The sequence below is a fragment of the Phascolarctos cinereus genome, unplaced genomic scaffold (assembly GCF_003287225.1).
Source record: "Phascolarctos cinereus isolate Bilbo 61053 unplaced genomic scaffold, phaCin_HiC Scaffold_1;HRSCAF=81, whole genome shotgun sequence".
Lineage (NCBI taxonomy): Eukaryota > Metazoa > Chordata > Mammalia > Diprotodontia > Phascolarctidae > Phascolarctos > Phascolarctos cinereus.
Genome location: NW_027555514.1, coordinates 202,184,903 through 202,426,752, shown reverse-complemented (window position 1 = coordinate 202,426,752; position 241,850 = coordinate 202,184,903). Strand labels below are relative to the sequence as shown.

At 35.5% G+C, this 241,850-nt stretch overlaps 1 protein-coding gene and 4 pseudogenes across 1 annotated transcript; 3 read left to right on the top strand and 2 right to left on the bottom strand.

The window, feature by feature from the left end:
• Positions 1 to 11,265: 11,265 nt before the first annotated feature.
• SLC2A13 (solute carrier family 2 member 13) lies at positions 11,266 to 235,642 on the top strand. The gene is made up of 10 exons (XM_020973712.2): positions 11,266 to 12,239; positions 45,572 to 45,731; positions 60,266 to 60,474; positions 91,440 to 91,548; positions 102,100 to 102,263; positions 129,352 to 129,472; positions 180,626 to 180,751; positions 204,284 to 204,405; positions 204,536 to 204,688; positions 229,502 to 235,642. The coding sequence occupies exons 1-10, from the start codon at positions 11,663 to 11,665 to the stop codon at positions 229,726 to 229,728; spliced, it is 1,968 nt and encodes a 655-aa protein (XP_020829371.1). The 5' UTR covers positions 11,266 to 11,662; the 3' UTR covers positions 229,729 to 235,642.
• On the bottom strand, positions 34,841 to 38,438 carry LOC144456925 (polynucleotide 5'-hydroxyl-kinase NOL9-like; annotated as a pseudogene).
• Positions 55,213 to 55,940, bottom strand: LOC110199030 (14-3-3 protein zeta/delta pseudogene; annotated as a pseudogene).
• LOC110199032 (RNA guanine-N7 methyltransferase-activating subunit-like protein pseudogene) lies at positions 72,491 to 74,018 on the top strand (annotated as a pseudogene).
• On the top strand, positions 139,869 to 144,038 carry LOC144457835 (fructose-bisphosphate aldolase A pseudogene; annotated as a pseudogene).
• Positions 235,643 to 241,850: the final 6,208 nt, after the last annotated feature.

Here is a 241,850-nt window from a genome sequence, read left to right as displayed (position 1 = left end):
ATCCATGGAAGCAAATGACATCACCAAATGAAGTAGTATAGAGAGGGAATAGAAGAGGGCCCAGAACCAAGCTTTGTGGGGACACCTCTGATTAGGAGGCATGATCTGGATGAGGATCTAGCAAAGGAGATTGAGAAAAAGCAATCAAACAGGTAGGAGGAGAAACAGGAGAGTGATGTCCCAAAAAACTAGAGAGAAGAGAATATTACAGGAGAAAGTGATTGGCAGCGTTAAAGGCTACAGAAAGGTTGAGGAAAGAGATGATTAAGAACAGGCCATGGGATTAGGCAACCAAGAGATCATTGGGAATTTTGGATAATAATAATAATAATAACTAATATTTATATGGTACTTACTATAATTATTGTCTTACTTGATCCTCACAACAACCCTAGGAAGTAGGTTCTTTTATTATCCCCATTTTACAGTTAAGAAAACTGAGGCAAACAGGGGTTAAGTGACATGTCTAGGGTCATACAGCTAGTAAGAATCTAAGGTCAGATTTTTAAAAATTTACTTATTTTTTAATTAATTAATTTCTTTTCAGTTTTCAACAATCACTTCCACAAGCTTTTGAGTTTTAAATTTTTTCCCTTCTGTCCCCTCCTTCCTTCCCAAGACAGCATACACTCTGATATAGTCTCTATATATACCTTCCTATTAAACATATTTTCATAGTAGTCATGTTGTAAAGAAGAATTAGAACCAATAGGAAGAACCCCGACAAAGACAAAACAAAACAGAAGAACAAGAAGGGCAAATAGTATGCTTCAATCTGCATTCAAACTCCATAGCTCTTTCTCTGCATGTGGACAGCATTTTCCATCATGAGACTTTTGGAGATGTCTTAGATCCTTGCATTGCTGAGAAGAGCCAAGTATATCAAAGTTAGTTATCACACAACACGGCTGTTACTGTGTACAGTGTTCTGGTTCTGCTCACTTCACTCAGCATCAGTTCATATAAACCTTTCCAGGTTTTTCTGAAGTCTGCTTGCTCATTATTTCTTATAGCACAATTGTATTCCATTACATTCATATACCACAATTTGTTCAGCCATTCCCCAATTGATGGACATTCCCTCAAATTCCAATTCTTTGCCACCACAGAAAGAGCTGCTATAAATATTTTTGCATATCTATGTCCTTTCCCCATTTTTATGATCTTTTTGGGATACAGCCCTAGAAGTGCTATTGTTGGGTCAAAGAGTGTGCACATTTTTATAGCCCTTTGGGCATAATTCCAAATTGCTCTCCAAAATGGTTGGATCATTTCACAACTCCACCAACATGCATTAGTGTTCCAATTTTCCCACATCTTGTCCAACAGTTATCATTTTCCTGTTTAGTCATGTTAACTAATCTGATAGGTGTGATATGGTACCTCAGAGTTGTTTTGATTTGCATTTCTCTAATCAATAGTGATTTAGAGCATTTTTTCATATGACTATAGATGGTATTAATTTCTTCATCTGAAAACTGCCTATTTATATCCACCATTTCTCAATTGAGTAATGGCTTGTATTCTTATAAATTTGGCTTAGTTCTTTATATATTTTAGAAATGAGGCCCTTATCAAAGATGCTGCTTGTAAAAATTCTTTCCCAGTTTTCTGCTTCCCTCCTAATCTGGATTGCACTGGCTTTGTTTGTTCAAAATCTTTTCAGTTTAATGCAGTCAAAAATGTTCTCTGTCTCATCTTTGGTCATAAATTCTTCTGTTCTCCATAAATCTGACAGGTAAACTATTCCTTGCTCTCCCATTTTGCTTATAGTATCAGCCTTTATATTTAAACTGTGTACCCATTTTGACTTTATTTTGGTATATGGTGTAAGATTTGGGTCCATGCCTAGTTTGAGCCATACTCTTTTCCAGTTTTCCCAGCAGTTTTTGTCAAATAGTAAGTTTTTATCCCACAAGCTGAGATCTTTGGGTTTATCAAACAATAGATGATTATAGTCATTGACTACTGTGTCTTGCATACATAACCTATTCTATTGATTTATTCTGTTTTAGCCAGTACCAAGTAGTTTTGATAATCACTGCTTTATAATACAATTTAAGATCTGGTATGGCTAGGCCACCTTCCCTAGCATTTCTTTTCATTAGTTCCCTTGATATTCTGGACCTTTTGTTCTTCCAGATGAATCTTGTTATTTTTTTTTCTAGCTCTATAAAATAATTTTTGGCAGTTTGATTGATATGACACTGAATAAGTAAATTAACTTAGGTAGAATTATCATTTTTATTATATTAACTTGGCCTATGCATGACCAACTGATGTTTTTTCCAGTTCTGAAGAGTTACAAGTATTATCTTCCCATGTAGGAATGTAAATAGTTTAACCTTATTGAATAACATCATGGCTTTTTTTTTCCTTTCCTGTTAACCTTATTATGCTTCTCTTGAGTCTTGTATTTGAAAATCAGATTTTCTGTTGAGCTCTGGTGTTTTTATCAGAAAGGTTGTGAAGTCCCCAATATCATTGAATGTCCATCTCAACCCCTTAAAGATTATGATCAGTTTTGCTGGGTAATTGATCCTTGGTTGTAATCCAAGCTCCTTTGCCTTATGGAATATCATATTCCACACCCTAAGATCTTTTAATGTTGAAGCTTCAACCTCCTATGTAACCCTGACTGTGATTGCACAATATTTGAATTGTTTCCTTCTGTCCAGTTGCAGTATTTTCTCCTTCACCTGATAATTCTGGAATTTGGCTGCAATATCCATTGGTGTTTTCAGTTTGGATCTCTTTCAGGCAGCGATCAGTGGATTCTTTTAATGACTATTTTACCATTTGGTTCTAGGACCTAAGGGCAGTTTTCCTTCATGATTTCTTGAAAGATGACGTCCAGGCTCTTTTTTTTGATCATGGCTTTCAGGTAGATCAATAATGCTGATATTATCTCTGCTGGATCTATTTTCCAAGACAGTTGTTTTTCTAATGAGTTATTTTACATTTTCTTCTATTTTTTTCATTCTTTTGATTTTGTTTGACCAATTCTTGATGTCTTAAAGAGTCATTAGCTTCCACTTGCCTAGTTCTAATTTTTAATGAATTGTTTTATTTGACGAGTTTTTGTGCCTCCTTTTCCATTTGGTCAATTCTACTTTTTAAGGAGTTGTTTCTTTGGTGTACTTCCCCCCCCTCCCCAATTTGGCCAATTCTAATTTTTAAGGACTTGTTTTCTACAGTCAGTTTTTGCCCTTTCTTTTCCAAACTATTGATTCTTTCTTGAATACCTCTCATTTCTTTTCCCAATTTTTCTTCTACCTCTCTCATTTGACTTTTAAAATCCTTCTTGTGCTCTTCCAAGAAGGCTTTTCTTGGAAAAAGAAATACAAAGACCTGTTCATATTCCCCTTTGAGATTTTGGATGTGGGTATATTGACAATGTTGTCCTCTTATGAATTTGTGTTTTCATCTTCCCTGTTTCCATAGAAAGAATCTATGGTCATTGTCCATTTCTGCTTTTTGTTCATGTTGTTTGCTTATTTCCTGGCTTTTAAAGTTGATCTCTGCTTCTGAGGCACAAGGGGCACTGTCCCAATCTTCTTGTGCTGGGGGTGAGGGACCTGGTCACTGGCTTTGTGTGCTGGGGCCTCAAGTACTGGCAGCTGGAGGCTGTAGGGGTCTGGCAGCTTACCTAGTGCTTGGGGTCAGCAACACTGAAATTCTCTGGGTGGGGATGGTGGGGGTCTGTCCCCTGGAGGACACCTGCTCTCCCAGGCTGCTCTGAATCACTGGGAAGTTTGGTTGCTGGAAGATGCCTGCCCATGGGCGCATGTGGTGATTTTCTGAGCTGGAGTCTACTGGTTCCCCTACCTGTGCCAAGGTACTCATGGGTCCTGGTGTTCTTGCTGGCCTGTTCCAGCACCCTGAGGCTCAGGATCTCCCACTGGTTTGCTCAGGTGGGGCTTGCTGCTGGCTTGCTATGACACCTCCCATTCTGTACTATTCCCCTTTCACCAGAGTGAAAGGGACCTTTCCCATTAATCCTCCAAGTTCCTGGGCTAAATGACTGCTACACCCCATCTTTCTGCTGAGTCAGTTATTCCAGGATTTTTTCCTGGGGCAATATTTCCTGGGTTTTTAGAGGTCAATAAAGGAGAAAGAGAGCTACTTACTGCTTACTCTGCAGTCTTGGTTCCCAGAAGTCTGTCTAGACTCTCTAAAAATTAGTAGTATCTAAAAATAGAATTGGCTGCTTTATAGGAGAATTGCTCTCCTTACAGAAAAAATGGATCACCACTCATCAGGTAGAGTACATTCTTGTTCAGGAATCATTTGAACTACATGGCCACTAAATTCCCATCCAACTCAGATGCTGTGAAGGGGTCGAATTAAATCACCTCTAGTAAGTGCTAACATAACAAAATAAATATATCTTTGAGATGAAAAGGATTTCAGAAGTCATAGAATTGGGCTGCCAAAGACCTTCAAAGATAATATAATTTAACTCCTTCATTTTATAGATGAGAATAATAAAAAAGTTAAGTAGGAAAATGTAACCTCTGAACCAAATTAATCCCAAAGATTTTTTTTTAAATAATGAATGTTAATGAAGCAGAAATTTTAAGAAGTTTATAAACCAAAATAAAAACATATTGGAAATCTCTTCCAATGAGTTTTCCTTAAAATGAATTTATACCTAAGATCAATCTCCAATTTACCCTGTCTATATCTTGTTTGCACTTAGTTGCTTGCTTGTTATCTCCCCTTTTAGACCACATTCTTTAAGAGCAGTAACTTTTACTCACCTTTGTTTGTATCCCCAGTGCTTAGCATAGTGCCTGGCACATAGTAAATGCTTAATAAATATTTGTTGATTTGGCTTGTTTCTGTAGGCCCAATTATTTTATTTATTTTCTTCTACTTTCTTTTTCCTGCTGCTTAATTTAATAGGTTTAAATACCTGATCTATGCTCCATTCTCACCCCAGGACAACAGACCTTTCCTTCTTACTAAGTTGTTTTGACTGGGATTATTGTTTCACTCTGTGATTTTGTCAGCTTTGCCACTCCAGAATTAATTTTGAGGCACTATTTTAAAGTCATTTAGAGGGTAATTTGGGAGAGCTTAGATGAGTTTCTGCTTTTTTTTTTTTTTACTAACATCGTGGTTCTTCCCCCTCCATTGTGCTTTTTAAGTTTTCTTTTCTTTCAGTGAATTTTTGTGGCTCTTTAACCATGCTTTTAATTCTTTTTTTTATAATTTTCTTGCATCACTCTCATTTCTTCCCCCATTTTTCCTCTATAACTATTATCTTTATCTTTATTATCATATATTATTGCAATTATATTAGTATAATATAATTATACATATAATTATATTATAATACAATTATAATAATATAAAATAAGGTATTCTTATTTCATTATCTTTAACTCTTCCAAGAATCCTTGCTGAGCATTTTTCTTTGAGGCCTTTCTTGTAGGTGTTTTCACCTCAGTCTTCTTCTGAGTTTTTGTCTTGGTCTTCCCTGCTACCATCATAGGTCAAGTTCTGTTTTTGTTGTTTGCTCATTTTTCCAGCCTATTTCTTGGCTTTAAAGTCAGTCTCTACTCACAAGGAGGTGCCTCCCCACCTCTTAAACTTCAGACTTTTTCATGCTGCTCTTTTTAGAACTAGCTCGGGTTGGAAGGGTCTGCAAGTTTTCAGTGCTTCCAAGGTGGTGTGATCTAGGGAGATTCATTACTGCTTTCCTGGTCTGTGATCTGGTCTTTATCCAGGGACTCTTTTTTGCAATTGCAAGCACTAGCACTGACTTTGTCCCTGGAATTGTGACTAGGTCTTCTGCTCTCTTTCAGTGTCAAGTACTGGTAGTCTTGTCTGCCTTGGAACTGAGAAGAAGGTCCCTGAGCCCTTGTAACTGCCCACAAGTGGTTCTCTCTGCGCTGTATGACCCAGAGCTGCATATGGGCAATAGAGTTGCCAATCAGCACCTGCCGCATCCAGTACCCTCAAAGGATTCCCTGTATTCTCTTTGAATTTTTTTTAATTTTTAGGCAGTTGAGGGTCACACACCTGTATTCTCTTTGTGACCAGTTGTCTGACCCCACCCCCCTACTGCCTCTGGGCTGAGAGCTCCTGAAGCTATTGTTAGCTCTGTGGTGGCCTCCTCCAAGGCCTGCTACGGCATATGCTCTAGGCCAGCCTCCACCTCTGTGTCACAGGCCTCTCCTGCCAGTCTCCTAAGTTGTCTTAGGCTAGAAAATGTCTCAGTCTAACCTTTTGTTGGCTCTGCTGCTTCAAAATTTGATTGGAAGCAGTATTTTAAAACAGTTTAGAGGGAAATGTTGGAAGAAGTCAGCTGTGTTGCCCCCTTTACTCCACCAGACATGTTCACTCTTTCATTTTTATCCATTTTATCCCAGCTGAGCCTGGGAATGACCTATCTCCAAAGAATGACCTGCTTGGCCCGCCAGCAGTTGATCAGACTGGCAGCCAAGAAACCATTTCTTGAAAGCAAGGGAACAACTCATTCATCAATTACGTCACACCGAGAAGTATACTTAGTGGTGAAAAGAATGATTGTAGCTATCATTTTAAGTTTGAATTCACTCTTTTCAGAGACCAGAGTATTAGAGAGGAGATTGTAGTCCAGTTAGAGAGGGGGTGTTTTGGTACTTTTATTCTTGTTATATTTTCTAAGTAAATATGCTTTTGTAAAAGCTAATTGATGTTAATGGCTTTTTGACAATAACAAGAAGCTTCCAACTGAGAAGGTACTAACTGGTGCTGGCAAATGATATTTGGGCAGAAGTCACTGGTGGCTGAAATTTAGAATATACCAGAAAAGGTGCTTGAAATGATAACATTAGAAGTACCCCACTGACCCTCAAGGGTTCCTCTAGAAACTTGAGAAGGAAAGGTAGCTATCCATGGTTGAGGGGAACTGGTCTTCTAGTGTACATGTGGGTTGAGGAAGTCCAGAGTCTCATTATGTGCAAAAACAAAACAAAAAAATCCCAAAATTGTACATAGTGAAAAGTAAACAAATCATTCGTAATAGAAGTTCACAATTTCATATACAATCCTTTGTTCATTGCTCTTTTTATACTGAAAGATTCATATGCGGGAGATCAGCCAGAAAAGAAAGAAATAATATAGTATACCTCTCTAAGTGTTTAACACAAAGTCTGGTACATAGTACATATATAACAAATATTTGTTAACTGACAGACTCTCCACTATGACTACTCCAAGGACAATCTCAAATGACTATCACAACAAGTAGTCATCAGCAAGGGAAGGAGAAATAAAAATGGGAAGTTCTATAGGGTCTTACCTAGAGTGCTCCACAAGGGACTAAAAAGAACTTACCCATAAGAAAAAAAAGGGGGGGAGCCAAGATAGTGGAGTAAAAGCAGTGACTTGCTTGAGCTCTCCCCCACGTCCCTCCAAATACCTGTAAAAAATGGCTCTAAACAAATTCTAGAGCAAGAGAAGTGACAGAGTGAAACAAATTTCTAGCCCATGACAACCTGAATGGTTGATTGGAAAGGTCTACTGCACCAGGCTGGGAGAGGAACACAGTTCAGCAGGGGCACGCAGGTGATGACCAGACCTCAGCAAACCTGGAGAAGGCTTCAGGGTATTAGAGCTGTGGTGGCAGTTTCCAGGCTGCTCAACCCACAAAAGCCAAAGACAACTTAGAAGGTCAGTAGGAAAGGTCTGTGACCATGGTGAGAGAGAAGTTTGATTGCAGCCTCAGTCCCAGTGCAGCCCCAGGGCAGCAGCTGCTTGCAGAGTTTTCAGCCCACAAATGGAGGAGGGATGGAGTGGCTGATCAGAGGGTGATGGCAGGGATCTGTTTGCTGGTTCTGAGGCAGCAATCTCTTGCTTTGCTCATGCTTGGATATGGGTCACAGTTCTGGGTGGCAGTCCTGGGGCAAGGAGGGGCATTGATATGGAGAAAGAATCCTCCTCACAGTTGCAAGGCAGAAAAGAATGTTTATGGTCACTCACAGACCAGAGCACAGGCCAGGAAAGGAGCAAACACCTCACCCTTGATCATACCACCTTGCAAAAAGTGAAAATTTACAGGTTCTTAGAAGTATATCTGAAAGCAGCTGCACAAAACCCCAAAAGTTTGGAACAGTACCTTCTCCACACTGGACACAGACTCCTATTTTAACAAAGAGTTTAAAAGTTAAGTAATTGGCTGGGAACATGAGCAAACTGTGCAAATCTTTCTTTGATCATAGAATCTCTGTTTGGTGACAAAGAATATCAAAACATATGAGAAGAAGAGGAAGACAACAAAGTCAAAGCTCCTACATCCAAAGCCTCCAAGAAAAATATGGATTGGTCCCAGGACTCAGAAAGGATTTTGAGAAGCAAGTAAGAGAAGTACAGAAAAAACTAGGAAGAGAAATGAGAGTGATGCAAGAAAATCATGAAAAATATGTCAACAGCTTGCTAAAGGAGACCAAAAAAAAATACTGAAGAAAATAACACCTTAAAAAATAGCCTAACCCAAATGGCAAAAGAGGTCCAAAAAGCTAATGAGGAAAAGAATGCCTTCAAAAGCAGAATTGGCCAAATGGAAAAGGAGGTCCAAAAGCTCACTGAAGAAAATACTTCCTTAAAAATTAGAATGGAGCAAATGGAAGCTAATGACTTTATGAGAAATCAAGACATTATAAAACAAAACCAAAAGAATGAAAAAATAGAAGACAATGTGAAATATCTCACTGAAAAAACAATTGACCTGGAAAATTGATCCAGGAGAGAGAATTTAAAAATTATTGGGCTATCTGAAAGCCATGATCAAAAAAAGAGCCTAGACATCATCTTTCAAGAAATTATCAAGGAAAACTTCCCTGACATTCTAGAACCAGAGGGCAAGATAGAAATTGAAAGAATTCACCAATCACCCCCTGAAAGAGATTCCCAAAGGAAAACTCCTAAGAATATTGTAGCCAAATTCCAGAGTTCCCAGGTCAAGAAGAAAATATTGCAAGCACCCAGAAAGAAACAATTCAAGTACTGTGGAAACATGATCAGGATAACACAAGGTTTAGCAGCTTCTAAATGAAGGGATCAGAGGGCTTGGAATATGATATTCTGGAGGTCAAAGGAGATAGGATTACAGCTAAGAATCACCTACCCAGCAAAACTGAGTATAATCCTTCAGGGTAAAAAAGTGGATATTCAGAGAAATAGAGAACTTTCAAGTATTCTTGATGAAAAGACCAGAGCTAAACAGAAATTTTGACTTTCAAATACAAGACTCAAGAGAAGCAGGAAGCATGAAGAGGTAAACAGGAAAAAGATATCATAAGGGACTTATTAAGGTTGATCTGTCAATATTTCTGCATGGAAAGATGATATTTGTAATTCATGAGACCTTTGTCAGTATTACAGTAGTCGGAAGGAAAAAAATTATATGTATATATAGATGGGTAAATAGATAGATAGATAGATAGATAGATAGATAGATAGATAGATAGATGACACAGGGTGAATTGAAGATGAAGGGGTGATATCTAGAGAATAAAATTAATGGGTGAGAGAGGATTACACTGGGAGAAGGAGAAAGAGAGAGATAGAATGGGGTAAATTATCTCACATAAAACAGATAAGTAAAGATTTTTACAGTGGAGGGGAAGCAGGGGAAGGTGAGAGGGAATGAGTGGCTTAAGGAGGGAATTGGGTGTGGAAATCTATCTTACCCTACAGGAAAATAGGGGGATAAGGGGATAAGAGAGGCAAGGATGATATAGGGGAGGGCAGATTAGGGGAGGGAGTAATCACAAGCAAACACTTCTGAGGAGGGACAGGGTCAAAAGAGAGAATAGAATAAAGGGGGGGAGGGTAGGATGAAGGGAAATATAGTTAGTTTTTCACAATATGATTACTGTGGAAGTGTTTTGCATGACTACACATGTATAACCTGTATTGAGTTGTTTGCCTTCTCAATGAGGATGGGTGGGGAAGGAGGAAGAAAGAAAATTTGGAATTCAAAGTTTTAAAAACAAATATTAAAAATTGGTTTCACATGCAACTGGGAAATAAGAAACACAGGAAATGGGGTACAGAAGTCTATCCTGCCCTATAGGAAAATAGAAGGTGAAGGGGATAAGAGAAGGGAGAAGGGAAGATAGAAGGGAGGGCAGATTAGGGGAAGGGGTATTCAGAATGCATGCCATCATGGGGTGGGGGGAGGGACAAGGTGGGGAGAAAATTTGGAAAATCTTGTGGAAGTGAATGCTGAAAACAAAAAATAAATCAATAATGAAAAAATAAATAAATAAACAACAAATTTTTTTTAAAAGGAAAAAGGAAAAGGAAAAGGGGGCCTATAGTGGAGGAGTGGTTTTCCAGAGTGAGAAGTTCCCAGGGTCAGGGTGAAGTGCCAAAATGATGTCTGCAGCATTGTAGAGAAAGAAGTCTGGAAAATCAGGAGCCCAGAAAGAAATGAAGGAGTGATAGGAAATATTCACAGGACATCTGTGCATGTTCTGAATCAGGACAGGTCCTACCATTACACTTCACTATGTATTTTGAAAAGCGGGTTCACCAATTTCCCCCCTCCCCTAATAAGCTGGCAAGAAACAGAGGTACTTGCACGTGCTTCTAGGACTGCACACTCATTGGCCAGTTTCCCCCACCTCTACATGTACAATTCAGAACCAACTGGATGGTCCCAACACTACCCAGCTAATTTGGTTTTTTCTTTTCTTTTTTTTTTTTTAAGGATTTTAACACTTAGCCAAGCAAAAATTAAAAAAAAAATACACAAAATCCATCAGCAATGTGCCACGCCAAGTCATTTTTCCTCAGACGCTTTCCACCCCAGGACACCTGACCAGGAAGGTGAGGAAAGACTTGAGGTTTTCTTCAACCAGACTGTGAACAATGTAAGTAGATTTTTTTTTTTTGGAAACCTGCTCCATTTAATTACAATGGGGCTCTAGATTGCACCAAAACCAATTCACAATCCCATATCAAAAGTCTGGTTGTCTCAAAAGGGTTCAGGTTAGCATACTTGAGAGAAGCTGAGCAGAGTTCCTTTTTATCCATCAACCCAACCGGCTATTGGTAATCTCCTAGAGGGGTTGAATATCAATATAACGTAGGTCTAAATTTATCTGTCATCTGTTCCTTGGGCAATCTCAAGGGGAACCTTGGTAGCTCCACGACTTGCCATAGAATTGGAGGCAGCTAATGAGCAGAGAGAACAGCTCAGACATTCCCAACTACTGGCACTACCACATGTGACCAGTGGGGATCCGCCTCTCGTTTCACCCCAGCTGCGCCAGATCCCTACCTTGGGGGGAGTCTTTTGCAGAGAGTGTGAGACCAGCTCAGATTCCAACTCCTCTTGTACTCTAGCTCTGCAGCTTCAGTAGCTCCTTAGTAATACCTAGCAATTTCCCTAAGTGTCAGCTGCAGCTGCTGTAGGGAAACAAGAAAAAGGAAGGCGGGAGCATTATCTAGGTACCACTGAGTTCGTGCGGAGCTGCTGGAAAGAAAGGAAAAGAAGGGAAAGAGGCAGCCGCAGAGGCGGCGGCGGCGGCGGCGGCGGCGGCAGCAGCAGCAGCAGCAGCAGCTGTGAGGTTCTGCTTTGCTCAAGGCTCCTCAATCTGCTGTACATACGCGGCTCTGGAGGTTCTTTTTCTCTCCTACAGGGGAAGGCGAAGGCTCCCCTATGAACCGCAAGACAAGCGAGAATGTGGAATATACCCTGCGGAGCCTGAGCAGCCTTATGGGCGAGAGGCGGAGGAAGCAACAGGATCCAGACTCGGCCATCGCTTCTGGAGAACAGAGCCTCATTGCTGCCACCGAGTCATTCTGCAGCTTGCAGGGGAGTGGTGGCCCAGGCCCAGGCTCCAGCACCTACCTGGGCAACAGCGGGGATCTGGAGAGGGCGGCGCGGCGGCAATTCCAGCAGAACGAGACCCCTTCCTTCGTCTACATACTGTCCGTCTTCTCAGCCCTGGGCGGCTTCCTGTTTGGCTATGACACTGGAGTCGTGTCGGGGGCTATGCTGCTCCTGAAGCGGCAGCTCAGCCTGGACACGCTGTGGCAGGAATTGCTGGTGTCTGGAACTGTGGGGGCGGCTGCCGTCTCGGCATTGGCCGGCGGGGCCCTCAACGGCGTATTTGGCCGCCGTGCCGCCATCCTGCTGGCCAGTGCCCTCTTCACTGCTGGCTCCGTGGTACTGTCGGTGGCGCAGAATAAGGAAACGCTGTTGTCGGGCCGAGTTGTTGTGGGACTCGGGATCGGTAAGTTTAGTAGTGGAGAAACCCCTCAAAACAGGCACCGTACAAGTCCCTGTAATTAAACATTTTGTCCTTGTATTTCTCCTATCTCTCCATCTTAGCTCATCCCATAGACACCGGGCTGTCTTTATCTCATTCAGGTCTTCTCCACAGCATCATGACTCAACTCAGCCTGGATCATCTTCCTGCCAGGCCTGTCTCTTGCATCCCTTTTGGCGAGCCTGCTCGATTTCCAGGCTTCTCCCATCCAAGCCTTGTTTTGATGTTTCTGTCTCTCCCTCCCTTTCCTTTCGTTATCACCTTGGCCCTTATACCTTTCTTGAAGTCTCTAGCTTGGCCTATTTCCACTTTACTAGTTTGCCCTGGTCTTTTAAAGTGTTTTTCTGGTTCTCAATTATTTTGCCTATCTTTTCATTCTTCACTCATCCCCATCTTCATTTTTAGGTGCCTTTCCTATTTTTCTCTATTTTCACCTTTCATCTTTCTGCCCACATTTATACCCAGTTTTTTCCATTCTTTCCTTTTCCTTTTCCATAAAGGACATGTTTTCTCCTTAAATTTATGTAAGGCAGACTTTCCATACCAATAAGATGAATATTTTCACATGCACCTACTGTAGTTCAGCCATTACTAAATTAGTGGACATCCTCTCAGTTTTTAATTCTTTGCCATGTCAAAAAAAAAGCCATGGATATTTTTGTGTATCTTTGGAGTGTGTTTTGCTTGGGTCCAATTCCTCCTTTAATCAATCTTCCCTCTAAATTCTCCTTTCTCCCTTCTCTCCTTTTTTTTTCCTATTTTCCTGTTGAGTAAAATGTATTCATATACTCAACTCTGGGGTGTATGTGTGTGTGTGTGTGTGTGTGTGTGTGTGTGTGTGTGTGTGTGTGTGTGTGTTTTCCTCCTTTGACCAGTTCAGATGAGAGTGAGCTTAAAGTGTCAGCTCCTGCCCCCACTTCCTCCTTGTTCATATAGACTTCTATTTGTGCAACCTGATTATGTGAGATAATTTCCCCTAACCTTCCTCTCCTTTTCCCTAGCTAGGGCCTAACGGAACCACTCCTAGGTCATCTTTCTAATTAGACTCCTTCTGTGACCCCTGATGATGATAGGATTCAGAGGGAACACATGTATCACATCCCCTTATTAGAGTGTATGTAGTTGATCCTTGCTTAGTCGGTTATGGTGGTTTACAATGTATACCTTTTTGTTTCTCTTGAGTCCTGTGTTGGCACTTCAGAGTTTCTATGTAGCTCTTGTCTTTATATCAAGAATGCTTCAAAGTTCTCTTATTTCGTTAAAGGTCAATTTTTTCCACTGTAGGATTGTATTCAGTTTTGTTGGGTAGATTATTCTTGGTTGTAAGCCTATTTGCCTTTAGAATATCATATTCCAGGCTCTCCTCTTCTTTAAAGTAGTGGTTGCCAAATTCTGTGTGATTCAGACTATGAGTCCTCTGTATTTGAATCATTTCTTTCTGATGGTTTATGATTATAATATATATATATGTATATATATATATATATATATATATATATATATATATATATATATATATATATATATATATAATATATATATATATATATATATATAACCTGGAAGCTCTGTGCTTTGGCTATAATGTTTTTAAGAGTTTGCATTTTGGAATTTCTTTCAGGAGATAGCCAGTGGATTCTTTCTTTTCTTCAAAGATCCAGCTGGGTCTTTTGTTTGTTAATATATTTTAAAAATCATCTTATTGTGAACAAAATGCAGCTTTAAAGACTGTCTAAAACAAAGTGTTACCTATACATATCTTCAGATCATTAAAAAAGATTCTGTGACAAATGTGATTTGCTACAATCACAAAACTGTGTTAAATCCACTATAAATGTATGTTACATAACCTCAACTGGGCCTGTAATCCTGCAAGGTAATCCTTTTACATCCTGCTACTCTCCTTTCTTTTTTTTTTTGTGAGGCAGTGGGGTTAAGTGACTTGCCCAGAGTCACACAGCTATTGAGTGTTATATGTCTGAGAATGGATTTGAACTCAGGTCTTCCTGAATCCAGGGCTGGTGCTCTGTCCACTTCGCCATCTAGCTGCCCCCATCCCTCTATTCTCACTATTCACTCACTATTCTATTTCTCACAGCAGCTATTCCAAACCTTTTCCTTTAAAAATAAGTTTTTATTGCTATATTTTGTTTTTTTAAACAACTGTAATCTTCCAGTAATCTTCCCTATCCCAGAAAGTCATCCCATATGACAAATAGTATTTTTTAAAGAGAAAAAAAAGAAAGTCATAATAGACATCAAATATTTTGAAAAAGTGTGAAAATTTGTACACATCTCACCTCTGCAAAGGGGTGAAGTGGGAGAGTCTTTTCATATTTTTTTCAATCCATGCTTGTTCTTTATAATTTTGCAAGCTACACTTTGTGTGTGTATGTGTATGTGTATGTGTATGTACTTATTCTTTTGGTTTACGTTGTTGTAGTCATTGTATGTACTGTTTTCTTGGCTCTGCTTTCTTTATTCTGAATCATTCGATATAGATCTTTCCATGCTTCTATATTCATTACATTCATCATTTCCTACAACATGGTAATACTCCATTGTATTCATTTTAGTTGTTCTCCAGTCAATGGGCATCTATTTTGTTTCCAATTTTTGCTATCACAGAAAGTACTGACATCAGTATTTTGGTGTATATTGAGACTGTCTTCTTGGACTCCATGGAATGTAAGCCTGGAAAATGAATTTCTGGGTTAAAGGATAAAGACATCTTAGTCACTTCCTTGGCAATTCCAAATTGCTTTTGAATGTGTTTGTATCAATTCACAGCTCCACCAACAGCACACCACCAATGTGGCTATTTTCCTCTAGCTATTCCAACACTGACTATTCCTATCTTTTGTAGTCTTTTCCAATATGTAGGGTATAAAGTAAAACATCATGGTTAGTGATTTAGAGTATTCTTTGAAGTGGTTGTTAATAGTTTGCAATTGTTCTTTTGAGAGCTGTTTGTTCCTATCCTTTGACCACATATCTATTTGGGGAATAGTTTTTGTTTATGTATATCTACATGTATATGTATAATATATATGTTAATTTTTTATGTATTTTGGTTATCAAAGCCTTGTCAGAGAAATTTGATACAGACTTTTCTAATTTTATGGCTTCTGTTCTAGGTGCATTAATTTTTTTTCTGTGCAGAAGATTTGTAGCTTCATGTAATCAGAGTTACCTATTTCCTCTTTTTAATAGGCTGTATCCCTTGTGTGGTTAAGAATGCATCCCCTGTCTAAAACTATGAGTTATTTGATCCTTTTTAATTTTTGATTGTGTTATCTCTAACATTAAGGTCATGTAGCTATTTAGAAGGATTCTTTCTGTTTTCTACTTTGTTTTCTGGTTCTAAGAGATCTGGGCAGTTTTCTTAGGATTTGAAATGTTTAGGCTTTTTTTTTTGTCATGGCTTATAGGTAGTCCAATCAGTCTTTAGTTTTCTCTATTTGGTCTTTCTTTAGGTCATTTGTTTCTGCCAGAAGATGTTTTATTTTCTTCTATTTTTTCAGTCTTTTGACTTTATTTTAATATTACTTGATGTCTCAAGGAATCAGTAACTACTTCCTCCTTCTTCTCCCTTTCTTCTCCTTCTGTCATTAGCTTCTATATGATCCTTTCAATTGTTTCAGGGAATTGGTTGCTCAGGTAAGATTTTATTCTTCTTGAGCCAAGTTAGTAATTCCCTCTCAAATTTTTTCTTGCATAACTCATTTCTTTTCCAATTTTTCCTCCAGTCCCCTCATTTTATTGATGAAAATACTTTTCACTCTTCTTTTTTCTCTTCCAGAAATTCTAGTTGAATTTTAATTTAGGCTGTGTTTTTCTTTGAAGCTTTGCTTGTAGATGTTATGGAATCATTCTTTTCTTTTGGTTTGTGTTGTTTTTTTTTTCCAGTAGAGTATCATTTTACTTTTTAAATATATTTTGTTTTTCCCCAATTACATGTTAAAACAATTTTATCCTTTATTTTGTATTTCATTTTTTTCTCAATTACATGTAAAAATAATTTTCAACATTCTTTTTTAAAACAGAGTTCCAAATTCTCTGCCTTTCTTCCCACTCACCTCATTGAGAAGGCAGGCAATTTGATATAGATTATACATGTGTAGTCTTGCAAAACATATTTCCATATTAGTCATGTTGTAAAAGAAAACATAGAAAACAAAAACTCTCTAAAAATAAAGTAAAAAAAAAGTTTGTTTCCATCTGTATTCAGACTCCATCAGCTTTCTATCCATAGCATTTTTCATCAAAAGTCCATCAGAGTTGTCTTGGATCATTGTATTGTGAGAATATCTGAGTCATTCACAATTAATCGTCTTACTATATTGTACAATGTTCTCCTGGTTTTAGTCATTTTATTTTACATCAGTTTATGTAACTCTTTCCAAGTTTTTCTCAGAGCATCTAGCATCATTTCTTTTAGCACCACAGTATTCCATCACAATCATATGACAAAATGTGTTCAGCTGTTCCCCAGTTGATGGACATCCCCTCAATTTCCAATTCTTTCTCATCAGAAAAGATACATCAAAGTATCCATAGCTTTTTTTTTTTGACATGGCAAAGGATTAAAGACTGACCAAAAAGTATGTACAGTCAGTTTTCAAATGAAAGTAATCAAAGCTGTCTATTGCCACAAGAAAAAATATGCTCCAAATCTCTATTAATTGGAAAAATGCAAATCAAACCAATTCTGAGGCACTACATCACACCTATTAGACTGGCTAATAGACCAGAAGAGGAAAGTAACAAATGTTGGAGGATCTGAGGTCTTGTAATATGATTTTCCAGAGGGCAAAGGAGCTAGGATTACAACCAAGAATCACCTCCCCAGCAAAACTGAGTATAATCCTTCAGGGGAGAAAATTGAAATTCAAAGAAATAGAGGACTTTCAAGCATTCTTGATGAAAAGATGCGAGCTGAATAGAAAATTTGACTTTCAAATGCAAGACTCAAGAGAAGAATACAAAGGTAAATAGGAAAGTGAAATCATAAGGGACTTAATAAGGTTAAACTGTTTACATTCCTACATGAGATGATATTTGTAATTCATAAGACCTTTCTTATTATTAGGTTACTTAGAAGGGCACAGGTGTGAGTTGAATATGAAGGGATGATATCTAAAAATAAAAGTAAGAGGTGAGACAGAAATGTACCAGGAGAAAGAGAAAGGGAGAGGTAAAATGGGATAAACTGATTCAACCATTACATAGAGCAATTTGGAATTATGCCTAAATATTTATATTGTTTTGTTTGGGTCCAATTCCTTCTTTAATGGAGAAGATACTAAATCTTGTGTTTTTCTGACTGTGGCTCCACAATACTTGAATTGTCTTTCTAGGTGCTTGTGGTATTTTCTCCTTGACCTAGGAACTCTGGAATTTGGCTACAATATTCCTAGCAGTTTTCATTTTGGGTTCTCTTTCAGGAGGTGACAGGGGATTCTTTCAATTTCTATTTTTCCCTCTGATTCTAGAATATCATGGCAGTTTTCCTTGATAATTTCTTGAAAGATGACATCTAGGCTCTTTTTTTTTATCATGGCTTTCATTATTGGTAGCCCAATAATTTAAAAATTATCTCTCCTGGATCTGTTTTCTAGGTTGATTGTTTTTCCAGTGAGATATTTCAAATTGTCATCTATATTTTCGTTATTTTGGTTTTGTTTGATTGTTTCCTGATTTCTCATAATTTCATTAGCTTCCATTTATAACATTCTAATTTTTAAGGAATCATTTTCTTCAGAGAGCTTTTGGACCTTGTTTTCCATTTGGCCAATTATGATTTTTAAAAGCATTCTTATCCTCATTGGCGTTTTGAACCTCTTTTGCCATTTGAGTTAGGCTATTTTTTAAGTTGTTATTTTCTTGGTAATGGGGTCTCATTTACCAAGCTGTTGACTTGTTTTTCATGATTTTCTTGTGTCACTCTCATTTCTCTTCCCAATTTCCCCCCCTACTGTTCTTACTTGATTTTCAAAATCCTTATTGAGCTCTTTTGTGATCTGGGACCAATTCCTGTTTTTCTTAGAGACTTTGGATGTAGGAGCATTGACTTTATTGTCTTCTTCTGAGCATCTATTTTGATCTTCCTTGTCACCATAATAACTTTCTATAGTGAGAGGTTTTTTTCCTGTTGTTTGCTCATTTTCTCAGCCTCTTACTTGACTTTTAACTGTTAAAGTAGGGCTCCATTTCCAGTGTGGAGGGTATACTGTCCCAAGCTTCAGGGTTTTGTGCAGTTATTTTCAGAGACACTTCTAGGGACCTCTAAGTTTTTAGTTCTTCCAAGGTGGTATGATCTAAGGAGAGGTGAGGTGTTTACTAGTCCTGGACTGTGCTCTCATCTGTGAATGACCACAAGCACTCTTTTCTGCCCTGGAACTGTGAGGAAGGTTTCCCATCCACGGTGGCTACAACCTTTGCTATGCTAGTGTTTCTTCTCACCCTAGGACTGCCACACAGCACTGTGATCAGAATCAGAGTATGGGCAAAGAAAGAGAGTCCTGCCTCAGTACTAACAAAAAGAGTCCTGTAATTTCCTTCTGACCAGTTGTTGGACCCCTTTACCATCTGTGGGCTGAAAGCTCCAGAAGAAGCTACTGCTGATTTAGTCCCTCCCAAGGCCTGCTCCTTGTTTTCTGGGGCCAGGCCTGTGCTAGTGTGTGCTGCACTGGACTAGGCTCTACTCTCATCTAGGTGTGACATACCTTTCGTATAGACCTTCTAAGTTGTCTTTGGAGTTGGTGGGCTGAGAGATCTGGAAACTAGCACTGATGCAAGTGATTTAGTTGTCCTGAGCCCTGCTCTGGCTTTCCTGGGACCTAGTCTGCGCTGGCCTGGCCTTCACTGGGCTGTACTCTTCTCTCACCCTGGTGCAACAAACCTTTTCTGCAGACCTTCCTGCTATTGTCTTAGGCTGGAAAACTACTTCTCCCCTTCCTTTTGTGGGTTCTGCCATTCCAGAATTTGTTTTGGGATGCTATTTAATATTTAATAATTTAATATTTAATGAAATTAAATCATTTGCAGAGGTTTTGGGGAAAGCTCAGGTGAGTCCCTGCCTTTTTTCTGCCATCTTGGCTTCACCCCTCTAGGTACTTTAAATGGAAGTACCTAAAACAATTTTTAAACTTTTTTAAGTTTTGAGTTCCAAATTCTACCCTTCCCCACTCTTCCCTCTCCTTCAGATGGTAAGCAATCAGTTATAGGTTATACATGTCCAATCATGTAAAACATTTCCATGTTAGTCATTTTGTACATGAAGACTTGAATAAAAGAAAAAATGAAAGAAAGTGAAAAATAGCATGCTTCAGTCTGTATTCAAACAATATTAGTTAATTTTTTGGAGTCAGATAGTATGCTTCATCATTTGTCTTTGGGGTTGCCTTGGATCATTGTATTGCTGAAAATAGCTAAGTTTCTTCATCATACAGTATTGCTGTTATTGTGTACACTGTTCTCCTCCTTCTATTCACTTCACTTTGCATCAGTTCATGTAAGTTCAGGTTTTTCCTGAAATATTTCTGCTTGTCATTTCTTATACCACAATAATATTCTGTTACAATCATAAACCACAGCTTGTTTAACCATTTCCCAATTGATGGGTGTCCCTTCAATTTTAAACTGTTAGCGACCATAAAAAGAATAAACCCTTTTCCCCTTTTTTGTTTATCTTTGGGATATAGACCTAGCAGTGGTATTGCTGGGTCAAAGAGTATGCACAATTTGGTTGCCCTTTTGGTATAACTCTAAATTGCTCCACAGAATGGTTGGATCAGTCCACAGTTTCACCAACACTGCATTATTGTTCCAGTTTTCCCATGTCTCCTCCAACATTAATCATTTTTCTTTCTTGTCATATTATCTAATCTGATAGATGTGAAGTGGTGTCTCAGAGTTATTTAATTTGCATTTCTCTAATCAGTGGTGATTTAGAGAATTTTTTTATATGACTATAGATAGCTTTCATTTCTTTGTTTGAAAACTGCCTGTTCATAACCTTTGAGCATTTATCAATTATAGAATGACTTACATTTTTATAAATTTGACTCAAATCTCTATGTGTTTTACAAACAAGGCCTTTATCAGAGATACTTTTGGTAGAATATTTTCCTCAGTTTTCTGCTTTCCTTTTAATTTTTGTTGCATTGGTTTTGTTTTTTAAAAACTTTTAAATTTTACTTCATCAAAATTGTGTATTTTATATTTTTAAGGTTTTCTATATTTTCTTTGGTCTTAAATTCTTCCTTTATCTATAAACTTGACAGATAAAGAGTTGTTCTCCTAATTTGCTTATTGTTTCCCCATTTATGTGTAAATCATGTACCTAATTTGACCTTATCTTGGCATATGATGTGAGATGTTGATCTAGACTTAGTTTCTCCACATTTTTTCAAGTTTTCCTAGCATTTTTTATCATGTAATGAATTTTTTTCCCCCAAAAGCTTGGACCTTTGGGTTTATCAAATGCTAGATTACTGTGGTCATTTACTCCCATGTCTTGTGTGCCTAACCTATCCCACTGATCCACCACTTTATTCCTTAGCCAGTACCAGATAGTTTTAATAATAGCCCCTTTGTAATGCAGTTTGTGATCTATTCTAGTTAGATAACCTTCCTTCATGCTTTTTTTCATTGAGTTTCTTTGATATCCTTGATCTTTTGTTCTTATAGATGAATTTTGTTATTATTTTTTCTAGCTCTATAAAATACATTTTTGATTGTTTGGTATGGCACTGAATAAATAGATTGATTTAGGTAAAAATGTCATTTTTATTATATTGGCTTGGCCTACCCACAAGCAATTGATATTTTTCCATTTGTTTAGATCTGACTTTATTTGTGTAAAAAGTGTTTCGAATTTGTGTTCTTATATTTCCTGGGTTTTTATTGGCAGGTAGACCTCCCCCCTGCCCCTCAGTATTTTATATTATCTACAGTTATTTTAGATGGAATTTCCCCTTCTATCTCTTCTATATATTACCAACAAAGTACAGCAGCAAGAAATAGAAGGAGCTGATGTTTTATGTGCATTCATTTTGTAGCCTGCAACTTTGCTAAAGTTGTTAATTATTTCAAGTAGTTTTTTGGCTGATTCTCTAGGATTCTCTAACTATATACCATCATATTGTGTGCTACAGTTACCCAAAAATAACACAAGGAGATTTTCTAGGTATAAAGTGAAATATTTATTACGTTCTCGCGAGAAGTGGGTGTCTGCTTCCTCCGGCAGTCCGAGCAAAGCGAGGCGAGGCATAAAGGTCAGAACAAAGGTTATCTAGTCCTAACGCAGAGACACCCACCCACCACTGGCTATAAATTCCCATTGGACAGGAATTTCAGCCTTACAATCTAAAACGGGAAAATCTACCCCAGAAACAAGGAATCTCATTATAATACTACCAATCCTAGCTATTTTATCCTTATTTAGCATTAGCCATTGCCTAATACTAATGTAACAGTACAGATCGTGTGTTTTTTAGGAACTTGAAACTTGGGCCTATTCAGGCTAGCTAACCAACCTTGAGTTTGTAACAGTCTACAAAACTTTTACACTCAGTCCATCTGAGAGATCTCACACTGTTTGCATTGTCTCACTCAATATCATCTGCAGAGTAATAGTTTTATTTCCTTATTGTCTGTTCTAATTCCTTCAATTTTTTTTCTCCTACTGCTGTAGCTAATATTGAATAATAGTGGTGCTAATGGACATCTTTGCTTCACCCCAATTGTATTCAAAAGGCTTCTAACTTATCCCCATTACAGATTATGCTTGCTGATGGTTTTAGATAAATATTATTTATCATTCTAAGTTCCATTTATTCCAGTGCTCTTTAGTGTTTTTATAGGAATGGCTGTTGTATTTTGTCAAAGGCCTTTTCAGATAATCATGTTATTCTGTTGGTTTTGTTACTGATATGGTCAATTTTGCTGACGGTTTTTGGGTTTTGTTTTGAGCGTTCCTGTCATCATTATAGGTTTTTAAAATGCAATTTTTTTTGCTCATTCTTTCAGTCTAGTCCCTGACTTCCAACTGATTAGTCATATTTAGTATAGGTAAAAAATAATTCTCCCTGTATATTTATCTCATCACTGTAAGATGTTTTGTCAAACAATTTGACTTTTATTTAATTTAAGGAGTCAAAATTCTCAACTGTTTTTCCTTGAAAAAGAATGATTAATGAAATTTTATTGAAATGTGTAATAGTAGAGAGAAGTTGTATAATTTGATGGCTCATGCAGGAGAAATTGATACAGCCTAACAATTTACTGTTATAAAAATTAAATGATGAATTCCTCTGGTCAGTTATCTTCTTTTGAAAAGTAAAAATTTAATGATTTGGGAGTTAGATTCATTGTGAGGGTAACTTTCATATTACTGTATTCAAGTAATAGCAGAGGAAATGATACAATAGGAAAAAAATTATTAATGTTCTATATGATCATAATGCTGCTTTTTTTCTTACAACAAATTCTTGGCTAAAACAGTATCATGATAAATGGTAAAAATCAAGCTTATTAATTTGGATTTTTCTTGTATCTACATTTCTCTGATACTAATTTTATACACTGATTATTAGTTATATAGTTTTAAAGAAATACAGGAAGAAATAACATGATCAAATGAAAAGATGTGAGATGAGTCTAACCTTGAAGATAAATATTTATGGAACCTGAAATTTGGCTTGTCATTAAAAATTCAAGCAACTGGTGATCCTCAATTTAAGAACTTTTGGCCTGTGGCTTAAACTTACTGACACAAGTGAAGTTTAGAAGTGACATCAAAAACCAGTATCTGATACGTATGTATATTATAGATATTCAATAAATGTTTATTATATTGCTTCCATTTAGTCAAAGAAGTTGTGCATTATGCAAATTATGCAAATGACATTTTTAATGACTACACATTGATGTCATTTACTTTTTCTTAACATTCAGAGAATGTTATTTTATTTTTTCTCAAATACCTGTAAAAACATTTTTAACTTTCTTTTGTAATTTTTGAGTTCCAAATTCCCTCTCTCACCCTTCCTTGATAAGTCAGTTACTTTGTTATAGATTATTACATGTGTAGTCAGCAAAATATATTTCCACATCAGCCATATTGCAAAAAGAACAACAAAACCAAGAGAAGTAAAGTAAAAAAAAAAAAGTGTGCTTCAATCTGCATTCAGTGTCCATTAGTTCTTTATGTGGAGGTGGGTAGCATTTTCCATCATGAGCCCTTTGGAATTGTGTCAGATCATTGTATTGCTGAGACTAGGTACATCATTCACAGTTAATCATCCTACAATGTTGACGTTACTATATACATTGTTCTCCTGGTTCTGTTCATATCACTTTGTATCAGTACATGTAAGTCTCTCTAGGTTTTTCTGAAACCAGCTTGCTTGTTATTTTTTAAGGCACAAGAGAATTCCATTACAATTATATACATGAATTTCTTCAGCCATTCCCCAGTTAATGAGGGTCCTCTCAATTTCCAATTCTTTGTCACCACAAAAAGAGATGCTATATATATTTTTTGCACATGTATTTTTCTTCCTTTTTTACTTCTTTGGGATTACAGACCTAGTAATGGTATTGCTGGATGAAAAGGTGTGCACAGTTTTATAGCCTTTCTTATAAAAGTTAATTAATTTATTTTTAGTTTTCAACAATCGCTTCGATAAGTTTTTGAGTTTTAAATTTTCTCCCCTCCCTTCACACCTCCCTCCCCAAGACGGCATGCAATCTGATATAGGTGCTACATGTACATTCCTATTAAACATATTTTCACATTAGTCATGTTGTAAAGAAGAGTTAGAACCAATAGGAGAAAACACAAGAAAGAAGAAACAAAACAAAACAGAAGGAAAAAAAGAGCAAACAGTATGCTTTAAATTGCATTCAAACTCCATAGTTCTTTCTCTGAATGTAGATAGCATTTTCCATCATGAGACTTTTGGAGATGTCTTAGATCCTTACATTGCTGAGAAGAGCCAAGTCTATTGAAGTTAGTCATCACACAATGTGGCTGTTACTGTGTACAACATTCTCCTGGTGCTGCTCACTTCATTCAGCATCATTTTTACCAATTTTATTGATTTTTATAAAAAACTACCTCAGTTTTATTTATTAATTCAGTGTTTTTCTTACTTTCAATTTAATTAATCTCCCCTTGGATTTTCTGGGTTTCCAACTAGGTGTTTAACTGAAGATTTTTTTTATTCACACATACAATTCACTGATCTGCTCTTTCTCTGTTTTATTGATGTAAGTGTTTAGAGACATAAATTTTCCTTTAAGTACTGCTTTAGCTGCACTACACAAATATTGGTGTGTTGTCTCATTGTTGTCATAATCTTTAATACAATTATTTATTTTTTCTATGATTTATTCTTTGACTCACTCATTCTTTAGGATTAGATTATTTAGTTTCCAATTAATTTTTATCTGTCTTTCCATAGCCTTTTATTGAATGTATTTTTTATTCCCTTATGACCTGAAAAGGATGCTTTTAGTATTTCTGCTTTTCTGTATTTGGTTGTCAGGTTTTTATGTCCTGAAGCAGTCCTGTGCAACATACAGCCCTCAGGGCTACTTGCAGCCCACCAAAAGATTTCTGGAGGCCTGCAAAAAATGTAGGGTTGCCACTGTGTACTCTCTACTGTTTGTCACATGACCCACGGCAACCAACCATCATCAGTCTATCTCTAGTCTACCTGGGGCCTGAAGAAGTTTAGCCTGTTTTTAATTTCATTCCATATCTACTGCCAAGTTGTGCAGGTCTGCCTTAAAGCATGGCCATTTGGGGGGGGGAGGGGGAGAAGTGCCTTATAACCACTGAGGAAAAAGCTATGTTCTTCTCTTTTCCCATTAAATTTTCCCCAGCATCTATCATGTCTAAATTTTCTGAAATTTTATTCATCTCCTTAACTTCTTACTTGTTTAATTTTTGGTGAGAATTATCCAGTTCTAAGAGGGGAAAGTTAAGGTCCCCAACTAGTGTAGCTTTATTGTCTATTTTCTCCTGTAACTGAATTTAAGTTCTTTAAAATTTTAGATGATGTACCATTTGGTGCATATATATTTCATATTGATATTACTTTAATGATTGCGATACCTCTTCATGAGATTGTAGTTTTTTCCTTATCTCTTATAATTAGACCCATTTTTTTCTTTTTCTTTTTTTAAAATTAATTTATTTATTTTTAGTTTTCAACATTCACTTCCAGAAGATTTTGAGTTCCAAAGTTTCTCCCCATTTTTCTCTTCCCCCCTTCCAAGACGGCGTGCATTCTGAATATTCCTTCCCCCAATCTGCCTTCCCTTCTTTCACCCCCCCAATCTTATCCCCTTCCCCTTCTATTTTCCAGTAGAGTAGGATAGATTTCTATACCCCATTGCCTGTATATCTTATTTCTCAGTTGCATGTAAAAACAATTTTTAACATTTGTTTTTAAAACTTTGGGTTCCAAATTCCTTCCCTTCTTCCTTCTCCACCCAACCTCATTGAGAAGGCAAGCAACTCAATACAAGTTATACATGTATAGTCATGCAAAACACTTCCATAACAGTCATATTGTGAAAAACTTATAATTCACTTCATCCTATCCCACCCACCATTTATTCTGTTCTCTCCTTTGACCCTGCCCCTCCTCAAAAGTTTTTGCTTCTGATTACCCTCTCTCCCAATCTACCCTGCGCTCTATCATTCCCCCCCACCCCATCTCTTATCCCCTTCCTCCCTATTTTCCTGAAGGGTAAGATAGAATTCCATACCCAATCAATTGTGTATTATATTCCCTCCTTAAGCCACATCCAATGAGAGTAAGATTCACTGATTCCCTCTCACCTCCTGCTTTCCCTCCACTGTAAAAGCATTTTCTTGTCTGTTTTATGTGAGATAATTTACTCCATTCTATCTCTCCTTTTCTCCTTCTCCCAGTAGAATCCTCTCTCACCCCTTAATTTTATTTTTTAGATATCATCCCTTCAACTCCAACTCACCCTGTGCTCTGTCTATATATATATATATATATATATATATATATATATATATATATATATATATATATATAATCCCCCCCTTCTAATAACTTAATACTGACAAAGGTCTCATGAGTTACAAATATCATCTTTCCATGTAGAAATGTAAATAGTTCAACTTCAATAAATGTCTTATGATTTCTCTTTCCTATTTACCTTTTCTTGAGTCTTGTATTTGAAAGTCAAAATTTCTATACAGCTCTGGTCTTTTCATCAGGAGTGCTTGAAAATCATCTATTTCGTTGAATATCCATTTTTCCCCTGAAGAATTATACTCAGTTTTGCTGGATAGGTGATTCTTGGTTGTAATCCTAGTTCCTTTGACCTCCAGAATATCATATTCCAAGCCTTCTAATCCCTTCATGTAGAAGCTTCTAAATCTTGTGTTATCCTGATTGTGTTTCCACAATACTTGAATTGTTTCTTTCTGACTGCATGAAATATTTTCTCCTTGACCTGGTAACTCTGGAATTTGGCTATAATATTCCTAGGAGTTTTCTTTAGAGAATCTCTTTCAGGAGGTGATTGGTGGATTCTTTCCATTTCTATTTTACTCTCTGGTTCTAGAATATCAGGGCAGTTTTCCTTGATAATTTCTTGAAAAATGCTGTTTAGGCTCTTCTTTTTGACCCTAGCTTTCAGGTAGTCCAATAATTTTTAAATTATCTCTCCTTTCTTACTGACCTTCTAAGTTGCCTGTGGCATTAGTGGGTTGAGAAGTCTGGAAACTGCTACAACTGCTAGTGATTCAGTCCCCTGAGGCCTGCTTCAGGTTCGCTGAGGCCTGGTCTTTGCCTGCATGGCCCATGATAAACTGCACTTCTCTCCCAGCCCTGTGCAACAGACCTTTTCCATCAACCATCCAGGTTGTCTTGGGCTGGAAATTTGTTTCACTCTGTCTTTTTGTGGGTTCTGCTGCTCTAGAATTTGTTTAGAGCCATTTTTTACAGGTGTTTGGAGGGGTTTGGAGGAGAGCTCAAGCAAGTATCTGCTTTTACTCTGCCATCTTGGCTCTGTCCCCCCCCCCTTTTTTGCTTTTCTTTGTCTGACATCATTAATATTACCTGTTTTTTTTAACTTCAGCTGAACCATGATAGATTCTACTCCAAATGTTTAACTCTCTGTGTGTCTTTCTACTTGAAATGTGTCTTTTAAAAAATTTTTTCCCACTTAATATTTTTTTCCAATTACCTGTAAAGATAGTTTTTGACATTTACTTTTATAAGATTTTGAGTCCCAAATTTTCTTTCTTCTTCCTTCTGTCCTACACTTCTATTCCTCTTTTTCCTCCCCAAGATGGCAAGTAATCTTATATAAGTTATTCATATATGATCATATTAAGCATATTTCCACATTAGTCATGTGGTGAAAGAAGAATCAGAGCAAAAGGGCAACACCATGAGAAAGAAAAAGAAAATAGTATGCTTCTATCTGCATTCAGACTCCATAGTTCTTTCTCTGGATGCAAAGAACATTTTCCATCATGAGTCTTTTGGAATTGTCTTCCATCGTAGTATTCCTGGGAAGAGCTAAGTCTGTCAAAGCTGATCATGGCACAATGTTGCTGTTACTGTGTACAATGTCCTCCTGGTTCTGCTCACTTCACTCAGCATCAATTCATATAAGTCTTTCCAAGTTTTCCTGAAATCTGGCTGCTCGTTATGAAATGTATGTCTTCTAAACAACATATTCTAAGATTCTTGTTTTTAATCTTCTCTGCTGTCTACTTCTGTTTTATTTCTGACTTCATCATATACAGCTTCATAGTTAGCATTACTGTTTGTTTCCCTTGATCCTGCTTTTTTTTCTTGTTTATCCTCCTCTCACTTCTTTCACCCTCTTCTTCCTCACAAGTGTTTTGCTTCTGACCACTTCCTGCCCAAATCTACCTCCCTTCTATCAGCCCCCCCCTTCCCTTCTCTTATGCCACTCCTTTACTATTTCCCTATTGAGTAAGATAAATTTCCATACCCAACTGAGTATGTATGTTATTTCTTCTTTGAGCCAATTCACAATTAGAGTAAGGTCCAAGCATTGACAGCCACTCCCCCCATTTTCCCCATTCACTGTAAAAACTCTTTTTAATCTTCCATTTTCCTCTCTCTCCCCCCCTTCTCTCAGTGCATCCTTTCTTCTCACCCTTTATTTTATTTTATTTTTTAGATATCATCCTATCATAGTCAACTCACAGCCATGGCTCTCTATACACTATTTCTAACTGCCCTAATAATTTAGGAGCTACAAATAACTTAGGAGCTATAAATATCATGTTCCCATTTAGGAGTGTAAAGAGTTTCACCTTATTGAAGACTTTATGATATTTCTGAAAGAGATTTTGTATTTACCTTTTTATACTTCTCTTGAGTCTTGTATGTAACAGTCAGTTTTTCTATTCAGCTCTAGTCTTTTCATCAGGAATGGTTAAAAGTCTTCTATTTCATTAAATATCCATTTTTCCTCTTGGAGGATTATACTCAGTTTTGCTTGGTAAGGTGATTCTTGATTGCACTCTAGCTCCTTTGTCCCACAGAATATCATATTCTGAGTCCTCTGATTACTTAATGTAGAAGCTACTAAATCTTCTGTGATCCTGACTATGGCTCCACATATTTGAATTGTCTCTTCTTGTAATATTTTCTCTTAGACCTGGAAGCTCTGGAATTTGGTATTAATATTCCTGGGAGTTTTTATTTTGAAATCTCAGGAAGTCATCTGTGGATTTTTTCAATTTCTTTTTTAACCTCTTGTTCTAGGATATAAAGGAATTTTTCCTTGATAAATTCTTGAAAGATTATGTCTAGGCTCTTTTTTTTTTGTTATGGGTTTCAGGCAGTCCAATAATTATTTATCTCTCCTCAATCTATTTTTAGGTCATTTGTTTTCACATTGAGATAGTTCATGTTGTCTTTCTTTTTTTATTCTTTTCATTTTGTATTGTTTCTTGATGTCTTATGTAGTCATTGGCTCCCACTGGCCAAATTCTAATTTTTAAGGAATTATTTTCTTCAGTGAGTTTTTATACCTCCTTTTCCATTTGGCCAATTCTGCTTTTTAAAGAGTTCTTCTCTTCAGTAAATTTTTGTATCTTTTTTTTTGCAATTAGCTAATTCTGCTTTTTAAGGAGTTTCCTTTTCCCTTCAGTTGATTTTTGTACCTTTTTTTTTACCATTTGTCCTGTTCTGTTTTTTAAAGTGTTAGTTTCTTCATTGTTTTATTTTTGTGCTTCCTTTACCAAGCTTTTGACTCTTTTTTTTCATGATTTTCTTGCATTATCCTCATCTCTGCCTGCCCCTCATTTTATCCCCTCTTAGCTGATTTTTTAAATCCTTTTTGACCTCTTCCAAGGCCCGAAACCAATTTACATTTTTCTTTGAGTCTTTGAGCTGCTTTGATTTTATTGTGTTCTCAGTTGGGATTTGATTTTCCTTTTCACCATAGTAACTTTCTTTTTAAAATTTTTTAATTTTAATTTTAATAATGTTTTATTTTTTCAAATTACATGTAAAAACATTTTTGACATTAATTTTTTAAAAATTGCATTTCAAATTTTCTTCTCCCCCTTCTTATTCTTTCCTTTCCTTAAGATGATAAGCAACTTGATATGGGTTCTATATGTATAATCATGTAAAACATATTTCCATTCTAGTCGTATTATGAAAGAAGAAACAAAAAAAAGGGAAAAAATGAAAAAAAATGAAAATGATATGCCTTGATCTGCATTCAGGCTCCATCAGTTCCTTCTTCTATGTGAATAGAAAACCTTCACAAGTCTTTTGAAATTGTCTTTGTTCATTGTATTGCTGAGGGGGAAGCTAGGTGGCACAGTGGATAGAACTCTGGCCTTGGAGTCAAGAGGACCTGAGTTCAAATGTGGCTTCGAACTCTTGACACTTATTAGCTGTGTGACCCTGGGTAAGTGACTTAAGCCCAATTGCCTCACCAACAAGCAAAGAAAAAAAGGAAATTGTTGCTTGCATTGTATTGCTGAGAAGAGCTAAATCAATCATGGTTAATTATTGCACAACTTTGCTGTTGCTATGTACAATGTTCTCCTGGTTCTTTTCACTTCACTTTAGATCAGTTCATATAAGTCTTTCCAGATTTTTCTGAAATCTGTCTGCTCTTTATTTATTATTCCATTACATTCATACACCACAACTTGTTCACCCATTCCCCAATTGGTGGACATCCCCTCAATTTCCATTTTTTTGCCACCACAAAAAGAGCTGCCATAAATGTTTTTGTACATGTAGGTACTTTTCCCTTTTTTATAATCTCTTTGCAATACAGACATAGTAGTTGTATTGCTTTATCACAGGATATGCATAGTTTGGTTGCCCTTTGGGCATAGTTCAAATTTCTCTCCAGAATTGTGGAATCAGTTCACAGCTCTATCAACAGTGCATTAATGTCCCATATTTCCCACATCACTTCCAACATCTGTCATTTTGTTTTTCTGTCATATTAGCCAATCTCATAGGTGTGTGGTGGTAGCTTAGAGTTGTTTTAATTCACATTTTTCTAATCAGTGTGATTTAGAGCATATGAAAATATGACTATAGGAAGATTTGATATCTTTGCCTGAAAAATATTCCTATCTTTTGATGATTTATTGATTGACAAATAATTTGTCTTCTTTAAATATGACTCAGTTCTCTATGTATTTGATAAATGAAGTCTTTATCAGAGTTACTTGTTCTCAAATTTTTTTCCCAGCTTTCTGCTTTCCTTATAACCTTGGTTGCATAGGTTTTATTTGTGCAAAACCTTTTTAATTTAATTTAATCAAAATCATCCATTTTACATCTCGTGGTGCTCTCTTTTTTGTTTGGATATAAATTCTTCCCATCTCCATAGACCTGACAGGTAAACTATTCCTTTCTCTAGTAATTTGTTTGTAGTATCATCCTTTATGTCTAAATCATGTATCCATTTTTACCTTATCTTGGTATACAGTATAAGATATTAGTGTATACCTAGTTTCTGCTATGTTGTTTTCTAATTTTTCCAGCAGTTTTTGTCAAATACTGAGTTCTTGTCCCAGAAGCTTGGTTCTTTGCATTTATGAAACACTAGATTTCTGTGGTCATTTACTACTTGTATACATAATCTGTTCCACAGATCCACCACTCTATTTCTGGGCCAGTACCAGACAGTTTTGATGACACCCCTTTATAATAAAGTTTGTGTTCTGGTGTGTCTAGGCCATCTTCCTTTACATTTTTTCATATTGATATTCTTGACCTTTTCTTCTTTCAAATGAATTTTCTTATTATTTTTCTTAGTTCTATCAAAAATACTTTTTTGGTAGCTTGATTGGTATGGCACTGAATAAATAAATTAGGCAGAATTGTCGTATTTATCATATTGGCTTGGCATACCCATGAGCAATTGGTATTTTCCTCATTGTTTAGATCTGATTTTATTTGTGTGAAAAGGGTTTTATAATTGTGTTCCTATAGCTCCTGAGGTTCTCTTGGCAGATACACTCCAAAGTATTTTATACCATTTACAGTTATTTTAAATGGAATTTCTCTTTCTATCTCTTGATGCTGGAGTTTGTTGGTAATAAGTAGAAATGCTGATGATTTATTTGGGTTTATTTTACAACCTTCAACTTTGCTAAATTTGTTACTTCTTTAAAGTCATTTTGAAATTCATTCTCTATGATTCTCTATGTATACTATCATATCATCTGCAAAGAGTGATTGTTTGATTTCCTCACTGCCTACTCTAATTCCTTCAATTTATTTTTCTTTTCATTTCTTATTGCTATAACTAACATTTCTAGTACAATATTAAATAATAGTGGTGATAATGGACATCCTTGTTTCACCTCTGATTGTATTTAGAAAGCTTCTAGCTTATTCTCATTACGTATAATGTTTGCTGATGATTTTAGATAGTTACTAATTGTCATTTTAAGATAAGCTCCCTTTATTCCTATGCTCTGTAGTGTTTTTCATAGGAATGAGTTTTGTATTTTGTCAAGGATTTTTCTTCATCTATTCAAATAATGTGATTTTTTAAAAATGATATGGTCAATTGTGTTGATAGTTTTCCTGGTATTGAACCAGCCCTACATTCCAGCTAAAAATATCACCTAATCATAGTGTATTATCCTGGAGATAAATTTCTGTAATCTCTTTTCTGATATTTTATCTAAAATTTTTGGATCAACATTCATAGGGAAATTGGTCTATTATTTTCTTTCTATGTTTTGGCTCTTCCTGGTTTAGGTATCAGGACCATATTTGTGTCATATAAGGAACTTGATGGGACTCTTTCTTTGCCTATTTTTCCAAATAGTTTGTATAGTATTTGAATTAATTATTCTTTAAATATTTAGTAAAATTCACTTGTAAATCCATTTGGCCCTGGAGATTTTTTCTTAAGCAGTTCATTGATGGCTTGTTCAATTTCTTTTTTCCAAAATCAGTTTATTTAAATATTTTATTTCTTCTTCTGTTAATCTAGGTAATTTATATTTTTGTAAATATTCATCCATTTCATTTAGATTGTCAGATTTATTGGCATACAGTTAGGCAAAATAGCTCATAATTATTGTTTTAATTTCTTCTTCATTGGTGGTGAATTCACCCTTTCATCTTTGATCCTGGTAATTTAGTTTTCTTCTTTCTTTTTTATAAAGTCAAATTAACCAAAGATTTATCTGTCTTGCTTTTTTTTTTTTTTTATCAAACCAGCTCTTAGTTTTGTTTATTAGTTCAAGAGTTTTCTTACTTTTTATTAATCTCTCCTTTGATTTTCAGGATTTTTAATTTGGTGTTTAATTGGGGATTTTTAATTTGTTCTTTTTCCTGCTTTTTTAGTTGCATGCATAATTCATTGATCTGATCTTTCTCTATTTTGTTGATGTAAGCATTTAGAGATATAAAATTTCCCCTAAGTATTGCTTTGGCTACATCTCATAAATTTTGGTATGTTGTCTCATTATTGTCATTCTCTTTGATGAAATTGCTGATTGCTTCTATTATTTGTCGTTTGATCCCACTCATTTTTTAGGATTAGATGATTTAGTTTCCTATTAATTTTTAATCCATCACTGGGGTGAGAGTAGGGCACAGTCTAGCACAGGCTGAACTAGTGGAGGCCATGTTGGCCAACCCAGCAGCATTCCTTGAAAGCAATTGATTTGACAACAGCTAAGGAAGCTTCCAGAATTCATAACCTGCAAACAGTAAATGCCTCAGACAACCAGTCAGAAGTTGATTACTGGGGACCTTTTTCTTGTACTAGGAGCAGTATTCTGTTGCATTACTCACATCAAGTTCAGAGTCCTAGTTCCAGGGCAAGAAAGAGCACTCCTGATCACAGTTCCTGGAAGGAAAAGAATGCTTGAGGTTACTCAAAGGCCAAAGCATAGGCCAGAAGAGCGCTGACCACTCTTCTTAGATCATAGCACCTGCAAGTAAGTGAAAACTTACAGATCACCAGAACCAGCTAGGAAAAAAACAGTAGCACGTGCATGTGTGCACACTCGCACACACACACACACACACACACACACACACACACACACACACACACACAAAACCCAAACCTGAAGCTTGGGACACTCCACCTAGGAGCAGAGCCCGATTTTAACATAAAGTTCAAAATCAAAAAATAGAATGAAAAATGAGCAAACAACAGGAACAACAAAAACCTAAGCATTAAGTATGGTGAGGCAGAGCCAAGATGGCATAGAAAAGGAAGGAAGTTGCCTGAGCTCTTCCCAATTTCCTTCAAAACATCTTTACATCAAGCCTAAAAACAAATTCTGGAGCAACAGAACCACAAAAGGCTAGGAGTGAAACCATTTTCCAGCACAAAATAACTTAGAAGGAACACAAGAAAGGTCTTTCTCACTGGGGTGAAAGGGGAGTGCAGCCCAGTGCAGCAATTTCCAGGCAAGCCAGAGGGAGGCCCCTAGCCCCAGAACAGATCCACAACTAAGGCCCCTCAGTCTTGGCTCAGCAGGCCAGTTGTGAGGCCTCTAGCTTCAGCACAGCAAGTGAGCAACCAGCCCCAGAACCCCCAGCAAAACTGGTGAGCAACCAGCCCCAGATTCCCCTCATGCAACAGGTAAGCCACCAGCCCTAGATATCTCCATGCAACACGTGAGCTACCAGCTCTAGAGGCCCCTGTGCATCAAGTCAGTGACCCTGACCCTTGGAGCAAGAAGCTTGGGACAGTGTTTCCTTTACCCTGGGAGCAGAGCTCAACTTTAATAGTCATGAAATAGGCTTGAAGAAGAGCAAAAACAACAATAATATAATAACAACAAAGCCTTGACCACAGAAAGCTACTATGGCCACAGGGAAGATCAAAACACAAACTGAGAAGAGGATGACAGTGTCAAAATACCTACAAGCAAAGGCTCAAAGAGAAATATGAATTAGCCTCAGTCCCCAAAACTCTGCCTGGAATAGCTCAAAAAGGATTTTAAAAATAAAATAAGAGAGGTAGAAAAAGTTGGAAAAAGAAGTGAGAGTGCTACAAGAGTTTCATGAAAAAAGAGATGACCACTTGGTCATCACTTGGTCAAGGAAGCACAAAAAAATGGAAAAAGATGCATAAAAATTCACTGGTTGGCATTTACTGTATACATGGCATGGTATATGAGCAGGAGTAACACCAGTGTGAATACCCTGGAGAGCAACAGAACTGAAAGGGATCTGAAACGGGTCTAGATAGTGTAGAAGAAGAAATGGTTTTACCACTGGTTGCTGTAGCAAGGCAAGACAACCTAACACATATCATGAAGAAAAGGGCTATGCCATTTTCCTAGTTGGACAATGCCAGCATTAGCAAACTTAGATTACACAAGCAGAGTTTGTGTGGGTTGTGGGGCTGGCTCCCTTTCTCATCATCTAGATCCCCTGAACCATGATTCAACATAGTCCAAGTGCCTGTTTTTGGCTTTGGCCTTCCCCTTGCCTTTTGTCTGCAGACCTGCCAGCCTTGCTTACTCTTGGGTGAGCAGGGACATATCTTGACACTGTTCAGAACAGAACTGAACATCAGTAGGAGCCAGCATTTGCATAAGGTTGATGAGGAGCAAAAGTTCATCATCTTTCACCCAGCTCATAATGAGAGGTGTTTCTCTCTGATAGGCACTGAATACATACTTCACTATCTCAAGGTACTTCTTAAAGAATCACCATAAAAGATCATTTTAAAGGCTTTTTTTAAGTGAGTGAATAGTGGACTAAAAAGAGACCACAACATTACACAAAGAAACACAACCAGGAGGAATGAATTCTGTCCTTCTTTAGTCATAATCCAAAAAATCAGCACAGGGAGCACCATTTAGTAGCCGGTTAATCAAATATTTATTAAACATGGACTTGTTGATATACCTTGATCCACAAGGTATGATGATAGAGCAACCATGCATTTCCTCACAAGTAACAATGAACTCTTCCGTTTCTGAGCTGCTGCTCTGGACAGTTGAAAGCCACTTACTTCCTCACATTTCTTAACGCCAACAGGAGACATAGTTAACTGTTCAAGAGTGAAGGAGGACATCTCCTATTTCTTTCCTAAGAAAAGGCAAGAAAACTCTGGTTAGCTCAGGATGAAATCTTTAGCAGAGGTCTCTGGACTTTATAGCATGACAATGGAACACAGGAGAAAATGTTTTACCTTGTGAAATGCATTAGTTGAAGAAAGATGAACTTTGATCAAATACTTGATTTCCAACTTGATACTTTAGGGTTTTCTCTGTCATTATGTAGCTAACTACTTCACTGGTTAGGGCACATTTGGCGTGGGGAGAGTAAAGGTCATGAGCTGGCTGGCCCTGGCTGATGATAAAACCAAATACATAAACCCAGCCATAAAGATGAGACATCCGACATTTTCCACTGGAGGTCTGTGGTACAGCAACATCAGGAGACTGGCGTTACCCCTGACCAGAAAGTGCACCTCTAGCTCATCCTTGCAGCCCTCTCTGAGTTTGTGGTGTTCTCTGACTGCTGCTTTACCTCCTCCTTGGTTTGGGAAAGGCACACTTCTCTTTTGATTGCTCAGCTGTATGTCTGCTTGCTTCGTTCTCCTCCACTTGGCACCAGCGCTCCCTGTGGTCTGGAATTCTCTGGCTACCTTACTTTCTTCTTCTTTTCTTCCTCCTTAGGCAGGCAACTGTCTGTCCTCCTTGTCACCTTGGCTTGCTGCACCTGTGGTTGACTTCCCTCCAGCTCAAGGAGGTGTGTCCAGCTCAGGCAGCCATCATATAACATAATTTGTTTAGCCATTCTCCCAAATATGGGCACTCACTTGGTTTCAAGTATTTATGCTACTATGAAAAAATCTGTTGTAAACATTTTGGTGCGTTCCCTCTGTCTTTAATTTTTTTTTAAGGTTATATAGACCACTAAGTGGTACAGTAGATAGAGCACTGGTCCTGAAGTCAGGAAGACAAGTTCAGATATGACCTCAGATGCTAGCTTGTGTCACCCTGGACACTTTATATTTCTTACAGTTTCCTCCATTGTAAAATTGGGGATAGTAATAGTACCTACCTCCCAGGACCGTTATGAGGATCAAGTGAGATTAAATTTGTGAAGCTCTTAGTACAATGCCTGGCATATAGTGAGCACTTAATCAAATGCTTATTTCTTTTCTTCCTAGTATTACCTGGTCAAAGGGAATGGACAGTTTAGTAACTTTTTCTGTAGTGTTACAAATTACTTTACAGAATATTTTGCTAGACCAATTCACAGCTCAACTAGTAGTTCATTAGTGTATGTTTACCCAATAGCCCCTCCAGCATTACTCAGTTTTTTTCTTTTTGTCATCTTTGTCAATCTGATGGCTCTGAGGTGGAATTCCAAAATATTCTAATTTGCCTTTTTCTACATATTAATAATTTGGAGCATTTTTTCATATCATTATTTATGGTTTGGATTTCCTTCTTTGAAAATCAACTATTCTTATTCTTTTTTTCATCTACCAGGAAATAGCTCAGAATTATAAATTTGACTAAGTATGATGATACCTTTATCAGAGAAACTTACTGAAAAGATTGTCTGTTTGTCTTCTAATTTTAAATTCAATAGTTTTGTTTGTGCAAAATCTTTTAAATTTTATACTATCAAAATGCTCCATTTTATCTTCTGTGATCATATTTATCATTTGCTTGGTTATGAGCCCTTCCCCTATTGATAAATCTGATTTATCTGCTCCTCTAATTTGCTTCTAATGTCACTTTTCATATCCCAGTCTTATATCCATTTGGTGCTTAGCTTAGCAAGCAGTATGAGATATTATTAGTCTATGCTTAGTTTCTGTCAGGCTGCTTTCCAATTTTCTCAGCAGTTTTTGATAGATTGTGAATCCTTACCACAGTTACTGGAGTTTTGGACAACAGCATGCTACAGTGTTCATTTACTTCTGTATATTGTGCAGTGGATGTGTTCAACTGATAGACCTTTTTGTCTTTTTAAAAGAGTATCGAATCATTTGAACGATGACTGTTTGAGATTCGGTACTGCTAGTCTCTGTTCTTCCCCGTTTTTTTTTACTTTACTTTCTTTTAGATTTTTGACCTTTTTTCCATCTCAGTTTAAATTTCATTCCCCCCCCCTTAAGTCTATAACATAATCCTTTGGAAGTTTCATTCATAAAGGACTAAATAAATAAGTTAATTTATATAGTATCATAATTTTGTTATATTGGCTTAACATACCAATGAGTAATTAGTATTTAATGTTATTGTTATAAATTTAAAGAATGTTATATAGTTGTATTCATGTAATTTCTGGGTGTAACTGAATAGATAGACTCTCAAAATTGTATATATATCTATGTGTGTGTGTATACACACATATATTACTTTTTAATGGATGTCTTTTTCTTTCTCTTCTTATCATTGATTTTTGGTTTTGTACAGAATGCTAATGATTTAAGTAGATTTATAGTCTTCAATTTTGCTAATTTATTAATTGTTTCAATTGCTTTTAGTTGATTCTTTAAGGTTTTTAATATAAATTATCCTCAAAAAGCAATATTCTTGTTTCCTCTTTTCCTACCCTTATTCTCTAGATTTCTTTCCTGTTTTAGTGTTATAGCTAGCATTGCAATTATGGCAATAATAGGCATCTTTGCTTATTTTATTGAAAAATACTTTAGTGTTTCTGTATTCCATATAAAGTTTGCTTTTGGTTTTAGATAGATATTATTCACTATATTAAGAAAAGGTCCATTTATTCCTATACATTCTAGTCTTTTTAGGAGACACAAGTGTATTTTGTTAAAGGTCTTTTCAACATCTATTGTTAAATCAGATGTTTTTCATTATTGTTATTTTGTTATTTACATACAATATAGTCTTCTTTCTGTTCAGTTAACCCTGATTTCTTAGTATAAATCTAACTTAGTCAAAAATATAATCTTTTTGTTTTGTTTTGTTGTTTTGTTTTGTTTTTAGGCAGTTGGGGTTAGGTGACTTGCCCAGGGTCACACAGCTAGTAAATGTCAAGGGGCTGGTCTGAAGCCACATTGGAACTCAGGTCCTCCTGACTTCAGGGCCAGTGTTCTATCTACTGTGCCACCTACCTGCCCCAAAATATAGTCTTTCTAATATGTTGTTGTAGCCTACTTGCTAATAAAATGTTTACATCAGTGTTCATTAGGGATATTTGCTTATAGTTTTTCCTTTGATTATTTTCCCCCTGATTAAAGTATACTTGTACCATAGAAAAAATTGGAAGAGTCCCTTCTTTTCCTATTTTGTTTCTTTTGCAAAGTTTACATGTTAATGGAATTAATAGGGTTTTTTGAATATTTGAAATAACAATTTTAAAGAACTGACAGGCTGAAAAACAAAGTATAGAAACAATAGAAAATTTTATTAAAGAAAATGAAGTAGTGAGACAACATACCAAAACTAGTGTGATGTAGTAAAAGCTGTCCTTAGGGGAAAATATATCTTTGGTAAACTCAGTTGTAAATCCATATGGTCCTGGAGTTATTTTCTTTTAGAGTTCACTTATGTATTCAGTTAATTTTTCTGACATTTGTTGATATCAACTATTTATTTCTTCCTTGTTTAATTTGATTATTTTTTTTTGTTAGCATTCATCCATTTCCTCTAAATTATCATATGTTAGCATATAATTGGACAAAATAGTTCCTGGCAGTTGCTTTTGTTTATTCTTTAATTATTGTAATTTTTCATTTTATATGAACAATTTGATTTTCCTTTTAAAATATTAGATTACCTTACTTTTTATCTTTCCTATTAGTTTTAAAAAATAGCTTGTAGCTTTTTTCTTGAATGACTTTATTCTTTCACATTTATTGCTTTGATTTTTACAATTTTGCTTAATTGTTTAGTTGGCCATTTTCATTTGTTCTAGTTGTTTTTAGTTGCATTATTTGAATTTAGTTTCTTTCTTTCTTTCTTTTGTTAATGAAGTCTTTTAAAGGTAAACATTTTCCCTGAACACTACTTTTACATCCTACATAAGTTTTGGTATATTGTCTCACTATTTTCATTTTCTTGGATAAAATTTTCTATTGTTTCTATACTTTGTTCTTTACCCTACTAGTTCTTTAGAATTAAGTTATTTGGACTTCAATTAATTTCTAAGTTTTTCTTCAAAAACTTTTTATTTGATATATTAATGTATATTTGCTTAGTATTTCTCCTTTGAGAAGTATGTAAATTCTTTTCTATTCCCATTCAGTAATTGTTGGAGATTTATCAAATCTAATTTTTCTAAAGTTCTTTTAATATTCTTAGCTTCTTTCTTTTTTTTTTTTTGGTTAGATTGGTTTAGGTGCCCCACTATTTTAGTTTTATTATTTATTTTGCCATCCAATTCTATTAGCTTTTCCATAGGTGCCACACTATTTCTTGCATAAAGATTAAGTCCTGATGTTGATTTGTTATCTGTCATGTATTTAAACATAATATAATTTGCTTGCTAATCTCTTTTGATCACGTCTCTATTTACTATAGCTTTATATGAAATTGTAATTGCCATACTTGCTTTTTTAAGTTCAGCTGAAATGTGATCGTTTTGCTTCAGTTCCTCATTTTAATTTTTTATAAATCTTTATGTTTCAAGTGTGTCTCTTATGATCATCATATTGTTGGATTCTATTTTCCAAATTAGTTTGTTGTCTCCTATTTTTTGAGTGACGGCATCCCATTAATATCAATGGATGTTTTTGTTAATTGTGTATTTCTGTCCATACTGACTTCTCATACTTTTTTCCCCTTTCTTTACTCTTAAGTATCCTTCTTTACAAATAAGCAGGTGGTGATAAAAGATAGGGAGTTTGTCAGACATATATATATATATATATATATATATATATATATATATATATATATATATATGAAATGACCTATTTTTGTTCTGTTGCAGCTCTTCTCTTTCCCTTTCTTAATCCCCAATTCCTGGTTTTTGTCCTTTCTTTCTTTCCTTTCTTTTACTTCCCTTTACTTTCTCTTCTGCAACGTGGTAGTTTGTTTTGCTTAAGACTTTTTCTTTACTTGTAATGCCCTCTCTCTTAAAATCCTCCCTCCACTCTATTTTTCTGTCACATCCTATTTCCTTTTTGAGTTTAATTTACCATCGGGAATGTGTGTGTGTGTGTGCATGTGTGTGTGTGTGTGTGTGTGTTGTGTGTAAGTATCTGTGTTCAATCTTCTTTTATCTGGTTCAGATACAAATGAGGTTCATAGGATGCCTATCCCCCAATCTCTTCACCCTGGTTTAAATATTCTTCATCTTATTCACCTCTGAGATAGTGATTTTCCTCCCCTTCCTCTTTCCCTGTAATCCTCTATCCATTCTGCCTTCTTGTAAGACCAACAATCCAGACTCTGTCATATTTACCACTCTCTATGACCCTGAAGATATGAGGGTTCTGAGGAGTTTATTTTTTTCTTATTCCCATATTAATATGTAAACAACTCATCCCCTCAAAATCTCTTCCAGTTAAACAAATGTGTACACTTTTTTTTTCTTCTTAGTTCCTGCATTTCCAATTCCAAATATTTACTCAATTTTGGTCACTTCATCAGAAATACCTGGAAATTTATTTCATTAAAAGTCCATTTCCCCCTAGTAGGATTATATTTAGTTTTGCTATTAATTTTTGGATGAAAGTCTTTATCATTTTTGTTCTGTTTAAATAAAACATTATGACAATTGCCAAGTCTTGTGTGATTTGATCTGTGGTTCCGTGGTACTTGAGTGCTTTCTTTCTAGTTTCTTGAAGTATTTTTTCTTTGGCCTGAATGCTCTGGATTTTGGCTATAATATTTCTGGAAGGGGTTCTTTCAAGAGATGACCAGTGGGTTCTTTCTGCATTTATTTAGCTATGGTTCCAAGATATCTTGGCAATTTTTACTTTTTAAAAAAATATGGTATGCTAGTTTTTTTTTAAAGTCATGATTTTCAGATAATTTGGTGATTCTTAGATTATTTTTTTTTACTTTTTTCCCAGATGATTTGCACTTAATATTATATTACTTACATTTTCTTTTATTTTTAAATATTTTGATTAAAATATTTCTTTTTGCCTCTTTGAGTCATTTTCTGTATGACCCATTTTAATTTCCAGGAAATTCAGTTCTTGTGCAAAGTTTCTTATTGTCTTTTCCAAGGCTTCAATTTTTCTTACCTTTCTTTACTCCCTAGCTATTTCATGTTGTACCTCTCATTTCGTTTCTTCCAGGTACTCTTATAATCCTTATTGCCAGAACATTTTTATCTCTGAGATTCTACTTGGTCTTGTGGTGGGACTATTGTCTTTTTTGGGATTTACCCCTTGGGCTTTTTTATTCCAAGATATTTCCTCGTATTTGTTGTTTTCACGTATCTGTAGCCTCAGCATCTGGCTTGTGGGGGGAGGGGTAATGCTCTTAATTTCAACTTTGCTTCCATATAACTGTTTGCTATGATAGAGCCTAATTGGTTCACAGCATGTTGGCTAAGACTATGCCTCACCCTAAAGCATTATTTAGTCTTGTCTCCTGTTGAGGTTCAGGCCCAGGCTGTCTGGATGCTGGTTATGTCCAGGCTTCTTGGATACAGCTCTGGAACTTTTCTTCTGCTGTGGCCAGAAGTCTGGGCAGCCCTGCTACTGAAAACTTTGTCTCTTGTTGCTCCAGACTCTTTGTCTTTCTCCATCTCCACCCCAATTCTAAGTTCTTCCTAGGGTCTTTCTCTAGTCTTGGCTTCCTCCTGAAGCTCCTTTTCAGTTTCTCTGGGGCTGCTTAGAATTAAGTCTCCCACCCAACCCTAATTGTCTATTTTAAGTTTTCCACAGCATTCTAGCATTTATGTTGCTATGGACTGGGTAGAGGTGTCTAATAGTTGATTCTTCTTATTTATTTTTATACCAGTTCATTTTTAAAGTTTACTGATGTTACATTTGAAAATTAAGGTAAACTGAGACAATGGTCTGTGCATGATCGATTTATTTGTTAGGCTAGCAGTAACCAATGAATTGGGTCAGTGGCCTCAGTGAACAAAGACTACAAGGTAGGGCTTACTAGCCTTCATATAGTTTTGGGAAGTACAAGAAAACAAAGAACAGAATTGAGTAGATAGGGAAAACAATGCAGTTGGTTACAGAGATGGCAGTTTCATGGGAGTGAGGCCAGCATGATTGGTTATATCAAGAAGAGTGGGCTAGCACCTATGTAGGGGATAGCAATCAACCTTCTCTGTCTTAGGAGAATGCTTGATTGATTCATGGGATCTAGGGGGCAGCTAGGTGGCGAAGTGGATAGAACTCCGGCCTTGGAGTCAGGACCTGAGTTCAAATCCAGCCTCAGATACTAGACACTTACTAGCTGTGTGACCCTGGGCAAGTCACTTAACCCCAATTGCCTCAGCAAAAACAAAAACAACCCCCCTCCCCCAGATTTATGGGATCTATCTGCATGCTAAGGCTATTGATAGTATACCAGGGAAAGCAGACTTACCTGACTCCTAGCAGGGAACTCCTGTGACTAAGAAATGTTCATTGTTTGAGTCCACTTGAAAGGTTAAAGATAGTGGACCAGACTTCCTGGTGTCTGCCTGCATCCCTCAAGGATAACAGATTTCCTTGAGGCAAAAATGAAACAGTGATTAGCAGGAGAACTGAATTTCTAAACTTTATTCTTAGGCAAAGAGATAAAGAAATGTGGCTTGAGCAGTCGTACAAAATGGGACAGTAGTATGGAATAGGATCAATCACAAGATAGAATCAATTATAAAATGCTTCAGAATCAATTTAATTTTTTTGCTGGGGTGTGTGTGGGAGATCTGGACTCTTCTTTGACCTTACAGATTGTTATCTCAGTCCCCTTTCTTAATATTCCTTAAAGAAGGAACAAGAAGTGCAGGGATGGAGGAGGGGTTAGTATGTTTAAAAAAAAAGGCAACAGTGAAGAAAACACAACCTGTGTTCCTATGGTCTTTAGATTCTCTTCTAAAGCTTCATAATCTTTGCTAACACTGTTTACCTTCTTTTTGGCAGTGCTATTCATGCCCATGTTATTCATCAGGAATAGGTGACTTACTTAGAGTCACATAACTACTACTGTCTGAGGCTGGATTGGAACTCAGTCTTCCTGACTCTAGGGTTGGTGCTTTATCCACTGTGCTGCCTAGCTGCCCAGTACCCCATAGCTCCTCATAAAAATGAAATATAATGAGTATAGTGAAAAATAAAAAATAATGAAATTTTCTAGTTATAATGGCCAAGTTTCCCCCTTCAGAAGAGATGAGAAGACAGCTACTCCCTCCCTTCTTTACATTTGTGTACCCTAAAATGTAGGCAAAGCTACTTTACTAGTGACAGAAGGAAAAAAGAAGACAATTCCTATCATTAAAAAAAATTATTATTATGATAAAAATGGCTACTTTCCCTACCTCCACATTCACTGGGGCGACAGAGAATGCATTCCTTCAGGGTAGTGGTGATTCCAAACTAAAACACTAACTTCCTATAGATTGGGCCTTTTATACCTCAGAAAACATGGAAGCCAAATGGCTTCCATTTCCTTAAAGGACCAGACTAATATACAGGTGAGGTGTATTCCTACCACAGCAACCTTGAAACTCTATGTTTTATGATTGTCTCTTTATCTAGATTTCTTCAGTCCCTTTTATCTCCTAGCACTGTCATTTTCCAATATTGTATAGCTTGCAAATTCTAATCTGATGCCTTTCTTTGCGCACAGTGATTTTGTTGAAGGCTTTGAAGTGGTTTTGCAAAATGCAAAGGTATATGGGTTTTGGCTCAGAGAAATTTTTCATTAACTTTCTAGGTTAAGCCCGTGGTCTGGATGGTTCCTGTTGCTAAAAGTCTGCTTGCAGGGTAATTGGGGCATTCATTTCTTATTTTTATTGTTTCAAATAGGTTAGAACAAGTCAACTACCATTGATCAAATTCTGAAAACATTCTCATATTTTATGTAATTACCAAATAAAATTCTAGAAATAGTAATATGGCAATGTAGAGCTATGGGAGAAATTATGTTGGAGTGGAAACAATGGATTTTCCCCCCTCTGTCAGTCTATAATGATATATTTTTGGGAAACTCATAAAATCGCAAGACTATTTTCATCTTCTATAATAATGAGTTATATAGTATTACTGAGTTCCTAATAATTGGCAGAAATTAGGAGGAATACAATTTGACATTTACTGGCACTATCTGTCTATAAATAAATATTTTGCCTACATATAAGCATTTAACAATTCTGTAAGCATTAAAAAAAGGAAATGAGTTTGCATTGTCACTACTATGATTGCATTTCCTTGTGGATATAATAGAGTAAGTTACATTCTTAGTACACTTTCATATTTTTTAGACTTGTAAAAGTACAAACACATTTATATCTGAACTGTAAATTTTGGGGAAGCATTTTCTTTTCAGTTGTCCACATTTAATTAGCCATATAGTAAATTTGATGAATAATTTTGTATGTTGCATGAATCCATCAATTTGCAGTAAGAAATATACCATTTTCATCTCTTTATATACCCCTAAATTATTATTTTAAGAGATTTTCACTAAATAGCAGATGAAGCCTTTAAAATGCATAAAATCAGTTCTATAATATATTATACATGCACACATATAAGTGAAAGTTGTAGGCTTAAGAACTGAAGAGTGTGCATTTACACAAACATATGTAATCATCTAATTTTAATATTTGTGACAAAAGGTAATATAAGGTGAAAGTCATATTTATTTTTCATCGCTTCCTTTGTAGGTATTGCTTCCATGACAGTACCAGTGTACATTGCAGAGGTTTCTCCACCCAATCTAAGAGGCAGATTAGTTACTGTTAACACGCTATTCATCACAGGAGGGCAGTTCTTTGCAAGTGTTGTTGATGGAGTTTTCAGTTATCTTCCAAAGGATGGATGGAGGTATGTACATTATTTTTATATTTAACTTTCAAATACATAAATTATCAAACTTTAAGTACATCTAGGAAAAGAAGCTACAATTGTTTAGGAAGTATAAGTAACTTAAGGTTGCTTATGATTAGTCACTTCCTAATTTATGTGGCAATATCTGACTGCAAGGTTTATGCACTCTTCAACAAAAAAACAGTCTGAAAGTGGACAAATGCTAACATTTGATTTAATAATAAATAGAATGCTAATGGTATGATATTCATTTTTAATTAAAAAAATTTCTCCATTTTTTTAAATTAAAGTTTTAAAACATTTTCGACATTAACTTTTATAAGATTTTGAGTTGCAGTTTTTATCTCCCTCCGTCCCTCCTATCCGTTCTCTCCAAGATGGCAAGCAATCTGATATAGGCTATATATGTACAATCTTATTAAATATATTTCTACATTAGTCATGTTGTGAAAAGAGAATCAGAACAACAGGGAAAAACCACGAGAAAGGAAAAACAAACAAACAAGAAAGAGAAAATAGTATGCTTTCATCTGCATTCAGACTCCATAGTTCTTTTTCAGGATGTGGATAGCATTTTCCATCATGATTCTTCTGGAGTTTTCTTATTTCTGGGAAGAGCTGTCTATCAGAGTCAGTCATCACACAATGTGACTATTACTGTGTATAATGTTCCCCAGGTTTTGCTCATTTCACTCAGCATCAGTTCCTATAAGTCTTTCCAGGTTTTTCTGAAATCTGCCTGTCCATCATTTCTTATAGCACAGTGGTGTTCTATTACATTTATATATCACAACTTGTTCAGCCATTCCCCAATTGATGGGCATCCCCTCAATTTCTAATTCTTTGCCACCACAAAAAGAACTGCTATAAATATTTTTGTACATATGGATCCTTTTTCCTTTTATTATGATCTCTTTGGGATAAAGGCCTAGTAATGGTATGGCTGGATCAATGGGTATGCACTGTTTTATAGCTCTTCCAATTGCTTTCCAAAATGGTTGGATCAGTTCACAAGTCCACCAACAATTCATTAATGTTTCAGTTTTCCCCATCTTCTCCAACATTTATCATTTTCCTTTTTTGTCATATTAGCCAGTCTGATGGGTGTGATGTAGTACCTCAGAGTTGTTTTAATTTGTATTTCTTTAATCAGCAGTGATTTAGAGCATTTTTTCATATGACCATGGATAGCTTTTATTTCTTCCTCTGAAAATTGTCTGTTCATATCCTTTGACCATGTATTAATTCAAGAATTACTTCTAATCTTATAGATTTGACTGCATTCTCTACTATTTTAAAAATTAGGCCTTTATCAAAGACACTGGTTGAAAATATCATTTCCCAGACTTCTGCTTTCTTTATAACCTTGGTTGCATTGGCTTTGTTTGTTTGTACAATGCCTTTTAATTTAATGTTATAAAAATGATCCATTTTGATCTGCTCCTGGGAGCCAAGATGGTGGAGTGAGAAGTAAGTCACTCTCACCCTCCCTTATTGACCTCTGAGTGATCACAAAATATCAACCAAGGAAAAACCCTAGAGAAGCTAAGCCAACAGAAAGACAGGATACAGCAGTCTTGTAGCTTAGGAAGCTTGGAGGATTAATGAGAAAGGCCCCTTTTGCTCTGGGGCAGAGGGAGCAGTACAGGATGGAAGACATCCTGGCAAGCCAGCAACAAACTAGGGGGAGATCCTGAGCCCCAAGTTGGTGGAGCAGGCAAGCGCCAATACCAGGAACCCGGAATCTCTCAGCACAGGCAGGGGAAGTGGTAGACACCTGCTCAGAAAATCATCATGTGCACAAGCATTCTCCAGCAGCCAAATCTCCCAGTGCTTCAGCACAACTCCAGGAGGCACAGTTCCAGGCTGGCAGATATCCTCAAGCAGCCAAACATTTGAGTACAAGGCCCAAGTAAACAGGAGCCAAATATTCAAGTGCAAGGTCCTAGTGAACAGGCATCCCTCAGGGGCCAGACTCCCCAACCTCACCCTAAGACTTCAGTGTTGCTGACTTCAGCTCAGCACCACGTAAGCTGCCAGACCACTACAGCCTCCAGCTGCCAACAATTCAGGACCCAGCACACAGCCAGTGACAAGGTACCAGGGTCCTAGCACAAAAAGCTTAGATCACTTCCTCCCACTGTCCAGGAGGAGAGCTTTACTCTAAAAGCCAGGAATTAGGCAAATGCCATGAGCAAAAAGAAGAAATGAACATTAATTACAGATTTCTTACTATGGAGACAGGGAAGATTGAGGCACAAATTCAGAAGAGGACCACATTGTCAATATACCCTCATCTGAAAACTTGAAGAATATGAACTGGTTTCAAGTCCAAAAAGCCTTCTTGAAAGAGCTCACTGAAGGGAACTGTTTAAAAAGTAAACTGGGCCAAATGGAAAAGGAAGTACAAAATCTAATAGAAGGAAGCAATTTGATAAAAATTAGAGTTGGGCAAGTGGAAGCTAATGAGTTCATAAGATATCAAGAATCAGTTAAACAGAAACAAAATAATGAAAAAATGGAATAAAACATAAAATACCTCATTGGAAAAACAACTAACCTGGGAAATAGATCTGAGAGACAATTTGAAAATTAGTGGTCTACCTGAAAAACATGATGAAAAAAAAAAAAGCCTGGACAGCATCTTTCAGGAAATCATCAAGGATAAATGCTGTGAGGTCCTAGAACCAGAAGGTAAAATAGTCACCAAAAGCATTACCCAACACCTCCTGAGAAAGATCCCAAATTGAAATGCCCTGAAATATTCTAGCCAAATTCCAAAATTACCAGGTCAAAAAGAAAATACTGCAAGCAGCCAAAAAGAAACAATTTAAATATCATGGAACCACAGTCAGGATTACACAGGACCAGGCAGCTTCTACATGAAAACATTGAGGGGCTTGGAATGTGATATTCTGCAAGGCAAAGGAGCTTGGATTACAACCAAGGATCAACTGAAAAGTGAAACTAAGCATAATCTTTTAGGAATGAGGTGGACATTCAATGAAACAGGGAACTTTCAAACCTCCCTCATGAAAAGACTTGAGCTCAACAGAAAATTTGATCTTCAAATACAAAATTCAAGAGAGGCATAAAAAGGTAAACAGGAAAAAAAACCATGTTATTAATAAGGGCAAATAAGGGAAGATGACACTTGTAACTCTTGAAAGCTGTATTATTATTACACCATGTAAAAGGGATATACATAGACAGTGGACATGGCTATAAGTTGACTTTAATGTGATGATAAAAAATCTAATTAAGTGATGAAAAAAGATTTTACTGCAAGAAGAGGAAAAGAGGAGGCAGACAAGAGTAAGTTACATCACATGAAACGGCACAAAAACCTAATACAGTAGAGGGAAAGAAAGGAGGGAGATGAGCATTATTTGAACCTTACTGTCATTAGATTTAGCTCAAATCAGAAATAACATAATCAGTCAGGTATAGAAATCTAACTCACCCTATAGGAAGAAGGAGGGGAAAGGGGAAAGAAGAGGGAGGGGGTGGATAGAAGGGAAGAAAGAAGTTGTAAACATAAAGGGGAAGAAAAGGGAGGCAGCTGATAGAAGGGAAAGCAGACTAGGGAAAGTGGTGGTCCAAAGCAAAACCCTAGTGAGGAGAGGAAGGAAGAAAGGAGAGAGAAAATCATAAACAGGAGGAGGGGGCAGTGTAAATAGGATGGAAAGAAAGGCACAGATAGTAATCATAACTGTGAGTGTGAATGAGATGAACTGTCAGATAGTAGAGTGGATTATGAATGAAAATCCTACAATATGTTGTTTACAAGAAACAAATTTGAAGCAGAGGGATACACACAGAACAAAAGTACAAGGCCAGAGGAGAATATATGCTTCAGCTGAAGTAAAAAAAGCAGCGGTAACAATTCTGATCTCAGACAAAGGAAAAGCAAAAATAGACCTAATTAAAAGAGATAAGAAGGAAAATACATCCTGCTAAAAGGTACCATAGACAATGAAGTAATATCATTATTAAACATATATGTACTAAGTGGCATGGCATCCAGATCCTTAGAGGAGAAGTTAAGGGAGTTATAGGAAGAAAGAGATAACAAAACTATACTAAAGTAGGATCTCAACCTCCCTCTCTCAGAACTAGATAAATCTAACCCCAAAACAAACAAGAAAGAAGTTAAGGAGAAGAATAGAATCTTAGACAAGTTAGATATGGTTGACCTCAGGAGAAAATTGAATGGGAATAGAAAGGAATATACCTTTTTCTCGGTGGTACACAGTACCTACACAAAAATTGACCATGTACGAGGTCATAAAAACCTCACAATCCAATGTAGAAAGGCAGAAATATTAAATGCATCCTTTTCAGATCAAGATGCAATAAAAATTACACATAATAAAGGGCTGTGGAAAGATAGAGTAAAAATTATTCGAAAACTAAATAATCTGATCATAAAGAATGTATGGGTCAAACAACAAATCACAGAAACAATCAATAACTGCATCCAAGAGAATGACAATAATGAGACAGCATACCAGAACTTATGGGATGCAGTGAAAGTGATTCTTAGGGGAAGTTTTATATCTCTAAATGCTTACATGAATAAAGTAGTGAAAGAGCAGATTAATGAATTGGACATACAACTAAAAAAGATCCTCAAATAAATACTAAATTAGAAATTCTGAAAACCAAAGGAGAAATTAATCAAATTGAAATTAAGAAAACTATAAAACTAAGAGCTGGTTTTATGAAAACAATAAAATAGACAAAACTTTAGTTAACTTGATTTAAAAAAAAAAGAAGAAAATCAAATTACCAGCATCAAAAATTAAAAGAGTGAATTCCCCACCAATGAAGAATAAACTAAAACAATAATTAGGACCTATGTTGGCCAACTGTATGCCAATAAATTTGACATCTTAGTGAAATGGATGACTATTTACAAAAATATAAATTGCCCAGATTAACAGAAAAGGAAATAAAATACTTAAATAACCCCATTTCAGAAAAAGAAATTGAACAAACCATCCACAAACTCCCTAGGAAAGAATCTCCAGTGCTAGGTGGATTTATAAGTGAATTCTATCAAACACTGAAAGAACACTAATTGTAATGCTATATAAACTTCTTGGGAAAATAGGTGAAGAAGGAGTCTTACCAAATTCTTCTTATGTTATAAATATGGTGCTGATATCTAAACTAGGAAGAACCAAAATAGAGAAGGAAAATTACAGACCAATTTCCCTAACGAAGATAGATGCAAAATTTTTAAATAAAATATTAGCAAAGAGATTACAACTTATCTCAAGAATAATACACTATGACCAGGTAGGAATTATACCAGGAATGCAGGGCTGGTTCAATATTAGGAAAACTATCAGCTTAATTGACCTTATCAACAACAAGACTAACAGAAATTATATGATTATTTCAATAGAAAAATAGAATAGAAATACAATAGAAAATAAAGAACATATTTATTATATAAAATAAAGAATATAAAGAAGCCTTCGAAAAAATACAACACCTATTCCTATTAAAAACACTAGAGAGCATAGAAATAAATGGAGTCTTCTTTAAAATGATAGGGAGCATCTATCAAAAACCACCAGCACACATTATCTGTAATGAGAATAAGCAAGATCAGGGGTGAAACAAGGATGTCCATTATCACCACTGTTATTCAATATTGTGCTAGAAATGTTAGCTATAGCAATTAGAGAAGAATCCTAGAGAACCAATAAAAAAAATTACTTGAAATAATTAGCAACTTTAGCCAAGTTGCAGGATATAAAGTTAACCCACATAAATCATTGGTATTTCTATATATAACTAATAAAACCAAGTAGGAAGAGATAGAGAAGTTCCATTTAAAGTTGCTGTAGACATTATAAAATATTTAGGAGTCTGCCTGCCAAGATAATCCAAGGGACTAAATGAACATAATTACAAAACAGTTTTCACACATAAAGGTCAGATCGAAATCATTGGAAAAATATCAGTTGCTCATGGGTAGGCGAGCTAATATAATAAAAATGAGAATTCTACTTCAATTAAATTACTTAGTCAGTGCCATACCAATCAAACTACCAAAAAATATTTTATACAGCTACAAAAAAGAATAACAGAATTCACCTAGAAGAATAAAAGTTCCAGAATATCAAGGCAATTAATGAAAAGAAATGCAAGGGAAGGTAGGCTAACTGTACCAGATTTTTCAAAAAAAAAATTTGTTTTTAGTTTTCAACATTCACTTCCATAAGATTTTGAGGCCCTCCCTCACTTTCCTCCCCCTCCCCTGCCCAGGACAGCATGCAATCTGATACAGGCTCTGCTTATACATTTATATTAAGCATATTTTCCCATTAGTCATGATGGAAGGAACAATTACAAATAATGCAAGGAACCATGAGAATGAAGCAATAAAACAAAACAACAAACAAAAAGAAGAGCAAATAGTATGCTTCCATCTGTATTCAGACTCCATAGTTCTTTCTCTGGATGTGGATAGCATTTTCCATCCTGAGTCTTCTAGAGTTGTCTCAGATCCCTGCATTGCTGAGAAGAGGCAAGTCTACCAAAGTCAGTCATCTCACAAGGTGGCTGTTACTGTGTATCCTTTGACAATTTATCAGTTGGGGAATGACTTTTATTCTTATGAATTTGACTCAGTTGTCTATACAGTTTAGAAATGAGGACTTTATTAGAGGCATTAGTTGTAAAACTTCTTTCCCAGTTTTCAGCTGATCTTGGATGCATTGGCTTTGTTTACATAAAAACTTTTCAATTTAATGTAAGCAAAATTATCCATTTTGGATTTCATAATGTCCTCTGTCTTTTGTCTGATCATAAATTCTTCCCTTCTCCATAGATCTGAAAGGTAAACTATTCCTTGCTCTCCTAGTTTTCTTATAGTACCAGTCTTTATATCTAAATCCTGTACCAATTTTGACTTTATCTTGGTATAGGGTGTAAGATGTTGGTCTATGCCCAGTTTCTGCTGTACTGTTTTCCAGTTTTCCCAGCAGTTTTTGTTAAATGGTAATTTCTTATCCCAGAAGCTGGAGTCTTTGGATTTATCAAATAGTAGATTACTATAGTCGTTGATTGTTGTGTCTTGTCTACCTAACCTATTCCATTGATCTACTATTCTATTTCTTAGCCAGTACCAAGTAGTTTTGATGATTGCTGCTTTATAATACAATTTAAGATCTGATATAGCTAGGCTAACTCCCTTGAATTTCTTTTCATTAATTCCCTTGATATCCTGGACATTTTGTTCTTCCAGATGACTCTTGTTATTATTTTTTCTAGCTCTATAAATTAATTTTTTGGTAGCTTGATAGGTATGGAGCTAAATAAGTAAATTAATTTAGATAGAATTGTCATTTTTATTGTATTAGCTCAGCCCACCTATGAGAAACTGATATTTTTCCAGTTATGTAGATCTGCCTTTTTTTGTGTGGAAAGTGTTTTGTAATTGTATTCATATAGTTCCTGGTTTTGTTTTGACAGGTACACTCTTAAATATTTTAGAAGGTCTACAGTAACTTTAAATGGAATTTCTCTTTCTATCTCTTGCTGTTGGGCTTGTTGGTAATATATCAAAATGCTAATGATTTATATGGGTTTATTTTATATCTTGCAACTTTGCTAAAGTTGTTAATTATTTCAATTAGATTTTTAGTTGATTCTCTAAGTATACCATCATGTCATCTGCAAAGTGTGATAGCTTTGTTTCTTCTTTGCCTATTATAATTATTTCAATTTCTTTTTCTTCTCTAATTGCTACAGCTGACATTTCTAGCACAATATTGAATAACAGTGGTGATAATGGACATCCTTGTTTCACCCCTGATCTTATCGGAAATGCTTCAGTTTATCCCCATTACATATAATGCTTGCTGGTGGTTTTTGATAGGTGCTGTCTATGATTTTAAGGAAGGCTCCATTTATTCCTTTGCTCTAGTGTTTTTAATAGGAACGGGTACTGTCTTTTTTTAAATGCTTTTTCGGCATCTCTTGAAATAATCATATGATTTCTTAGTAGAAATCATATGATTATTTCATGGCTAATTATGTATTGAACCAGCCCTGCATTCCTGGTATAAATTCTACCTGGTCATAATGTATTATTCTTGAGATAACTTATTGTAATCTCTTTGCTAACATTGTATTTAAAATTTTTTCAGCTATCTTCATTAGCGAAATTGGCCTATAATTTTCTTTCTCTGTTTTGGTTCTTCTTGGTTTAGGTATCAGCACCATATTTGTATCATTAAAAGAATTTGGTGGGATTCCTTCTTCAACTCTTTCCTTAAATAGTTTATAGAGCATTAGAATTGGTTGTTCTTTCAATGTCTGATAGAACTCACTTGTAAATCCATCTGTCCCTGGAAATTTTTTTCTTAGGGAGTTCATTGATGGCTTGTTCAATTTCTTTTTCTGAAATGGGATTAAGTATTTTATTTCCTCTTCCATTAATGTGGGCAATTTATATTTTTATCAGTATTCATCCATTTCATTAAAAGTGTCAAATTTATTGGCATACAGTTGGGCAAAATAGTTCCTACTTATTATTTTGATTTCCTCCTTTTTGGTGGTGAATTCACCCTTTTCATGTTTGATGCTCACAATTTGTTTTTTTTCTTTTGTTAATCAAATTGACAAAAGGTTTATCTGTTTTTTTTCACAAAATCAGCTCTTTTATTAGCTCAATAGTTTTCTTAATTTCAATTTTATTAATCTCGTTTTTGATTTTCAGAATTTATAATTTCATATTTAATTGGGGATTTTTAATTTGTTCTTTTTCTAGCTTTTTTAATTGCATGCCCAATTCACTGATCTCTTCTTTCTCTGTTTTATTCATGCAAGCAGTTAGAGATATAAAACTTCACCTAAGGACCACTGTCACTGCATCCTATAAGTTTTGGTCTGTTGTCTCTTGTCTTATTGTTGTCATTCTCTTGGATGAAATTATTTTTTGTTTCTATGATTTGTTGTTTGACCCACTTATTGTTTAGGATTTCATTATTTAGTTTCCAATTAATTTTTAGTCTGTCTTTCCATGGTCCTTTATTTTATGTAGTTTTTATTGCATCATGATCTGAAAAGGATGCATTTAATATTCTGTCTTTGTACATTGGATTGTGAGGTTTTTATGACCTAATATGTAGTCAGTTTTTGTGTAGGTGCCATGTACCTCCCAAGAAAAATATATGTAAATACATGTAAATATATGTAAATACATGTAAAACATGTACAAAAATTCCATATCCCCATATTGGACACCTCAGATAAAAACAAATAGCTTTGCAAATGTTAACTGGCTCTACTCTCCTAATATTAAACATAAAAACCATATGGGAAATATAGAAATCCAAATAGAAGTAACATAAACCTGTCATAAATCGTAAACAAAAACCATTTGTGATACAGCATGGATGACAAATGGTCCACTGTATAAATTTTAGAATGAGGCAGACAAAAGTTGGAAGGCTGATTAATTCTCCCCTCCTTCCCCTGCTTCAGCTTCATCTCCTTGGGTGTCCAATGTCCACAAGGTCAAGTTGTCACTCAGTAATCACATTATTAGTGTGCTGTTGGTATGCTTCTTCACTTAATGTATCAGATGTTCAGCAATGGCTTCATCAAAAGCTGTCTTTGCAAGGGAGCAGGCTTTCTCTGGAGAGTTCAGGATCTCATAATAGAACCCAGAAAAGTTCAAGGCCAGACCCAATCTTATAGGGTGCATAGGTTGCGTCTCCTTTTTGCTGATTTCAAATGCTTCTTGATATGCTTGTTGTGATTGATCCACTATTCCCTTCTTGTCATCACCAGCGGCAACCTCAGCCAAATAATAGTAGTAGTCTCCTTTCATTTTCAAATAGAAAACTTTGCTTTCTGCTTGTGAAGCATTAGGAATCAAGCACTCTTTCAATAGAGACAGTGCATCATTTTAGATATCTCTTAGCTTGGTCACAATTTTTCTCTCTGTATTCTCAGGCCATCTGCTGTTTTTTCTCAGCACCTTCAGTCAAAGCACCTTCAAGCTCAATACTTGAAACAACCCTTCAAGATGACCTTTGGACCCCTATGACATTTTTGTAAGCAACAGAGAGAAGATTGGATAATTCAGCTCCTTGCTCAGTTAAAGACTTCATGCAGGCTGCAACATCTCTCAACCTGCTCAGTCAGTTTGGCGTTCAGCACCAGCTCATTTTTATCCATGATTGAATGTTCTGTGCCTGAAGTGAGTGGCGGCAGCGACTGGACAGACAGGGGGTTCAGAGGTCTCTAGGAGGCGGTAGTGGCCGAATTATGGTTCTTATTTTCCTTCCTGGTCAACTTTGCCATGGGTATTAGCAGGAGTTTCTTTAATTGCATTTTTCTATGAATAATTTGGAACATTTTTTTGTATGAATTGGTAAGCTTGGATTTCTTCCTCTGAAAACTGCCTTTTTATATCCTTTGTCCATTTATCAATAGGGGAATGCAGCTTGCTCTTGTAAGTTGGAATCAGTACCTATATTTCTTAGAAATGAAACCTTTATTAGAGAAACTTATTGCAAAGATTTTTTTAAACAGTGTTTAACCTGCTTCTCCAATCTTTGAAGCATGTAATTGGACCTCAGTAAGATACAACATTGGGTTTATTTATTTAAAAAATTATTAATTTTGTATAATCAATTGTCCATTTTACCTTCTGTGTTCCTTAACATTTTTGTTCATGAGTTGTTCTCTTAACCATAAGTAATTTGTTTATTATTTCAAACTTTATGTCAAAGTCTTACACTCATTTGCAGCTTTTCTTGGTATAGGGCATGAGATGTTGATCAATTACTACTTTTTTCCAGACTTCATTCCACTGTTCCTAGAAGTTTTGGCTGTATAGTCCATTCTTGGGATTTTGGGGTTTTATCAAACACTAGGGTATTATGCCTAATTGTTTATATTGTGTACCTAATCTGTTCCATTGATTTGACTGTATTTTCATTAATCCATATCAAATTATTTAGATGAGTTCTCTTTTGTAGTATCGTTTAAGATCTGGTATTGCTAGGCCTCTTTTCTTCTAATTTCCCCCAACCCCCCTCCCATTATTTCCCTCGATAGTCTTGATCTCTTTTCCCTTTAGATACATTATTTTTTTTTTCTGTCTCTATAAAGTAGTCCTATGGTAGTTTGATTGGTACGGCACTGAATAAGTAAGTTAATTTAGGTATTTTTGTAATTTTATTACATTGGTATTGCATACCCATAAGCAATTAATATTTCTCTAATTGCTTACATCTGTCTTTATTTGCATAAAGAGTGTTTTCTAATGGTGTTCATATGCTTCCTATGTGTGTCCTGGCAGCTAGGTTCCCTAATACTTTATACTATCTGGTTATTTTAAATGGAATTTCTCTTTCTGTCTTTTCTTACTGAACCTTGTTCGTAATATATAGAAATATTGATGATTTCTGTGAGTTTATTTCATATCCGGCAACTTTACTGAAGTTGTCAATTCTTTCAAATTTTATTTTTTGGTTTACGATAGATCAATTTAAGTAAAACATCATGTCATCTGCAAGAAAGTGATAATTTTGTTTCCCCTTTTCCTATGCTTATTCCTTCAATTTTTCTCATCTTTTGGCTGTAGCTAGATTTTTATGTGGAATAGCAGTGGTGATAATAAACAGACTTGTGGTTTACTCCAGATATTACTGAAAATTCTTGTTTATTCAAATTATAGATAATATTGGCTTTTGTTTTAGATAGATGTTTCTTATCATATTAGGAAAATATTTGTTTATTCCTTTGCTTCCTGTTTTTTTTTTAAACAGCAATGGGTGTTACAGCTTGTTTCTCGGGGCAGCTAGGTGGGACAATGGATAGAGCACCAGCCCTGAAGTCAGGAGGACCTGAGTTCAAATTTGGCCTCAAACATATAACACTCACTAGTGGTGTGGCTCTGGGCAAGTCACTTAACCCCAGTTGCCTCACTAAAAAAAAAAATTGGGGGAGCAGCTAGGTGCCGCAGTGGATAGAGCACCGGCCCTGAAGTCAGGAGTACCTGAGTTCAAATCCGGCCTCAGACCAAACATTTGACACGTACTAGCTGTGTGACCCTAGGCAAGTCATTTAACCCCAATAGCCTAAAAAAATTTTTTTCTAAATCTCTTGTTATAATTATATCATTTTTTGTTTTGTTATAACTAATATGGTCAATTATGTTTGTAGTTTTCCTGATGTTGAACCAGCTCTTCATTCTTGGTATAATTTTGACCTAATTGTAGTGTATACTTTTTGTGAAGTATTACTAATATTTCATTTAAGATTTTTATATCAATATTCACAATGGATATTGGTCAATAATTTTCCCTCTCTTTTCCTACTCTTTCTAATTTAGATATTAAATCTAAATTTGTGTCATAGAAGGAATTTGGTAGAGCCACTCTTTTTCCCATTTTACAAATAGTTTATGCAATATTGGAATGAATTGTTCTTTAAATATTTCAAAGAATTTGCTCATGTGAATGGAGTTTTTTCTTTGGGAGTTCATCCTATCATGTTCAATTTCTTTTTCTGAGATTGGGCTTTTTATATACTCTATTTCTTTTCTATTAATTTGAAAATTTTAGATTTTGTCAGCATACATCCATTTAATTCATATTGTAATTTTTGATCGGCATATAATTGAGTAAAATATTTGATAACTGCTCACGTATTCACTTTGTTTCTTTTCTTCTCTTTCTTTCTTTTTTTTTTTTGGCAGTTGGGGTTAAGTGACTTGCCCAGGGTCACATAGCTGGTAAATGTCAAGTGTTTGGTCTGAGACCGAATTTAAACTCAGATCCTCCTGACTTCAGGACTGGTGCTCTACCTGCTGTGCCACCTAGCTGCCCCCTCACTTTGTTTCATTTTGATGTTGGTAATTTGGCTTTCTTTTTTTTTTAAACCAAGTTAGATAATGGTTTATCTATTTTACTTTTTTTCTGCAAAAACAATATTTTCTTCATTTTTATGGAATGTGCCTTTTTCGTTTTTCATACTAGTAATTTAGTTTTCTTCTTTCTTTTTTTAAGGCATACTGAAGTAATAGAGTAGATAGAATGGGGGTGTGGAGTCAGGCAGATATAAGTTTAAATTTGACCTCAGATACTTATTGTCTGCATGACCTTGGGCAAGTCACTTAACCTCCATTTGCCTGAGTTTCCTCATCTTTAAAATAGGGATAATAATAATATGGTAATAGCACCCACACTGCAGGGTTGTCATAAGGATCAAATGAGATATTTCCAAAATGCTTGGTATAGTGTCTGACACATAGTAAGCACTATGTTAACTATTATTATTAGCTTTTAAAAAATCAAATTGAATAACTATTTATCTATTTTATTATTCAAAAATGATTCCTAGTTTTATTAATTTAGTATGGAAGGAGGGATTTCCCTTTCATTTGTGTTTGTCTCTATTTGATTTTCAAGATTCTGTTTTGGTGCTTAATTGGGTCTTTGAAATGTTTGTTTTCTCATTGTTTTAGCTTGCATTCCAGATGTATTGATCTATTTTTTCTCTCCTTTATGTGTTTCTCCTTTTCTGCTGCTGCATGTGAGGTTTTTAAGCTCTAATATTTGGTCAATTTTTTTGGGGGGGGCTAGGTAATGGGATTAAGTGACTTGCCCAGGGTCACACAGCTAGTAAGTGTTATGTGTCTGAGGCCAGATTTGAACTCAGGTCCTCCTGAATCCAGGGCTGGTGTTCTATCCACTGCACCACCTAGCTGCCCCAAATATTTGGTCAATTTTTATAAAGGATATGTAACGTGTATGTTATGTGTGTATTGATGCACTCATATCTACCAGTAGGTCCTCATTCAGTCCGCATGATTCAAAGTATGAAGTTATCCTAGCTAGAACCCATCACCAGTGTCCAGAGACACCTTTATCTATCTCTCTGTGTTGACCTGTGGTGGAATAAATGACTCACTTGATTTGTTTTCTTGGATTTCCTGATTTGAACCTGGACTGGTACTTTTTTCTAGATCTTTGTAAGTAGTTGTAAGAGCTAGGCTATGCTACTTTCTCTTACTCTGCATCTTGACTGGTCACCTGTTTTTCAGAACGATGTAACAGCATTAAATATTATTGATTTTAAGGGCATATTATATTATGTTATATTGTGTTATGTTATATTAATATATACATATTATACTTTGAACTTTTTGTGACCTGTCTGTCTGGTACAGATTATGAGCCCTTCTGAAATGAGGCTGGTACTGAAACGGTAGACACAGTCTATACCTGTACTGGATGCTTATTTATGTGTATAGCAGCTCTTGGTGCTTGTGCTGTATAATTACAGTCTTGAAGAACCCAGTGACACCTCTGATATAGGACAAAATATTATAGTAGACCCAAAGTAGAGAGAGGTTTATGTATACATAATGTACAGAAAATAAATCAATTTTATATTCATTTAAAATTACCTTCAATGTGACCGACATAATTATTTTATGCTTTATTGCTAATGACATTAGATGTCATAAAGCTCTATTTTTCTTTTGGAAGGTATATGCTGGGCCTTTCAGCTATCCCAGCAATAATACAGTTCCTTGGATTTCTCTTTCTACCGGAAAGCCCAAGATGGCTCATTCAGAAAGGACAGACTCAGAAAGCTCGAAGAATTTTATCACAAATCCGAGGCAACCAGACAATTGATGAGGAATATGATAGTATCAGAAACAATATTGAAGAGGAGGAAAAAGAAGTTGGTTCAGGTATGTTACTTTTACAGTTGTATTTTTTGCATCAAAAGAACATAGAGTGATTTCATTCTTACATTATGTTCTTTTAGTAATATGATATCTCTAAATTACGTGGTGTATAGCCTTCCACAAGATCTAAGGTAATAGGATTATAGAGCTAGAGCAAAAAAAAAGAGACCTTAATGATGATGTTCAGTCATTTTTCAGTAATATCTGGCTCTTTGTGACCTCATCAGGGCATTTTCTTGGCAAAGATACTAGAGTGGTTCACCATTTCCTTTTCAGTTCATTTTACAAATGAGGAAACTGAGGCAAACACGATTAAGTTATTTGCCCACTGTTGCACAGCTGGTACATGTCTAAGGCCATCTATGAACTTGGGAAGATGTCTTCCTGACTCCAGGCCTAGCATTTTATCCACTGTACCACCTCATTGCCCTAAAGGAAACTTTTGAGATCATCTCCTCTAAATTTCTCAATTTATAAATAAGGAAATTGAGACCTAGATAATACTAGTTATTTGCCTAGTTCACACGTTTTAGTCCTCAGACTACAAATCCAGCCTCTTTTCCACTAAATATATAGCCAAGCCAAAATAAATTATTCATTTGAATAGTAATACCTCATTTGTTCATTACTTTAATGTCTGTGAAGAGTTTTATGTATATATGCTATATACTACAAAGAATTTCATACTATTTCATATTAATCATTGTAGTTAAAAGTTAAATGGTTATTTTATATTTAAATTAACTTCCATGGTTACATTTCTGTGCCATAGGAATTACTTTGTGTAGTAGATATTATTTTAATTTCAATTTTATTTTTACATTATAGCATAATTGTATTCCATCACAATCATATACCATAACTTGTTCAGTGATTCCCCAATTGATTGGCATCCCCTTAATGTCCAATTTGTTGCCACCACAAAAAGAGCTGCTATAAATATTTTTGTACATATAGGTCCTTTTCTTTTTTCTTTAATTTCTTTGGAATACAAATCTAGTAGTGGTATTGCAGGGTCAAAGGGTTTGCATAGTTATATAGCTCCTTGGACAGAGTTCCAAATTGATCTCTAGAATGATTAGATAAGTTCACAACTATCCTAACATTAGTGTCCCAATTTTCTCACATTCCTTCCAACATTTATCCTTTTCCTCTTCTGTCATTTTAGCCAATCTGATAGTTGTGAGGTGGTACCTCAGAGATATTTTAATTTACATTTTTCTAATCAATAGTGATTTAGAGCATTTTTCACATGACAATGGATAGCTTTGATTTCTTCATCTGAAAACCGCCTGTTCATATCCTTTGGCCATTTCTCAATTGGCGAATGACTTGTCCTTATAAATTTGACTCAGTTCTCTGTATATTTGAGAAATGAGATGTTTATTAGAGACACTTGCTGTAAAATGTTTTTCTAATTTTTCTGCTTCCCTTCTAACATTGGCTGCATTGGTTTTATTTGTACAAAACCTTTTTATTTTAATGTAAATAAAATTATCCATTTTTATTTCCTGTAGTCTTTTCTATCTCTTGTTTAGTGTTAAATTCTTCCCTTCTCCATAGATCTGACAGATAAACTACTCCATTCTCCCTTAATTTGCTTATGGTATCACCCTTTATGCTTAAATTATGTACCCATTTTGATCTTATCTTGGTATAGGCTGTAAGATATTGGTCTAAACCTAGTTTCTGCCAACCTGCTCTCCAGTTTTCCCAAATATTGAGCTGTTGTCCCAACAGCTTGGATCTTTGCATTTATCAAACACTAGATTACTATGGTCATTTACTATTGTGTATTGTGAACCTTATTTACTTCACTAATCCACCACTATATTTCTTAGCCAGTGCCAGAATATTTTCATGGTTACCACTTTGTAATACAGTTTGAGATCTGGTACTCCTTGGCAACCTTCCTTCACAATTAGAAAATAATTAATTTCCTTAATATTCTTGATCTTCTATTCTTCCAGATGAATTATATTATGATCTTTTTCTATCTTTATAAAATTATTTTGGTCGTTTGGTTTGTATGATTCTGAATAAACTTAGGTAGAATTATAACAACAAACAACAATAATAATAATAATGATAATTATTATTATTATTATACTGGCTGTACCCATGAGAAATTAATATTTCTCCAATTGTTTAGATCTGTCTTTATATGTCCCCAAAGTTTTATTGTTGTGTTCATATACTCCTGACAGGTAGTCTCCCAAGAATTTTATATTGTTTCTAGTTATTTTATTTTACCTATTTATTTATTTATTTTTAGGCAATTGGTATTAAGTGACTCACCTAGAGTCACGCAGCTAGTAAATGTCAAGTGTGTAGTCTGAGGTTGGCTTTGAGCTCAGGTCCTCCTGACTTCAGGGCTGGTGCTCTATCTACTGCACCACCTAGCTGCCCCCATTTTTTTTTATTTGTTTGTTTGTTTGTTTTTGTTTTTTGGGCTAGGCAATGGGGTGAAGTGGCTTGTCCAGGGTCACACAGCTAGTAAGTGTCAAGTTTCTGAGGCCAAATTTGAACTCCGGTCCTGCTGAATCCAGGGCCAGCGCTCTATCCACTGTGCCACCTAGCTGCCCCTTGTTTCTAGCTATTTTAAAGGGCAGCTGGGTGGTGCAGTAGATAGAGTACTAAGCCTAAAGTGAAGAAGACTCATCTTCCTTAGTTTAAATCTGACCTCAGACACTTACTAGCTCTGTACCATGGGCAAATCACTTAACCCAATTTCCCTTGGTTTCTTCATCTCTAAAATGATCTGGAAAAGTAAATGACAAACCACTCCAGTATGTTTGCCAAGAAAACCCCAAAGGAAGTAAAAGAGATTGAAAAATGACTGAACAAGAACAACAACAAGTATTTATTTTAAATGGAGTTTCTCTTTCTATCTCTTGGTGCTGGAATTTGTTAGTAATGTATAGAAATGTTGATGATTTATGTGTATGTATTTTATATACTACAACATTGTTAAAGTTACTAATTATTTCAGGTAGTTCTTTAGTTGATTCTCTAGGATTCTCTAAGTATGTTATCATACTATTTGCAAAGAGCAACAGTTGTGTTTTCTCATTGCTTATTCTAATTTTTTTCAAATTTTTTTATCTTTTTCTTGTATTATGGCGTATATAGCTATATATGGATATATGCCTATACATCCATTTCTACTGCAATATTAAATAATGGTGGTGATAATGGGCATCCCTGCCTCTCTCCTCATCTTATTGGGAAGTCTTCTCACTTATCTCCATTACAGATAATGCTTGCTAATAACTTTAGGTAGATACTACTTATCATTTTAAGGAAAACTACATTTATTCCTATGCTTTCTATTGTTTTAAATAGGAATCAGGGTGGTATTTTTGTCAAAAAGATTCTACATCTACTGCGATTATCATATGATTTTGTTGGTTTTGTCATGGATATGGAAAATTATGCTGATCATTTTCCCAATATTTAACCAACCCTTCATTCCTCATATAAATACCACCTGGTCTTAGTGTATGATTTGTGTTATATATTGTTGTAATCTCCTTCCTAATATTTGGTTTACAATTGTTGCATCAATATACATCAGAAAATTTGGCTATAGTTTTCTTTGTTTTTGCTCTTCCTGGTTTAGGTTACAGCATCATATTTTCATCATAAAAGGAATTTGATAGGACTCTTTCTTTGCTTATTTTTCCAAGTAGTTTATAAAGTATTGGAATAAATTGTTTTCTAAAATTTTGGTAGAATTCACTTGCAAATCCATCTGATCCTAGGGATTTGTTCTTATGATTTGTTCAATTTCTTTTTTGAAGACAGAGTTTTCTATTTCTTCTCTATTAATCTGTGTAATTTATATTTTTGTAAATATTTGTCCATTTCACTTAAATTGTTAGATTAATTGGCATATAATTGAGCAAAATAGTTGGTAATAATTGCTTTAATTTCCTCTTCATTGGTAGTTATTTCAACATTTTAATTTTTGATACTGAATATTTGGTTTTCATCTTTCTTTTCTAATCAAATTAATTGGTCTTTCATTTTTTCCCCATGAAAACAGCTCTAGTTTCATTTTTAGTTGAATTGTTTTCCTTTAATTATATTAATCTCTCCTTTGATTTTTAGGATTTCCAATTAATTTGTAATTGCGGATTTAAAATTTGTTCTTTCTTTTTTTTATTAATTTATTTTTAGTTTTCAACAATCACTTCCATAAGCTTTTGAGTTTTAAACTTTGCTCCCCTCCTTCCCCACCTCTCTCCCCAAGACAGCATGCAATCTGATAGAGGCTCTACATATATATTAGTCAGGTTGTAAGAAAGAATTAGAACCAATAGGAGGAACCACAAGAAAGAGGAAACAAAACAAAACAGACCCCAAAAAAAGTGAATGCTATGCTTCAATCTATATTCAAATTCCATAGTTCTTTCTCTGGATGTGGATAACATTTTCCATCATGAGACTTTTGGAGATATCTTAGATCTTTGCATTACTGAGAAAGGCTACGTCTATCAAAGTTAGTCATCACAGTGTGGCTATTATTGTGTTCAGTGTTCCACTGGTTCTGCTCACTTCACTCAGTATCAGTCCATACAAGCCTTTCCAGTTTTTTCTGAAGTCTGCCTGCTCATCATACATTCATATACCACAACTTGTTCTGCCATTCCCCAGTTGGGCATCCCCTCAAATTCCAATTATTTGTCAAGACAGAAAGAGATGCTATAAGTATTTTTGTACAAGTGGGTCATTTTCCCATTTGTATGATCTCTTTGGGACACAGCCTTGGAAATGCTATTGCTGGATCAAAGGATATGCGCATTTTTATAGGCCTTTGGGCATACTTCCAAATTGCTCTCCAAAATGGTTGGATCAGTTCACAACTCCAACAATAATTCATTAGAGTTCCAATTTTCCCATATCTTCTCCAACATTTATCATTTTCCAGTTTTGTCCTGTTGGCCAATCTGATAGGTGTGATGTGGTACCTAAGAGTTGTTTTGATTTGCATTTCTCTAATCGATAGTGATTTAGAGCATTTTTTCACATGACTATAGGTGGCTTTAATTTCTTCATCTGAAAACTGCCTGTTCATATCCTTTGACCATTTCTCAATTGGGGAATGACTTGTATTCTTATAAATTTAACTTAGTTCTCTATATATTTTAGAAATGAGGCCATTATCAGAGACACTCGTTATAAAAAATCTTTCCCAGTTTTCTGCTTCCCTCCTAATCTTGGTTTCATTGGCTTTGTTTGTGCAAAACCTTTTCAATTTAATGTAATCAAAATTATCCATTTTGCATTTCATAATATTCTCTATCTCCTGTTTGATCATAAATTCTTCTACTCTCCATAAATTTGACAGGTGAACTATCTCTTGCTCTCCCTAATTTGCTTATAGTATTGACCTTTATATCTAAATCATGTACCCATTTTGACTTTATTTTGGTATATGTAAGATGTAGGTCTATGCCTAGTTTCTGCCATATTCTTTTCCAGTTTTCCCAGCAGTTTTTATCAAATAGTGAGTCCTTATCCCAGAAGCTGGGGTCTTTGGGGTTTATCAAACAGTAAATTACTATAGTCATTGACTACTGTGTCTTGCATACCTAACATATTCCAGTGATAGAAGACTCTACTTTTCAGCCAGTACCAAGTAGTTTTGATGATTGTTGCTTTACAATACAGTTTAAGGTATGGGACAGCTAAGTCACCTTCCCTAATGTTTCTTTTCATTATTTCCCCTGATATTCTGGACCTTTTGTTCTTCCAAATCAATCTTACTATTTTTTTTAGTTCTACAAAATAATTTTTTGGTAGTTTGATTGGTATGGCACTGAATAAGTAAATTAGCTTAGGTAGAATTGTCATTTTTATTGTATTAGCTCAGCCTACCCATGAGCAACTGATGTTTTTCCAGTTATTTAGATCTGACTTTATTTGTGTGAAAAGTGTTTTGTAATTGTGTTCATAAAGTTCCTGGGTTTGTTTAAGCAGGTAGACTCCTAAATATTTTATAATGTCTACAGTAACTTTGAATGGAATTTCTCTTTCTGTCTCTTGCTGTTGGGCTTTGTTGTTCATATATAGAAATGTTGATGATTTGTGTGGGTTTCTTTTATAACCTGCAACTTTGCTAAAGTTGTTTATTATTTCAAGTAGTTTTTTCCTTGATTCTCTAGGATTCTCTAAGTATGTCAGATGATAATCTGCAAAGTGTGATAGTTCTGTTTCTTCTTTGCCTATTCTAATACCTTCCATTTCCTTTTCTTCTCATTGCTAAAGTTAACTTTTCCAGTACCATATTGAACAACAGTGATGATAATGGACATCCTTGTTTCACCCTCGATCTTATTGGAAGTGCTTCTAGCTTATTCCTATTACATATAATGCTTGCTGAAGGTTTTAGATAGATGCTACTTATCATTTTAAGGAAGACTCCATTTATTCCTATGCTCTCTACTGTTTTTAATAAAATTTAGTGTTGTATTTGTCAAAAGCTTTTTCTTCAGCTATTGAGATAATCATGTCATTTCTGTTATTTTTGTTGTTGATGTGATCAGTTATGCTGACAGTTTTCCTAATACTGAACCAGCCCTGCATTGCTGGTATAAATCCTACTTGGTCATAGTGTATTATTCTCATGATAAGTTGTTATAATCTTTTTGATAATATTTTATTTAAAATTTTTGCATCTATATTCATTAGGAAAACTGGTGTGTAATTTTCTTTCTCTGTATTGACTCTTCCCTGTTTAGGTAGCAGTACCATATTTGTATCATAAAAATGATTTCATAAGACTCCTTCTTTGCCTATTTTCCCAAATAGTCTATATGGTATTGGAATTAATTGTTCTTTAAATATTTGATAGAATTCACTTGTAAATCCTTCTAGCCCTGGAGATTTTTTTTCCTAGGGAGTTCATTGATGGCATGTTCAATTTCTTTTTCTGAGATGGGATTATTTAAGTACTTTACTTCCTCTTCTGTTAATCTGGACAATTTATATTTTTTAAATATTCATAAATTTCACTAAGATTGTCAAATTTATAGGCATCCAGCTGGGCAAAATAGTTCCTAATTATTGTTTTAATTTACTCTTCCTTGGTGGTGGATTCACCTTTTTCATTTTTGACATTGGTAATTTGGCTTTCATTAAACTTCCCCTGAGAACTGCTTTTACTGCATTCCATAAATTTTGGTATGTTGTCTCATTATTGTCATTCTCTTGAATGAAGTCATTGTTTGTTTCTATGATTTGTTGTTTCATTCTTTAGGATTACATTATTTAGTTTCCAATTAATTTTTCCAATTAATCTTTCCATAGCCCTTTATTACATGTAATTTTTATTGCATCATGATCCAAAAATGATGCATTTAATATTTCTGCCTTTCTGAATTCAATTGTGAGGTTTTTATGCCCTAGTACATGGTCAGTTTTTGTGTAAGCACCATGTGCTGTTAAGAAAAAAGTATATTCTTTTCCATACCCATTCAATTTTCTCCAGAGGCCTACCATAGCTAACTTTTCTAAAATTCTATTCACCTCCTTAATTTCTTTCTTGTTTATTTTGTGGTTAGATTTATCTAGGTTTGGGAGGAGGAGGCTGAAGTCCCCCTCTAGTATAGTTTTGCTGTCTCTTTTCTTCCTGTATCCCCCTTAACTTTTCCTTTAATAATTTGAATGTTACATACTTGGTGCATATATGTTTAGTAATGATATTACTTCACTGTCTATGGTGCCTTTTAGCAGGATGTGTTTTCCTTCCTTATCTTTTAATTAGATCCATTTTTGCTTTTGACTTGTCTTGAGATCAGATTGCTACCCCTGCTTTTTTTTATTTCAGATGAAGCATAATATATTCTGTTGTAGCCTTTTACCTTTACTCTATGTGTATCCCTCTGCTTCAAATGTGTTTCTTGTAAACAACATATTGCACTCTGCAATATGGTTCTTAATCCACTCTGCTATCCATTTACGTTTCATGGGAGAGTTCATCCCATTCACATTCACAGTTATGATTACTATCTGTGGCTTCCTCTCCATCCTATTTCCCCACTGTTTATGCTTTTCTCTCTTTTTTCTCCATTTCCCTCCTCAGTACAGTTTTGTTTTTGACCACTGCCTCCCTCAGTCTGCCCTCCCTTCTATAAGCCCCCTCCCTTTCTTCCCTTTTACCCTTTCTATTTCTCCTCTCCCTTCTATTCACCTCCTCCCTTTTCTTTTCCCTTTCCCCTTCTACTTCCTATAGGTTAAGTTAGATTTCTATGCCTAACTGATTATGTTATTCCCTCTTTAAACCAAATGTGATGTGAATAAGGTTCAAACAATGCCCATCTCTCTCCCATTTTTCCCTCTACTGTTTTAGGTTTTTCTGCCTTTTCATGTGATATAATTTACCCTTGTCTGCCTCTTGCTTTCCCCTTCTCCCAGTACAATCCTTTTTCACCATTTAATTAGATTTTTATCATCACATCAAAGTCAACTTATACATACACCTTCTAAGTGTACCCCTTTTAAATGTTATAATAACATTACAGTTTTCAAGAGTTACAAGTGTCATCTTCCCTTGTGGGGATGTAAACAGTTTGCCCTTATTAATAACATGTTGTTGTTTTTTTCTTTCCTGTTTACCTTTTTATGCCTCTCTTGAGTCTTGTATTTGAAAGTTAAATTTTCTGTTGAGCTCTGGTCTTTTCGTCAGGAAGGTTTGGAAGTCCCATATTTTGTTGAATGTCCATCTCCTCCCCTGAAAGATTATGCTCAGTTTCACTGGGTAGTTAGTAATCTAAGCCTCTTTGCCTTACAAAATATTGTATTCCATGCCCTCTGATCTTTTCACATAGAAGCTGCAAGGTCCTGTGTAATCCTCACTGTGGTTCCATGATATTTAAATTGTTTCTTTCTGGCTGCTGGCAGTATTTTCTCTTTGATCTGGTAATTTTGGAATTTGGTACAATATTCCTTGGCTTTTTCAATTTGGGAACTCTTTCAGGAGGTGATGGGTGGGTTCTTTTGATGATTTCTTTTGATTTTTCTTTCGATAATTTACCCTCTGGTTCTACGATCTCGGGGCAATTTTCTTTTATCATTTCCTGAAGTATGTTTTCCAGGCTCTTTTTTTCATCATGGTTTTCAGGTAGACCAATGGTTTTTAAATTGTCTCTCCTGTATTTATTTTCTAGGTCAGTTGTTTTGCCAGTGAGGTATTTTATGTTTTCTTGTATTTTTTCATTCTTTTATTTCTATTTGACTGAATCTTCCTGTCTCATAGAGTCATTAGCTTCCACTTGCTGCATTCTAATTTTTAAAGAATTGTTTTCTTCTATTAAATTTTTTTATCTCCTTTTCCTTTTGACCCATTTTACTTTTTGAGGAGTTCTTCTCTTCAGTGAGTTTTTGTGCCTCCTTTTTCATTTGGCCAATGCTCCTTTTTAAGAACTTGTTTTCTACAGTTAATTTTTGTCCTTCCTTTTCCAAGGTATTGATTCTCTCTTTCATACCTCTCATTTATTTTCCCAATTTTCTTCTACCTTTCTTATTTGACTTTTAAAACCCTTCTTGAGCTCTTCCAAGGATGCTTTCTAGGCTTGTGACCAGTTCATATTCCTCTTTGAGGTTTCTGATGTGGGTATATTGACAATGTTGTCCTCTTCAGAATTTTTGCCTTGATCTTCCATGTTCCCGTAATAACAATCTAAGGTCATTATCTGTTTCTGCTTTTTGCTCATGGTGTTTGCCAATTTCTTGACTCTTTTTTAAAGTTGAGCTCTCCTGCTGGAGAACACAGGGCACTTACCGAAGCTTCTTGTCCTGAGATCCCATGCCCTGGTCACTGACTTTGTGTGCTGGGGCCTCAGGTGCTGGCAGTTAGAGGCTAAAGGGCTTTGGCTGCTTGCCTAGTGTTGGTCTGGGGTCAGCAATACTGGAGCTCTTGGGGTGTGGGTTAGGAATCTAGCCACCAAGGCAATGCCTGCTCATCTAGGCATTACACTCGAATGTTTGGCTCCTGCTCACCTAGGCCTTACACAGAGATGTTTCACTGCTGTAGGTTGTCTGTCAGCCTGGTGCTTTGCCTCCTGGAATTGTGCTTCCCAGAGTTTTGCTGAGGCACCAGGTGATTTGGCTGCTGGAGAATGCCACCGCACATGGTGGTTTTCTGAGCTGGTGGCTACTGGTTACCTTTCCTGTACTGAGGCACTCAGAAGATTCCTGGTATTGGTGCTTGCCTGCTCCACCACCCTGGGTGTCAGGATCTCCCCCTGGTGTGCTGAGATGTGGCTTGCTGCTGGCTTGCTGGGATGCCTCCTGTCCTGTATAGCTCCCTCTCCCCCAGAACAAGAGGAGCCTTTCCAGTTAATTCCCCAAGCTTACGGGGCTGGAAGACTGCTGTGCCCTGTCTTTCTGCTTGCTCAGCTCTTCCAGCATTTCTGGGCTTTTAGAGGTCAATAAGGCAGGGTGAGAAAGATTTACTTCTTACTCTGCCATCTTGGCTCCTGGAAGCAGAAAAAAATCCCACCACCATTCCTCTAGGAAGAATGGATGTTTCTTGCTCCTGATCAGAACTGTCAGGCCCTGGCCTCTGGATGTCCTTTTCACTTTTTCTCTCCCCTCCACTCTTATCTATTCTTCTTTATGTTGAAAATACTTACCACTAGGCACAGTCTGGGGAAAATAGAAGTATCCAACCTCTAGGGAAAGGCCTGTGGGGAGATACAGAATAATGACTTCTCTTCCAAGGAGATTCCATATCTTTTGGTCATTCTTTGACCATATTTCTTAGTCCAGGTTGTAGTTAATTTACTGGAGAGGATACAAACAGAGTGTTGCACAAAAGAGGTCTCTGAAGATTGTTCAGGGTGTGATATTTTCTGAAATTTCTACTCTTTTCCCCCTCTCAAGTTAGTGGAGGGAAAAAAAATCAAAAGAACCCCCCCAAAACCCAACAAAGACTTTTATCACAAAGACAAACCTGGTTGGACATAAGGAGATTAGCTTTGGTGGAGGTCTCAGTTTCACGTGACTTCCTTTTTATGCAAAGCTTCAAAAAAACTAAAACCAAAATAAAATCTTAAAAATGCAAATATAATTCATAATATGCTTTGATCACCCAGGCAATCTGTCGATTTTTAAGTCTGGATGATCTCCTGATAATCATTTAAAATCAATTGAGCCCAAATAAGGGCCAAAAACCTGAATTAATCTTTTTCTCTCTGAGTGAACTAAAAACACCCCTTCCTGTGTCATCAAATTTCAGGACCAAATGGAGCTCACCAACATTCTTCCTGTTTGTCATCACTGAGCCCAGGATATCTGGGACCAGACACTCTCTTGATTAATGAGACTTTTCCTTCTTTTGTATCCTATAGACATATGTTATGTAGGGGAAACACATATCCTGGATCTATAATTTTGATTGATACTTTGACATTCTTCTATTGTATTTACGATCTATGCAATTAAATAACTTCCTTTTTTTAATGCTGTATGTTAAGAAACATATGGAAGCTATACCTTTCTTTTGTAACACAGACATCCTGAGTCTGATCACTCTAAACTGTATAAAACCTCTCTCATTTTGCTTAATCTCCGAGTCAGAATCACATTCTGGCTTCCATGTTAACATGATTCGCTAGCTGAAAGGGAATAAACTATATAATCATGTATCACCTAACTTGTTTGCCTTCTTTAACCAGGCTTTCAGGTTAACACTCCCAATGAATTGAATTTAGATTATATATCTACCATATTTCTTATCTGTAAAATGAAGTGGAGAAGGAAATGGCAAACCACTCTAGTATCTTTGCCAAGAAAACTCCAAATGGGGTCACGAAGAGTCATACCTGACTAAAAAATGACTCAACAGCAAATATCCCCCAGGTTTCCTTTCCCCCTCTCATACTTTGTTTAACAAAACACAAACTCAGAATGCCACTAAAATCTTTATTGAACTATTGTTAGAAAAAAATAAATGACAAGTAGGCAAAATGCTTAAATATCATAGCAACTTTTAGTAATTAACTGTGTCACCCATTGCTTCAGGCCATAACAAAGTGAAGAAACAAAGCGAAGTAGATTCACCATCGTCTTCAAGAAGTTCTCTCTCCATTTGTTCTCTTACTCTGACAAAAAGACTCCAGATCCTCCCACACTTTTAAGTCTCCTGGGAAGAGTTGTTCCTGTACTGCTGCTATTTCCATCGTATAGCTGGCTCTCTAACTCTTTTTCAGCCTCTCTCCAGAGAGCTTTGTAAAACCCCTCTTGTATTGAAAGTTCTGTCCTCCAGTCCCGATCCAACAGAGAGGCTTCTTTTCTTAGCTTAGAAGAAATACAACTCCCATGGTTTTTTAGTGACTTTTTCCTCTTTGGAGGCAGTTAATCTAGCCCTGTCAGGAGACAAAAGAGACTAAAAAAGCCCCTATGTTACAGAAAATAAACTCCTTGAGGAAGATGAGAACCAGCTTTATTAGTGAAGGAGTTGTTTTCTGTGTGTGCCATATGAATGTCCTTTTGGATTTCTTTGTCAGTAATCGATATTGTTCCACCCCACAACGAACCATACCTCTCCATTTAGAAGCAAATGACTCTCAAATCCACTCCTCCAACCTTAAGCTCTCTCCTGATCTCCAGTCTCTCATGTCCCACTATCTAGTTAATGTCTAATCAATATCTCAAACAAAATATTCTTGCTTTTGAGGTTGGCAGCTTGAGAACTGAGACAGACTTATATTTCTTCACTAAAAAAGGCAGCTAAACCGTATGGCAGCCTTAAGCCACACTGAGATTTTTCAAATATCTACAAACTCTACTTCAGTTTTTCAAGGATGAAGTGCTGGTGCTTCTGTATTTTCAGAATAATTGACATTCCTGATGCTGTTCCAAATTTTCAAGAGATATTTGCCAATTGATTCACAGAAGATGGTACAGAATATCCAGAATACCTGAAACACCCTGCAGATTCTCCTCCAGTTGTTGAAGAGTAGAATAGTAAATTTCGGGGTAACCAAAGAAACAGAGGCAATCCTTTGCAAGATAACAGACACCTTCAAGGAGAGGTGGCAGGTGGGTTTGGCCAGTTGACAACAGATCTAATCAGTGCCATGGAAGACCCTGAGGTAATAACTATCAGCAGCACAGACAAGAACCATACTACTATTATCAATATGGACAATATGGTTATAATCAATGGCCTCCTTATGGTTATTGTTAATGTTGGCAGCCATCAAGTAAAACCAATTACATTCTCTGCTAACAGTCAAAAGCTTGCCTATTTCCTCTGTTTGGTCATGTTTTTTGTATGTGATTTTGATAGATAATATTAGGCAACTTGAGGCTGTCGTGTACAAATAAGCCAGAAAGAAGTGATGGTAACTGGGAATGATAAATCCTGCAGAGAAGTTATAGACTACGTTGTTCAACTTCTACCTCAAATTCATCTTCATTTCTTATTGTGTTACTGAATTGAATTTCATGTGTTTTCCATGTAAGGCTGCCAGTAGTCATAAGTTTGTAACTCAACCATAATTAAGAATAGGAAAAATGTTTGCTTTCTCCCAGATTTAAAGGAATATCTGTAAAAATGGATGTGATTATTTCTGGAATTTGGCAGGCTTTAATGAAGTAATTCATCAAAAGACAGTTATGTTTGGCTCGCAAAATGTCATATTTAACAGCAGGTGAAAACATTATAATTGATTTTGAAATTATTTATAAATTTATATTATGTATTATAATTTATGTTATATATATGTTTTATAATCATTTATACATGATTTTGAAATAATAACTCTATGTGAATGCCTATTTTAAAGGTCTGAGTTCTGTACTAGTAACAAAAGGAAGACTTTAATATCCTACAGACATCTTAAACTAAACATGTTCAAAATTGAACTCATCTCCTCCCAACCCAAATTCTTCCCTTCTTCCTAACTTCCCTGTTACTGTTGAGGGTATCACTGGGCTCCCAGTTACCTTGTACTGCAACCCAGGTGTCATCCTCAACTCTTCACTATCTGCCTCCATGTCCAATAAGTGGTCAAGTCCTTTTATTTGTCTTTGTTTCTGCCTTATCTCATGTATGTTCCCCTCCCCACACACACTGCCACCACCTTTGTGATGGTTCTCATTTCCTCACAACTGGATTATGACAGTAACACGCTGATTGATATCCCTTCCTCAAGTCTCTTCCCACTCGTTCACTTACTCACGATGACCTCCTTGCCAGTCCTTGCAGATAATGCTCCATCTCCTCTCTCTGAATATTTTCACTGATAGTCCTCCATGCCTGGAATGCTGTCCATAGCTCTCCTGGCTTCTTTTAATTCTCAACTAAAGCTCTGCTTTCTGCAAGAAGCCTTTCCAATATTAAAGTCTTCCCTCTGAGTCTACCCTAGATATATAGATGTGCTAGCAAATGTTCAACAACCAGCTCTCTAGGGAAAAATATGCCAATGACACTCCTTTAAAACTTTTTTAATTTAATTTTTTTACATTCACATCATCTACAAAAGTGACTTTTGCTTCCTCATTGCCTATTCTTGTTCTTTCAATTCATTTTTTGTCTTATTGCTATAGCTAGCATTTATAGTACGAATAATAATTCTAGTACTGAATAATAGCGGTTATAATGGACATTCTTGCTTCACCCCTGATCTAATTGGAAAGGCTTATTCTTCATTTTAGATAGATACAACTTGCCACTTAAAGTAAAGCCCCATTTATTCCTATGCTACCTAGTGTTTTTATGTTAAATTTATTATTTATTTTTAACATTCACTTTTAAAAAATTTAGTATTCTCTCTTCCTTCAACCTCTCACTTCCTGAATGAGAAGATAAGCAATATGATATCAATTATACATATGGAATCATGCAAAATATATTTTTATGTAAGCCATGTTACAAAAAAAAAGCAAGAAAAATAAAGTGAGAAATTTATACTTCAATTTTAACTCAGAGTTCATTAGTTTTCTTTCTGGAAATGGATAATGTTTTTCATCATGAATCCTTCAGAATTGCATTGGATCATTGTATTTATCACAGTAACTAAGTCTATCACAGTTAATCATCATTACAATATTGTTGTTACTATGTACAATCATCTCCTGGTTCTGCTCAATTAACTTTGAATCAGCTCATATAGGTTTTCACGGATTTTTCTGAAACCATTCTGCTCATCATTTCTTATAGCACAATAGTATTCCATCATAATTATATGCCACAACTTATATATATATATAAATATATACATATATATTTATATCTCCTCAATTGATTTATAGTATATTATATTAATTACATTATATCATATTACATTATATCACATCATATTATATTATATTATATTATATTATATTATATTATATTATATTATATTATATTATATTATATTATATTATATTATATTATATTATATTATATTATATTATATTATATTATATTATATCATATCATATCATATCATATCATATCATATCATATTAATTATATTATATTATATCATATTATATCATATTATATCATATTATATCATATTATATCATATTATATCATATTATATCATATTATATCATATTATATTATATTATATTATATTATATTATATTATATTACGTTATATTATATTATATTATGTTATGTTATATATTGATCATTGAGGACATCTCCTCAATTTCCAATTCTTTGCCACAAAGGAAAAAACTGCTATTTTTGTACATGTGGGTCCTTTCCTATTTGTATGATCTCTTTGAGATACAGATCTAGAAGTGGTATTGCTGGGTCAAAGGGTATGCACAGTTTTATAGCCTTTTGGGCATAGTTCCAAATTGCTCTCCAGAATATAGTTGGAACAGTTCACAACTCCACCAGTAGTGCATTAGTGTCCCTTACATGCCTCCCAGCATTTGTCATTTTCCATTTATGTCATGTTAGGCAATCTGATAGGTGTTAGGTAGTAGCTCCCAGTTGTTTTAATTTGCTTTTCTCTAATCAGTAGTGATTTAGGGCATTTTTTTCATATGACTATAGATGGCTTTAATTTCTTCATCTGACAACTGCCTGTTCATATCTTTTGACCAATTATCAATTGGGGAATGACTTGTAGTCTTATAAATTGGCTCAGTTCCCTACATATTTCAGAAAAGAAATGTTCTTTTATCAAAGAAATTTGCAGTAAAAATTTTCTCCCAATGTTTTGCTTTTCTTCTAAACTTGACTGCACTGATTTTGTTTTTGCAAAACCCTTTTTAATTTAATGTAATCAAGGTTATCCATTTTATTATCCATCCATCTCTATCTCTTGTTTTGTAATAAACTGTTCCTTTATCCCTAGATCTGACAGGTTAAGTTTTTCCATTGTACCTTAATTTGCTTATGATATTACGCTTTGTGTCTAAATCATGTATCCATTTCTAGTGTTTTCAATAAGAATGGAAATTATATTTTGTCAAAAGCTTTCTTCTGTACCATTTGATAGAATCATATGATTTTTGTTGTTTTTGTTATTAATATGGTTAACTGTGCCTATAGTTTTCCTAATATTAAGCCAGACTTATATTCCAAGCATAATTCCCACCATATTATACTGTATGATCTTTGTGATATATTCCTGTATTCTCCTTGCTAGTATTTGATTTAAAATTTTTGTATCAATATTCAGCATATAAATTAGTCTGTAATTTTCTTTCTTTGTTTTAGCTCTTCCTGGTTTAGATATGAAAACCATATTTCTGTCATAGAAGAAACTTGGTTGGATTTCTTCTTTACCTATTTTTATTTTTTTAGAAACAATTTATACAGTATTGGATTTACTTGTTCCTTTAATATTTGGTAGAATTAGCTTGTACACCCATCTCATCTTGATTTTGTTTTCTTGGAGATCTCGTTGGTGGCTTGTTAGAATTTCCTTCTCTAAGATAGGGTTATTTAAGCATTCTACTTTTTCTTCTGATAATCTCGGCAGTTTATATTTTTGTCGATATTTATTCAACTAAATTGTGAGTTTTATTGGCATATAATTGGGAAAAGTAACTCCTGGTAATTGCTTTAATTTCATCTTCATTGGTAGTACATTTGATTTTCTTTTCTTTTTTAAATCAAATCAGCTAATGGATTATATATTTTATGATTTTTAGATAAAACCAGCTACTATTTTTAATTATTAGTTCAATGTTTTTAATTTCCATTTTACTAATATCTCCTTTGATTTTCTGGATTTCTATTTTGGTGTTTAATTGGGGATTTTAAAATTTGTTCTTTTTCTGATTATTTTAGTTACGTGCCCAGTTCATTGATCAATTTTTTCTTTCTGTCTCTTATTGATGGAAGCATTTAAAAATATAACTTTCATGCTAAGTACTATTTTGGCTAAATCACACACATATTAGTACATTGTCTCATTATTATTTTTAATAAATTTATTATTTCTATGATTTGTTCATTGACTCTCTTATTCTTTAGGATTAGATAATGTAGTTTCAAATTAATTTTAACATATCTTTCCATGGCCCTTTTTTGAATATAATATTTATTGCATTAGGGTTCAAAAAGGGTACATTTGATATTTCTGATTTTCTGCATTTGTTTATACTGTTTTTATGCCTGCATACACGCCCAATTATGTGAAGGTGTCAGATACAGCTGAGAAAAAGTTATACTTCCTTCTATTCCTATTCAGTATTTTCCATAAGTCCATCATAACTAACTTTTCTAAAATGTTGTCTTCTCCTTGTTTCTTTTTTTTTAATGGTTAGATTTATCTAGATATGGAGAGATAAGTTGAGGTGTCCTACCAATATAGTTATACTCTATTTCCTGCTGTAATTTATTTAACTTTTCTTTCAAGAATTTGGATGCCATGCTGTTTGGTACTTCCTAGGTGGTGTGATCTGGGCAGAGGTCTGGTCACTTTCTTCCTGCTCTGTTCTCTGGTGCTTACCAAAATATGGGCCCTACTCCCTTATGACTGGTACTCCCCACACTGGAACTGTGACCTGTAACTTGGTAACACGCAATGGAGCTGCCCCAAAAGGCACAAGATACTGTACCCAGTGTTAGCACAGGGGTCCTCTGGAATGTCTTTCTGATCAAATGTTGAGTTGTCTTACTGCTCTGGTATTTTGGATATGCTCAGTGCTCAACCTACTGCTGCTACCCTGCCCCCTAAGACCCATAGCATTATGCCATGCCCCCAGCCAATTCCTACCCCAGTGTCTTCAAGCCTCTCTTTCTATCTTCCTTAGCTGGCCTGCACTGGAACAATGATTATATGCTGATTTTTGTTGCTTTTCTGTTTAGAATGAAATTTGCTATTTTCTATGTTCATTCTGTAGGAGAGGTTTTGGGGAAATTTTGGCAGTCATGACACTTCACTTTGCCCTTTTGATTCCATGATCTGGTTCTAATATATCTCTGTGTATTTTTCTTATACATAATTATTTGGACATTGTCTCTACCATTAGACTGTGAGCTCCTGGAGAGCAGAGACTGGGGGTTTTTTTGCATTTCTTTGACTCCCCAACATTTAGTACCTGTTCCTGATACTTTAAAAATTCTAGTTGAGTGACTGACTGACTTTCACTCATCTCTGAATAAAAGAACTGGAGTGGACCAGTGCACAATGTCAATAATTCAAATCTTTCAACATTGTCTCTTAGGCAACCAGTGGTTTCCAATACCATATTTGTGCAGTATTTACTATCTCCATCCCAGGAAGAAAAAGAGGAAAAAACGACTTTCCTTTCCTCAGATGATATGCCAGTTTTAACTCATGCCACAGAACATCTTGAAGGCGCTTGACACTTTCCAGTGACCTAGTTGATAAACTAGTTGGAAATATGAAGTATCCAGGATTTTTGATGTACCTAAATTACCTTGTTTCTTTTGGAAAATCACTAGAATAATGTTAGGAAAGACTGATGAAAGTATTAGACCAAGTAGAGATGGCTGCTGTGAAGCTATTGATTTATAATTGTGAGTTTTCAGAGCCTCTGTAGGTCATATAGTATCTCATCAAGGAATGAATGCTGATCCAGATTCAAATATAGTCCCTGATGTTTAATAGCTGTGTGACCTTGGGAAAGTAATTCAATGTCCTTGAAACTCAATTTTTTATTTTTTATTTTTTTTTAGGCACTTGGGGTTAAGTGACTTGCCCAGAGTCACACAGCTAGTAAGCATTATGTGTCTGAGGCCGGATTTGAACTCAGGTCCTCCTGACTCTAGGGCTGATGCTCTATCCACTGTGTCACCTAGCTGCCTGAACTCAGTTTCTTCAATTGCAAAATGAGGGGATTGAACCAGATGATTTCTAATGGTCCTTCCTGTTCTACATCTGTGACCTTAACAATACTACAACTTAGAAGCAGTCTTATTCCAAGTGAGTGATGGTCTTCAGAAACCAACCACTTCTTCCATTAAAAACATTAGTGATAGTGAGATTTGCTATTCTATACATAAACTGTAATTCTTAACTTTGAAGTTAGATGTTACCTGAAAAACCAAAGGCTATGTGTATGTATAGAGTTAAATGTGGATTTAGAGTAATTCACTGACATATTTTGACTAGTGCCAAGTCAGACACTGCTTTTCAGAAATGAGTAGCAGCGCTGGCCAATTTTCATTCAACTAGTGTGAATGAAGATGCTCTGTCTCAAAGGTCACATGACACCAAAATACCCAACGCCTAAGGAAGGTGTGAAGGCTAAAAGTGATACCCAGAAGTCTGGGTTACAATCAGATGGAAATGTAGCTGAGAGTTTAGGATTTCCACCAGATACCATGCCAGAAGTGTATGAGGACCATGTTTTCATCAGCCCTTTTTCTCAGTTGTCTGTGGATGACGCGTAGAAAAGTAGATGGCTGATGGAAGCCTGCAAGAAGTAATACAAGTGGGGGCAGCTAGGTGGTGCAGTGGACAGAGCACTGGCCCCAAAGTCAGAAGGACCTGAGTTCAAATCCAGCCTCCGACCAAACACTTAACATTTACTAGTTGTGTGACCCTGGGCAAGTCACTTAACCCCAATTGCCTAAAAAAAAAACAAAAAACCCCCAAAAAACCAAGTAATACAAGCCAAGAAACAAGGAATTCAAACACATTGATGCAAATTTAATTCCCTAGAAGGCATCTTGTTGTTTAGACAATGAGAGAGATTAAAGCTATTTAACAGGGTATTCTACTGGACCTAACATATTCCTTGTGTGAAACCAGGAAAAAAAGTTGTTGCTGCCCAGTGCAAATGTATGGTCACGAAAGCACTTTGTAATGCCTTTGGGCATATAGGCAAAGAGAAAACCCTAAAATTATTAGGACCTAACTTTATTCGCCCAAGAAGGCAAAAAAAAAAAAACGTGATGAAATATTAGAACTGTATTTGTGTTTGAAGAAAAGTATTACTTATTTATTTATTTTATTTTATTTTATTTTTTCATTAATTTATTTTGATTTATCAACAATCACTTCCATATGCTTTTGAGTTGAAAATTTTTCTCCCCCTTCCTCCCCCCCACTCTCCCCAAGATGGCACACAATCTGATATAGGCTTTACATTTACATACCCATTAAACATATTTTCACATTAGTGAAGTTGTAAATAAAAATTAAAACCAATAGGAGGAACCATCAGAAAGATGAAACAAAACTCAGTAGAAGGTAAAAATAAGTGATAGCGATTTGACTTCCATAGTTCTTTCTTTGGATGTGGACAGCATTTTCCATCCCGAGGCCTCTGGAGATGTCTTAGATCCTCGTAATGCTGAGAAGGGTTCAGTTTAACAATCTTAGTCATTGCATAAGTATTACCTATTTATACCGAATATATTAGCAAACCTTTAGAATTTGTTTGTATAGATTTTTTTAAATCCCCAGAAGGTGACAGTGAATATATAAGCTACAATTTTGTAATGACTGATAATTTTGCCAGATATGCACAAGCATATGTAACTATAAACCAGAAAACTTCCATAGTTATTAAAGTATTGGGGGAGAAGAATTTTTCAGCATATGAGCTCCCTACCAAGAGTCATTTTGCTAAAGATAGAGCTTTTGAAAACAAGTTTCTTAATATAAATGTTAGCTTTGGTTTCTATTAGGATATCAAGAACTCTACCTCACCCAAGGAAATCTACCACCTGCCACAGTCTCCATCGTTGTTTGGGTCAATGCACCTGGCTCTCAAGCAGGACAGCTCAGTTTTTTAAAAGTCAGGAAATAAGCAAACACCATGAGCAAAAATAAATCTACAATGACCATAGATTCTTATTATGGGAAGAGTGAAGATCAAGGCAGAAATTCAGAAGAGGATAACATTGTCAGTATAATCACATCTGAAACTTCAAAAGGGAATATGAACTGGTCTCAAACTCAAAAAGTCTTCTTGAAAGAGCTCAAGGAGGATTTTTAAAGTACAATAAGAGAATTCTATCAAACACTTAAAGAAAAATTAATTCCAATGCTATGTAGACTATTTGGGAAAATGGGCAGAGTCTTAACAAAATTATTTTTATGATACAAATATGGAGCTTACATCTAAACCAGAAAGAGTCAAAACAGAGAAAGAAAATTAAAGACCAACTTCCCTAGTGCATATAGATGCAAAATTTTAAATAAAATATTAGCAAATAGATTACAGTAGCTTATCAATAGAATAACACATTATGACCAGGTAGGATTTATGCCAGCAATGCAGGGCTGGTTCAATATTAGGAAAACTGTAAGCATAATTGATCATATTAACAACAAAACTAACAGAAAGCACATGATTATCTCAATAGACACAGAAAAAGCTTTTCCCAAAATACAACACCTATTCCTATTAAAAAAAACATGATAGCATAGGAATAAATGGAGTCTTCCTTAAAATCATAGAAAGCATCTACCTAAAACCTTCAGCAATCATCATATGTAATAGAGATAAGCTAAAAGCTTTTCCGATTGAAATTTGGAATTATGCCCAAAGGGCTATAAAAATGTGCAAATCCTTTGACCCAGCAATAGCACTTCTAGGGCTATCTCTCAAACAGATCATAAAAACGGGAAAAGGACCCACATGTACAAAAATATTTATAACAACTCTTTCTGTGGTGGCAAAGAATTGGAATTTGAGGGGATGCCCATCAATTGGGGAATGGCTGAACAAATTGTGCTATGTGAATGTAATGGAATAAGCAAGGAGACTTCAGAACAACCTGGAAAGGTTTATATGAGCTGATGCTGAGTGAAGTGAGCAGAACCAGGAGAACATTGTACACAGTAACTGCCACATTGTACAACGACTAACTGATAGACTTGGCACTTCTGAGCAATGCAAGGATCTAAGACCTCTCTAAGTCTCATGATGGAAAGTGCTATCCACATCCAGAGAAAGAACTATGGAGTTTGAATGCAGATCAAAGCATACTATTTGCTCTTTTTTTTCCTTCTCTCTTTTTTTATGTTTCTTCTTGTGGTTCCTCCTATTGGTTCTAATTCTACTTTACAACATGACTAATGTGAAAATATGTTTAATTGGAATGTATATGTAGAGCCTATATCAGATTGCACACCTTCTTGGGGAAGGAGGAGGATAGGGAGGGAGAGAAAATTTGAACTCAAAAGCTTATAATAGTGATTGTTGAAAACAAAAAATACAAAAAAATACAAAAAAAAGAAGTCATTATTTCATAGTTTCATCTTTTCCTCTTATAACTTGAAACTAACTATAGCTAAAACTTTAGCAGAAAAATGAATATACTTGGCTTTTAGAACAGGACAAGCACTAAGAAAATAAACTTATTTAAGGAGATTTTCAGTATAAAAGTTTGCAAAGTACGGTTTCAGTCAGTAGTAAGTTAAGCCGTCATGCACTAGGTGAGCTGTGCCAATAGGTGGGGACTGAGGACAAGCTATGTTATAATAGCTTCAGGAACCCTCCCAAGCTCTTAGAATAACCCACTTCTTCATGGCAAATTCCCTAAATTTTTTGCTGAGGGACCTTTCACAATTAAAATAATCCCAGGACAGGAGGCAGCTAGATAGTACAGTGGATAGAGCACCGGCCCTGGATTCAGGAAGACCTGAATTCAGATCTGGCCTTAGACATTTGACACTTACTAGCTGTGTGACCCTGGGCAAGTTACTTAGCCCAGTTGCCTAGGCTCCCCCCCAAAAAAATGTTTTGGGGCAGCTAGGTGGTGCAGTGGATAAAGCTCCAGCCTTGGAGTCAGGAAGACCTGAGTTCAAATCCCACCTCAGGCACTTGAAACTTAGTAGCTGTGTGACCTTGGGCAAAGTCACTTAACCCTGATTGCCTTACCAAAAAAAAAAAATAATAATCCCAAAACAATGCTAAAAACTATGCAATGAGTTTAAAGCAAATAAAAATATAAAGCAATATAAACATGATTTTTAAAAATCATTATTTATTTTTACATTAAAACAAATTTGAGTTCTAAATCCTCTCCCTCCTTCCAGCCCCTCACATACCCACTGTGAAGGCAAGCAGTACACCATTTGTTACATGCGAAATTACACAGAATATATTTCCTTGTTAGCTATGTCACAAAAAAGCAAGAAAAATAAAGATGAAAACATTATACTTCAGTTTGCACTCAAAATTCATCAGTTATCTCTCTGGAAGGTGTATAGCATTTTGCATCATGAGTTCTTCAGAATTGTCTTGGATTATTGTGTTGATCAGAGTAGCTAAGTTTTTCAAAGTTGATCATCATTACAATATTGCTGTTACTGTGTACAGTGATCTCCTGGTTATGCTCATTTCACTTTACATCCGTTCGTATAGGTTTCCGTAGGTTTTTCTAAAACCATCCTTATCATTTATTATACACAATAGTACTTCATCACAATCATATACCACAACTTGTTCAACCATTCTCCTATTGATGTCCATCCCATCAATTTCTAATTCTTTGCAACCACACAAAAAAAGCTGCTATAAATGTTTTTGTACATAAAGGTCCTTTTTCTTTTTCTTTAATCTCTTTAGGATACAGACCTATTTGTGGTATTGCTGGGTCAAAGCATACGCACAGTTTTACAGCCTTTGGGTATAATTCTCAATTGTTCTCTAGAATGGTTATATCAGTTCACAACTGCACCAGTAGTGCACTAGTGTTCCTATTTTCCTTCATCTCCTCCAGCACGTGTAATTTCTGATAGGTGTGAGGTGGAACCTCAGAGTTGTTTTAATTTGTCTTTATCTAATCAGTAGTGATTGAGAGCATTTTTATATGGCTATAGATCACTTTGATTTATTCTGAAAACTGATTGTTCCTATCATTAAACCATTTATCAATTGGGGGATGGCTCTTATATTTTGTAAATTTGACTCAGTTCCCTATATATTTGAGAAATAAAGCCTTCAGAGAAACTTGATGTAAAATTTTTTGTTATAACTTCATTATCTGTGACACCTTTTAGCAAAATGTAGTTTCCTTGATTATCTCTTTTAATTAGGTCTATTTTTGATTTTGCTTTGTCTGAGATCAGTATTGCTACCCCTGCCTTTATAAAATTCAGTTAAAGCACAATAGGTTCTGTTCCAGCCTCTTATTTTAACTTTGTATGTGTCTTTCTGTTTCAAGCATGTCTCCTATAAACAGCATATTGTTGGATTCTGTTTTCTGATCCATTCTGATTTCTTTTTATGGGTGAGTTCATCTCATTCATATTCAATTATGATCAACCTCCATCCTATTTTCTTCTTTTCAATCCTTCTGTCTCTTTTTACCCTCTCCTTACTCAAAACTCTGTTTTGCTTCTGACCACTACCTCTTTTATTTATTTATTTATTCATTCATTCATCCATTCATTCATTTTTTATCTATTTTAGTTTTCAACTCTCTCCCTCCATCTCTCCCCTCCCCCACCCCAAGACAGTATGCAATTTGATATGGGCTCTACATATATTTTCATGTTAAACCTATTTTCACATTAGTCATGTTGTAAAGAAGAATTAGAACTATGGGAAGAAAGCATGAGAAAGAAGAAACAAACAAAAAATAGCGAGCAAATAATATTTTTCAATCTGCATTCAGACTCCTTAGTTCTTTTTCTGGATGTGGACAGCATTTTCCACCATGAGTCTTTTGGAGCTGTCTTAGATCCTTGCATTGCTAAGAAGATATGAGTCTGTCAAAGTTAGTCACCACACAATGTGGCTGTTACTGTGTACAATGTTCTCCTGGTTCTGCTCACTTCATTCAGCATCAGTTCATATAAGTCTTTCCAGGTTTTTCTGAAGTTTGCCTGCTCATCATTTCTTATACCACAATAATATTTCATTACATTCATATACCACAACATGTTCAGCCACTCCCCAGCTGATGCACATCTCCTCAATTTCCAATTCTTGGCCACCACAAAAACAGCTGCTATAAATATTTTTGTACATATGGATCCTTTTCACATTTGTATCATCTCTTTGGGATACAGACCTAGAAGTGGCATTGCTGGGTCAAAGGGTATGCACATTTTCTAGCCCTTTGCACTGCCTCTCTTAATCTGCCCTCCCTTTTATTACCTTTCTTCTTTCTCTTATCACATTTCCCTATTATTTCTCTGTTCAGTAAGATTGATTTCTATACACAATTGAGTGTGTATATATATTCTCTTTTTGAACCAGTTCCAATGAGAGTGAGTTTCAAGCATTACCCACTACCTTTTCACCATTCTTCCCTCCATTCCTTACACATTTCTTTTATGTGAGATGATTTTCCCCATTCTTCCTTTTCCTTCCCTCTTTTCACAGTGCATCCTTCTTTCTTATCCCTTCATTTCAATCCTTTATTTCTTGGCCCAATATAATTGACTCACTCCCATGCCCTTTTTCTGTGAAGATGCCTTCTACCTGCCCTAAGAATAATATATTTTTTTGAGGCTGGGGGAATGAGAAAGCTTTATTGGGCTGGGGGCCGATCTCATATGAGGTTTATTAGAATGTCCTCCTCATGACACTGGGGGGCTGCAGACCGGGCTGGGCAACTGGACCCTGGGGCCTCCACTCAATAGCATCTGAGCTGGCAGAGGGACCCATGGGGGAAGCTGTCCAGGCCAAGACTGAGCAGTTGGGGGTGCAGCAAAGGAGGGCCCAAAGGTGGCTGGCCTAAGTCCTAGTGTGGAGGAGGCAACAGGGTTGGGGCTCCTGGAGGCTGCAGGTGGTGGAGGGAGGCCTGGGGTGGCAGACCCCCAGCCTGGGCTGGCAATGGGGGTGCTGGGTTCAGCAGGAGGCTCCACAACAGGGGGTTGGTATGGGTTCTGGGCTCGCAGGAGAGGCCCCAGAGAGGCAGCTCCAGGAGGGATTGCTGTGCTCCAGGAAGGGGCCTCCCTGGAGGGGGTGGGGCAGGGCCTGGGAGTCTGAGGCTGTCCACTTGTCCCAGTCACCCCTACTCGTACCTTGCCTGGGGGTTGTGGCTGTGGTTGGTGGAGCTAGAGCAGGCTTTGAGAGGGCTGCTTCTGCTCCTCCAGGAGAGGGCCCAGTCCTGGGGGGCCTGTGATTCCCCCATCCCACGTGGTGGTAGTTGGGGCTGCTGTTGTTGCAACTCCTCCAGCTTCTGCTGCTGCACCTGCATGTGGTTGGTGATGACCTGGCAGATGCCGTTGATGAAGCTACTCTGGTCATTGTGGATCAGCCCCATGAAGACCTTCTTGGAGGTGTAGAGGAGCATGAGGACGCACACCTCACAGGGTGCTGTATGGTGGAAGTGGATGCAGCTGGCAAAGCCATTGCCCATGATGCGGTAAAGGCCTTTGCGAGAAAGAATGATAAAATTCTGAGCAGTTAAATGTGTCATCTTTCCATAGAGGAATGTCAACAGTTTAACTTTATTAAATCCCTTGTGATTTCTCTTTCAAGTGTATTTTTTTGTGCTTCTGGTTGGAATGTCAAATTTTCTATTCATCTCTGGTCTTTTCATCAGAAATACTTGGATATTTTCTGTTTCATTGAACGTCAGCTTTTCCCCTGTAGAATTATATCCAGTTTTTCTAAGTAGGTTATTCTTGATTGTAATCCTAGCTCTTTTGCTTTTGCCAATATCATATTCAAAACTTTCTGCTTCTTTAATGTGGAAGCTGCTAAATATTGTGTGATCCTGACTGTGGCTCCACAATATTTTAATATTTTTTTCTGGCTGCTTGCAACATATTCTCCTTGACCTGGGAGCTCTGGAATTTGGCTGTAATATTCCTGGTAGTTTTCATTGCAGTATATCAGGAAATGATTGGTAGATTCTTTCCATTTCTTTTGTGCATTTTTCCTAGATAATTTCTTGAAAGATGCTATCTTGACTCTTTTTTCATCATGGCTTTCAGATAGTCTAATAATTCTTAAATTATCTCCTTTGATCTATTTTTCAGGTCAGGTTTTTTTTTAAATGAAATATTTCATATTTTCTTCTTTTTTCCCCATCCTTTGCGCTTTGTTTTATTTTTTTTCTTGATGTCTTATGGAGTCATTAGCTTCAATTTGCCAGATATAATTTTTAAGGAATTATTTTGTCAGTGAGTTTTTGTACCCTTTTCCCATTTGGCCTTTTTAAGGAGTTGTTTTTCAGTCACTTTTTGCACCTCTTTTACCATATGGCCAATTCTCTTTTTTTAGGGTGTTATTTTCTTCAATGTTTTTGTGCCTCTTTTACCAGGTAATTCTCTTTTCTTGCATCATTCATTTTTAAAAATAAATTTTTCCTCTACCACTTTTATCTTTTTTCTTAACTCTTCCAGGAATTCTTATTGGGCTTGTGTCCAATTTGCATTTTTCCTTTGATATTTTCCTTGTAGCTGTTTTCATGTTGTCTTCTTCTGAGTTTGTGTGTTGTTATTCCCTGCCATTATAGTAGGTTTTTAAGGTCAAGTTCTTTTTTTGTTGTTTGCTCATTTTTCCAGCTTATTTTTTAGCTTTGAATTTAATATTAAAGTTGCGCTCTGTTAATCTGGGGGTAGGGAGGCTGTGATGAATGAAATGTTTCTGAGAGACAGTTTTTCTGGGTAATTAATACTTTATTAATTATTGCTAGTAAATAATTAATAGATTGAGAAGAATTGTTCCTCTTGACCACAAAAAGACTGTCCCTGGAGAATATAGAATGCTTAAAAGCTTTTGGAAAAGGGCGTATCCCTGAGGGTAGAAATCAAATTTGATTGGTTAGTAATCAATGAGAGGATGGACATATTAATGAGGAGGTAGGGGGAAAAAGTCTTCAGCTTTTCCTGCAGAGAATATGACCTAATAAGGCAGCTTCCAGCAATCTAGAAATCTAGAATCCATCTCTATCCAGATCAGTGTCTGATTTTCTCCTTCATAAGCTGTGTCACTCTAAATTTTAATGGAAGGCTCCAAGGACATGGACTTATTTCCTAAGGGCAAGATCTCACTCAGACCAGATTCTCTGTTTGTAAGGTCTTCTAGTGGGATGGGGTCCTATCCAAGATGGAAAAGCCTATACCTGGAGGATTTAGGCAATCTCATCTATCAGCAATATCCTTCAGAGACCGGCTGAATAACCCATAGGAGCTGGTTTCTGAATGAAGAAATAGGAAAGAAAACCATAATCTTATTAATAATTGGTTATTAATATAAGAGAAAAATAATAATTTTTCTTGGCCATTGTCCTAAGCTTTAGGCTTTTTTTGTGCTGCTGTTTTCAGAGCTAGTTCTGAGGGGTCTACAAGTTTTCAATGCTTCCCAAATGGTATTAGCCTGAGTAAGGTGTTCTGGTCTTTTGGCTGTACTGGTCTTTACTCAAGAAGGGCCCCTCCTTCCCCATAGCCACAAATGCTAATGTTTGACCCTGGAACTGTGACCAGGCCCCTGTTCTCTTGTAGCTGAGCACAAGCACTCCTCTCCACCCTGGAACTGTGACTCCAAACTGTATATGAACAATAGAACTGCCAAATAGTATTGGGTCTTGCACTTAGTGCCAGGAAAGGGTCCTGTGCTTTCTCTTTACACTTCTCTGACCTTTACCATTTCTGAGCCACTGCTGACACTGCTGCAGCTGCCTTCAAGGCCAACTACTGAAGCTGCTGCTGCCATTTGTGCTCTGGGCCAGCCCCCACCTCATATCACAGAGCTCTCCTGAAGACCTCCTAAGTTGTCTTGGTCTAGAAGAATGTCTTCCCTCTACCTTCTGTTGGATTTGATGCACCAGAGTTTATTTGACACATTATTTTTAAAGTTGTTTGGAGGGGAATGTTGGGAGAGTTTATTTGGATTACTGCCTCTACTCCACCATATTGGCCCAACCCCCTAACATAAGTTTTTCAAATGTGGGGAAATGATGTTAGGAGCAATTCATGAAAACCTCCTGGGAGAAAATAATCAAGAAAGTCACAAGTACTACTGGGAACATCAAATCCATCAAATGAATGATACATCTAATATTGTCAACTGTGCCTATCTGGAGTCTGGACTATCTGAATTAAAGTAAGAGGTCACATGCCTTTTTCATTCAAAATATCCTAGGGCTGAAATTTATAATAGAACTGATCTCATACCATTACCCATCTGATAGGCCTGCCAGCCAAAACATCCCTTCCTTGGGAGCCTCATCAGGAGGATAATACCAAATTTTGGCTGCTTTTTAAAACATTTGATGAACACTTCTCTTTTATCTAGGAACTTAAAAGTAAGACTGAATAGGCCAAAGGATTCCTTTTCCTCAAACTCCATGATTAGGAAAAGATAATTTCATCTTCCCTCTGTACCTTTAATAAAGCAAAACTCCTTCCAGTAATTCCACCCCTTGTTCCTCCAAATCCTTTCTGGTCAAAGGAATCACAAAAAGGGGGATATAAGAATTTCTTTGGGTTGCTTAGATCCTTTTGATCAGAAAAATCATCTTACGTGACCTTGCATAAAGGATAGAAAATAAGGAAAGCCAGAAAAGGGTAAAGAAAAATTGTATAAAAGAGTATTCCACTGTGGTTAGGCAAGTCTTCCTGGAGGGCAGATCTGCTGAAGTAGAGAACTCTTCCTCTTTTTGTGGGTTGGTGCTGTTTTATCAAAGATATGGCTTCTGGAAGATAAGACAACTAACAATAGCAATCAGGGATATGATAATGAAGCTTTTTCTTTAAAAAGAAAATTCAGTGAACAATGTAATAGACAAGTTCAATACCAAACCTTATTTGCAGTAAAATGGGTACCCTATTAGAAATGGACCCGAAGTTACAAGGTGGCATATTAGAATGTGTTCTATAGGCATCTTGATAATGGCTATATCGTTAACAAATTTTACTAACACAAGAACCAATATTCTAAAAAGGTATCAACTGGAGTAAGAGCAAACCTCTTGCACTTAGGTGGAGGAAGTGGGTCAACATAATAAAATTTCCAGTCACAGGCAGGCTTAAAAATATATGAGATAATGAGATCATACCATACTGAGTTTTGGAGGATGTTCTGACTGGCTCAAAGAGTATTGTTGGGCAGAAGTAGCTGCATAATACTGGTTTAAGTGGATCAAGTAGCCCCATGCAGTGTAGCATCACAGTGCCATGTCCAGATTGATGATGAATACATTCTCTAATCTCTTCTGTTCTTATGAGGGCATCCTCTTTGTTATTCAGTTTGCAGAGAGAACATGATGTTTCCAATGGGCACACAATTGGGGGGTAGATTTTAAACATTAATAAGAAGCAGTAAAGATAAAGTGAATGATTGATAAGTATACCTTACTAAGAAATTAAAGAGAAAATTTAAGGCCAAATGCTCATAACTATGTAATTCTTTAAGGTTTCCATGAATTTTTTTCCTAAGTTCTCTCATATTGATTTCCAAGTTTATCCCTAAGACTATTTGGGTTCAATTAGATAAATGGTGTATAATACCAACAATTTGGAAAAGTACAGTATTACTTAGAAATACCCAAATAAAATTGAGTCATCTGAATTTTTATTGAAATTTAGGGGAAGTTATTTTAATGTAGGCCTTTAATATGATAATGAAAGAATAATACCTCTCCTTGTGTTTATTTCTTTGTTTTTAAGCTGGACCTGTGATCTCCAGAATGCTGACATACCCTCCAACTCGCCGAGCTTTAATTGTGGGTTGTGGCCTACAAATGTTCCAACAGTTATCAGGCATTAACACCATCATGTATGTATTCCTTTCTAGCTTTATAATGGAATCATTGTTGATTCGGGGGTTTTTCAACATTAAAAATTATTTGAAGGAGTTTTTAATAAGTAAATTTCATAGAGTACTTTGAAATTACTATCATATGCTAACTACATTGGTTTATTCACTTAAGTTTGTATTCTTGGTCATAACATTGATTGCTATTGAATAAAAATGGCAGCCTAGAACTTATACAGGGAATGGGTACACATAGAATTAGTCTACTTCTTGTATAGTATCTGTGATCTAACAGAAAGAGAGACAGAGACTGAGAGTCCCTATGTAATCCCACCATGTGATGACTTTATGACAGTACATTCTTAATAGTTTCAATTTGTGATACAGAGAAAATAATAGGGACCACAAAACTTGCATTCTAATTCTGACTTTAACACTTTTACTAGCTTTATAACCCTAACTAGCCAACTTCTCTGAGTCTTTTTTAAATTCAATTTTATTTCATTTTCAATTCCAAATTGTTTCCATCTCCCCTTCCCTACCCATTGAGAAAGCATGAAAAACAAAACTTCTTAGAAATATGAATAGTCAAGCAAAACAAATTCCTCTTAGCTGTGACCAAAATAAAAATAAAATACGCTTCAGTCTGAATCCAATACCTCTCTATCTAAAGGTAGATAGCATTTTGCATCAAGAGTCCTCTACAATTATAGTTAGTCATTGTATTAATGACAGTTCCTAAGTGTTTCAAAGTTGTCTGTCTTGACAGGATTGTTGCATAAATGTTTTCCTGGTTCTACTCACTTCATTTGTTTCAGTTCACACAAGTCTTCTTAGCTTTCTCTGAAATGATTCCCTTCATCAATTCTATTAGCATAATAGTATTCCATCACATTCATAAAGCATAACTTGTTCAGCTTTTTCTACAATTAACAGGTACCTTTCTCAATTACCAATTCTTTATCACCACAAAAATAGGTGACATAAATATTTTTGTTTATAAGGGGTCCCTTTCCTATTTCTTTGATCTCTCTGGGGTATAACCCTAGTAATGGTATGATTGGATGAAAAGGGCATATACAGTTTATTCGCTTTTGGGACATAGTTCCAAATTGATCCCTAGAATGGCCAGATCCCTCAGAAGTGCATTAATATATCTGTTTTGTTTTTATCATTATTTATTTATTTATTTACTTATTTATTTATTCATTCATTCATTAGTTCATTTGTTTGTTTGTTTTAGGCAATTGGAGTTAAGTGACTTGCCCAGGGTCACACAGCTAGTAAGTGTCAAGTGTTTGGTCTGAGGCCAGATTTGAACTCAGGTCCTCCTGACTTCAGGACTGGTGCTCTATCCACTGCACCACCTAGATGCCCCTATGTCTGTTTTCTTATAGCCTTTCCAGCATTTGTTGTTTTCCTTCTTGCTAACTTAGCTAATCTAATGGGTGTGAGTTAGCACCTTGTTCATAAGACTAGTGATAGCTTGGATTTCTTACTCTGAAAACTGCTTATATTCTCTGAACATTTTTCAATTGGGGAACGGCTCTTACTTTTAAATTTGATCTGGTTCCCTCTATGTCATAGAAATAAACCCTTTACTAGAGAAATTTGTTGCAAATATCTCCCCCCAACTTCCTGCTTATAATCTAATTTTATCTATTTTGGTTTTGTTTGTGCAAACAAATTTATTTTATATTTTATTTTAAATTAAATTTTATTTTATTGAAATTGTTCTTTTTATCTCCTATGCACTTCTTTATCTCATTTGGTGGCAAACTCTTTCCCTTTCTGTACATCTGACAAGTAATTACTGTCATGCTTCTCTAAGTCATGTTCCTATTTGTTGCTTTTCTTGGTATATACAACGTGAAATGATGGTTTATACCTAATTTCTGCCAGACTGTTTTCTAGTTTTCCCAACAGTTTTTATCAAATAGTGAGCTCTTCTCCCAATAGTTGCAATCTTTGAATTTATCAAACATGAGACTACTATGCTCATTTCTTTCTTTTTTTTGTAAATGCATTTATTTTAAACGTAAATACAAAATAAGAAAAGAAAAAAGAAATAAACTTAAATATTAAAACTAAAATAATACAAAATAAGGGAAAAAAGCATTGCCTTGTGCACAGCAGAACGTGAAAGAGGATTCAAAACATACAGCAATAAATTTCCATTTCAAGAAAGCCTATATAATAAGTACCGTGCATTGTGTTGAGAGCTGACCATCTTTTCTTTGCTTCCTTGTAAGTTTTCTTTGGTTCTCTGCTGTGCACTTTTTTTTTGTTCTTTTTCCCCCTTTCTCCCTACCCTCACGGCTACAAATTAAGTAAAATATATTTATATATAGATATATACATACACATATATGCATATATGTACACACATACATATATATTCATACATATATAGACATATGCACAAAAGATATGCATCTATACATAAACACACACATACCTGTACACATATACACTTACACATATGCTTAGATATCAATATTCATAGTCACTTATGGATATATACATAAAAATGTATATATGTAAGACCATACTATACTTATTTATCCTCTGTTTCTTTGAGGGCGGGTAACCTTCATAAGTCCCAAGTCTTTCCCTACTTTTCAAATCCACCAACTTGTCATTTCCTATACCACAGCGATATTCCCACCTTTTGCTGTCTACTTGTTTTAAGTAGTCTAAAACAACATTGATCAATATGGCTGACGCAGATTGTAGTTTCTCTGTTTTTCTCGTTTGATTAAATCTATTTTAACTTTAACTTGGTCCGAGATCACGATTACTGCTCCTGTTCATATGGCTCCTGGGTTGTTTATTTGTTTGTGTGTTTGGGTAGATAGACTCCTAAATGTTTTATAATGTCTACAGTAATTTTAAATGGAGTTTCTCTTTCTATCTTTTGCTGTTGGGCTTTGTTAGTAATATGTAGAAATGCTGATGATTTGTGTGGGTTTATTTTATATCTTGCAACTTTACTAAATTTCAAATGATTTTTTACTTGATTCTTTAGGATTATCTAAGTATACCATCGTATCATCTGTGAAGAACGCTAGGCTAGCTTTGTTTCTTCTTTGCCTATTCTAATTCCTCCAATTTCTTTTTCTTCTCTAATTGCTGTAGCTGACATTTCTAGTGCAATATTGAATAACAGTGGTGATAATGGGCATCCGTCTTTCACCCCTGATCTTATTGGAAATGCTTCCAGCTTATCCCCATTACATATAATGCTTGTTGATGGTTTTTGATAGATGCTATCTATCGTTTTAAGGAAGACTCCATTTATTCCTATGCTCTCCAGTGTTTTTAATAGGAATGGGTGGTGTATTTTGTCAAATGCTTTTTCTGCATCTCTTGAGATAATCATATGATTTCTGTTAGTTTTGCTGTTGATATTGTCAGTTATGCTGATAGTTTTCCTAATATTGAACCAGTCCTACATTCCCGGTATAAATATAACCTGGTCATAGTGTATTGTCCTCTAGATACATTGTTGTAATCTCTTTGCTAACATTTGATTTAATTTTTTTGCATCTACATTCATCAGGAAAATTGTCTTTCTCTTTTTTTGCTCTTCCTGGTTTAGGTATCAGCACTATATCTGTATTATAAAAAGAATTTGGTAGGACTCCACATATTTTCCCAAATAATCTATGTAGTATTGGAATTAATTGTTCTTTAAATGTATGATAGAATTCATTTGTAAATCCATCTGATCCTGAGAATTTTTTCTTAGATATTCATTGATGGCTTAGTCAGTTGTTTTTTCTGAAATGGAGTGGTTTAAGTGTTTTTTTTCCTCTTCCATTAATCTGGGCAGTTTATATTTTTGTAAATATTCATCCATTTCACTGATTGTCAAATTTATTGACATACAGTTGGGCAAAATAGCTCCTAATTATTGTTTTGATCTTCTTTTCATTGGTGGTAAATTCACCTTTTTCATTTTTGATACTGGTAATTTGGTTTTCTTTTTTTTAAATCAAATTAACCAAAGGTTTGTCTACTTTATTGATTTTTTTCATAAAACCAGCTCTTAGTTTTATTTATTAGTTCAATAATTTTCTTAATTTCAATTTTGTTAATCTCTATTTGCTTTTCAGAATTTCTAATTTGGTATTTAATTAGGGATTTTTAATTTGTTTTTTTTTAGCTTTTTTTAGTTGCATGCCCAATTCATTGATCTTTTCTTTCTCTATTTTATTCAAGTAAGCATTTAGAGATACAAAACTTCTCCTAAGGGCCACTTTTGCTGTGTCCCATAAGTTTTAGTATGTTGTCTCATTATTGTCATTCTCTTGGATGAAGGTATTGATTGTTTCTATGATTTGTTGTTTGACCCACTCATTTTTTAGGATTAGATTATTTTGTTTCTAATTAATTTTTAGTCTTATCTTTCCATTGTTCATTATTAGGTGTAATTTTTATTGAATTGTGATCTGAAAAGGATGCATTTAGTATTTCTGCCTTTCTGAATTCAATTGTGATGTTTTTATGCTCTATGTACTAGGGTACATGGTTAATTTTTGTGTAGGTGCCATGTGCCTCTGAGAAAAAAGTATACTCCTTTCTATCTCCATTCAGTTTTCTCCGGAGGTCTACCAAAGCTAACTTTTCTAAAATTCTATTCACTTCCTTAACTTCTTTTTTGCTTATTTTGTGGTTAGATTTATCTAGGTCTGAGAGGGGGTGGTTGAGGTCCCCCTTTAGTATAGTTTTGCTATCTTTTTTCTTCCTGTATCTCCCTTACCTTCTCCTTTAAGAATTTGGATGCTATACCACTTGGTGCATATATGTTGAGTAATGATATTTTACTTCATTGTCCATGGTACCTTTTAGCAGGATGTAGTTTCCTTCCTTATCTTTTTTAATTAGATACATTTTTGCTTTCAATTTGTCTTGAGATCAGGATTGCTACCCCTGCTTTTTTTTTTTACTTCAACTGAAGCATAATATATTCTGCTCTAGCCTTTTACTTTTACTCTATGTGTATCCCCTAGCTTCCAATATGTTTCTTGTAAACAACATATTGCAGGATTATGGTTCTTAATCCACTCTGCTATCTATTTCTGTTTTATGGGAAAGTTCATCCCATTCACATTCACAGTTATGATTACTATTTGTGTCTTCCTCTCCATCCTATTTCCCCACTGTTTATGCTTTCTCTCTTTTTTCTCCATAACCCTCCTCAATACAGTTTTGTTTTCAACCACTGCCTCCCTCAGTTTGCCCTCCCTTCTATTAGACCCCCTTTTTCTTCCCTTTTACACTTCCTATTTCTTCTCTCCCTTCTATTCACCTCCTCCTTTTTCTTTTCCCTTTCCTCTCCTACTTCCTATAGGGTAAGTTAGATTTCTATACCTAACTGATTATTTTATTCCCTCTTCAAATGAAATCTGGTGAGAATAAAGTTCAAACAATGCTCATCTCTCTCCCTTCTTTCTCTCTTCTGTATTAGGTTTTTGTGCCTTTTCACATGGTATAATTTGCCTTTTCCTGCCTCTTCCCTTCCTCTTCTCCCAGTTCAATCCCTTTTCACCACTTAATTAATCTTTTCTGGGCTTTCAGAGGTCAATAAGGGAGAGTGAGAACAATTTACTTTTTACTCCACCATCTTGGGTCCTGAAAGGGGAACCCGATAATTTCTTGAAAGATGACACCTAGGATCTTTTTTTGATCAGGGTTTCAGGTAGTTCAGCAATTTTAAAATTATCTCTCTTGGATCTGTTTTCTAAGTAATTTTTTTTCCAATGAGATATTTCACATTGCCTTCCATTTTTTCATTCTTTTAGTTCTTGATTTCTTATAAAGTCATCAGCTTCTATTTGCTCCATTCTGATTTTTGTGGAATTATTTTCTTCAGTGAGCTTCTGGACTTCCTTTTCCATTTGGCCAATTATGCTTTTTGTTTGTTTGTTTTTGTTTTTTGTTTTTTAGGCAGTGGGGGTTAAGTGACTTGCTCAGAGTCACACAGCTAGTAAGTGTTATATGTCTGAGGCTGTATTTGAACTCAGGTCTTCCTAAATCCAGGGGCAGTGCTCTATCCACTCTAGTTTGTTTTTTAAGGTGTTATTTTCTTAAGTATTTTCTTGTATCTCCTTTACTGAGGTGTTGACTTATTTTTCATGATTTTCTTGCTTCACTCATTTCTCTTCTTGATTATCCCTTTACCTCTTTTACTTTATTTCCAAATCCTTTTTGAGATTTTATGTGGCCTGAGACCAATTCATATTTTTCCTGGAGGCTTTGGATGTAGGAGCTTTGATGTTGTTGTCTTCTTCTGAGTATGTATTTTGATCTTCCTTGTCACCATATTAACTGTCTATAGTCAAAGGTTTTTTTTCCCAACATTTGCCCATTTCCCCCAGCCTATTACTTAATTTTTAACTCTTTGATAAAGTAGGTCTCTGCTTGCAGGTTGGAAGGTGCACTGTCTCAAGCTTCCAGGGTTTTGTGCAGCTGTTTTCAGAAATACTTCTAGGGACCTGTAAGTTTTCAGTTCTTCTAAGGACAGGTGTTTACTACTCTCCTGACCTATGCCCTGGTCTGTGAGTGACCACAAGCACTCTTTTCTGCCCTGGAACTGTGAGGAGGGTTCTCCCTGCACTGTGGTCGCAAGCTCTGCTATCCTAGTGCTCCTCCTGTAACTCGGATCCAAGTGTGTGCAAAGGAACAGAGTCCTGTCCCCGTGCTAACAAAAAGAACTCTTTAGACTGAGAGATCCAGAAGCAGCTGCTTCTGATTCAGTCAATCCTAAGGCCTGCTGCTGGTTTGCTGTGGCCAGAGCTGCGCTGGACTGTGTTCCACTCTCACCTAGGTGGGACAGACTCTTGCTACTCATCATTCAAGTTGTCTTGGCATCTGTGGGATGATATGTCTGTAAACCACCACAGCTGCCAATGATTCAGTTGCCCTGAGGTCTGCTCTCAGTTTGCTGGCCAGGTCTATGCTGGCCTGGCCCATACTGAATTGTGCTTTTCTCACCTTTTCCTTACCTACTAACCTTCCAAGTGGTCTTGGACTGGAAATTTGTTTTACTCCATTTTTTTGTGTGGGTTCTGTTGCTCTAGAATTTGTTTAGGGTCATTTTAAAAAGGTATTTGGAGGAGTTTGGGGGAGAGCTCAGGCGAGTCCCTGCCTTTACTCTGACATTTTGGCTCCACCCTCCCCCCTCCAAATCTGTTCTTTGTCAACACCATGTCCTCCAATCCTTTGATCTCTCAGTTCTCCTCCAAGCCATCACCTTTGCAAGAGCCACCCACTTCTCTTTTCCTCATTTTGACTTCTTAGGGAACAGGTTCAACTCTACCCTGTCCTTATCTCTTGAGTCCCTTGACCCTTTAATATATCAACTATCTTACCCTATCAAATTGCCTCAGCCTTAGATTTCTTCTACCTTTTACTACCATTGCTCCTATATATGTACTGCTGAATGAAGGTGGAGAAAAAGCATGAAAATGTCCTGACTGGGTCCACTACATATTTATGTTACACAACTCAACTGGGACCTCACAGCTGCCAGGCAATTCTTTTTCATCTCTCTAATTAACTCACTAGGGGCAGCTAAGTGGCACATTGTCTTAGAATCAGAAAGACTCATGTTCGTGAGTTCAAATCCAGCCTCAGACATGTCCTAACTGTGTGACCCTGGGTAAGTCACTTAACCCTATTTGCCTCAATTCCTCATTTGTAAAGTAAGCTGTAGAAGGAAATTGCAAACCACCCTAGTATCTTTGCCAACCAAAGTTTGCAAAGTTCAACCAGAACTGCTCTCTCCAAAATTAATAGCAATCTTTTGATAGCCAAATCTAATGGTCAGTCCTCATTCCTAGTGATCTTCTCTGCAACCTCTGTTGTCTGTCACAGTTTTTTCCCCATTCCAGTCTATCCTCCACTCAGCTGGCAAAGTAATCTTTCCAAGATAGAAGTCTGATCATGTCACCTCCATACTCAATAAACTCCAGTGGCTTGCTGTCACCTCCAGAATATAAAATCCTGTATTTGGCATTCAAAGCCCCTCATACCTTTACATTAATCTTAAAAAAAAAAGTTAACATTTATATAGCACTTACTATGTACCAGACATTACTATTATCTTATTTGATCCTCACAACAACCCTGGGACATAGATGCTATTATTATTCCCATTTTACAGATGAGGAAAGTGGGGCAAACAGAGATTAAGTGATTTGTCCAGAGTCACACAGCTACCAAGTGTCTAAGGCTGGATTTGAAGTCAGTATTCCTGACTCTTCTCTTAGGAATCTGTTCATTGTGCCACCTGCCAGGCCTGGGTGCTGAATTTCCCTGTGCAGTTTTACTGACACCCTTATGGGCTGTAGGAGTGGGGAACTTTTGGCCTTAAGGCCACATGTGGCCCTGTAGATTTTCAAGTGGGGCCTTTTGACTGAGTCCTAGTTTTACAGAACAAATCCTTTTATTAAGGGGGATTTGTTCTGTGAAGTTTTGATTCAGTCAAAGGGCCTCAAAAGGCCTGGAGGCCACAGGTTTCCCCACCCCCGCCCCCAATGCCAGCATTGATTACTTCCTTTTCAATGCTAGGTTTCAGGAGCCACACTCAAAGCTCTGTCTGGGAGTGATAAGGTGTCATGGCCCTTTGCTGACTAAACCAATTGTTGAAGATGGGGCTTGAAGGCCAGTACTCTTTTGCTTAGTTCAGGCCCCATTTGAAGATGAAATGATACATTCACTAGTCATTAAATGTTTAGCAAGAGGAGGTTTACTTGACTCTACCATAGCAAAAATGCTTAGCAATTAGCTTCTCTCAGTGGAGCTTCTCATTTCCATATATTCATCTGGTCATCAGGGCAGGTGAATTACTTACATGGAGTAACACAAATGCACCAAGTCCAAGGAGCCTAGATTCCATGTTCCTGGGGCTTTTTTTCCCCTTAGATTATCAGAAGGCTGCATTGATGAAGCCTAGGCCAATTAATTTCTAGGGGGGAATTTTGTCCTTGGCTTTCTCCAAATTGGCTTGAGGGGAGGGGTGTGATGGAGGGGAATAGTGGAAAATTAAGTTACATTTAGAAAGCTGGGGCCAGTCACATAAGTCATCTTGATCCTAAGGGCAGCTTTGTCTTCTTATTTAGGTAAAGCCTCCCCATATTGTGGGTTGGAAGAAAGAAGTATCATCAAGGAAACAATGATGCTATCACACTATATGGCAGGGGGAACCCTGGTTGATCATGATCCTATCATACCATGTAAATATAAAAACTCAACTTCAAAAAAAATCTATCTTTGTGAAATGTTTTAGTTAAGTTCTGTCTTATAACAAAATTTCCAAGCATCTAATATTTTTAACAGTTCAGTATAAGATAAATGTATCTTTTAAAATTACATTTTCTTTTTATTGTGAGCTTAATAATCAACAAACATTTATCAGATAAAGGAAAACAAAAAAAGCATACAAACTGTCAACCTGTTATATACACTTTGCTTTTATGAAATACATAAATATACATAACAAAGTACTGACAAATTTCCTCTACTTATATTTCCCTCAGCACTTTTCTGTTTACTTTAATAACATATATGTATATATACATGTGAATATATACATTTCTTTTTTGTATGAGGCAGTTGGGGTTAAGTGACTTGCCCAAAGTCACACAGCTAGTGAGTGTTATATGTCTGAGGCTGGATTTGAACCCAGGTCCTCCTGACTCCAGGGCCGTTGCTCTATTCACTGTGCCACCTAGCTGACCCAATACTATTTTATTGATTGCTTTGTTTTTTGCCTGTCTCTGAAACTTCTGTTTTGTGGGGTTTTGTTGTTGTTGTTCTTTTCTCTTTAAGACCAACCTTAGCCCCAGATTACTCTGGTCCCAGACCTAGCTCTCCTTGGTCACTGTTTGGGCCCTGATTGGCTCAGAATGGATGTAAACAACAGTTGTTTCTGTTTTGGCCAGAAACCCTGAAGGTCCTCCCCTCCCAGACCTATTCTTTTTTTAAAAGAGGCCATTCTTTGCCTCATTTTATTAAGCCTTGACCACTGAGTGGGCACTGCCTCCGTCAAACTGAGACCTGTTAAAGATCTTAGCTTGACAAGGCCAAGGTTCCCCCACTGCATCCTGGGTCATCTCTAATTGTCCTGATCCACATTTGGCCACTGGACCCACATAGCTTCAGAGGAGAAAGTGAGGCTGGTAACTTTGGACAGCCCTCCCTCACTTAAATCCAATTCACTTGTGTGTCATGACACCACTCCCTGATGTCATGGTCTTCTTCAAGAATGAAGGACATACAACAAAGCAGTACCTGCTAACCTACTGCCCCCTAGCTCCTATCTTTTGTCTTCATTTCTAATGTAGTATCCAAAAAACAAATCAACACACTAGCAATGCTTGTGACTCCATCTCTCATTCTATAGTTCTAGTCTCTACACCAAGTTATGGTTAATTTGTCATTATTACTACAGATACTCCCAGAGTTTATGAGGTGAGTTCAAATGCAGTTTTATATCTGGCTGACTTTGTCTCTTACTGACATAACTACAAGAAAAAAATTCCTGTTTCTGTTCTTACCTTATAGGTATTACAGTGCTACCATTTTGCAGATGTCAGGAGTTGAAGATGATAGACTTGCGATATGGCTAGCCTCAGTTACAGCTTTCACAAATTTCATCTTCACACTAGTAGGAGTCTGGCTTGTTGAGAAAGTGGGCCGAAGAAAACTTACACTTGGTAGCTTAGCAGGTAAGTTACTGGTCTGGAAATTCAATTGTAAAGTTTCTAATAAACAGGGAGAAATATAAAAAGGAATATTCCAAGTCTATTAAATACTTGACCACTGTTAGTCTCTTAAGTGAACCAGATAAATTGAATGCCCTCTCCCCTCCCCCCAAAGTATAGTCATTTAAAAAAATTATATTGATTTCCACTGGGATAACTGGAAATTTAGAAGATAACATTGTGAAAGCAGTTTTGATATTATGAAAGCATTTTTTCCTTTTATTACTTTTATTTATACTCAAGGGTACTGTTAAAATGAGAAGTGCTCATTTTATGCATATTTCATACTTGCTTGAAAGACAATGTTCATAAAGTAATTTATGTTTTCTTATTTGAAGATTCTGTGGAAGCAAATATAGAATCATATTATTCCAAATTATTCAAGAAAGGAAATTTGAGAAACATTATTTTCTATACTAAAGAATAACATAAATTTTAGACTTATTGTAGGTCTAAATTCTAGTGTAATTCACAATTAGATTACATTTGCTTTCCGTGATTTAAAAAAAAGTTGGTTTGAGTTTCTTTCCATTTCACCTTCTGCCTATCCATTCGTGATTTCCTGCATAATATGATATGTTCTTTATTTGTCAAAATGTGAATCATCATTGTTTATGCATGGATAAAACCTCTTCCTTTTAAATTTTCTTCTAGGAGTCTAGAACTTTAAATATATAGCTAGTCTTCAACTTAAAAACAGATTTTGTTACAAAAGTTTATTCTAGAGAAAGCAGTTGGAACTCAGAACTCTTTTTCTCATAGACCCAATCTTTTTATGAATGGTGAATAAATTCCTGGAGCAGCCCACAAAAATCTATTCAAATGTACTAAAAATGTCATATTAAAGATAATGTTTTGACTACACCAAACTACCACTTATAATTTTATTTCTGTTGCAATGCTTGCTTAGTTAGAATTTGGATCAACAGGAACATAAGTCCAACTACCTCAACAACAAGATCGAAAGCTTTCCCAAGTTTCTCTTCCTGCCCTACCTAGACAGTGGGAACTCCCTCAGCTAAAAGGAGTATTAACCGTAGTACCTGATGCTCTGTCAAAAGGCTAATAATACTCCTGGTTGCAAAGAGCTTGCTAAATGTCAACATTTGTATGTAATAAGTATGATCACTGGTGATCTGATAAAGTAGATGAATACTCCAACTAAATTGATAAGATTATAGGCTTTGTACTAAAGGGTTCAAGCCTCTCATAGAGCTAGACATGTGTCCTAGACCCTTGCTGAGAAGACAATATTGAATTTTTCTCAGTTTGCCATAACGCTTATAAAAGTGTAATATAGAAAACAGAAACAGATTATAGGACTTCAGTAGTTTGTTTTTTTAAATCTTGCCCTACTACCAGCACCAAAATCTGGTTTCTTAAAAAATTTGGCAGTGGAGATAAGGTGATTTTTATTTAGAAAAAAAAGTTTGAAACAGGAAATGTAGGGGACAGGCAGAGTCAGGATGAAGTGTTAGACCTGAAGTTAGGAAGAAATAATTCAGGAGTTCTTAACCTGGAGTTTATGAACTTTTTTTTTTGTTTTTGCTTTTTGATGAGGCAGTTGGGGTTAAGTGACTTGCCCAGGGTCACACAGCTAGTAAGCATAAGGTGTCTGAGGACAGATTTGAACTCAGGTCCTCCTGACTTCAAGGCCAGAGCTCTATCCATTGCGTCACCTAGCTGCCTCAGTTTATGAACTTTTTAACAAACATTTTGATAACCGTATTTCAAACAGTCAGTACTAAGTGCCTACTATATGGTAGGCACTGTGCTAAGTGCTTTGCCACAAAGAGTACTCTTAAGGAGTTAACAATTAAGAATTAATTTGGTAATCCCATATAATTTTGTTTTATGCAATTAAAAACACTATTCTGATAAGGCATCCTTAGACTCCACCAGACTACCAAAGGGATCCATGACACAAATAAGTTTAAGAAGCCTATTTTCCTTTCTTTCATATTGCCTACTGCTCTGGTGCCTTCTACCACTTTCTCTTCTTTCACTCCTGTCTCACATGATAAAGTAGTGTTACCCCTTTACTTGTTTTTTGGGGTTTTTTGTTTTTTGTTTTTAGTGGGGCATTTGGAGTTAAGTGACTTGCCCAGAGTCACACAGGTAGGAAGTATTATGTGTCTGAGGTCACATTTGAACTCAGGTCCTCCTGACTCCAGGGCCAGTGCTCTATCTACCGTACCACCTAGCTGCTCCCCCCCTTTATTTGTTTAAGTGACCCCATTCCATCTTGTCTCTTCCAAAAGATTGCCTCCCCAACATCCCCACTCCCTAATTTTCCTTTTTTTTCTTAATTACACGTAGAAACAAATTTTAATATTCATTTTTTGTAACTTTTGAGTTCCAAATTGCCTCCCTCACTTCCTCTCCTCCCATGCCCTTGAGAAGGCAAGCACTTGATACATGTACAGTCATGTAAACATATTTCCATATTAGTTATGTTGCAAAATAAGATTTTATCCCCTTTTTTAAAAATCTCTTTGGGATAGAGACCTAGTAGTGGTATTGCTGGGTTAAAAGGTATGCAGAGTTTTGTGGCCATTTGGACATAGGCCAAATTCTTCTCCAGAAAGGTTGGACTAGTTCACAACTCTCCAACAGTGCATTAGTGTCCCAATTTTCTGACATCCCCTCCAACATTTATCCTTTTCCTTTTTGTCATATTAACCAATCTGATAGGGGTGAGATGGAACCTTAGATTTGTTTTGATTTGCATTTCTTTAGTCAATGGTAATTTAGAACATTTTTTCTTATGACTATAAATAGCTTTGATTTTTTCTTCTGAAAACTGCCTGCTCAAATCCTTTACTACTTATGAATTGGTGAATGATTTTTATTCTTATAAATTTGACTCAGCTCTATATGTGTTTGAGAAATGAGGCCTTTATCAGAGAAACTTACTATAATTTTCCCCTCAGGTTCCTGTTTTCCTTCTAATCTTGTCTGCCTTGGTTTTGGTTGTGCAAAAACTTTTTAATTTAATATAATCAAAATTATCTATTTTACATCCCATAATGCTCTCTATCTCTTGTTTGGTCATAATTTCTTCCCTTATCCATAGATCTGAAAGGTAAACTATTCCATGCTCCCCAAATTTGCTTATGATATCACTCTTTATTTGTATATTGTGTATCTATTTTGACCTTATTTTGGTACATGGTGTGAGATGTTGGTCTATACCTTGTTTCTGTGAAACTGCTTTCTAGTTTTCCCACTTATTTTTGTCAAGTAGTGAATTTTCTCCCCCAAAGCTTGTATCTTTGCATTTATCAAACACTAGAATACTATGGCCATTTGATGTTGTGTCCATCACCCTATTTCTTAGCCAGTGCCAGATTGTTTTAATGATTATCATTTTGTGATATAGTTCGAGTTCTGTTACTGCTAGGCCATCATCTTTCACATTTTTTTCATTGATTTTTTTATATTCTTGAACTTTTGTCCTTCCAGATAAATTGTGTTATAATTTTTCTAGCTTCATAAAATAATTTTTGGTAGTTTTCAATGGTATGGCACTGAATAAGCAAATTAATTTAAATTAAATTTTTTAAATTTAAATTTAAGTTTAATAAAATTTAATTTTAATTTAATTTTAAATTAAAATTTAGTTGTCATTTTGATTACATTGGCTCGGCTTGCCTATGAGCAATTAACATTTCTCCAGTAGTTTAGATCTGTCATTATCTGTCTGAAAAGTGCTTTGTAACTGTATTCATATAGTTCCTGAGTTTGTCTTGGCAGGTAAAAGCCCAAGGATTTAATACTGTCTGCAGTTATTTTAAATGGAATTTCTGTATCTCTTCCTACTGGATTTTGTGGATAATAAAAAAAAAAAAGGCTAATGATTTATGTGGGTTTAATTTATATCTTGCTACTTTACTGAAGTTGTTAATTATTTCAGTTGGCTTTTAGTTCATTCTCTAGGGTTTTCTAAATATATCATCATATTGTCTGTAAAAAATTATAGTTTTGTTTCTTTATTGCCTATTCTAATACCTTTAATTGCTTTTTGTTCTTATTGCTATTACTAGCATTTCTAGTACAATATTGAATAATGGTGATAATGAGCATCCTTGCTTTACCCCTGATCTTACTGGGAAAGCTTCTAGCTTATTCCTATTATAGATAATGCTTGCTGATGGTTTTGTATAGATACTACTTGTTATTTTAAGGAAGACTGCATTTATTCCTATTCTTTCTAGAGTTTGGTTTTTTTTTAAAGAGGAATGAGTGTTGTATTTTGCCAAAAATTTGTTCTGCATCTATTGAAATGATAATATAATTTCTGTTGCTTCTGTCACTGATTCACTTATTTTCAATCTCTCCCTCTTGTTCATTTCCTACTGCCTAGAAACATGCCTATGCCTTCCCTATTCTGAAAAAACAAATTTCACTTTATCATAACATCCCTATTGTTATCCTATATTTCTTCTGACCTTTGTAGCTAAATTCTTTAAAAAGACCGCCTACAAAAGGTGCCTCCACTTTTCTCTCATTCTCTTCCTAACCCATTACAATCTTTCTTCTTACCTCATCATTCCACCCAAACTACTTCCTCCAAAGTTACTATCTCTTAATTGTTTAATCCAATGGTCTTTTCTCAATCATCACTCCCCTTGACCTCTTGACACTTTTGACACTCTCTCTAAACAACACCTCCTCCCCATATCCAGGTTTTTGCCAAGGTCTGTCAATTTCACATTTGCAGTATCTCTTGAATTTGCCTCATCCTTTCTTCTGATGCTACCACTCAACTGAGTGTAGTTCCTCAATCACCTCATGTCTAGATTGCTGCAATAGCCTATTGGTGAGTGTGCCTGCCTCAAGTCTTTCCCTACTCCAATCTATCCTCCATTCAGCCACTAAAGTGATTTTCCAAAACACAGGTGTGACCATGTCATCCTCCCTCCCCCACTCAAAAAACTCCAGTAGCTCCCTGTTGCCTCCAGGACCAAATAGAAAATGCACTGATTGTCATTCAAAGCCCTTCATAATCTAGCCCCTTCCTACCTTTCTAGTCTTACACATTATTCTCTGAAGTATGCTCATTGATCCAGTGACACTGGCTTCCTGACTCTTTCATGAATAAGTCATTCCATCTCTCAGTATTGGGCATTCTCTCTGGTTGTCCTCATGCCTGGAATGCTCTCCCTCTTCCTCTCCTACTACTTACCTACTAGGCTTACTTTAAGTCCTAACTAAAATCCTGTCTTCTAAAGGAAGCCTTCCCCAACACCTCATATTCTAGTACCTTCCCTCTGTTAATTATTTCCTATTTATAATACACACACACACACACACACACACACACACACACACACATGCACGCACTTAACACAGGGCCTGAACATAGCAGGAAATTAATGAATATTTATTTACTGATAGCAAGGGAATTGGTGAGGTTATGGAGGAGATGCCTGAAAAGGAGGGAGTAAAGGAAAACATAACTGGGGGCTTGCCTAAAATAATGCTTTTGGAGAGGCAGTCATTGATCATGCCCTAGGGTGGAAGTTCCTGCAGGACCTGGTTTCTGGTGTGTGTAGCAAGGTATTTGGTGTGGAGGGTCTGGAGAAGGTAGAGAGGAATACTGATTATAGATGAACATGATTCGGACCTTTGCAAACATTAAGCTTGGAAAGAAATAATTATAAGGAAAGTACATTAGTTTTTCCGTAAATTACCTTTCAGAAACACTGTTATTTCCAGTGTCACTTCATATTTATAATAGGCATAGTCTGCTTATTAAGTTTGCAGATGTAACAAAGCTGGGAGATATCAGTAACGTGGATGGTAGAATCTTGATCCAAAATGTCTCATTACTTAGTAGGCAGAGGAAAAAGAAAGGAGGTAAAAGACAGAAAAAAAGGTTCCATTAACACAATCAATAAACATTTATTAAGCACCTGCTGTGTGCCCAGCATTGTGCTAAGTGTTGGAGATACAAAAAGATGAACAGAAGTCTTTGTCTTCAAGAAGCTTACAATCAAATGGAGGAAACAGCATGTAAAAATATGTATACAAAGCAAGCTATGTACAAGATAAATATGAAATAATTAACACCAAAGTATTCATAACAGTATTTAAAAGTAATAGCAATGAACTAGAACCACGAATTAAATGTCCATTAATTGAGAAAAAAACTAAACAAATTGTTGAACTTAAATGTAATAGAGTATTACTTTATATAAGATAATATAAGTATGAAGGAAATAGAGAAGTATCAAAAGACGTATAGGAAGAAAAGAAATATAACCTGGAAAATTATGTCAATATAAATGTGGGGCAAAGATAGTGGAGAAAAGGCAGGGACTCTCCTGAGTTCCCAAACCCCTCCAAACAACTTTAAATATTGCCTAAAACAAACTCTGAAGCAGAAGAACCCACAAAAGCTTGGGGTAAAATAATTTTCCAGCCTAAGACAATTTAGTAGTTCAGCAGGAAAGGTCTATTGCACAAGGGTGAGAATGGAGCTCAGTCCAGCACAGGCTGCACCCCAGCAAACCAGCAGTAGGCCTTAGGGTAGCTCAATCAGTGGTGGCAGTGCTGTTTTCCAGGCCTCTCAGACCACAGACAGTAAGGGGAGATTATAGCAGTCCTTCTGCTGCACCGGGGCAGGATTCTGTCGCATTGCCCATACTTGGATTAGGGTCACCATCCCAGGTCTGAATCCCAGAGCAAGGAGAGCACTAGCACACCAAAGCTTATGGCTGCAGGGGAACAGAGACCCTGGTCACAGTTCCAGTGAAGAAAAGCGTGTTTGTGGTTACTCACAGACCACAGCACAGGCCAGGAGAGTACAACAAATCATAGAAACAATCAGAAACTTCATCCAAGATAATGACTATTATTATGTCATTAAAATAACTCTGAGCTACCACCCCACACCTATCAGATTAGCTAATATGACAGAAAAGGAAAATGTTGGAGGGGATGTGGGAAAATTAAGCCACTAATACACTGCCGGTGAAGTGGTATACTGATTCAATCATTCTGTGGAGCAATTTGAAACAATGCTCAAGGGGGTATAAAACCTTTGACCAAGAAATACTGCTACTAGGCCTATATCCTAAAGACATGGAAAAAAAAAAAGGAAAAGGATCTATATGTACAAACTCCAGTGAAAGAACTAATGGAGTTTGAATGCAGATTGAAGCCTACTTTTTCTTCATTTTCTTTATTTTTCTTGTTCTTTCCTTTTTTGTTTTTGTTTTCTTTTATGACATGACTGACATGGAAATATGTTTTGCATGAGTGCACCTGTATCATAACCTATATCAAATTGCTTGCCTTCTCGATGACAATAACGAGACAACATACCAAAACTTATGAGATGCAGCCAAAGCAGTTCTTAGGGGGAAATTCTATATCTCTAAATGCTTACCTGAATAAAATAAAGAAAGAGAAGATCAATGAATTGGACAATTGAAAAAGCTAGAAAAGGAACAAATTAAAGATCCCCAATTAAATACCCAATTAGAAATCCCAGGGCAGCTAGGTGGTGCAGTGGATAGAGCACCGGCCCTGAAGTCAGGAGGACCTGAGTTGAAATGCCGCCTCAGACCAAACACTTGACACTAGCTGTGTGACTCTGGGCAAGTCACTTAACTCCAATTGCCTAAAAAAAAGCAAAAAAATCCTAATAGAAATCCCAAAAATCAAAGGAAAAATCAATAGAATTGAAAGTAAGAAAACTATTGAGCAATAAGTAAAACTAAGAGCTAGTTTCATGAAAAAAAACAATAAAATATATAAACCTTTGGTTAATTTGATTTTAAAAAATAAAGAAGAAAACCAAATTCCCAGTATCAAAAATGAAAAGGGTGAATTCACCACCAATAAAGAGGAAATTAAAACAATAATTAGGAGCCCAACTATATGCTAATAAATCTAAGTGAAATGAATGAATATTTACAAAAATACAAATTGCTCAGATTAACAGAAAAGGAAATAAAACGCTTACCTCCATTTTAGAAAAAAAAGAAATTGAACAAGCCATCAATGAACTCCCTAAGAAAAAATCTCCAGGGTCAAATGAATTTACTAGGGAATACCAATAGAATTTGTTTTCTTTCACAACATGACTGGCATGGAAATATGACCCAACCTTTCTGGAGAACAATTTAGAATTATGCACAAAGGGCAATCAAATTGTGCCTACCCTTTGATCCAGCAATACTACTACTAGATCTGTATCTCAAAGAGATCACAAAAAAGGGATCACATGTACAAAAATATTTATAGCTGCTCTTTTTGTAGTGGCAAAGAATTGGAAACTGAGGGGATACCCATTAGTTGGGGAATGGCTGAACAATTGTTGGCTGAACTATTGTTCCATAAGAAATGATGAGCAGGCAGACTTCAGAAAAACTTGCTGGATCAAAGGATAGGCACAGTTTGGTTGCCCTTTGTGTATTTTTTGCATTAATTCTCTTGATATTCCTTTGTTCTTCTGGATTAATTTTGTTATTATTTTTTCTAGCTCTATAAAATATTTTTTGGTAGTTTGGTGTGGCACTGAATAAGTAAATTAATTTAAGAAGACTTAGTTTTTATTATATTAGCTTGGCCTACCTATGAGCAACTGATATTTTTCCAGTTATTTAGATCTGGCTTTAACTGAGTGAAAAATGTTTTTTAATTGAGTTCATATAGTTCCTGGATTTGTCTTGGCAGAGAGACTCCCAAATATTTTATATTATCTACAGTAATTTTAAATGGAATTTCTTTTTCTACCTCTTGCTGCTGGGCTTTGTTGGTAGTATATAGAAATGCCAATGATTTATGTGGGTCTATTTTGTATCTTGCAACTTTGCCAAAGTTATTAATTATTCCAGGTAATTTTTTAGTTGATTCTCTAGGATTCTCTAAGTATACCATCATATCATCTGCAAAGAGGGATAGTTTTGTTTCCTCATTGCCTGTTCTAATTTTTCCAATTCTTTTCTTCTCTTATTGCTAAAGCTAACATTTCTAGTAAAATATTGAATAACAGAGGTGATAATATGTATCCTTGCTTCACCTTTGTCTTATTGGGAAAGCTTCTAGCTTATCCCCATTACATAAAATGCTTGCTGATGATTTTAGATAGATACTACTTACCATTTTAAGGAAAACTCAATTTATTCCTATATTCTCTACTGTTTTTTAATAGGAATGGGTGCTGTATTTTGTCAAACGCTTTTTCTGCATCTATTGAGATAATCGTATGATTTCTATTGGTTTTGTTATTGATATGGTCAATTATGCTGATAGTTTACCTAATATTGAGCCAGCCCTGCATTCCTGGTATAAATTGCACTTGGTCATACTGTATTATCCTCATTATAAGTTGCTGTAATCCGTTGCTAATATTTTATTTAAAATTTTTATATATGTATTCATTAAGGAAATTAGTCTATAATTTTCTTTCTCTGTTTCTACTTTTCCCGATTTAGGTATCAGCACCATATTTGTGTCATAAAAGGAATTTGGTTGGACTTCTTCCGTGCCTATTTTCCAAATGGTTTATATAGTTATTGTTCCTTAAATGTTTGGTCAAATTGACTCCATCTGACCCTGGAGATTTTTTCTTAGGGAGTTCATTGATGGCTTGCTCAATTTCTTTTTTCTAAAATGGGGTTATTTAACTGTTTTATTTCTTTTTTCTATTAATCCAGGCAATTTACATTTTTTGTAAATATTCATTCATTTCACGTAGATTTATTGGCATATAGTTGGGCAAAATAACTCCTAATTATTGTTTTAATTTCCTCTTCATTGGTAGTGAATTCACCCTTTTCATTTTTGATACTGGTAATTTGGTTTTCTTCTTTCTTTTTTTTAATCAAATTAGCCAAAGGTTTATCTATTTTATTGGGGGTTTTTTTATGAAACCAGCTCTTAATTGTATTTATTGTTCAATAGTTTTCTTACTTGTAATTTTATTGATTTCTCCTTTGATTTTCAGGATTTCTAATTTGGTATTTAATTGGGGATATTTAATTTGTTCCTTTTCTAGCTTTTTTAGTTGCATGCCAATTCATTGATCTCCTCTTTCTTTATTTTGTTCAAGTAAGCATTTAGCAATATAGAATTTCCCCCTAAGAACCACTTTCGCTGCATCCCATGAGTTTGGTATGTTGTGTCATTATTGTCATTTTCTTTGATGGAGTTATTGATTGTTTCTATGATTTGTTGTTTGACGCACTCATTCTTTTGGATTAGGTTATTTAGTTTCCAATTAAGTTTTAGTCTATGTTTCCATGGCCTTTTATTACATGTAGTTTTTATTGCATCATGATCAGAAAAGGATGCATTTAATATTTCTGCTTTTCTGCATTGGATTGTGAGCTTTTTGTGCCCTAATACATGGTCAATTTTTGTGTAGGTGCCATGTACCTCTGAGGAAAAGGTATATTCCTTTCTATCCCCATTCAATTTTCTCCAGAGGTCTACCATACCTAACTTTTCTAAAATTCTAATCACCTCTTTAACTTCTTTCTTGTTTATTTTGTAGTTAGATTTATCTAGTTCAGAGAGGAGGAGGTTGAAGTCACCCACTAGTATAGTTTTTCTGTGTATTTCCCCCTTGAACTCATTTAACTTCTCTAAGAATTTGGATGCTATACCACTTGGTGCATATACATTTAGTATTGATATTACTTTATCGTTTATGGCAACTTTTAGCAATATGGAGTTTCTTTCCTTATCCCTTTTAATCAGGTCTAATTTTGCTTTTGCTTTTTCTGAGATCAGTATTGCTACCCCTACTTTTTTTTTTATTTTGGCTGAAGCATAATATATTCTGTTCCAGCCTTTTACCTTTACTCTGTGTGTATCTCTCTGTTCCAAATGTGTTTCTTTCAAACAACATATTGTAGGGTTCATGGTTTTAATACACTCTGTTAACCTCTTCCATTTTATGGGAGAGTTCATCTCATTCACATTCACAGTTATGATTACTACCTGTCTTTCTCCATATCCTATTCCCCACCCTGCCCCTTGTTTATGCTTTTCTTTCTCCTTTCTCCCTTTCTCTCCTCATTAGTGTTTTGCTTTTGTCTGCCATCTCCCTTAGTCCATCCTCCCTTCGATTAGCTCCCTCACTTTTCTTCCCCCTTACCCTTACTACTTCTTTCCTCCCTTCCATCCTCCTTCCCTTTTCTTTCCCTTTTCCCTGGTACTGCATATGTTAAGTTAGATTTCTATACCTAACTGATTATATTATTCCCTCCTTGAGCCAAATCTGATGAGAAGTAAGGTTCAAACAATGCTCATCTCCCTCCCTTCTCTCCCTCTACTATAATAGGTTTTTGTGCCTTTTCCTGTAATATAATTTACCCTGTTTGCCTTCTCTTTTGTTTTCTCCCAGAAAGTTCCCTTAATTAGATCCACTTAATCCACTTACTTAGATCCATTTAACCCACTTAATTAGATTCGGCTCCAGCTCTTTATTTTAATTCTACACATGTATCTTTCTATTTCAAGTGTGTCTCTTGTGGACCACAGATTGTTGGACTCTGGTTTCCAATCCAGTCCACTATACTTCTGTTTTATGATTGAGTTCATCTCATTCACATTCACAGTTATGATTACTAACTATTTTCCTCCATCATCCCCTTATCTTATTTCTCATTCTTCCCCCATTCTATTCTATCCCTACTGAAAAGTCTATTTTTCTTCTAACCACTACCTCCCTTTTAATATCCCATCTCTTTCTCTTATCACCTTCCCCTCCTATTTGCCTATTGGGAAAATTATATTTCTATATACAACTGAATATGTGCATATATTCTTCATTCTTTGAAACAATTGTGATGAGAATGAGATTCAAGCATTGTCTGCCCTGCTGCCATTTCCTCCTCCATTGTAAAAGCTCTTTCCCCCATTCTTTTTATGTGAGAAAATTTTCCCCATTCCACTTCTCTCTTCCCCTTCTCCCAGTTCATCCTTTTTTCCTGTGCCTTCATTTTTTAAAAAATCATCCCAACATAATCAACTCATTCCTGTTACCTATCTGCCCTAATAATGATAAAGATATTAAGAGTTATATGTATCATCTAACCATAAAGGAATGTAAACATTCTATTGAGTTCCTTACGATTATTCTTTCATGTTCACCTTTTTATCCTTCTCTTGAATCTGCTGTTTTAATGTCAAGTTTTCCATTCAGCTCTGGTGTTTTCCTCAGGAATGCTTGAAAGCCCTCTATTTCATGTAATATATATTTTTCCTCTGACAGATTACACTTAATTTTGCTGGGTAGGTGATTTTTGGTTGCAATACTAGCATCTTTGCTTTCCTCAATATCATATTGGGGACTTTCTACTCCTCTAATGTGAAAATTGCTAAATTTTGTGTGATCCTGAATGTGGCCCCATGATATTTGAATGTTTTTTTACTGACTCCTTGAACTATTTTATCTTTGAGCTGGGATCTCTGTAACTCAGCCATAATATTCCTGAGAGTTTTCATTTTGAGACCTCTTTCAGATGGTGATTGACACATTCTTTTAGTTTTTGTTCATAATTTCTTGAAATATGATGTCCAGACTCTTTCTTTGATTATGGCTTTCATGTAGTACAATAATTCTTAAATTATCTCTTTTTGATCTATTTTCCAGGTCAGTTGTTTTTCCCATGGGATAGTTTACGTTTTCTTCTATTTTTTTTTTACTTTGTTTTACTGTTTCTTGATGTCTCATGGAGTTATTAGCTTCAACTTGCCCAGTTCTAATTTTTAAGGAATTATTTTCTTCAATGAGCTTTTATATGTCTTTTTCTATTTGGCTGATTCTGCTTTTTAAGGACGTCTTTCCTTCAGTAAATTTTTGTGCCCCTTTTCTCATTAGGCCAATTCTGTTTTTTAAGGTGTTATTTTCTTTAAATTTTTGTTTTATGTGTGAATGTGCCTCTTTTATCAAACTGTCAATTCTCTTTTATAATTTCTTACATCATTCATTTTCCCCCCAATTTTTCTTCTATCACTCATCTCTTTAACTCAATTTTTGTTGGACTTGGGACCTTTTTTTTTTTGGTGTGGCAACTGGGGTTAAGTGACTTGCCCAGAGTCACACAGCTAGTGAGTGTTATGCATCTGAGGTTGGATTTGAACTCAGGTCCTCCTGATTCCTGGGGCTATCCCACCTCTATTCACTGCCCCAGGCCCATTTTTCTGTTGTTGTCATTCAGTCATTCAATCATATTTGAGTATTTGTAACCCTGCACACCAGGTATCCTGTCCTCTATTATCTTTTTTTATGTTTTTTTTTTGTTTTGCTTTTTTAGGCAATTGGGGTGAAGTGATTTGCCCAGGGTCACATAGCTAATAAGTGTCAAATGTTTGGTCTGAGTCCGGATTTGAACTCAAGTCCTCCTGACGTCAGGGCCGATACTCTATCCACTGCACAAGCTAGCTGCCCTCTTCCATTATCTCTTGAGGTCCATCCAAGTTCATGTTTGTACTTGCCATGACACTATATATCTACCTCACCCTCTGTCCAGGTTCATATGACAGTATCTATTTAATTCAACCTCTGCCACCCCCTTTTCCTTTTGCCTTCAATTTTTCCCAACATCAGGGTCTTTTCCTATGAGTGCCATCCTCTTATTATGTGGCTAAAGTAATCAAACTTTAGCTGCAGTATTTGACCTTTCAGTAAATAGCTTGAATGAATTTCTTTTAAAATTGATTAATTTGATCTCACTGTCCAAGGAACTCTCAAAAAGCTTCTTAGTACCACAATTTGAAAGAATTGATTCTGCCATGCTCAGCTTTCCTTATCATCCAACTCCTGCAGCCATACATTTGATGTTGTTGTTGTTCAGTCATTCAGTCATATCTGACTGTTTGTGACCGTATGGACCATAGCACACCAGGCCCTTTTCTCCTCCACTATGTCTCAAAGTCTGTCCAAGTTCATTTTTGTAGTTTCCATAACACTTTTTATCCATCTCATCCTTTGCCATTCCCTTTTCTTTTTGCCTTTAATCTTTCCCAACATCAGCCTCTTTTCCAGTGAGTCCTGTTTTCTCATTATGTTATCCAAGTATTTAACCTTCACCTTTAGTATTTGATCTTCTAGTGAGCAGCCTCAATTAATTTCTTCAAATAATGACTGATTTTGTCTCCTTGCTGTCCAAAGGACTCTAAAAAAGCTTCTCCAGCACCACAATTAGAAAGCATCAATTCTGCAGCACTCAGCTTTCCTTATAATCCGTCTCTCACTGGCCTACATTGCTACTGGAAAAACCATAGCTTTGATTGACTATGTGGACCTTTGTCAGCAAGAGATGTCTCTGCATTTTACTGTGCTGTCCAGATTTGCCATAGCTTTTCTTCCGGGAAGCAAGCATATTTTAATTTCATGGCTGCAGTTGCTGTCTGCAGTGATATTTGAGCCCAAGAATATAAAATCTGACTGCTTACATTTTTTCTCTCTCTGTTTGCCTGGAAGTAGTTGGGCCAATTGCTAAGATCTTAGTGGTTTTTGTTTTGTTTTTTGATGTTAAGCTTCAAGCTAGCTTTTACACTGTCCTCTTTAATCCTCATCAAGAAGTTTTTTAATTCTTCATTTTCTGCCATTAGCGTGGTGTCATCTGCATAACTGAAATTGTTCATATTTCTCCCAGCAACTTTAATTCTATGATTTAAGGGATTAGATATGGTATGTAGAGTGTCTGAAGAACTATTGACAGAGGTTTGCAGTTCTGCACAGGAGGCAGCAACAAAAAACATTCCAAAGAAAAAGTAGAGCAAGAAAGCAAAATGGATGTCTAATGAGGCTTTACAAATAGCTGAGGAAAGTAAAAGGTAAAGGAGAAAGGGAAAGATATACCAAATTGAATACAAAATAATAGAGAATAGCAAGGAGAGATAATAAGATTTTCTTAAATGAGCAGTGCAATGTTAAGGAATGCTAAGGGATGTTACTTAGGTTATACCTAGATGGGCTGATGGTTTTCCCTGCTTTCTTCAATTTAAGTCTGAATTTTGCAATAAGAAGTTCATGATCTGAGCCACAGTCAGCTCCAGGTCTTGTTTTAACTGGCTGTACAGAGATTCTTTACCTTTGGCTGCAATATATATGATTAATCTGATTTCTATATTGCCCATCTGGTGATGTGCATGTCAATTTTGGGGTGTTGAAAAAGAGTTTTTGTTATGACCAGTAAGTTATCTTGACAAAACTCTATTATTCTTTGTCTTTCCCTGCTTTATTTTGTATTCTAATTATCTTTTGATTTTCAACTTTAGCATTCCAATTCCCTTGGATGAATGTGACAAATTTTTTTGTTATTATTTCCAGATGATGTTGTAGGTCTTCATAGAACTGGGCAACTTTGGTCTCTTCAGCATCAGTGGTTGGCACATAGATTTGTATTACTGTGTTGTTTGATGATTTGCCTTGGATTCAAAAAGATATTACTTGGCCATTTTTGAGATTATACCACAGTACTGCTTTTGTCAACCTTTTATTGACCATGAGGGCTACTCAATTTCTTGTAAGGGATCCTTGCTCACAATAGTATATGTAGTGATCACCTGAATGAAATTCACCCATTCCTATCCATTTACATTCATTGACACCCAAGATGTCGATGTTCAATCTTTCTATCTCCTTTTTGACCAAATCCAGCTTACCTGGATTCATAGATCTTACATTCCAGGTTCCTATGCAGTATTGATATTACAGCTTCATGCTTTCCTTGCATTACCAGACACATCCACAAGTGAGTTTCACTTCAGCTTTGGCCTAGCTGTTTCATTAGTATTAGGGCTACTTGTAGTTGTTCTCTACTCTTCCCCAGTAGCTTATTTAACATCTTCCCACCTAAGATGCTCATCTTCCAATATCATCTCTTTTATAATTTTACCACTGTCGGGGGCTTTTCCTGGCAAAGGTACTGTAAAAGAAAATGTAGACCAAATAGCATCCCAAGAAAAATGAAGAAAGTTTTTTGAAAAAGGACACTCAGATTTGTATTCAGAATTTATCACTTCTTTCTCTGGGAATGAATTTTTCATCATAAGATGTTGCATTGGATCATTGTATTGCTGAGAATTGCTGAGAATAGCTAAGTCATTCACTGTTGATCATTTTACGATGTTGGTATTATTGTGTACAATGTTCTCTTGGTTCTATTCATTTCACTTTGTTTCAGTTCATGTAAGTCTTTCCAGATTTTTCTGAGAGCATTTCTTATAGCACAGTAGTATTCCTTCACAATCATATACCACAACTTGTTACCAAGCTGACTCTTTTTTCATGATTTTCTTGCATCATTCTCATTTCTTTTTCCAATTTTTCCTCTACCTCTCATACTTCATTTTAAAAATCCTTTTTGAGCTCTTCCATGGCCTGAGACCAATTCATAATTTTTCTTTGAAGCTTTAGATGTAGGAATTTTGACTTTGTTATTTTCTTCTGAGGGTGTTTTGATCTTCCTTGTCACCATAGTTACTTTCTAGAGTCAGGATCTTTTTCTGTTGTTTGCTCAATTTCCAGCCTATTTCTTGACTTTTAACTCTGCTAAAGTTGGGTTCTGCTTTCAGGATAGAGGGTGCACTGTTCCAAGTTTCAGGTTTTTTGTGCAGCTGTTTTCAGAGATATATTTAGGGACCTGTAAGTTTTCAATTCTTCTAAGGTGGTATGATCTAAGGAGATGTGTGTTTACTACTCTCCTAGCCTGTGCTATAGCCTGTGAGCAACCACAAGCACTCTTTTCTGCTTTGGAACTGTGAACAGAGTCCCTGCTCCCCTGCAGCCATAAGCTCTAGTGTGCTAGTGCTCTTCCTTGCCCTGGGACTGCCACCCAGAATTGCAGCCTGGATCCCAGTATGTGCAAACAATAGAGTCCTGCCCCTGGTGCCACCAAAGAGACCTCGACAGCCTCTGTCTCACCAGTTGTTCAATCCCCTTACTGTTTGTGGACTGAAAGCTTCATAAGAAGCAGCTGCTGCTGCTGATTTAGTTCCTCCCAAGGCCTTCTTCTGGTTTGCTGGGTCCAGGTCTGCACTGCACTGTACTCCACTCTCACTCTGGTCCAACAGAAGTTTCCTGCATACCTTCTTAGTTGTCTGTGACTGGAAAATTGTTCCACCCAGTCCTTTTGTGGGGTCTGCTGCTCCAGAACTTGTTTTGAGGCATTATTTAAAGATATGCAGAGGGGTTTGAGAAAGAGCTCAGGTGAGTCCCTGCCTTTTCTCTGCCATGTTGGCTCTACCTCGCTTGCCATTTTCTTCTCTAGCTAATTTTATAGATGAGGAACTGAGGCAAACAATTTAATGACTTGCCCAGGGTCACACAGCTAGTAAATTTCTAAGGCCAGATTTGAACTCAGGAAGATGAGTCTTCCTGACTTACGGTTTGGCATTCTATCCACTGCACTACCTCATTATCAGAGTCAGGAAGACCTGATTTCAGATATGGCCTCGGATAGTTACTAGTGGTGTGACCATGAGGAATTCCCTTAAAAACTTTCTGTCTCCATTTTCTCAGCTGCAAAATGAGAATAATAATAGCACCTACCTTGCAGAGTTGTTGAGAAAATATTTATGAAATGCTTACCATGCTGCTCGATACATCATAGGTGCTTAAATTCTTTTTTTCTTCTTTCCTCAACTACTCCTTCTTTATTTTTGTTCCTCCCTCTCTCCTTTTCCTCTAATTCCCTTCCTTACTCCTTCCTTCCATCCATACATCACTTTTACTATGTTACCATATTCTTTCTTTCTTTCTTTCTTTTGGCCTTTTGACTATATTTTAATATCTTTTGTTGCCTCATGGAGTGATTAGCTTCTATTTGGTTCATTTGAATATTCAGGGATTTTATTGCTTGGAAAAGGTTTTGTACCTCTTGTGCCAAATTATTAATTCCCTTTCCAATTCTTTCTTCCATAACTCTCATTTCTTTTCTGTTTTCTTCCTCAAATAGCACTCTCATATTTATAAAAACATTTTAGCTCTTTTCTAAAACTCTTGTTTCATCTCTTCCAGGAAGAAATTTAATTATTACCCAAGCTGTGGTTTTGCTCCAAGACTTTGCTTGTTGAGTTTGGAGTCATTCTCTTTTTCTGAGTTTTCGTCTTGAGTTTCCTCATCACCATAACAGCTCCTTATGGTGGGATTCTTTTTTGTTTGTTTGCTCATTTTTCCAGCTCACTTTCTGACTTCAAATTTGATGTTAGATATAGGCTCTGCTGCACTTTCAGAAGGAAGGTTCAGACTGGTCCTGTTGCAATTTTCTCAGGGACAGGCTGGAGACCTCTAAGCTTTCAGTGTTCCCAAAGCAGTCTCATCCAGGGCAAAATCTGATTGCTAGATGCCTGGTCTGAGTTCTGTAAGTTTCTGACCTGTTTTTTTGTTTTAGCAAAAATAGGCTGCTGCTGGAAACATCCCCTATGAGCCAGGTGGGAAGCTCTCTTGGTTCAGAGTAACAAAATTATAGGCTTTCCTTTAGTCTCAGATTCCTGTGCCCTCTTGGAGTCTGGGCTAGATGCTGAAAATGAGCCCCTAGAGTCTGAGCCATACCGCTGCTGCTTGCTTTTGAACTTCCTCCTTTCTCATAAAACACCTCGGGCCTCCTTACCTGAGTATGGTTTACTTGTGCACAGATCGTCTTCCAAGTCCATCCAGAATTTTTGACACAGAACTGAGTAATGGACAACAAAATTGCCAGTTTTCATCTCTCACTCTTGTGGTGCCCCAGTGTGAGTCTTTTGGTGCTCCATTATGGAACTGGACTGTTCTCTTGCCCTTCTGCACACTCTTCCTAGGAGCAGGCATGTTCTGGATGTGGTGTACTCTCTGTCCCCAGTTTTCACAGACTTCTCTGTCTCCCTATGTTAAGGTGGGCTGGACAGATGACCCATTTTGACTTTTTCTGAATTTTTCCATTAGAATTTGACCTGGTACATTTTCTAGATATGTTTGGAAGAGTTTTGACATACTTCTTAGTTTAAGTACTAGTTCCTATGACACTGCCATCTTGGCCACACTGTTCTGTATGTTGTATACTTAATCTTTTCCACTGATAAGCTTCTTTATTGTTTAACCCACAGCAAATCATTTTGGTGATTATTGCTTTGTACTATAGTTTGAGCCTTCTGCTGTTGTACCCCTTCCTTTCCAACTATTTCTCTTGACATTTTTGAATTCTTGTTCCTTCAGATAAATTTTATTATAGTTTCTAGTCTATAAAGTAATCATTTTGTAGTTTTATTTGGTCTAAATACATACATTAATTTGTGTAATATTGTCATTTGCATTATATTGGCTCTGCCTATCCATGGAACAATGAATATTTCTCCAATGATGAAGCTGTGTCTTTAAATTCATAAACAGAATTTGTATTTATATTCATATGGTTCCTCTGTATGTCTTGATAGACTTCCAGGTATTTTATACATCCTGTTATTTGAAATGAAATTTCTTTTTCCCTCTTCTTGCAGAGTTTTGTCATAATATATAGAAATGGGGATGATTACTGTGGGTTTCTTTGATGTCTTGCAGTTTTGCTGAAGTTGTTAATTGTTTTGATTGTTTCCTGCTCCTGTATGCTTTGGGTATTGCATGCTATGTTCTTCAGGAATCACTGGAATTTTTCAGGCTAGGGAGCTACAAACTTTCAATGGGCCCTATGCAATATATTCAAAGACTCACTCATAACTACAAACTTTGTTCTGCATGGAGCAAAGTATATGCATAACTGCTGGCTCTAGTCCCTTACAGCTAACTAGAAGGCTCTCCAGTCATCCTGAGCTGGTGGGTGAGTCCATGAACATGCTCTGGAATCAGAAAAGCAACACATCCTCACTGCCAGCTGAGTCTTCCATCCTGTCTCTTTACAAACATTACATACAAAGGCAAGTTAACCAAATTCCTGATAAAAGATAGAATCCTTTGTACTTTTCAGGGAGCTTGGTTCAAAATATATATTAAACCTATGAAAGAAGAGTTAGGAATAAATATGGATTAGAATTTTGCACTATTGGTGAAGATTTTTAAAAATGAGAAATTTAGTAAAACTGAATATATAATGAAGAATTTCTCTAAACAAGTAAAAGAGATTAACTGATATTTAGAAATTAAAAATACTAAAATAGAGGAAAATTTTGCAGAAGAGAAGCAAATGACAACAACATTAAAAGAACATGGAAATTATTTACAAGCAAAAGTGAAAATCCTTGAAGGCAGGAGAGAATTTAAGGATAACTAGTCTCCCAGAAGAACATGACATAAAAAAACCCCCCAAAAATATGACAGGAAGTAATATAAAAGCATTGTTCATAACTTCTGAACACTGCAAATAACTGATGAATAAGAATCTATGAATCATCAGCAGAGCAAAATTCTGGCACTTCAAACTCCAAGACATATAGTGGTTAAGTTTAGCAATTCCAATGACAGAGAACAGATTTTGTAAGTGCTAGGTAAAAGATCTTCAAAAATGAAGGTAAAGAAATTGTAATAACGCCAGATAACTCAGCCTCAAGAAGTCACAGAAAAGATTTCTAAATGGGAAAGGAACACCTACTACAACCTAAAATACCAAACCCTTCAAATCTGATCTTAATTCTGAATAAAAAAAAAAAGATGGCCATTGAAAAATACAGAAGGATTTCAGATATTCCTGCAGAGAAAACCAAAAGTGAATATTTGACTTGTGAATAATGCAATCCATAGGAAGAGAAAATAAGTACAACCACTATTGTTTAAGGAGAAAAAAATGTCATACAAGGTAAAAGAAGAACAAAGAGAGACTATCAAAGAATTATTATTTTATTTTTTGCCTCTCAGTATTTTATTAATTCAATTTTATTTTTATTTTCAGTTCCAAATTTTCTTTCTCTCCACACACTGATTCTTAGAAAAGGGGATGAAAACAGAAAGGAACAGCATTTATTAAGTGCTACTATATACCAGACATCATGCTAAGTACTTTACAAATATTATGTCATTTGATTCTCACAACAACAAATCTGTGAGGTAGGCTATTTAATGATCCCATTTCACCATTGAGGAAACAGAGTGGCAAAGGTTAAGTGACTTGTTATTAAATGTCTGAGACTGTATTTGAACTCAAGTCTTCTTGACTCCAGGCCTAGCACTATATCTACTGGGCCAATTAGCTGCCTCTTTTCACAAGAGGGGATGCTGTGGGAGAATGGTAGAGGTGACAGAAGGGAGAGTTTAAACTGGGGAAGTGAAAAGGGATTCTTATCTGAGAAGTGGAATGTAAGATCCTTTGATTAAACACTTTTTTTTAAAGAAATGTTAAAGAAACAGATGGAGGAAAACAAAAGTCTAGCAATCTTAACCTTAAATGTGAATAAACCTAATAAAAGATTACCCAACATTCTGTTGTATACAGGCACCTTATCTAAAATTTAAAGATAGAGAATAAAAATGAGATGTTGAAACAAAATTTACCAAGAATGTATCAAACCAGAAAGAATTGTAATTATGCTATTAGACAAAGCAAAAAGTAAAAATTAAGTGTATCAATAGAGATAAGCAAGCAAATTATAATGAGTCAGTGTCTATTAAAAATACACACTAAATGGGACAGTATTTAAATTCATAAAGAAGAAGCTAACTATATTAAGACAAGGTTTATAGTAATACAGTAATAGAAGGAAACATTACCTACCACCTTTTAGCACTAGACAAATCTATCATATATAAACATATACATAAATATAAAGTATAGAACTAAGTATATATAAAATATAGAACTAAATTGTTGGGGAATTCAGAGCTAAAATTTTTGGCTTATTGTATCTTCTCAGTTTTGGTTATAGATGTTTTCATGTCATTGTCTTCTGAGTTTGTGTCTTGAGCTTTCCTGTAGCTTTTGTGGTCAGGTTCTTTTTGTTGTCAATGTTTGCTCATTTTTCCATTTGCCTGTTTCTTGCCTTTGAACTTTATGTTGGAGTTGAGCTCTACTCACCTGGGGAAGTTGTGGAGAGGGTCATGTCCCAGCTTCCCTTTTTTTTGCTATGCTGTTCTCACAGATAGTTCTGGGGGAGGAGGGCAGTCTGTAAGTTTTCAATGCTTTTAAGGTGATGGGATCCAGAGAGTGGTGCTGTCGTTACTCTCCTTGTCTGCATTCTGGACTTCACCTAATCAAGAGCCCTGGTCCCTTGCAACAACAAGTTGTGAAGAGTGCTCTTCTCTGCCCTAGAACTACAACCCTACACTGGGTAATTAACAATGGAGCTGCCAAATATGTGAGACATGAGTAAAGGAGGAGCTAATGATAGAAAGCACCTGATTTATAGGAGATTAGGAAGAGAAGAAAAGAGGCACCTCAAACTGAATGACCTCATTCTGCACTCAGTGCTCACACAGGGGCCCCCTGTAATCTCTTTTTGACTGGTTATCCAATCCCTTTACCGTCTCTGAAGAGGGTTTTTGAAGCTACTGCTGCTGCAGCTACCTACAGGCCCACAGCTGGCTTTCCCCCCCCCTACAACTTTTGTTGCCAGTACTTTGTTCATCCAGTCAGCCCTCACCCCAATGTCACAGACCTCTCTTTTAGACCTCCTAAGTTGTCTTGGGTTGGAACAATGTCTCATTTAGACTTCTTGTTGGCTATGCCACTCCAAAATTTGATTTGATGAATTATTTGAGAGCTATTTGGAAGGGAATGACAGGAGAGTTTGGCTTGAATGTTCCCTCTACTCTGCCGTTTTGGCTCTACCCCTCCTATTGCATCTTCTGAAACATTAAAGAGTATGAATCTCTCTGTACTAAGTTATCTTTGCAAAAAGGAATCATGGACTTAGGTTGAAGAAAGATCTTCTTGATAGTGGCAATCACACATTAGTGAAATTTATTGGGCAATTTAAAATCTAAGCAGAAATCAAAATGTCTCATGTACATCATATGATTACCCAAATTATGAAACTTTACAACTCTCATACAGTGTATGGGGACACCTACTTTCTTTCTGGGCCAACTTACTCAATCCTGCTCTCTCACTAGGAAAACTAGCTTCCCAAAGGACTATCATCATAGTTATATTCAAATTCCCTCACATTCTTTGGAACAATGGAGTAATACACTCCTGTACTTATCACTTTCACTTTGGAGACCCTTACCCATGTTCACCAAAGCACCAATACATTTTCATTTTGACTAACTAGATCCTCAAGATGATGACAAATATAGATGTAAAACATAATCATTTACTTAACAATAAGGCAACAGAAATAATATCACATGTATTAAAGCAGATTCAGGAATAATAAAGACATCACAATTCACATATATGCCTATTTCATACTTTCTCACCAATATACTCAGTATCTGTGGGGAATACTTCACACACACAGATCTGAGGCAGAGAAATGTAAGTGAGGAAAACCAATGTGCATGGGGTAACTCACAACTCTGGACTGCAGATATAATTTTTCCCCCAGGGATAGTTATCCTTTGATGTATATAGTTTCTGTGTTGAATGACTGCTTCTGCTGCTACAATGAGTTTTGACTGTTTTGACTACCTAGCCAAATTAGTTGAGCTCTTGAGTGACCACAGCAAGAGAATTAATACAAAGCAGAATGATATTAGCAAGTTGGGAGAATTATGAAAGGCTTCACTTAGAAGGTGGTACTGGTGTTAAATTTTGAAAGAAGAGAGATTCTCTGAGGAGCAAAGTGAGGAGCAGATGCATTCTAGGCATGAAGATATAAATGAAGCATCATATATAATAAGCCCAGAGAATCCCAGTTTGGTTAGATTGCTGAGTGTGGGAAGAAGAGTAACTTCAAAAGGCGATTGAAAGGTAGATTGGGACTGTGTTGGGAAGGGTTTTAAAAGCTAAACAGAGGAGACTATGTTTTATCCTAGATGCAGTAGGGAATCATTGGAGTTGATTGAGTAGGTAAATGACATGGTCAAATCAAAGCACAGGAGGAAAATAAAAGTTTTGTCATCTGGGGGACTCTGAGAAGGCTGTAGGTATGTTCTAGGGTCAGGAGGCCTCAGGTCCTAAGGGAGATTTCAGGGTGAAAGTACAGATGAGGCATGGTATTGAACTTCGTAGAAGCACAGCTGGGAGGAGAATTCTGACACAAATAGGGACATCAAAAGGAGAGACAAGTATGAGGTGAAAGATGAGTTCAGTTTGAGGTATCAGTGGGGGTCATAAGCATAGAGATGATAGTTAATGATAAGGGAGTGAATGAGGTAGCCAATTGAGATAGTGTAAAGAAAGAAGGGAAGGTTAGATGGTACAGTGAATAGCATGCCAGACCTGGAGTTATGAGTACTCATCTTCATGAGTTCAAATCTGGCCTCAGATATTTACTAGCTATGTGACCCTGGGCAAGTCACTTAATCCTGTTTACCTCAGTTCGTCATCTGTAAAATGAGCTAGAAATGGAAACAGCACACCATGCTTTTGCCAAAAAAACTCCAAATGAGGTCACCAAGAGTCAAATACAACTGAAATCACTAAAAAAACAAAAAAGAGAAGAATGTCATAAATAGAATATTGCTGAACACTAACATTAAGCAACATTAAGCAGAAGAGCCATTGTAGAAGACAGAGAAAAAATGGTTAATGAGAAGAGAATCAACAGACTATCTGAAACCAAGTGAATGGAGTGCATCCAGAAAAAGAATTTGGTCAGTAGTTTCAAAAAGCTACAGAATGGTTAAGGGGAATCAAGACTGAGATAATATATTATGATTCTCATTTTGGAAATCAGGAAATTGAGACTCAGAAATTTGTTGACTTTGTTATGGTGATATATCTAATAAGTGGTGAAACTTGTATAAATAAATCAGGGTTTCTTATTTTTACTCCACCATTCTTCTACTATAGCATGCTACAATTTATGCCAAAGCACTTGATCTCAAAATACCCTGAACTGAAAATATTTTAAGTGTGTGTGTGTGTGTGTGTGTGTGTGTGTTTGGGCAGCTAGATGGCACAGTGGATAAAGTACTACCCCTGGAGTCAGGAGAACCTGAATTCAAATCTGGCCTCAGAAACTTACTAGCTGTGTGACCCTGGGCAAGTCACTTAACTCTGATTGCCCCCTACTCTACCAAAGCATTAAACTAGGTGAGAATACTTTGTTGATAGACTTAATAATATATGAAAAGGACAGGAGGTTAAGAAGGAAAGACTGGAGGTACTTGTAACAGCTGAACTGTTTACTCTCTGAATTTTTTCAAATCTATTTTTGTCCATTACCTACTTTGGGAGGCTTCAGAGTGTTTTAAGAACATCCTAAATGCTTGTAATTATGATTTGAATTCAAAAGAAAAATAGGCCATAGCTTCAGCATTAAGGCTTTTGTAATACCAACTGATTTAATGAAAAGAGGACTTTAAATTTAGAGGAGAAAACTTGGTCTCAGATTGTGGCTCTGGTAACTGTCTGCTGGTGTGCCTTTAAATAAGTCACTTAACCTCTCCATGCCTCAGTTTCCCAGTGTAAAAATGAAAGAGTTAGACTAAATAATATCTAAGATCCCTTATAGTTCTAAAGCCCATGATCTTCTAATACATAGTATCAACCTTTTATCCCATTTTGGAGATCAATGTCTACCTGTTCTCATAAACACTTACTCTAAGGGTCATCTTAGCATCTTACTCTTTTTGTTTAAAAATTTTGATTCCTCCAAATATTGCTTCAGCAAAAATTTATACAAGCACACTGATTATCTGATTAAAAAAAAAACTTCTTTACTCATATATTCTTCCCAGGATACAAGTGATTAGTCTTGTCACATACAGATAATCTCCATAAGCCACCTCCAGAATATTCCATTCTTTCTAGGGTTTTCTCACTGACTCTCCATTGCTTTTTTGAAAAATATAGTTATACACTTATATTCTTCATTCCCTTTTCTCATTTCCTACCTTATTCTGTCTTCCACATAATTTCTATATTTGCAACCACCATGCATATATAACAAAATTTTTATTATATATATATAAAACAACTTTTATTGTTACATAACAAAACAAAGCACTTACCGAATTTAGGACTTTGTCCTCAGAAACTGATAGGAACACCTTAGTTGGAATGAATAGCTGCCATTTTTCATATTCTCAAATAGAAGCTATACCCAAAATATGGAAGTGAAAGATAAACATAAGTTAATATAAATTTGTTTGTGTTATCATATTGAGATATTGCCATATTAGTAATGAGAATAATAGTAGCTAACATTTATACAACACCTTAAAGCTTGCAAAGTTATTATCTCATTTGATCTTATATTAGTTGCTCTTCACCTTTTTTATAGGTCCTCTATCATGGTTCACAGGTTGAGTCCTTAATAATAATAACGTTTTAATAGAGTCTAGTGATAAAACATTTAGTGTTTTGTGGGTCTATTTTTGTTTTTATATTTGCTGTTTCACATCTCAAGTGTTCAGATACTTTCCTAGCCCTAGATCATAGGTCCTCTGAATCTCCACCTGTGGAAATCTTTGTCTTCCTTTAAGGCTACACTCTGGTGCAATTAAGCTTTACCTGATTCTTGGCAGTCATAATAGTGCTCCTCAACTTGAACATGTTGTCTGATTATTTCCTTTCCTCCATCACATTTCTATATTGTAGTGGGTTTTTGGTAGTCTTTTTTTGCAAGTTTGCGTTAGATCTTAAGTCCTGTGCTGTCAGGGGCGATGTCATTTTTTTTATTTTTGCATCTGTAATGCATAGCACAGTACTTTGCAGGAGCAAGTTCCTTGCTTGATCAGTGTTCATTGAAGTGATTCATCTTTGAAATAAACCACCTTTATTAATCTGTTCTATATGTCTGACTTCAGTCAATTGTTTTAAATTTGCACTTGCAATTTACTATTTAGAATAATGAATATAGTTGAATGGAGTACTTGCCATAGTTCAAAGTATGATACCAGGTTATTGTCTGATAATTATACTACGGACAACTTAGGAACATACTTTTTGTTATATGGAGGTCAGTTCAATGTATTTTCTAACAGCTATATTACAGCAAATTGGATAAAATATTGCAGGGCATTATCTACCCTTCTCTGAAGTATGACTTATTTTTGTCATTATTTTAGGTACTTCTGTAGCGCTCATTATCCTTGCTTTGGGATTTTTGCTGTCAGCTCAGGTCTCACCACAAATCTCTCTTAAGCCAACAGCTCCTTCAGATCAGAACTCTTCTTGCACAAAATACAGGTGAGATTTTTTTTTCACCTTCTGGAAGATTTTATTTAATTTCTCAATTTTAAAATGCCTTTAAAATTACCATTCTGGATACAGATCTTATGCAAAACAATCTATACCACAGGACTTTTATATACATTACAGTATATTTTATTTACATGTTTCCTAACTTCTTGAATCATGGAATTTTACCATGAGATAGTATTTACAATGTTTACCATGAAGCATTCAAAGTGAGGCCAATTATTGAGAATGTTATATTATTTTTTTCTAGCTCTACACAATAATTCTTTTGATTGGTATGGCATTGAGTAAATAAGTTAATTTGGGTAGTGTTGTCATTTTTAATATATTGGCTTGGCCTACCCATGAGAAAATGATATTTTTACAGGGGTTTAATCTCCCTTTATTTGTGTGAAAAATATTTTATAATTCTATTGATATAGTTCCTGAGTTTGTTTTGGCAGGTAAACTCTCAAGTATTTTACACTGTTTGCAGTTATTTAAAATGGAATTTCTCTATCTCTTCCTGCTGGGTTTGTTGATAATATACAGAAAAACTGATGATTTATGTGGACTGAATTTATATCCTGCAACTTTGCTGAAGTTGTTGTTTAACTAATTTTTTTAGTTGATTCCCTGTTCTCTAAATATACCATGATATTATCTGCAGAAAGTGAGTTTTTCCCCTTCATTGCCTATTCTTAGTCCTTCAGTGTCTTTTTCTTTTCTTACTGATGTGGTTAGCATTTCTAATACAGCATTGAATAATAATGCTGATGATGTACATCACTTCTTTACTCTGATCTTATTGGAAAGCTTCTAATTTATATCCATTACAGATAATGCTTGCTCTTGGTTTCAGATATATACTACTTATGTTAAGAAAAGTGCCATTTATTCTTATACTCTCTAATGTTTTCCAGTGTCAAAAGTTTTTTCTGCATCAACTGATATAATCATATGATATTTGTTGTTTTTGTTATTGATATAGCCATTTTATGCTTATGGTTTTCCTATTATTGAACTAGTTCTGCAATCCTAGTATAAATCATACCTGCTCATTGTGTATGATTTTTGTAATATATTGCTATAATTTCCTTGCTAATATTTCAATTTAATTCACTCCAATAAAAATTTATTACATGCCTATCATGTGTTAGTCACTCTGCTAAGCAATGGGGACTCAAAAAAGAAAAAAGGCAAAAGACAGTCTCTGCTCTCAAGGAGCTTACAATCTAATGGGGGGAGACAACATGCCAACAGTCACATATAAAACAAGCTAGATACAGGAAATAATTATAAAAAGAGAAAGCACTGGAATTAATAAGGATTCAGGAAGGCTTCTTGTAGAAGGTTTGGATTTAGAAAGTTGGATTTAGACAGGGAGTTTAGTAGTCAGAGCAGAGAAGGGAGAGCATTGCCAGAGAAAATGCCCAGAACCAAAAGATGGAGTGTTTTGAATTGTGTGAATCGAGCGAATTGAAGAGAAGGTTAAGAAGACAGAAAAGGTAGGAGGGGGCTAGGAGAAGGCATATGAGTGATAGGAGACAAAAAGGAGGGGAGAATAGGGAGTTCATGGCAGATGCCTCATTTTTTTCCTGTAAAATATGAGACAAAGTTCTCAGCTGAGAGAGTAGTGGGAGGAAGAGATTTGAGGAGGGATTAAAAGGTTCAGAAGAACCACTGTAGAGAGCACTTAGGTATAATATTATTGCCTAGCAACAGTGAGGGCCAGTTGAGTCTGTGTAACATAAATATGTAGTGGACTCAATCAGAATAGTTATGTAGTGGACTCAATCAGAAGAGTTGAGTGTTTTTCTCCACCTTCATTCAGCAGCACATATGTAGACAGGAAGGCCACAAGTGATAGAAGTGATCCAAGGCTGAGGCTTTGCTGGGCATAATTGGCTATATGATAAGGAAAATAGGGATTCAAAAGAAGGAGATAGTGTAGAGTTGAATTGGTTTACCAAGGAGTCAAGATGGGGAGAAGAAAAGTGAGTGGCTAGTATAGGGGAGAGAGCCTGATAATTAAGGGGTTGAGAGATTGAATGTCAGAAGGAGGAGGAAGAAAAGCAGATGGAAAGGTGAAAAGATTGTGGTCAGATAAGGGGATTTCAGAATTCTTGAACAAGTGATATATTTGTGATTTAATGAAAGATTGAGAGTATGACAGTCTCTGTGTGTGTCTGAGGATGGAGGAGTAGCTGATGGAGGGAGAGTAGGTTGAGGAACTGAATGGTTAGGGTATTTGAGGGCATCTAAATGAATACTGTGTGCCAAGCACTGTACAAAAAGAAAGAAAATCCCTATTCTCAAGGAGGTTACATTCTAATGAGAGAAGAGCATACAAAAAAGAGCTAAAAAGTAGTAGGAAGAGGGGATAGGTTAAAGTTGGAAGAATGAACATACCAAATGTGGGAGCATGGTTTTAAATGAAGTCTGCAAAGACTTGGAGGGGAGCCAGAAGAGGAATGAAGGCTGGTTGATGTGGCAGATGAAAGATGAAATGATTGAGAAAACAAAAGTTCAAGCTTCTGAGAATATTAGTTTATTAAGCAGTGCATGCCAATTGCATAACAAATCAGGACCAGGCCTCAGCTTTGGCACTGGACCCAAAACAGGGTGGGGGGGGGAAGAGTTTTTTTATGTATTAAAAATAAGTAAGACCAATTAATTAAAAGAAAATGATTAACCAGGATATAAAATTAGGTAGTCTGATTGCCAATTGGAGAAAAGATCAGGGACTTTCCATGCTGAGAGAGGGAGAGTGAACAGGTGCAGTTCCCTAAAATCAGAAAAAGAGGTGTCCAAATCCCCACAAGTGTCTGTATTCAATCAAAAGAATATGGAAACAATAATTAATTACCCAGGACAGGGCCAATTTTTTTTTAAACAGGAAATCAATGTTTATTGATTGATTGAATAAATGAATATTTATTTTTTGTTTTTTATTTTAAAATTTTTATGTTTTTCAATTACATATAAAAACAATTTGTACAACTTGTTTTTAATTTTGAATTCCAAATTCTATTCCTCCTTCTCTCCCCTTCTTTCTCCCTGAGGCAGCAAGCAATTAGATATAGATTATACATGTGCAGTCATGGGAAACGTATTTCTGTATTAGCCATGACGTGAGATCATCATTGTAACAGCTTTTTTTTTTTAATTTGGCTGAAGCATATTAGATTCTGCTCCAGCCCCTAACCTTTACTCTGTGTGCATCTCTCAGCTTCAGGTGTATTTCTTGTAAACAATATATTTTCAGATTCTGGTTTATAATCCACTCTGCTATCCACTTACATTTTATGGATGAGTTCATTCCATTCAAATTCACAGTTATCATTATTAACTGTGCGTTTCCCTCCATCCTATTTTATGTTGTCTTTTTGTCTCTCTCCTTTTACTCTGTCTTTTCTAAAAAGTGTTTTTTAGCTTATGACCACCCCCTCCCCCCGTCTGCCCTCCTTTCTATCATCCCCTTCTTCTCTTATCCCCTTCTCCTCCTTCTTCCCTGTAGAGTCAGGTAGATTTCTATACCCAACTGAGTGTGCATGTTTCCCTCTTTGAGCTAGTTCTGGTGATAGTAAGGTTCAAGCATTACATGACACTACCCCTCCCCAATCTTCCCTTTCACTGTAAAAGCTCTTCCTTTTGTGCCTCTTTTGTGTGAGATAATTTTCCCCATTCTATCTCTCCCGTCCCCCTCCTCCTGGTATATTCCTCTTTCCAACTCCTTAATTTTTTTAAATCATCCCATCATAGTCAGCTCACACCCATACCTTCTATGTATTCTTTATGTATACTCATGCCCTAATAGTGATAAAGTTCTTAAGAGTTACAAGAATCATTTTCCCATATAGGAATGTCGAGTTTCACCTTATTGAAGCCCTTATGATTTCTCTTTTATGATTACCTTTTTAATGGCCCCTTTTGAGCCTTATATTTGAAAGTCACATTTTCTATTCAGCTCTGTTTTTTTTATTAGGAATGCTTGAAAGTTTTTTTTATTGTTTCTTGATGTCTCATGGAGTCATGAGCTTCAACTTGCCCAATTTTAATTTTTAAAGAATTGTTTTTTCAGTGAATTTTTGTGTCTCCTTTATCAAGCTGTTCACTCTCTTTTCATAATTTTCTTGCATTACTTTCGTTTCCCAATTTTTCTTTTTCCTCTCTTTATTTTGAAAACCTTTTTTGAGCTCTTCCAGGAATTCTTTTGTGGCCTGTGACCAATTCACATTTTTCTTTGAAACTTTGCATTTAGTTGTTTTGACTTCATTTTCTTCTTCTGAGTTTCTGTCTTCATCTTTCCTGTCACAATAGTAACTTTCTACTGTTAGATTCTTTTCTTCTTTTGCTCATTTTTTCTAGCCTTTTTCTTGATTTATAACTTTATGTTAAGGTTGTACTTTGCTCCCAGGGCTGAGGGGAGCACTGTCCCAAGCTTCGGGCCTTTCCTGCTGCTGTTTTCAGAGCTAGTTCTGGGCTATGTAGGTTTTTAGTTCTTCTATGGTGGCATGATCTAAGGAGAAGTGTGGTCACTGCTCTCTTGGCCTGTGCTCTTATCCATGTGTGATCCCAATCACTCTTTTCCACCCTGGAACTGTGACCAGGACTCTGCACCCCTGTGTCCATGATTGCTAATGAGCAAGTACTCCAATTTGCTCTAGCACTAGGCCACAGAACTGTGTATGAACAATGCAACATTGTCCTGCACCCAAAGCCATGAAAAGTTCCCCTGGTTTCTCTTTCTCACCAGTTGTTTGATTCCCTTATTATCTGTGGGTTGAGAACTCCCAGTGTAGTTCACTCAATTTCCACTATTCCTCCTTTTGATTTATGGGGAAGGGCTACTGTACTCCCTCCATAGATTTCTTATGTATAAGCCAAATCTATAAGGTTTTAATATATGCATAATCAGAATTGTGTTAGTCAGACTGTAGATCAACTACATAGAAAGCTCATAAAGGACTAACTTTGAGAGGGGAGATTTACATGTCACTAAGGTAACCCAGAAAATTTGTCGCATAAACATCATAGAACAAAAGACCAATGATGATAATTAATATTAAATAACATCAAGTCTCCTTATATCCTAGTAACCGACTCCCAATGCCCATCAGAGGTTCCCAAACTTATTTGGCCTACCACCTCCTTTTCAAAAAAATTACTCAGCAACCCCCTGGAAATCTTATAAAGTAGGCAAGAAGTCTCAGATTAAGTGTAGAATTGCACCTGAGGCTGCTACCACCTCCTTGGATTGTTCCAGCACCCCCCAGGGAACAGTATCCACCACTTTAGAAATCACTGGTTTAAATCCTCACATTTTGTGTTGAGTCCCAGATGTCTCATGTAGTCATCTGGTCTTTGGATATCTTAGACATTCTGAAATAAGCCTCATTCTCAGGGCAACTCTGAAGGGGGCTCTGCGTTTCTGGTTCCAGATTACTTGTAGAGCTTTCTAGGTAATTCTGCTAAAATCTGCTATCAACAAGACTTAATGCAATTTAGTATACTCTCTTAAATTTGGTTTTCCAATAGTTAGTTCATGTGATGAAAACCAACTTGAGCCTTATGGGGCTATTCCTATTAATAAGAGAGCTCTAAGAAGATGAAATTAGAAATCCATATTAAGAATCTGAGACTTTAGAGAATTTCAATTTTGGTATACCACTTGCTTTTTTATCTTCACCTAAACTCTGTACCTGGTATAAGAATCTTGTTGTTTTGTTTTATTTTATTTTTTCATAAATTTTAAAATTCATTTTAAGCTTAAATACAAAATGAGAATGTAAGAGATAATTCAATATAAAACAGTAAATTTTCATTTCAAGAAAACCTATGTAATAAGTACTACACGTTTTCAAAGCCATCCAGCTTTTCTTTGTTTCCTTGTAGGTTTTTTTTTTGTTCTCTGCTGTGCACTTTTTACTTTATTTTTCCCTCTCCTTCCCCCCTACCCCAAAGAAGGCTGCAGTTAAATGCAGAGATGTGTGTATACATATATGTCTCTGTGTTTAATTGAATGCACATAGGAATCTATAAACATGAACATATATACACATATATATTCATACATACATACATATGTAAAATTGTACTATGCATATTTCTACTTGTTATCCACTTTTCTGAAGGTGGATAGCATTTTCCTTCATAAATCCAAGTCTTTCCATGTTTTTCTAAGTCAACCAGTTTGTCATTTCCCATACCACAACAATATTCCAACCCAATCACATCCTATCTGAGAAATTGTCTATGAGAGGTTTTTTCCAAGTTTTCTGAATTCCTTCTATTCTTGGCTACATTGGTTTTATTTATACAAGAAAATTTTTAATTAAAATAATAGAAATTATCCATTTTACACTTCAACAATGCTCTCATCTTATAATACAGTTTGAGGTCTCATGCTGCTGAATCTGCTTCCTTTACATCTTTTTTCCCTGGTTTCTTTGAAATTTCTGACCTTTTGTTCTTCCAAATGAACTTTGGTATTTTTTCTAGTTTAGCAAAAAGTTTTTTTTAGTAATTTAATTAGGATGTCATTAAATAAATCGTTAAGTAAAATTGTCATTTTTTGTTATTTTGGCTTTACCTTTCCATGAACAATAAATATTACTTCAGTTATTCAGATCTGACTTTATTTATATAAAAAGTGTTTTATGTTTATGTTCATGTAGTTCCTGTGTCTGTTTTGGCAGGTATACTCTCAGGTATTTCGTACTGTCTAGTTATTTTAAATGATCTAAAACAATAATGAATAATGTTGTCGACACATAGTGGAGTTTCCTTATTTTTCTTTTTTGATTAAGTCTATTTTAACCTTGTCTGAGATCATGATTACTACCCTTCCTTTTTTTTTTTTACATAACAGATTCTACTCCTGCATTTTATTTTGTCTTTGTGTATATCTCTCATTTTTATGGTGTTTCCTGAAAGCAACATATTGTTGAATTCAAATTGTTAATCTGCTGTTTCCATTTTATGTACATTATATATAATGTACATAGTACGTTATCTATTTTGTGCATAAATTGATCTTATTCACATTCTAAGCTATAATTATTTGTGCATTTTCCTCCTTCCTATTTTCCCTCACTATCTTTACCTTATTTGACCTATCCCTCCTCACTCCTCTGCTTTACTTCTACCCACTACCTTGCCCTCTTATTCTGTAACCTACCCACCCCTTCAAGAGTCCTTCTTTATTCTCTCCTCCATGTCCTATCCCTTTGCCTTCTTATTTCTTTCTTAATTTAGAAAACCTTTACACCATTTAGATATATAAGTTGTTCCCTCTTTAATGCATTCCCGATGAGAGTAAGGTTCCAGCACTATCTGCCCTCCTCTTGCTAGCTTTTTCTGTATTAATTTTTCCTCTTATGCCTCATTTGTCTGAGACAGTTACTCCTTTTTATCTGTCCCTACACAGTTTTTTTTAAAATCACTTCATCATACACAGCTCAGCTCAAGCCTTTCTTTCAAACCAACCAAATAATGGTGATAGTCATGAGTACTGATGACATTTTTACATATGAGAAGTAAAATTTGACCTTATTGAGTCCCTATTAATTGGTCTTTAATGTTTACCTTATATTTCTCTTGGATCTTATATGTCAAATTTTCCCTTAAGTTCTGACATTTTTGTCACAAATACGTGAAAGCCTTTCAGTTCATTAAATGTCCTTTTTTTTCACATTTAGGATTATACTTAATTTTGCTGGATAAGTAACCCTTGGTCATAACCCCAACTCTTTTGCTCTCAGAAATATAATATTCCAAGACCTATGGTCTTTCAATGTAGTAACTGCTAAGTCTTGTGTAATCCTTATTGTAGCTCCCTGATATTTAAATTGCTTTTTTTCTTGTTGTTTGCAATATTTTCTCCTTAACTTAGGAGCTTTGAAACGTGGCTATGATATTCCTGTAAGTTTTCCTCCTGGGATCTCTTTTAGGTGGTAATAGGTGGGGTTTTTTTTTCTATTTCTGCTTTGCCTTCTCAAGATTAGATTTTTATCATCATTTTCAGTTAGTCTGATTATTCTTATATTACTTCTTGATCTGTCCTCTAGATCAGTTGTTTTTCTGATGAGATGTTCCACATTCTCTTCAATTTTTTCATTCTTTTCATTTTGTTTTATTGTTTCTTGGTGTCTTAGACCATCATTAACTTCCCTTCGCCCAATTCTAGTTTGCAAGAAATTATTTTCTTCCTTAAGTTTTTGATTCTCTCTTTCAAGTTAGTTTACTTTCTTTTCAAACTTTTCTTTGATTGTTCTTTTTTTTCCCCTAAATTTTCTTTGATCTCTTTTATTTGATTTTAAAGTCCTTTTTAAGTTCTTTAAGAACTTTTTGTGCTTTTGAGACCATTTGATGTTTCTTATTGAAAAATGAGTGGCTTCTTAAGCTTTATTGTCCTCCTCTGAATATGAACCTGTGTGGGATGCCACTCAAATTAAAAAACACAGAGGTATCCAAGGAGAAACGGAAAGTTAATTTATTATTATTATTTCAAATCTCGAGATTTGGGTGTCCATCCACCAGTATGCTCTGATGAGGGGAGACAAAGACACAGAAGCAGAAAGCCAGGTTAAATAGCCCTAACGGGTAAATTCCCCCTCCCACCAGCTGTCCATTAACTTGACTCACAATCTCACATGCGAGACTCTACCATAGAACAAAGGGAATAGTATACATCTCTATATTTCTTAGTTTGTTGAGATAATATCAAAGAAACAATTAAAAATGTGCAGTCAAGCTAGACTTTGTACTGTGCAGCCAGGCCACCATGACAGAAAGATAGTTTACAACTGTTTTGGAAGGTCTGAAAGATTGAATAGACAATGGGAATAGATGATGGAGGGAACTGGAAGGCATCTGAGTAAGGTCCTTTCAAAGGGAGATAAGGGGAGTAGATAAGGAACCTTTTAAGGGTTTTCTGGGGCCTGTAGACAAACCAGATTCTTTTAGGGCGAGGGGCAAAAGTGCATGTGAATAAGATTAAAAGATAGGCTATGGCTTAACAACCAGACAGATTTTAACTACTGATATATGGCACTAAAAAAAAAATAAGAACTTCCAGAAATCTATACTTAACCCTATCCTACCTCCTGAACTTATTACCAGATTTAGGATAGTCTTATCCCAAACTTTAGCTACACTGAGAAGTCTTCACTGGGACATCCCATTCAAACCCAGATCTTTTCTATTCCCATGACAGCTGTTTATGATTGGCTTCTTTCTCCTTTATTTACTCATCTTTATTTGTATTTTGTCTTATTTTGTTTTTAGCAGCTATTAGTAAAATCAAGTTATCCTCCTGAGGTATGGGGAATGATGCCCTAAACCTCAGGTCCTGTTATTTTCTGAGGTCTGTCCCAGGGCCCAGCCCTGTACTCTCCTTTCCACTCCTGAGCCAAGGCTAGGGCTCCCAGCCACACTGTCCCACAAATACTCTTGCTGTCTCCAGTCCTGCCTCTAACTGCAAACTACAGCTGTCCTCTTTGCCCTGGAACTGAAACCAGTGACTCTGCTTTTCTGCAAGTGTCCACAGCCAGCATGGTCCCTGACCCTCACTGCTGCATTCACCAGGTGTGTGCTAACTCTTTCTCCCCCCAGCCACAGCCCTGGATGAGTCTGGTCAGCATAGCTGTCCTTGGCGTCCCTCAGCAGTGGAAGGTACTTCAATCTTCTCAGCTGAAAGACCCTCACACTGTGAGATGAAAGTTTCTAAGGCTGAGGCAGCCTCCCAATCCCGCTGCCCCCAGGGCTTGTTTATTGATTCTGCAGAGTGGCCTGGAGGTGTTTGCACTTCACTCAGGCCTAACCTCTGCCCCTGGAGTGGGGTCTTTCCTAGGGCCTTTTCAAGTTTTCTTAGGAGTAACTGCTTTACCCTGACTTTTGTTTATTTCTGCTGCTCTGTTCTTTTTTTTTTTTGTGGAGGAAATTTGGAAAGCCAAATGTTTTCTGACTTACTCTGCTATCTTCCCAGAATCCTATGATATAAAAATCTTTTTAAAAAATTCATAAGGGTGTAACATGTAAAACAAATTCTTCTGTCTTTTAAAATGATCAGATCAGATATCATCCCTAAAGAACCAAATCAATTCTATTCATAGCCCTACCATCTCTTTCCCCAAGGCTCCTCAGTTTTTAACCTCCAGGCAAAAGATAGGGAGAGATTCCAAGTGGCAGCCTCATATTCCCATCTTCTTGCTTTGGCACTCAGGAGATTCTAAAGACTGGGGTACATGCTACCGGAATGGTCTTTCAGGGACAGAGTACTGGATATCTCAAACTAAATAACTAATTTTTATTCCACAGAATTTCTCCTTTGTAATTTAGCACAAAATTTTACACAACCTTGATTAATTACAATTCTGTTACCCTTTTGGGTTCCTAAGAGCTTACAAATACATGATTTCTTTCTAATTTTCTTTAGTTACCTTGCTTCCAGGTTAACCATACAATCAATTCTGTTATAGAAAGCTTTGGAAGTTTTTCTTCAGCTTTCTTAAAAAAGTAGTTCATTGTCACTTTCTCACTTCCCTCTCCTGTCATTGTGAATATCTGTCCTCATTATCCACAGCACTCTGGGCCCAGAGATGGTGGAGGTGGGATAAGCATCCCCTTCTCACAGATTCCTTAATCTTTGGTTTAAATTACCATTTACATTCCTTAATTGAGTTTTATTCATTTTAAAATTGCTCTGTGATTTAAACAGTCTTTTTTCATGGTCAAGAAAGGGTTAAGGAGGCAGCAGTTCAGTTCTCAACCATCAGAGGTCTGCTTCCCATCAGAAGCTACCAGCAGAGCCAAGGAAAACATGCCTTGCCAATATCCAGCATAGATACTAGATCAAAAGAAAGAACTGTCTGATGAAGCTCATCAAACTGCTGCTCTGGGCAAGAGAATCTTGACTGCAGATGAGTCCACAGATAGCATTGCCAAGTGGCTGCAATCCTTTGGAACTGAGAACACAGAGGAAAATCAGCATCTCAATAGGCTTCTATAGCTTCTGATAGCAGATGATGAGTGAACTCTTGTATTGGAGGTATTATCCTTTTCCATGAGACACTCTACCAGAAAGCCAATGGTAGTCATCCCTTCTCCAAAGTCATAAAGGCAAAGGGTGGCTTGTGGGCATCAAGGTGGACAAAGGTGTAGTGTCCCTGGCAGGGACCAATGGCAAGACTACCACCCAAGGTCTGGATGGGCTAAGTGAGCACTGTGCCCAATATAAGAAGGATGGAGCTGACTTTGCCAAGTGGTATTGTGTACTGAAGACTGGGGATAATACATCTTCCCCATTTGCCATCATAGAGAATGCCAATGTGCTGACTCAATGTGCCAGCATTTGCCAGCAGAATGGCATTGTTCCCACTGTGAAGCCAGAGAGCCTCCCTGATGGAGAATACGATCTGAAGTAATGTCATTATGTCACTGAGAAGGTTCTGGCTGCTGTCTGCAAAACTCTGAGTGAAAATGCCACTTGGTAAAAAAGGGGCTTGGAATGAATGTCCTCCATTTTGATTCCTAAACTTATTAACACCTTATAAAAGGCTTGACTGCCTACTTAACAGCAGAAACAGTTTTCCAAATTAAAAGTCATTCTGGCCTTTAGACTGTTCACCTTTTAGAATCTGTAGTTAATATTTAATAATTCACAAATCAAGAGAGCTGTATTTCTCTCACACCTTTTACCAACATTACTTATAAAAACAGCTTTTACAATGGTAATAATGCATCTTAAACATAAATTACTGAAATGCTAAAGTGATTGCATTTAAGGCAATGATAGAAAAGCCCTGATCAAAATGTCTTAAAAGACAAAAAACTTATTTTTGCAGTTTTAAACACATTTCCCTGATGTCAGATATAATAGGGGTAAGGAGCAAAGACAGTCCCCTAGATTAAATTTAAACATAATCTACAAACATTAGCTTTGAGATCCAGTCACAATTGAATTCATGTAACTTTGGAATAACCAAAAAATTCCCTTGTTCGAGTGGCTTTAAGTGGGTGCTTAACTTAATTAACCTCACTTACTTAAAGCCCTTGATGTTTGTACTGAGAGATTCATTTGAATTGAGGTGATAATTGATGAGAACTAATGACAGCACAAAGTGAATATGAAGAGAAAAGAGGAGTTCCCAGGATAGAGCTTTTAAGGACACCTACAGTTAATGGTTATTACATGAGTGAAGATCCTACAGAGGATGTTTAAAAGGAGCAGTCCAACAGGCAGGAGGGGAACTAGGAGAGAACAGTGTCAGGAAAATGTTTAGAAAGAGAGTATGTAGGAACAGAAGGTGATCAATAGTGTCAGATGTTATAGGAAGGTCAGCCAACTGTCAAAAGTTTCCTACATCATTGAATGCCATAATGAAATGAGCAGAACCAGAACATTGTACCCAACAACAGCAATAGTGTACAATGATCAGCAGTGAATAATTTAGCTAATCTCAGCTATACAGTGATCCAAGACAATTAAGAAGGATTATGCTGTCCATCTCTAGAGAAAGAACTGATAGAGTCTGAATGCAGATTGAAGCATACCTTTTTTCATTTTCTTTTTTTTCTTGTTTGTTTTGGGGGGAAGGGGCTTTGTTTTCTTTCCCAACATGGCTAATAGAGAAATGTGTTCTGCATCACTGCACATATATAACCTATATAAAATTGCTTGCCTTCTCAATGGGGAGAGGGAAGGAAAGAATTTGGAACTTAAAACTGTAAAAAACAGATGTTAAATATTGCTCTTGCATGCAGTTGAGGGGAAATAAAATATTAAATCATTTTTAAAATGGAAGTGTAGTAAAAGAAAGAAGAAAACTAAATTACCAGTATCAAATATGAAAAAGGTGAATTTACTAGTAATGAAGAGGAAATTAAAGCAATTATCAGGAGGTATTTTACCCAATTATATGCCAATAAATCTAACAATCTAAAAAAATACATAAATATTTATAAAAATATAAATTGCTTGGATTAACAGAAGAGAAAAGAGATTACTTAAATGACCATATCTTTGAAAAAGAAACTGAAAACTTGAACAAGCCATCAGTGAAATCCCTAAAAAAAAAATCCTCAGGACCAGATGGCTTTCACAAGTGAATTCTACCAAACATTCAAAGAGCAGTTAATTCCAATACTATATAAACTATTTGTAAAAATAGACAAAGAAGGAATTCTACAAAATACCTTTTGTGACACAAATATGGTGCTGATACCTAAACCAGAAAGGTCAAAAACAGAGAAAGAAACAATAAACCAATTTCTGTAATGAATTACTATTCACTAATAATGCAAATTGTTTAAATCAATACTAGCAATGAGATTGCAGCAATATATCACAAATTAATATGAGGATTGCAGGGTTTGTTCAATGTTAGGCAAACTATCAGTATAATTGACCATTTCAATGACAAACCCCACAAAATCATATGATTATCTCAATAGATACAGAAAAGAGCTTTGACAAAATACAACACCCATTCCTATTAAAAACACTAGAGAGCATAGGAATAAAGGAAACTTTCCTTAAAATGATATGTAGAATCTATCTAAAATCATCAGCAAGCATTTTCTGTAATGGGGATAATCTAGAAGCCTTCCCAGTAAGTTCAGGGGGGAAGCCAAGTATGTCCACTGTCAACATTATTCAATATTATACTACAAATGCTAGCAATAGCAATGAGAAGAAAAAGAAATTGAAGGAAATAGAATAGGCAATGAGGAAACAAAACCTTCTTTGCAGATGATATGATGATGTCCTTAAAGAATCCAAGAGAATTAACTGAAACACTAGTGAAATAACAAGCAGGATGATTTCAGAAAAACCTGGACTTATATGTGAAGAGGTCTAGAGGTCTGGGGTGCTCTGCTTGAATCCCAAGATTGCGACACCAGGCCCTGCCTGAATGAATTCAACTCAAATCTTCTTCCAGCCAGAGATAATTATTAGAGATTATTAGAGGTAAAACATATAGGCCAGGTGACACCCTTAAGGACGAGCAGGCATGAGAAAAGCTCAGCCTTTGTGGCATGAGAGATTCTCAGTATTCAAATGGGGGCCAACATGGATCTCAAATACACTAAAGTAACTTTGGGTGGCCAGAGGAGGGGTCTGGGAAAAGGGTCTAGGTAAGAATTCCAATTGGAAGGTCTGAGAAATTGAATAGACAATGGGAATAGATAATGAAGGGAACTGGAAGGTAGAAGTTTGAAAGGCATCTATATAAGATCAAAAGGTGGGGCTAGGGCTTTCAAAGGGAGATAAGGGGAGTCAATAAAGAACCTAAAAGTTTAAGGGTTTTCTGGGACCCATAGACAAATGGGAGCCAGATTCTTTTTAGTACAAGGGACAAAGGCACAAAGGCACATCTGAATAAGATCAAAAGGTAGGGCTAAAGCTTTCAAAGGGAGTTGAGGAGCTGGGTTCTGTAGACAAATGGGAGCCAGATTCCCTTTGGGGCAGGGGGCACACCCCATCAATATAAACTGATACTAAATGAAGTGAGCAGAACCAGAATAATGTATGGTAACATCAATATTATAGGATGATTAATTCTGAATGCCTTAGGTCTTCTCAGCAATACAATGATCCAAGACAATTCAGAAGAACTTATGATGAAAAATGTTACTCATCTCCAGAGAAAGAACTGATGGAATCTGAATGCAGATTGAAGCATCCATTTTTCCTTCCTTTATTTTTCTTGGAATTTTTTTTGCCTTTATTTTTGCAGCGTAGAAATATGTTTTGTATGATTGCACATGTATAACCTATATCAAATTGTTTGCCTTCTCAAGAAAGGGCAAGATGAGGGAAGGAGAGAGTTTAGAACTCTAAAATTTTTTTTAAATGTTAAAATTTGTTTTTATGTGTAATTGAGAAAAAATAAAATAAATTTTAAAAAAGAAAGATGGGTCAGAATCTTAAATAAATATGTAAATAAAAGAATTGTTCAATGTACAATTACATTAGATATGTCCTATTAAAGAAAAAAAAGAACCTTTGGTCACAAGTTTAATAAAAAATACCCATAACTGACAAGCTAGGAAATAGTATTATCAATCCTGCAGAACTAAGCTACGACATTCAGAAGGACCTGGCAGTTGTAGGGGTTGTTAGTAATTTCTCTTTGGTATAGCATAGGCTTTTTGAAGTTAGAAGAACAAGAAGCTAATTTTTCAAAAGCTATTTCTAACAACCGTTATGAAGAATAAGTACTTATAATGGGCAGGATAATATAGTAAATAGTAAAAAGTAAAGTAAAAAGTAAAATAATATGGTAAAGATTGAAAAAATATTAATTTTTACTGATAACTCCCTTTTTTCCCAGGTCAATCAGATTGTAAAACATCTACCCAGAAACATTTTGTGTATGCTTTTTACTTCCCATAGGCCTGCAAATCTTTTCCACACTGAGAGAATAAGATCTAATAAATACATTAACATATTGAGAAGCAGAATTATTCTAGAATTACAAGAATTAGCAAATTGAAATAAAATTCTGAAACACGATCTTGCCTCATGTTACATACCATAACAAGTTAAGAAATACATTCAAATGATCATGAAGAACCTGCTACAGTGTGCTGGGAACTCATCTAATTTAAACTCCATTGAAAGGCCAGTCAGTTGTAATCTACATTAAACTTAGGGAAATGGAGTGTTGGTTAAACATACACTTAATATCCAATGTGATAAATATATAGTTTCAAGATAATTAAAAAATGTGTCAAAATCTTGTGAATTCAATGACATATCATGAACATACTGTATATTAAAAGCTTTTTGAGATGCAAAAAGTTGTAAGGTTATTTCAATAAATTTAATTATTGTATTTTATACCAGTTACTTTGTTATAGAGCTGAAAGGGACCTTGGAAATCATTTAGTCCAACTCCATCATTTTACTGATAAGGTAAAACTGAGGTCCAGGAAGATTACATGACTTTCCCAGAGTTACAGAGACAGTAAATGTCTAAGTTGGTATTTGAACATATGTTCTCTGATTCCATGATAGTCAATGTGCTTTCTACCATTCTGGGAGAGATTTGAGACAGGGAGACCCATTCATAAGTTTTTGGGGTTTTTTTTGCTAATCACTGAGAAAGTATGTGGGGAAAGGATATAAGAGAGCAAGCATAGCTTTGGGGGGCATACATGATTATGGGGTGAGATTGATTGAGAAAGAATAGTCAACTAGTAAGAGATCAGGAGAGAGTAGTATGAAATTCAGAGAGTAAAAATGTATTCAGGAGGAGGAGGTTATCAATAGTTTCAAATGCTCTATTTGATAAAGATTTGAACTGGTGTTTTTAAGAAAACAAGCAAAGATGTTGAAAGGGGGGTGAATATAAAGAACATTGTGGAGGCAGAAACCAAAAGATTTGGCAATAGATTGGATACACAACATAAGGTCAGTGATGACTCTAGGTTTGGAATCTGAGTAACTAGAAGAATGATTGGAAGGGATGGGACTAAAAAGGGAATAGGGAAATTCAGAAAAGAGGTGTGTTAATGAGTTCCATTTTGGATAAGTTGAGTTTGAGATGTGTATGGAAAATATAATTTGAAATATCCAGTAGGGCAGTTAATGATTAAAAAAAAAACACAGAAGGAAACTACAGCAGTTTATGATGTTGTTCACCCCTTCCTTCTGTACATACTTTACTTCCCAAGTTTTCATGACACTACTTTCTCCTGGTCTCAGAGACTGGAGCCACTGCTTCATTTGAGTGGGTTTATACCTTGAAAACACATCTTGTCTCAACCTTAAGACTAGAATGATTCCTTTTATTTGAAAGTCTTCTATTGTATACCAGCCTTTACTATCTCACACTAGAGAGTTTTGGGGATTCTATAAGTATACTTGCACTGATGAATAAATATCTTAAATGCTATTCAGTGTTACGGTGAGTGAGTGCTATTTCCTCCTGTTCTCCCACAGCACCTTGATATTGTGATAGAATCAGCTACTCTTTGCTTTGGCAGTACATTGAAGAAGGTGGAGATTTGTAATTTTGATACATTAAGAAAATATGAAATCATCTGTGGAAGAAAATTCTGTACTCTGCACTTAGGCATATACCTGCCAGAAACAATTTTATTAATTTTGGTTTCTACAGGGAGTGAGACAGAGGTAGAGAAAGAGATATACTCTCATGCCTTTGAAAACCTATCTCTAAGACAGCCCCTTTTGAAGTTACAATTTATAATGTTCTCAAATAAGCAACAACAAAAAGACAAAGTCAAAACTGAGAAAGAGTTCTGAGTTTAGGTTATAGTCTCAGAACAATAGTAACTTATAATAGCATACTACAGAGAATCATTTTCCTGAAACCATTCAATTCTCACCACTCTCTCTAAGGAGTCTCTTTTCTTCTTGGTCAAAGAAGAACTCAAGACATCATTCCATTAACTGAAATAAGTAGCCTAATCTTGTTAAGGTATGGGGATGGAAGTTACCTAACCCATCTGGATCAAAGGTCTTTTACCCTTGTCCAATAACTGCTCTAACTCTGTCTTTAAGGAGAACAGAGTTCCTCGCAGAACTGTCTTCCAGTGTACCAAAAGAAAGTGATCAGACCTTTAGTAAAAGAGAAAGATTTAGTGGAGAGCATTGCTTTAGAACTGATACTTAAAGAACCTTATTTCCTTTTTTGGAGGAAAGGATTAGAAAATAGTAGATAGTGTTAGTAAGTCAGAAATGCTATAGATATGGCATATTATATTTAGATCTATGAAGTGGCAGCTAATGTGGTACAGTGGCTACAATGCTGGACCTAGATTCAGGAATATATTATACTATATAAATGCTATTACTTATTGTTGTTATTTTATTATTAATACTATTGAGCATTTAACAGAGTAATTCATTATATTATGATATATATATATATATTACCATTATATATAGATAGTAACCATAGATGGATTCAGAACTAGTTGAATAACACAGCACAAAGAGTTATGATGAATAAATTGATATCAATCTTAAAGGAATTATCTAGAGGAATGCCATGGGTCTGTGTCCTTAATTATATTCTAATTAATATCTATTGTGACATATAAAAAGTTCCAGAGACATAGTTTCTGGATAATTAATCATTTTACTAATCATGCTAGCATATTATTAATAAAAGGATGGTCATTTGACCATCTCTCTTAGACCAAATACAAATCATGGAACCCACTCAAGGCTTATGAGCCCTTGGAATAGTGGGTATTTCTGAAGGTGGAATCAACTCTGGTTAACAAGTAATAAGAAGAATGAATATTATAATGAGAGGGGGGCTTATTCTGATGAGGGGCTAGGGGTTGTAACTCTAATTACTAGGTTTTAGTCAAAGAGAATTATCTGTATCCATATCACCTGTCCGACAAAAGAGAGAATCTACATTTTCCCAGACCTGTCTGGATAAAACACAATGGGCCAGAATGCATCAATTCACTTAAACTAAAATTTCTTTACCCATTGAACAGACCTGAGTTTTTCCTTTCACTATCAGCCTTGTACTTCAAAGGATGCCTGAATAACATACAGAGGCTGATTTCTAAATGAGGAAGTAGAAGAGGAGAAAAACCTTAGCCCTAATTCAGTCATTAGTTATTAATACTGGAGAGAGATAAACTCATTACCAGTGACTCAAATGAAGATATCAAATTAGTGGATTACAGAAGCTGGTAGAGATAGCTATTATAAGTGGATATAATATGGTTCCTTATACTGATGAAAACCTATCCAGATTTTTTTCAAACCCTACTATAACAAAATTTACCCTATGCTTTTTAGACCATATTCATGTTAGGATAACACAATTAGAAGGGATATTTTAAAATGAGAATGCACTCAGAATAAGGTAAAAGGACTGAAAACCATGATAGGCAACATTTAGCAGAAAAAGTATGGAATTTGGAGTCAGACAATTTAGGTCCAAATCCTTTCCCCCCCCCAAATCCTAACATTATTATTTATAATAATAATATAACTTGCCCAGGGGATCTTGGGCAAGTTACTTCAGTTGTTTGAATGTAGATGGTTTCTATTCTCCCTTTAATTTGTAAATCCTGTGAGCCATAGGAAGATTGACAGAAGGAGCAGTTTTCAAACATTTAAAGGTTATCATGTAGAAAACTTAGTTTGTTTTGATGGATGAGAGTGGAAATGGTTGAACTTTTTACAAAGACTCATATTTCCATTCAACCTAAAGGAAATCTATATAATGATTAGAACCATCTTAAAACTAGTAATTGAACCATATTTTGATTAATGGAACAATTTATCTCAGGGATAAGAACATAACACTATTAGAGATCCAAACAAAAAAATAAAGTTTATAACTTCATTTTGGATCAGGACATTCTGATGGTGTATCAGTTATGCAGTGATTAAAGCTCTATGTGAGACCAGACCAGAGAAATCCAGGTCAGTTTCTATCTATATTTCTATTTCTTCCTGCATGAAGAGAGAGGAGAAATAAGAGCATTAAAACAAATATATAAAAAAATCCAAATGTACTTATTCAGTTACTAATTACTTTAAAGCAAGGTTTTATTAAGGTAGCAGAAACTTTAAACTTAGGGAATTAGGGTTGCATAAAACAAAAATCTTTATACCCAGAGGTTCAAATTTAATAATTTTTTAAAAAAATTTTACTCATTTACATTATTCTTATCCTATTAGTACTAGAATAATAGCAGCTTTTAAAAACATCAGTTGGATAAAAATACTAGGTTATATATGATTTTGAAAAGGACCAAACATTATTGGTCCGTAGGGATGATGATGCAATAGATAGAGTGCCAGGCTTGGAGTCAGGAACATTCATCTTTCTGAATTCAAATCTGGCCTCAGAAATTTACAGCCTGTATGACCCTGGGAAAATCATTTAGCCCTGTTTGCCCTAGTTCCCTCATCTGTAAAAATGAGTTGGAGAAGGAAATGGCAAACTATTTCAATATGTTTTCCAAGAAAACCCCAAATGGGGTCACAAAGAGTTGGAAATGACTGAAAAATGACTGAACAACAAGGGATGATTATAGGCATATGCATAGAAGCATTGTTAAAGTATTTATAAAAGTACTCTTATGCCCACTAAGCTCATCTATCTCTATATTTGTGATTGTCCCAATTCTATCCTTAACCTTAGCACTAACCATTCAAATACCATTAAACTTACCACTATACCTTATACACTACTTGGCTAAAATCTTAACCTTATCTGGACTATTATTATATTTTGTAATCAGGATGAACTTCCAAACCCAGGTTTGTGGTAATTAGTTGTTGTATAGACAATACCCAAAACAACTTTCTACAAAGTTAACTTAGCCATTATTCTCCTCTTCATTATACTCATTAGTGGTTTTTTTACCCAAAAAAGTTAATCTTCACACAAGAACATATATGACTCATTTTTCCCACCTGACTACTTGCAATAATGTTATATATTTCAACCAATCATTAAAATCAATAAACATTTATTAAGTGACTACTATTTAAAGAGGTAAAAAACAGTCCATCTCCTCAAGGAGTAATGGGGAAGATATTATGTAAACAAATATATACAAACCAAGATATATGCAGGATAAATAGGAAATAATAGAAGGAAGACACTGGAATTAAGAGGGATTAGGAAGTAAAAGGTGAGATTTTAGTTGGGACTTAAAAGGAGGCCAGGGAGGTCAACCTTAGCTGAAATTAACAAAGCACCGTTTGACCTAACAGAGTGTGCTACAGATTCAATTCAATTAAATAAACACTTATTAAGTGCCTACTGTGTTCCAAGCACTGTGCTAAGTGCTGGGGATACAAAAGAGACAAAAGATAGCCCCTGTCTTCATTTTGGAGTTTACAATCTAATGGAGAGACAATATACAAACAAATATATACAAAGCAAGATATATACAGAATAAATAGGAAATAACAGAAAGAAGGCACTGGAATTAAGAGGGGGTATGGGAAGGTTTCCTGTGGGAGGTGGGATTTTAATTGAGACTATTACTGTGTAGATTTAATATAGAGTATATTGTAGGACAATTTGTCATAATATTTCTGGCCAAATATGCTATTAAAATCACAGTAACTATTATTCTGGAATTGTGTTTCCTTCTTAGAATTTAACATAACCTACACTAATACCATTCATTTTATATTAAAAACCATATTATTAATATCAGCTTTTCACTGAGTTTGAGCATACTACCCACCTTATCTAGAACTTCACAAAATTCCTTCAGTAAGGGATGGGGGCTAGATGATGGCAACTCATATGGGATCAAAGTCAGTAAGCATCAGGATCTATAAGTTACTGGAGCTTAGACTTCCACCAGGAAACAAGTGTACTACACAAGACAAGGAAATTTCTGAGTCATTGAAAGAATGCATATCGTCATGAGTATCACAAAAAGGTTTTTTTTAAAGTATTTATTCTGATTTTCTTTTTTGTCATGCAAAAGTATGTATTTTAATTCTACTAGGATTTGGTATTTTTCCCATATGTAAAGCCATTTCAGTCATATGCAACTCTCCATGATCCCTTTTGGGGGTCTTCTTGGTAAAGATATTGGAGTGGTTTGCCATTTCTTTCTCCAGCTCATTTTATAGATGAGGAACTGAGGCAAACAGAGTTAAGTTATTTGCCCAGTGTCACATAACTGGTAAGTGTCTGAGGCCAGATTTGAACTGAGGAAGAGAAGTCTTCCTGATTCCAAGTCCAGTGTTCTATATATTGTGCCACCAGCTGCCCTTATGACTTCACATATTGTGATGTTATGCAGGAAAAAAATAACCCTTTTGGATTTATAGGTCTAGTTTGAGCTATAGCACCAATTGGATTTCATAATTTTATTATATAAGCTTATCATGTTTATAGTTTGTGTAAACATAGACACTACAGTCTACTATTTCCTAGCAGCTAAGTGGCTGGGATGTGATAGTGCTGGACCTGCAGTCAGGAAGATCAGGGTTCAAATCTAGTCATAGAAACTTGCTAAGCCATGTGATCCTGAGCAAGCCATTTAACCTCTGCTTCAGTTTCCTTATCTGTAAATAGAAATAATAACACCTATCTCTCTGAATTGTTGCCATAATCAAATGAGATAATAGCAAAAAACTTAGCATAATACCTGACACATAGTTAAGTGTTATGTAAATGTTAAAAACAAAGTGAATATATTACTTCTGCTACAATAATTATTTTAATTCCTCCAAGGAATTAAGTTGCTGATTAGCAACTCTTTATGGAAGCAATATTTAATGATCACCTGCAATGTTATAAGTGGTTGCTTCATTTATCTATCTATCTATCTATCTGTCTATCTACACATACGTATACTCACACGTAAATATATAATTGGAGGATTAACGGGAATTGCATTAGCTAATTCATCATTGTATAATTATCTTATATGGCACATATTTTGTTACTCATAGGAGGCTTCATTCACTGATTTCCCTTATTTACTCACTATATACTTAGTGATTTATGAACAAAAATTTATTTCACAATAATATTCATAAGTAATAATAACATTCTTCTCACAGTGCTTTCTAGGCCTTTCAAGAATACTACAATGATACTTTGCTCAGATGCATATTCATAATCTTTAATATATTCCTTTTGCTCATTAATAACAATAATATTAATAGTCTTTATAATTTGAGAAGTCTTCATAGCTAAGTATGAAGTTCATGTTAATAGAATTAACCAAAATCAATAATGGTTTGTCTTTGATTGTCCCCTACTATATCATATTTTTATGTAGTCAGCCTTTGTAAAATCCTAACAAGAAAGGAGGAAATTGAATCTCCTAAGATTGATTTCAGTCAATTTCATAACTACTAGAAATTTTTATACAAGGTATTGGTATAGGCTTAAACCGTATATAATTTAAATGCCATTCATTTTAACTGGGACTTCAAGAGTGCATCACTTATTATAGGAGAATTTTCATTATCACACATTAATAATTATTTGCATTGCTATATGTTATTATTCTTATGCTAACAACAAGATTAACTCACATAATTCAAGAAATTGCAGCTATCTGAACTATTCTCCCAGGTATAATTCCTAATACTTATTACTCTACTACCCCTACTTCTACACATAATAGATAAGAGTCAATAATCCTTATCTAAAAACAAAAGCTAAAGTCATTGATAATAATGAAGTTATAAATACACTTATTATAAAGACCTAACATTTGCCTCATATGATTCATATACAAGAATTATTCCCTGGACGATTGTGACTATATGAAGTAGATAACTGTGTTGTTGTCTATGAATTGTAATACCAGTAAAACTTTCAAGTTGAATACTAATGTTATCAGAAGATGTTTTACATGCATGGGCAATACCTGACCTAGGTTTAAAAGCTGATAAGTTCCAAATAATTCTTACATTAACATGGCTCAGATAGTAGACCATTTCCCAAAAATCTTTATGTAGGTCGAAGTTTTAATAAGAAGCATAAATGTACAAGGGAACCAAATAACTTTAAAAATTATTCTAAACAATTTCTGGAGCAGCAGAATGCACAAAAAGATGGAGTCAAACCAATTTCAAACCCAAGACAACTTGTAAGGTTGACAGAAAAGGTCTGTTGCATCAGGGTGAGAGAGGAGCATAATCCAGCACAGGCCAAGTGAGCATAGCTTCAGCCACAGGAAACTAGGAGTAGGTCTTGGGAGTTACTAAATAAGCAGCATTAGTGGCTGCTTCCAGAATTCTCAGCACACAGACAGGAAGGAGTCAAAGAACTAGTCAGAAGAAGACTGCAGGGGTCTTTTTGTTAGCACTGAGGCAGGACTCTCTTGCTTTGTCCATATTTGGATCAGGGTTGCAGTCCTGGATGGCAGTCCCAAAGTGAGGAGGAGCACTAGCATAGCAGAGCTTGTGGCAGCAATGGAGAGAGTATCCTTCTCACAGTTTCAGGGCAGAAAAGTGTGGTTGTGGTCCCTCATAGACCAGAGTACAGGCCAGGAGAGTAGTAAACACCCCTCCTTAGATCATACCACCTTGGAAGAGCTGAAAACTTACAGGTCCTTAGAAGTATCTCTGAAAATAGCTGCACAAAACCCCTGAAGCTTGGGACAATGTGCCCTCCACCCTGGAAGCAGAGCCCTACTTTAATGAACAGTTAAAAGTCAAGTAATAGGCTGGGAATATGAGTAAACAATGGGATAAAACTCTGACTATAGAAAGTTACTATAGTGACAAGGAAGATCAAAATACATACTCAGAAGAAGGCAACAAAGTCAAAGCTCCTACATCTAAAACCTCCAAGAAAAATATGAATTGGTCTCAGGCCATAGAAGAGCTCAAAAAGCATTTGGAAAATCAAGTAAGAAAGAGAGAAGAAAAATTGAGAAGAGAAATGAGAGCGATGCAAAAAAATCATGAAAAATGAGTCAGCAGCTTGGTAGACACAAAAAAGTAATGAAGAAAATAACTCTTTAAAAAAACAGACTAGGCCAAATGGTAAAAGAGGTCCAAAAAGCCAATGAGGAGAAGAATACCTTAAAAAGCAGAATTGGCCAAATGGAAAAGGAGGTCCAAAGGCTCACTGAAGAAAATAATTTCTTAAAAATTAGAACAAATGGCAGCTAATGATTTTATGAGAAATCTAGAAACAATAAAACAGAACTAAAAGAATGAAAAAAATGGAAGACTATGAAATATCTCATTGGAAAAACAACTGATCTGGAAAATAGATTCAGGAGAGATAATTTTAAAATCACTGGATTACCTGAAAGCCATGATTAATAAAAAAAAAAAGAACCTGACATCATCTTTCAAGAAATTATCAAGAAAAACTTCCCTGATATTCTAGAACCAGAGTATAAAATAGAAGTGGAAAGAATCCACCAATCACAAAAAGAAAACTCCCAGGAATATTATAGCCAAATTACAGAGTTCCCAGGTCACGGAGAAAATATTGCAAGCAGCTAGAAAGAAATAATTCAAGTATCATCGAGCCACAGTTAGGATAACACAAAATTTAGCAACTTCCACATTAAATGATCAGAAGGCTTGCAATATGATATTCTAGAGGGCAGAGGAGCTTGGATTCCAACCGAGACTCACCTATCCAGCAAAACTGAGTATAACCCTTCAGGAGAAAAAAATGGACATTCAATGAGGGAACTTTCAAGCATTCTTAATGAAAAGATCAGAGCTGAGGGGCAGCTAGGTGGTGCAGTGGATAGAGCACTGGCCTTGAAGTCAGGAGGACCTGAGTTCAAATCCGGCCTCACACCAAACACTTGACACTTACTAGCTGTGTGACCCTGGGCAAGTCACTTAACCCCAACTGCCTAAAAAAAAAAAGATCAGAGTTGAGTAGAAAAGTTGACAAGATTCAAGAGAAGCATAAAAAGGTAAACAGGAAGGGAAAATAATAAGGGACTTAATAAGTTTAAACTGTTTATATTCCTATATGAGATGATATTTGTAACTCATAAGTCTTTTCTCAATATTAGGGTACTTAGGAGTATATATAGACAGAAGGTACAGATGTGAGTTGAATATGAAGGGATGGTATCTAAAAAAATAAAATTAAGGAGTGAGAGAGAGGAATGTACTGGGAGAAAGTGAGATAGAATGGAGTAAATTATCTCACCTAAAAGTGGCAAGAAAAAGATTTTACAGTGGAGAGGACGAAGGGAGAGGTCAGAAGTGAGTGAACCTTATTCTCATCAAAACTGGCTCAAAGAGGTCATAATATACACATTCAGTTGGGTATAGAAATCTATTTTACCCTACAGGAAAGTAGGAGGAAAAGAGGATAAGAGGAGGTGGGTGGTGACAGAAAGGAAGGCAGATTGGAGAAGAGGGTAGTCAGAGTCAAAATGTGGTGAAAGGAGAGAGAGAATAGAATAAATGGGGGGATAGGATGGAGGGAAATACAGGTAGCAACAGTAACTGCAAAAAAATTTTTGAAGCAAGTTTCTCTCATAAAGACCTCATTTCTTAAACATAGAGAACTGAGTCAAATTTATAAAAATAAGAGCCATTCCCCAATTGACAAATGATCAAAAGATATGATCAGTTGTCAGATGAAGTAATCAAACCCTTTCATAGCTATATGAAAAAATGCTCTACTATGGATTGGAGAAATGCAAATTAAAACAATTCTGAGTTACTGCCTCATACCTATTAAATTGGCTAATAGGACAGAAAAAGTAAATGACAAATGTTGAGGGGATGTGGGAAAAATTAGACTTTAAAAAAGCACTGTTGTTGGAGTTGTGAACTGATTCAACCATTCCATAGAGTAATTTGGAACTATGCTCAAAAGGCTATAAAACAATGCATACCCTATGACTTAGTAAGATCATTACTAAGTCTATATCACAAAAGAGATAAAAAAAAGAAAAAGAACTCATATGTACAAAAATATTTGTAGCTTATTTCTGGGGGCAAAGAATTAGAAATTGAGGGGAGGCCCATCAGTTGGGGAATGGCTGAAAAAGGTGTGGTATGTGATTTTGATGGAATACTATTGTACTATAAGGAATGATGAGCAGGACAATCTCAGAAAAACTTGAAAGACTTGCATGACCTGATATAAGGTGGAATATACTATGTACAAAGTAATAGCAATGGGGCAACTAGGTGGTGTAGTGGATAGAGCACCGCCCTGAAGTCAGGAGGACCTGAGTTCAAATCTGGCCTCAGACCAAACACTTGACACTTACTAGCTGTGTGACCCTGGGCAAGTCACTTCCCCAATTACCTAAAATAAATAAATAAATAAAATAACAGCATTATTGTAAGATGATCAGCTGTGAATGACTTAGCAATTCTCAGCAATACAGATAACAGATGAAAAATGCTTTCCGTCCCCAGAGAAAGAACTGATGATGTGTGAATACAGATTGAAACATACTTTTTTAAACTTCCTTTATTTTTCTTGAGGGTTTTTTTTTTGGGGGGGGGTTGGTCTATGTTTTCTTTCACAATATGACTATTATGGATGTACTTTGTATGACTACATATGTATAATCTATATCAAACTGCTTGCCTCCTCAATGGGGGAGGGAGGAAGGGAGAGAATTTGGAACTCAAAGTTTTAAAAATGAATGTTAAAAATTATTGTTACATGTAACTGGTGGAAATTTTTTTACAGAGGCATAAATGGTACAAACTAACAAAAATACAATTTGGAGGTTTAATTATTTAAAATTTTACACTTAATATAATTTTGTGAGTTTTTAATAATCTCTTTATTTTAATTTTATCAAGATGAGGCATGCTGTCACGATGCATTTTGTGTGCCACAACTTCTGGATGTCATTTTTTAAGAGCTTGAACAACTTGGTTACCTGATCTTTCACCTTTTTCGTAACATCACTATTGTGTATGCATCAAAATCTCATGCTTTGGATAATGTTAACCTTATGATTGCAAACGCAGTCCTTTCAGTCACTGAGCAATAGCTGATGAAAGGTTTACCAAGTTTGAAAATCAACTAACCTGGAGGCGGGGCCTAGATGGATGAGTGCAGGCAAGGGCTCGCCTGGGCTCTCCTCCAGATCCCTTCAGATACCTTTGAAAAGTGACTCTGAATAAATTCTGGAATGGTGGGACAGAGTGGGGTGGATTTCCAGCCCAGGACAGCCTGAAAGGTCGACTGGGGTGGGTAGGTGGGTGGGTCTGCTCCACCAGGCTAAAAGAGAAGCTCAGTTCAGTGCAGGCTGTGCCAGTGCAGACCTAGCCCCAGCAAAGGTGGATCAGGCCTTGGGGATTGAATCATTGGCAGCACTGGTGGTTTCCAGACTACTCAGTCCATGGACACCAAAGACAACAGGAGGTTTTTTGGTCAGCAGGAGGGGTCTTTTAGACCCGGGTGATAGAGAAAAGCACATACCAGCACTGGCTGTGTCAATATAGCACTCGGCCCCAGCAAACCAGGAGCAGGCCTTGGGAGTGACTGAAACAGCTGTGACAGCAGCTGTTCCTAGATCGATCAGCCCAGAGACAGAATGTTTCAAAGTCACCTATTTCTACTTCTGAGAGCCAAGATGGTGGAATAAACAATAAGTCACTCTCACTCTCCCTTACTGACCTTGAAAAAGAGAATATTGCCCCAGGATAAATTGCTAGAGAATGTTGCCCCAGGAAAAATCCTGGAGTAGTGAAGCTGGTAGAAAGATGAAATGCAGCAGCCTTTTAATTTGGGAGGTTAGGGGAATTAATGGGAAAGGTCCCTCCTGCTGTGGCTGTAGGGGACCAGTGCAGGACAGGAGGTGTCCCAGCAAGCAAGTGGTGGACTCCACCTCAGCAAACCAGCAGGAGATCCTGAGCCCCAGGGTGGTGGAGCAGGCAAGTGCCAACACTAGGCACACACCAACCACCTCCAGAAGTTCCAGCTCAGTACCAGGTAAGCTACCAGACCCCTACAGCCTCCAGCTGCCAGCACCTGAGGCCTCAGAACACAAAACCAATACGCAGGGCCCTAGCACGAGCACAAGAAGCGTGGGACAGTGTCTTCTGTGCCCCAGAAGCAGAGATCAAATTTAAAAGCCAGAAAAAAGTCAAACACCATGAGCAAAAATCAACAAAGAAAAACAATGACCATAGAGAAGTATTATGATGACAGGGAAAATCAAAACAGAAAATCAGGAGAGGACAACATTGTCAATATACCCACATTCAAAACCTCAAAGGGGAATATGAACTGATCTCAAGCTCAAAAAGCCTTCTTGGAAGAGCTCAAGAAGGATTTTAACAGTCAAATAAGAGAGGTAGAAGAAAAATTGAACAATTCCTTTAAAAATACAGTTGACAAAATGGAAAAAAAAGTACATTGAAGAAAACCACTCCTTTAAAAGCAGAATTGATCAAATGGAAAATGAGGTACAAAATCTAACTGAAGGAAGCAGTTCATTAAAAATTAGAATTGGGCAAGTGGAAGCTAATGAGATATCAGGAATCAGTCAAAACCAAAAGAATGAAAAAAAAATAGAAGAAAACATAAAATACCTCATTGAAAAAACAACTGACCTGGAAAATAGATCCAGGAGAGATATTTTGAAAATTATTGGTCTACCTGAAAGCCATGATCAAAAAAAGAGCCTGGACAACATCTTTCAAGAAATCATGAAGGAAAACTGCCCTGAGATCCTAGAAACAAAAGGTAAAATAGTTATTGAAAGAATCCACCAATCGCCTCCTGAAAGAGATCCCAAATTGAAGATGCCAAGAAATATTGTAGCCAAATTCCAGAATTACCAGGTCAAGGAGAAAATCCTGCAAACACCCAGAAAGAAACAATTCGAACATCATGGAACCACAGTCAGGATTATGCAGTACTTTGCAGCTTCTACATTGGAAGATTGGAGGGCTTGGAATATGATATTCTGTAAGGCAAAGGAGCTTGGATTACAACCAAGGATCAACTAACTACCCAGTGAAATTGAGCATAATCTCTCAGGGAGGAGATGGATATTCAGTGAAATAGGGGACTTCCAGACTTTCCTGATGAAAAGACAAGCTCAGTGAAAAACTTGATCTTCAAATAAAAGACTCAAAAGAGGCATAAAAAGGTAAACAGGTGGGTTAGCTAGCTAGGTGGTGCAGTGAGTAGAGCTCTGGCCTTGGAGTTAGGAGGACCTGAGTTCAAATCTGACCTTAGACATCTGACACACACTATCTGTGTGACCCTGGCCAAGTCAGTTAACCTCGATCACCTCACTAAAAAAAAAAAAAGCAAGGGTAGCAATCCTGATCTCAGACAAAGTAAATGCAAAAACAGATCTAATTAAAAGAGATAAGGACCAAAAGTACATCCTGTTAAAAGGCACCATAGACAATGAAGTAATGTCATTACTAAACATATTTCCATCAAGTGGTATAGTAACCAAATTCCTGGAGGAGAAATTAAGGAAGTAACAGGAGGAAATAGATAGCAAAACTATATTAGTGGGAGACCTCAACGTCCTCCTCTTAGAACTAGATTAAATCTAACCAAAAAATAAACAAGAAAGAAGTTAAGGAGGTGAATAGAATTTTAGAAAACAAATATGGTAGACCTCTGGAAAAAATTGAATGAGGTTAGAAAGGAATTACATTTTTTCTCAGTGGTACATGGCATCTGCACAAAAATTGACCAGGTACTAGGGCACCTCACAATCCGGTACGGAAAGGCAGAAATATTAAATGCATGCTTTTCAGGTCATGATTCAATAACAATTACATGTAATAAAGGGCTATGAAAAGATAGACTGAAAATTAATTGGAAACTAAATAATCTTAATCCTAAAGAATGAATGAGTCAAACAACAAATCATAGAAACAATCAATAACTTTATCTAAGAGAATGACAATAATGAGACAACACACCAAAACTTATAGAATGCAGTGAAAGTGGTTCTTAGGGTAAGTTTTATATCTATAAATGTGTACCCAGATAAAATAGAGAAAGAGGAAATCAATGAATTGGCATGCAACTAAAAAAAGCTAGAAAAAGAACAAATTAAAAATCCCCAATTAAATATCAAATTAGAAATTCTGAAAACCAAAGGAGAAATTAGCAAAACTGCAAGTAAGAAAACTATTGAACTAATAAATAAAACTAAGAGCTGGTTTTATGAGAAAACCAATAAAATAGATAAACTTTGGTTAATATGATTTAAAAAAAGAAAGATGAAAACCAAATTACCAGTATCAAAGATGAAAAGGGTGAATTCACCATGAATGAAGAGGAAATTAAAACAATATTTAGGAGCTATTTTGCCCAACTATGTGCCAATAAATTTGACAATGTTAGTGAAATGGATGAATATTTACAAAAATATAAATTGCCCAGATTAATAGAAGAGAAAATAAAATACCTAACCCAATTTCAGAAGAAGAAATTGAACAAGCCATCAATGAACTTCTTTGGAAAAAGATCTCCAGAGCTAGATGGATTTACAAGTGAATTCTATCAAACATTTTAAGGACAATTAATTCCAATACTGTATAGACTATTTGGGGAAAAAGGCAAAGAAGGAGTCCTCCCAAATTCTTTTTATGACACAAATATGGTACTTATACCTAAACCAGGAATAGTCAAAATGGAAAAAGAGAATTTTAGACTAATTTCTCTAATGAATATAAATACAAAAATGTTAAATAAAATATTAGCAAAAAGATTACAGCAACTTATCTTGCTAATAATACACTATAATCAGGTAGGATTTATACCAGGAATGCAGGGCTTGTTCAATATTAGAAAACTATCAATGTACATACCCTTTGACACAGCAATAGCATTTCTAGGGCGGTATCCCAATGACATCATACAAATGGGAAAAGGACCCACATGTACAAAAATATTTATAGCAGTTATTTCTGTGGTGGCAAAGAATTGGAAATTGAGAGGATGCCCCATCAATTAGGGAATGGCTGAATAAGTTGTGGTATATGAATGTAATGGAATACTATTGTGCTATAAGAAATAATGAGCAGGCAAACTTCAGAAAAACCTGGAAAGACTTATATGGTCTAATACTGAGTGAAGTGAGCAGAACCACCAGGAGAATGTTGTACACAGTAACAGCCATGTTGTGTGATGACTAACATTGATAGATTTAGCCCTTCTCAGCAATGCAAGGATCTAAGACATCTCCAAAGATCTCATGATGGAAAATGCTATCCACATCCAAAGAAAGATCTGAATGCAGATCCAAGCCTACTATTTGCTGTATTTTTCTTCTCTTGTGTTTTGTTTCTTCTTTCTGGTGATTCCTCCTATTGGTTCTAATTCTTACTTACAACATCACTAATGTGAAAATATGTTTAATAGGAATGTATATATCTAGCCTATAGATTGCATGCCCATCTTGGGGAGGGAAATGGGGAAGGAGGGGGAGAAGAATTTAAAACTCAAAAGCTTATGGGAGTGATTGTTGATAAATCAAAATAAATTAATTTTAAAAATTTTAAAACTATCAGCATAATTGACCATATCAATAACAAAACAAATAGAAATCATATGATTATCTCAATAGATGCAGAAGAAGCTTTTGACAAAATACATCTCCTATTCCTATTAAAAATACTAGAGAGCATAGGAAAAAAACGGATTCTTCCTTAAAATGATAAGTAGCATCTACCGAAAACCATCAGCAAGCATTATATGTAATGGGGATAAGTTAGAAGCATTTCCAATAAGATCAAAAGTGAAACAAGGGGGTGAAACATTATCGCCACTGTTATTCAATATCATACAAGAAATATTAACTTTATGGGGGCAGCTAGGTGGTGCAGTGGATAGAGCACCGGCCCTGAAGTCAGGAAGACCTGAGTTTGAATCCAGCCTCAGACCAAACACTTGACACTTACTAGCTGTGTGACTCTGGACAAGTCACTTAACTCCAATTGCCTAAAAGAAAAAAAGAAAAAAAAAGAAACATTAATTTTAGCAATGAAAGAAAAAAATTGAAAGAATTAGAATAGGCAAAGAAGAAACAAAGCTATCACTCCTTGTACATGTTATGATGATATACTTAAGAATCAAGTAAAAAAACTACTTGAAATAATAAACAACTTTAGCAAAGTTGCAGAATATAAAACAAACCCATCAGCATTTCTATATATTACCAACAAAGCCCAAAAGCAAGAGACAGAGAAATTCTATTTAAAGTTACTGTAGACATTATAAAATATTTAGGAATCTACTTGCTGAAACAAACCCAGGAACTATATGAACACAATTACAAAACACTTTTCACACAAATAAATTCAGATCTAAATAGTTGAAAAAACATCACTTACCCATGGGTAGGTCAAGCTAACACAACAAAAATGACAATTCTACCTAAATTAATTTACTTATTCAGTACTATACCAATCAAACTACCAAAAATTATTTTATAGAACTAGAGAAAAAAAAAGATTCATCTGGAAGAAAAAAAGGCCCAGAATACCAAGGGACTAATGAAAAGAAATGCTAGATAAGGTGGCCTAGCCCTATCAGATCTTAGATTGTCTTATAAAGCAGCAATCATAAAGACTACTTGGTACTGGCTTAGAAATAGAGTGATGAATCAATGGAATAGGTTAGGTACACAAGACACAGTAGGCAATGACTATAGTAATCTACTGTTTGATAAACCCAAAGACTTTAGCTTCTGGAATAAGAACTCACTATTTGACAAAAACTGCTGGGAAAACTGGAAAAGAATATGGCAGAAACTAGGCATAGACCAAAATCTTACACCAAATACAAAATAAAGTCAAAATGGACAAGCAAACTGGAAGAGCAAGAAATAGTGTACCTGTCAGATTTATGAAGAACAGAAGAATTTATGATTAAGAGATAGGTAACATTATGAAATGCAAAATGGATAATTTTTATTACATTAAATTGAAAAGTTTTTGTACAAGAAAAGCCAATGCAACCAAGATTAGGAGGGAAGCGGAAAACTGGGAAAGAATTTTTACAACCAGTGTCTCTGATAAGGGCATTTCTAAAATATATAGAGAACTGAGTCAAATTTATAAGAATACAAGTCATTCCCCAGTTGAGAAATGGTAAAAGGATATGAACAGGCAGTTTTCAGATGAAGAAATTAACACCATGTATAGTCATATGAAAAAAATGCTCTAAATCACTATTGATCAGAGAAATGCAAATCAAAACAACTCTGAGATACCACATCATACCTATCAGATTGGCCAATATGACAAAACAGAAAATGATAAATGTTGTAGAAGATGTCAGAAAATTGGTACACTCATGTATTGTTGGTGGAGTTATGAACTGATCCAACCATTTCGGAAAGCAATTTGGAACTATGCCCAAAGGGCTATAAAAATGTGCATACCCTTTGACCCAGCAATAACACTTCTAGGTCTGTATCCCAAAGAGATCATACAAATGGGTAAAGGACCCACATGTACAAAAATATTTATAGTAGCTCTTATTGTGGTGGCAAAGAATTGGAAATTTGAGGGGATGCTTATCTATTAGGGAATGGCTGAACAAGTTGTGTCATGTGAATGTGATTTCTTGTGCTGCAAGAAACGACGAGCAAGCAGACTGCAGAAAAACCTGGAAAGACTTGTATGGACTGATGCTGAATGAAGTGAGCAGAACCAGGAAAAAATTGCAACAGTAACAGCCATGTTGTGTGATGACTAATTTTGATAGACAGCTCTTCTCAACAATGCAAGGATTTAAGACATCTCCAAAAGTCTCATGATGGAAAATGCTATCCACATGCAGCGAAAGAAGTATGGAGTTTGAATGCAGATTGAAGCATACTATTTGCTCTTTTTTTCCCTCTTCTGTTTTGTTTTATTTCTTCTTTCTTGCGGTTCCTCCCATTGATTCTAATTCTTCTTTACAATGTGACTAATGTGAAAATATATTTAATAGGAATATATATATGCATAACCTGTATCAGATTGCATGCCATCTTGTGGAGGGTGGTAGGGAGGGAGGGGAGAAAATTTAAAACTCAAAAGCTTATGGAGGAGGCAGGTAGGTGGCACTGTGGGTAGAGCACTGGCCCTGGAGTAAGGAGGACCTGAGTTTAAATCCAACCTCAGACACATAACACTCACTAGCTGTGTGACTTTGGGCAAATCACTTAACCACAATTACCTCACAAAAAAAAAAAGCTTATGGAAGTAAATGTTGAAAACTAAAAAAATTAATTATTAAAAAATAATAAACAACTTTAGCAAAGTTGCAGGATAAAATAAACCCACATCAATCATTGGCATTTCTATATGTTACTAACAAAGATCAACAGCAAAAGATAGAAAGAGAAATTCCATTTAAAGTTACTGTAGGCATTATAAAATATTTGAGAATCTACTGCCAAAACAAACCCAGGACTTAGATGAACACAATTACAAAACACTTCACACCGGTAAAGTTAGATCTAAATAACTGGAGAAACATCAGTTGCTCATGGGTAGGCCAAGCTAATAAAACAAAAATGAACATTGTATCTAAATTAATTTGCTTACTCAGTGCCATACCAATCAAACTACCAAAAATTATTTTATACAACTAGAAGAAATAACAAAATTCACCTGGAAGAACAAAAGATCCTGAATATCAAAGGAATTAATTAAAAGAAGGTAACCTAGCCAAACTAGATCTTAAATTGTATTATAAAGCAGCAATCATCAAAACTACTTGGTACTGGCTAAGAAATAGAGTGATGGCTCAATGGAATAGGTTAGGTACACAAGACACAGTAGTCAATGACTATAGTAATCTACTGTGTGATAAACCCAAAGACCCCGGCTTCTGGGATAAGAACTCACTACTTGACAAAAACTGCTGGGAAAACTGGAAAAGAGTATGGCAGAAGCTAGGCATAGACCAACATCTTATACAGTATACCAAAACAGTCAAAATGAATACATGATTTAGATGTAAAGGCTGATACTTTAAGCAAACTGGGAGAGCAAGGAATTAGTTTACCCGTCAGATTTATCCCAAAGACATCATAAAAATGGGAAAAGTATCCATGTGTACAAAAATATTTAAAGCAGCTCTTATTGTTTTGGGGAATGTTTAAACAAGTTGTTGTATATGAGTATAATAGAATACTATTGTGCTATAAGAAATAATGAGTGGGCAGACTTAAGAAATACCTGGAAAGACTTATATGAACTGATGCTGCATGAAGTGAGCAAAACCAGGAGAATATTATACACAATCACAGCTACAATATGAGATGACTAACTTGGATAGACTTATCTCTTCTTAGCAATGCAAGGATTCAAGAAAACTCCAAAAGACTCATGATGAAAAATGCTGTCCACATCCTGAAAAAGAACTATGGAGTCTGAATGCAGATCGAAATATATTATTTACTTTCTCTCTCTCGCTCTCTCTCTCTCTCTCTCTCTCTCTCTCTCTCTCTCTCTCTCTCTGTTGTTCTTTTTTTGGTTGTTTCTATTTTCTTGTAGTTTCTCCCCTTGGTTCTGATTCTTCTTTACAACATAACTAATGTGAAAATAGGTTTAATATGAATGTATATGTAGAGCCTTTGTCAAATTGCATACCGTCTTTGGGTGTTGGAGGGGAGAGATAGGGAGAAAATTTGTAACTCAAAATCTTATGGAAGTGAATGTTGAAAGCTAAAAATAAATAAATTTTAAGAAGAAAATTAGCTAACATCAGTGATTATGTTGAATTTCAATAAGAAACATTTTAAATTTTAAAATAATTAAACTTTCTTTTTTTTCTGTGTTTATAGCATTTATACTTCTTAAGTTATTAAAGCTTATAATTGCACTAATTTTTTCAGAGGACATTATATATTATGGATCCAGCACTTTATGGAAACTATAATTTTATACATATCGTTTTTAGAAGTAACTACACTTAAGTATTTTGAAAATTGATCTTCTATTATATAATCTTTATTGAGAAGTTATACATTATTTTTATAAAGGCAGTTAATCCTATATTTAAAGTATATCACAATTAGAAACTTCCACATGATTTTTGATAATTCTAATGTAACAATTATTAGCCTTTTTTTTTTACATTTTTCAACTACTCTTAACAAGAATACACTAAAATTTCAAATCTGTTACTGCCTTGAAACAAAAAAAGAATAAAATGTATTTGATTCATTCATCTTAACAACTTAGGTATTACAGGGCTACCTCTTATCCTCATATTTCCTTGTATACTTTTATCAACCCTTAAATGATGGTTACAAAATTAAATTCAAATTTTATAACCAATTAATTAGATTAGTTACTAAAATAATGACAGTATATAATAAACAAAATTGAACATGGACTCTCATACTATACATCTGTTGTTCAGTTGTTTAGTTGTGTCCAACTTTTCAGTTTTTGTTGTTTGTCCTTCATTTATCTTTCTTTCTTTTTTGTTTTCAACATTCACTTTTATAAGATTTTGAGTTTCGAATTTTTTTCTCCTTCCCTTCCCAAAAGAGTGTTCAATCTGGTGTAGGCTATATACATACAAGCATGTTAAACTTATTTCCACATTAGTCAAGGTGGGAAAGAAGAATCAGAACAAAAGTGAAAAACAAGAAAGAAAAAAACAACAAAAAAGGAGAAAATAGAATGCTTGGATCTGCATTCAGACTCTATAGTTCTTTCTCTGGATATGGACAGCATTTTCCATCATGAGTCTTTTGGAATTGTCTTAGATCATTGTATTGCTTTGAAGAGCTGTCTATCAAAGTTTGTCATCATACAATGTTGCCGTCACTGTGTACAATGTTCTCCTGGTTCTGCTCATTTCACTCAACAAGAGTTCATGGAAGTGTTTCCAGGTTTTTCTGAAATCCACCTGCTCATCATTTCTTATAGCACAATAGTATTCCATTACATTCATATACCACAGCTTGTTCAGCCGTTCCCCAACTGATGAATATTCCCTCGAATTCCAGTTCTTTGCCACCACAAAGAGTTGCTGTAAATATTTTTGTACATGTGGGTTCTTTTCCTTCATTTACAATTTCTTTGGGACACAGACTGAATTTAATTTTGTAACCATCATTTAAGGGTTGATAAAAGTATACAAGGAAATATGAGGATAAGAGGTAGCCCTGTAATACCTAAGTTGTTAAGATGAATGAATCAAATACATTTTATTCTTTTTTTGTTTCAAGGCAGTAACAGATTTGAAATTTTAGTGTACTCTTGTTAAGAGTAGTTGAAAAATATTAAAAAAAGGCTTATAATTGTTACATTAAAATTGTCAGAAATCATGTGGAAGTTTCTAATTGTGACATACTTTAAATATAGGATTAACTGTCTTTATAAAAATAATGTGTCCCAGTTTTTGCTGAATCAAAGGCTATTCACAGTTCTAGCCCTTTGGCTTCCAAATTGCTGTCCAGAATGAATGGTTGGATCAGTTCACAACTCCACCAAGAATGCATTAGTGTTCCAATTTTCCTACTTTCCCCAATGTTTATCATTTTCCTTTTTTTTTGTCCTATTAACCAATCTGATAAGTGTGATGTAGTACCTCAGAGTTGTTTTGATCTGCATTTCTCAAATCAATAATGATTTTGGGCATTTTTTCATGCTACTATAGAAAGCTTTGATTTCTTCATTTGAAAACTGCCTGTTCATATCCTTTGACCATTTATCAATTGGGAAATGACCTGTATTCTTATACATTTGATTCATTTCTCTATATGCTTTAGAAATGAGGGATTTATCAGAGACAATGGCTGTAAAAATTGTTTCCCAACTTTCTGCCTCTATTCTAATCTTGGTTGCACTGGCTTGTTTGTGCAAAACTTTTTAAATTTAATATAATCAAAATTATCTATTTTACATTTTAAAATATCCAACTTTTCATGACCCTGTGAACTATGCTGTACATGAGGTTTTCTTGGCAAAGAAACTGGAGTGGTTTGCTATTTCCTCCTTCTTGGATTAAGGCAAAGAGAGTGGCTTGCCCAGGATTGCACAGCTGGTAAAGTGTCTAAGGCTAGATTTGAGCTTGGATCTTCCTGACTTACAGCCCAGCATTCTATCCACTGAGCTGTCTAGCTGCCCCTTTTCTACTATAGGGCTATTTATATACTTTATTCCTGTTCTATTAATATGAGCAGCTCACATTTTTGTAAATAGTCATCTATTTCATTTAAATTGTCAGTTTTATTAGCATATAATTGTTTGAAGTAGCTCTTAATAATTTTTTTAAATTTCTTCTTAGTCATGAATTCACATTTTTCATTTTTTGATACTGGTAATTTGGTTTTCTTCTTTCTTTTTTTAAATCAAATTGGCCAAATGTTTTATCTATTTCATCTAGGGCTGAAAATGATAAATTGAGGTCTCCTACTATTTTAATTTTACTCTTTTTTTCTCCCTGTCTCAATTAGCTTTTCTTTTAAGAATTTAGATGCTGTGCCATTTGGCAATGTGTGTTTAGTATTCACATTAATTTATCATCTATGGTATCTTTCATCAAAAGGTAGTCTCCTTGTTTATCCCTTTTAATAAGGTCTGTTTTTGCTGTTGCTTCATCTGAGATCATGATTGTCACCCATGTCTTTTTAACTTCATCAGATACAATAGATCCTGCTTTAGATACTTATTTTCAGCCAGTGTGTATAGTTCTGTTTCAAGTGTGCTTACTGTAAATAACATATTGGTAGATCCTGGTTTCTCTCCACTCTGATTTCCTCATCTGTTTTATGGGTGAATTCATCCCATTCACATTCATGGTTATGATTATGAATTTTGTAGTTCCCTTCATTCTATCCTCTTAGTTTTCCTTCTCTTTTTTCTCATTCACTCTAAGAATTTGATTTATTTCTAACTACTCCTTTGATCAGCCCTCCCCTTTTTCCCCAACCTCTTTTCCTTAAATTCTTTCCTTTTTTGTTTCCCTGTTGTGTGGAATGCATTTCTTTACTCAACTCAGTATATATGTATGTTTAGTCTCCCATTATTTGACTACTTGACTGCTACAGATGAGAGTGAAGTTCAAAATTCTTCTGTTCTCTCACTCCTCCCTCCTTTTAGTACAAATTTCTTGTTAACCTCATTTATTTGAGATAATTTCCACCAGCCTGTTTCTTCCTTCCCCTACCTCCTAATGTATTCCTTTTCCTTTAAATATCATCAGAACATAACAGAATCACACCGAGGCTGTCTAATTAGATTCCTGCTATGATCCCTAGTGATGATAAATTCCTGAGGGAATACACTTATCACCCCAAATATGAGAATGTAAAGTTTTACCTTGTTCACTTGCTTATGATGGTCACTTATATTCACTTTTTTACTTTTCTTTTGATTCCTGTGTTTGTATGTCAAATTTTCTACTCAGCTCTGACTTTTCTTTGGAAGATTAGATGTTAGGGGCAATACAAAGGAGAGTAGTAGAACTGAAGTGAAATCATATACTAAGACTTAATGTATGGAGTGATGCTGAAAGAGCACCTATTAATGGGAATGCCATGAACCAAGATCCTGGTCAGACTTTATCCCTTGTTTCTACAGACTTCTTTTTTCTCTCTCTGCTGACCTGGGCTGAAAAAATGACCCACTGTGACTTTCTTTCATGAATTTCCCAATTATAATTTGGTCCAGTGCATTTTTTTTAGATCTTTATAGAGGAGGTTTACCTGAAGAACTAGGTTGTACTTCTTCCTGCTACTCTGCCATCTTCACTCTACATCATAATCTTATTTTAATAGCAGTGTTAGAATTAATTATAGCTAAATTCAACCTTATGTATTTACATTACTTGTCATTCCATATCTATATGATAACACCTAAAAGACCCAACAAACTCATGCTTTCCATATGATTAATTGTAATTACCATTAACAGGTGCTCTTTCAGTATTATTCCATTGATTACTTCTTAGTATGATTCCACTTCTGTTTTGCTTTCTTCTTTGTATTGCCCTAACATCTAATCTTCAAACTTGGTGATCACAAAATGTGGTTCTAGGGGGAAGATTTCAAGACCACTAGTACAAAAATGATATGTGATACCCCCCCCACACACACACATAATCTGAAGTCTTCCTTTTATTGGCTTCTTCTGAATATTTTATCATTCTAGTCTAGTCTCAACATTTAAAGGATACTGAATGTTACCAGAAGGAATTCACTTGTTTAGCCAACTTAAAGTTCCTCTCCTAAACACATCCATTCTGTTAGCATTAGCAGTAGCCATTACAGTTTAAAAGAAGAAAAAAAAGGAAGGCAATTCTGAATAAGTATTTAAAGTATCATCTATCATTTTAGGCCATAATATACCATAAATGCTCTATTAATATTGCCAGTTTAATATACAGTTCTATATTTTAAAAAATTTCTGCAGGGTGTCAGAGACTACATGTAATTTTGGTACTACATTTCTAATCAACCTACCTTTTGGATTTTGTGAATTATTTAGTTATTTATCTATATATTATTTATTTGTAAACATTCATTTTTAATATTTTGATTTCCAAATTCACTCTTTCACTGCAATCTTCCTTCACTCATTGAGAAGGAAAGTAATATGATACACATTACACGTGTGAAGTCATGCAAAATATATTTCCATATTAGCCATGGTGCCAAAAATAAAGGCAAGAAAATTTAAGTGAAAAAGGGTATGTGTCAATTTGAAATCAGAATTCATAAGTTTTCTATCTGAATGTGGATAGCATTTTTCATTATGAGTCACTTGGAATGGTCTTAAGTCATTCAAGTAGCTAAGTTAACCATAGTTAATCATCATTATTGCCCAATTGATGGGAAATCACTTAATTTGAAAATCTTGTGTGATTGTGACTGTGGCTCAACAGTAGCTGAATTGTTTCTCTCTGGCTGCCTGCAATGTTTTCCCTTTGAGAGAAGGTACAGCCAAAATGGTGGGATAAAGGCAGGAACTTGCCTGAGTTCTCCCCCAAACTCCTCCAAAAACCTTTAAAAATGACTCCAAACAAATTCTAGTTCAGCAGATAGAGTAAAACAAATTTCCAACCCAAGATAAGTTAGAAGGTTGATGGGAAAGATCTATTACACCAGAGTGAGAGAGGAATGTAGTTCAGCATAGGGTGTACCAGCACAGACAGAGTCCCAGCAAACCTGGAGTAGGCCTCAGGGCAACTGAATCACTGGAAGCAGGATGGTTTCTAGACCTCTCACCCCACAGATGCCAAAGACTACTTAGAAGTTCAGCAGGAAAGGTCTGTTGCATGTGGGCAAGAGTGGAGCTCAGTTGAGTGCCAGCACAGACCCAGGAAACCAGGATCAGGCTTTGGGAGTGACAGAATCATCAGTGGCAGCTGCAGTGGCAATGGCTGCTTCCAGAGCTCCCAGCCCACAGGGTAAGGAAAGTCAAATTGGCATTCAACAAAATAGAAGATTTTCAAGCATTCTTGATGAAAAGACCAGAGCTGAATAGAAAATTTGACTTTCAAATGCAATACTCAAGAGAAGCATAAAAAGGTAAACAGGAAAAGGAAATCACAGGAGATGTAAGTTTAAACTGTTTATATCCTCACATGAGAAGATGATATTTGTAACTTATAATACCTTTCTTATTATTAGGGTAGTTAGAAGGAGTATATACAGACAGAGGACACAGGTGTGAGTTGAATATGAAGGGATGATATATAAAAAATAAAATTAAGGGATGAGAGAGGAATGTACTGGGAGAAAGAGAGAGGTAGAATGGAGTAAATTATCTCACCTAAAAGAGGCAAGAAGAAGCTTTTACAGTGGAGGGGGAGAGAGATGAGGTGAGGAGGAGTGAGTGAACCTTAGTCTCATCAGAAGTGGCTCAAAGAGGGAATAACATACACATTCAATTTGATATAGAAATCTATCTTACCCTACAGGAAAGTAGGAAGGGAAGGGGATGAGAGGTGGGGAGAGTTGATAGAAGGGAGGGCAAATTGGGGAAGAGGGTAGTCAGAATCAAAACACTTTTGAAAGGATGAGCGAGAATAGAATAGACGGGAGCATAGGATAGAGGGAAATACAGTTAGCAACAGTAACTGTGAAAAAAAATTTTGAAGCAGATTTCTCTGATAAAGGCTTAATTTATCAAATATATAGAGAACTGGGCCATTTATAAATATAAGAGCTATTCCCCAAATAATAAATGATCAACAGATATGATCAGTGTTCAGGTGAAATAATCAAAGCTATCTATAGCCATGTGAAAAAATATTCTTAATTCACTATTGGTGGGAGAAATGCAAATTAAAACAATTCTGAGGTACTACCTCACACCTATTGGATTGACTGATAGGACAGAAAAGGTAAATGACAAATGTTGAGGGGATGTGGGAAAAAATGAGACTGTTCAAAATGCATTGTTGTTGGAGTTGCAAACTGATTCAACTATTCCGTAGAGCAATTTCATATTATGATCAAATAGCTATAAAACCATGCATATCCTTTGACCTAGAAATACCACTACTAAGTCTGTATCCCAAAAGAGATAAAAAACAAAAAGGAAAAGGACTTATATGTACAAAAAAATATTTATAACAGCTCATTTCTGAGGGTAAAGAATTAGAAGTTGAGGGGAAACCAATCAATGGGGAATAGCTGAACAATTTGTGGTGTGTGATTATGATGGAATACTATTGTGCAGGATGCTCTCAGAAAAACCTGGAAAGTCTCACATGGGCTGATGGAAAGTGAAATGTACTGACATTGTGGTCCTCTTTGAGAAAGAAAGACAAACAACAACCTCTATAAGTAGAGAAAGAGCTGCCCAGTAGGGACCAGACTTCCATTTGGGCAACATGGCTTTCTTTCTTCTCTTTTCTTTCTCTTTCTTTCTTTTTTCCTTTCTTCCTTCCTTTCCTTCCTTCTTCTTTCTTTCAAATTTTCTTCAATTTTTTTCATTCTTTTGATTTGTTACATTGTTTCTTGCTGTCTCATGGAGTCATTAGCTTCCACTTTCCCAATTTAATTTTTAAGGAATTATTTTCTTCAGTGAACTTTTTTACCTCTTTTTCCATTTGGCCAATTAGACTTTTCTAAGGAGTTCTTCTCTTCAGTGAATTTTTGTGCCTCTTTTATCATTTTGCCTATTGTATTTTTTAAGGTACTATCTTCTTCAGTATTTTTGTACCTCATTTACCAAGCTGTTGACTCTTTTTCCATGATTTCTTGAATCACTCATTTCTTTTCTTTGGTGTTCTTTTACCTTTCTTATGTGATTTTTAAAACTCTTTTTGAGCTTTTCCAGGGTTTTTTTGTTTTTGTTTTTTTTTTTGTTTGTCTGTTTTGTTTTGTTTTGTTTTTGGCCGGAGACAATCCACATATTTCTTTGAGGCTTTAGATGTAGCAGCTTTGACTTTGTTGTCTTTTTTTTCTGTTTGCTTATTTTTCTAGCCAGTTTTTTACTTTTAGCTCTATGCCAAAGAAGAGCTGTGCTTCTGGGGTAGAAGAGGCACTGTCCCAACTTTCGGGCCTTTATTGCTGCTGCTGCTCTTAGAACTAATTCTGGGTGGGGGAGTGTCTGTAATTCTTCAGTTCTTTTAAGGTGGTATGATTTAAGGAGAGGTGTAATCACTGTTCTCCTGGCCTGTGTTCTGGTCTGTGAGTGACCATAAATACTCTCTTCCACCCTGGAACTGTGACCAGGGTCCCTGCTCCATTGCCATAGCAAAATCTTGTGTACTAGTGGTCCTCCTCTTCATGAGAGTATGACCCAGGACTGCGACCCAGATCCACATATGGGCAATAGAACAGAGTCCTGCACCCAGTGCCAGTAATAGAACCCCTGTGTCTCCTTCTGACTAGTTGTCTAACCCTCCCCACCCTTATCATCTGTGGGCTGAGAGCTCTGGAAGCCATAACAACTGATTCAGTTGGCCACAAGGCCCACTGCTGGTTTGCAGGGGTGCAGCCTCTGCTGGACAATGCTCCACTCTTACTATGATGGAACATACCTTTCCTGCTGATCTTATAAGTTTTCTTGGGCAGGAAAATTGTTTTACCCTGTCTTTTTGTGGGTTCTGCCACTTCAGAATTCATTATGAGGTGTTATGTAAAGTTGTTTAGAGGGTAATTTAAGAGAGCTCTGTCAAGTCCCTGCCTTTTCTCTGCCATCTTGGCTCTGTTTCTCACAAACTGTTTTGATGATTATTGCTTTGTAATATGGTTTGAAATTAGTCGGCTAGACTGCCTGTCTTCATATTTTTAATTGACTCTCTTGATAATCATGACCTTTTGTTCTTCTAGACAACTTTTTCCTTATCATTTTATGGCCTATAAAATATTTTTTGGTAGTTTGATTGGTATGGCACTGAGTAAATAAATTAATTTAGTTAGAATTGTCATTTTTATTATATCAGTTTGGCCTGCCACTGAGCAACTGATATTTTTTCAAGTATTTAGATCTGACTTTATTTGTGTGAACAGTGCTTTGTAATTGTGTTCATTTGGTTCCTGGGTTTGTTTTGGCAGGTAGACTCCCAAGTATTATTGTCTGCAGTGATTTTGAATGGAATTGCTCCTTCTAACTCTTCTTGCTAGGTTTTATTAATAATGAAAATGCTGATGATTTATTTTATATCCTGCAACTTTGCTAAAGTTGTTAATGGTTTCAACTAGCTTTTTTTTTAGCAGATTTTCTAGGATTTTCCAAATATACTATCACATCATTTACAAAGAGCAATAATTTTGTTTCCTTGCTGCCTATTTTGATTCTTTCAGTTTCTCTTATCTTGTTTTATTACCATACATAGCATTTGTAGTATAATATTGAATAATAATGGTGATGATGGACATCCTTGATTCACCCCTGATATCATTATCCTCATTATGGATAATGCTCTCAATTTATTTAACTTTTCCTTGAAATATTTGGATGTTCTGTGTTTTGCTGTTTTTGTTTAGTATTGATAATACTTCATTTTCTAAGGTACCATTAGCAAAATGTAGTTTCCCTTATTATCTCTTTTAATTAGGTCTATTTTTGCTTTTGTTTTGTCTGAGTTCATGACTACTGTCCCCTGCCTTTTTATCTCAGCTGAAACATAATAGATTCTGCTCCAGGCCCTTATTTTCACTCCATGTGTTTCTTTCTGTTTCAGATGTGTTTCTTGTAAACAACGTATTGTTGAATTCTAGTTGGCAATCTATTCTAATCTCTTTTGTTTTATGTTTTCATCCCATTCATATATACAAGTATGATTGCTAAGAATGTATTTCCCTCCATCCTATTTCTTTCTGTTTATCCTTCTCTCTTTTACCATGTCCCTCCTCAAAAGTCTGTTTTGCTTCTGACCACTTTCTTCCTTGATCCATCTTCATTTTAAATCAACTCCCTTCATACCTTTCTCTTATTTCCTTCCCTTCCTACTCCCCTGTTGGGTAATATAGGTTTTTTTCCCCTATTCCCAGCTGATTTTGTGTATATATTTTCCACTCTTTGAACTAGTTTAGATGAGAGTAAAGTTCAAGCCTAGCCACCGGTCCCTATATTCCCCTGCATTGTATATTTCTTTTATTAAAGATAATTTCCCTCCCCTCTTCCTTTCCCTTCTTCTTTCTCCCAATGCATTCCTATATCTTACCCTTTAATATTTTTTGAGATCATCAATTGACTCAAATCCATGCCCAGTCTCTATGTTGTTGTTTATCCTTCATACTCAAAGAGGACCAATGACATCATAGTGTTGGGGTGGCAATATAGTGTGTTCAACCATGGCTGAACAGTCCAACATGAGCTTTGAAGACTCTACTACAAGTCAGGCACAAATAGTGATTTTGAACATTTGGGATAGAGATGTTTTTAGATCTGCACACCTCACATTTCCCTTGCATTACTGCAGTTCTGCTTTGCTTATAAAGCACAGTGCCTTTGTTGATGCAGGCATGCCATTTTGGACAATCTTGTGCCAACATCTCCCAAGTCTCACAATTGATACTAAAGTTCTTAAGAGAGACCTGGAGAGTGTCTTTGCACCATTTCTTCTGATCTCTGTGGTTGCCTTGTATGCTCCATCTAACTGTCCTAATAATGATAAAGTTCTTAGGAGTTACATATATCATCTTGCCGTATAGGAATGTAAACAGTTTAACCTTATTGGGTCCCTTATGATTTTTCTCTTGTGTTTACCTTTTTATGCTTCTCTTAAGTCTTGTACCTAAATATCAGATTTTCTCTTCATTTTTGTCCTTTTCATCATGAATTCTCGAAAGTCTTCTGTTTCATTAAATATGCGTTCTTTCTCCTAAACAACTATATTCAGTTTTGCTGGGTAGGTTATCCTTATTTGTAATCTTAACACCTAGCTCTTTCTATTTTCCAGGTCAGTTGTTTTTCTGCTGATACATTTCACATTTTTATCTATTTTTCATTCTTTTGACTTTGTTTCACTATTTCTTGATGTCTCATGGAGTCATTAGTTTTCATTTAACCAATTCTAAATTTTAAGGAATTATTTTCTTCAAAAACTTTTTGTATTTATTTTTCCATTTGCCTAATTCTGCCTTTTGGGGGCACCTGTGTGGTGCAGTGGATAGAGTGCCAGGCCTGCAGTCAGAAGACCCAAGTTCAAATCCAGCCTCTAACACTTACTAGCTGTGTAACCCTGGGCAAGTCACTTAACTCTGTTTGTCTTAGTTTCTTCATCTGTAAGATGATCTGGAGAGGGAAATGGCAATCCACCTCCAGTATCTTTGCCAAGAAAACTGCAAATGTGGTCACAAAGAATAAGACACAACTAAAAACTACTGGACAATTCTGCTTTTTAAGGAGTTATTTTCATCAATGAAATTTTGTACCTCTTTTACCATTTGACCAATTCTGCTTTTTAAGGAGTTCTTTTCTTCAGTTCTTTTTCTTCATACCTCTTTTTACCAGGTTATTCTTTTTTTCATAATTTCCTTACATTGACCTCACTTATTTTTTTAATTTTTCCTCTATCACTCTAATTTGATTTTAAAATAATTTAATTTTAAAATAATTATTTTGATTTTTAAAAAGTGCTTTCTGGGGCAGCTAGGTGGTACAGTGAATAGAGTACCAGCCCTGAAGTCAGGAGGACTTGAGTTCAAATCCGGCCTCAGACACATAACACTCATTAACTTTGTGACTCTGGGCAAGTCACTTAACCCCAATTGCCTCACCAAAAAAAAAAAAGTGCTTTCTTCAACTCTTCTTCTTGGACTTGTATCCAGTCTGCATTTTTCTTTGAGGCTTTGCTTTTTTGGTATTTTCTGTTCTTCTCTGTGTCAAGAACCTCCCTGTCCCCATGTTAGCTTTTTTATGATCAGGTTCTTTTTTTGTGGTTTGCTCATTTTTCCAGCCTGTTTCTTGACTTTGGACTTTATGTTAGTTGACCTTTGCTCACTTGGAGGAGGGTAGAGAGTCACTGTCCCAAGTTTCAAGTTTTTTCGTAGTGCTATTTTCACAGCTAGTTTGGGAGGGAGGGGTATGTAAGTTTTTTGTGCTTCCAAGGTCATGTGATGAAGGAAGAGGTGTGGTCACTGCTCTCCTGGCCTGCCCTTGCTTCTTATCCAGGTAAGGGGCCCTGGTCCCCTGCAACCATTAGGGATGCCCTAGAACCGCAACGGGTAATTTGGGTATGGAGTTTCTGAATATTCGTCCTCCACCCAGTGCCAACACAGGCAACTTAGACTAATTGTCTAATCCCCTTCTTGTCTCAGTGGTAAGAACTTCTGAAATTGCTGATGCAGTTATTGACACCTCCAAGGCCCACAGTTGGTGTTGCTGCTCTGTGCTCTGGGGTAGCTCTCACCTCAGTGTCATCAACCTTTCCTTCAGATCTCCTGTGTTGTCTTGGGCTGGAAAATTGACTTACCCCAATCTTTGTTGGCTATGCCAGTGGAATTTGCAATGTAATTTGATTTGATATGTTGTTTTCAAGTTGTTTGGGGGTAGCTATTTGGCTGGAATGTTCCCTCTACTCTGCCATCTTGGTTCCATTCCCATTTTCAGATTTTGATGCAGCTGCCTGATACAAAAGGTGGCCTAACCTTTTCTATATGTCTAAATCTGCTGTTGAGGTTTTCTAACATAATTATTACTACTGGTTTCCAATAATTAAATTCTAGGTAAAACCAGAGGAAACATAATCAACCTTAGCAACTATTGTAACAATATACCTCTATTTGTATTTGAAAAAACCCAGGCCATATGAGTGTGACTTAAGCCTTTAGGCTCAGGTTGAAAAAAATAGTTAATTAAATTAAGTATAATAATGACAATGACATGGTATTCCAAAATTTTTAGGATATGGCCAAAGCAAGCCTAGGGGGAATTTTTTTTCATCCTGAAACACAATAACAAAAAAGAGAAATAGATCAATGAATTGAGAATGCAAGTAAAATATTAGAAATCCAACAAAGAGCCTCAATTAAACACCAAAATAGAAATCATTAAAATGAAAAAAAATAAATTGAATACAAAACCTCAATGAACAAGCAATAAAGCTAGAAGCTTTTAAAAAAATGATAAAGTGGACAAATTACTATCTAATTTGTTTAAAATGGAAAGAAAAACCAAATGGCTAGTATCAAAACTGAAAATGAATTCATAAAAAATGAAAATGAAATAAAAGATATTATTAGAAACTATTTAGTCAACTCTATGCCAACAAAATAATCAGTTAAATAAACTATATGAATATTTTGAAAATAATAAGGTATCCAAATTAGTGGCAAAAAATAGAGAATTTTAGTACCTTAATTTCATAGGAAGAAATTGAACAGCTCACAAATGAAATTCCAGAGGAAAAACTTCCAGGATTATATGGATTCACAAGTGAATTTTATAAGAAAATTCAAAGAATAATTCAATTTTGCAACTAGATCCAAAAAGTATTCATTGTAGGATGAGCCATTATAATAAAAAATTACTATACTACCCAAAGTAATTTATTTATTCAATGCTGTGTCAAGTAATCTAACAAAGGATTATTCTATAGAACTAAGAAAAGTAATGATGGAATTCACATGGAAAGGAAAAGATCAAGAATTTTTAAAAAATGAGGAGAATCAGGAGAACAATTTATACAATAATAATAACTCTGTGAAAACAAAAACTTTGGAAACTGTAAAACCTATGATCAATAAAATGACCTTCCAGGATTTCAGAGAAACAGTGAAAAAACATGGTGCATAGTAAAGAAAGGTAATGGAATTAGGGGGCAACATTTTATGTGTGTGTATGTATGTGTGTAGGTGTTTTTATATACAGATATGTGTTTTTATATACAGATATATGTGTATATATGATATATATGTATGTACATATATACAGAGTATATACATATGTATATAAATATATATACATTTTGTTTGTATTTATTCATTTGCAATTTGTTTAACTATGTACATTTCTTACAAGAATTTTTTCTTTTCTCTTTTTTTTGAATGAGGTGGAGGACGAGAGAGATAGACATAAAATGGATTTCAATTTTCAAACACTGAAAAGGGCATGCTACAGATGTGAAATGTTGCGTGCACTTTCAGATGAAATCACTGTATTATTAGCTTTATGTAACTTTTACTTTTTTACATGCAAAACAGCAACAAAACTTTCCAAAAGGAGGAAATTAAGCGCATAAATTTCCATCTTCTCTTACACCAGGCAGTTGTTTTTACAGATTGGTTGAAATTTTTGCACCTTCGTTTCATCAGCAAATGTGTTCTAAAGCCATAGGAAGTCTTTCTTTGGATGATGTTCCCTCCAAGTTCCCTGAGCAAAGCTGGCAGAGCTAGAACAGACAGACAAGTAAACATCAGAATAGGAAATGACAAAGCACAGCTAAGATTGCTGATCTTTTTTGTCTGTAGTTTTCTTTCATAAGCCTGTTGTGAAACTGTCCTATTTACAAATAATAAGCACAGGTCTCCTAAATGCAAAGAAACATTTAGGGCCATTGAAATCATTCGTCTTTTTGTGTCTGACTTTAGCTAAAAAATACAAATGGATTAGTATTCCCACTATACACATATCAATGCCAAAGAGGATGACAGAGTGCAAAGCACTGTATTTGAAGTCAGAGGACACAGATTCAAATCCAAACTCCACCACTTACTACCTGTATAATCTTGGGCAAATTACTTATGTGTTCTAAGGATGTCAGTTCACTCATATGTAAAATGATAAAGTTGGACTAGATAATTGCTAGGGTACTTTCCAATCCTAAATCTATGAACAATAGTCTGTGGAAACCAGCTCCTCCAGCATCATATCTGATAAAGCACTTTAAGCTTGCAAAGGGCTACAAATATGTTGTCTTTTTTGCTCTCATAATTACTAGGTTCCCCAAAATAACTAAATAAATTTGCACTCCAGGCAAAAAAGGTACTCTTCCCTATCCTAACCACATGACTTAGAAGATGCATATTATTTACTTATCCATCAAGATAAGTTTTGTGCAACTGAGGCAATAGCATCAGATTAATTCTGTCTTCCCCTATTTTTCTAATTTACCTAAAACAAGTTCTCAGTGCCTGAAATTAAAGTTTAAATGTGAGTAAGATGTGTGTCATAGCAGGTGATGTATCCTTGACTTTGGATTTAATGTCCTTACAGGAGTGAGGAAGAGATGATAGTAAGAAGAGAGAGGAGAGGGAAGGTTTCAGATTCAAACTTAGTATATGCATATTTAGATAATTGTTTCTTGTTACTTACCTATGGACAAAAAGAACATGACCTATTTTTATCCTTTTCTTTTACAGTTCCTGTGATGGATGCATGCTTGATCCAGGCTGTGGATTCTGCTATAAGATGAACAAATCAGATGTGGTTGACTCCTCATGTGTTCCAGTCAATAAAGCATCAGCAAATGAGGCTGCCTGGGGCAGGTATACAAACTGTTAATTACCATCCAATTCTATGCCTTTTTATGTTTAAACAGAACTGCCTTTCAGTTTCATGTTTATAGTTGAGTCACTTTGGATCTTGAAAGAGGCTACTAGTTGAACTATGTCGTATTGGTTTTCAGAATGTGCTTGGTGGCTGTCAAATACTGCAGAGTAAGAACAAGCAATAAAATCCACCTTTGTCCCACAACTTTATTTCAGAAAAGATAAGCAAAAAGCATCAGACTAAGTAGTGAGGAGAAAATCTAAAGAGACACCAATGTGGCTCTTTTTATTCTAGCTTAAGGCATAGATTCAGCCTATGGGCATATAATCAAGGGCAGGGACTACTATTAGAAGTGAGTCTAAGGCTCTGTGGCTCTGACCCCAGGACATGAGGAGAGTAACTAGGGAAGAGAATCCTATCGTGTAGAGGCTGTCACCCTGACCTGATTTTGGATTTTGGATTCAGTCCACAAAGCTGGACGGAAGCCAGTAGCTGAGTAGCAAGGGAAAGACTGAAGGGCAGGAGTGAGCCTGTTCAGCCCCTCTAAACCTAGAGAACCTCCAAGGTAGCTGATGAGGACTGTAGCTATGAATTTTTTCTAGAACTCCAAGCAAGGGAAAGCCTGTAATTGTGTTACCCAAACCCAGACCAGGGTCAAAAGCCTGCAAGGCTTGAATTAGTCTAGCAGCAATCAAACTTTTTCTTATATCAAACTTATTTTTGTTGTTTTTGTTCAATCATTCTTTTTAGTCAGTCTCACTCTTTGTGATCCCAAGTTCTGGAGTTTTCTTGGCAAAGATAGTGGAGTTGTTTGCCATTTCCTTTTCCAGCTCATTTTATAGATCAGGAAACTGAGGCAAACAGGGTTAAGTGATTTGCCCAGGGTCACACAGCTAGTAAGTGTCTGAGGCCAATTTACAGTCAAGAAGAGTTTTTACGACTCCAGGCCCAGCACTCTATCCACTGTGCCACCTAGTTGCCCCTCAGACTACTTGGGGCACACTGAAAATTTACAGCTCCCAGGTGTGAGTCACTTCTGACATCCCTTCTCCAGTGGAGGACCACAAAAGCAGGCCTATGCAAGGCAAAAATATACCCTCCAAAAGTGCACATACCATGACCCAAAAACAAAGTCCCATTTCAGGAAGTTAAAATTGGATGAATGAGTAAATGAGAAAAGACACAAATAATAAAGAGCATGGGACAGCCAAGAAATAAACCCAGAAAAAAATAACCCCAAAATATCCATAAGCAGAACTTCAAAGAAAATCACAGCTTAGTCAAAAGATCAAACACAGTTACTAAAAGAAATGAAGTGCCATACCAATCAAACTACCAAAAATTATTTTATAGAACTAGAGAAAATAATAACAAAATACATCTGGAAGGACAAAAGGTCCAAAATATCAAGGGAATTAATGAAAAGAAATACTAGGGAAGGTGGCCTAGCTATACCAGATCTTAAATTGTATTATAAGCAGCAATCATCAAGACTACTTGGTGCTGGCTAAGAAATAGAGTGGTAGATAAATGGAATAGGTTAGGTACACAATACACAGTAGTCAATGACTACAGTAATCTACTGTTTGATGAACCCAAAGACCCCAGCTTCTGGGATAAGAACAAAAACTGCAGTATGCCATATTAACATCTTATACCATATAACAAAATAAAGTCAAAATGGGTACATGATTTAAATATAAAGGCTGATACTATAAGCAAACTGGAAGAGCAAGGAATAGTTTACCTGTCAGATTTATGGAGAATGGAAGAATTTATGACCAAACAAGAGGTAGAGGACATTATGAAATGCAAAATGGATAATTTTTATTACATTAAATTAAAAAGTTCTTACACAAACAAAGCCAATGCAACCAAGATTAGGAGGGAAGCAGAAAACTGGGAAAGAACTTTTACAACCAGTGTCTCTGATAAAGGCCTCATTTCTAAATATATAGAGAAGTAAATCAAATTTATAAGAATACAAGTCAATTGATAAATGGTCAAAGGTAATTAATTTTCAGATGAAGAAATTAAAACTATCTATAGTCATATGAAAAAAATTCTCTAAATCACTATTGACTAGAAAAATGCAAATCAAAACAACTCTGAGGTACCAAATCACATTTATCAGATTGGCTAACATGACAAAACAGGAAATGATAAATGCTGGAGAAGATGTCAGAATATTGAAATGCTAATGCATTGTTGGTGGAGTTGTTAACAGATCCAGTCATTCTGGAGAGCAATTGGGAACTATGCCCAACGTATTATAAAAACACGCATACCCTTTGACCCAACAATAACAGTTCTAGGTCTGTATCCCAAAGAGATCATCCAACTGGGACAAGGATCCACATGTATAAAATATTTATAGCAGCTTTTTGTGGTGGCAAAGAATTGGAAATTGAGGAGATACCCATTAGTAGGGGAATGGCTGAACAAGTTGTGGCAGATGAATAAAATGGAATACTATTGTGCTATAACACAGACTTCAGAAAAACCTGGAAAGATTTGAAAGAACTGATACTGAGTGAAGTGAGTAGAACCAGGAGAACATTGTATATAGTAATAGCCACAATGTGCAGTGACTAACTTTGATAGACTCATGTCTTCTTAGCAATGCAAGGATCCAAGACAACTCATGATGGACATGATGCTGTCCACATCCAGAAAAAGAACTATGGAGTCTGAATGCAGATTGAAGCTTATTATTTTCTCTTTCTTTTTTCTTTTCTTTTTGTTTGTTTTTTTCTTTCTCGTGGCTTCTCTCATTGGTTGCAATTCTTCTTTACAACATGACTAATGTAAAAATAGGCTCAATATGAATGTATATGTAGAGCCTGTATCACATTGTATGCCATTTTGGGGTGGGGGGGAGGGAAGAGATAGGGAGAAAATTTGGAACTCAAATTCTTATGGAAGTGAATGTTGAAAACTAAAAATAAATAAAGTCTTACTAAAAACAAAAAAGAAAATGAAGAAAGATTTAAAAAATTAAAATAACATTATAAATGAAAGCAATAAAGGGGAATAATTGGAAAAGGAAGGAGAGTTTGTAGGAAAAACTGAGCTAAATTAATGGCTTATTACAAGAGGGATAAAATGTTACTCAAGAAACAGACCCATAAAATTGGTATGGACCAAATGTTATTGACTCCATGAGGTAACAAGAAATATTGAAACAAATTCAAAGGATGAAAAAATAGAAGAAAATATAAGATATATTTAAAAATTGACCTGGGAGCCAAGGAAGATAATTTAAGTGTCATTGGACTATCTGAAAGCCAGACCAAGAAAATAGCCTGGATATCATGTCAACACATTATGATTGAATCTTACTTAGAACTTTTAGAAGCAGAGGGTAAGATAAAAACAGGAAGAATCCAAGGGTCACCTGAAAGAAAACTAAAAATAAAGGTGATGTCCTAGTGTCACATTAGAAATATGATAGCCAGGGCAGCTAGGTGGTGCAGTGGATAGAGCACTGGCCCTGGAGTCAGGAGAACCTGAGTTCAAATTCAGCCTCAGGCACATAATACTTCCTAGCTGTGTGACTCTGGGCAAGTCACTTAACCCCAACTGCCTCACTAAAAAAAAATAATAAAATTAAATTAAAGTTAAAAATTTTAAAAATATGATAGCTAAAATCTAGAGCCTCCAGGTCAAAGAAAAAATATTATAAGCAACTAGAAAGACTATCAGACTTCCTACCAAAGAATTTTAGGATCTCACAGACTCCCCAGTATGCCTTAAGTTGACATTTGATGAATAAAACACCAAATTTAGTTTTTCTACAGCACTTTCTATACAGAAATACTCAGGAGCCACAGTCAGGATCATAAAGATTTCACAGCCTTCATTATAAATGAACAGAGAGAATGTAAAAAATCTAACAACCAAGAATAACTTAGCCAGTAAACTGAATAAAATCATTTCAGGGGTTTGGAGTAGAGGATGGCTCTTTATAAAATAGAGGACTTCTAATCATTTCTGATGAAAAAGTCATATCTGAGTAGAAACTTTGAAACACAAACACTGTAGTTAAGAGTAACATAAAAAGGTTGTTATGATTGAGCAATGAGCACTATACAAGGATAAATGTTTACATTTTAATATGGAAAGGAACAAATAAGGACCCCCTCTGAACTATAATTTCATTAAGGGCCATAAAGGGAATTAAGTAAGACAGAGAGCCTGAGAGTGGTATTTTTATGTTTTGATGATCTTTAAAAAAGAAAGAAAAAGGAGGAGAGGAAAGAATACAATAGAGAAGAAAGGTAAAGAATGGTGGAGGGATTTTACAGTTTCACGCAATCTCACACAAGCACAAGGCTGTACAAAAATGGATGAAGATAGAAGACTGTGCATCACTTAAACCTCAAATCTCAACTTGTCAGAGATGTGTAGAACACTTATATTTGGTATAGAGAAAAAATGAACTCAATCAGGAGAGATGAGGGAATGGGGAGAGAAGGGACTAAAAGGGATGATAGATAAGGAAGTAGTCATTAAGTAAAACAAACAAACATTGGAGGATGGTTTGTAATGAAGAATTTAAAGTGAAAAAAAGAAAGGGTAAGAATCCATGACTAGGCTTATGAAAGTGGAAGAAAAGAGAGGCAGGGGAGTGGAAGCAAATTGTCGCAAGCATAGAGAACTTGTACTGAGCACCCTCCTTTTCTCACCACTTAATGAAAAGAGGACATGGGGAGAAGAGAGGAAAAATTATAAATGAATAGGATGCACAATTAATTATCATAACTTTGGATGTGAGTAGGATGAGCACATCTATAAAATGAACAAGAGTAATACTGGATTAGAAAGCAAAACCCACTAATATAGTGTTTACACAAAAATACCTAAAATGTAGTCACAACATTAAACAAAGGGCTGGAGGTATTATACTTCAGTTGAACTAAAAAAAAAAGTCAGGAATCACAATCATGATCTCAGACAAGGCAACATCAGAAATAGAACTGATTCAAAGAAATAAACCAGGAAAATGCATTATACGCCAAGGCATGTTTTATAATGAATAAATATGAAAAATTGATAAATGTGTGGTGTTGTATTTAAATACAGTATGGTATTGTATTTAAATACAGTACTTAAAGGAAATCCAAATGATCTACAGCAAGAAACAGAAACTAAAACTCACATAATACTAGAGGATCTCAATGTATCCCCTTTAGACCCAGACAAAATTTTTTTTAAAAAAGAAAGAAGTTAGAAGCCTGAATAGAATTTTAGAAAATTAGATATGATTGACTTCTGGTGACTTCTAAATGTTTTTATTTAGAAAACACAGAATATGGATTTCTCAGATGTATATAGTACCTATACCAAAACTGATCCTATATTAGGGCATAAAATCCTCTACAAACAAATGATCACAAAAAAAAAATACAATAAGTTAGCCATCACGTAACTTGATTTTGAAAAAAAGAAATTAGAAAACCAAATTGCCAGTAAGGCAGTGAAAAAAAAGGAAAATTCACAATAAATGAGAAGAAATAAAGGAAATTACTTAGAAAACATTTTGCCCAATGATATTCCAATAAAACTAACTACTTAAGTGAAATGAGTGAATATTTACAAAATCATAAAATGCCCAAATGAAGAAAACTAGAAGCAGCAAATTTAAATAATCTGATCTCAGAAAGAGAAATTGAACAAGCCATAAATGAACTCACAAAAGAAAAAAAAACCTGTGACCACTCAGATTTACAAGTGAATTCTAGCAAATATTCAAAAATCAACTAATTTAAATATGACACAAACTATTTGCAAAATTGGAAAAGAAGGGATTTTACCAAATTCCTCCTATGATACAAATATGGTCTTGATACCTAAACGGATGAGAGTTAAAATAGAAAACAATTTTACCGACTCCTTTGTCTTTCTAAGGAGAACCTGTGAGCTAATCTGCATTATAGCTTCAGCTTTTTTTTGTGCTGATTCTTTTTAGTACTGGTTACCTTTTTTCTCATTGCCTCATTTGATATCTTTTTTTTTAATTAGGCAATTGGGGTTAAGTGACTTGCTCAAGGTCACATAGCTAGTAAGTATCAAGTATTTGGTCTGAGACCAGATTTGAACTCAGGTCCTCCTGACTTCAGGGCCGGTCCTCTATCTACTGTACCACCTGGCTGCCCCTCATTCCCTCATTTGAAATACTCCTTGATCACCAATGCTACTTCCAGAACCCTCTTAATGCCATTAATCAGCAACTTCTTCAAGATTCACTCTATGTCATCCAATCCATATCCTGTTGTCAAGAAGAGAGTAAGTTGTTTAAAGGTCCTCTCTTCTCCAAATTCTGCTTTTATTTATACTATAAGATTTCAATATAAATGTTGATGTTTTCTCAAACTCATGGCCTCCTGGTTCCTCAGTTTCTTCAACTTTTATGACCTACTCCTTCATTCAGCATCAGTTACATACAGGAGCAGTCTCACTTGATCTTATTATCACTCACAAAGTCCAACTTTCATAAACAAGGATGCCACATTTAACATGATTTAGCTTCTCTGCTAGCATGTCCACTTATAAGTTATTGAACAAGAACCTAGCATTTAGAATATCAACAGCTAAGAAAATATTTATAGGCAGTTTGATACCTGATATAATTCATAACATCTTTTACCTTCTTTTTCTGCCACTCCATCACCATTACTGCAGAATGAGAAAGCTACCTAAAGGATTGAGAACTTCTTTATTTCTTGGATTGTCATCATTAAAGAACTCATCACCACGTAGCCAGACTAGTTATAGTGAGTCTCTCCATTCTTAGCTATGTTGATCCTTAAAAAGTGTTGACCTTAAAGTTTGGTTAAAAGAGGCAAACAAGGTAGGTGATATATATTTATATTGTTCATTCCCTTAAGCTGGCAGAATACATGTACATGCATGTGAGCCAGAAGATAATTCTGACTACAATAAGCAAGAGCAATCCTAACTCAGGATGTCTGTGTCACTTAAAAATTTTCATCTCCATTTGTTTAACCATAGCATGAGAAAGGAATTTTCTTAATTGAATAGATTGTCAATACAATAAGAGAAGTGTCAGAGTGTCAGTTGAAGTTACAGACCCAGGACATCAGTGTTTCCCCTACCATCAACAGGACATAACATAGTATATGTCCATAAAATACCAAAATAAGAAAAGTCCCATTATTCAAGACATTGTCTAGTCACAGGCACATTGTCCTTAGTGGTCATAAACAGACAAATGCTCCTGGTCAACCTCATCTGGCCCTGTAGTTGTTGACACAGTTAAGCTCATTCTGAGTTCACTCAGAGAGCAGAGCAAAGCATGTCTGTTATGCCAGGGTTCTTCTTCTGGTTGATTAGTTCAGGTTTTGGCACTTACAGGGGCTCAAATGATCTTAAATGATTATCATTTCCTCCTTTTGGTCAAAGGTGAGCTGAAGGCGCCACCTATACACCCAAGGAAGATGTGGAAAAACTTCATTCTTCCTCAGGGAATGGGATGGAAGTTCTAACAACCCTTCCTTTGTTGACCAAGGAGGTACACTAATCTCTGCATCAGGAGTGGGCCCTGCAGACCGAGGGAAAACAAACATGGGCAGCATGGTTTTATTTACCAAGGTGGTGGAGCATTTGTGGGCCAAAATCAACCCTAGTCAGGCCCCTAGTAATGTACCAGAGGTCGGGCACAGCTCAGACAATGGTGCATTGCTCTGTCTGCCAAGAAGGAAAGGTTTGATAAAGAGATGTGCCACACAGGAAGAATGTTCCCAGGGATGATGATAGAGTAAGGGAAAATGTAAGGAAACCCAGGAACTTGTTGGAGCCCTGGATCCTGGGTCAGTAAGGTAGCCCTTGCTTGGATCTGGGAGAGTATTGTTGTACAGGAGCCAGGACTGAGAGAGAAGTAGCCCATGCAAGGATTTAGGCAAGGGTTGTTGGTCATCCCATTGTAGGTATGGCCACACCCATTTTCTGCCCAAATGTACCCCTCATAACCATCCCAGTAAACTGTTTCATTCCCCGTTTTATCAGGCCAGAGTTTTAGGCAGGACGTGGGAGACAAAGTTCTACTGATGAGGAACCAGTCACTACTGCAGGGAGTGGCACCAACTCCTGCAGGCCATCCTGCGCAGTAAGAGGAGTTAGAGGTACCTTGGGTCATATTAGTTCCTAGGATCCAAGGATAGGACAGGGCTACAGAGATGGAATTTGATTTTTCTCTTGTAGATGAGGATAAGTCACCAGGACAAACCCAGATTATGTAGCTACACCTGGCTAGGTCAAGGTTATCTATAGGGGTTCCAGAAGAGTGATTAGATAAATAGCAGAAAGCATCAGAAGGGGCTGTGGAGGCACAGGCTGTCTTTGAAAAGACTGGGCCCTGCGAGCTATTGAAATCTAGGTGGATTCGGGTTTTTCCCAACAGCTTCTGGAAGTAAGGGGCACAGAGGAGAAGGTCAAATTCTTTGTTAGACCAAGTCTGGTTCACCTTTTAAATCACAAGCAGCCTTTCAGGATTTCCTATTTCAGAGTCTTAGGCCCACAATGGGGCAGGGCCAAGGCTATTAACTTAATAGACCCCCCCAATCAGAGGCAGAGATAGGTTGTACTGAAGTGCTTCCTAGCAAGTCAGTGCACAACCAGCAGTGGGACAGCTTAAACAGGCTGAGGGCCTCCCGGCCCATTTTTTGCATGAGGTGAGTTGGGGAGATGGGAGAAGGAGTTGTTCTTCCCCTGTGGTTGGACATCCCCAGAGATGGGCAGCCACTGCAAGGTAATTGCAAACAAGCAGAAGGAGTGGGCTGCAAGGAAGATCAAGGTGGGGAGAGTGAGGAGCATAATGGGAGCACAGAACAGCTAGGTAAAAATAAATCAAAGCTACACTTTGGATATAGGTAACCAGTCTTGGGTATGTAAGGTGCTCAGGTGGGGAGGGAGCTTTACTTCGTGCAGGCCTGGTCTGGACTCTTGGGAAAGCTGTCTACATCTGATGTCATCTTTTTCAGGCCCCTTTGAAACTGGAGGACAAGGTCTCCTATGGGCTCAGATGTCCACTTGGGAGTGGGGGCAATGTTTAGATAAGACAGATGGATCCAGGAGTCTACATGCATAAGTTGGCAGTTATGGGAGTAGTCAGACCCGACAGGGACACTTATAAGACACATGAGTTGATAATTGAGAGAAAACAGCATAACGAAGTCCTTGGTTAAAGACGCATAGAGATGGTTCAGTTTCCCATCCATGCAGGGCTAAGTTCGAATAATACAGTAAAGTTTTTCTCACAATTCACAAAACTGCATGATTACGTTAAGTCAGGTACAGATTATACTACTTAGAGGGCTCACAATGAACTAGTTTTGAGAAGGGAAATTTAGATGTCACCAAGATAACCAAGAAAACTTAAATATGAACCATACAAATCAATGCAAATTATTACTGATGTTAACTAACATTAAGTTCCTCGTATCCCAGTAACCTATTGCCAGTGTCCATTTAAGCAGCACCTTTTGAATTCCAGTTATCTCATGTAGTTATCTGGTCCCTGGATATCCTTTCTTGGACAATGGGTTTTATTCTTAGGCAGTTTTAAAAGGGAGTTCTGCTTCTCTGATTCAGAGCTAGATGTTCCCAGATAATTTTGACTTAGCATAAATTAGTACAATAACTTAAATTTGGTTCTCCATTTTTGAAACTTCAGAGAATTTCAGTTTACATATCATCTGCTGCTTCTGTCCTTACCTAAATCCTGTACCTGGTATAAGAATCTTTTAAAATGTGAGGGTCCAACCATAAAATGAGCTCTTCTGCCTTTTAAAATTATCAGACAGATACTTTAATAAGAGAGGAATAATTTCACTTACTTTTATCACTATCCTATAGAATTTTTGTGTAAAAAACAAATTTGAGATTTGGTTCCCAAAACATGCTTAAAGCTTGAATTTCCATGATAGATAAACTTTGGAAGCCAATCATCTATATCCGTATATAATTCTTAGATGAAACAGTCTAGTCCTGTTGCTTTTCTCAAAAATTGCTATTCTTTTTAATTAGACATCCGTCACATTACATATTTGTCTTACTACTTTGTCTAATCATTTCCTCCTTAGGAGGATGTTATCTCTTTTAATATAGGTTAAAATTGTAAGCATCCTATTATAGTAACTCAGACATGTTCCAGTTTCCCTCTATTATTTAATATACTTAGTATTGTACTTACAGAACTTCTTGATTATAGAAATTTGCTAAAAAGGAGGGACAATATCTTATATCATAATGGAAGGAAAGAACTTCTTTAGCTCTGTTTGATTCCAGGCATGAATCACATATGACAGCCAATCATGTAGTCACTGGATGTTAAAAGCAGGGCTCTAGATTAATCAGGTGAGGAATTTTCTTCTTCAGAAAGGAAATAGCACAATTGGGAAATAAAGTCAAGAAGATCCTTCCTAGGCTGTGTCCAAGGTTGTCCTCAAAACTCTTACAATACACTGACACCCATCTTTAGCAGTTCTCAGCCTACAGCACATGCTATTCTACTACTGGCTTCATGACAACTCAGACAACTATACCTGTAATCAAAGCTCAAAACAGTAGTAAATTACAGTCCCGTAAAGTCTTGACTAGCAAGTCCAAATAATCAGAGCTTCAGGTGAGTTTAGCTCTCAAGGATCACCAATCTTAGATAAGTAATTAATCTCATGTTGGTAACAGTAAGTGATCACAGAAAAATACTACTGCTCTCAGAATCCTTTTAAACAATGGAAACATCTTAAGGTGATTATTAAGCAGTTTGCACAAATTTCTGTGCATGTTCTAATTCCAGATTCAAAAATAATATTAGATATACAAAATAGCTCATAAGTTACTACACTTCACTAACATAACTGTCTGTACTGGAATTCCATTTCTTAAATGAAACAAGAGGTTCCTAACTTTAACCTCACAAGTTGATGGATTTACGTTCTTGTTTCACAAACTTGTTTATTCTTCTCTAATCATACTTACTGTAGAAGAATGAGATACTCCAGGATTTGAATCTTATATATATGATAAGTTCAAACACTAATTTAACTCTTGCTTAGGCCATGGAATAACTACAAATTCAGATCAAAACAGCAAGATCTCTTCTGCTTTACAGCTCATTACATTAATTTAGCAATAAATTATCATGTAAATGAAAATTTAGTAAGCCTTCTAAAGATCACATAAGAGATTTTTTTCTCAAAACATTTCTTCTAAAAATACTTCTTTTCTTTAAAAACAGTTTAAAATTTATCCTGATGGTAAGAGGAATAATCATTAAACTTTAAAGGAGGAAAATTAGTTGGAAGCTTTTAAAATGATACATATCTCTCTTTTCCACCTTTAAGCAAAAATAAACCTTTAAAGTTGGAATTCATTAAAACTAAGTTGGTGTAAAATGTCCTTAAGTAACATAAATAAATAAATTCCAGAAGTATTATAACAAACTAAATTCTTAGTTATTACAGAATTCCTAGATATCGCAAAGTTCCTTAGTCACAAAGGTATTTGTAATGGAGGAGAGATTCATTTTTTTATAAGCCAAGAAGAACATACCCAATTAAATCAGCCTTATCACAATAACCAATCTTACCAGGTCTTTAAAAATTTACTCAGTATCTTTTCTTTCCTTTGTATTTAAATATATCACTAGAAAATAATTTCATTCTGGAATCTTACGTAGAGAATGAATGTGGTAGTCCACAAATTTCCAAATTAACATATGTATGTATATATATGTGTGCATATGTGTGTATAGATATGCATATGTGTGTGTACGTATATATATATGTGTGTGTATACATATATATGAATGTATGTAAATATATTCTGAAATTAAGCAGGTTTGAAAATCACACCCCTATTTTTTTCAAGGATTCTCATTTATTCAGTAGGAATTCCACAACACATGAAACTTTTGCACAGACTTATAAGAATTTTAGGTGAAACTCCCTCTTAAATATAGATAAAACTTAGAAGTTTATCCTAACCCATTCATTCTCCCCTATTTTTTGGGGGGGGTACAATTCTTAATCTAACATCTCTAGATCAAATTGCTTTTTCAACAACATAGATGGCAAATTATTTGCCAAATTATGCAATTTAGAAATGTAACAATGCCCTAAACATTATTATGTATTTAAAAACTTGAAACAACCCACTATCAGTTTAGATGAATGTACTTCTAAATCACCTTGCACAGAGTCATTCAGCTTATCATCAATATGTTGAAACTATAATTTTAAACCACCTTATATATTTTCATAATAATCAAGATTTCAAGTGAAAAATCTGCTATCATAGTAAATATCAGTATTATTACTTGTTTAAAACCAAATATACCTCATTAGATATTTAATAGTTTTTAAACTATCTAATTTCATCACATCCTTTAAAAAGCCCAATTCATATGCAACAAAATCCAGATTAAAAATTGCTTTAATATCATTTCTGCCTCACAATGGTCTCTCAAATTTTGTAATCTAAGAGTTTTAGAAGTACAGTAATAACACAAATAATAATCTTCAGATGACATCAACTGCATTTTCAGATGCTCACATATAGAAATTATTGAGAGCTCATTAATTTTGGTATTTAAAAACCACTTCAAAGTTAATCAGGTATGGAACAATTACATTAAATTAGAGAGATAATAATGTTATATCTAACATACGTCAGTCATTATGTTAAGCACTTTACAATCATTATATCATTTTGATCCTATAACAACAACCATTATTATTTTTCCCTTTACAGATTAGGAAACAGGACAAACAGAGATGAAATAGCTTGCCATGAATTACAAAGTTGATACATTTTTTGCAACTGGAACAGAGAAGTGTGGGGCTTACCAAGAGCAGAGGCTGGCTGGCTTCTCACCTTGTAGTGCCACACCAGACCATCCAGGGGCACCAGGATTCCCCCAGGCAGCAACTGGGTGCTGGGGGTATGGCAGAGGTCACTGCCTAGGGGGCTGGAGTGGATGATGCCAGGGCCTTCCCAGTGGTGATAATTCTTGGTAGCAGTGCTCAGCCAGGTTATATTACAGTATATGTATTATTATTAAGGTTAATTTATTTCAAAATTTTATTAGAGAGATTGATATCACTTCTCATAATTGGAATATGTGAGAAGAACATAAAAACCTAGAGGAAGAGTGGGCACCAGATGAACCTTACTATTGTCTCAAATGTACAAAGGATAGTTGAATGCACAAACACACAAACACTTATTTTGGTATAGAAAAGCCTAAAACTCAATAGGAAAAAAGTGAGAATAGAGAGGAGGTGGGCAGATTAAGAGGGAAGATAACACCAGGGAGGAACAGTTACAAACAAAACAAACTTCCTGATGTTAAGAGAGATTAAAAAAAGGAGGAGGGGGAGAAAAGAAAAAAATAGAATTCAAGATTGCCTTTTTAGACAATTAAAGAGTGGCTAAACAAATTGGGATTTATTAATGTAATAGAATATTATTGTGCATTAAGAGATAATGAAAAAAAAATTCCAGAGAATACTGGGTAGTATGAACTGATAAAGAGTAAGGCAAGCAGAACCAGAAGAACAATTTATATAAGAGCAGGGACATTGTAAAGAAAAACAACTTTGTAAGACGATAATGCTGTGACCAGCCATGTCTCCAGAGGACCTGTGATGAAGCATATTACCCACCTCCTCACAGAGAGGTAATAGACACGAGGGGTAGAAATATAATATTTTGTATATGGCCACTGTTTAGATTTGTTTTGCTTTACTGTCCTAGAATTTGCTAAAATCTTTCTCTCAGTTTTTGATTGTGTGGGCGCACGAGGCTGGAAGAAAGAGTGGCCATATCAATGCCAAAAAAAAGAATGCCACTATAACATTAAAAAAACCTGTACAAGAAGAGAACATAAAAAAAAATCAAGAAAGTTTTAAGTGTAATATATAGAATTTATTATATACTTTTTAAATAAAGCAAGTGGCATGAAAAAAATTTATGATTTCATATAGAATCTCTCTTGTGTTCCATTGTGCGTATGGAAATGCATTTTGCAAACCTCAAGGCACAATATAAATACTAGCTGGTTGGTCTCCTTGCCACAAGTTTCTCCCCACTCCAGTTCATCCTTCATCAGCTGTCAAATTGATCTTCAAGTCTGGCTGTGTCACCACTTCCTTCCATCACCCCACTGACTAAACTACAGTGGCTCTTTGTTATCTCCAGGGTCAGATATAAAACCCTTTGTTCAACTTTTAAAGCCCTTCATAATGTGGCAGTATTTAAACCTTATTCTCTCCTATGTACATGGTGATGTGATAATACTGGACCCCTTGCTGCTTCTCAAACAAGACACTCCATCCAGTGACTCCCTGCATTTTCTCTGACTGCAGTGCTATCCCTCCTCATCTCCCCTTATGGCTTACCTGGCTCCCTTCAAAAGTTTCAGCTAAAAAGCTTACCTTCTACAAGAAACCTTTCTTTGTCCTCTTTAATCTTAATACTTTCCCTCTTAAGATTTTCTCCAATTTATCTTCTATATATCTTATTTGTATTTGGCTTGTGTGTTGTCTCTTCAGGTAGACTATGAGCTCCTTGAGAGGAGGGCCTACCTTTTGGCTTTCTTTGTATCCCCAATACTTAGCACAGTGACCAATACGACCTCACAAAGCATGTATGTTGGCAAACTAACCTAACTGTTGTTGGTGTTAGGGTTACTATATTACTCCTCAGCTAAGGTGGGAGCTCAGAGGATTGGAGCAGGGACAAGGGCAGAGGATTCATCAGACCAGGGGGTGTCATACTCCGGAGAAATAACTCTCTGGTGGCACCTAGTCTATTCCCATAGGTACTAGACAGTCAAATGGCCCAGTCCGATGTCCAGTCCCACTTCTGACACCAATTAATGTCAACTGGATGAACTGGCCTCTAACCTGTGGGTGGCTAGGGCCACACAGAGCAAGCTAAAGACAGGAGAGTCAGGAATCAAACAGAAGTTTAATTTGAAAGTGAGGGAAGTGGCTTGTAAGCAAGGACACATATGCCAGGGCCCCACCTCCTAATGGAGGGGACCTGCTTTAGTGTGGCCAAATCTCAGTACTTATACCAATGGCTGCTCAGTGAGGTGTTGCTCTGACAATGAGGGGTAACAGCAACAATGTGACAAGTTTGATAGGTAGCAGGGCTTCATGACCAGAATGTGGATACTTGTCTAAGCTTGTCCCATGCTTGTCTGAGTTCAGAGAACACCTGGTGCTGTTCAAAGCAATACGATAATTATGGGATTTTGCCAAAGGGTGAGATTATCCAGAGGGTGAGCACAAAGGATCATTGTTATGCCAAGCTCAGGGCACATCTTGCTTGCTGGGCCTTAGCTCTGGAAAACAGGGTGTCTCCTAATATCTTGACATTTCTATAACCCTTTGCTATTTGCTTTGTAACTTTATCATCCAACTAAAATTGCTCTCTCCCAAGTTACAGATCTAATGACCTTTTCTCAGTCTTGTTGCATTTGACACTGCTGACCACCTTCTCTTGGATACTCTCTCCCCTCTGGGTTTTCTGACCCTGATCTGTTATGGTTTTTCTCCTACCTTTCTGATAACTCCTTTCACTTTTCCTAGATCTTTATCCATGCCATTTCTATTGTGGGTGTCCTTCAAGTCTCTCTCTTGGGCCATCTGATCTTTTCCCTCTATACTATTTCATTGAGTTTTCTCCTCATCTCCCATGAGTTTGTCATCTCTTTGCAGATGATTCCCAGATCTACTTATCCATTTACATTCCCACATCTGAATTCTAGTCCATAGGCATCTGAAACTTAACAGATCCAAAATAGAACTCATTTTCTCCCAAAAACCCTCCACTGTACTGGAATTCCCTATTACTGCTATAATTACCACCATCCTTCTAGTAACTCACTTCAAAATCTGTATCATCCTTGACTCTTCTTTCTCATGCCATATATCCAATCACTTGCAAAATCTTGTAATTTCTTTCCCTACAACATCTCATCTATGCCACCTTCCCTCCACTTACATAGCCACAACCTTAGTTTAGGCCCAAATCACATTTTGCCTGGACTATTTCAATAGACATCTAATTGGCATACTTTCAAGTCTTTTTAACCCATCTTTCAACCAGGTGCCAAAGTGATTGTCCTAAAACATGTCTGATCATGTTATACTCTACTCAGAAAACTCCAGTCTACCCATTACCTTCATAATCATGTATAAAGTCCATTTTGGTGCATGAAGCACTTTACAACCTAGCTCCTTGCCTTTCCAGTCTTCTTACATTCTACTTCCTTTCATGCACTGGTCATCCATATACTGGTCTACCTACTGTTTCCTCAATATAACAATCCATCTCCCCTTCTATGCCTTTCAAGAGCTATTGTTCTCTATGCCTGGAATGTTTTCCCTCCCAACATTTTGATTCTTAGAATTTCTGGTTTCACCTAAAGGAGGCATTTTCCTTCTAAGATTTGTTTTGCATCTATTCTGTTTATCTTGTGAGTTCTGATTTATGTATGTTGTCATCTGCATTAGAATGCAAGCTCTTTTAGGGCAACGACTATTTTTGCATTTTCTTTGCCTGTCAGAGGTCACTATAAAAAGCACTTTTATTCCTTAGGAGGGAAAATGGGTGGAATTGACCACACCCTGTGGCTGTCCCAGTATAAACATTTTGTTAAGGTCTCTACTCTCCCTTACTACTTTTTTCAGAGGTTTGAAGAAAACCCAAATTTGCCCTGGTACATGATAATGAAATAAGCTAAGAAGGGTTTTAGTCTAGGATGAAAGTCCCAGTACTGCATGGCTTCCTTTCTCTAGAAAGATATTTTCAGGTAGAAAACAAATTGTGAATGGAATTTATAAAATGATTTGAGCTCCAAGCAATCCATTGATTCCCAAGCCAAGAGTGTGATCTTCTAGTCAATTGAATTTAGTATACTCAGTTATCTGTGGGATTTTGCTTCTCTCTCACACAGTAAGCCTCTCCCTGTTACCTGGAATGCTTCCTATGGCTGCTATCAGCCAGACCAGGTCTCTAAGGTCCAGAATATTTCTGTTTGTTTCCCTATTCCTACCTTGGCTAAACAAATTACCACTATGACCTTTTTCTTGGATATCTCCATTAGGATTTGGTCTGCTTCAATTAGTAGGTCTGTTTAGAGGAGTTTATTGGGGGAGATTGGAGAGAGCTTGCTATACCATTCTTCCTGTACCCATCTTGGTGCTACCTTTTATCTGTTGGATTTGCTTAGTAAGCCAAGTTGTGAGTCAGCAAAAGGAAAAGTCCTCCATCTGCCACTGTTGCTGTCATTGTCAGTGTGTGCCACTGCCCACTCTGTCCAACTCTCAATCTTCTACTCTGTCTCCATAGATAAATTGCGCTTATAGTGAAACACTCTGCCTTCCAGTCCTGCAATAGAGTTTTTCTGAGCTGGGAAGAATTATAACTCCCAAGGTCTTTAGTGACTTAGGTCCCCTCACAAAGTAGCCAATTCAAGCCTTGCCAGAAGATATTACATTCTTATCACCTGTGATTAGCAGAATAATTAGAACATAGTGTTTAATAACTGTTTGTTGATTGGTTGATTTAACAATAGAGTTTGACAGAACATTCATGATATTTGCATTGGACAAGATGGAGAAATTTAGACTGAATTATGTCCCAGCTAAGCAGATTCATAACTAATTGAACATTTATACTAGAAAAGTATCCACTTCACCTCCCTCAGCTGCCAAATTGAAATTCCTAAGGTACAGTTCTGTCCATATCACTCTTCTGATGAAGGTTTCAGTGGCTCCCTAGTGCTTCTAAGATGAAAATCAAAATTATCATTTTGATATTCTTTTCAGGCTGATCATACTTTTTTTCACATACTATATGTTTCAGCTAAATTGTCCTACTTGTTACTTCTCATACATGCTATTACGTCTTCCATCTCCATTCCTTTCCTTAGGAAGTCTAAGCAACTGGAAAACAATTATATCAATGTTCAAAAGTATCTATACATTATTTGTAGCTTAATTGTAAGAAATTATTTTTCCTGTTGCTTTACTGGTGATTACTGGTACTGCTTGGGTAATTCCATTAAATTTTTGAGTGAAAGGACCTCAGAAAACTCAATGTATACACTCTAAATAAAGAAATTAAATTTTACATTATAGTAGAAAAATAAATACAAGCAAACAATGTGATGACTACCTTTAACACAAATGTATGAGGACTTTTACATTTTTCAAATTGAGGAATAAATTAATTTCACAGGTCTAACAGGAATTTAGCAATATGAGATGGAGAGGAATTATTCTGGCATTTAAAAATATGACAAATAATAATGAACAATAAGTAAAGTCAAGGATATCCATGTTGCTACGATGCAAAAAGAAGGGTTAACGTTAGGAAGTCAAATAGCCCCAAAGGGTTTTATTGTCAAATGATATTTATGAAACTAAACCTAATAATTCAAAACCAATATCCACCCCTTAGTAAGCAGTATTTTAACTGAGCCTGGCTTTCTGATTTCATATCAGAACCAGTTTTAAATATGAATAAAAATGTCTTTAATTAAATCAACATGGTCACTGGACCACCCAGTGGAATTCCTCTCCACACAATAACAATTCTGTTTCATCACCTAGAAATTACATCTGCCTTTTTGTACCAATAATTATCATGTTGGCTACAGTTTCAAAATAATATAAGATGGCTGTCATAAAAAAAAACATTTCAGTATTTTATCACCATAACTTCTAATTATAAGTAATTCTTGGAAAGAGATCTGCCAGCTAAGGAGAAGGAAACAGTAAACCCAGCTCCCCCTTACAACTACTGCGTGAAGATTTAGAAGACCACTTTGAGCACACTGAAAGCCTGCAGCTCTCCAGTTAGAGCTGCCCCTGTTATCCTTTCACAAACAAGCCTCAGACATTCCCTCCAGAAGTATGGGCCTAAAGCAAAGTCTGAATTTGGGAAGTAAGGCAAAAAGAACAAACAAACAGCAATGACAAAAATCTATGAGCTATTGCAGCGACTAAAGATACTGAAGACCCTAACCCTAAAGAAAATGCTTGCAAAATATTTACAATCCAAGCCTCAAAGTAAAACAGAGAATAGGCACAAGTTCAACTAGAATTTCTGAAAGAAATTGTTAAGAAATAAAGTAGTCAACCAACACAACATATTAGGTACATAATATGTAGAAGAAAACAAACACAACAATCTAGTCTTTGATAAATGCAAAGACCCTAGCTACTAGGGTAACAACTCACTATTTGACAAAAACCGCTGGAAAAACTGAAAGTTTGGCAGAAACTAGGTACAGAAAACATAAACAAATCATAGGAGCAAGGAATAAATTGCCTTTCATATCTTTAAGATAAGATAAGAGTTCATGACCAAATAACGAAGGGGAGGAGAGGGGAAATGAAATAGACAACTCTGAATACACAAACATAGAAAGTTTTTGCCAAAAAAACCCCATTGCTTTCAAAAATCTGAAACTAGGAACTGGGAAACAATCTTTGCAGCAAATTTCTCATACAAAGATCTCATTTTCATGATATGTTGACTTGCTTCTCAGAAGCAAAGTTGATTAATATTCATTCATTGTCTATGGTATCTGTAGAAAAATGTGTTTCCTTGTTTATGTCTTTTAATTATCTATTTTTCTTTTGCTTTATCTGAAATCATCATTGCTACCCTTGTCTTTTTTACTTCAGCTGAAGAATAATAGATTCTGCTTCAGTCTGTTATTTTAACTCTGTGTCACTGCCAGCTCCCATTTTGTCTGGGTCTTCTGCCCTGGTTGCTCAACTGCATGCTTACATACTAGGCTAAAATCTAGGATCACCACTGTCCTCCTGAGTTCAGTGCCACACTGCTACATTTATGGAACTTGTCCTTTGCTCAGTACTCCAAAGGGCCCACACAGCAGCAGTTCTTCATCCTGGATCTGTGAGCCAGAAATGGGTAACAGGTGACTCCCTGTAATTCTTAGCTTTTCCTTTAAGTGTTTGAATGCATCCTATTCCATACATTTATGTTAAGTACATATGAATTCATGGTATAAGGCATATTTACTTTCCTTTGTATTATAATATTTGTTAAGAAATATTTATATTCTTTCTGAGGGTTTAGTACTCATGATTTCCTTTGGTTTAAGACTCTATTGATGTATCTACCTTTGCTTTGGACTTTTATTGAAGCTTTTTTTTCTTGGAATCTCTTGCTGTTTCTGATTATTTTCTGTATTCTTCTGTCATTCAGTTTCTGGCCCATTTACTTTGCTAGTGAGTATACCCCCCACACACACACATACACTAAAAGGCTGCCTCTTCCTCCTCAAGTTGAGGGATTTAGGATTTGCTGCCGTGGGTCCTTACTCTGAGAGACCTACTAGAAGCTTCTGTCCCCTATCCTCCTTGGGGACAGAAATGGTACATTGCCCTAGCTTCCCCATTGTTTTCTTCTTTTTTTTTTTCTTGTTCAGATTGAAATTGCCATTTGTGGTTTTTTTGTAAAGTAGGTGGGTGTGTTATGGACAGAGTCCCTTACTTAGGGCTTAGACCTCACCAAAAGGCAACTCATTTTTATCACCTTTCAGCTTCACATGGATGGGGAAGATGACTGTCACTCGTTAAGGGGAGATGGATTGACAAGAAATGTTTTGGTAGAGTATAAGCACTACTGCCAAGATAATTTCCAGGCACGAAGCTGCAAAATTTCTTCTGCTTCTGCTACAGTTATATGGAGACTGGTGGGGTAGTAGCCCTGAGAGAGTGCTTTAAAGACTAGAGTTCTCCTGTGTTAATTCATAAGGATTTTACCTTGTCAGAGTTTGTCTTCTTTCTCCTGTATACACTCCTGTGTTTAGTTATAACACTACATCTAATGCATATTTTTTTTGAGTGTTGGAGTGTTGAAGTGATTTTAAGAAACTGACCATTCCTCTATTTTGCTGGTTATGTAATCCAGAAGTGCTGTTTAACTTTTTATCAATGATTTGGATAAAGTTTTAGTGGACTGCAAGTTCAATATGATTCAGCAATATGTCAAAAAAAAAACCAAACCATTAGCATTAAGAGAAGCATAGCTTTTAGGAACAAGGTGGTCCTTCTGTATTCTTCCATTGTCAGAATTTATCTAGAGTATTGTGTTCCATTCTGGCCACCACAGTTTAAAAAAGGGATGAGCATCAGTGTGGGACACATTGAGTCTACATTACATAAGGATAGATGGAAGGACCTGGCTATATTTAGGTTAGATAAAAATAGCTTTATGGGGGCTAAGATAACTGTCATGTATTTGAAGGGCTACTGTGTGGGAAAGGGATTAAAATTTCTTTATTTGATCTCAAAGAATAGAAACAGGAAAGTGGGTAGAAGTTGCAGAGATAAAGTTAAGCTTGATATGATAAAAATCTTTATAACAATCAAAGATGCCCCAGAGTGGAATTGGGCTGCCTTGTGAAGTAGTAGATTATCCCTTCTTGCAGATTGTCAAGAAGCTTTTTGAAGAGCACTCATTGGGCATGTTATAGTGGAATTTCTTTTGGGTATAAGTTGGAACTATTGGGAGATCAAGTCCTTTCCAACTCTCAATTTATTGTGATTCAGATCACAAACTAGGAGTTATCTTTGGGTCCTCAGTCTCCTTCATCCCATAACCATTTTTGAAGTCCTGTAGATTCTACCTCCACAAAATCTCTCACGTTTATCCTCTTCTACCCACTAACATGGCCAATATCTTAATTCAGGCCTTTATTATCTCTCTTACCTGAACAATAATAATTGCCTTCTAATTGTACCCTTGCCTCAATTTGCTTTTTTTTCCAATCCACATAACCATCTGCTGTTCTATCATATAAACATGTGATCTTTAAAATTAATTTATTTATTATAGTTTTGGTTTTCAACATTCACTTCCATGAGATTTTAAGTTCCAAATTTTTCCCCATGTCTCCATTCTCCCCACCCCAGCTTGATATAGGCTCTACATATACATTCATATTGAGCATATTTTCATATTAGGTGTATTATAGAGAAGAATTAGAACCAAGGGGAGAAATCATGAGAAAGATGAAACAAACAAAAAGAAGAAAAAGAAAGAGAACAAACAACATGCTTTGATCTGCATTCAGACTCCATAGTTCTTCTTCTGGATGTGAACAGCATTGTCCATCATGAGTCCTTTGGAGTTGGCTTGGATCCTTGCATTGCTAAGAATAGATGAGTCTATCAAAGTTAGTCATCACACATTGTAGCTGTGACTGTGTATAATGTTTTCCTGGTTCTGCTCACTTCACTCAGTATCAGTTCATATATGTCTTTCCAGGTTTTTCTGAAGTCTGCCTGCTCATCATTTCTTATAGCACAATAATATTCCATTAATTCATGTACCACAACTTGTTCAGCCATTCCCCAACTGATGGGCGTTATCTCAATTTCCAATTCTTTGCCACCACAAAAAGAGCTGCTATAAATATTTTTGTACACATGGTTCCTTTTCCCATTTGTATGATCCCTTTGGGATACAGACCTAGAAGTGATATTGCTGGGTCAAAGGTTTTGCACAAAACTTATTGTTTTTCTTAAAGCATAGGCCTAATCATGTCATTCCCCTTCTCAAAATCCTCCAATGGCTCCCTATTGCCTCTAGGATAAAATACATTAAAAGCCCTTCAAATCTAGCTCCATATTCTCTTTTCAGACCTCTTCATACACTCTATATTTCAGCCAAACCGGTGTACTTAGTATTTCTTCCATAAAGTGTTGAGGCCATTTCCCATGGCCTCAGAATAAGTTAATGCTCCCTCCCTTGCCCCAAATGCAATTCTTTTTCACTTCTTCTTCTTAGTTTTCCAGCTTCCTTCAGAAATCAGCTCAAATACTACCTTATGCATGGAGCCTTTATTAATTCTCCCATTTTCTAGTATCTTCTTCCTTTGTATTTATTTGTCTGTGTTTATTTCATTTTCTCCCAATAGAATGTAAGCTCCTTGAGGGAAGAATCTGTCTTCTTTTCTATATTTGTATACTCAAAGTTTAGTGACCAACACATGTTGTTGTTGTTCAGCCATTCAATCATGTTCAACTTTTTGTTACCCCTTGGACCATAGCACACTAGGTCCTTCTATCCTTCACTATCTCTTGAAGTCTGTCCAAGTTCAGGTTTGTTGTTTCCATAACATTATCTACCCATTTCATCCTCTGCTTCAGTATTTGACCTTCCAGTGAGTGGTCTGAGCTAATTTCTTTAAGTATTGACCAATTTGACCTCCTTGCTGTCCAAAGGATTCTCAAATGTCTTTTCCAGCACCACAATTCAAAAGTGTCAATTCTGTAGTGCTCAGTTTTCCTAACAGTTCAACTCTCACAGCCATACATTGCTATAGATGTTTAACTAATGGATTGATTTGTCCACACTAAAATTCTTCAGTCATGACCTAAAATGCTGAATTAATATTTGCTTTTGGTTTTTTTTGTTGCTGTTGTTTTGTTTTGTTTTTACATTTTCAGGTGTACTAATGAAACCAAATTCAAAGCAGAAGAGTTATTTTGGGCTTACAATTTCTGTCCAACTCCATATGCCTGGACTGCACTTTTGGGCCTTATTTTATATCTCGTTTTCTTCGCACCTGGTAAATAAATGCTTCATTTTTATAACTGCTTAGTTGAGGAAAAGAAAAAGAAAATTTTGAATAGACAAGCTATTACTTATCAAGGTTTTTAATTTCTGATTTATTAAAGTTTATATTTTGCATTTCTGAGGAATGGGACCAATGCCTTGGACAGTGAATTCTGAAATCTATCCACTTTGGGCAAGAAGTACAGGAAATGCATGTTCATCTGGAATAAATTGGATTTTCAATGTTCTAGTTTCACTGACCTTTCTACATACAGCAGAGTACCTTACATATTATGGTAAGAAGTTTATTTTCTTCTTCTACAGTGTTTATTTCATGTATGTTACAACCGATAAGTGAAGATAATGATAATAATAGCTGACATTTATATAAGAATTTACAATAATTGAGGTCTTTATTTTCAATATCTCATTTGAACCTTAATATTATCTTGTGGCACAGGTAGTATTAGCCCCCTTTACAGGTGAGAAAACTGTTCAGAGAATTTAAGTGTTATCTTTTTATTTAATAATTACAGGGCTTGGGTGCAAATCCAGGTTCCAATGTTCTTTCCACTATATGCCATATCTTCTCTATTATTATTATTATTATAACTAGGATTTCATATCCTCTTTGTTTTCAAAAGAGCTTAAAAAGTTACGTGAATATGATTTTGGAAGAGAACTACAGAGGACTATGAATTACACATATCATAGGCAAACAATTCGGCATGTCTGAGGCTGGATTAGATGATCTTAAAGATTCTTTCCTATTTTGTTTCTCTGACATTCTGTAGAGAACTACTTCCAATATGTCTTTAGAAAGGTAGTAAAACTTGATAAGAGATCTCCATATATGGAAGAGAGATTTCACAAACAAAAATGTATCTTTCCTTAATGAATCTTCCTTACCATATGAATTTGTGAATGAAGCCAAAATTAAGAAAATATTGCAAAATTTACTGCCATGGGTTCATAGCTGGAAGGAATTTTACAAGCCACCTAGTTCAAACCATACCTGAATAAGAATTGCTTTCAAAACATCTTTTTTTCTTTTTCTTCTTCTTCTTCCTCTTCTTCTTCATCACCATTCCTAGAATTTAAACAGTACCTACTATATGCCAGTATACCAGATACTCTGCTAAGTACTTTACAAATATTATCTCATTTGATCCTCACAACAATCCTTCAAGTGGTCTTGCAGACTTCAGTACTTGAAGACTTCCACTGAGGGGAGTTTCTTTGGATAGCTGTATGGAGAAATATGTTCCTTACATCAAGCCTAAATTTGTCTCTTTGTAACTTTCCAACCAATATTCCTACTTCTGATCTTTGGTGCCAAGCATAACAATTCTAATCCCTCTTCCCTACAACACCTTTTCATATACTTGAAGAAAGGCACAATGTGTCTTTCTTATCTTCTCCAAGCTAAACATCTCTAGTTCTTTCAATGGCTTTTCACACTGACATGATCACCAGGACTTTTTTTTTTAACCACCTTCCTCTGCCACTTTCTAGTTTATCAGGGTCCTTCCTAAAATGTGAAGTCCAGAATTGAACATAATACTCCAGATGTGGTCTGAACAGGACAGAGTATAGTAAGACTATCGCCCTACCAAGCAAACTTCCTAACCTGGACACTGTGCTTCTCTTAATGCAGCCCAAGATTACATTAGTTTTTCAATCTACCATATCACACTCTTGACTTACATGGAGCTTGAAGTGTACTAAAACCCTCAGGAAATTTTTTAGACAAACTGCTATCTAGTAATGACTCAGTGAATCAGTAAACACTTATTAAGCATCTACTATGTGCCAAGCACTGGACTAAGTTCTGGAAATACAAAAAAAAAAAAGCAGAAAACAGTCCCTGCCCTCAAAGGACTAATAATTTTCTGGGGTAGACAACATGCAGACAAATATGTAAAAAGCAATCTATGTACAATCTATATAAAAATAAGAAATTATTAAAAGAGTGAAAACACTACAATTAGGAGGAGTTAGGGAAGACTACTTGTAGAAGGTGAGATTTTAATTAAAACTTAAAGGAAGCCTGGGAGGTTAGTAGAGTGGAGGAAGGAGAGCATTCCACACAGGGAGGACAGCTAAGGAGAATGTCCACAGCCATAGATTTGAGAGGTATATAATCTGTTTCTTTTCTAAATTTTTTTTGTAGCATGAAATTCAATATTATGGTCATATATTTATTAGAATGTATCATGGAATACAGTGTTTGTGTGGGTGTAAGCCTGCTACCAGATTGCTTTCCAGTTTTCCTAGCAGTTTTTATCAAATAGGGGTTCTTTCCTAAGTAATTTATGTTTTCTACTTAATTGAACATTGGGTTACCGAGTTCCATTGTTTCTGATTCTCTCTTGCCTTGTCTGTTTCATTGGTCTTTACTTTTTTAACCAATGCTAGATGATTTTGATGACTACTGCTTTATAGTATATAATTTGAGTTCTAGAAATGCTATTCCCTCTTAGTCCCTAACTCTTTTCATCATTTCCCTTTGTATGCTAAATCTTTTGTCTTTCTAAATGATTGCTTTTATTTTCACCCAGACCTATAAAGTATCCCCTTGATGATTTGATTGGTGTAACATTTAAAGTATAAATTAACTTTGGTATTTTTATAATTTTATTATATTAGCACCATTTATCCATGAGTACTGGATTTCTTTCCACTATCTAAGTTGCCCTTTACTTCTTTAAGGAGCACTCTGTAATAGAATCCATATAAATTGTTTCTATGCTTTTTTTGTGTTTTGAGTCAATCCCAGACATTTTATGCATCCTGTAGCCATATAGAATGTTATTTCCCTTTCTATTATTGTCTCTTATATTTTGTTATTCTTCTGCAAAAATGCAATTATTTTTGAAGGATTGTTTTGTAGTCCCCAACTTTACAGAAGCTATTGATTGTCTCAGTTATCTTTGCTGATTCCTAGTATTTACTAGTATTTTATATATTATACAAATATTTTTATATATTACTAGTATTTCTAGTAAACTATCACATTATCCCCTCTTTACCTAGCTATATGTCTTCTGTTTTTTCTCTTGTCTTATTATTATTGCTAGCATTTCCAGAACTGTATCAAGTAATAGTGAGATTTAATCCCATATTTATTGGGAAAGTTTCTAGTGTATCTCCAAACATATCATGATTACTTTCGATTTTAGATACACACTTACATACATCCTTCAGTTCCATATTTAAAAATGATTCCTCTATGTCTATACTTTGTAGGGTTTTTAGTATAAATAAGTATCATGCTTTGTCAAAGGGTTTTTTCTACATTATAGTAATCTGGTTTGGGATGTTTTATTTTTAATATGATTATGTTAATTATTTTTCTAGTATTGTGCCATGTATGTCTCCCTGGTACAAATACAAGTTGATCATAATGAGTGATTTCTTGGATGAATTGCTGTGGTCTGTTCGACAAGATTTTATTTAAAATTTTTAAATTGAGAGGATTCTGGGAAGATAGTAGGAAGGAAGGTCAGAAAATTCCAAGCTCTTCAGATTTTCCCCACAAACAAGACAAAATGGCTCCTTAGTGTGAACATAGAGTGGTAAAAATAAACAAGAGTTGGGGCAGAATGGTGGTCCTCCTGGGACAATGGAGAAGATCCAAAGAAAAATTCCAAGACCAAGGTTTACTAGTTCTGCTGAAACAGCAAGTGGCAAGTCCTGAGGTTAGCTGGGTTGGGAGATAACCTCAGCCCCAGCCACAGGAATTTTCATGTCTCAGACAGTGTGAGGAGCTGGTGTCTGTGTGGGAGAAGGTTGAGGGAAAGTCTGCTGATAAGGGATGCCAGCTTCTGAGAAGCTGCCTTGGGTGAGGAGGAACCAGCACATGCCCAGGGAATGCAAAAGCAGGATGCTGCTGGCTGTGGGCACTTACACAGGAGGGCAGAGTTCAAGCTTGGTTTCAGTTCCAGGCCAAGAAGGGAGAACTGAAGGAGGATCTGAGGACAGAGGCACCATCTCCTATACTAGACTAGAGGTGATTACAATAATAAGCTGCTACAAATATAAAAAAATGAACAGGCAAAGGAGTAAGAACCCAATTATAGAAAGTTACCATAGGAACAGAGAAGAACAGGGTTTGTCTTCAGAGGAGGATACTGAAGCAAAAAAAAAAAAAGCCTCTCTACCCCAAAGAATAAGGTCAAATGGTCACCTGCCCAAAAAGAATTCGTAGAAGAGCTTAAAAAAAGCTTTAAAAATCAAATGGACAGGTTGAGGACATTTTAAAAAATATGAACAATCCAAGAAAAACAAGATGATGAAAAGAAAGCCCACCAACTAGAAAAATAGATCAAGAATCTTTTTTTTAATTAACTTATTTTTAGTTTTCAACAATCACTTCCATATGCTTTTGAGTTTTAAGTTTTTCTCCCTCTCCTTCCCCCCCCACCCCAACAGTGTGCAATCTGATAGAGGCTCTACATATACATTAGTCATGTTGTAACGAAGAATTAGAACTAATAGGAGGAACCATAAGAAAGACGAAACAAAACAAAATAGAAGAGGAAAAAAAGAGCAAATAGTATACTTTGATCTGCATTGTAACTCCATAGTTCTTTCTCTGGATGTGGATAGCATTTTCCATCATGAGACTTTTGGAGATGTCTTAGATCCTTTCATTGCTGAGAAGGGCTATGTCTATCAAAGTTAGTTGCCGCACAACATGGCTGTTACTGTTGCAATATTTTCTTGGTTCTGCTCACTTCACTCAGCATCGGTCCATACAAGTCTTTCCAGGTTTTTCTGAAGTCTGCCCACTGATCATTTCTAATAGCACAATAGTATTCCATTTCATTCATATGCCACAACTTGTTCAGCCATTCCCCAGTTGATGGGCATCCCCTCAATTTCCAATTCTTTGCCACCACAGAAGGAGCTGCTATAAATATTTTTGTACATGTGGGTCCTTTTCTCATTTTTATGGGAGATCCAGAATCTTAAGGAAGAAAACAACTCTTTGAAAATTAGAATTAGAAGGGGCAGCTAGGTGGCGCAGTGGATAGAGCACAGGCCCTCAAGTTAGGAGTACCTGAGTTCAAATCCGACCTCAGACCAAGCACTTGACACACTTACTATCTGTGTGACCCTGGGCAAGTCACTTAACCCCAATTGCCTTTAAAAAAAAATTAGAATTGGACAAGGGGAAGCCAGAGAAGTTATAAGAGACCAAGAAATAATAAAACAGAATATAAAGAATGAAAAAAATAGAAGAGAATGTGAAACATCTCATAAGAAAAGCAATTTATCTGAAGGACAGATCAAGGAGAAGTAATATAAGAATAATCAGACTACCTGAAAGCTATGATCAAAAAAATAATCTTGATACAATAAGAAATAATTAAAGAAAATTGTCCTGAAGCACTAGAACAAGAGGAAAAAGTAGAAATACAAAAAAGTCCACTGATCACCACCTGAAAGAGATCCTACTAGGAAGACCTACAGGAATATCATAGTCAAATTTTGAAACCCCCAGCTCAAGGAGAAAATATTACGAGCAACAAGAAAAAAATTCAAATATGGTAGAGCCACAATTAGAGTCACACAAGACCTAGCAGCGGCAACACTAGAAGATGGCAGGTCTTGGAATACTATATATCAAAGAGCAAAAGAACTGGGCCAAAAATATCATACACAGCAAGGTTAAGCATAACCTTAAATGAAAAAAAATGAAAAAAGGATATTCAGTGAATTACCAGACTTTCAGGATTTTGTTGCAAAAAGAAAAAAACCCTGAACTTAATTAAAAATTTGACATACAAGATGTAAGAGAAACATAAGGCATGTATCAAAGACTAATTACAAAGGACTCAATAAAGATAGACTGCTTACTTTTTATACAAGGAAGTGTAAAATGTACGTCCTAAGACTGTTATTAGTAACTGGGTAGTTTGAAAGAAAGATTGGGGTAGACCTGAGTATGATATGGTTCTGAAAAGTAAAACCATTTAGGAAAAGGTAAAAAGAGTAATTATCTTATACAAATGAGGTGCAAGAGGAATAAATGGAGGAGGAGGGCTAGTAGTTGTGGAACTCTACTCTCATTGGAAATGGGTTAAAGAGGGAACAATACATATATATCTAAAAGGGCATAAAAGTCTTCTAAATTCAGAAAGAAACAAAAGGCTAAGAGGGTGAATATAGGAGAGAGGATAAGGAAGAGATTTTTAGAGGAACCCTGCTCAATCAGATATGGGTTAAAGTGAGAATGATATGTACATTTAGAAGGGAGTGAATGTCTTCTATATTTATAGAGAAATAAAGGGTGAGGGAATAGGATAATGGGGGTGATATAGAACGGTGTTTAGATTAACAGGAATGAGATAAAGAGGGAGGGAGAAAAGGGGGGAAAGAACAAAGTAAAAAGTGCACAAGAGAAAACAAAAGAAAAGTTACAAGGAAACAAAGAAAAGATGGACAGCTCTGAACACAATGTGTAGTATTTATTATGTAGGCTTTCTTGAAATGGAAATTTATTGCTGCGTATTTTGAATTCTCTCATGTTTTGCTATGCACATTGCAATGCTTTTTTCTTCTTTTCTTATTTTGTATTTAGGTTTTAGTGTCCGTGTTTTTCTTTTCTTATTGTGTATTTAAGTTTAAAATACATTAATAAAAAATAAAACTTTTGAATTGATATTCCTTAATGGCATTGATCTATAGTTCTGTGTTTTATCATCCTCTTGTTTGGGCATTACGGTTTAACTCATAAAAAGAATCTTGTATTTACTTGCGTAACATGGGAACTAATTGTTCTTTTGAAATTTAACAGAATTCTTCCAAGAATATATCAGTACAGGAGGCTCCTCCTATCTTAGTGGTTCAGTTATTTAGTTTGTGTATTTTACATTTTTGAAGGCATTCCTCTATTTTGTGTTCACAGTTGTGTTAGCATATAACTATATATCATTAAATTCTGAACTCCTTTAAGGAAGCAATTGCCTTTTGACTTTCTTTCCACCTCACCCCTCCCAGGATAGTGCCTGGCACATAGTAAATGAGGCACTTAATAAATGTTTATTTACTGAGTCAATTATTGATTAGAGATTTATGAATTTTTTTAGTCTTTTCAAAGAACTAGCTATTAATTTTATTTATAATTTCTATTTTCCCCCAATTTTTCTATTCCTTCTCTAATTTTGTTACCTTCTCTTTTGTGATTATTTTTGGTATATTTGTTGTCTTTTTGATTCTTGATGCATATTCAGTTTGTTATGCCTCTTTTTTATTTGATTAATATATGTTTATAGAGATATGGTTTCAACTGGGAATTGCTATAACTACATACCATAATTTTTGTATGTTTTTTCATCATTATCATTTTGTTTCACCTAATTATTAATTATTTCTATGATTTCTTCTTTGACCCTCTCATTAACTGCCACATCCTTGTTGAGTCTTCATTTGGTCTTTGTCTTTTGTTTGTGGTTTCTGAATTGATTATTCTATTTGTTGGGTTATGGTCTGTAAAAGATGGATTAAATATTTCTTCCTTTTTCCGTTTGTTTGCAATATATCTGTGCATTATTACATCGTCAGCTTTTTTTAAAAGTTTCAAGTAGTACTGAGAAATAAGTATATTCTTTTGCAGTCCCATTTAGACAATACAATAAGTCTTTCAGCTCTAGCTTGTCCCGCAATTTCTTCAGGCCTTTTAGATTATTCCAAAACTAATTGAGGAGAGAGACTGAAGGAGACTGAAAAATATTTAAATTTGAGAGAGATTGGAATCTCCTTTCACTATTGCATAACTGTTTATGTCTTCTTGTAGCTCAGTCCACCTTTCCTCTATGAATTAAGATGCTAGGGCATTTGAAGCATACAAAATTAAAATTTATATTGCTCTGTGGTTCCTTTCAGCATAACGTAATTTTCTTATTTATCCTTTTATAGGTTTTGGATAGTTCTTTTTTTTCTTTGTCTGATAGCATGATAGCAACTTGTGCTTTTTTTGATTCAGTTGATGGACAGTAAATTTTTTTCCAACTTCTTGTTTTTATTTTATATATGTCCTTGTTTTTAAAATGTGTTTCTTGTAAATAGCTGAGTGTGGGTATTTGTTTCCTTAACCAATTTGTCATTCTTTTTGAATTTATTGGATTGTGTAATACAATCACCTTTAAACTTCATTTGCCTACAACATTGATTTTTTCTAAGTATACTTTTTTATCTCCTTTTCTACTGTGAACACAGTATCATGTCTCCAGTTATTTTAGATGAATTTTTTTAGGTGGCTGTATTCCCACTGCCTTTCTTTCCCTCACTTTCAAGTCTTCCTCATTGTTCGCTGGCTTACAATTTTTCTCTCTTCCCCAACTCCTGCACTCATATTACTTTTTGTTCAGTCATTTTTCAGCCATATCCAATTCTTCATGATCCCATTTGGTGTTTTCCTGTCAAAGATGCTGAAATGGTTTGCCATTTCCTTCTCCAGTCCATTTTACAAGGGAAGAAACTGAAGCAAACAGAGTTAAGTGACTTGCCCAGGGTCATATAGCTAGTAAGTGTCAAAGGGCATATTTGAACTCAGGAATATGAATCTTCCTGACTTCAGGCAAACTCTCTCCACTGCATCACCTAGCTGCCCCACCCTCACAGTAGAGTACTTCAACATACATATTGACTCTTTCTCAAATAACTTAATCACTCATTTCCTCAACCTGCTCACCTCTCATGCAAGCTACTATTCTATCCCACTTCAGCCAAACACACACAAAGATGGTCATACCTGCAATCTTGCCACCACTCAGAAATGTACCAAGAATTCGGAAATCCCCTTATGTGTCCATAATCTATTGGGTTTTCACCTGTTCCTCTTCCTTCCCTTATATAAGTCAATCTTCATCCACATTGTGACTACCCATCCCTTGATACCTCAGTTCTCTCCAAGGCCATCTTCCCTATACTAACCACTCTCTCCTCTTCTCCCCATCTTGACTCCCTGATGAACCAATTCAACTCCACGCTGTCTTCCTTTCTTGAATCCCTAATTCCCTTATCACGTTGTCAATTATGCCCAACTACACCTTAACCTGCACATGCTGTGGAATGAAGGTGAAGAAAATCACTCAACCATTCTAAATAAATCTACTACAAATTTATGTTATCTAACCTCAACTGGCCCTCGTTGCTGGTAGGCAATCTTACTATATATACCTCCCTTTATTAACTATCTTACTCTCCACAGCTCTTCCCTTCCTCAGACCTGTCATAGCTCCTCCTCCCACAACTCTCTCAGATGAGAACATTGCTTCATATTTTACAGGAAAAAATTGAGGCCATTCTCTGTGAACTCCTTCCTCTACCCTGTTCCTTATCTCCTATAACTCAGTTGCCTCTATTACTTTTTCCTCCTTCACCCATTTCCTATGATGAAGTGGCTTTACCCTTTACCAAGGCTAACTCCTCCACTTCTACAAGTGATCCTATTCCATCTTGTCTCTTCCAACAGCTTGCCCTCCCTTATCTCCACTCTTTCATTTATTTTCTTTTTTATGTAAATAGTATTTTATTTTTCCAATTACATGTAAAGATAGTTTTCAACATTCATTTTTATAAGATTTTGAGTTTCCAAATTATTTCCTTCCTTCCTTCCCTCCTGTTGCCCCTCCCCAAGACAGCAAGCAATCTTATATAGGTTATACATGTGCAATAATGTTAAAAAATATTTCCACATTAGTCATATTGTGAAAGAAGAAAGGGAAAAACATGAAAAAGCAAAGAAAGTGAAAATAGTATGCTTCCATTTGCATTCAGACTCCATCAATTCTTTCTGTGGTTGTAGATAGCATTGTCCATCATGAGTCTTTTGGAATTGTCTTGGATCATTGTATTTCACAGAGCTAAGTCTATCATAGTTGATTGTCACACAATGTTGTCATTACTGTCTACAATATTCTCCTAGTTCTGCTCACTTCACTCAGCATCAGTTCTTCCTGTTCATTATTTCTTATACCACGATAGTATTCCATTAAATTTATATACCACAACTTGTTCAGCCATTCCCCAAATGATTGGCATTCCCTCAATTCCCAAATCTTTGCCACCACAAAAAAGAGCTGCTATAAATATTTTTGTACATATAGATTCCTTTCCCTTTTTCATGCTCTTTTTGGGATATGGAACTAGTAATGGTATTGCTGGAACAAAGGATATACACAGTTTGATTGCATAGCTCTAAATGTTCTCCACAATGGTTGGATCAGTTCACAACTCCACCAACACTGCACTAGTATCCCAACTTTCCCACATTGTCTCAAACATTTGTTTTCCTTTTCTGTTGTATTAGCCAATCAGATAGGTGTAAGGTGGTACCTCAGAGTTGTTTTCATTTGCATTGCTCTAATCAAGAGTGACTTAGACCATTCTTTCATGTGACTATGGTTAGCTTTCATTTCTTCATATGAAAACTTCCCCTCCATATTGTTTGACCATTTATCAATTGGGGAATGACTTGTACTCTTACAAATTTTATTCACTTCTCTATATGTTTAAGAAATGAGGCCTTTATCAGAGACACTGGCTATAAAAATTGTTTCCCAGCTTTCTGCTTTCCTTCTAATTTTGGTTGCATTGGTTTTCTTTGTACAAAACCTTTTAAATTGAATATAATCAAAATTATCCATTTTACATATTGTAATGCTCTCTATCTCTTATTTTGTCACAAACTCTTCAATAGGCAAACTATTCCCTAATTTGTTTATGGCATCACCCTTTATATTTAATTCATGTACTCATTTTGAATTTGTCTTAATATTCGCTGTAAGATGTTAGTCTATAGAAAATTTCTGTCATACTATCTTTCCCAGCAGTTTTTGTCAAATAGTGAGCTCTTGTCCCAAAAGTTTGGGTCCATAGGTTTATAAAATACTAGATTCCTATGATCATTTGCTACTGTGTGTTATACACCTAATCGATTCTATTGATTCACCACTCTATTTCTAAGCCACTACCAGGTTGTTTTGATGATTATCACCCTTCTTCCCATTTTTCATAACTTTCCTTAATATTCTTGATTTTTTTTCTTCCAGATGAATTTTGTTATATTTTTGAGCTCTATAAAATATTTTTGGTAGTTGGATTGGTGCAGCACTGAACAAGTAAGTTAATTTAGGTAGCAGTGTCATTTTTATTATATTGGCTCAGTCTACCTGTAAGCAATTGATATTTTTCCAATTGTTTAGATCTGATTTTATTTGTGTAAAAATTGTTTTGTAACTGTGTTCACATAGTTCCTGTGTTTGTCTTGGCAAGTAGACTCCCAAGTATTTTATATTTTCTATAGTTATTTTTAAAAGGAATTTCTCTATCTCTTGCTGCAGGACTTTACTGTATTCTGTTGAATGGTTGATAATTTATGGGGTTTGTTTTATATCTGACAACTTTGCTAAAGTTGTTCATTATTTCAACTAGTTTTTCAGCTGATTCTCTAGAAGTTTCCAAGTATACTACTATATTATCTGCAAAGAGTGATAATTTTGTTTTCTCATTGCCCAGTCTAATTCCTTCAATTCTTTTTCTTCTCTTATTACTATAGCTAACATTCCTAATACAATATTGTAAAATAGTGACGATAAAAAACATCCTTGCTTAATCCCTAATCTTGTTGGGAAGTCTTCTAGCATATCCACATTATAGATAATAGTTGTTGATGGTTTTAGATACATACTAATCATTTTAAGGAAAGCTCTGTTTATTCTTGTCCTCTCCAATGTGTTTTAATAGGAATGGACGTCATATTTTGTCAAAAGCTTTTTCTGCATCTACTGATAATCATATCATTTTTCTTGCTTTTGTTGTTGGTATGGTGAGTTATGCTGATATTTTTCCTAATGTTGAAACAGCCCAGCTTTGCTGGTATGCTCCTGTTCTTCCTAGTGTTTTATCTAAAAAATTTTCATCAATATGCATTAGGGAAATTGGTCTGTAGTTTTATTTCTCTGTTAACACTTTTCCTCATTTTGGTATCAGCATCATATTTGTGTCAAAAAAGGAATCTGGTAGGATTCATTCTTTGCCCATTTCCTCAAATAATTTAGATAGTATTGTAATTAATTGCTCTTTTAGTTTTTGGTAGAATTCATCAGGCCCTGGGGATTTTATTTTAGAGAGGTCATTGACAACTTATTCAATTTCTTCTTCTAAGATGGGGTTATTTAAGTATTCTATTTCCTCTTCTGTTAATATGAGCAATTCATATTTTTGTAAATATTCATCCATTTCACTTAGGTTGTCAGATTTAATGGCATATAATTTGGCAAAATACCTTCTTTTTTTCCTTTTTAAAAAATTTTATTAATTTATTTTGATTTATCAACAATCACTTCCATATGCTTTTGAGTTGAAAATTTTTCTCCCCCTTCCTCCCCCACCCTCCCCAAGACAGCACACAATCTGATATAGGCTTTACATTTACATACCCATTAAATATATTTTCACATTAGTGAAGTTGTACGTAAAAATTAAAACCAATAGAAGGAACCATCAGAAAGATGAAACAAAACTCAACAGAAGGTTAAAAATAAGTGATAGCGATTTGACTTCGATAGTTCTTTCTTTGGATGTGGACACCAGTTTCCATCCCAAGGCCTCTGGAGATGTCTTAGATCCTTGTAATGCTGAGAAGGGTTCAGTTTAACATATTAGTCATTGCATAACGTGGCTGTTATTGTGTACAAAGTCCTCTTGGTTCTGCTCACTTCACTCAGCATCAGACCATATAAGTCTTTCCAGGTTTTTCTGAAGTCAGCCTGTTCATCATTTCTTATAGCACAATAGTATTCCATTACATTCATATACCACAACTTGCTCAGCCATTCCCCAATTGATGGGCATCCTCTCAATTTCCAATTCTTTGCCACCACAAAAAGAGCTGCTATGAATATTTTTGTACATGTGGGTCCTTTTCCCATTTGTTTGATCTCTTTGGGATATAGCCCTAGAAGTGCTATTGCTGGATCAAAGGGTATGCACATTTTTGTAGCCCTTTGGGCATAGTTCCAAATTGTTCTCCAAAATGGTTGGATCATTTCACAACTCCACCAACAATGTATTAGTGTTCCAATTTTCCCACATCTTCTCCCACATTTATCATTTTCCTGTTTTGTCATGTTGGCCAATCTGATAGGTGTGATGTGGTACCTCAGAGTTGTTTTGATTTGCATTTCTCTAATCAATAACGATTTAGAGCATTTTTTCATATGACTATAGATGGCTTTAATTTCTTCATCTGAGAACTGTCTGTTCATATCCTTTGACCATTTATCAATTGGGGAATGGCTTGTGTTCTTATAAATTTGTCTTAATTCTCTATATATTTTAGAAATGAGGCCTTTATCAGAGAGACTGGTTGTAAAAATTCTTTCCCAATTTTCTACCTTCCTTCTAATCTTAGTTGCATTGGCTTTGTTTGTGCAAAAACTTTTCAATTTAATGTAATCAAAATTATCCATTTTGCTTTTCATAATGTTCTCTATCTCCTGTTTGGTCATGAATTCTTCTGTTCTCCATAGATCTGATAGGTAAACTATTCCTTGTTCTCCCAGTTTACTTATGGTATCAGCCTTTATATCTAAGTCATGAACCCATTTTGACTTTATTTTGGTATATGGTGTGAGATTTGGGTCTATGCCTAGTTTCTGCCATACTCTTTTCCAGTTTTCCCAGCAGTTTTTTTCAAAGAGTGGGTTCTTATCTCAGAAGCTGGGGTCTTTGGGTTTATCAAATAATAGATTACTATAGTCATTGACTACTGTGTCTTGCATATTTAACCTATTCCACTGATCCACCTCCCTATTTCTTAGCCAGTACCAAGCAGTTTTGATGATTGCTGCTTTATAATACAATTTAAGATCTGGAATTGCTAGGCCACCTTCCCCTGCATTTCTTTTCATTAGTTCCTTTGATATTCTGGACCTTTTGTTTTTCCAAATGAATCTTGTTATTATTTTTCTAACTCTATAAAATAATTTTTGGTAGTTTGATTGGTATGGCACTGAATAAGTAAATTAGCTTAGGTAGGATTGTCATTTTTATTATATTAGCTCGGCCTACCCATGAGCAACTGATGTTTTTCCAATTATTTAGATCTGATTTTATTTGTGTGAAAAGTGTTTTGTAATTGTGTTCATAGAGTTCCTGGGTTTGTTTCGGAGGTAGACTCCTAAATATTTTATAATGTCTACAGTAAGTTTAAATGGGATTTCTCTTTCTATCTCTTGCTGTTGGGCTTTGTTGGTAATATATAGAAATGCTGATGATTTATGTGGGTTTATTTTATAGCCTGCAACTTTGCTAAAGTTGTTTATTATTTCAAGTAGTTTTTTACTTGATTCTCTAGGATTCTCTAAGTATATCATCATGTCATCTGCAAAGAGTGATAGCTTTGTTTCTTCTTTGCCTATTCTAATGCCTTCAATTTCTTTTTCTTCTCTTATTGCTAAAGCTAATTTCCAGTACAATATTGAATAACAGTGGTGATAATGGACATCCTTGTTTCACCCCCGATCTTATTGGAAATGCTTCTAGCCTGTCCCCATTACATATAATGCTTGCTGAAGGTTTTAGATAATGCTATTTATTATTTTAAGGAAGACTCCATTTATACCTATGCTTTCTAGTGTTTTTAATAGGAATGGGTGTTGTATTTTATCAAAAGCTTTTTCTGCATCTATTGAGATGATCATGTGGTTTCTGTTGGTTTTGTGTTGATATGCTCAATGATGCTGATAGTTTTCCTAATATTGAACCAACCCTGCATTCCTGGTATAAATCCTACCTGGTCATAGTGTATTATTCTTGTGATAAGTTGCTGCAATCTACTTGCTAGTATTTTGTTTAAAATTTTTGCATCTATATTCATTAGAGAAATTGGTCTATAATTTTCTTTCTCTATTTTGACTCTTCCTGGTTTAGGTATCAACACCATATTTGTATCATAAAAAGAATTTGGTAAGACTCCTTCTTCACCTATTTTCCCAAATAGTCTATATAGTATTGGAATTAATTGTTCTTTAAATGTTTGATAGAATTCACATGTAAATCCATCTGGCCCTGGAGATTTTTTCCTAGGGAGTTCATCAATGGCTTGTTCAATTTCTTTTTCTGAGATGGGGTTATTTAAGTATTTTACTTCCTCTTCGTTAATCTGGGCAATTTATATTTTTGTAAATATGTATCCATTTCACTAAGATTGTCAAATTTGTTGGCATATAGTTGGGCAAAATAATTCCTAATTATTGTTTTAATTTCCTCTTCCTTGGTGGTAGCTTCACCCTTTTCATTCTTGATACTAGTAATTTGGTTTTCTTCTTTCTTTTTTTAATTAAATTAACCAAAGGTTATCTATTTTTTGTTTTTTCATAAAACCAGCTCTTAGTTTTATTTATTAGTTCAATAGTTTTCTTAATTTCAATTTTATTAATTTTTCCTTTGGTTTTCAATATTTCTAATTTGGTGTTTAGTTGAGGATTTTTAATTTGTTCTTTTTCTTTTTTTTTTAGTTGTATGCCCAATTCATTAATCTCCTCTTTTTCTATTTTATTTATGTAAGCATTTAGAGATATAAAACTTCCCCTAAGAACTGCTTTCTGCATCCCATAGGTTTTGGTATGTTGTCTCATTATTGTCATTCTCTTGAATGAAATTATTGATTGTTTCTATGATTTGTTGTTTGACCCAATCATTTTTTAGGATTAGATTATTTAGTTTCCAATTATTTTTTAGTCTATCTTTCCATGGCCCTTTATTACATATAATTTTTATCATGTCATGATCTGAAAAGGATGCATTTAATATTTCTGCCTTACTGCATTGGATTGTGAGGTTTTTATGCTCTACTACATGGTCAATTTTTGTGTATGTGCCATGTACTGAGAAAAAAGTATATTCCTTTCTATCCCCATTCAGTTTTCTCCAGAGGTCTATCATACCTAACTTTTCTAATGTTCTATTCACCTCCTTAACTTCTTTCTTGTTTATTTTGTGGTTAGACTTATCTAGTGCGAGAGGGGGAGGTTCAGGTCCCCACTAGTATAGTTTTGCTGTCTATTTCTTCCTGTAACTCCCTGAACTTCTCCTAAGAATTTGGATGCTATACCATTTGGTGCATATATGTTTAGTAATGATATTACTTCATTGTCTATGGTGCCTTTTAGCAGGATGTAATTTCCTTCCTTATCTCTTTTTGATTAGATCTATTTTTGCTTTTGCTTTGTCTGAGATCAGGATTGCTACCCCTGCTTTTTTCACTTCAGCTGAGCATAATATATTCTGCTCCAGCCTTTTACCTTTACCCTGTATGTGTCACTCTTTTTCAAATGTGTTTCCTGTAAACAACATATTGTAGGATTATGGTTTTTAATCCATTCTGCAATCCATTTCCATTTTATGGGAGAGTTCATCCCATTCACATTCACAGTTATGATTACTATCTGTGTCTTTTTCTCCATCCTTTTCCCCCATTTATGCTTTTCTTTCTCCTTTTTCCTTTCCCCCTTCACTAGTGTTTTGCTTTTGACCGCCTCCTTCAGTCCCTCCCCCTTTTATTATCCCTTTCCCTTTTCTTCCCCTTTACTCTTACTGCTTTTTCCCTCCCTTCTTTCCCCCCTCCCTTTTCTTTCCCCTTTTCCCTCCTACTGCCTATAGGGCAAGTTAGATTTCTATACCTAACTGATTATATTATGCCCTTCTTGAGCCAAATCTGATGAGAGTAAGGTTCAAACAATGCTCCCCCCCCTTCTTTCCCTCTGCTGTAATAGGATTTTGTGTCTTTTCCTGTAATGTAATTTACCCTTGTCTGCCTCCTCCTTTCTCAGTACATTTTCTAAGATCAGATTGATCCACTTATTTGGATCCATTTAACCCACTTGATTAGATTTTTTTTTATCATTACATCAAAGTCAACTAATATCCACCCTCTTTATGTATACTCCTTTAACAAGGTGTAATAACAATACAGTTCTCAAGGGTTGCAAGTCTCATATTCCCTTGTAGGGGTTTAAACACCCCCCCTTATTAACAACATATTGTATCTTCTGTCCCATTTACCTTTTTAAGTCCTTCTTGAGTCCTGTACTTGAAGATCAAATTTTTTGTTGAGCTCTGGTCTTTTTATCAGGAAAGTTTGGAAGTCTCCTATTTGTTGAATATCCACCTCCTCCCTTGAAAAATGATGCTCATTTTTGCTGGGTAATTGATCCTTGGCTGCATTCCAAGCTCCTTTGCCTTAGGAATATCATGTTCCATGCCCTGGTCTTTTAATGTAGAAGCTGCAAGGTCCTGTGTAATCCTGACTGTGGTTCCATGATATTTAAATTGTTTCTTTCTGGCTGCTTGCAGCACCTTCTCTTTCATCTGGTAATTTTGGAATTTTGCTATTATATTCTTGTGTTGTCAATTTGGGATCTCTTTCAGGTGGTGATGGTGGATTCTTTCTATGGTTATTTTCCCTTCTGGTTCTAGGACTTCAGGGCAGTTTTCCTTTATGATTTCCTGAAAGATATTGTCCAGGCTCTCTTTTTTCATCATGATTTTCAGGTAGTCCAATAATTTTTAAATTGTCTCTCCTGAGTCAATTTTCCAGGTCAGTTGTTTTACTGATGTGGTATTTTACATTTTCATCTATTTTTTCATTTTTTTGTTTCTGTTTGACTGATTCTTGCTCTCTCATAAAGACATTAGTTTCCATTTGTCCAATTCTAGTTTTTAACAGATTGTTTTCTTCTGTTAGTTTTTGTCCTTCCTTCTTCAATTGGCCAATTGTGTTTTTTAGGGACCTGTTTTCTTCAGTGTACTCTTCTGTTAGTTTTTGTCCTTCCTTCTTCAATTGGCCAATTGTGTTTTTTAGGGACTTGTTTTCTTTAGTCTATTTTTTTTCCAATTGGCCAATTGTATTTTTGAAGACTCTTCTACCTCTCTCATTTGACTATTAAAATCCTTCTTGAGCTCTTCTAAGAAGGCTTTTTGGGCTTCAGACCAGTTCACATTTCCTTTTGATGCAGCAGATGTGGGTTTGTTGACAATGTTGTCCCTTCAGAATTTCTGTCCTGATCTTCACTCTTCTCATAATATGAATCTATGGTACGTTTCTTTTTACTCATGGTGTTTCTCTATTCCCTGGCCTTTAAAGAGATTGAGCTCTCCTGCTGGGAAACAGAAGACACTGACCCAAGATTCTTGTGTTGGGAGCCTAGGTCTTGGTCACTGGCTTTGTGTGCTGGGGCCTTTTATGCTGGGAATTGGAGGCTGTAAGTTTCTGGCAGCTTACCTCATGTTGGGCTGGAATCAGCAAGGCTGGAACTTTCAGGCAATTCTAGGTTGCCTGCTTGTCCTTTCCTTTAGCTTTCTTCAGCTCCTTTTAGATGTGTGCTGTAGGGTATTTTTCTGCCTGGGGCCCTCCTGCAGTGTTGTCTCCCTCGTTTCTGCTAATGCACTGGGAGATTCCTTTGCTGTAGAGTGCTGAGGCACCTGGTGGTTTTCTGAGCTGGTTTCTATCAGTACCCCCTCTGCCCCCCTCCTGCTGTCACTGAGGCACTCGGAGGTCCAGATGTTGGTGTTTGCCCATTCTACCACCTAGGCTTCAGGATTTCTTCACAATTGGAGGCTGCAGGGCTCTGAAAGCTCACCTGGTATTGGTTTGGAACCAGCAAGGCCAGGGCTTTAGGAAGCCTTTAGGTTGTTTTCTTCACCTCCTTTCCGATGAATGGGGCAAGGTACTTATCTGCCTGGGGCCCCTTGTAGTTCTGCCTCCCTTATTTTTGCTGAGGCACTGGGAGACCCGTTTGCTGGGCTGCTACACTGCTGCTCCCCATCTTTCTTTTAGTTCAACTGTTCCAGGGTTTTTTTCTGGGGTGATATTTTCTGGGTTTTCAGAGGTTGATAGGGGAGAGTGAGAGCAACTACCTTTTCACTCTGCCATCTTGGCTCCTGGAAATGGAAGTTTCAAAATAGCTTCTAATAATTGCTTTTATTTCATTTTCACTGGTGGTGAATTCAACCTTTTCATTTTTGTTACTAATAATTTTTTTCAATCAGATTAACCAATGGTTTATCTATTTTATTGGGTTTTTTTTCCATAAAACCAGTTTCATTACTTCAATGGTTATCTTACCTTCAATTTTATTAATCTCTCCTTTGATTTTTTTCAGGATTTCCAATTTTTTGTTTAATTGGAGATTTTTAGTTCATCCTTTTTCTATTTTTTTTAGTTGCATGCCCAATTCATTGATCTTTTTCTCTTTTATTGATTTAATCATTAAGAAATTAATCTTCCCCTAAGAACTGCTTTGGTTGCATCCCATTGATTTTGATATTTTGGTATCTCATTGTCATCCTCTTTAATGAAATTGTTTCTGATTTATTTTTTGACCCACTAATTCTTTAGCAGTAGATGATTTAGTTTCCAATTAATTTTTCATCTGTCTTACAATGCTCCTTTATTGAATGTAAGTTTTATTGCATTATGATCTGAAGTGGATGCATTTAATATTTGAGCTTACCTGCATTTGATTGTGAGGTTTTTATGCTCTACTATATTGTCATTTTTTGTTAGGTGTCACATACCCTGAGAAAATTCGTTTGTATTCCTATCCAGTTTTTTCCAGAGAGCTATTATAACATAAATTTCTAAAATTCTATTCACCTCCTTAATTCCTTTTTAATTTATTTTGTAGTTAGATATATGTACTTCTGAGAGGGGAATGTTGAAGTTCCAAACAAGTACAGTTTTACTATTTCTTCCTGTAACTCATTTAACTTTTCCTTTAAAAATTTGGACGCTATACCATTTTGTGCATATATTGTTTGGCATTAAGATTACTTCATTGTCTATGGTACCTTTTATCATGATGTAATTTCCTTCTTTATCTCTTTTAATTAGATCTATTTTTGCTTTTGCTTTATTTGAGATCATGATTGCTACCTGTCTTTTTTTTAACTTCAGCTGAAGCATAATAGATTCTCCACCAGTCCCTTACCTTTACTCTGTGTCTGTCTCTGCTTCAATTGTATTTCTTGTAAACAACATATTGTAGGATTCTGTTTTTAATCCACTCTGCTATCCTCTTACATTTTATGGGTGAGTTCATACCATCCACATTCACAGTTATGATTACTAACTATATTTACCTCCATCCTATTTTCCCCAGTTTATCTTCTTTCTCTCTCTCTCCTTTTACTCTGTACTTCCTCATAAGCATTTTGCTTCTGAACACTGCCTCCTCCCCTTCAACTTTCCTGTAGAGTAATATAGATATCTACACCCAACTGAGTGTGTATGTTATTCCCTCTTTGAGCCAATTGCAATGACAATAAGGTTCAAGCATCGCTGGCCACCTCACCGCCATCTTTTCCCTCCACTGTAATAGGTCTTCTGCGCCTCTTCACATGAGACAATTTACCCAATTCTACTCTCCTTTCCCTCTTCTTCCAGTACAATCCTCTTTCTCTCCCCTTAATTTTTTAAATTTTTTAAAAATATCATCCCACCAAAGTCAATTTACATCTATGTCCCTGTCCATGTATACTCCTTGTAACTGCAAGAATCATCTTCCCATATAGGAATATAAATGGTCTTTTCATCAGGAATGATTGAAAGTCCACTATTTCACTGACTGTCAATTTTTCCAACTGAAAGATTATACTCAGTTTCACTGGGCAGATGATTCTTGGTTGTAATTTTAGGGGCAGCTAGGTGGCACAGTGGATAGAACATGGTAGCTCTGAGGTCAGGAGGACATGAGTTCAAATCTTGCCTCAGACATTTGACACTTATTAGCTGTGTCAATTAACCCTGATTGCTTTGACCTTCTCCCCAGAAAAACTTGTAAGTTATTTTGCCTTCTGGAATATCATATTCCGTGTTCTCTGATCCTTTAATGTATGAGCTGCTAAATCTTGTGTTATCCTGATTGAGGTTCCATGATATTTGAATTGTTTCTTTCTGGCTACTTGCAATATTTTCTCGTTGACCTGGGAGCTTTGGAATTTGGCTATAATATTTCTGAGAGTTATCACTTGGGGATCTCTTTCAATCTCTATTTTACCCTCTGCTTCTAGGATATCAGCGTAGTTTTTCCCTGATAAAACTTGAAATATGGTTTCTCAACTTTTTTTTTTTATCATGGCTTTCAGGTAGTCCAATAATCCTTAAATAATATCTCTTCAATGTATTTTCCAGGTCAGGATTTTTACAATTACCTATTTTACATTTTCTTCTTGTTTTTTTCTTCTTTTTATTTTGGTTGATTGTTTCTTGATGTCTCAGGGAGTCATTAGCTGCCATTTGCCCTATTCTAATTTCTATGGAATTATTTTCTTTAGCAAATTCTTGTACCTCCTTTTCCCCTTGGCCAATTCTACTTTTCAAGAAGTTGTTTTCTTCAGTGAATTTTTGCACACTCTTTTCCATTTTTTGTGCTTCCTTTACCAAGCTGTTGACTCTTTTTTTTCATGATTTTTTTTTGCACCATTCTCACTTCTTTAATCAGTTTTTTCTGCCTCTCTTATTTGATTTTTAAAATCCTTTGTGAGCTCTCCCAGGAGTTGTTTTTGGGCTTGAGACCAATCTCATTTTTCTTTGAGGCTTTGCATGTAGCCATTTTGACAATTTTTGTCTTCTGAGTTTGTGTTTTGATCTACCTTGTCATCATAGTAACTTTCTATGGTCAGGTGTTTTTTTTTCCCTTGCTCATTTTCCAGCCTATTTTGTGACTTTTACTTTATGTTAAAACTGGGCTCTGCTCCTGGGGTGGATGGAGCACTGACATGTTTCTTGCACCAAGGCACAGGGCTTCATTGCTAGTCTGTTGTAGGAGCATAGTGACTCTGTGTTGACCTGTCCCAGGGCAAGGGGCCTCACTGCTACCATGCTGAGGTACTGCCTGCTGCTGGCTTGCCTGGATGCCATCTGCACAAGACTTTGCTCCCCTTTTACTCAAGTGAGAGAAATCTTTTTTGCTGATATTCTAAGTTGTCTTAGTCTAGAAAATTATTTCACCTTTGTCTTCTGTTGGTTCTGTTGCTCCAGAATTCAATTTGAGTTGTTATTTTACAGCTATTTGGAGGTGAATTTGGGTAAGTTCCAGTGAGTTCCTGCCTTACTCTGCCATCTTGGCCTCACCCTCTCTGAGTCAAGTAATTATTAAATTAGCTCTACTTGACCTGTTTTCTAGATCAGTTTCTTATGACATCAGATATCTTAAATTTTCTTTTTCTTTTCCAAATGTTTTCATTTTGTTATTTCTGTCTCATGGAGTTTTTTTTTTTCTGTTTGATCTAGTTTTTAGGGAGTTCATTTCTTGAATGAGGTTTATAACTCTTCTAAGCTACTTATTTTCCTGTCAGTTCTTTCCTCAGGAGCGTTCATTTCCTTTTTTATTTCTTCTAGGAATTCATGTAATCTTTGTGGAAAATCCAGTTTTCCTTTGAGCCTCTGTATGCTGTCATTACAGTTACTTTCTCCTTTTGGAGGATCTTTAGGTTTACTGTTATTTTTTATATTGCTTTGTGACTTATTTGATTTACTCCTCTCTCTAACTCAAGTTCCAGCAGAGGCTTTGTGCGAGTAACAGGCTGTACCCCATTCCATGCTTTTAGGTGGACAGGAGAGGACTGTTTGTCTCACCTTATGGCTCTTCAATTCTTGTGCTAACCTCTACCTTCTAAGGGAGACTCTCCATGGATCTTCAAGATACAGAGCATTGAAAATTCAAGACACTTTCTACTATCTCATAACAGAATGTTAGAGTCCTCAAAGTCTCTTGACCTGAGCTGTCTCAATTTGAGCACTGCAGTTTAAAGTCTAAAGGCCACCACACAAAGACAGTGATGCACCATTCTACTTTGCTGCATAGCTGCCTACTGCAGTGCCAAAGGGCTTCCAAGGTCACCATCCTGAGGCTTTCTGGCCACCTTGGGGCTTCCTCAGGTTATCCCTGTACTCTAGGGAATTGGATAATCTGCCTCCCATTCAGGCAGCCATCTTGCCAGCAGTGATCTCCTTACAAAATTTATCTATTCCATCCTCTGCAACAAATGTTGGTGCATAAGCCACAGTTTATCCTTGAGGTAGTATATTACCACCTGAGAAGATAAAGTATGATGTGAAATTATATCTCTTGTTGCCTTTGTGAAACTGACTCCAATAAATTCACTTCTCTAAGCAAAACTAATAAATAATTCTTTCATTCAGCTATAACTTCTTTATTTCTTAAGGTTTAATTTTTAGAAAGAATATCAACACAGATACTTTTTGGCTTTTCCCAACTCACTGTTATTCAAAGATTTGCACTTTAGAAATATTAGCAATTTAATTAAAGGTTATACAGACAATCTTAGAACTGTATGATTTCTATTATCTTCACTACAAAATGGAAGAGCTGAAAAGAATTAAAAACTATCTTGTATTTTCATTTGTTATCAGTCACCAAAGCTTAGCAGTTCAACACCTGTTGGCTAACCTTCTATACCTCCCTATACTGGGACAGGCTTGATCCTCAGAAAATAGTGTCCATCAATAGAACCTTGCTTGAAGCCTCATCACCTTGGTAGAATATACCAGAGGTCATACTTCCTGCTATGGCTATTGTGAAACCAAGCTCACCCTTGAGTCATAATGAGACATTGAAGTAGGTCTTTTTATAGGGATTTATTGTATTGCTGGGCAGCTAGGGTTGGCCTAGAGTCAGGAAGAGCTGAGTTCAAATATAGCCTCCAGCAATTACTACCTGTATGACCTTGGGCAAGTTACTTAACCCTGTTTGCCTTACAAAATGAGCTGAAGAAGGAAATGGCAAACCATTCCAATATCTTTGCCAAGAAAAACCCAAATAGCATCATGAAAAGTTGGTCATGACTGAAATGACAACAAAATTGCTAGTGAGAAATCTCAATATGGAATGAGTTCCACTTTTTATGGCATTGAGGTTATGCTGTGTCTGCATATATAACATGTTTGATTTAGCTAGTTAGTCCTAGCAAAATGATATGGTTCTATCACCTACTCTGTGATGCTGAGCAAGTCCCTTAATTTCTCTGGATATCATTTCTTCTCCTGTAAAATGACAGGATTGGATTAAATTATATATAAGGTCTTCTCTAATTCAAAATCATATGATTCTATATTCATTTAATTATTCGAGTTTACCAGCTACTTTCCTTTAAAATGGTCCAACATGTTACATTTAGATATAATCTGATCTCTTAGGTTGACTTTGGCAACTCACAATCTTAATACCTATTTGTTTCCAAGTTAAACTTAATTGAAATGCAGGTATGAACTTCCTTTAATCTCAGTTAAATTCCCTTACAAAGAGATCTCAATTTATTACTGTTTCAGGGCACCTGAAAACTGCTTCATCAGAGTGTACTTAGTTTAATAATAAATATAGTAATAAAGGTGGCATTAAAAATAACCTAAAACAACATAACCACATTGTGTCACAGCTTAGCATTCTGGGGGTTTTTCCTGTCTTTGTTTTTATCATTGTGGATGGGCTTTGAGTTATACACAATAAAGGTTTACATAAGAAGAGAAGATGGACCACTGCAATAAAATATTATTAGCTAGGCTTAGTATGTAGTTGCCTTCATGACATAGCTTCATGAAAGGAATATAGGCAATTTAGTCATTCACAGCACTAGGACAACCCAGAGTAAACCAGGCACATTTTTGGTTGTATAACAAGAATCCTAGACTTTAGGTAAGTTTCTATAACAGTAGCAAATTAATGATAAATCAGAGTGCTTGGGGATTAGAAATGATAGAGATTTCTATTAACCTGTTTTCCTCTATTTCCATATATACATAAGTACACACATATATAATACATACATGCATACATACATAAATATATATACATACATGGGCATACTCTGTCCAGCCTTTTTTCTACCTCTCTGTCAATCTCTTATTTATTCAACCATTGTTTATTGACTATCACATGCAAAGGAACTAACTATAGTAGGTGCTGATTAATAATAATACTATCATTTTCCCCTCAAAAATGGCCATAGAAACCTGGCTATTTATTAGAATGAAAAGTTTAATTCATGACTATATGTATTGTTTTCCATTGCAGGAGCCTTCTTTCTCTATGCTGGATTTGCTGGTTTGGGACTCATTTTCATCTATGGTTGTCTTCCTGAGACCAAAGGGAGAAAACTAGAGGAAATTGAATCATTGTTTGAAAACAAATTATGTACATGTGGTACTTTAGATTCTGATGAAGGGAGATACATAGAATACATTCGGGTGAAGGGAAGCAATTATCATCTTTCTGACAATGATGCTTCTGATGTGGAATAAGTTTCAGCTGCTGACCTATACAAACTTTAAAAAAAAATCTTCTGGGGGAAGAATAATAGCTTTTGGTGACTTTACTATCCTATTTCTGGTTTGGTTCTCTTTTATTTGGTTCTTTTTACAGTCTAGTTTTAAATATCTTCATAATTCTAAAATAATTAGAAAAATAATATGAGAAATTTTATTCAGGAGCAGAAATAAGAAATTTGGTTCACAGATATTTTAATCTACCAATTCTTGGCCAAAATTTGGTAGTTTCTGATTAGTCTAAAATGCATTTAGTCCTCTGACATCCTTATTTCCTGACTAATATATTTATGACAATATAGCAAATAGAAAATAATCTAAAACATTAAAATGTGATTTACTTCTACATGAAAAGATTTTGGCTGCTATATGGCGGTGTTACTTCCCCAAAATGCCATACCTGAAATCAGTTTGATCAACCATAATTTACCTATTAATGGCTATTAATTAAAAAAGATTATTTAAAGTTATATCAAAGTACAAAGAGTCTCTCCTATAAGAAAGATACAGATCTATTTCTCACCATTATAGTTTAGTAGAGTTTCTCTTTGAGGCCAAATCAGGTTCTAAGAGAAGATGCAATAGACTGATTCTGCATTTAGAATCTTTTGAGGATAATTTTGCTGTCCTAAACTGGCACACACAAGCTAATACAGTTTGATGACTGCATTTTATTTGCCAGTATAAGATTAAAAGGGTTTCACTGGATTCTCTAATTAAATAATAATTTAGGTACCCATTTACAAACAAAAAATAACATAAGACCACCAACTATTTGAGGAAATACTTTTTATGGTTGCTAAAATACCAATTGATAATTACTTCTGGCTTATCGATATTCATGTTCTGCTTGTTTTTCTTTTATTAGCATTATGCAAATAGTTCCTAACAGATCTTTCCTCCCATTAATTTAATCAAAATGATGACTTTTGAAACAGTAACACAAAGTTAGTGATATAAACAAGTCTGTTTTTAGTGATATATATTTCCTTAAAAATGATTTTCCCCCATTGAGTTATTATTATTAATTATAGTGACCAGATAGTATATTACTATTTTAGTTGGGTTTGTGAAATTTTAACATGCCCACTTCTCTTTTTTTACTCTTAAGGAATACGTTGGCTTTTGGTTTGCACATCTTCCATATTTTTCTCATGTTCAAGATTTTTATTTTTATGCGTGACCTAGAAATTTTCTTTCCCAATCTAAAAATGAGACATTGGTAATTGAATAAGTCAGTGGATGAGATGTAGGTAACAATGTATTTATAGCACTATTTTAAATATATTTGTTTAATGTCTTTAAATAACATTGATTTCTCATCTTCATATTTTAACCTTTGTAATTTGGGAATTTGTCCTTTTAAAATAGTACAACTACAAATTAATAATCTGAAAAGCCTGGATAATGTTTACCTAACTCAAATAGCATTCACAGTTAACTTGATTTTTAGCAAAGGGAATATATATTACAAACACTGGATGGGGCTAATGTTCCATGAATTAAAGAAAGTAGAAAAATCCAAGTTGAGGTAGACAATATCATTTCTTTCACAATTAGATTTTTTCCTTGTTAATTTGTGACAGCTCCACAAGATGGAGGTTTTCTTTTTTTGTCTTATACTGAACTTAAGACAGGACATTAGTCTGCTGTTGAATATTAACCTTATCAGAGATAATCTAATATTTAAACAGACAATTGATAAATGTCACTTACAAGTAAAAGACTGACAATTATGTTTATCTTACCCTAGATTTGTTCATTTATCCCTGAACTCTTATTTCTATGGTTATGTTAAAGTCAGCACAATGTGTATGCATGCAACTGCATCTCAAATTACAATGTATTTGCAGCTCCATAGGAGCTAGTTATGATTACAAAGTACTGCTGCATTTTTAGAAAATATAAACAAAAGTATGTTTTGGAAATAATTCCGTTCAATTCAGTAAACATTTGTCAAGTGCTTATTATGTTCAAGGTACTATGCTAGGCACTGGAGATACAGAGATGAAAATAAAATTGTCCTTGACCTGAAGGAGTTTGCATTTTACTATTGGATAAAATATTTACATTGGCAAATGCAAAAAAAAAAATTCAAGGTGGAATGAGTAGCGATGGGGCCATGGGGACAAGAGAAGATCAGGAAAAGCCTTATGTTTGATCTTGAAGGATGCTAAGGATTCTGTGAGGAAAGGTAAAAAGTGAATAGGAGATCACTTGTACATATATATGGGGAAGAGCTAGCAGACCTGTATAAATACAATGCTATTTTTATGCATAAACCAGTTTCTATACACTTATAGGACATATTTTTTATCCTCCATGGGGTTTTTTTTGGTCTTTTGTTTTGTTTTGTTTTTTGGCTAGGCAATGGGGTTAAGTGACTTGCCCAGGGTCACACAGCTTGTAAGTGTTATGTGTCTGAGGCTGGATTTGAACTCAGGTCCTCCTGACTCCAGGGCTGGTGCTCTATCCACTGTGTCACCTAGTTGCTCCTATCCTCTATGTTTTGCAGTTTTTTTCATGGTTATTTATAATGAGGATTTGGTAAATTATATCCATTCTCTAAGCTACTTTATATGTAGGTTAAAGTCTTGAATCTGAAAAAAAAATTATATCACAACATCATTTTGTATAATAAAAGTAATTAGTATCTTAGTCTCACTGTGATACTCTCATACTAACATTTGTTTCAGTGGTCATATTAACATTGTTTTTTTCTTTTCAGAAAAAAATGTAATGTAATTGAGAATTTTGTCCCCTTGATATTTTTTACCCTTTGTCTACACTGGTAAAGTAGAGAATTGGGCAATTATGGTGTCAGACTGCCCTGAAGATCTGTAGTTATTCAGTGAATTCAGCTTATGTAGAAAACATACAAAGCATTTGACCTGTTTTCTTCCCAATATTTTCTCCCAATATTTCCTGACATATCTAAATAACCACCTCAGTTTTTCCAGTTTGTCTCTATACATTGCTTTAATTATTTGCATTTGGCTTTGCTAAATCTTGTTATTTCATTATACAAACTGATTTGCCACTTTTCCCCAAAAGCAGTGTGTGTTCGAAATGTCCTACTTATCTTCACACACACACACACACACACACACACACACACACACACACATGAAAATGCAGTTGTTGAAATCAACAAATTAATTATCTTCTTATTTGTTACTGTCCCTGTACTTCCACCCCCACCCCCTTCTAGTGTTGCACTTAAGTCTTCCTTTTTTTCAGTTTATATAAAGGTAAAGAGGATATTCCACATATTTTTAGATACTAGACTAAGGCACAACATGAGAATTATTTGTAATTTCAAAATACAATAAATACCTGAAAAGTGAGCCTTACAAAATTAGAGTTTTGCTTTTTGATTCAGAGAACATTTGTAGTATATGAAGAAAATTAAGTTTATATTTTACAGAATTTTTAAATATTATGCTTTTTTTAGTTACAAGAGAATGACTAACACTATATACTTTAGAGCATTCCACGTAAAAATGCCACAAATAATGTTGGTAGCATCTTTTAATATAATATGATAAAATTTTGGTTTATTAACTTAAAAATAATGTCTAAGCACAAAATCATTTTATTAATTTTTTTAAAGAAAATGTAAATTTCTTTCTAAAAGATATATATTTAATTCTGATGCATTGTGATTCAGCTCAAGAAGAGGGTAAAATCCCTGCTGTTTCAAATTTTACTGCTTTGAAACTGCTTAGTTCAAATTCAGCTGCTTTGAAACTAATTAGAAAAGAGATAAAAGTGAATATATTTTAATAGAATTATTACATTATAATATAATGATATTTCAGTTTTTTGCTTCTGACTGAGCTATATCATTTGTTTGAAATCATAATTCTTGAATAATCTGCAGGAGACACTATTTTTTGTTCTATAGATGGTCTCCTCAAAACTAGCTTGAAATAGATTTGCCTGATGGTTTTTATATCTTTTTCCTAGGAGATAATTTGTAAGCTCTACACACCACAAAATATTTCTCTGTAATTTTATTTCTCTCAATGAACTTTATATGAGTATATTTGATATAACAGGCCCTTTTAAATTATAAGAAAAGGAAAAAATAAATTGAAGCAAAGAATCATAAATTAGGTCTTTTTCATTTTCATCACCCTTTAAAATCTGTTACGTAGAGGAAATTGTTATCAAGGAAAAAGAAGTAAGTAGTTGCACATAAGTTTATAAAAATGGTGAAACTTCATTTTAAAAACTCAAAAATAATGTGAAAAATAATTATTCTACAAAATGTACTCCATACACAATTTGGGAAATGGAAACATTTGTTCATAACTTTATGTTAGTTTCTGAATGTTTTAATCAATTTTGTGGAAAATATTTAGAGCATTTAGAATTATGACAATATTATGGCATAAAATTGAGAAGATATTTTCCCATGAGTCAACATTTTATGATTTTCCAATTTGTTAAATGTGTTTCAAGATCTACCAAGTACTAAAAAAGAATTGCAACAAATTTCTAGTAACCAAATCTCAATTTGTTGTAGTTGTTGCAGAGTTTTCTGTATCATACAAGTATGTAACAGTATGTGCTATAAAAGCAAAATATTTAATGGAAAATGTAATTGCAGGTAACAGAGCTTGTGTGTAGCTGCTGCCTACAAAAATGACTCTGAATTGTTCTCTGTATAAATTACAAAGCTTTGTTTTGTGTGCAGAAATATTGATCTTTTAAAAATCAAGCTTTGTACCCTAATGTCAACCTTAATTTATGATATAATTTAGGTTGTAGCAGTCTTTTGAATGTCAGCAAAATAAGCTCTTCTCTGATGTTAGCATTCTCTTGTCACTGTCTTCCAAAAGAGTAAAAAGTGTAAAAAGTGTAAGAAATTAAACAATTTGTCATTATTAACTGTATAGTGTATGCTGACACTTAGAAAAGGAGTACTATATGTGCCAATAATGATCACTGTGGTCTTTTGTATCAGTGTTAATGATGTTCAAAAGTATCAAAATCAAAAAAGAGTATTTTATCCAAATAATTGCTACAAATCTTTTACTTTTATTGAATACATAATCTGTTGGACTTCAGTGACTTGGTTTATATAATTTGCAATGTGGTAAGCTTTCTTTGGTTTTATTTTTTCACACTTTGGTTTTAGATGGTTAGGCTCATGGTTGAAATTGTTAAATCAATGTAAATAAGAGTAGTAGAAATTAACATGACTTACTTCAATATTTTAATGGATCTGTGATTTCATCAATATGGGTATTCCTTCCACTGATGCAGAGTATAATACCAAATAGCATATGATATTCTTAAAATAGAAAACCAAGGTTTCATTATTTTGAAATATTTACCAGTTTTACATCATGTCTTTTTATGGAAAAAATGAAAGAAAACCGACACTTAAAAAGGAAAAAAGAAGATAAATTGATATTATAAATGCCCAAACTGTTTTCCTAGAAATTTTTTTGACTATTTCTCTTGTTGTAATATCTTTTAGATGTAACAATTATTCAGATTTATATTCAAAGTCTGTAATATTCATTTAAAATCAATCAAAAATAGTTTTGTGCTATTCTTAAGATATTTCAAGAAATATTTTAACTCCCAAGTGCATGCTGTATCATTGAACACTTACTATATCATAGGAAATCTAATATGAATATGTACTGCCAGACTTCATATTATGAATATCTTTTAATAGTGGTATATAGTTTCCATTTCCTTTATATTCATTCAAGCTTATAGCATACTTAAGTGTATATATCAAAGAATCTAAGTGATGTAAACTTAATTGTCTTGTGATGTTTTGTTGAAGTTAAATCTTTACATAAACTTTAAATCTTTTTAAAAAGTGTCAGTGCCAGAATTATAAATAAAATAAATAAAAGTTTAAATAGTTCATTACAATTTTTGCTACCTTCTGCCTTCTTACATTCTTTCCAGGTATTGCACATCTTAGAAGTTGGAGAATGTTCAAAATCTGGTAACATATTCACATCCATTATCAAAACAGTATCTTCTATGAAATACAAATCTGACTCTCTATTATTTATGTGAAATTAAAGTGTTTTATAATTTTTTGTGTGAATTTATATATGTGTGTATATATCCATATCCATATACACTTATATACAAAGATTTGCTGGTAAATGTTTTACAACTGGCTGGGAGGATGGAGGGAATATGTGCACAATGTACTTTTTAAAAAATTTCTTTTATTTTTAATTTATGGAATAAAACAAGCATTTCAATAGCATAGTATTAAAAAAAAGATGACTGCACATTAAGTGCAAGTCTATTAAGTACAACTTGCTATTCCTTTTAAATATATAATAAAGATATCATGTAAATGTCTTTTTTTCTTCCTTCCCCCCACCTTGCCAAATCTATTAAGTACAACTCGCTATTCCTTTTAAATATATAATAAAGATATCACGTAAATGTCTTTTTTTCTTCCTTCCCCCCACTTTGCCATAAAGATGGCTACCATTAGATACAAACATGTATGTGTGTCTATATCTATAGGTATGGAAAATCATTCTATACATACTTCTATTTATTGGTTCTTTCTCTGGATGCACATAGCTTCTTCCTCTATATGTCCTTTGTAGTTGATTTGGTTATTTATAATGGTCAAAATTATTTATTCACTTAAAGTTGTTCTTAAAATAATATTGCTCTCACTGTATACAATGTTGTCTTAATTCCATTCATTTTGCTCTTCATTATTTCGTGCAAGTCTATCCATGTTTTTCAAAGATCATCAAGCTCATCATTTCTTATAGCACAGTAGTATTTCACCACAATCATATACCATAACTTGTTCAGCCATTCCATAATTGATGGATATCCTCCCAATTTCTAATTCTTTACAACCACAAAGAGAGCTTTTATAAATATTTTAGAAAATACAGGTTCTTTTTCTTTTTCCCTAATCATCTTTGAAAATAGACCTAGTAGTGACATCACTGGGTCAAAGGGATATGGGCAGTTTAATAACTTTTTGACATAATTCCTGATTGCTCTCCAAAATGGTTGGATCAGTTCACAATTCCACCAACAATGAATTAGTGTCCCAATTTTTCCACATCACCTCCAAACTTCAATCATTTCAGCCAATCTTTTAGGTGTAAAATGATATCTCAAGGTCATTTAAATTTGCATTTCTCTAATCAATACTGATTTAGAGCATTTTTTCACATGACTATAAATTGTTTTGATTTCTTCATTGAAAAACTACCTGTTTATATCCTTTGACCATTTATCAATTGAGGAATGACTTATATTCTTATAGATTTGACTAAGTTCTTTATATATATTTGAGATATGGGACCTTTATCTGAGAAACAGCCTATGAAATTTTTTCCAGATTTTGTTTTTTCTTCTGATCTTGGCTACATTTGTTTTATTCGTACAAAACCTTTTTAAATTAATGTAATCAAAATTATCCAATTTAAACCTCACTTTGCCCTCTTTCTCTTGTTTATTCATAAATTGTTCAGTTACCCATAAATCTGATAAGTAATATGTTCCATGTACTCAAATTTTCTTGTAACATCTCTTGGTATATCTAGGTCATGTATCCATTTTGACCTTATCTTGGTAAATGGTATAAAATATTGGTCTGTGCCCAATTTCTGTCAGGCTGCTTTCTAGTTTTCCCAACAATTTTATCAAATAATGAATTCTTATCCCAAAATCTTAAGTCTTTACACTTGTCAAATACAAGGTTATTATGTTTATTTGCTGCTGTAAATTTTACGTCTGCCTTATTCCATTGATCTCCCTTTCTATTTCTTAGCCAGATAATTTTGATAATTACTACCTTGTAATATAGTTTAAGATCTGGTACTACTAAACCTCCTTCTTTTACATTTTTTCATTGATCCTCTTTATATTCTTGATCTTTTGTTTTCTTCAAATGAATTGTACTTTTTTTAGCTCAAACTTTTTTGGGTAATTTAATTGGGATGGCATTGAATAAATTTAGGTAGAATTGTCATCTTATTATATTGGCTCTGTCCACCCATGAATTAATTTTTCACAAATCATTTAAATCAGGCTTTATTTTTATTTTAAAAAGTGGTTCATAATTACATTCATATAACTCCTGTGTTTGTTTTGGAAAATATACTCCTAGTTATTTTATATTGTCTAGCATTATTTTAAATGGGGTATCTCTTCTTGCAAGGTTTTGTTTGTGATATATAGGAATGCTCATGATTTATGTGGATCTGCTTTATATCCTACTACTTTGCTAAAAGTATTAACTGTTTCAACTAACTAGTTAGTTGAGTCTTTGGGATTTTTCAAGTATATCATCATATTGTCTTCAAAAAGGGATAGTTTTATTATCTTATTTCTTATTCTGATTCCTTCTATTTCTTTTTCTTCTCTTATTGCTATTGCTAGGACTTCCAATACAATACTGAATCATATTGATGACAGTGGGTACCTTGTTTCACACCTGATCTTACTGCAAGGCTTCTAGTTCATCCCTATTACAAATAATGCTTGCTGATGGTTTTAAATAAATCCTTTTTTCCCCATCAATTTAAGGAACAATCCATACTTTCAAATGGTTTTTTTTAACAGAAATCAGTGTTGTGCTTTATCAAAACTTTTTCTGCATCTATTGATATAATCATGTGATTTTAAAAACTTTTATTACTGATATAACCAATTATGTTAATAGCTGTCCTTATGTCAAACCATGCCTGCATTGTTGGTATAAATCCCACTTGGTCATAAAGTATAATCTTTATAACAATAATTGTTGTAATCATTTAGCTAGTATTTTACTTAGGATTTTGCATCCATATTCATTAATGAAATTGGCCTATAATTTTCTTTCTGTTTTTACTCTTCCTGAGTTTAGATATCAGTATCATATTTGTTTCATAAAAGGAGCTTGGTAGGATCCTTTCTTTGCCTATCATTCCAAATTATTTAATATTGGAATTAGTTGATCTTTAAATTTTTGACAGAATTCACTGGTGTTTTTTTCTTAGGAAGCTCATGTATGGCTTGTTCAATTTCTTTTTCTAAAATAGGTCTATTTAGATATTCTATTTCATCTTCTGATAATCTAGGTTATATTTTTGTAAATATTCATCCATTTCACTTAAATTGTTAAATTTGTAGCATATAATTGAGCAAATTAAGTCCTTATAATTCCTTTAATTTCTTCTTCATTAGTGGTATATTCACTCCCTTTTCATTTTTAATGCTAGTGATTTAGTTTTGTTTTCTCTTTTTAAAAATCAAATTAACCTTAGCTGTGTGACCCTGGGCAACTCACTTAACCCCAACTGCCTAAAACAAAAATCAAATTAACCAATGCTTTATCTATTTTATTGTTTTTTTAATTATAATTTTTTTAATTTCCCAGTTTTATTTATTAATTCAGTAATTTTTTTTACATTCACCTGTAATTTTTAGGATTTCCAGTTTAGTGTTTAATAGAGGATTTTTAGTTATTCTTTTTCTAGTTTTTTAAAATTGCATTCATTGGTCTGCTCTTTATTTTATTGATGTAAGCATTTTAGAGATATACATTTTCCCCTCATCACTGCTTTTGCTGTATACTATAGGTCTTGATATGTTGTCTCATTATTGTCATTCTCTTTAATGAAATTATTCATTGTTTCTATGATTCATTCTTTAACCCACTCATTCCTTAAAATTAGGTTGTTTAATCTCCAATTAATTTTTAGTCTGTTTCCTTGGTTCCTTATTAAATATAATTTTTATTGCATTATCATCTCAATAGGATGCATTTGATTTTTCTGCTTTTAACTATAAAATTTTTATGTTCTAATATATGGTCAATCTTTGTAAAGGTACCATGAACCACTAAAAAAAAGGTGTATACCTTTCTATTTCCATTTGATTCTCTCCACATATCTGTTATACCTAGCTTATCTAAAATTCTATTCACTTCCTTGACTTCTTATTTATTTTTTAGGAAGATTTATCTAGTTTTTAGAGGGGAAGATTAAAGTCCTCCACTATTATAGTCCTGCCATCTATCTCCACCTGTAATTCCTTTAACTTTAAAAAATTTAGATGCCATAGTATTTGGCGCATTGAACTTCAGTACTGACATTGCTTCATTGTCTATGGTACCTTTCATTGAAATGTAGTTACCCTAGTTATCTCTTTTAATTAAATCTATTTTTGCATTAACTTTGTGTGAGATCATAATTGCTAACATTGCCTTTTTTGCCTCAGCTGAAGAATAATAAATTCTACTACAACCCTCCACTTTAAATCCCATGTGTATCTCTCCTTATTTAATGTGTTTCTTGTAAGCAACATTGTTGGATTCTGATTTTTAATCCATTCTGCTATATATTTCCATTTTATGAGTGACTTCATCCCACTGACATTCAAAATTACAATTACTATTTGTGAATTTCTCTCCATCTTATTTTTACTCACTGTTGTCCTTCTCAGTGTCTTTTTATCCTATCTCTCTTACTTTATCCTCTCCCCATACCCTCCTATTCCTTATTCTACCCACCCTTGTAAAAATCCCTCTCTTATTCTCTCCCCCCACCTTCCTAAATCCTAATCTACACACTCTTACCCCACCCTGTCCCACAGTCCTCCCACCTCTCCACAAGTCCAGAAGACTTCACACCCTTCAAAACGAATACATTTTTTCCCCTTCAACCCAGATCCAATGACAGCAAGTTTCCAGCACTATCAGCCTTCCACCCCTACCTGCTTCCTCTGTATCACTTCTTCCTTTCAAGGCCCATTTTATAAAATAATTGCTTCTTTTTACCTTTTCCTACCCAATTTTGTTTTTTATAATCATCCCATCATGTACAACTCAGCCTTAATCTTTCTTTCAAGCTACCCTAGTAATGATGACGGTTTTAAGAATACTGATAACATTTCCATATATAAGAAGTAAACAGTTTGACCTTAATAAATCCCTTCTAATTAGTCTTTAATGTTTTTCCTTATGTTTAGTCTGGATCTTCTGGATCCATTGAGCTCTGGTCTTTTTATCACAAATACCTGATAGCCTTTTGGTTCACCAAATTACCATTTTTTTTTCATTTTTCACACATTTCCCCTAAAACTTTATTATGTCTCAACAGTCAACAAAACAATAAACCAAGACTTGATTTACAGTATTTGTTAACTTCCAAAGTGTTCAGTGCTCGCACTAAAAATTTAATAAACAGCACTTGAAAGCCGGTTCAAGCTGGCTTTAGTATGTGTGTGTGTGTGTGTGTGTGTGTGTGTATGTGTGAATATAGGCACTCTCTCCACTGATGCAAAATTTAACACTAAAGAGTATATACATATGCTTAAAATAGAAAATTAATGTTTTGAAATATTTACAGATTTCACATCATTTCTTTTTGTGGGAAAGACTGAAGACTGTTGACACTTAAACTGAAGACAGAAGATATTATCTCTGCTGAAACTTTCTTAAGACTTTTCTTACTATTATTCTTGTTATACCTTTTGGATATAATAATTATTTAGATTCATATGTAGAATCTGTAATATATATTTATAATCAAATATAATCAAAACAGTTTTGTGCTATTCTTATTACAGACATAAATTATATATTATATGCCACATATAATAGATTTCTTAACACTACATCTCATTTTTTACACATATGGATCAAGAATTAGAGGGTAAAAACCTAAAAAATACATGCATAAAAGCAGAAAGATCAAATACTTTATTGATCATAATGCAATAAAATTATATTCAATAAATATTCACTGAAGAAAAAAATTAAAATTAACTGGAGCCTAAATAAAGAACTGGTCAAAGGACAAATCATAGAAACTAAAGATAACTTCATCAAAGAGACAACTTACCAAAAACTGTTGGATTCAGCCAAAGCAGTCTGTAGATCCATATGATGATGAAGTTGAGTAGCAGGAAGTTCAAACACATCAATATACCCCTCCCCAACCCCTCAAAAATCTCCAAAAATCTAGCAAACCCAATACACTAAATCCTGATAGAATAATCCAAGAAAAAAAAATCAGTCATTTTTCCAGCCTGAGTCAGCATAGAAAGACAGAAAGGTCTGCAAACACATCTGACTGAGAACACACAGT

Bases quoted from the DNA above. Each gene is read 5' to 3' on its own strand.
- SLC2A13 (XM_020973712.2), top strand. From the start codon at position 11,663: ATGAACCGCAAGACAAGCGAGAATGTGGAATATACCCTGCGGAGCCTG. The intron at 180,752-204,283 runs GTATACAAACTG...TTACATTTTCAG, and splicing joins AATGAGGCTGCCTGGGGCAG to GTGTACTAATGAAACCAAAT. The intron at 204,406-204,535 runs GTAAATAAATGC...TGCATTTCTGAG, and splicing joins TCTCGTTTTCTTCGCACCTG to GAATGGGACCAATGCCTTGG.